The sequence below is a fragment of the Nilaparvata lugens genome, chromosome X (assembly GCF_014356525.2).
Source record: "Nilaparvata lugens isolate BPH chromosome X, ASM1435652v1, whole genome shotgun sequence".
Lineage (NCBI taxonomy): Eukaryota > Metazoa > Arthropoda > Insecta > Hemiptera > Delphacidae > Nilaparvata > Nilaparvata lugens.
Genome location: NC_052518.1, coordinates 3530170 through 3818527, shown reverse-complemented (window position 1 = coordinate 3818527; position 288358 = coordinate 3530170). Strand labels below are relative to the sequence as shown.

Genomic DNA, 288358 nt, shown 5'->3' with positions numbered 1-288358 from the left:
CAATACTGATGAATGTACCCAACTCATACAATTCGAAAAATTAATCTCGAAGGACAGTTTTGTTGAAGAAGTAAGTTTACTCAGAATCAAACAAGTGCATATAGATCACATGGTGGTAATTCTTTGCAATTCTAGGTTTAACTATCGTGTTGGGGAATACACAACATATAATACACTTATGCTCAAGAAACAAAGAACCATGGTGATACTAATAACAACTAATAACTTATACCCCAACACATATAATTTATAGTGGCGTGTATTTATTCATTGAATTATCTTTGCCTATTGAGAAATCATTCAATGCATAAAACATCATTGTTTTAATTGTTATAGTATTCTAATTTGTAATGTAATTGTTTTTGATGAATAAATTTGCTTTGATTTATTTGATATCCAATATAAGTGCATAGATGAGTGATTTATATTGAAATTATTGAACAAATTTAAAAATGATTTCATATTGAATAAAACTGAATGAGTGATGTATTGAAATGGATTCAATTGTACATCAGCATCATCAATATGTTTATATTTTACATGATGCAAGAAATATAATTTTTCACGGTAAGCATACACTGTACTTCCGATAATTTCCTCTCTCCAAGTCTGATAATGGAACGTGAAATGAGTATTTCAATGAATCAATACATGAACAGTTAACCTACCTGTTTCCTGTCTGAGTATTTTTAAAATGAGGTGAGAAAAATTATCAGATACGGGTAAAAAATATATTTGGACGGTTCCTTTAGGTGGAGGCACTTGGTTTGAGACGGAGTCGGAACAATCCATCGACTGGAGGATCCAGATCGATTCCACTTCTGCATCAACATGCACCAATATCTCCCACACTGTAAACAAACAATTCTATAGTCGGTGGTATTATTTTTCTCATTGCAAATTGCTTCATTTATTAATAGAGTATTTCAATAGGGCTTGGTTTCAGTTGGCCTTCTAGAGATGCACTAAGAACGGATTTAAAAGAAATTCCAAAGTCTGCGTTTTCTTATATTTTTCGATACCAAATTGAGAGAAAATTTGGTACACAGGCTCAGTTGAGGTATAAAAATGTTGTATTGAACGATTTATATGCAATGGCAAAATAACGCCTAAGATCCTAATATTAAAAATCGGCGGTTTTTGAGCGTTTTTCCTGCGTTTCTAGGCCTTCTCAAGAACCAATTGAAAGATCATGTTCAAATTTTATACAGAAGTTCAGCGAGGGTCGAGAAAATTTGTCTTGAGAGGACTTTGGAATTGCGCCAAAGATACGCCCTAGATAGGCCGTTTTACTGCGTTTTCCTAGATTTTTTCCTACGTTTTCTCAAAACTTTCAAGAACCAATTGAGAGAAAATGTCCAAATTTGGTATGGAAGTTGAGCTAGTTTCTAGTATTTTTGTCTTGAGAAAACTTCACAATTACGCCAAAGATACGCCCGATGTAGGCGCTTTTTTCAAGCTTTCTTCAGCGTTTTTTCTGCGTTTTCTCATATCTTTCAAAACCTAATTCACAAATGATGTTAGAATTTGGTAAACAGGTTCATATGAGGTGTTCGGATGTTGTATTGTTGAGTTTTCCACATCATTCCTATTTCAAAGAACTATTAGACTGAAATACATTAATTAATCTCATATCTTAACCATGTCTCTTATTAAGAAATAACTGCATATTTACTGATTCTGATAAAAATTTAGACTTTTGCATCCCTGCGCTACACATAATTCAAATAAAACTGGTGATTGAATCGTGCCTGAAAGTCTCTTTTTACTTTTTGGGGGAAAGAAGCAAGCTCAAATGAAATATGCAGGCGAGCGAAGCAAGCCTATTGATCCTATTTGTAGATGATCCAGCAGGGGGCCCAGGCTTGACATATAAGGCGAGCGAGGCGAGCCTGCCGGCTAGTTATCTCATATGTTCCAAAATCAACAACACATGTATTTGAACTATCCACAGTGAATGACGTTGAAAAGTGAATAATAAAATTAGTATAATCATTCTGAAATGGTGACAAAACTCAACTGTTTGTAATAAAGTAGTCTATTTTAATATTTTTTTGTGACTGAAAATGGTAATTTATTTTGACACTTAAAATGGCATGAGTGTTCGAAACTATGTTTATGTGAATTTTTTAAAAAGGATAATTGTAACTTTTATAATAATCTACTGTTTGATAGGAAATAATGGTTCAAATATTAGTCTGATTTAGAAAATAAGTTTTTGAAGATTACCACTTTCTGTGTGGGAAGAAAATGCGATAGATGCATTGATGTAGCCTTCAGTCATATTCACATATTTTCGGTCCAAGACAAACACTGAAGACGGAATAAATTGCACTTCGTCATCTGGAATACAAATTCAAATTAATTTATTTTCCATAAAGGTAATTAAAAATTGATAAAATAAATATTAAGTATCAATTACAATATAATAGCACTACTGGCAAAGAAAAACTTGTGCGCCTCGCTTCAACTTAATTGAACAAAATAATACATATTCTTAATGTAGTACTATACCGAATGACCCAATTTTAAACAGTTATATTTATTTTAAGAAATGGTGCACACAAACCAATTTTACATCAAATTACTCACAGAAGTGTCAAGTTTATGATGATGTATTTAAAGTGTTCTATGTGCCCTCCTTTTGAGGCTCGGACGACATCTAGACGGTAGCCAAATTCATCCCAGACTGTTCGCAAGATGTCTTCTCGGACTGTAGCTACTGCATCAGTTATCCTGGGTCTGAGCTCCTCAATATCGAGTGCTAAGAGAGGAATAACGTTAAATATCGTGTTTATGTTCCTCCCTTAGCACTTGAAATTGAGGAGCTAAAAACCAGGATAACTGATGCAGTAGCTACAGTCCGAGAAGACATCTTGGGAACAGTCTGGGTTGAATTTGGAATTTGGCTACCGTCTAGATGTCGTCCGAGCCACAAAATGAGGGCACATAGAACACTTATAATAAATCATCATAAACTCGATACTTCTGTGAGTAATTTTATGTAAAATTGGTTTGTGTGCACCATTTCTTAAAATAAATATAATTGTTTAAAATTGGGTCATTCTTTTTGAAACACCCGGTATTATTCTACACAAATTCAGATTTTTCAACTTTTTTATGCTGATGCATTCTTCTATAATATACCGTAATTTCTTATTGTCAAAATTGTATTTTTATATGTGAACATCTTATATAGGCATACATCATTTACCGGTATTGTAATGTTTCAGATTTATTAATAATTTTCATTCGAACTTCAGAGAAAATGTTATTTTTTCACTGATGAACTCATATTAATGAATTGTTATCTATTAATTATACTTACCATCATCTATTTCTGTGATGATACACGAAGAAGTCTCGTTAGTCTGAAGCATGAAAAATATGACAAAGCGGTTGAGTTAAAACGAATTTCATACTATTTTAGAAAGCACTGATATTTTGTATCAAGTAGGTACTATAAAAGCAAACTAAAGATTTACCATTGTTTGCTAGCCTTGAATGTTCACGCTATGGACAAAGTGCCTTGCAGTATTTCTTCAGCAAATATGAAGATGCTTGAGGCACAAAGTCAAGGTTCAATCCAACATATCTCTGCAAGAATATTGAGCTCATTCATTGGTAATGAAAACACACAATTTTTTGACATTATTGACTCAAAAATAATAAATAAACTAATTTGACAATCTTTTCAAACCACTTTTCAATGCTGGGCTTATTTGGTCAGCCTAGAAAATATTGGACATGCATTTGGAAAATTAGTAGACAGAGAGGATGAGAATGGAGAAATTGTTGAGCCACTCGAAAACACAGTATTTTTTATTCATATAATAAATGCATAATTAAAATGATGGGGAGATAAAAACCTTGTGCTATTTCTCTCCAAAATTTAGATAAGGTTACACATAGAGTCTTATTTATCTCTTCTCTGTATAGGGCTACTTGTAATATAAATATAAAGAAAAATAAAAATCTCAGTACCCTTTTAGCTGTTTTATAGCTATGGTGAATGTGATATTTTCGAGCTCAAAATTTAAGTGTTTTTATTCTTTATTTTGTGAATTTATAGTTTGTTTCATGTTTTTAAGAAACTTTTATTATTAATCCATCCAAATTTAAAATTGTTTGTTTTATTCTAATTTATATTTTAGATTGTGATTTGGTGTAGAAATTTGAATGGACATAACCTATAATATTTGGACAATTAAAATCTAAATTAGGAAATTAAAGAAGTTTTAGGCAATAGCCTGTTTTTTCTTTTCCGATTCTTGTATTTTTTTCTAACCTTATAAATAAATAAACATGTTTCGGACATTTATGCCATTTTCAAGTGATATGAAGAAGTCCGAAATAAAATATAGCATAAATGTCCGAAACATGTTGTGATAAAATATTTCAAAAAGTGTACTGAGATTTTTATTTTTATTTTTATTTATATTTATATTACAAGTACTGAGATTTTTATTTTCTTTATATTTATATTACAAGTATTGAGATTTTTTATTTTTATTTATATTCAGGTTGAGTCTTGTTGTTGTTCACTTCACAAAATTTTCAGTCCTTAATTATTATTTTCAAATAAGCTTCGCATTCACTGTGTGGTGTAGAGTGATACTTATAAGAGCACAGCAGTGATCTTGAGTGAATATGTCAGATTAACTATATGTATATATGTAAAACATAACAATATTAGGTATTCAATCAATTTTCATTTCATATTGAGTTATATTATTTTATTCAATAGTTAGTATTCAGATGTGGAAGTTCTGGTGAAAACCATTATACTTATTACTAGAACACATAATATTATATAAGAAAAATCTGCCCTTCAAGTAGATTGCAGTTGAAAAATTAAATAGATTAAATACTCACCTCTATGGAGCAATAGGGAGTGTAAGATTGAGCTACTTTCAACACGGCCAATAAGAATGATAGAGCAGCATACACTGCCATTACAAATTCTGAAAATAAATTGGAATATTTCTATTAATGTACTGCTGCTGGTGATATATTGTGATATCTATCCATAATGAAAACAATGGGATGTTGTCGAAAATATAACTTAAATTGGAGTTTTAGTTTCTAAGGAAAATGAGGGGGTTGTAACTCAAATATTTTAAATGTTAACACCCATTGTGTGGTACATCATTTTTAAGGCCTTTCTGAAACAATAAAAATGTTCTATTATACTTTTACCCAAAATGGCGGCTCATTGAAGCTTTAATTTTAAAGGAATAATAATTGATAAAGTTCAATCAGCCGACATTTTGGATAAAAGTATCATAGAACATTTTTATTGATGCCATCTTTCTTGTTTTAGAAAAGCCTCTAAAATGATGTAACACACAATGGGTGTTTACATTTTAAATATTCGAGTTACAACCCCTCAGTCAACCCCTTATGAGGGGTTGAGATTCAGTTGTACGTCAAAAGGTAGAGTAATTGACCGATAACTTATCCTGAAAGTTACAGTTATATCGACAACAGTCTCCATCTTATTGAAGGGTTCCCATACATATGACTCACTCATCTGAATATTATGTTGTGTCATAATATTATGTAATATTTGGTTATTGTGGTCATTGGAATTGCATTACTTTATTTGATTCTTACCATCAGGATATTAAGCAGAGAAAAGCCGGGTACTCAATCTCTTAAGTGATTTAGGGAACGTATGTAGAGGAATCATGAAATCATATTACTGAATATCCCTTACTATATGCATGCAATGTTTTCCACTATTGAATGCACTATTGATTCCATGCAATAACGCATGCAATTAATAACATAGTATTGTCTCTCAACCTTTCTCTGCTTTCAACTCGGGCTGACCTGTTGCCAGTATGTCTTGTAAAAGACTAGCTTTTGATGCTAGCATTTCTGATATCTTGCCGACACGACATACAGATAGGATTTACTCTGATGGACAGTATAAGAGGAGGCTGTGGTTTTATTACTGCGCGAGGTCTACTGTCTACAGAACTACTAGTCTTTTAGTACAGTATATTACTAATTTTTAACCATTTTATTAAAATTTAGAGAGGAAAAGTGAAGGATCTGGTGGAGGACAGGGAGAAGAGGAAGGAGGAGGAGAAGAGGAAGGAGGAGGAGAAAGAGGAGAAGATGGAGGATGAGGAGGTGGTAAAAGAGGACCAGGTGAGAGTAGTGGCGAGGAGACAGAGAAAAATAATAAAACTGAGGAAAATAGCAGAATTGAAAACTCCTATTACCAAAAAATCTTTGCAGACCTTATAATAAGTTATTAGTAATGTAACCCGCCCCAGATGGGGGTAGAAGATCTCTAACTATTTTACTAGTTAGTACTGTGAACAGTAGACCTCGCGCAGTTATAAACCACAGCCTCTTCTTATACTATCCATCAGAGTAAATCCTGTCTGTATGTCGTGTCGGCAAGATATCGGTGTGGAAACGGCTAATGGCTGTTGGGGTTGGTGTATCAAAGTTTGTATGAAAGTTTTTATGAGGAGCTATAATTTTGACACTCACCCACAGCTATCAATCCCACCATAATCCCAATATACAGGAGACTCACACTTATCATGATGCCGGAATAGTATATGACGCTACAAGCACAGAAAGTTAGTGTTTATGGTATGAGGATAGTTTCTCGGGCGAGGCTTGCCGAGCCCGGGAATATGTTATCCGAATACCGTAAACACCTTTCTGAGAGAGTCGCGTAAATCAAAAGAGACAATAAATAGATGCATTGCATCAGCTGTGAGTAGGTTACACCATGTGACCCACGAAGCCGCCTAACTTTTTGGCATCAGCTATATGAGATTAATAAATTGAATAAGAATGTTTTATGAGGGGAGGGGGAAACTTTGATGTCTCATATCTCAAGAACCAGATGTCGTAGGGTACTCAATGTGGGGTGGAAATTTCCGATCTCACCCTCCTAACAATGTCTTTCAGATCCACGTAGGGACTGGAAAACAGCTGCTTTCTGTGCAGTGTGGCGAACTAACTTCACTTTTTACATTTGATAGTTTTTGATACGCTCGATAACTCGGTTATTTAACGACTGGTAGTTTTCCGTCCGGAAAACTTGCCCCTCTCGACGTCAGTGTACCAGAAGGCCTAACTGCTGCTCGTGGAATAGTCGGTTCTCACGAGATTCCGCAAGCGGGTACTTGCCAGGTCTGCCATATTCCTCTGTGCGAATATCAATATCTACAGGGAGAGCTAGCCTATATAGCCTATCAATCTTAAGCACTGTATATAGTATTTATCCAATAATTTGAGATTGCACGGCAAGCTAACTGCTGGGTCAATCACTTCCATTGCGTATATGCTCTCTAATATTCCTCCAATATGCTTTAGGTTCTATATGGAAAAGCTCTGAGATTTATCTAATAATTATTGTCTTGTTTCATCAACAGGGTAGAACTCGAAGCTTTTATTATTTTTAGATCGGAGAACAGATAAACATACTCATGCAGCACGTGTTATTTGTAGTCTTCGTTTTATGCTTCAAAAGATCTGTTTCTATTTGATGTAGACCAGTATAAACACTCACTAAAGAAAGAATTTGCATAAACATGGATGAGACGTGAGTAGCCGAAAGCAAACATGGATTCACAAATAACGTTTTCATTCAAGGAAAAACAAGCATTCTACTAAATACACCGTATTTATTTCAAATCATTGGGCTGGGTTCACATTGTTGATTTTTTCGTCGGCCGATAGTTCCCAAAAAGATGGAACATGTGCTTTTTAAATGTAAGTCTTCAGACTGTGATCGGTATAAGAAAAATGTTGCCAGAAAATAGAACCTATCCTATTTTCAGAGGAGAGCGATAGTAATGGCGCATATGCTTCTGCATAATATATAACGTTCACACTGGAAGTGTTTAGTCAGCGGAACCTATTCTTCACACCTTCCGGAGTGACACTAGCCTTTGTCAAAAAAACTCCAATCGTTAATTTCGAGATATTTATTTTTTTGAAATATATTAGTAATCTACTCGACTCACTGAGTTCATAGAAGTTTGATTTTTGTTTCTACGATCAAAAATAATAATATTTTTTGTAAAAAAAATAGAAAAGTTGCTGGGTCAAAGAATCAACAATGTGAAGACCCAAAGCGATTTCTCCTATTTCACTGTTATCAAATCATTCCGGTTCGTTACAGACGACTATTTTTCAAATAGTCTGTTCGCGCCCAGTGCGCATTTAAGATAATACGATTTAACGCCCATCATCCCATTTACAATCGTTTACAAAAGTGTGGGAAGGACCCAAGAGTTTCCTGTGCAAGTTGGCCTTCACCAGGGTTCAGCACTTGGCCCATATCTGTTTGATCTGCTCATGGATGTCGTGGGTGCTGCAGTCAAGAGGCCAGCACCATGGTGCATGCTATTTGCAGATGACATCGTGCTCTGTGAACCTACCAAAGATCAGTTGGAAGAAAGGCTGGAAAGCTGAAGGAAGACTTTGAAGGAAAGGGGACTGAAAATTAGCCGATCAAAAACAGAGTACATGTTATTGGGAAATAATGATGGGCTACCCTTGAAGGAAACCAACTCCAACCAGTTGCAAGTTTAAAGTACCTAGGTTCAAGTGTACAGAGAGATGTAGAAATACAGTATAGAATAAATTGTGGATGGATGAACTGGAGAAAAATGAGTGGTGTTCTTTGTGATAAGAAAGTGAATTTTCAAATGAAGGGAAAAGTGTATAGATCAGTTGTGAGGCCAGCTATGCTGTATGGAACAGAAACATGGCCCATTTCAAAGAAACAGGAACGAAAGATGGAAGTGACTGAAATGAGAATGTTAAGATGGATGTGTGGGGTTACAAGAAGAGATAAAATTAGAAATGAATTGATCAGAGGCACTGTAAAAGTTGGACCACTGGAAAAGAAAATGCAGGAGACAAGGATGAGGTGGTTTGGGCATGTACAGCGACGGGAGGAGGATTATGCTGGACGAAGAGTGCAGGATTTGGTTTTGGATGGTGTGAGAGGACGAGGTAGACCTAGGATGAGGTGGGGAGATAGAATAGCGGCTGACTTGCGGGAGAGTGGTTGGAGGAGAGAGGAAGTATTGGATAGGGCTTTGTGGAGAGGCAGACTAAGAGAAAGGAATGCCGACCCCATTTAAATGAGATAAGGTACAGCCAAAGAAGAAGAAGAAGAAGTTCCCATTTACAATCGTTACTACCAGTTTAAATTATATACGGTGCGTGAACAGTTAAAAAAATAATGCTGGATTACAATGGAGAGGTTGAGCTAACACTCTATTTGTATTGAGATTGATACCAATAAACTTTTCGCAAGCCCTCATTGCTCTGATAGAGAGGTGTGAAGGCATACAAACGCATATTAGTATTTCTGTATTCTTCTTTTAATTTTTTATCTATTAGCTCCAGCGACTATATACAGAGAGTGTAGAAATGTAATATACATGATAAGAACATTACATTCTATACTGTCTGACTATGAATGTAATTGTAAATTGTACTACGCATTATTGTATTGTGCGATTGGCGATCAGTCCTATTCAATATTGTTTCATTATCGTTGTAATATTGAAGCCCCCTGAACACTTGAAGACAACCTAAGACCACAAAGCCACAAGCAGACCCGTCTGGGACGGCTCTACACACTCCAAGACCAGACCTTACACCAGACAAGCACCTTATGAATATTACTATTTGAGTTCACTATTTAAATTGGCTAGAACATTTATATGAAAACAAGAAATCTGCTAACCTTATAGTCGTGATCTTTTGATTATTATATCCAATCGAAAAATTCTCAATTTTGATTATTTTTGAGTACTTGCGAATTAATTTATTAATTCGAGAACGATGAATCCGAATCTGAAATCACAATTTCTCGATCTTCATTTTTCCGCAATTTAAGTTTTCGACCAAGATCGACTAGCTACTGAATAGTGGTGTGTGAAGCAAAGACCGTCTGTGGTCAAGGCCGGCAGACGGTCTCAAAATCATTAATTGGTCTAAGGACAGCCCTACACACTACAAGACCTTAGACCTACATTCTACAAGTCCCTAGACTTGGACTGTCTTAAGTCTGGTCTTGAAGTGTGTAGGGGGCTTAATCTCGAAGCAAAATCAAAATGTTGATATCAAAGTTGCATATCAAATGTTCTCATCCTTGAATATAAGTATTCATTGGAAGTACATAACATTTCTAAGGGGTTCACAAAGCGAGACCGTATCATAATATTGTTTGTATTATAATTTGTTAAAAATTCTCTATTATTATTATTAGCGTATGGCTTTCAATAATAATAATAATAAATGTTTTATTGTAGCAGCAAAAGAGAACATCAAATGCATTACAACGTTAAATGGTAACAAAAGTAGACACATAAAAAATAAATAGAACTATTAAATAATATAAGTCACAATCGCACACTGGTAAATCATTATATAGCTAATTCTACACCAAGAAATTTTTCTCTGATCTCAATGTAACAATCAAGTAATAAGGCTATTCCACTTCAAGATTTATTTCGAGAAATTCATCTATTGTATAAATACAATTTTCTGATAAAATTGCTTTTAATTTATTTTTAAATTTTCCAATCTCTAGGTTCCTGATTGAAGGAGGTAAAAAATTATATAATTTTATCGCTGTATATATGAATGTTTTTTGAGTCCTGGTGTAATTGAACCTGATTAAACTCAAAGTAGCCCTATTCCTTCGTCCATATGAGTGATATGAACCCAAAGCATCATATAAATGGATATTCTCTTTTATATATAGTAGGCTTTGACAGATAAACAGTGCAGGAACCGTCATCACACCAAGACGAACAAACCCCTCTCTACAATGGTGGGGAGACCCAAGGGTAGTTCCACATCGCCGTATATAATCCAAAGTTCCCTAATGTGAAACATTGGGAAACCGGACACTTATAGAGTTATAGACCAATTTTTTTATTCCATTATACAGGTTTAATATTATTCATAATGAGATTGATTGGATACTTTGTAGTATTACATTTTTCTTCTCACATTTGAATCGAATCTTCAATTCGAGATCTATGGAACTTTATAGTAAATGTCAGAGTCATCAATAGACGGACAAACTTTTTTACGGAGAATTTATTATCGTAAATGTTTGTTGCATTGTTCCATGGTGTCACCGAGGCAGGGTTAACAAATTACTAGATAAATGGTTTATTTAAATCGAGATATATATAAAAATTTAAAATAACATTTTAAAATAAAGTTTTATTGAGAACAGATGTAGAATGTGAATTCTAAACTTATAAGTTATAATTTTTTGGTGACGTGTCTGTAAAAATTGATACTGAACGAGGCGTTGGCTTCGTGACTTGCAACTTATGTTTTTTCCTGTTCCTTCTTCTGAAAACATGGCTGGCTGTTGTTTGTGTAATTTTGTGCTCTGACTTATTGTCAGTTTAAGTGAATTTATTAATGTTTTAAATTGAGTTTTATACAAGTTTATTGTGTACTAGTTTATTATTAAATAGCGGTTGGTATTTTCAAGCCAATAGCCACTGTGTTTCAACTGTAAACTAGATAAGTATTTTAGTTCGTAATAACTCTGAAATAATTAGGCTTAATATATATGTTTCTTTGTGTATTTGTGTAATTTCATCTGAAGATTATAAGTTAATTTGCTCTGAAAACTGGATTTCTCATTCATAGGCAATAGATCCATTCACAGTTTATCAAGAATCTATTTCATTGGAACCGACAACTATCCTTAGGTTGATAGGTGTTAAATGCTATTCCAACCGTTTAAGGAAAAATTGGTAGCACGGCAAATGGTACCCCTGGTGGGACCGAATTACAAAATAAATATGTCCCAAATGGTACACTATGAAATCCCTGGTTATAGAAATTATTAGTAGGATAGATATCTTGATAGGTTATGAATGGTTTGTTGCTGAGTGGGAAATCGGTTTAAGAGAGATCAAGTCCTAATGAATATATTATCTGTGCAGACTAGCAAAATGGCATACAATATGAAAAATATTAAAAATGATGATGAGTTAATAGCTGCCTTAACACAACTGTTTGATGAGCAAAATGCTAATTTTGATGCTAGGTTTGATGAGATGAAGCAAGAATTTGCTAGCATAAGACTAGAGCAGGTTAGTATAAACCTTCTATTGAAAGATGCACATGAAAAATTGAGTGATAATCATGAAGATGAAAACAAATTGAAGCATGATAATAGTAGTGTTAAGATACAAGATCAGCTCATTCAAGTTTCTGACAATGTAGGCCTAGTTACTGTTGTTGAAAAAGTCAACACTAATGAGATAGTAGAATTGAGTAAAGAAGTAGGTAGGGAGTTGTCTTCACCGAAAGTCAACTATCATGAAAGTAATATTGCTACATTGAAGGTTAGGAAAACTATAAGTAAAGTGAATGTTTACATGAGACAGGTTTCTGTGGAGGTTAGGAATAATGTAAACAAAATGAATGTTGCTTTGAGTCAAGTTGATGAGTTCAACTTTCAACTGAGAATTGAAAAGGTGTATGCTATGCATTCTCAAGTGAACATGACTAACTTTTGTAGGCAAAACGGCTTTGTTGAAACAAATGAACCCATGAATAAAATCATGCTCTTGAAGAAAACAAAACACAAAGTCACCATTGATGTGTTAGTATTCAAAGGTTGTTTCAAGTTGCTTATTTACAAGATGATGACAGTGAATCACATGATGAAAGGGTATTCCCCAGTACACAATGATTAGGAATCCTGTGTTATGCCGGGATTCAGAATAGCATAATCGCTACACAGTGTATGGTAAGAGTCCATAATTGTGTCTTTTTTCTTTCCTGTAGCCTATTTTCTTGGCCCTTAATCTTTTCAATTTTCGATTCTTTCCTGTCTGTGTAATGTTCAGTAAAATTCTTCTATGAAGCATATCTTAACCAATCTTGTCCATAGTCATTTACATTTGTATTCTTCTGAAATAATATTAGAAGTTAAAATAGTAGCTTATTTTCCTAATCTTTAAATTGTTGATAAAACTTAACTTTTCTAAAATCTATCCATTGTTGTGTAAATAATTATGTGCTTGTGACATATTTTTTCATCATGTATCACTTATGTGAAGTGTATCAATTTTGTGTGTGTTGTTTTAGGGAATTTATTTACCCAGTTTTCTATTTCTCTTTTTTGTATTTTTTAGGGAACTTATTTACCCATATTTCATCTTGATCATCTTTGTATTATAATCTTGAAATGTTTGTACTTATTATACAGTCTTTAAATTTTAAATTATTTTTAAAAAAATAAATGGTTCAATTTAAAACGTTTTGTTATATTATTAATTGGAATAAGTTTTTGTGATTGATATCTTTTTCAAAATTTTTAAAATTGTTTGTTCTATAAATTTTGATATGATTGATTATCGTTTGAAATGGATGCTGGAGTGTATGTAGAATTTTTAGTGGGGTTTGTTGATTAGAATTTTGCTGGTATGTGATTGTTTTTTGAGATGGAAACCCATTATTGCCTAAAGAACGAATAAAAGAGATTATGACTTAGAGAGGCAGTAATGAGATAATATTTTTGTGTTGATTACTTATGTTGATTGCCATAGATGCAAAAATAATTATTAATAATGTTGATTGCCATAGATGCAGATTACTTATGAATATTGTTTGCCTTTGAAGCAAAATATTATTGATGTTTTGAATGGTTTCTTGTTTAATGTTTGATAGTAAAGTTTTGTCATGAAATGTAGTTTGTGTTTAGAACATTGAAGAGTCGAAATAAACTATAGTATCCAACAAACGATGATTAACAATATTAAATAATTGCTTTTTATACAATTTTTGAACAAAAATTAAAACTAAATAATTTCGAAACCCTGAATGATAAATCATAAATGTGAAATGAACTTGCTATAAATGCTATAAATGAAATGTTATACTAAATGATAAGAAATGCAGATATATTATGAAATGATTGTGAATAGAAGACCAATTGTCTGAAATTATTGAAATATGTATTGAAATTAAATTTTGTTGTGATGATGTATGTTTTTTACAATTTTGATAATGATACAGGGTGTTATGAAATTCTATTTCTATTTTGAAGAATGGATTAAAATTTTGATATTTGAACAGTGAATAGATGAAAATGAATGAATTTTTTTTAAATTTATCATTGATATGTCCATATTTCACAATTTATGTATTGCTGACTGTATAATAAGATGTTAACAAATTTCAATTTCATAGATACTTAAAATAATTTTCATGTGTATTAGATTGTATTGATAGCCTAATCAAGTTTTTCCTTTTAGTTTATAAGCATTTTAAGATAACAGGTACAGCACAGACATTAACATTGAAATAGTTATCATGTGAATCTCGAAATCAGCAACAAGTGAACGCCATGAAGAGTGTTAAGAACATTTGGGTGATTTTCAAACTAGTGTGACATAACTACGCCAATATCTACGCCAAAATCTACGCTGCGGCCTACACTAATAACTACGCCTAAATCTACGCCGATGCCTGCGCCAATGCTGATACCAATGACAAAATCTACACCGATGCCTGCGCCAATGCCAAAATCTGTGCCAGTGCTGATGCCAACGCCAATATCTACGCCGATGCCTGTGCTGATATCAATGCCCGCGCCAATGCCAATAGCTACATCAATGCCTGTGCCAATGCCAAAATCTGCGCCAATGCTGCACCAATGCCAATAGCTACGCCAATGCCTGCGCCAATGCTGATGCCAACACCAAAATCAACGCCGATGCCTGTGCTGATGTCAATGCCTGCGCCAATGCCAATAGCTACGCCAATGCCTGCGCCAATGCTGATGCCAACACCAAAATCAACGCCGATGCCTGTGTTGATGTCAATGCCTGCGCCAATGCCAATAGCTACGCCAATGCCTGCGCCAATGCTGATGCCAACACCAAAATCAACGCCGATGCCTGTGCTGATGTCAATGCCTGCGCCAATGCCAATAGCTACGCCAATGCCAAAATCTCCGCCAATGCTAATGCCAATGCCTGCGCCAATGCCAATAGCTACGCCAATGCCAATATCAACGCCGATGCCAAAGCCGACACCAAAGCATACGCCAATAGCAATGCCAATGCTTATTGCTGACTCTGTATCTCAAACTTCAACACTACTGCATTACCTGGAGGTAATTGCCATCCATGTTCACATTCACAACTTTGAATTCAGAAGAACAGTCACAGTATCATGAAAGAATTGATTCAAAAAATCCTCTCCTAAATTATTCCTGTATGCAGAACTCTAAACCTTGAAAGCTGAAAATATGAAAAAACCAAACCTTACCTAAATTAATCCTCACCTAAATTAATCCTGTATGCAGCGTCTATCTCTTTTCCAAAAAATGAATTACATTGTCATTTCAAGCCTGAAATGTACATTGTATAATTACAAATATGATACAAAATTTATGTGACTCTGTATTGAATTTGGAATGCAGCCGTCTACTACAAACATGAAGCAATGCTAACTGAGATGTCACCTGTATCGAGTTTGGTATGCAGCCCAACAAGTATCAGCCCAACACTACGTGCATCCAGATCAGCCCAACACTTAACGTCATCACATTGGAGTCACACTTAACTGAAAATCATACTGAGTGCCTTAACGGACTGTTTTCCAAAATGTGCATCAATAAAATCAACCGCGTCAATAGTGAAAGAAATGAACATTTTTTGATTTATTGAAATTTTATGTGAAAATTAAATGTAACAATTCATCAATTCATTTAAAAAAAAAAAATAATAATAATAATAATTTTTTTATTCAACATACTAAATTTTTTATGCAATAAAAATTGAATTTTTCTATCTATTAAATTTATGTGCAATTTCAAAAAAAAAACTATTCTTTACATATTAAACTTTCTGTTGAGATATTTTTCTTTAAATTATAAAGCTAAATCAAAAGTAATATTGATATTCTATATTTTGAGATATTGTTTGGAAACATATAACAAATGCTATTGATGAATTTTTATAATAATTTTCAATATTTTTGGATGACATGTAATGTTTTTCTAGAAAAAATTGTTACTGTTCTCAAATTTAAATTTCAACAATTTTCATTAGGGTCAATGTAAATTTTTTCTTTAAGTTTTCAAACAGTAAAATTTTTTTATGTCAAGAGGGGGGTATTTGTAATATTACATTTTTCTTCTCACATTTGAATCGAATCTTCAATTCGAGATCTATGGAACTTTATAGTAAATGTCAGAGTCATCAATAGACGGACAAACTTTTTTACGGAGAATTTATTATCGTAAATGTTTGTTGCATTGTTCCATGGTGTCACCGAGGCAGGGTTAACAAATTACTAGATAAATGGTTTATTTAAATCGAGATATATAAAAATTTAAAATAACATTTTAAAATAAAGTTTTATTGAGAACAGATGTAGAATGTGAATTCTAAACTTATAAGTTATAATTTTTTGGTGACGTGTCTGTAAAAATCGATACTGAACAAGGCATTGGCTTCGTGACTTGCAACTTATGTTTTTTCCTGTTCCTTCTTCTGAAAACATGGCTGGCTGTTGTTTGTGTAATTTTGTGCTCTGACTTATTGTCAGTTTAAGTGAATTTATTAATGTTTTAAATTGAGTTTTATACAAGTTTATTGTGTACTAGTTTATTATTAAATAGCGGTTGGTATTTTCAAGCCAATAGCCACTGTGTTTCAACTGTAAACTAGATAAGTATTTTAGTTCGTAATAACTCTGAAATAATTAGGCTTAATATATATGTTTCTTTGTGTATTTGTGTAATTTCATCTGAAGATTATAAGTTAATTTGCTCTGAAAACTGGATTTCTCATTCATAGGCAATAGATCCATTCACAGTTTATCAAGAATCTATTTCATTGGAACCGACAACTATCCTTAGGTTGATAGGTGTTAAATGCTATTCCAACCGTTTAAGGAAAAATTGGTAGCACGGCAACTTGTGCAATCAAATAACATGTCACCAATGGTTGCCATATAGTAACCATTAACCAAATAGTAATTAAAGGATTTGAGTACTAGGGCCTACATTGTTTTAGATTGGTAGAGAAGAGTATGAAGAACTTACAAGTATTGCTATAAATATTTTTTCAACATAATTCCTTTCGCAATCACATATCTTAGAGGAGTTTGGAGTTGAAAAAAATACAGGAAAAATGTTACTGATCATTTTGAGCCTGTGATAGAGCATGAACCGAACATTGATCAACTAGGAAGACAAAACAAGCTCTACACTTCCACCAGTTATTTTTACGTGATATTCATCATCCAAGTGTTCAAATTTTCATCAAATCTACGCGCAAAATCCAGGGTTGGATCTCCCAATACGCAATGGGTCTCAAACAGCCCATTTGCTATAAAGGTGAGTACAACTCAAGTCAAAAATTGACTACTGTTTCTACTATTTTAGAGACATTTATTGAAAAATATTTAGTTTTACTCTGAAACACAGTTTCTGGCCCGGTTGCACAAAATCCGGTTGACTTTTAACCGTGATTAACTCCACGAGAACCAATCAGAGAAGGCGTTTTTGAAAAGACGGCTTCTCTGATTGGTTCTTGTAGAATTAATCCACACTTACATGAAGAGAGTGTGACACTGAGTGCCGGTTAAAATTTAACCTGCACTTAAATGTTAAAATTTAACCTGCACTTAAATGTTAAAATTTAACCTGCACTTAAATGTTAAAATTTAACCTGCACTTAAATGTTAAAATTTAACCTGCACTTAAATGTTAAAATTTAACCTGCACTTAAATGTTAAAATTTAACCTACACTTAAATGTTAAAATTTAACCTGCACTTAAATTTTAACCGGCACTCTGTGTCACACTATCAAAACTCTTCATGTAATGGCTGTGTTTCACAAGCTACATATGCGACCACGAATACGCGAATTTTGATTTTCATCAGCTGATGTTTATGCTTATTATATCTGTATCATATCGAAACTGAAGAAATCGAAGAAAATATGGATCAGATGATGAGGAAGTTTAAGAAACCTTTGAATTACAAGAGATTAAGTACCAGATTCAATTTGTATCTGATGAGCCAGATTCGTTTGATAATGAATATGCTCTAAATTTGATTGATGGAAGAGAAAAGTGAAGATGTATACACTAAAAGAGAACAAAAATAATCACGACAACACCCCCAAGAACCTCATCCAAACTGTTCAAAACCTCCAGCTACTCGCACCTAAGCTCCTAAACAACAAATTTTCCCTTATCAGAAATTCTCCTTGTAAAGATAATTTTTGAATGCTGTTCAGTGATTATAAAAAATGAAAGAAGGTAGAAGGAATAAAACAGATACATTTTTTCTGTACTCCATGCTAGAAAGACGCGGAGATTAAATAAAAACTAGAATCTAGTGACTAGCAAATAGCGTAACTAAAGATAGCAACAGGTCATTGGTTCTAGCAATACGAATAAGATTATATACAGCTGACTCGAATCCTAGCATTTGTTTAAAAATTACTTAGAGCTAGCAATTGCTAGTTCAAATTGACCTAATATTTAAACACTCTCAGACACCTTGTAGAGTATTTTTGCCCCTATCTCATATGGTTGAAGTGTAGACACCTTCCAATGCTAGAAGTGTAGATCTACCTATGTGGAAAAGGCATGAGTTTGCTCAATAAATAGAATACCACCACGTGGTAGCATTGTCTCTTATCTACTATCACTGCACACTAGAGCCACCAGCCACCAGCCGAGCCTTCAGGAATGTGGTGGCTCGAGCCGCCGATTTTGTGTCACCACCACGTCATACCATTGAGTATTATCATAGAGAAACAATATCATAAGTAGATATCCCATGGTATAGGGCGTTTATGTCGCAACTTTTACTGTTATCTAAAGCTGATAATCCACGTAATTATTTTCCCGTGAAGCTTTATGACGCTGGTAGTCTCTCATATTGTGCCGTTAATACACTCTTACTCGGTCAAAACAGTAAAAATCGCCAATAATCGACAGTAATCGGCTTGAGATAACAGTAAAAGTTGCGACATAAACGCCCTATACCATGGGATATCTACTTACGCTACTGTTTCTCTATGGTATTATCTATTTATCTGTCATTGCACACTAGAGCCACCAGCTACCAGCCATCAAAAAATCATCTCCAGTTCAGTTTCAAATCAATTCAAATTCAGTACAGTTGTCTGTTGAAGTCGTCGTAATGAATAGTGAACAATTTGATACAGAAAGGTTCATTCTTGAAGTTGAAAGCAGACCAGCTATATGGGACAAGTCTTAAAAATTATATGCAGACCGGGATGTGAAGAAAAATTCTTGGAGGGAGCTGGTAAATATTTTTATTGAGAAATATAACATGACACAAAATGAACAAAAAGAAATTTGGTAAGTTATATAACCACTTTTCTTGAGCATTATTCATTATATTATTCAAGGGTAAAACCTATCTCAATGGGGGCATGGGACGGTCAAGCTAGAACAATACAACTGCGATACCCTTTGGCAGGTAGATTTAGCACATTTTCGACCCTTGTGCAATGAAGCGTATGCCTCCATCCTGTTAAGTTTAGTGACGTTATTCCACACTTAGACTTTTACTACGGGAGTCCCATTTCCGTGTTCTGTACAGGTCCATCAAAGTTATAATTTCCAAGTATTAGACTGTCTATACTCTGTAGCTTTTGGTGTAACACGGAGTTCCTGAAGAGCTTATCAAGATGAGACAAAGATCTAAACCGAGAAGGCATGTTTCATGTTGAACTTAGTTCCTTATTTCCTTTACCAGTTTTTATTGATGTACAATCGAATTGCTAATAAAAGGATATTATGTTCGTCGTGTGGTAAAAACCAAATCCTGCAATTAAATTGTGTGTTTCACGCAATAAATGATTTTACTATATAACGATTTTATAACTCGTATCAAATTAAATTGTCATTCCTATTAAATTTAGAGAAATAGTTGAATTCTATCATTATGGAACACAATTTTGAGCCAATTTTAATGTCATTCCTATTAAATTTAGAAAAATAGTTGAATTCCATCATTATGGAACACAATTTTGAGCCAATTTTCAAGTCATTGCTATTAAATTTAGAAAAATAGTTGAATTCCATCATTATGGAACACAATTTTGAGCCAATTTTCAAGTCATTGCTATTAAATTTAGAAAAATAGTTGAATTCCATCATTATGGAACACAATTTTGAGCCAATTTTAAAGTCATTCCTATTAAATTTAGAAAAATAGTTCAATTCCATCATTATGGAACACAATTTTGAGCCAATTTTCAACTCATTCCTATTAAATTGAGAAAAATATTTGAATTCCATCATTATGGAACACAATTTTGAGCCAATTTTCAAGTCATTGCTATTAAATTTAGAAAAATAAATGAATTCCATCATTATGGAACACAATTTTGAGCCAATTTTCAAGTCATTGCTATTAAATTTAGAAAAATAGTTGAATTCCATCATTATGGAACACAATTTAGAGCCAATTTTCAAGTCATTGCTATTAAATTTAGAAAAATAGTTGAATTCCATCATTATGGAACACAATTTTGAGCCTATTCTAATATTATCAAAGAATAATAATAATAATTCCTTGTGCTAATTGATATTTCTCAAACGATACATATTATGTCGAGTTGTAAGTTGCGGACCAGAGTGGTGGATTTTGGAGTAGGTTTTGAAAATATATTTTATGCTGCTAAACCTATCTGGATAGGGGGCATTAAGAGATCTATTGTTTGATATTGGTTGAGCATTGAAATGGGTTGACAGTTATTGTTTCCCATTCAACCAGCGTTGAAGAAGGGGTATTGTTCTCTCTTGACAATTCCATGCCCCCATCCAGATAGGTTTTACCCTTATTCAACATCTGTCAATAGTCGTGCTTCTTCCACGTCCATTCTTCAACTGATGATGAGTTAACTAGTGAACTGGAGTGATGAGTCGAGTGGTGGCTGTAGTGTGCAATGCTATCAAATATTGATGATGGCGCTTCCGTGGAAGTGCTTCCATATGGTGGCCCAGAGTGCAAAGGGTCTAACGTTTTGGGGTTGAGGGTGACCGGTTGACAAACCTATAGCAGGCATTTTCTTCTTCTTCTCCATCATCATCTTCTTCTTCTTCTTCTTTTTCCTCCTCCTCTTCCTCTTCTTCTTCCTCTCCTCCATCATCCTCTTCTACTTCTTCTTCCTCCACCACTTCTTCTCCTTCTTCCTCTCCTTCTTCCCCCCCTCTTTTCTTCTCCTTCTTCTTCTTCTCCTTCTTCTTTTTCCTCCTCCTCTTCCTCTTCTTCTTCTCTCCTCCATCATCCTCTTCTACTTCTTCTTCCTCCACCACTTATTCTTCTCCTTCTTCCTCTCCTTCTTCTCCCTCCTCTTCTTCTTCTCTTCTTCTCCTTCTTCTTCTCCTCTTCTTTTTCTTCTCTTATTCTCCTTCTTCTTCTTCTTCTTTTACCTCCTCCTCTTCCTCTCCTTCTTCTTCTTCTTCTACTTCTCCTTCTTCTTTTTCTTCTTCTTCTTCTTTTCTCCTTTTTCCTCATCCTCTCCCTCTTCTTCTTCTTCTTCCTTCACCAATTCTTCTCCTTCTTCCTCTCCTTCTTCTCCCTCCTCTTCTTCTACTTCTCTTTTTCCTCCTCCTCTTCCCCTTCCTCTTCTTCATGATCATTTCATTCTGAATTGTATCATTTTTACTGCCTCTGTTGTACTGTTGTCTAGCGAGACTCTGATCCCTAATCAAAATTCCGTCACTACACCAATTATCAATGCTTTAATCATAATTATACTTGATGAAGTTTTTAACTATCAACAAATTTGTTTTGTAAAGAACCCACAAAATTGATTTAAACGCGGTATTGACTTTGTTTCTTGTAGCTGACTGAAGGTGCTACATCTCGGTACAGCTTTTTGAAATGAAATAATTCTTTATTTGGCGGAGTTAGGACTTTCAAGTCCTCTCTACCACTCAAACCCATTTTTTGCGCTTTCAAGGTCAGACAGGTCTGGTGAAATGTTTCCCTGACTTTTCTAGCCTCGCCCACAACAACCCCATTCACGGTCCGACGTCGAATTAATAACATATGGACCTCAAGTTGGACAAAATATCGGATAGTGGATGTCTGAACTGGTTCTCCATCCCCCTTCATATTCATAAGCTATAAGTTTCCTAGAAAATAATGTTTTTCACTGCCTATAATAATGTAGATAATAATTTAATAACCCAATCATTATATAATATATTATACTATACTGTATATATATATGAACATGCTATACAGCCAATAACCACACAAAGGTCTTCACTAATGCCATCTATGCCGGTACTATATGGTTAAATATGGTACGTTATATTTGAATATATTACTTATTATAGGCCTAGTATTAATATCATGCAATAGTAATCATAGAATCATAATATTATACAATCATACAATAGTAGATTATGCAATTTTCATGATCCTTTTAGTTTTTAATAGGCCCCAAGAAACATTACATTCAATATAAAATAGATATGAATCTGAGACTATAAAATAAACTGAAAAAATAAATATTATCATGCAAAGTAAGATTGGTGAAATTTAATGAGTCCGAGAAAAATATCTAAACGATTAAATATTTTGGAAAATTATGCTATCATAATTTCTCCGTTAGTTCAATGTAGAATGTTCAACAAGAAGCTGAAAAAGTCAATAAAGACACTTGACAAGCATTTGTTCGAATCCGAATGAAATACATACTTGAGGAAGGTGTGTTATTTGTTTATGTGAAGCAAGATCTCAACTCACCTAAGCTATTTTGACGACAGCTTGCTAAGTGGCCGCCGATAAGAGTGGAGTGATGCGTGATGTCTGATGCGACTCTGGCTGACTTCTACAGCTGCAATTAACTTTGCTCTTATCCCAGATCGCGTTGCCTAGCAACTGCGCGGCACGGCGCGAGCGCGACTGAATCCATCAATACCAATTTCACAAAAACACGGCCTGAAAAAAGAACTGTTGAGTGCGTTAGACATGCGCACCATTGACGCGTGCTTGTGTTTGCTCATTTGTGCGCATGTCGTGTGCACCTTTTGAACGATTGTGGAACACCGTCGTTTTCCAATATTTATTCATTTGTTAAAACTCGTTCGTTTTTAATTCTTTATTTATTTGTTGTTGCTCATTCGTTTTCAAATCTAGAGACTACACAACTACAGTATTCACTACTAGTCCAGTCACTATATACATTGGTGCATGCAATTTATATTGTAGTTCTGATTTTCTAATATATTATTTGGGTACATAAGAGAAGTCCAGAACCAATTTCTTCATGCAAAATTTCCTTGTTCTAGATACAGAGTGGCCCAAAAACCTCGTATTTTCGGCTCATTTTCCAGTTTTCAGCTATTTCTGCCAAATCTCGTAATCGGACAGAGAAATTTGCTCTCGACTTTTTTTAGATTATAAAATTATGAATAAAATGAGATCATTCGGAACTCTCTATCTCCAATGAGTACTGAGTTGAGATTTTTCAAAAATTAGTGAAATTTGAAGGGAAATCAATTTTGATTAATTTTAGTTTTTGATCAACAATATCTTCCGATTGTTACCATTTAGATGTATGATTAAAATCCTCTGGGCGTATTTTTGAGTTCTACAATCTGAGATCAGGTAGAGCGCTCTATCTCATATAGATTTCCAGGTACACCTGACAACAAGGCTCCTTGTATTGTGAAAAACACCTAATTTTCAGCCTGGCCGGCATATGCTTGAATCATGGCCTGATTTCAAACAGGACTTAATCTATAGTGTGGTGCACGTTATAATGGCAGTGTTTGATTAACATTGGTGTTGCTATCCTCGTCTATCATTTGAAAAAGCAGATAGCGCTATCATTTTCTAGCTTAATTCGTTTTTCAACGATGTAGAAATAAATTAATTATTCATAATTTTAACATAATTACTTTTTTAAGACAGAGGTAAAACAGTGGCAAGACAGAGAATCGACAAAACTGTTTCCATATTTTTCTCCACTGCCATTAAAACGTGGACCTCACTATAGCTTGAAAAGAAAAAAATCTTTTGTTAAACTGTAAAGCATTTGTATACTTTTTTATTAATTTTCTAATTGCGGATGATTCCCACATGAGATTTTCTCTTGTGCATGGGTAATGGAAAGTGCGTTGGTTGATTGATGAGATGGTCAAACATTTATGCCATTGGCAGGATTCGAACCCACGAACCAGGCGGCTTCCGCAGACCAAAGTCTGTAAATGCTCCTTACCACTAGACCAACCCGGTCGGCATTCATTTAGTCATTAGTGCAACTGCCTTCTTCACATTTAATATAGTATTGTATTATATTTTTCAATACTCTCTATAAATAAATGGATCAATTATCTATATAATAATAATGAAGGAAAGAAATGGCATATACACGTACGGGATAGGAAATTCACGAATGGAAAATTCATCGTCACGTCTCAACTACTGGACTGATTAACTTGAAATGTTGCATATACATTCTTAATTTACCGAGGAAGGTCTATTTTGAATTCTTCAAGATTTCATTGCGTCAAGTTTTCAGTTTGTCAAGTTTTCACTTTTTGTCATGCGTCCAGTTTGTTATCCTTTGCTTGATAGAGGTCAAATTCATCGTTTTATTTTCTTACTTCTCATTTTTCTTCCATCTATATCCTCTTCCATATCTACACTACATACAGGTTTCGTGAAAAGTATGGAAACAGCTGTACATTTCTATTAAAAGGGAAATTTTACGATAGGTCTGATTGGGGATCCTATTCAAATAAAAATCTGGTGTGGAACACTCACACAACTTTCCTTGCTCATTGAACTGCGTGCCTCACTCTCAAACGAGAATAATTTAGAGGAATAACATAATGACGATTGGCGGCAACATATTTGAAACTACGATCAGACTACTGTATATGTGTATATATCATTGTTTTCAGAGTATATTTTCCTTTGTGTAAATTGTGAAATTCGATGATTTTTTTAAAAGTCGTCAAAACAGCTGTTCTACAGATGAAAATCTCGACTATGTGTTCTTTTTATAAACTGCTCTACCTACCTACCTCATGCACGAGAAGGAGGTTACAAAGACCATTTCTCAAGGATGGGGTGGACCCCCATTAGTTCCCCAGGAAAAAGACTCATACCAGTTGATAGAGCTGATAAATAACTAACTATACAGGGTGTGAATTTGAAAAAATCGGTCAAGTCATTTTTGAGAAAATCGTGAAAAACATGGTTTTTTAGTAATTATCCGCCATTTTTCTCAAGAATATTATGGAGCTCCTGCAATTTTCCCAGAAATGAGACTCATGTCAATTGAAAGGGCTTATAAATAGCTATCCATGGTATAAATTTGAAGAAAATCGTTAGAGCCGTTTTCGAGAAAACTGTGAAAACATGTTTTTTTAGTAATTATCCGCCATTTTTCTCAAGAATATTATGGAGCTCCTGCAATTTTCCCAGAAATGAGACTCATGTCAGTTGATAGGGCTTATGAATAGCTATCTATGGTATAAATTTGAAGGAAATCGTTGAATCCGTTTTCGAGAAAACTGTGAGAAACATTGTTTTTTAGTCATTATCCGCCATTTTTCTCAAGAATATTACGGAGCTCCTGAAATTTTCCGAGAAATGAGAATCATGTCAGTTGATAGGGCTTATAAATAGCTATCCATGGTATAAATTTGAAGAAAATCGTTAGAGCCGTTTTCGAGAAAACCGTAAAAAATATAGTTTTTTAGCCATTATTCGCCATTTTTTCCGCCATTTTGAATTGAATATTATTTAATTTCTTGTTGTCGGATCCTCACGGTATAAGGTCCTTAAGTTTAAAATCTCAAGTCAATCGGTTAATTAGGAATGGAGTTATCGTGTTCACAGACCAACACCCAAAAATCATGTTTTTGGACTCAGGGGACCTTGACGTATAGAAAACTTGAAATTGGGGTACCTTAATTTTTTTGAAAAGCAATACTTTCCTTACCCATAGTAGTAGGGCAAGGAAAGTAATAACTACTTTTTTGTCGCATAAAATTTTGGTCTGCCATCTTAGAACCGTAATTTTTTAAATTGGAAGATGGTCATATGATGATAAAGAAAAATTGATCGCGATACAGAATTTAAAGATAAAATTAATCGCACATCGATATCTCAAACCGTTCAAAAGTCATTAACGTTCAAATATACTAATAATTCTTCAATCTATCATCTATATAATAGCCAAATAGTTAATGCATCTCATGACAAACTTTAGCTGGATGCACACCTTAGGAGGCGCGATGCGGCATTTTGTATCCAGGTGCTTCTTGCTTATATTGGTTTGAATGGAAGAACTCAGACACACTGAATCGTACATGGCGTGGAACTGTGTGATAAGGCAATCTCCATAAGATCAACACTTTGTATCACCAAGCCGCGCCTCCTCAGGTGTGCTTGGCCTTAGCTTAATCTGATGCACTATATTTTTATGAAAATTATCCAACAATCAGTATTTACATTTATATCTCAATATGGACTTCCTATGTGCTTAGTTAGTTGTACAGCAGTTTGTATTGTTAGATATAGTTGAATGCAGCTTGCTGGGAATATTAGATGTATGTATATCTCCTTGCTGCTGATTTTCCCGTGCATATTCTAAATTTAAAGAATTTAGAGTTTTACGATCCAAGTTAAGACTTCGTTCGTACCGCGGCATTATTAAGAATTAAAATTTTGTGAATCAGTAGAAAGAAAATTGAAAATCAAATCTACCGACGGCTGTTGGATGACGCAATGATTATAACACCTGATTTTTATTTCTGTGTGTGGCCAGTTCACAAATCTTCTCTCATAAAGATTACATGCAGGACCGTAGAAAAGAGTCCTGAAGTCGGATTTTAAATTTGATAGGCCATAAACCTGGTCCTGAACATAACGAACAAAACTAAAAACAAATCATCAAATTCGGTGCACACATAAAAAGTTATTGAATGTCAAAATTTGAGGCTCGATTTTTATTTATGTAGACCAGCAGGAACCCGTGCTCCGCAAGGATCTATTTTAAAACTTGACGTAATAAAATTTTGAAGAATTTAAAATAGGCCTTTAACCATCCTTGGTTAATTAAGAATCTATATGCAAAATTTCAAGTTAATTAGTCCAGTAGTTCAGACGTGATGATGCGTCAAACATAACTTTCCTATCCCGTACGTGTATAAACCAGCTCTTTACTTTATTATTATTATTATTATTATTATTATTATTATTATTATTATTATATTATTATTATTATTATTATTATTATTAGCATATGGCTTTGAATGGTCGGGAGACCCAAGGGTAGTTCCACCTCGCCGTATATAGTCCAAAGTTCCCTAATGGGAAACCGGACATTAAGGTTATAGTCAGCACAATAGGTACTTTAAATTTACACTTTCCACCTCAGAATAAAGTTCATTTTGATGTTAGAAAGTCCAAACATATACAAAGCTGAAACAAAACACAAAACCACTAAGCCAAATTTAGAAAATATTAAATTTAGACAATAAATTTGGAGCCGAAAATTTATAGCACGTTATAATTATAGATATATTATAATCAGATATATAACGTTATAATTAGATATATATATTTATATATTATAATCACTATTATAAATATATTATAATTTACTTTATCATAGTTAACCTCTGTAAGAGATACATAGCGTACGGTACATAGCATATTTCCTGGACCATCTATTGACAATAATAATTAACAACTATGAAAACAATGAATTCATCTTTGAAACACTAATTTGACCTATCTATTTTTTTTTTTTAATTCAACACTACTGATAGATATTACTACCAATTGATTGAGAAGAATATGTTTTCGGAATAATGAATGCTGCATGACTAAGCACATAGGAAGTTCGTAAAATGAAAATTTGAATTTGAAAACTAAGGTCAATATAAGAAAATGAAAAAAACATAACCAGCTGTGCTGAATAGTGAGTTGTGTTTTTTCTGGCTCCAAATTTTGTAAAATTACTCAAACATTTTCCAATTAATGGTGATTCGAGTGTGATATTTTTGGTTTTTTATTCTGTTTTCAATCGTCAAAATTTAAAAACTTAGTTTTCGTTGTTTTTGAGTGAAAATGGACTAAATTTCAGTAAAGTGAAACCATAACCCTATTTTGGACTTTTAAAGTGTTATCTAAATTTGGGAAGAAATAGTCACAAGGAGTATCCTTAGTTTTTCTCTCCCAATCAGTGCTTCTCTGTAAAAAATATAAATAAATAAAAATTTACTGGACATTTTATGCTGTAAATTCAAAGTAGGTCTTCGGCAGTTGCACCTTTCATGGGACATTCTGTATTTGCAGGTCAAAAACTGTCATTACTCGCTTCTGTACAAACAATGAATTACAATGATCGACCCAACCAGTACTCATCATCACAAAACCCGGGGACAACCAGATCTCGCTGTGCAAAGGCTAAAAAATATCTCTACTAAAGTGCGAGATAAATTACTTTTAACTCGGCTCTTTCTCGAAGACGGAGAGGTCCGATGCTCTATCCTCCACCAATCACTCCCACTACCTAGCAGCATTCTCCTTCTTTTGTGTCTGAGTGAGAGAGCTTTGTAACGCGACGTGGCAACACTCCCCTCCATCTATTGCTGGCAATGTTCCAAGAAGTGAACTGGTCAGCAGGTATATTGGTTTGTGAATGTTACGGAGATGTGTTCATCACAAGAACATGAAGCAAAATGACACGGCGCATCCAATTGAGCGCAGGATGTCCGTCTGTGACTACGCTACAAACTGTGGAGGGAGAAATGGGTTTCTCCTCTTCATGTTAAAAGTAATTTATCTCGCACTTTAGTAATATTTTTGAAAGTTTTTCAATTCGTATACTATCAAGCTATATCAAAATGAAAAAGTTCTCTCAGGAAAAAAATGTTTTCCTGATCATTTTGAGATATGAGATATAAATTTTTGGGACAGATCATTTCAATTAGGTAAGAGATAAATTCATGAAATTTTAAGGACACATTCTTCATGGAGATTTATTGTTGATTGAATAAAACAAGTTTCCTAAAAATATCAATTTTTGAGAAAATTACTCAATTTACTAAAAATCACCAAAAATAACTTTTTCAAAAATTGATATTTTCAGAATTTTTTTTGTTTTATTTAATCAACAATACCTTGAAGAATTTATATTCAAATTTTCATGGATTTATCTCTTACCGATTTTGGAATGATCTGTCCCAAAAATTTAAACTTTAGGCGCTCATATCTCAAAAAGAAATTATATGAAAAAATGTTTTCCAGAGAAAACTGTTTTATTTTAATAGCTTGATAGTGTACAAGTCGAAAAACATTGAAAAACATCACCAGTACAAAATTAATAAAAACAATCTAAAAACATGAAGTACCCTTTTATTTAGAACATTTTAAAACTTTACAAACAACTAGTTTCCATTATCATGTTTTAATGCAAAAAAAAACAAATTTATATTAGATATATGAGATTATATATTAGATATATGCTTATTTTCATATGATTTATTTATTCATTATTTTTTGGTTGAAATAATTTAATGTTAATCTTATAAACATTTGAAAAATTTAATTTTTACAGTACTAATTTTTTAGCCTTAATTAGACTGGTGGGTGATTTGTGAGCAAAATGTCGATTCCTGAACTACACTTATCTATCATTTGCAATGATGATATTTTGCTTCGCTGCCCATTTGGTGTTTACGTACATCCCCACGTCTGTTGCAGCAGCTTCAGTGTTGAGTGTGAGATCTTCAGTTATGCAAAAATAGATTGACAAAGGAATTTGGAGAGAATGCTTTGAACACAATTTTTGACTTCGCAGCTTTGTTGGGACTAGTTAGGGGGTGAACATATCTAAAGTCCCCATTCCTACCCCTTGTGCTAAAGGGATGAGGGTGGTTTAAAAGTTGCATTTTTCAATGTTTTGCTTACACGCTCATATCTTGAGAAAAATGCGTTTAACCGACATGACTAACTGTTCAGAAATGAAGCTTGATAAATTATCAACAATATTTGTTCTATGGTGAATTCTGATATCTCCAACAGTTTTCGAGATATACGCTCTTAAAAGTGTAAAATTGTTGAAATAACAGCTTCTATTCCTATTTTTTTATGTTTCAGAGCCAACAACTCTCCAACAATGCATCGTAAAAATGAATGATCACCGTAGATTTGTAGAGCTTTGTTTTCTCTTCAATTTCATGTATTATTTCACTACTTGATGTTTTCCTTCTATTATTATCGCAGATTCAATGTGCTGGGGTGAAATTCTCAACTCTGCAACAAGTGTCAACTTAGCAGCTCCACACCTTCAATAGACGGGCTAGAGATGCGTATTTTTGCTATGTTTACCCCCAACTCTTCATTAAGCTACAAAGTCAAAAATCGTGTACCAGATGTTCCAGACTTAAATTTCATTGTCAAGTAGTGATCAATTATTACAGAATTAAAATTTCATCCCCACATTGAATCTGCTATAACAATAGAAGGAAAACATTAAGTACCTAGTGAAATAATACATCAAATTGAAGAGAAAACCAAGCTTCCATCGATATTTAAAAAGTTATGAGCAAAAATTGAAGGAGAATGTGTTTTTTTTTCAAAAATGTCACATCTTTTAGAGCAGATATATCGAAAAGTGAAAGAGATATAGAAAAAGTTGTTAGATCAATATTGTAGAAAATTATGTAAGCTTTAATTTCTTATAGAATATTCATGTTTGTAAAATGCATAACTTTCGAGTTATATGCGAGAAACCAAAAAATGGTACCTTTGAACCACCCCCACCCGCTTAGCACAGGGGGTAGAGATGGGGAATTTTGATATGTTTACCTCCTTACTACCCTAAACAGAAATGCGGGGTCAAAAATTGTCTTCCAAATTTTTCCCTCTATACCCTTTTTTGAGCATTCATTGCCTGGACTATAATGTAACTTGAATGCAAGATTTAAATGCCTCTGATTGCTTGATTTCTCAGGAAAACCGGCAAAATGTTTCATCAATTTTGGTTGAAAATAAATAAATTAAAATGTTTTGGACGATAATATTTATTAAAAGCATGACTATACATCTTTATCTGACCATTCTTCATCCTATTAGAGCTTACAATAGAGATAGAATGTGATTATTAGCCTACATACTTAGTAATTTAAGGCTGTGCAAAGGCTAAAAATAAACTTTCTACTGGTGATATCTTTCAAAGTTTTTCGATTTGTATTATCATAAAGCTATCAAAATGAAAAGTTTTCTCAGGAAAACATTTTTTCCGATCATTACTTTTTGAGATTTGAGCGCCTAAAGTTTAAATTTTTGGGACAGAACATTTCAAATTCGGTAAGAGATAAAGCCATGAGTTTTGGAGGATAAATTCTTCATGGTATTGTTGATTGAATAAAACAAAAATTTTCTGAAAATATAATTTTTTGAGAAAGTTATTCAATTAACTAAAAAAAGTTTTATTTTTGTAAATTGAATAACTTTATCAAAAATTGATATTTTAATAAACTTTTTGTTTTATTCAATCAACAATACCATGAAGAATGTATCCTCTGAATTTCATGGATTTATCTCTTACCGAATTTGGAATGTTCTGAACCAAAAATTTAAACTTTAGGCGCTCATATCTCTAATCTCATAATCGGAAAAAAATGTTTTCCTGAGAAAACTTTTTCATTTTGATAGCTTGATGATATACAAATCGAAAAACTTTGAAAAATAGCACCAGTGTAAAGTTTATTTTCAGCCTTTGCACAGCCTTAATCTTGTACTACACTGGCTATCAAACCGTATAAATCACTTTATATTGCCCTCATTTGGGGTGAAAAAGACCGTAATATTTAGATGAAACTTAATGAAAAGATAGAGAAGAACCCACTAAAAGTTCTCAATTAAAGAATTCACCTCAAATGCGCCAAAAACCTCCAAGTTGACAAGCGCATAATGACTGATACCTAACTTAAAGGGTTGAAATACATGAAATAATGAATGATTCAGTAGTCAGATTGTCAGCAATATGACAGTTCATTTAAATCCAAGAGGACATAAAAAATTCAACAACTTCATTCATCAAAACAGCCTGAATTTGTTAATACATCTGTGGCGAATCATATGATTGCCACCTTTGATGTTTTAAACTAGCATAGTTTGTTTATCACTTGTAACAGTTTATTTCAAATGTTATCCATAGTTCAATATTTTGATTCCAAACATTAAAATTATTTCATCATTCATTTAGTTCCATTTAATAAATTTCAACATAGGAAATCATCAAATTAAATTCCTATACATCTAAGAGAGGCATCATGTAATCTAAGAGAAAAGTGGTTTATTATATTTATAGTAAAAGAAAATTTTAGAATAATTATTATAAAATAACCTAAGCTAGGTACTCACCACGTTACAGTTACATTGTCAATACATTTAACTCTTTACAAAGAAAATACTTTATCATGATTAAATTTATGATAAGGGTCTTTATTCTCTTGAGATTGAATTGCCCTGCTATAAAATTATAAGCTGCAGCAAATATGCGTTAACATACAACAGATACGCTCTCAACCATTGAAATGAATTGGGGATGTAAAATAGAACAACGATTTATAGACAATCTTTTATTTGTAAACACTTTATAATCATCTCTTATATTACAAAGAAGCACCTAACTCGATATCAGTAACCAATCACCCTTCCTTTTCCAAAGTCTTATATTTATAAGTTATCAAAACCATTTTTTCATTTAGTTCAAAATATAAAGTCAGATTCTATTAATTGGAAGTAATGACAATGCCACCGATTTAATACAACTTGGCGTTGAAAAAGACTCTGGCTGTCTATAAAATATAAAGATAGTATCAAAGTTTTTGAAAATACATACTGGCAATTATCTTGTCCATAATCAGTACTGTTTGGAATGGTCGATGAATAAAGTTACATAACTCATCATGAAGCATATAGGAACATACAGTCATCTTCAAGGCTGAGCAAAAGTCTGAAAAAACTTTTTACTGGTGATATTTTCAAAGTTTTTCGATTTGTATATTATCAAACTGTCGAATTAAGAAAAAATTCTCAGGAAAAATGTTTTTTATCATCATTACTTTTTGAGATATTAGCGTCTAAGGTTTAAATTTTTGGGACATATTTCAAATTCAGTAGGAGATAAATTCACGAAATGTGGAGTATAAATCATTCTTCATGGTATTGTTGATTGAATAAAATGAAAATGAACAAAAATAACTCAACTAAACGTTATTTCTGGTGATTTTTTTAAAAATGGAATAACTTTATCTAGAATTGCTATTTTCAGGAAATTTTTGTTTTATTCAATCAGCAATACATGGGGAATTTATTCTCAAAATTTCATGAATGTGTCTCTTACAGAATTTGAATTGATCAATCCCAAAACTTTTAACTTTAGACTTAATATCTCAAAAAGTAATGATGGGAAAAGAATTGTTTTCCTGAGAAAACTATTATATTTTGATAGCTTCAAAGTATACAAATCGAAAAACTTCACTAGTAAAATTTTATTTTTAGCCCTTTGCACATCCTTAATATGGAAACTTCTGTGTAACAATTTTATAAATAGATAATAGAACAAATGAGAATTTTAATTTATAGTTTGAGGTTGCACACTGTTACTGGGTGCAAAAACATTATTTTGAATGGTGTATGGCAATGCAAATTAATAAGAATCAAATTTTCAGAATGTCTATTGACTTTAAACTAATTGTGTTGAAAAAATGAAAAACAAAGTTACTGAAACTTGATAACAGATGGCATTACTAATGCCATTATAATTATTTATAATAATCAACAGTAGAGATGTATTTGAATGAACACAACGCATGGATAACATGAAAGAAAGAAATAATGAGAACTTACACTTCAGGAGATTTAACTATGCAAAAAAGAAATGCGTCTAGGAATAAAAATAACAAAAATTATTGAAAAATAACAAAGAATAAACTACAGAACGTCATAAGCGATTTTTCTCTCGGCATAAGTAACAAATTTGACTAATTGGCCCATTATTCTCTCAACATGGCATTTGATTGATTTTGATCTTTCAAAGATATCATTCGACAAAAACTAACCCTAAAACTAAGAAATTACATTTATTTCGTTAACAAAATTTGATAATTATATAGAACGGACGAAGCAGGTATTTAAAAAAAATACTCACTCTCTTCCTTATAAAACTCTAGGATTTGATTATCTAATGGTATTGTGTCTGACTAGGATCAACAATATTTATCCCGAATATTAAATATATTATTATAAATAGTAAAATAACATTTTTTTCACTCATTAAGGTTATGTTTATGTTTGTTTCGAAGAAAGATTTCTCATGTAATCAATATTCTGTTTAGTCAATTATATGTGGTTACTTGGATCAAAATGAGAAAAAATATTATAAATTTGAATATTTAGATCATAACAGCAGAAAAGACCTACTGTGTGTAACATGATTGCTTTTTTGGAGAAAAAGAAGTCATATCTTTCATTTTAATCAAAAAAGTCAGTTTGAAATACAATTTTATTCACAAAACTGGTGAAATAAAAACAGTTGGAAATGAAATGTGACGGATGTAGTTTGAAATATTTAGAAAGTGCAAGGATGAGTGAAGAAGATGTTGTTGATTTAATGATAAGACACAAGATTTTCAAGAGTTCTACTTAGTGTAAATGGTATTGGGAAGTATGCAATTTTGCCAAAAAAAAACTTTATTTCGTTGTGGCAGGAGAGTGAGGACCAGAAACAGCAGCCAGAAAGCGAAACCTTGTGTTTTCCACGCTTCAGCCAGGGTGGGGTCTTTTTTTTCAAGAAATCTTAACTCTAAATTCTCCAATATTTCTTGAAGGCGGCAGCGGTACTGTGTGTCCCCACACATTAGAAAGGTTTGGTTAGGGTTTTGCGCGCATGAAGGTTTGGATAGGATGGGTTTGCGTTTTGCATTGGAGGTTCAAGTGTTGGACAGTTGACTGAGAAGACTTTTTTGATGTTTTGTGAAAAATACCTGCTGCATCTGTCTATATAATTACCCAAGAATTAGATTACCCGTTAGAGGAAAATTAATAACCGAGTTCAAGAAAATGAATGTTTCATTTTTAAAATGAAAAATATGTCATTTGGACGTTAAGCGGGTAACTTCAGTCTTCATGATACTGCATTAGATTATCATGAATAGAGTTCTTTTGATTACAAAAGTTGCAACAATTCGAATTGAAGCAAAATATATCATCTATACATACATACATGAGCCCTCAAATCCTTATTATTTGAGAGTAGTGATGAATTTTTATAAATTTAAGTACAAAACCTGTTCACTTGGTAGCAAATTAATTGAATTGCTAATACTACTTCCTGGATGAGTAGAAAATTGTTTCTCTCAAAGAAATCAAATGGAATGTGGAATTGGATTTTCCAATAATTGCATCAAATGAGATTTTATACAAACAAATAAAGTGTCTAAGAAGAACTCAACTAAATGTCCACAATATAAAAAAATCACAAATTGGAATGCTATAGAATGATCCGCAACAAATCCAGTCAATTTGATGCCGGTACATAAAATTTGTGTCATGATATGTTACTTCATAAAATATAATAGCCTGATAGAAACCTTTGTTTGAAAAATATAAATCTTAAAAATAAAGAATCTCCATAAAGTGCGAAAACTTGTGGTTGTGGACCATTCAAGGCCAAACCTTGTTGAAGAGCTCCATGAATGAATCATAGATCATGAAAGTTATGGCAACATCAAGGCATACTCTGCTCAATCTCGGAACGGTCCCCTTGTAGAACCTGTAAATGAAAAAAATTAACTTGGAATTAAATATGTGATATGTGAATGAATATGTTCACTGTTTACTATTAATTTAAACTTGAGTCGTCAGAATATGTGGCACAAGCTTGCAGTTAAGCAACTAGTTATTAAGTATGAATATTCATAAGTATAAGTAGCTTCTAGTGAAAAAATAATCTTTTATATACATTTGTATTTTATTTATGGCCAATCGAAGGTTGAAATAAAAATGACCCTCGTACAATAATCAGATACACAGTACGCGTCCAGTAGCTTTGCCTCAGTGACTTTGAAACGGCAAGGTATGGTTCGCGGGGTAATATTCACGGCTTTGCAAAAAAATCTGGTGTGGTACACTCACAGAACTTTCCTTGCACATTGAACTGTAAGCCTCATTCTCTAACGAGAATAATTTAAGGGAATAACATAATGACGATTGGCGGCAACATATTTGAAACTACGATCAGACTACTGTATATGTGTATATATAATTGTTTTCAGAGTATATTTTCCTTTGTGTAAATTGTGAAATTCGATGATTTTTTTAAAAGTCGTCAAAACAGCTGTTCTACAGATGAGAATCTCGACTATGTGTTCTTTTTATAAACTGCTCTACCTACCTACCTCTTGCACGAGGAGGTTACAGAGTCCATTTCTCTGGGATGGGGTGGACCCCCCATTAGTTTCTCAGGAAGGAGACTCATGCCAGCTGATAGAGCTGATAAACAACTATACAGGGTATGAATTTGATAAAAATCGGTCAAGTCATTTTTGAGAAAACCGTGAAAAAATGGATGGATTAGTAATCATCCGCCATTTTTCTCAAGAATTTTACGGAGCTCCTGCAATTTTCCCAGAAATGAGACTCATGTCAGTTGATAGGGCTTATAAATAGCTATCCATGGTATAAATTTGAAGAAAATCGTTAGCGCCATTTTCGAAAAAACCGTGAAAAACATGGTTTTTTAGTAATCATCCGCCATTTTTCTCAAGAATTTTACGGAGCTCCAGCAATTCTCCCAGAAATGAGACTCATGTCAGTTGATAGGGCTTATAAATAGCTATCCATGATATCAATTTGAAGAAAATCGTTAGAGCCGTTTTCGAGAAAACCGTGAAAAACATGGTTTTTTAGTAACTATCCGCCATTTTTTCCGCCATCTTGAAATGAATTTTATTGAATTTCTTATTGTCGGATCCTCATGGTATTAGGACCTTAAGTTTAAAATTTCAAGTCAATCGGTCAATTAGGAATGGAGTTATGGTGTTCACAGACATACACACATACACACACAGACCAATACCCAAAAATCATGTTTTTGGACTCAGGGGACCTTGAAACGTATAGAAAACTTGAAATTTGGGTACCTCAATTTTTTTTTGGAAAGCAATACTTTCCTTACCTATGGTAATAGGACAAGGAAAGTAAAAATCAGGCTTCAGAGACCCTAGACCCTTGGTGGAGGAAGCTCCCAACACTAGATTCTTCATGAATGAAAGAAAGAGTTGCAACGTATCACCAACAATGTAAAGAGCATGTTGAACGTATGTCATCTGATAAGCTTCCACAGAAAATGTTCAATTATAAGCCGTGACTGGACCCGGACTGTAAACTGTGTTGTGCTAAAATAACGTTGCCGTGTATCACCAACAATGGAAAGAGCATGTTGAACGAATGTCAGCTGATAGGCTGTGTAACTCTAAAAAGCTCCCTGTGTATCTTTTCAGATGCAACACGTTGCTTTTGAGAAAATACACAAAAGAGCATCTGTTGCTTATGGAAAGATACATTTTCAAAAATGTTGTATGTTTTAGAACGGGTAGTTTTAAAGTCTGGTGGCCCTCCACCGATAGACAAAGCTGGACCCGGACTTTAGATCTGATTTATAAAGTTAATGACTTGAACTGTTCATGTCAGAAAATTGGAAAAGTTAAAAATATGAAATATCTTGGTGTGATGTTGGATGACCATTTGAAGTGGGATGCACATTTAAATTATCTATCATCTAAACTCAAATTTCTAGTATACAATTTTTACAAGATTAACCAGTTAAAAGACCGTAATATAATAAGATCAATCTATTATGCCTATGCTCATTCACTATTTCAATATGCGATTGAGGTATGGGGTGAAACTTACGACACCCACTTCAATAAAATTTTTACTTTACAAAAACATTTGATTAGAGCAGCCTCAAGTAAACCAAGACTATACCCTAGTAGACAATTATTTGCTGACCTTGATGTACCGACACTTAGACAAACGTATGTTGTTAGAACTATCTTGTACCTTAATAAAAATGTTCAACATCTTGAGTCCAGAAGAACGCCTTACCTTACCCGTCCACCAACTACAAATGCATTTAATGCCAATCTAATAAAACTATCTGTATGTAGACACCAGTTCATATACTACTATAATCTACTTTCTAATGAAATTCCTTTCAAATTCATCAGTAATAAAATCACAAAAACTCTTTTAAACTAAATAAATCACTGGACTAAACAGCACATTTACTTCTCATTACCTAAAGTATAAATTCTAATAACCAAATATATATGTATAACAACCACAATTATGTAAAATCACAGAATATTCATCAATTATTGTACTCTGTCTTAAAACCGAAATTCTTATTATATTTTTTATTCTTTATTTGTCTCCACGAATGTAATAGTTAATTTTCAGTTTTTGAACTCGCAGCAGGCGCTCAGGTTTTCCTTGCCGGCTGTGCCAACAAGTAATATTTATTTTGTTCTATTGCAAAAAACTTAAATTATTCGAATTATATTGTATAATTTAAATTATACTAAGTTTTATAATGTAATTTTGTTTTTGGCAAATAAATTATTATTATAAGGATTTGCACTTACGCAGTTGGTCCCTCGTTCTTCCAGATCTTGACGAAGCAATCGTAGGTACTGGAGTACTTGGCTGCCTCGAGACCCTGCATGCGGGTTTTGACAACATCGATGGGCGTGTTGCCAAACACACTAGCCGCTCCGGCCACGGCTCCAAACGCACCCACAACCAGCTTGGGCACTGGCTTGGTGGGGTCGCCTCCGCGGTAGTAGTCCTTGCAAGTCTCCATCACGAAGAACCGGATCGCCTGGTTACTGCCCTGCTTCAGAATCGTCGCCGTCAGCCCTTGGTAGACGCCCTTCAGTCCTGAAACCATGCCAAACACAATAATTACTATCTAAAGGTATGCGCACACCTACTACTACTACTACTACTCATTGACTCTACGGCCCTTGAAGAGCCTTGGCCTCCTCCACAAGCCTTTTCCATGCATCTCTGTCCTGTGCTCGCTGCCTCCACCTTCTCACGCCCAAGGATTGAAGGTCTGCCTCCACGTCGTCCAACCATCTCTTGCGTGGTCGGCCACGCTTTCTTTGTCCCCCTGGTTGCTGATACAGAGACATACGCTCTGTACGGGTTTCCGGCATACGTTCCACATGGCCCAACCAACGAATACGTGCTCTTCTAATTTCAGTAACAATGCTCGGTTGCCCATACAGATTATAGAGCTCATAATTTTTTCTGAGTCGCCACCTATCAGCCTCTAACACTGGCCCATAAATTCTTCTTAGGATATTTCTCTCCCATCGATTCAACAGCATCTTATCACAACTTGTCAACACCCATGTTCCACAAGCATACATCACCACTGGTCGCAGAACTGTCATATAAATTTCAATTTTACTGCTCCAGCTTAACAGCCTTGATCTAAGGATTTTCTGTAGGCTGAAGTATGCCCTATTTCCAGCTTTCAATCTCTCTTTGATTTCCATTTGATTTTCATTTTTGTTTGTGATCAGGGATCCAAGATACTTAAAACATTCTACTGTTTTAAAACGATGTCCTTCCAGTGCGAGCTCTTCAGGTATCCTTCTCTGGTCTCTAGCCATCCTCATGTACACAGTCTTACTTCCATTGACTGCCAAACCTGCTTTTTTTGACTCTTCCTCCAGTTTTCTAAAACTTTCAATCAGATCCTCCCCCCTTCGGGCTAAGCGCACACCAATGCGTACAAATTCGTTGCGGAATTTTCAAGAATTCAGCCTGCGGTTTTCAAACGAAGTTTTCGTTGCGAAATATTCGCAACGCTGGGGCACGCACACTGAGAAGCAAAATAATCGCAATGTGGAGCGCGGGAATATTCGAGTTGTCCTAACCAAACAGTTTAGCATCTAAAATTTACGGTACTACTGTAGGCTACTTCATCTCAATTTACTGAAGTTCATCATGATAAGCCCTACTATTACTTGCTGTGGCGGCAGACTCTGAAAACGATGAAAGGCCTGAAAAATGTGAGTGCATGCCATCTAAAAATAGACTTCAATTTGAAGAATACCATACTCTTGTGCCACAATTGAGGAGGGGTAGACAGCATCCTTATATTTTTATAATCTGCATGACTAAGATCATACAATATTGGATAGGTATAAATAATCTCAAACAATTGTTCTGTGTTCGCTGTTTTCCTACTTGTGGTAGTGCAATGTCTGTTATTGTTTACAAAGCAGACGAAAGAAACTAGTGTAGTTCAAGAACTCGCCACAAAATTCGCAACGCGAAAAAGCGCTACAAATGATGCATGTAGCAAAAGTTGCGAATTATTCGCAAGCGAATATTTAGCAACGCGTTGGTTTGCGCCAGCACATACACCGCAATGATATTAAATTTCCGCACGGCAAGTTCTCCGAATTGAATTCGCACCGCAACAAACTTCGCAATATATTCGCGTCGGTGTGCGCCTGGTATAATTCATTACCATCATACTAAACTGTGATGCTATTTCTATAGTGATGTCCACGTTATAATGTCAGTATTTAATCACTTTCAAAAACTTAAATTAGGACACAGCATTCAGACCGTAATTCAAGTATTTGAAAGTGATAAACAGTCCATAAAGGAAAGAATATTAAAGGGCAGTATTTGATTAACATTGGTAAAAAGAAAATTCGTATGGCTTTTGTTGGTGGGGAGTCCCTTGCGGGACATTGGTGATGCTATCCTTGTCTATCATTCGACAAAGCAGATGAATCTATCCTTTTATAGCACTGCGACGTTGCCAAATCGTTTTCTAACAATGTAGAAATATAATTAATAATAACAAAGTATTCTCAATTATAAAAATTCATTATCCAATCATTGATAAATAGTTTTACTTGACGAGTAAAATATAATTGATCATCTTAAACAAGAATGAACAATTGATATTAAGCTTTAAAAGATATCGCACTGACCGATTACTCAACGACACGACACGACTGTACAATCAGTACAAATAAAAATCAGTACAAAATTTTACTGTACAATCACGACTGTAAAATCAGTACAACTGTATATTGATTGTTTATCACAAATGACAATGTATTGCCAACGACAACGACACGACACGGCAGGAAGCTCTCCGATTGGCTGATTCTTAATACCTCAACCTAATCAGCCGATCACAGAGCTTCCTGACCTGTCGTGTCGTGTCTTATTTACCCACATGGAGTGAAGTATAAAGTTCAACCTTAGAGAAAATATAGCATACGCTATCATTTCTCTAATTTAATTATTCAGAAATTAATTACAATTTGCGCATTTAAAAATAAGTACAACTGTATATTGATTGATTGATTCATCACAAATGACAATGTATTGCCAGGTCTAGAAAGACCCATTGCATACTAGCACTTCATTATAATGGAAACAAATGAAAATTTAATCAGAGTAGATGTAGATGAATAGATAACTTCTAGAAACAAAGAGTAAAGTATATGATCGAGTTCTCCAGCCCGGGGGCTAGCACTAGATCATTAGGCTACCATTACAATTAAAAATCAAATCTGTATTAAAAATATAATAAATAAAAATGGCCGACATATTGTCGGGACATGAAGGAAATAGTTAGTGCGCCTCCGCAGAAATGGAAAGTTGCTCTCATCATGGTCTAATTTCTTTGCACTAGGCGTTACTGATAATGAATTGAAAGGGCATTTATGATTAGATTTAAGGGTAAATCGTCGGCTCAGTTTCATAAGGTTCTATGTGCCAATTTTTGGCTTTCTGAAATATGTACAATAAATAATTTATTATTTAATTTTAATTATTCAAATGTATAGTGGTTGAAAATTTAGTTAGGTTTATCAGAGAAAAATAGCACAAGGAGATATCTCATGGTATAGGGCGTTTATGTTCCGATTTTCACTGTTAATTCAAGCCGATAGTCCTCCTAGTAGTTATTTTTGGTGAAGCTATGTGACGCTGGTAGTCTCTCATACTGTTTTGGTAGAGAGTTAGTGGGAAGGATATTTTTAATATTCTTTCCGAAGAATGGACATTGATATGTGTGCCAATTTATGTAGATGCATAACAATATAATTATCTATAGTTATTATGTTACAAATTGCTTTTTCATACCATATACAGTTCAATAATTATTTTATTAGTCTATATTATGTAAATTCATCTATAATTTTGCTGTAATGTCAGCTATTGTATATAAGTGTAAAAGCCAGTATATATTGTAATCTACATAAATAAAGTACTCAATCAATCAATACTGAGCCGTTCTTACACTCTCACCCCAACAAATCAGTAATAATAGACAAAAATTGGCTTGAATTGATAAGAAATCGGCTTGAAATTTTGAACATAAACGACCTTTACCATGGGATATCTACATATACTATCTTTTCTCTATGCTCAAGCTGAAAGTCCTAGTAGTTCTTTTTATTGAAGCTGGTAGTCTCTCATACTGAGCCGTTCTTACACTCTCACACGGCCACAACAGTAATAATAGACAGTAGTCGATAGAAATTGGCTTAACAAGAAATTTTGAATATTAAGGACCTATACCATGGGATCTTTTCTATATGGTTTTATTCATTATCAAGGAAATAACACATTAACCATGACGCAAGAGATTTGTCATTTGATGCTCCTACTTCGACTACTTGTATGATTGGATATGTAATGAATTAAAACTCAAATATTGACACGACTGCAACAAGAATAGTTACAAGCTATTAGATATATATGAATATATACAGCTACAAGACCCATATTTGAATAGGAGGTAACTTTCTTTTCTGAAACACATGTTAACGTATTGTCTGACATTCTTTGAATGCCAAGGTTGTACTAGACAGGACCTTTGTATTTAAAATTATTGTTTTGTCAATAAATCAATCTCAGGTGCAAATATACCACTTGAAAAACTCCACAGATATAAAAAAATAATAATAAAATGAAATTTATGTCTTACAGAAAATGATTATGAATTTGTAGATCATATTTTGCAACGTTTTCCTATCAAGTTACTTGTACGTAATCTGGTTAATGAATGAATAAAAACATTATTTTTTGAGTTTCAGTTTTCATTTTAAGGAATTAGTTAGAAATGCTAATCTATCAAATAATGTGACATGTATGAAGAAAAAAGACATTTTGATTAAATAGTTTGCAAATGCTTCTTTACTAACATAATCTAGGTATGAAAGTCCTAGACTTTTGCGTAAATAGGCCTACAGTTTTGTTATCAAAGCCTCGGAAAATATTTTAGTACACATGACTGATTTTTAGAGCAGTTGAACTCAAATCTTTCAAGATAAGCATGGTGTGAGATCGCAGACATTTATTTTTTATTCAATCATCTAACATAACACAACTTATAGAAAAGTACCACAGGCTTAACCCAAAAACGGTTCCAATTCTAATTTAAAATGTCCAAAATTTAAAAAAACTGTAAAATTTTGAGACCAAAAAGACAAACACACTAGAACTTATCGCTTATGTATGTTCAATGGTATAGTTCAAATATAAAATCTGATCCTATATGTGCACATGAGATGTAAACAAAGATTATATTTGTGTCAAAAAAGAATATATTCCAAGTACAATATTAAAAACGAACAACTATAGTTGACCAAGCGAAAATGGGTCTCTCAAGGCCACTGCAATGTTGCCACTGGTGGCCACCCCTCACTCGACCAGTCCATATGCATTGACTATATTTCTACACCCTGAACATCGCTCTTTCCTTCTCATACCTTCCCTCTTCCTCTTTTCCGTCACTACCTGTCACAAATTCTTTTGAGCACGTCAGGTTCAAAAGTTCTATTGTGTCATTCTTTGAAGTTAGAACAATAACATCCCCCGTTACCTCCTCCCATCATCCGCTATATTCTTCAACATCATGAAATGAAGAAAAGAATATTGTTATGTATAATGTATAACTCTTTCTTGAGTCATGACATCAAGAAATTCAATTTTATAATGATGATTAGATTTTTCTTCATAAATGCAACTATTTATAAACTAAGCTATTACTTCATAAAGGTTACTTGAAGACTTATAATAATCAATTGGAAGTGGAGTGATGTAATTTTATTTATTTTAGTCAATATTCTTGTAATGCCCACTTCACTCTGCATTTTTCAATTCGCATGAATTCTCATTTGATTCCCATCACACTTCATCCAGGCTTTGGACAGAGAAGACAAACAATACTCCCCACAATAACAATACTTTACTATCACACCCTCTTTCACACACACATTCACTTTCTCTCTTACTAGCCACCCTTAGTACAAAGTGGCAACAGTGTTGGTAGAGACGGGTGGTGGTGTCAAGAGCAAGCTTTGACCTTGAGGGACCCATTTTCGTTTGGCCAACTATAATATCGGAGAACATTATATATTAAAATTATTTAAAACTCGAATTTTTATATTTTCTAACTTTCAATAGTGTTAATGTGGCTAACAATTTCATAACAAAAAAACTTGATTTCCAAATTGTATTGTTTTTTCAAGAAATTTCAATTTTAATATTTGAGGTTATATAGAAAACAAACCTTGCTCCTTAACGATACAGCTGACTCCATGGAAGAAGCCCTTGAAGCGGGGATTAGCCGAGCGGGTATCGTTGATGAACTTGACCTTGACAGTCTCCATGGGGGTGACGGCGAAAATGGCCTCACACACACCGGCTCCAAGACCACAAAGCACTCTCATTTGCGGAGAAAGGTTTCCTTTCTCATCGACCGCTTGGTTTTTGAACGATTCAAAAGCGCCAAACCTGTCAATCATATAAAAATTATTAGTATTATCTGATGAAGAATTCTACATGAATATTCAATATTATAGGAAATACCTTTAGTCAGTGCAAGCCTTGGATTGCAGCATTGATCTTAAGCCGGGTCCAGACGCTCAAGCAAAAGACGGATCGTTTGGTTCAAGCAAAAGACTGATGTAAAATTGCGTCCACACGCATCCGTCTTATGTCGTCCGTTTTCCTATTTTTGTGCTCACAAGTTCAGTTCTTGACATGTTTATTTATTTATTCAATCATTCAGAATCATACAACATACAGAAAAGTACCACAGGCTAACTTACGCCCAAAACGGTTCCAATTCTAATTTTTATCCAGAACGGTTCCAATTCTAATTTTTACAACAGTCCAAAGTATAGGATATAGTATATAGTATAGTATATAGTATTATTTTTATAACAGTCTAAAGTCTAGAGGTTATGTGTCACTTCAATATGAATTGTGATATGGTTAATTGAATCTGAATTGTATACGGTTGACATATATCCGGTAGATGAGTAATAATTATATCGTACTTTTTCGCTGATTCAACTGTATAATGCTATATTCAACAACATAATGACAAAAATATTACTGTTAATCGCTAAATGACTTTGTTTACATGTCTTATCTCGAGACACAGTGATTGTAAATGGATTGAAATTTTGTAGATAGTATTCTTATCAACAATATAGTACATCTTAATATATCATGATAGTAAATCATAATATCAACATCAAATTCTGAGAGTATCATCAGAATCAAGAAAGAAAAAAGGGTGAAATGGCGTTATATACAATCGATGAAAGAAACTTGCTTATTTTCAAGTACTCGTGAGGCATTATATTAATTTGAGGGCGCTGAATCCGAATCTGAAATCACAATTGTATCTTCATTTTTACGCGATTTAGGTTTTGGTGGATAGACAAAAGACGGACGGTTTGATGGAGAAAGATTGCCGGCCGATACAAAGTTATGTTAAGTTTGACGACTTGAGCTTGAAGACCCATCCGTTTTACCGTCCAGACGCAACGACTTACATGCTCCGACTTTTGCTTGAGCAAAAGACCGAAGCTATACTTGAGCGTCTGGACCGGACTTTATGGAGTACAGTGCTGCCAGAATTCACAGAATCCAGAGAGCCTGTGAGCTAATTGTGTTAAAGAGAGCATAGACCTTTTGATAGAATCAGAATACAAACGGCAACAGTGTGCTCCCATTGTTATTCTAGAACAGTGGTCGCCAAACAGTCGATCGCGAGCTACCGGTAGCTCGTGGGGTAGTTTTTGGTAGCTCACAAATGCTTGGGTTGTCAACCATGCATTGAGAAACATGACTACAAAGTTTTGTATTTCTCAAATATATGAAGTTAAATTATTTGAATTTGCAGCTTCAAGGGAAAGATAAGGACATCGGTGGAATGATTTGAACTGTAAAATCGTTTTCGCCACACTTGGATGTAATGAGCTGGTTTACGTGCGTCATATGGAGGCCGAAAGTGATTGTTTTCCGACCAGGCCAGTAAAACTTTACGGCCCTAGGGCTGTAAAATGACCTTGAATAACAGCTGATCGTGTCCGATCTCACAAAAATCATAGAGATAATCTCATAACGACTGTAATAATCTATATAATTATGTATCGTGAATCGCGGTATCATGTCTATAATATATTTTATGAATTACTGTTTCATAATTTAATATTTATTATTGTGTTTTTGATATCAAACAATAGAATACGATGATATCTCCATAGCCTCAACAATATAATGTTGGCTGCATTGTCCATTGTCAGAAAGGTAAGTATCGCAAGTCTTTAAAAATGAAGAATCGAATTTGAAATCAAAGTACAATAATTGTATCAATATTTAAAAGTGAGGTAGAGTAATAATTGTTTCTTTTTTATTATCGAATTCCACTTCTTAATGCAATACAATCAACAATAATAATAGGAAAATACAGCAGAGATCTAAAGTTTAAGGTAAGCCTACTGGTGAAACTCAGCCTTGACTGAAAAATTCCTAGTAATTTTTCCGTAATTCATCATTAAAACTTTTAGATAATTTTTCTCAATATCAAACCATATAGATAAAACATTAGGTCCACTCAAGATTGAATCTTCGAATGTTTTCTCTATGATTTAACTATTTTCAGAGCAATATTTTGTTGTGAAAATGCCGGCAAACCGGCTTCAAGTTTGCCGCTATAGGCTACACTATATTATAGTAGCCTACATACGTTACCTGACTTACAGGCCTCTTCGATCAAAAATATGCAATGGCCGAGAGCGTAAAGGCGTAATACATCAGAACTCAAAGCTCAGTGAATTACAAACATGATCTAGGTTCGAACCTCGGTCAGTGACATTTTTTTTTGTCGATGAATTTCGACTTTTATTAGCTATTTTTTATATTAGTTACCGTAATTTAAATTTCAATAAATTTTTTTAGATATATTTTGAGACAAAACTGTGAAATATGCAATTATATTAATTTTTTAATCACATTATTTCAAAATAGTAATGAAAATTCTATTCATCCATCTATCCATGAGATATTGCACCAGGCGCAAAGCGTGAGCTATAAAAATTCAAACAATTATTCGAAATATTAATAGTATAAAAATATTGTCACTATTGTAAATTATTAATTAGTAATATTCAAATTAATTGACAGTGAAAGTTGTCATAACCAAGATTCAAACTATCAAAATAGGCTGTTTGATTTTTATTTATTTTTTAATTTCTTATATATTGGGAAGTTTTATTTTGGTGTGGCGAAAAATAGCGTTCGCACCATGGGCAAAAATGTATTTCCGGCTCTCAATCTTTTCCGATTTCAAAAACCGATTAAAAACCGATTTCGAGCCGGAAATATCTCATTTTCGGCCCTAGGTGCAAAATATACTATTTCCAAGGAGCTTGAGATGTGGGAAAAGAATGTCGTCCAGTTTGAATATAAACACTTTTCCAGTCTGAAGAAAATCAATGACGAGAAAAATCCTTCACAGCACCTCAGCAATAACCAATAATTACAGTTCAGAGTTGAGATAACAGTTTGATCAACGATTTCAAATTTAAAAGCATATCGAATATGGTACAATTCGTCAACTCTCCTTTTGTAGAGATCGATACAGAAGTATTGCAGCTTTTGTTGTAAAAACTTTTGATGGAGATCAGGCTTCAGTTGAAATGGAATTTGTGGATTTTTAAAATGATCTTGTCTCTCAGATCACTTTCTACAACTGGAAATATTTGGCCTCAAATCCCCAAAGAAAAATATCCAATTATTATTAAAGTTGCATTGAGGTTGAAAGCTATGCTCAGCTCTACCTACTTGTGTGAATCATCTTTTTCAAGTATAAAATTCATAAAAAATCGATATAGGAACATTTTTTGGACAACTGCATCAGAAGGGCGGCTACAACGTACACTCCAAACATCAAGAAAATACTTGAACGCCAAAAAGAGTTCCTATGCTCTCATTGAAATGTACATTTCAACTTTTGTTATACTTTTTGCTATGAGATTAAGTAGATTTCAACACTAGAAATGTATCTTTATAGGCAATAAAATAAACTTTCTTTATTCTAATATTTATTGGTAGCTCACTAGAAGATTTATAAATGCTATTCTAGCTCACAGGCTCATCAGTTTGGCGACCACTGTTCTAGAATAGCATTGGACATAATGTTCCGTGCTGCAAACTAAGATTTGCTTGGATAATACTACCCTTGTAACATTTTTTAAATTATATACGACTGGTTTCGACATTTATGTCATTCTCAAGTAGTGCTCTTCTTTTTATCAAAAAATGAAGAATTATTTTGTAATAACAAATATTAACATTTTTAGCAGCTGGCCCATTCTAAACTTACGATGTGCATTTGATAAGTATTAAAAGATTTTATCATTTGGCTTATTTCACAATTTTTAGTTTTGAAATTCATTGAAATATTGGATTATGATTTTCAACATGGGTAATGTTTAGCATAATATGTTTACTCAATTTTGAGTGCAAATATATCTGGAATTCTGTGTTTAATTTATCACTATCAAGTCCAAAATCTAATATTGACAAAATAATATGTTCTCTGTTTGTGCAGTTATGGTTTAAATTCAGGTGATGTTCAGTGAATGCTGTTTTTATGTGGTACTATTCCAGGTTCTCAGTGCTAGTATATGTTCTCTAAATCTTAATATCTTCTTTAAACACAAACGAAGAATGTCAGATATACTTGCACTCAAAAAGACTAGTCGTATATAATTAAAATAATATTACAAGGGTACTAGTTATTTTCTAAAATATTAGTTATCTAGTATATCTATTATCTGAGAAGATAATGCCACGAAATTGTAGCTTTCTTTCTGCCTACTACTTGAAAAGGATTCTTGTTAACTTTGAGGCAGATTTTACTAGTTGCTAACAAACTTTGAATATAGATAACGTTGAGCACAGAGGTTGTATTAAATGACTGAACCACTCCTACTCAGATTGCGTGGAGCTACTTGTCAATATTGACAATAGTTGTGTATACTTTGATATATTTGACACGTCTCCTTTGAACAATAATAGTTCAACACTATTGTGCCAATCATTAATAGCTTGATTTACTGTCAAACATCTATCAAACACCAGTAAGCAAATTTTCTCACTCACCGATTTCTCGTCGACATGACTCCTCCGATTAGTTAATACTCACAAACAGCTGATTCTCAGCCAATCGGAGGAAATTCTGGGTGTCTTATCGGCCAGAGATCGTTGAGTTTAAATGGCAATGCTGTTTAGAATAGTTTACTCACTGTAGATGCAATCAATTTTTGACGAATAAGACTACATTTTGTCGTTTATCATCTCGTTATTAAAATATGCATTTATATAAAAATTAGAAATCAAAGTACCCTGTTTTCAACTTTATTTTAATTCTCAAAACATGTTTTGACTTATGTAATTTTCAAGTGAGTGAACAAAATAAGCATTATTCAAAGTAATAGTCGAAAAATGTTGTCACAAAAAATAAAGTTGAAAACAGCGTACTTAAGTTTTTAATTGTTATGTAAATACGAGTAACCCTTGCCAAGGAAGTGGATATATTTATCTATATACATGGCACTGTCGTAATATTGATGAATTTAATAACTATTAAAATATACCTACAGTGGTTGCTTGAAATATAAAACAAGAGTACAAGTTATATATATTTAATTCAATGAAGGAATAATCTTGTATATCATCTAGTTATGAAGAATATAATTTAGATTGTGATCAACTCATTATGAAATATAGCACACTGATAAATAACTTTATGAGTTCACACATTTACATAGACAAAGACATGGCATGTAATTGTTGAGACGAGTGATCCCATCGTCTTGCTAAATATCCATGCTTATCGAATGACTATCGATAGTAATGAATATCAACAAATTGATAGATATATTGTACGAGCTAGTATTGATCATTTCAATAACTGTTTGAATACAGGAGTAAGCAAAAATAAAAATACAGTATTATTTGTACTGCATGTCAAGATATCGATTTGCTCAATGGAGGAAAGAATTGAAACATTACTATAATTCCAATATTAACGTGCATATATGAGACGCGCATATTTTTAACATAGATTTAACTGTATTATAGTTGATATGTTCGTTAAAACTTTCAAAGAAACGTTTATACTGATGTATAACGTCATCTGACGTTTACAACGAATACTTTTCCACACATGGAAAGATTCTTTGGCAAAGAAACTCTAATCCGAAATGGAGTTCAGAAATTTGAGATGATGAGACAAATAAATTTGAGTCTAAAATACCAATATTTACCTGACGGCAGATTTGGGAATCGATCCATACAGCAGTACGCTTAGACCACGGTACAAGCCGAAAAATCCATTAGTTTTCACAGTCTTTTTTACACAGTCTCCGATTCCTGTGTATTGTTTGGTACCTCCAGCTGAGGATTTTTCATCAAGCTGTAGTTGAGTTTTAACAAATTCAGTCGGATATGTGATGCAGATTTCAATACCGCCCGTGATGCCACCTAAAACGTGAATGTTATAGAATCTTAAAAAATTGTATATACAGTACAAAATACTTAATTGAGTATACTCATCGTTTATAAATCATAAATTTAATATACTTCATTTAATTTAGATTTTCTACTGCATGGAAACCATCAATGCCTGACCAGATATGAGATAAAACATAAAATTATGCATCTCTTTTCTGTATAGGGCTACTTGTAATATATATATATATGTGATATATATATACTTGTAATATATATATATATATATATATAAAGAAAAATAGAAATCTCAGTACCCTTTTAGAATTATTTCTAAAAGGGTACTGAGATTTTTCTTTTTCTTTATATTCATAAAATTATGCATTTTCATAACATAACATGTATACTAATATAATTCAATAAGTAAATTTATTTAATAAATATCAGAATAAAATGATGAGTAAAGCCCACAGTTACTGCTGACTAGTAAAAAATCGTAAATTTGACAAAATCATTTCATGGCTTTTGAAAACAATTTTCATCATTGGAATATAAATGATTCGAAAAATTGTATTTCTCCTGTTTATTATCTCACTTATATACATGACAGGTAAATAAAAATTTGAATAAAACTACAATATTTAAATAATATGTGATAGATTTGCAAAAATCGTATGAATTTGGAAAAAACATCTTAATCTGTGATGGATTCCCAATGAAACAAAATTAAGCTTCATGAAAATATTAATAAGAGACTGATGAAATTCCCGTGAATGTATCTCCTGATTTGGCAATTCATTTCTTTGCATACGTTTTATGCAAGATAATCTTGACTTGAAAAGCAAATTGAATTTCAGATGTTTGCAGTATACTAATAAGATCATAATTATTGAACAGATAATAATCAATATTACACAATAATTGAGTATCATTAATATTATAAAAATATAATTATTTTCAGGCTGTACTAGTTCTGTAGTATTTACATGAACTATAATAATAAATAATACATTTCTAATACATCGAACAATCGTTTCGAAAAACTCGTAAAAAAAGCCAGAGATAACTTTCTAGTGTCAAGGCTTTTCTAAAGATTATAACTGTCCTTCACCTTTATTCATGAGCATGACATCTTATCTATTTCTCAACTGGGTTTCAGTCGAGGGTGTAACACTACAAGCAAAATGCCATTCATCTATTTGAATATAGTAATACTTTTGATTATCAATTATGGTTAATTTATTTCAATTATAATGAAATTAAGAACGGAAAACTAACAAGGTAGACCTAAAAGTCATCTTTTAGACTCTTTAAGTTCCTTTAGAATATCACTAGAAAGATTTCGCTACGCCTATAATATGCCACAGATGTATATTATATATTCTACACATGTCAAATTAGAAGAGGTCAAGACAAGTTTAATTATAGCTTACATGGTTTTTGATTAATTGGCTAGAAAAATCTATGAGATTATTGATTGAAGAAAAGATTGATTGAATATAGCATCTTTAATAAGGTAATAATTAAATAGGCTAGTAATTAAATAATTAATTTAAAAGCTATAATTTAATAAATTAGGTATGTTATCAAGTATTTGCTGAGAATTTATTATTTTTAACTAGGGTTGACTAGAGACAGCCGAGATGTTGAAATAATATTAATTTGGTTGAAACTTTCTCTACAGTAAGGTCTATGTTATAGCCTAATAGCAGTATTTAATTAACATTGGTGTTGCTATCCTTGTCCATCATGCGACAAAGCAGATAGCAGATTCTTTTCTAGCTGCCCAACGTTGCCAGGTTGTTTTACAACAATGTCGAAATGAAATTAATTAACAGAATATCCAATCACAATTATAAAAAACGATCTGTTTTTGAACAATGGAGAAATATAATAAATTGATAAAATATTTAATATCAATTATAAAAATTCATTATTTGATCATTGGAGAATATTTTTTCTTGACGAATAAAATATAATTGATTATTTTAAACAAGAATGAACAGTCAATATTACATCAAATATACTGGTATCGGCTATCCTCTATAGAAGACAGTGACAAGGCAACACTGTTCTCCTATCTTTCTCCTCTGCCAGTATAACGTGGACCTCACTATAGTTTCTAAGCACTCTTCTTTCAAAAAAGATTCTGAACTTCCGTTATTCGTGTTTGGATTATGTTCCAATGATGTATTGACTTTCAATAAATAAATATACAGTTTCAATAGATTGAATTGAGTTTTTCAATTCCGTTACCGTATGTTACAATTTTCTGCCTGAGTTACATTGCATCTTGAATATCTATGATAGGTACAAGGGACATTCATGAGATAATAATGGGTTCATGAGAATTTGGATTCCAAATTAGTATATTATGAAATCCTAATTTAAGAATATTGATGGATTTTATCCTCACAAACAAAAGTAAAAATTTGTTTAAGAAAAATTACACCCTACCCAACCTAGCATAAATTGTTGTGAAGAATAAAAAACCTCGCAATTTTTTCAATTACCGGCAGTAAGTTAAAAAATGTGGAGGGTAAAAATAATGGCAAGTTAACGACAATTTATTGTCAATTTTACAATATTCGATGAAAAAAATGTCAATTCATCTATGAAATTTGATTTGAGAGGTTTCCCTCCAAAATTCATTGACAGAAATCAGCTAAATAAAAAGCAAAATAAATTCAACTAAGAACTAATTTACTAATCAATAACTTAGTCAACGGTTCTGGCAAAATTATAAAATTATGAAAAGCCGACATTTTATCACTGTCACTGACAATGTCATGATAAAAGCTCTCTTATCAATTCCATGACGCTTACCTGCAATTATTCCTTTGGTTCCGGAAGATCCTCCAGCAGGGGCTGCAGCACTGTTGTTGATCATCCATGGTCTTCCAAATGGATTTTTGTACATTGTATTTAGAAGTTTTCTTTGATCCATGATGGAATTGGTAGTTTCTAAAATAAGTGGATAGGAATGAAAGGATGAGAAGAGGTCAAGAGAAGGAGATTAGCTGCTCACAACCTTCCACGGCCTTCATTAACCGTAGACTCGGTCAAATCAGGGTGAACCAGACTATTGCTTTCCCCTTGACAACCGAAATAATGTAATGTAATGTAGAATATGGCAGAGAGACACAAATTTCAATATCATGCCTCGGCTACCTTCAAAAGACCTTCATTTTGTAGTTTGTAAACTTTCAATTTGAAACAGCTGTTCTAGATCAGCTGCTACATGTAAGCAACTGAAATATCGAACTAATTTTGATTACTTTTCATGAAGCGTTAAAATATGAGACGGAAATTATAAATTTTAGAATTTATTGATTATTTCAATGAATTCTTTATCAGCTTTTATCATTTCATATAGTCCAATGTTAAATTCTTGACGAGATGACGGTTATATCACATACCAGTTCAGCTGCATTTCCTTACAACAGGTACTGACAGAGCTGCTCCGTATCAACTATAATAATAATCAATAGTGAGGTCCACGTTATAATGGTAGTGGAAAAAGATAGGAGAAAAACAATAAAATAAAATTGGTTAAATTGATCTAACTATATAACTCATGAAAAAGGAACTATATTTTAAAAGAATAAATGAAACAGATTATATTTTGGAGAACTAAATAATCGATGTAATTAAATTGAAAAATGAAACTGGAAAATTAAATAAAATAATATTAAGAAAACTTTTTAAACAAACAATAGAATAATTACAAGATTTGCCTTCAATAAAAAAGATGAATAATATATATTAATACATTTATAATATTAGCAACTCACTGAGCCAGGAAAATGGTGTCTCGGAACAGAGGGGTAGAGCCGGGCCCGATTATCTGCTGTGGATAGTTCCAGGTCCCATCCTCATAACCGACTGCCAAGAGGCATACATTTTCCAGTCCAATTTTACTTATGAATTTTCACCGTCGTCGACACTTTCAATTTTTAAGTAATGGATGCTCTAGGATTGTGAAAATTTATGCCAAATAATCGGCTACATTACACTTGTCAATGCCTTCTATTAATGATAGCTGATACAGGTTTATTGATGTAATATCAACTGTTCATTCTTGTTTAAAATAATCAATTATATTTTTATAAAGCAATAAATTATATTTTTCAATTATTTCATAATGAATTTTTATTATTAAGATGAAATATTTTGTTAGTTAGTTAATGCTTCTTCATTTTTGAAAGACGATCTGACAACAGAGCAAAGCGAGAAAGAGAAAGCACTATACCTTTTTTGGATGATAGACAAGGACAGCAATACCATTGCTAATCAAGAACTGTCATTATAATGTTAACCACACTATACAGCTGTTCTTTCAAGAGAATTCAATGAAATTTTTCCAGTGTCTTCCTCATGGTCCTAGGATCAGGTAATCGTCAGAGGCTTTGATCTCCTTTATTTGTGCAAGTCAAATACAGTCAGAGATAAAACTAGACAGACTGACCAATTTATTGACCAAAGCGAAGCTGAGGTCTTAGTTTCAACTCGATCAGCTTTCATCTGTTTGTTTGTTTGTACCGCAGTTACAGTCCGCAGTTATTGTCCGATTTGGATGAAATTTGGTATGCAAGTTCTTTGAAACAAGGCGCAGAAACGTATGTGTAACGATTTTTGATAAAACCTCTGGTTTTTTGTAATATTTTAAAAACCAAACTAACCTCAATCCAGAAAGGATGTGTCTTTGAAGATACAGCGATTCATTGCCATACTTTTTCGCATCTATTGTTAGGAGCACATGGTGGACAAGTTGGTTAGACCGTGGTCTGTCACTCTGTGTGACCCAGGTTCAATTCTCGTTTCTGCAAGATTTTTTTTGCAGATAATACTAATATTGTTTTATCTTATTCCAATAATATATCATTATAAAATAAATTATTATGATGAGATAGAATAATTAAATTGAATCATCTTATTATTAAATTGATTTAACAAATTAATTGGATAAATTATTTTAAAAAAATCTTTATTGTATTGGAGTCCAATACTGCAGTTGTAGAGAAAAATGTGTATGTATAAAGGTATAAAGGTAATTTTTTTTCCTATTTGTGTAGTTGAGAAGTTGATATTGTGGTAATTATTAACATTAAATTAAAAAGACCAAGAAATTGTCAAAAAATCACAGATTTGTTGATACTTAGAAATACCGGTTTTGGTAATTACACCATTGTCAATCTCTGATAAACTCTGATAATGATCGAAACCAGTCTTTCTGAATATCAATAAATCTGTGGTTTTTTTAAAATTTCTCAGTCTTTTTCATTTAAAATGTATGTATTTGATATAAAAGTACTCCTTGATAAGTCCGGTGTCCCTGGAAACAGTGTCTCTAGCACTTTCAATGGAGAAAATAATAGATGACAATCATGGCTAAATCTTCACAATATACTGTACTTACTGTACTGTCCCTTTTCATCAGATTGAAAGTTGTATTCATGAGTGAGGTCTACTGTTTGCAGAACTACTAGTAACATAGGAGCAGGTGCAACCCATGCTTCACCATGTGGCAAAGGTCGGAGAAAAAACAAGTAGATTGAATTATTGTTTTATAGGTCTATGCTGAAAATTAAAAATATTACCAATCATACCAAATTTACAGTATGGGTCATGTAGCTTTGCCTGTCGGTGGAGGGCCACTAGAGATCAATGAATACTAACCATTCAAACATTTTAATGGGCCATTTTTCAAAACATTCTAGTATGTCTTTCACCAACTAAATGTTGTTTTTTTTTGCTCTAAAAAAGTGATCCTTTTTTGTCATTTGAACTTTTAATGTAAATCTACTCATTCAGGAAATAAATAGAATTTAATAAGAATGCAACTTCATTTGCAAATAGTGTTCCCTTTTCATTTTCAACTCAGTTAAGCTCCAACCAATAATCAAACTAACTAGGTATCTGAAATTGATGAAACCTCGGTAATATCATGAATTATTCAAGGTTCTGATTGCTAAAATGTTCTAATAATGCAGGAGAGAGCTATCCACATCATCACCCCCAGTGATGAAGACCTTGAACACTGCAGACCGCTCTTCAAGTCTACTGGAATAATGACTATATTTAGTTATTATATATATTTAAGAGTGTCCTACATGTCAAGGTAAATTTTAACAAGTACAACTCGAGGAGAGACTTGCATAGTCATAACACTCGGTATGGTTGCATGATTGACATGCCCTATTGCCAACTGAGTAGGACAGGAGACTCATTTCCTACTGTGACACTAAAAAAGATGCCTAGATGGTTAACAGCCTTGAGTACTCAGGCATTCAAGGCTAAGTTGAAGTATTGGCTTAAAGAAAACCCTTTCTATGGGTTACATGAGTTCTTTGAAGTCACAGTGACCATGCCATCTTGATAACTCAAGTTTATAGTCATAACTAGCTTCAAGAAAAGTTGAATTCTTATTATCTTTGACACAACCTATCTGACTCTGCTGGTCTTGGTGAAAAATAAGTGTATTTAAGTGTATAAGGATGTCAATCAGCCAACTGCTGAGCCCATAATGGTAGGGCTGTTGGATAAGGCAACGAAGTACTCACTGAAAAGCAATGGAAGGGCTATGAGCAGGGTGCAGTTCTATCAGCAGTCTGCCGAATCCACAATGTTAGGTCTGTTGGTCAAGGCAACAGAGAACTCACCAAAATGCAATGGCCACTGTGCATTTCTATGTGATGAGAGAGCAGAATCTTGTGCAAGGCACATTCACATCAATTGGGAGTCTGCTGTAGAATTTTATTGCAGCTGATGGGAAGCCTCTCTGCATACTTGTCAGCCTGCCACAAGGTACCGCAAGATCTGTTGCATGGCAGGTGTTGTAGGTGTGAATCTCATCTCTTCTCACCAGCCTCTGCAGATTGTCTCTAACATGGATTAAGGAAGACAGGATGTACTGGCTGTGTATGGTGAGAATCTTAAGATCTTTGAAGAGCAGCCTACAATGGTCCCTATAACCTGTGGAAGTGATCACCCTGATTGCCTTATCTTGCAGCATTAGCATATCATGACTAGAAGGTGCATGTCCCCACAACAGAAGGCTATACATGATGTGGCTGTGGAACATGGCATGACATGCTGAGACAATTATACCCTACTGACAATGTATCTCAGCTTCCTGATGAGGTATATCACTCTGGACAATCTCTTGCATACCTCAGTCACATGAGGAAACCACCTCAGCTTATTATAAATCCAGAAGCTGAGAAATCTTACAGGCTCAGCCTCCACTGCAGTCCTCCTAGAGGAACAGACCAGAAAATAAGTTTACTCCTCATTTAGCTTCATCCTGTTTGCAGTAAACCAGGTCTTGACAACATTCAGTTGTTCAACTGACCTTCCCGCTGCTTCCTCCAGCAGTCAGCGTGGTGTCATCTGCAAAGAGAATGGAGCCCAGGCTGTCTGGAAAGTCGTTCATGAGCAGGATGAAGAGCAGGGAACCCAACACAGAACCCTATGGCACACCAATCACCAAATCTTTGATGCCTGAAGAGGCTCCCTCAAGTGAGACTATCTGCCTTCTAACCTCCAAGTAGCTTTTAACAGTCTGTCTTAAATACTGTTCCTTGTTCGCCATACTTTTCAAGTTTCCCAGCTAAAATACCAAGGACAGACAATCAAATGCCTTGCTCAAATCACATGGAGTGAAGTGAATTGCCACACTCAAATACACTCTGAATATTCTGAGTCAATGCTAGAAGAGCACTATCCTGTTCATATGTTCCTGTACTTACCCTGAGAGTACGTTCTCTGTTGAACGTCCATTTCTGAAGCCTTGCTGGGACTGATAAAGAAGGTTGTTCCTTTCATAATGGTCTGTTGGACAAGGCAACAGAGAACTTACCAAAATGCAACACAGAATGGCTTTGAGCAGGGTGTAGTTCTGTACTGAACCCATAGTGATGGATCTTTTGGACAAGGGAAAGGAGAACTCATAAGAATGAAATGGAAGGGCTATGAGCAGGGTGCAATTCAGTCAGCAGACTGCTGAGCCCATCGTTTGTTGGACAAGGCAACAGAGAACTCACCAAAATGCAATGACTATCATCAGGGTGCAGTTCTGTCAGCAGTCTGTTGAACCCAAATGGTGGGTCTGTTGGTCATGGCAAGGGCTCACCAGAATGCAATGGAAGGGCTTTGAGTTTGTTACAGTTCTGTCGGGTCGCATGAATTGGGAATATCTGGAACTCAAAATATCCGCCTCCCAATTCCTAGCAATTCCGCCTAGCAACATATTTCGAGTTCCGGATATTTCCAATTCCACTGTCTGACAAATATTCGGAGTTCCACCCAGCAACAGTTTTCAAGCATAGGACATTTAACATTGATATTTTGAGTTCCAGATATTTCCAATTCCGTGGCCCCCATAATGGTGGGTATGTTGGTCAACAAACCACTCTCGGTCTTAGACAGCACCGTATCGCGCATGCGTTAGTAACGGTTTTTTCCGTTATGGCAATGGAGAACTCACCGAAATGCAACGGAAGAGCTACGAGCAGGGTGCAGTTCTGTCAGCAGTCTGCTTAACCCATAATGGTAAAGCCTTTGTGAAATCAAACTTGCATAAATGAAAGACGTCATAGTTCAACCCACCCTCTCGAAACAGATGAATGTGAATCATCATTTCATCAGTTTCTTCACCAACAATCACTTCAAGAATTGACTTACTGGTCTGAAACTTGTGTTTAAATCAGTTGTGTTTTTTATTACTAAATTCTAAACTTTGTCTGTGTTTTGGTTTGATTGAGAAGTGTTACTTGATTAAGAAAACCACATATAATTGTTTTTAATGTTCTGTTTCGTCATGCAGAATCCTTTCATTTATTGTAACTTTGTACAAGATTATATATATAAGTTTCTAGATTAACTCACACAAACCTTCTGTCTTAGTTGATAATTCATGCCTTTAGTGTCATTAGTTGCTTTGAAAATGGAAGACTTTGAAGCTGATTTATCTGTCGTTGATGTTTATGATATTGCTTCTGAAATCGGGAAGGAGTTTGAGAAAATAATTGATAGTCATGGAGTGGAAGCAATCACCAGTCTTATGCCAAAAGTAATTAATGTTTTAGAGCACTTGGAAGTACTAGCTACCAAAAATGAAAGGGAAAACACCGTGGTACAGGAACTGAAAGGCAAAATTGTAAAATTAGAGAGTGAGAAAATTGAGAAAGCTGAAGATCGTCAGCGGTTTGAAAGGGTGAGAACATTACCATATTATATTTATCTGGCTGCAATTTCAAAACTATTATTAAGATACCTATTAGCCCAAGATACATTATCTCAGTAGAACATTCTGGTTTCTTGGTCGTATTTCTCAACCTAGAAAATTGACAATAATAAGTAGTGACATAGAATAACTATATTGATCATAACAATGATCAATTTAACACATTATTTAACAAAGAATGAGGGTCAAACCACTGAGAGGCGTTTTATCGGTTGGCTTGACAGGACAGTAGCTTTCTGTTGGGGAACAATCATTCATGATTTTATCTACTGTTTTATCGATATTCTTGGCCAGTACAAGTTGATAACAATACTTACATTATGAAACAGGAATATCGATAACACCCTTTCAACAGGAAAGTTGGCTACTAATTATAGACCACCAAAGATATGAATTGTTGAACGGTACGATATTATATTAGAGACAACAGACAAATAATCAAGGTTAAAACCTTTTCAATTTAACGGTATCTTTACTCTACTATTCTACGTTCTCATTGCATTCCATTCTAGAGAAGGTATCTACTAAAACAAAGGTTAGTGTTCCTATATTAGCAGGTATTATTAGATTTTCATGTACCGTACTTAATTGGTTAAAAATTTGAAGTAAAGCCACAGATCGTGATAGATGAATAGTGATTCTTAGAACTTTGTTGAGCTCTGTTGGCAGGCTGCATTAAGATCTAATCAAATTTGACCTCGTAAGATAATGACATAATAATAATAAATAACCTTTAATGCACAAAGATCAAAGAATTTGACCTAATTTTACGTTGCTTAAATGAGATTTGTTACATGTTAGTGCAACTGACCATGTGCCTAAATAATAGTGAATCAATACTGAAAGCAGTTGAGTAATTTTATGATACAGTACCTACTTATTTTGATATAATTACTGCTCCACAGAGCTTCCTTTGAAATAATTAATGCTCTTGATTAATTGCTGTTCCATTGTTGTAAATTCATGAGATTTTGATTGAAAATCCGTTGTTTAAGAATGAGTTTAACCATTGGTGCTTTGCGCACCTCAAGGTCAGGCTGGTCTTGTTATAAATTTTATTTCTAATTTGAAAAGTCTACAGCAAATAGGTATTCAACCCAGTTTGTTCATTAGAAAGATAGATGTATTTGGAAGCTTATCACCATGATTTCTGATTGCAATAATTATCTGAGAAATTTGGATTATTGTAATGGTAGGTTCCTTGAACAGTCAACATTTAGCACCTTCTAGTATTTGAAGTTCATTATCTCGGATACTTTCACACTACATAGAGAATATTATATTCATTAATTGGAAACCATATATTCATTTATTTACAATAAATTGTAATTTCAAATCTTATTAATTCCATTAGGAACTTGAACAAATTGAAGATCACTGGAAAGAAGAAACTCAAGATCTTTTATCCATGGTTACACAACTTCAAGAGGAGAATAAGAAGTTGAATAATTCATTGGCTGCTAAGGAAGACACTTCATCAGATGGGATTTGTAAGTACCTAGCCTATGTTTTTTAATACATTTTTTCGGCTCTCCAACAACATTAATAAATCCAAAATTGATATCACGAGTTAATTATTCTCAAGGATTAATCTCGGACCAGAATTATGAATAAGTGCATGACTTACACATAACATCAGCCATACATATAAAATAAAAATACAACATAACCTGCAAGAATAGCAAGGATTCGAAAGCATCCTTGAAAACAACCATGAAACCATCAACAATGTCAGTGCGGCAATAATTGGAATTGATCCCAAGCCAACATGCATGTCATCTAAATATGAGACGTGATTCATTGAGGAGGATTCTAGAACTTTATCAATTTTAAATGTCCATGAAATGGTTATGAATGATCATTGTTTTCTTAGAATAGACCTAATATTCTATCCTGTAAATTGGTCCATGTCATTTGTTCTGTGGAATATAATGGTGCGTACAGACACATGCACCACGAACATGCGCATTTCACTTTTCATCATCGCAAAGTGATATGTGCGTGTTCGTGGTGCATGAGTCTTTATCCATGTTTAGGGCCAGATCATACTTGCCGGTTTTTGCACTGGCGACTCGGGCAATATAATTTGATGGAGTCGTCCACACGCTGGATAGTACTGGCTAAAGAAGACTCTTCTGTCGTCAGTGCAAGAATGATGCGAAAACCGCTACATATGGTCTGGCCCCAACACTCTGTTATCGAATAAAGGAATCAAGCTGCATAAAGGAATTAAGTTGGATTCCCATCAGTGAACGTGTCCGTTGCAGTGAACATATTATTCCCATGAGTTCGAATGGGACTATTCCCACTCAGCCTGGCCAATATGTATGTATAATCCCATTAGAACTTGAAGGAATTATATTTTCACTGTACACGTTCACTCATACTGATGAGTGGAAATCCAGTTTTACTCTCGGTGCGATGGTGACTTCCAACTAACTGAAGTTCAGTCGTATCACAGCTTCAAGCCTGATTCTTTGACCACATATTCTTGGCTGTAGTCTTACTGAATGATTCAGTCTGATTCATTACCCAATGGTGAAACGATCGTCTCTAGCCTGCAAATTGATAAATTATACTTTAATGTTTAAAAAATGTATAAGTAATACTCGCATTTAGACATGTGTGTTGGACAATGTAAGAAATAGATATAGTCGGCGCATTTCGAGAATATCCCTGGTCGAGAAGTGGACAGAGAAATGAAGTGAGATGGTGTCAACAATGAGTGAAGTAATACTCCCAAAACATATCGATGAGCCCACTTATGTTTATGTGTAACGAATTACTGTTTTACTAATTGTCGCGCATTACTAGGAGTTTATTAGGAGTCATGCATGCTTACTATCTATTTACCTCCTTACCCCAATCTTGGGACATTTTTGCGATGGGACGATAATATGATAATAATAGCTGATAATGCTAAATTTATCCAAATTCCACTGTCAACTCAAGTCAATAGTCCTAGTATAGTGAGGTCCACGTTATAATGGCAGTGAAGAAAAATAGGAGAAAAACGCTGCCAATCATCTGTCTTTTCAATCCCTTTTATAGACGGTAGCTGATACAGGTTTATTGATGAAATATCAACTGTTCATTCTCGTTTAAAATAATCAATTATATTTTAGTAAGCAATAAATTATATTTCATAATTAATTTTAATAATTAAGATGAAAAATTTTGTTAATTCTACATTGTTAAAAGACGATCTGACAACAGAGCACAGCGAGAAAGATATAGTGCTATCCGCTTTGTTAAATGATAGACAAGGATAGCAATACCATTGCTAATCAAGCACTGTCATTATAATGTTAACCTCACTATACAGCTGTTCTTTCAAGAGAATTCTATGAAATTTTTCCCCAATTTTTCCGGTGTCTTCCTCATGGTCCTAGGATCAGGGAATCATCAGAGGCTTTGATCTCCTTTATTTGTGCAAGTCAAATACAGTCAGAAATAAAACTAGACCGACTGACCAATTTATAACATAGGAGCAGTTATCAGTTATATTTTATTAAGCAAGAAATTATATTTTTCAATAATTTCATAATGAATTTCCATAATTAGGATGAAATATTTTGTTAATTATCATTAATTCTACATTGTTAAAATACGATTTGACAACAGAGCACAGCGAGAAAGAGATAGCGCTATCCGCTTTGTTGAATGATAGACAAGGATAGCAATACCATTGCTAATCAAACACGAATTGTTAATTATAACGAGGACCTCACTATACAGTGTAATATGAACATTGATTAAATAATTAATGAACCTTTTTTTTAATTGTATTTGACCTTTATTGTGTGTTTGTATTGAATTGAATATTATAAAAATGTTAAATTCTTAATTTTTTAGCTCAACCGTTGAGTCCAGAAGTTGATATATGTGTCATGCAGAAACTACGTACATTGGTTGATAAATTGAGGGAACAATTGAGAGCCAAGGACAAGGAGCTTGCATCAAAATCAGCTGAAATTGAAAATGTAAGACCTCTTGTCTCATTCATGGTCTTTCAACTCTATTTGCTACCGAACACTGGAAACAAGGATACAGAATTATTTATATGGGCTCTGTTCTTTGTTTCTTGAAGGAGCTCATTCTTTTCATCATTTTTTCATTCAAGAGAATTAGTTAATTCTTTTGTTATACATTGAAATATCTGTCATTAACCATATACGATTACTGATGGTTTTAGTTTACAGTTCAATTTTTGAAAGATGCTTAATATCATTGAACACAAGCTGGAAAATCACAATGAAACATACTACAAGTAGATAATAAAGTATTTTAATAGGGCTACTTGAATGTTCAATTATAGGAAATGACTATTACCTTTGTAATATCTTTTAAATTATACACTACTAGTGTTGACATTTATGTCATACTCATGTGTTCTTTTCTCAAATCAAGAACACTTGAGAATGATTTAAATAATAAGAAAACAAAGATATTGTCAAATTTCACTAGAAATTTATTGAAAACTTTTAAACAGAACCATGGTTTCACGTAGTTAACCAACGCATCATCAGCTGTACTGAGAATAACAATATCTTTGTTTTCTTATTATGGAGAGATTTCACAACATCACCATCAATTCTACTAATTTTATTAATGATTTAAATGTCGAAACTAGTCGTGTATAATGTAAAAAAGATTACAAGTGCTAGTTATTTTCTATAATAATGTACACATAGATAATTTATTTTTTTTTTATGACACTGTGCTCTGTCATCCCTCCTTCACCTGCGTTTTCCATCACTCTGTTTCAAATTTTCATTAAAATTTGAGGCCTGTTGTATACCTTTTTGTAAATCATAAGCATTGTATGTACAGGATTGTAGGTCTAAGTAGTAATATTTTTTAGAAAATTTCTAGTGTGGATAAAAACACTAAATATTGTCCAACTACAGAAATGCATTTGTGGTTGGACAATATCTAGTATTTTTATTCATTATGGATAACTACCACAATATGACCTTCTCGCAATTACACAGAAAGTGAAGAAAATTCCAGAGCGTTCCTGTTTCGGTCTTCGGTGAGACTCAGGCTCACGGTGCATATCAAACAGAATAGTATTGATTTGTTAAATGCATTTTTGATGTTAAACTTCATTAGCTGCTTTATAGTAGCCATAGAGAAAATATAGCACAAGTTCCAAATTTGAGTTAACTCAAACTGATATTCCTAGTAGTTATTTTCCGTGAAGCTATGTGACGCTGGTAATCTCTCATACTATGTGAATAATCTGCTCTATTTAAGTGTTAATAATGTGAAATATCTGTTCTATGTTTGGTTTTGAAGCATCTAAATTTGAAAATCTACTTTGTGAACATATTTAAGAACTGAACATTTGGTGAAGTTAAGAACTACAAGACTTATCCTGTTTCGGACTATGTGTAACCCTATCTAATTTTGGGAGAGAAATAGCACAAGGTTATCTTACTTTTTATCTCCCTATCATTTTGATGATGTACTTATTGTATGAATGAATAAAGAATAAATACTGTGCCGTTCATACACTCTCACCCCAACAACAAAGCAACACAATCATAATCGACTTGAGTAACAAAAAATCTTATTTAAATTGGGAACACAAACGACCTATACCATGGGATGTCTTCTTATGTTATCTTTTCTCTATGAGTGTCGTGGTTAAGTAGAGTGGACATTACTGTCCAAACTTCGCCACGTCTACAAATAAAAAAGTCATTATATTCTATTCTATGTGTAGCCTATTGAAGTTTAGACGAGAAACATGTTGATATCTTGTTAATGATGAAATTTTTTATTGGTTAGCTGCGAGGTCAAAATGATCGGCTAACGAGTTTGTGCATGGAACTTCGACGTAAGCAGAGAGTCAGCCAGATGCAGATAAGGGGACTGATAGACGACAGGGCGGATGTGATAGCACAAGTTCAAGACCACCAGCGAGAGCTGGCCTGTCTGCGGGCGCATCTCGGCATCACTCAGAAGGAAAACGAAGACCTGACTCAGCAACCGGTATGTTAACAGTTAACAAAAGATTAAGTCAACTTTTAACTTGATATTTTCTGTTACTTTTAACTTAATCTTTTGTTAACATTGCAAAAGTAAGCCATGCTGTTGAAAGGATAATTAACAAAAAGGTTGAAGCTGAAAAAGTTTGGTATTTGTTGAAGTGGGGAAAAGTAAGAAATTTTGTTAAAAAAGATTAAGTCAACTTTAAACTTGATATTTTCTATTACTTTTAACTTAATCTTTTGTTAACATTGCAAAAGTAAGCCATGCTGTTGAAAGGATAATTAACAAAAAGGTTGAAGCTGTAAAGGTTTGGTATTGTTGAAGTGGGAAAAAGTAAGAAATTTTGAACATTTTTGTTAACAAAAGATTAAGTCAACTTTTTTAACTTGATATTTTCTGTTACTTTTAACTTAATCTTTTGTTAACATTGCAAAAGTAAGCCATGCTGTTGAAAGGATAATTAACAAAAAGGTTGAAGCTGAAAAAGTTTGGTATTTGTTAAAGTGGGAAAAAGTAAGAAATTTTGAACATTTTTGTTAACAAAAGATTAAGTCAACTTTTAACTTGATATTTTCTGTTACTTTTAACTTAATCTTTTGTTAACATTGCAAAAGTAAGCCATGCTGTTGAAAGGATAATTAACAAAAAGGTTAAGCTGAAAAAGTATGGTATTTATTGAAGTGGGTAAAAGTAAGAAATTTTGAACATTTTTGTCAACAAAAGATTAAGTCAACTTTTAACTTGATATTTTCTGTTACTTTTAACTTAATCTTTTGTTAACATTGCAAAAGTAAGCCATGCTGTTGAAAGGATAATTAACAAAAAGGTTAAGCTGAAAAAGTATGGTATTTATTGAAGTGGGTAAAAGTAAGAAATTTTGAACATTTTTGTCAACAAAAGATTAAGTCAACTTTTAACTTGATATTTTCTGTTACTTTTAACTTAATCTTTTGTTAACATTGCAAAAGTAAGCCATGCTGTTGAAAGGATAATTAACAAAAAGGTTGAAGCTGTAAAGGTTTGGTATTGTTGAAGTGGGAAAAATAAGAAATTTTGAACATTTTTGTTAACAAAAGATTAAGTCAACTTTTTTAACTTGATATTTTCTGTTACTTTTAACTTAATCTTTTGTTAACATTGCAAAAGTAAGCCATGCTGTTGAAAGGATAATTAACAAAAAGGTTGAAGCTGAAAAAGTTTGGTATTTGTTGAAGTTGGAAAAAGTAAGAAATTTTGAACATTTTTGTTAACAAAAGATTAAGTCAACTTTTAACTTGATATTTTCTGTTACTTTTAACTTAATCTTTTGTTAACATTGCAAAAGTAAGCCATGCTGTTGAAAGGATAATTAACAAAAAGGTTGAAGCTGTAAAGGTTTGGTATTGTTGAAGTGGGAAAAAATAAGAAATTTTGAACATTTTTGTTAACAAAAGATTAAGTCAACTTTTTTAACTTGATATTTTCTGTTACTTTTAACTTAATCATTTGTTAACATTGCAAAAGTAAGCCATGCTGTTGAAAGGATAATTAACAAAAAGGTTGAAGCTGTAAAGGTTTGGTATTGTTGAAGTGGGAAAAAGTAAGAAATTTTGAACATTTTTGTTAACAAAAGATTAAGTCAACTTTTAACTTGATATTTTCTGTTACTTTTAACTTAATCATTTGTTAACATTGCAAAAGTAAGCCATGCTGTTGAAAGGATAATTAACAAAAAGGTTGAAGCTGAAAAAGTTTGGTATTTGTTGAAGTTGGAAAAAGTAAGAAATTTTGAACATTTTTGTTAACAAAAGATTAAGTCAACTTTTAACTTGATATTTTCTGTTACTTTTAACTTAATCTTTTGTTAACATTGCAAAAGTAAGCCATGCTGTTGAAAGGATAATTAACAAAAAGGTTGAAGCTGTAAAGGTTTGGTATTGTTGAAGTGGGAAAAAGTAAGAAATTTTGAACATTTTTGTTAACAAAAGATTAAGTCAACTTTAAACTTGATATTTTCTGTTACTTTTAACTTAATCTTTTGTTAACATTGCAAAAGTAAGCCATGCTGTTGAAAGGATAATTAACAAAAAGGTTAAGCTGAAAAAGTATGGTATTTATTGAAGTGGGTAAAAGTAAGAAATTTTTAACATTTTTGTCAACAAAAGATTAAGTCAACTTTTAACTTGATATTTTCTGTTACTTTTAACTTAATCTTTTGTTAACATTGCAAAAGTAAGCCATGCTGTTGAAAGGATAATTAACAAAAAGGTTAAGCTGAAAAAGTATGGTATTTATTGAAGTGGGTAAAAGTAAGAAATTTTGAACATTTTTGTCAACAAAAGATTAAGTCAACTTTTAACTTGATATTTTCTGTTACTTTTAACATAATTTTTTGTTAACCGGTATTATTGTTATTGCAGTATGTTCATCTAGCACCTAGATTTTTTTTAAATGCCTCTCATAAGCAATGTTAGACGAATAATTTGAACTCTTTTCAACGGGCCACATACATCTTAATACAGTCCTCTTACATTGTAAGTGTCTTGACTAGATCAGGTTTTGTTTACACCAGGTCCTACTCTACAATAAAGCTGAAAACCTGGTCTAAACACACACCTCGGCTAAACGAGACGGAATGCTTCGATTAACCCAGTAGTTCGATTACACCAGTGGCCTAAACGAAACCTGGTCTAATCAAGACACAGGGCCTGGTGTAAATTTCTGGTGTAAATTTCTGGATGAATTACTGTATTTGAAATAATAATGATTGGTCATGATTAGTAAATCAATCTTCATGTAATCATAATTCTTTTTCATATTTTTCTTTATATATTTAATTATTGTATATTCTCCAGGCTTTCGAGATCCAGCGGTCAGAGCTCAGAGAATTCAGCCTAGATTTAAACAGTATATTTTATATATACCTTCTATCCTCCCAAGACCGCTCTGATCGCTGACCGCCCTCTGTGTTTCATTATCAAAGAGAATACATGGGAACCGGAAGAAAATATAAGTAATTGTGAAAAATTGAAAGAATTCAACGATGTACACATTGCAAAAGTAAGCCATGCTGTTGAAAGGATAATTAACAAAAAGGTTGAAGCTGAAAAAGTTTGGTATTTGTTGAAGTGTCCAGGAAAAAGTTAAGGAAAATTATCAAGAAAGATAAATACATATTATAGAATAGAAAAAACAAACATGGGGAAACCAACCCATGAAGTCTTTGGAGATGGTAAATTTTACAGTGAATGATGAATCTAAAGCTTCTAAACAATATTTATGTAACTCTAGCAAAGACACAGTTCATGACAACGGTAAGAGGGTTGCGACATCGGAGGTGGCCTGATGTGACGGACCACATTCCATACTAGTTTTAGCAGAAGGCAACTACACATAGCCATTTTTGACTACAGTAGCGCATTATCAATAGCCTAACAGAATAGTTGTCAATCTTGTCCAGATTGTATGATATCTGTAAAATTAAATCAAAGCGATATTACGTTTGATTAAAACATTAATTTTCCTCCTCAAGACAAATATTGCAATTGATTTATGGAACTGGATGGATCCTTAAAAATGTTAGACATAAATGTCTTGTTTCATACAGTACTCTTTTCACCTAGCTTGATTTGAGGAAAAAATAGGTATTCAATTCAATTTATTTATCCTTTTTACAACATAGTTATTGTACAAAGTAGTTATGAAATAAATAACTTAAAACTAAAACAAAATAACTTAAAATAGCAGGTTAACAAAAACACGGAAGGTCCCTGCAAAGGCAAAGCCTGTGCGCAGGGGCCGAGTGTCACAAAAAACTACAGAACCAAAGTGAAAGCATAGAACAAAAATATAAATTATAAGTATGAAATTTGTATAATAAAAAATCTCGAGAATACAAACAATTAACAAGAAATAATGAACTTATTTAAGAGAAAAAAAGAGTTGAAAGGTGAAAAGTTACAAGAAATCGAACAAATCAGTAGAGTTATGCGATGTGATCCATTGACTTATTTCGTTAGAAAGATTTCTGGTCAAATTGTTAGAGATAAAATGATCAGGTATTACGTTAACAAGTTTATGGACAATGTAATTGAACTGCCTTCTACAAATGGATAAAACTGTATGATGAGATTCGAAAGTGATGGATGAGGGACGAAGATTGTACGGTGATAAACGGAGATTGAAAAGATTACTATGCTTATTCATGTAGATTATCAAGTAATATTGTAAATGATTGGAAAAAGTTTATGTAAAGATTGTCATGGAATATTATGTTACTTATAAGTTATACTGCTAAGAATATTATTTATCAATTCAGCAAAATGAAAATGCATGTCTGGACAGTACCACTTGTGTTGTCAGCTACAGGTTCATATTGTAATGTAAAAAAATTAACCAGCATTTTTGCAACAGGAAATAATCATCAGATCATCGAATGGTGATGACTGTATAAATATAGTTGTATTAACTGCATCACTCTTGTTACGAGAGTTACCTATAAATAATGAGAAAGTCATGGTGGCCAAAGTATTACCCTGTATCATCCCATAATCATCCCATAAGAATCGAGTACACTTTGGTGTAAGTACATTGAACTACCTCATGTATGAATCTGACAATCCAGGAGTTTGCATAGCACTTGTTCAAATCTTGTAATTTAGTAGTTTGTCAGTACAAAAGATATCACTCTTCAAAAAATTAATTGGCTCAAAATCCATAAGAGCTTGAAAAAGGAAGATTGGTAACAGATAAGGAGGGAGGTCACGAATAACCATTCAATCTCTTTGGTTTTATCTTTAGCTGCTTATTCTGCCTTCTTAGCTGAAGAAATGCTTTGCACTTCCTTTCGGCAATCTTAACCCTGTAGCTCTATGAGATTGTATTGTGTAGTTGCACCAGCTGAAAACAATACGATGTCATAGAGCTACAGGGTTTTGAAGATTACCGAAAGGTAATGCAAAGCAAGAAAAATAGGAAATCTGAAGCTAAGGAGGCAGAATCTGGAGCTAAAGATAAAACCAAAGAGGCTAAGTCATCTGATACAATTAAATCAGAACCGAATAAGTCATTGAATATTCAACTCAGTGCAAAGTATACCAGATACCGAAATACACTCAAGTCAGTTATGAAGAGATCCAAATACAATTAATATAAAAACATACTAAACGGATCTGGGGGACCCGAGGAAGTTCATTTTCTTTAAATAGGGTTGGCTTCAAACTGTTTAGAACTAGTTTTAGCCAGTGAGTAGAGAATGTAATTGCTCTATAATCTTTAAAATTCACACTGTTTTCATAATGTTGTTTCAGTTTCCACCAAAGATGATGCCAAGAATGAATACAGAAATAGATTAAATAGAATGCAGAATAAGTACTAAGGATATTTTGAGTTCTATCCTTGGAAAATAACTGGGAATAAATAGTATATTTCTGTTGTATTTTAGGCTGTAGCCAATAGCTAGCAATTAATACTGAAAATAACAATCAAAACTTGTGTCATTGAAAATAAGACACAAAGTCAACCACGGGAGGTTGTCTACTAGTTAATAGTTGAAACTCGTCTATGGTTTTAAAATAAACTTAATTTTTGTGGAATTGACAACATTTGTATAAATACTTTTTCACTACTCTATAATCAATGGTTTTAGCAGAATGGCATCTACAGATCACCATTTTTTACTTATTCTGCATTTAGAACACTATCAATAGCCTACCAGAACGGTTATATACCCACTAACCTATATACAGGTAGTGTGAAGCCATTGCCCACAAAGGGATGGCCTTGAAAAAATTAATTAGTCATGTGATCGGAGGTGGCCTGATGTGACGGACCACATATGATAATAGTTATAGTAGAATGGCACTACACATAGCCATTTTCGACTGCAATAGCGCGCTATCAATAGCCTAACAGAATAGAAAGAAAATAAAAATCTTCCAGTTCCATAGCATCAGGCAAAGGAGGTTGAGCGGCTTCTTTTTGTATACTGTGAAAAATATTTAAAGTCCTAGCTATTTGATAATAGAATACCATCGCCAATGGCTGAAGATTGTGCCTCCAAACAAAAACAAGTTAGAGTGTTTAAAAAACTGAGATTCTTTATAAATACCATCGAGTTTTATTTTTTTTGAAAATATTCAATTTTTGGAATTGCAAAAACGATGGTTCATTTTTCACATTACAATATGAACCATGTGTCTAGAAATGCATTTTCATTTTGCTGAATTGATAAATAACCCTACAAAAATTTACTTATTACAGAACGGTTATACACCCACTAACCTATATACAGGTAGTGTGAAGCCATTGCCCACAAAGGGATGGCCTTGAAAAAATTAATTAGTCATGTGATCGGAGGTGGCCTGATGTGAAGGACCACATTTGATAATAGTTATAGCAGAATGGCACTACACATAGCCATTTTCGACTGCAATAGCGCACTATCAATAGTCTAACAGAATAGAAAGAAAAAGAAAAATCTTCCAGTTCCATAGCATCAGGCAAAGGAGGTTGAGCGGCTTCTGATCGCTGACCGCCCTCTGTGTTTCATTATCAAAGAGAATACATGGGAACCGGAAGAAAATATAAGTAATTGTGAAAAATTGAAAGAATTCAACGATGAACACATTGCAAAAGTAAGCCATGCTGTTGAAAGGATAATTAGCAAAAAGGTTGAAGCTGAAAAAGTTTGGTATTTGTTGAAGTGTCCAGGAGAAAGTTAAGAAAAATTATCAAGAAAGATAAATACATATTATAGAATAGAAAAAAAAACAAACATGGGGAAACCAACCCATGAAGTCTTTGGAGATGGTAAATTTTACAGTGAATGATGAATCTAAAGCTTCTAAACAATATTTATGTAACTCTAGCAAAGACACAGTTCATGACAACGGTAAGAGGGTCGCGACATCGGAGGTGGCCTGATGTGACGGACCACATATGATAATATTTATAGCAGAATGGCACTACACATTCGACTGCATTAGCGCATTATCAATAGTCTAACAGAATAGAAAGAAGAATAAAAATCTTCCAGTTCCATAGCATCAGGCAAAGGAGGTTGAGCGGCTTCTTTTTGTATACTGTTAAAAATATTTAAGTCCTAGCTATTTGATAATAGAATACCATCGCCAATGGCTGAAGATTGTGCCTCCAAACAAAAACAAGTTAGAGTGTTTAAAAAACTGAGATTCTTTATAAAAACCATCGAGTTTTATTTTTTTTGAAATTATTCAATTTTTGGAATTGCAAAAACGATGGTTCATTTTTCACATTACAATATGAACCTGAGCTGACAACACAAGTGGTAGTGTTCAGAAATGCATTTTCATTTTGCTGAATTGATAAATAACCCTACAAAAAGTATAACTTATAAGTAACATAATATTTTATGACGATCTCTTTTTCCCCTTTTTCCACCAATTTACAATATTACCTATTTTTCCCCTCAAATCAAGCAAGGTGGAAAGAGTACTGAATAAAACAAGACATTAATGTCTAACATTTTTAAGGATCCATTCAGTTCCATAAATGAATTGCAATATTTGTCTTGATAAGTCAAACGTAATATTGCTTCGATTTACTTAATTTTACAGATATCATACAATCTGGACAAAATTGAGAGACTGTTAGGTCTCTTTTCTGTATAGGGCTACTTTTATAGAAATAGAAAGAAAAATATAAATTTTAGTACCATTTTTGAAATATTTAATCACAACATGTTTCGGACATTGATGCCATTTTCAAGTGATATGAAGTAAATAAATAAATACTGCTAGAAGATTCATATCATATGTTAGTGTATTTATATGATTTTATGAACTAAAACTATAAATTATGGATTTATTATTATTATATTTATTTATTTATCACATTGTGTACAAATACTTAACATGAGGAAAGGCACAACAGGCTCATGCCCAAAACTGTCCCATTTCCAATTTATACTATACTGTCCAAATCAATTTATAAATATTGTCCCATAATTTTACAGAATATAGTATAGATTACAAATATATAGACTTACTTTATTGATAACAAGAGATTTTTATCCTTCAACATGGAAGAGGTTTTTGGTATAACTATGAAGACTCTTCTCTATGAGTCATTTTTTCCAATTCTGCTCTGAATTTGAAAACTGTTAAATTTAAATTCACATGATTCTATCAAAAATGGGGTTATTGGTGTGTAATTGGATTAAGTTTATCATTTTATATCTGTTTAATTTAAGTTTATTATTTTATCTCTGTTTAATTTAAGTTTATTATTTTATCTCTGTTTAATTTAAGTTTATTATTTTATCTCTGTTTGATTTAAGTTTATTATTTTATCTCTGTTTAATTTTGCTGCTTTATAAATATGAAATTCCTCTTTACCCGTTTGTCCGATATAGAATTTGTTGCATTTAAGTTCATAGATTCCAGATTTTTTAAACTTATCTTGCTGTACATCCAAAATTGATTTCTTTTTTATCAGTTCTTATGCATTGTTTGTTGTCCTATAAACTAAAATGAATTCATTTTTTGTAAAGGTTTTTCTTATAGCTTTATCAAATATCGTGTTATATGGAACACAAATATATTCTTTATTTCCTTGATTATTTTGAGTTCTATTCTGTATTACTTGAATTGAATTGAAAGTTGAATTTTTTTGTTGCCAAGGATGATTTGAATCTCTAGGAATTATACAATCTGTATGTGTAGGTTTTCTATAAATGCTAAAATCATGTTTGTTATCTTTCATACTAATTGTTAAATCAAGAAAATTTAATTCATATTCTTGAGCTTCCATCGTAAATTTTATAGAAGGTGATAATGAATTTAAATATAATCCAAAATCTTCATGTGTTTTATCTTCATTATTATACATACATATTATATCATCAACATATCTGTGCCAATAAATAATATTTTTCTTTAGAGGATTATCATTCATTATTTTAGATTTTTCCAAATTTTTTCATGTATATGTTAGCAAGATAACCTGATAAGGGAGAACCCATTGCCAAACCTTCCTTTTGTTTGTAATTTTTCTCATTGAATTTGAAATAATTTTGACCTACACATACTTCACATACACATATTCTGTATTACTTTTTCTTTTTGTTTGTAAATCATTCTATTAATAGTTTTGGTATTATATCCATTTGTTATTGCCATATACTTTATTATTTTCTTCTCTTTCCTGTAATTATCTTTTGACATGGGAATATTTATTAGCCTGTATATTATTGAATTGAAAGGTAATGCAAAGCAAGAAAAATAGAAAATCTGAAGCTAAGAAGGCAGAATCTGGAGCTAAAGATAAAACCAAAGAGGCTAAGTCATCTGATACAATGAAATCAGAACCTAATAAGCCATTCAATATTCAACTCAGTGCAAAGTATACCAGATACCGAAATACACTCAGGTCAGCTATGAAGAGATCCAAATACAATTAATATAAAAACAAACTAAACGGATCTGGGGGACCCGAGGAAGTTCATTTTCTTTAAATAGGGTTGGCTTCAAACTGTTTAGAACTAGTTTTAGCCAGTGAGTGGAGAATGTAGTTACTCTATAATCTTTAAAATTTACACTGTTTTCAGAAATGTTGTTTCAGTTTCCACCGAAGATAATGCCAAGAATGAATACAGAAATAGATTAAATAGAATGCAGAATAAGTACTAAGGATATTTTGAGTTCCATCCTTGACAACCAGACCACATGGTCTGGTTGTCGTGATTGTACCTGACAACCAAGCTCCCCGACAGCCGATCCTCTATTGGGCATTTGAAACCAGCTTGAATCGGGAGGGGAAGTAGTACAATCACAGACACGGTTTCACACATTCTATGAATCCGATTATTAGAAAAGAAGCTTGGTAATGTTGTCACTTCCATCACTGCAAACATTAAATGAAATAAACTTTTTCTCTTTCCGAATCCAACTGACTTGAAAATTTTTATCTTATTGAATTGGCAAGCATTTTCAGAATGAGCAGTGATTCCTGTATGTATGTATGTATGTATATAATATATGTAAATACAGGAGCTGCCTAAGGGCCATGCGAGCCTTGCGCTCTGGACGAATTGTAACAATATATGCTACCAGTAATACATTGATGCCACTAAATACGTTGAAAGCTGAACATAATTCAATTAACTTCACTTCGCTCCACTCGCTTGTTGTTTTGAAATGTAGCTCTTGGGTAAGAACATAAAAATATGAACCTAACCTCTTCATGAAATTTGAATTATCGGCTCTTGAAAAATATTATACAACTCATCAAAAAGCAATGAATGACTGGGAAAACCAGGCGTGATTTGAGGACTGTTCCAAAATCCATTGAGTAAGTGCATGAAAAACCCTATATGTCAGTTAACTCGCGAAAACTCCGGCGCTCAAACGTGAGCGTGCGAGGAGCTTGGTTGTCGGCTTCGGTGACGTTAGTGTTGCACGCTGGCGTCAACGAGTCTCCCAGACAGCCAATCCTCTACTGGATAGGAGGGGACTGGTTGTCGGGACCGTAGACTACAACCAAGCTCCCCTTCAGCCGAGCTCCTCAACCTAGCTCCGCAGTGCAGGCTGGATGCTTGTCTGACTCGGACTAGGCACTGAGACAGCAAATAATAGCAGCGTTGGTGGGAATGCGAGCGGCCGCAGTAACATCTTCCACCCAGCAATGGTCGGCGTAGTTCCGCCAAGCGGACAGACGAAAGATCAATCCAGTCGGTTATTTGATCCCTCCAGCCAGGCTCAGCCAAGCAGCCGAGACAAAAGAACAATGGAGTGACGGTCTTATTCGCGTCATCAGCAGTTTTCTTTCTCACGATTATTTTTATTTTTGTGTTGCCTATAAACTCCAGTCACCAGTAAAAAGTTTCCAGAAACTTGGTGTACTACCATATTAATGAATTTTCATGATGATTTTTAATTATTTAAAAACATTGTTGACATTCTGAGCCTTTAGGCTAAACTTGGGGTCGCTGAGAACGAATCTGCAATCAGAATTTCTCTATCACGAAAAATAACGAAAAAAACCCAGCTATTGATCTTCCGGCAACCGTTAACAGTCATCCTGCAATGCGGCCTAAACACTTCCAAGCCAGACACCCATCTCAAATGACAACAACGCCAAGCTGTGAGAAACCATCCTGCACTGCGGCGCTAGGTTCAGAGAGGAACCACGAGCTCCTGAGAGATAGTCAACCAATCCCCTCGAAAGTGAATTTAAAAGCAGCTTGGCTGTCGGGGAGCTAGGTTGGCGCGTTCCCGTAATTTATATTGTAGTTCGATATTTTGTCAACAGGTAATGTTGCATGTATGGGTAGCCTGCATGCAAAGTGTGAGGACTCAGACAGACCGCCGTAAACTTAAAGGCCGTTTCAGACCGCCGTACGTTTGAGTGACGTCGTCCGTCGATGTAGCACGAATCCCAGCGTATCAATACACAAGCTAGAGACGGTTCAGACCAAAATATATTATTTCATTCTTGTTGTATTTGATCACAGTTTGGTCTAGTGTCATTGTTTAGTTCCAGGGTGGCCACCTACCGGGAAAACCTTGAATTCCTCATGATTTTACTAACCGGGAAAAATACCTTGAATTCTTCATAAATTTTTCTAATTACTCATGATTTTTTCATAAATTTCAATTCATTTAGTAATGAAATGTATAGTAACAATAAACTCAAATAAAAAAACACTATTATGGCTAGCAATAATAATTGGCAACGCTTTTGAGCCTACCTAACCTAAAAAAACTCGGCTATGGTATTGTACATAATATATTATATTGTATTAGAAAAAGTAAGACTCAGAATTCATTATAAAAGTTCAAATATGTATTGATAACTTTGACACTGTAGTCTATTTTTGTGGGGATTTTATTTTTGTTTTTTAACTACTCACTGAGATTTGAAAATGAACCCTTTCCGAAAGCACTCCACACTTATGAGTAGTTAAAAAAACGTTCCAATTCCTCACAAAAATAGACTGTAGTGTCAAAAATTATCAATATATTTGGAAATTTAAATACACTATTCACGATTCTTCATGGAAGATGAAGCTAAAGATTTCCATAATAAATTCTTTACGAATGTATCTTGTTCCCCAAATACCTGAAAAATTGAAATTTCACTCTGGAAAAACGGGAATTACTCATGAATCTTTTATTTTAAAATGGTTGGCCACCCTGAGCTCAGTACGCATGCGCTGCCCGATATACGACCATGTTGGAAAACGTAGCATTGGTAACGCGTAGTCAGCGACGCGATGATACGCCGGTTTGAAATGGACCTTGGGAGATACATCTTTCAAAAGACGTAGCTCAAGCTACACTTACGTTCTGAAACTGCCTACCAGTGCGTTACAAAGATATTCATTGTCAAAGAGTGTATACATTTTTGGACCTCTCTGTAATATTCAACACATCGCGTGCATCATCACTTGATAATGTTATGAATTTTAGGTAATGAACGGAGATATATGTAACCAATAAATAATGATCTCCATTGATGCATTGATCATTGATGTAGTGGTCAGTTAATTACCGAAGTGTTTGTGAAATTTCTTAGTTTTTTTTTGATGGAAACCAACATTCTTTAGTTCCAATACTTACATTTATTTAGCTGTTGATGTTGCCAGGTTTCCTTTGGAATTTCTGTCTGTAACTTACAGGACAAATCAATAATTCTGTAAATTATAAAAAAACGTGTAAGATAATTACACAATTTATTATAAAAAACACTAATCCTTGAACTCTTGAGTTGAAACACTGCAATAGATGCTGTTAACTTGAAACCTATGTGTAGTGAGGATTGAAACACCTTTTCAGAATTGAAAGAACGCGAATGACATGAATGGTGTACAGTATAGATGTGAATTCATTGCTTGTTTACGGATGCTATGAAAATATCATCACACCTTGATTGTCAATGAATATGAAAATTATTATTTAAACATTTTATTACAGGAAGATCCTAATCGCCCTAGGTTTACTACAGCTGAACTCAAAGAGATTCTTCATGAACGCAACGAGCTCAAAGCTAGAGTTAGCGATCTTGAGGATGAACTGGAGATTTACTGTCCAAAACCAGCTGAAAGGTACGTTTTCTCACATTTCATATATTATTTCTAATGCTTCATTATTTCTCTCAGTTCCATTAAAATTTTCAGGTGAAATAAAACAGAATATTTCATAGATATGCTAACAATGTATTATCCAGAGGTACGGTACCACAATAAATTACATAAATTTACTTTTTGTGTAGTTGAGAAGTTGATATTGTGGTAATTATTCATATTGAATGGAAAAGACTAAAAAATTGTCAAAAACCACAGATTTATTGATACTTAGAAAGACCGGTTTCGGTTATTACAACATTGTCAATCTCTGATAAACTGAGTCTTTCTAAGTATCAATAAATCTGTGGTTTTTGGCAATTTTTTAGTCTTTTCCATTCAATACATGATTTTAATTATAGAAAGACACTAGTTATATTTTTATATGAAACAGACAAGTTTCGAATACTTTTTCCATTCTCGTAAATAAAATATTTTACATATTTCAGTTAAATAAACAAACAATATTAACCGTCCAGTAGCTACCTCAATTCAAATTTTTAATTTTCACACTGTCGAGTATTGGATTATTATTTTAATTCATACTTCCATTGAAAAATAAATGCAACTACTAATGTTCTGTTGTGTTTTTTTTTTTGTAAAGTCGTTCATAAGCAGAGATACCATAATTACAGTACTTGATTGCATAGAAGCAATTCTAGCTCCATCTGATACTTTTTAATAATCTACAGGCTCATACGCAAAATTGTTCCTCCAACAATTTTTATTTTACAAATAATAACACATAAATTTAGTCAGAGATTTGCAGTTTACTGGAAAATTTTGAACCCAATGGAACGCATAAATTTGCATTTATTAATTCGAATATTTCAATTTTGACATCAATTTTTAATTTAATTCTACAACTTTAATGTTTGAAGATGTAATGTCTAAACTGTATTTCATCTAGAAACATATAGATTGATTGATTGATCTAATCAAGTGGTAATTGCATTATTGAAAGAATAGGGTTGTTCAACCCTATAGTAAGGTCCACGTTATAATGGCAGTGTATGATTGATAATAGTGTTGTTATCCTTGTCTAGCATGCAACAAAACAGATAGCACTATCTCTCTCTAGCTTTGCAATGTTGTCAGTTGGCCAGAAATATTTTATTTCACTTTTGACAGTGACTGTACAGAAGTAGACAAACAATCCTCAGCCGCTATGTTTTATTTTGATTTATAGCAAAATGCTAAAGTAGAGGAGTCGTATAATTGATTTTAAATGTATTTTTGAATAAATGAAATAATTTTTAGATATTACCGTATGAGAAACAAAAATTATACTTGAAATGCAACTTTAAAAGTTAATAACTTTGAGACCATCCTAGACTTCGCCCATGCTTCAGTTTACCGGAATAGGTTAGGCCTACACTGGTACCGGTAGGCTTTAAATAATATTGAAAGATTATTTCAGAATTATTTCCAGCGAAATTATCTTATTATAGATAGGATTTCTATTTTTAAAAGAAATTGGAATAGAATACCTAGCGAATAACTTAATTGCTGTTGTTTTGAAGTTTGGATTGGTGAATCACAGCTTTTCAAATTAGCCGCCATTTCAGGCTTGTAAATCTGATCTCAGTTATGAAAGCAAAGTTTAGAATCAAATTTTGAAATAATATATTTTATTGATGAATTCAATTAATTTTACATGAAATTGATAATTTAATCAAAGGAATTAAATTCAATATCAGATCAAATTTAATGGGATGAATTGAATAACAGCTGTGTACACTCAGTGGCAAAATGGAGTCAATTTGGCAACGTTGTTCTCGTATCTTCCTTCACTGCCATTATAACGTGGACCTCACTATATGTAATTTGATCTAATCAAGTAGTGGTAATTGCATTTGTCATATGACATTACGACTATAATTAAAAATATAAATCTGAGTAGGTTTACCCTTTTTGAAATTATTTTTGTTTCGGCTATATAATGCTATTATCAAGTGATAGGAAAATAATGATAAATTGATGGCGAATCGAAATTACGACTGTTTATCAATATTCAGGATTACGAAAGGCTATCTAGAAGGAAGCTATCTCCATACGTGTTAGCCTTAGGTATGAATTTTTGTTAAACTCAACATCCATCTTATGAATTTAAATCTTATCACTTATATTTTTGTGAAATTCAGTTCTTCAGTGGTGGAAGGAGACCATGCTATTGAAGAAAAAGTTCAGTTATCTCAAAACCGTGGAGTAAGATACTTGTAAATAAAGCTCTCAAATTACTTCCTGCCAGAAAGCCTTGATTCATGTGGTAAGACAGTTTTGAAATAGGCAAGTTTTGTAACCTTCGATATATATTTCTTGGTGGGAAAGGGAAGTATGGTGGAATCATTTGAGTAAATAAAGTAAAGTTCTTATCCTTCATGTTGATTAAGGCTGGTCTATAACACCTGGTGTATAAGTAGATATATGGTTATTCATTTGTAAACTCTCCCATCTGTTATCTTTGTTTCGTGTTTATTTAATCTAACTCAATTGCAGTATATAGCTTAACGTACATGTTATATCTCTGTTTCATGTTTTTTACGTTTTATAAATTGTACGTTCAATAAAATATCCTTGTATGAGCTCTTGGTCGAATCATCAATGTAACATTTGATTAACATTGGATTTGATTGATCGTGTCTACTCCAAATTTCTCTTGGCTCTCAAAATAGTGTAACAATATTTTTTTCCTACAGTTACGTTGAAAAGTGGCCATTGCTGCACTGATTACAGACCGCAAAGAATCACTTTTCCGCTCTAGTGCGGGAAAAATTTTTCCTGCACTCCAGATTTGCAACATGGCAACGCAAAATAGTTAGTAGGTTATATGGAGCACCAGTGCAGCAAAATCAAAATGAAGTTGGTAACTGTGACTGGTGCACGTAATAAGAATCTTAATGGGGTGGACTGCAACAGTGGATGACAGCCACATTACACACCACACAGCCGCCATTCAAACACACATACTACATTCTATTTTATTTATTAATAATAAAATTACACAGATTTACATTTGATGGATTTCAGGCAATTTTACCCATAATTACCCACTTTTCATATTCAATGGTAACTGTAGGAAAAACTTAATGGGAAATACGTGCGCAAAGTTCCTCTGCTGCACTCAAGAAACCATTCCGCCCTCGCCTACGGCTCGGGCGTAAACGATTCTTTCGGTGCAGCAAACTGTCACTTTGCGCACTAGTTGCACAAATAACTATTTTCCAGTATATAGCTTGAGCTGAAGATCAAAGTAGCAGGTGAAATCGGAATGGGCCCTTAAAACAGCAACACTTGGGCTGAATTCGCACACAACAGTGAAAATATAATCCCCATAAGTTCTAATTGTATTATTCATACTCAATCGACTGAGCTGAGTGAGAATAGTCTAATTAGAACCCGTGGCAATTATATTTTCACTGTCACTATTGTATGCGAATCCAGCTTTATTGTGTATGTGTGTAACATATTGTGTACCTTCAACATAACACTGGGACAAGTTACAAAACTCTTCATTTTTTCTATTTGACAGGATAAAACCAGCTGCTACGTCAAGTTGTAAAAGCTATTACAATTTTTGGTTATGCAAACTGTCCTTTAGAACTTGCTGTGTTTTTTTATCGAATACATTTTCATTTCTCCTCTTAATGTTTTTAATTGGTGTTTTAACGTGAATATTTCTATAAGATTACTAATATCACAGAAGGGAATCCTAATTTATAATTGTGTAACAGGTAGAATTTTCAATATTGAAATTTATAAGATTATAACTTTTGATTATAATTTTTTTTAATCTTTTGATTATAAAAGATTATAAATTTTGTGTTCTTATTCTATCATTTTATTAATTTCAAAGGGTACTATAATTCTATTTCATAAATACAAGAAAGTATCCCTGAATTCATATTGAAATATTGAAATTGCCCAACTTTTACCGTACAATGATATTATTTCATATTTTGTCCTACATTGGAGCTTTAGTAATGTTATAGAATTGAATTATTTGAGAAGTATGTAATTCCTTTATGGAGGAATGAATTGGCGCTTTTAAAATAATCAGTATAACGAAGCAGGAAATCTTTAATTGGATAGAAAGCAATTATTTTTTCATATTTGTATTATTGTAACTATTTTTATTATTGTAACCTGGATCGTTATTTAACATCCTACCTTCCCTCAGCCCCGCCTATCATACCTATCTTCTTTCACTTTCCTTTAATACTTTTCCCTTTCTATTGTAACTTACCTGTCTATTACATGGGAAACCATAGTTGGCAAAATATTTTTTCCTCCACCTACTGTTTAAAGTACTTACTTTACTCCCTGAAACATAATACTAAAGTGTCACTTTTTCGCTCTTGGTAGTAAAAAACAGAAAAACTCCCTAGGGAGGAAAAGTGATTCCATTTAAATAACATGGGAAGCATCTCTATTTTAAAAACTTACATTGTAATAGGTAAGAAGGTCTAAGCTCAGATGAGGAAGCATATAGAGTATTCAGTCATTGAGCCAACTAAATTCAATACCTCAACCAGATTTGATCAACATATGAAATATATGTTTGTATGCTAAAATTATTGCAAAATTCATATCACTATACTGAAAAAATGTATAAATATTTTTTTATATTCCATGCTATTCAAAATACCAACCAACGAATATTCCTTATGAACTAATTACGAAATTTGAAACGGGAACTTCATCATAGCTTTAGTTGTGGCGGCCATTGTTGTTACAAGTTTTGCCGACAATAGCGCATAGCGCTGTCGGCGGAGAACTATGATTACAAGCCAGCTGTTTCTGTTCACTTTTTAGATTATGTTTTAACACATTGTTTGGTCACGTACGTTTTTTAAAATTATTTTATTTGCAGTTTTTATAAAAATTTAGGTGGAGGAAAAATGTTGTGTATATCACGAGTGGAAAATGTTTTTCTCCCTCAGGAAAATTGTTGCCCTCGGCTTCGCCTCGGGCTTCAAACTTTCCCCTCAAGGAGAAAAAACAGCACTTTTCACTGTAGATATACAAATAACTATTCCAGCACACCACATAATTGTAGCAAATTGTCTTGTTTTTATTGTTATTGTATTTGTCATTGTATGTTTTGTGAATAAATTGAGTTGAATAAGATTAATAATACAAATAATTGAAGAGATCTGTGGATTGCTTCTCAATCACAAATGACAATCAGTACATTGCAATTTTTTAAATGTTTTTAATTCATTATTCAAACTTGCATTTGTGTGCAGTTTGCAGCCTGAGGATGAAACAGTGCAAGGGCCGCTGCCATATGAGCCTGATGATGCTCCATGGAAAAAGAAAGAGCAATCTGGTATCAGAAAGTTGTGAGTATTTAAAAAATATCCCAATTCTATTAAATTAATTGCATTTAGAAAACAACCTATTGACTTGATGTCGGAAGTAGATGAAGTTTTTACTTCAGGATTTTCTTTTCAATCATGATTAATTTGAAAAATATTACACATGAAACGTACCATTCAACCTGCATTCATTTGAGTTATCATTCATGACATTTTCTATCAATGTTTTTTTTTCAAAAGAAGCAGTAACTTGGAAGATATAATGAAGTGAGATACTATATACTGTTATAGTGATATATCTCTGTTATAGTGTTTACTTAATAATGAAGTAAATATTTATCTCATGAATTTATTCAAGTAAATATTTACTTATAATGAAGTGAGATACTATACACTGTTAGAGTGATATATCTATGTATGCCGTGGGTGGTTAGGAAGAAGTTATCTCTCTCGGCTCTTTTCTGCAAAGATGCTGCATGACTGCAAAAAAGTACAATTAAAATATTTAGACGAATTCTTTTAGAATACATTAGATTGATAGTGTGATTGAACAGAAAGTACAGCACTGAAACTCATTGCATTCGAAATAATTTCAATCATCAACAACAATAATTATTATTAAACGAAAATCCAAATTAAATGCTGTAATTTCACCCCGAAGACTTCTTCTACTGCAAATATTGACATCAGGGTAAACAGCTAGATGGAAATCCGATGAGCGCTACTATTCAAAAATTATTTGTCAGCCCGGGAATTAATTTTTGAATAGTAGCGCTCATCGAATTTCCATCTAGCTGTTTACCCTGTTGTCAATATTTGCAGTAGCAAAAGTCTTCGGGGTGAATTACAGCAATTTATTTGGATTCTCGTTTAGTAATAATAATAAATTCATTAGCATTTGAATAATTGCAACATCTCAGTAATTTCCATATCTGTTATAGTATACAGTATATAGGTACTCTCTGTTAAAAGAACCGATGAATTTCCAACTGATTTCTCATGTTTTCTAGCCTAGATTTGTTATTTATAGATAATGAGCCAAGCTTAACTTTCTTTATTATAATGAAAATAATATCACGCACATTATCAATATGATGAGTGTATTATTTTGAAGCTATAATTAAACTAGTATACTGGCAATAATCTATAGCTGTATGACTGCCGATTTCCTATTTCTTGTGACATGAATAGTAGATATATCATACGATACTTCTAAAAAGGATCATAATAAAGGACATTTATAGGCATTTATTATTAGAGTACTTTTGCTCGCGATGGTTATTAAGAAAAAGTATATTTCTTATAATCCAATTATCATCCACATCTTCCAATCATTTACATTTTTCAATAAATGTTAGTAGATAATCACAAAAGTTCTAGGCATATTCTTCCCATAGATTTTAAATGATTTATCATTTGTTGAATGGGAAATATCACATTAAAAATAGTGCTTGTTAGAATATTTATTATGTATGTTAGAATGCTGTTCTTTTTTCATATTATGTACTCGATGGATGCTGAAATTATGTTTTCTGTGGTTTTATTTTGTTTTTCAAAGCATGGCTTATTCTTTCCATGTCTATTTCAGATTCAGTTTTAAACTGTGGAATTAAGACGTCGTCTTCCGTTCATTTATTTTGGTCCAGATGATGTTGCAAGTTATGTAATGCATGCTTTTCAACTATCATTTTTTGTATATTCGTATTATTGCTACAGCTTTCTACTATTTCATTGTAACTACGAAGAGATTCATTTATTGCTAATATTATCGTATTGAAGCAATCGTTTTAGAATTAGTGATCATAGAAATTCATATATTTGTATTTTTTTAAATAATTGTAATGTTACTTGGACAGTAAATGCCACTTGATATTCACAAAAATGAGAATCAAAATGAGAATCTGTAATTTTAGATTTGTGTATCGTAAACAGACATTTTTTTCAAATTTAGTAGTATCAAAACTATCATTGTTTCCTTACTTTAGGTTTAATGTGTTTTTGTTTCAAGAAATATGTTTTGTTTACTTCATCTTTATGTTCAATTTTGTTACCAATATTCTTGTAAGTTGATGTTTATTCTCCATAATATAACAAACAATAATATATGTTTCTATTTTATTCAAATGTTTTTATCTATCGACCCTTAGTATTATTATTATTATTATTAGGTACTCATGTTTTTTCAATGCCACTTCTGCTTTTTGTAAGTCACCAATATGTTATATCGAAAATTATTTTGTAAGCTTTTTATTCTCTTTTAACTTACTAGACTAGCCTATCATTTGATCCAACCTTGAAGAGAATTTGTTAGTTTCATTCTCAAATTAACCATTTTTTATTAAAGTATGTTCTGAAATGTTGTAGAATTTCTACTTTAATTTGTAAATTAAAGTATGAGACTGAAATGTTGAAAATTTGGTTATAGATTTTAATAAATTATTTTTATTCAGTTAATTGGGTTAGTGATTATTCAAAGAAGTTTCCTACTCAAGATGCTAGTTATCATTCACTTTCTATCTAATTTATTCAAAATAAATAACTAGTTTTTTATTTTCAAATTTTTGTTTTCTAGGCTACTCCCAAGATGAAATAATGGGAATGAAATAATTATTTATTATGGTGGAGTAAGTTGTTCCTTAGTGATCACTCAAGGAATACGAGACTTATTTATTCTTACTCTGAAATTCCATGTAAACTGTTGAAATTAAGGCTACCTCATAAAATAAATGTCTCCTATCAGGAAATTTAGGAACAATACAGTTTCTGATAGTGAGCAATTTGAGCTCTACTTTGGAGACATGATTTTTCTAGGAAATATCTTTTGCAACTTAATATAAATAAATAATAAATTGAAATAATTTTTAAGCTCAAGTGACCACATCTTATGTGATTTGGAAAATCAGATTATACTTTAATATTAGTCTTTTGTCACTATTTTTCCACTGTAGCGAACTACCTATTCAATCAAGTCTCTTCCAAATTTTATTGTTATTGCTCGAGAGATAACTGGGATTTTTATAAATCCATAATGTGCACGTTGGGGTGAAATGGGTTCATGGGTATTAATGACCGTTGTTTTAAATTTAATAATTAAAATAATAGGTGCCTAAATGTTATTCTTTCATGCATTATGCATTGTATTTCAATTATCAAATTAAAAATGGCTAAACTATATTTCCATCAAACATAGTTCACTAGAAGTAGAAAATGTTATACACTATTCTGAAGATAAACTAGCAATAATTGGGAGTTATTCATTTGCAAGTGCTCTATCATTTTTAATCAATTAGCAACTGAATGGTTTTTACCATTACTTCTATCACCATCTTATTATATATCAACTATGAAATATTTGATTAAAATTTAATAATTTCTACATAAATTGTTTTGTACATGAGAGGAAATATATTTTTTCAACAGGGTACCAAGAATAATATTGGTATCGATCTGATTCAATAAAAAGTAGTCGATTCTCTCGTCTCATTAGTTAATTTCTATTCGTAGTACAATTTTGAATAATGTTTTTGTTCACAGTTTTCGCAAAGTGTTCAGCGAATCAAATGTAACATTTCTTGGCACCAGTCCCAACCGAAGTTTGTCCTCTCTCTCCAAGATGGCTCTATCCGGAAACACCAACCTGGAAGCTAGTCACTGAACTAAACATATTTCAAAACATATAACCACGCTCACATATAGGTGAGGATATCCCCTGTACTCAATATAGAGCTGTAATATAGACTAGTAAGTTTCTGAGAAATCTGATATAATATCATTGGAACGACGTATTGTTGAGACAAACAAGTTGAGGGGATTTTGGATAGCTCAGATTCTAGTCCTTATAAGATAAGCTCTGAATACATAATAACACCTTGAAATATCTAGAGCATCAATCAATTTATCAATAGGTAGATATTAAAATACGTTATAATTATTGTTGAAATGTTTTCATCAGTGGAAACAACCCAAAATAAAAGATACAGAAAGACATGGATTGAAATCAAATGCAATGGAAACAATACAAACAATAATTGTTTGTCGATACCAATTATATTAATTATACCAAACGATATCAATAAATTATTGATAAATATTCAAGAAAAGCTCTCCTAATAATAATAATAGCAGAAAATTCTTAACACAAACTTTTATGTGAAGATATTCTACACGCATTTATAGCTGAAATTGTTCAATTTTTTATTTTATCTTGGAATGTACAATTTAACTAACATATAGGCCTATATGTTAAATGACAATTACAGACTACTTTTGCAGCAATCTTTTGGTGCTACAAAATTGAATTTTTAATAACAACATCTTTTGAAAATTTCTATTATTCTATTTTATGTAGGCCTATATGAAAGTAAAAAGGAGTATTTTGTGAAAGTAAAAAGAATATTCAACAGAACTGTAGAATTATATAATAATTATGGCCTTCAATTCTAGAAAAATGTTTTTATTCTAGGCAATATTATACTTGCTCCCTTGTGATTCCATTGATTGTTTGTATTCATAGATTAATGAGAGGGGAATAGACAAGCATTATACAAAATTGATTTTCCCCTAGATTAATCCATTGTTCCATATCAAATGCGAAATGCGGTCTTGCATTTTTTCGAAAAACCTTGTGATACCTTTTGGTGCCCTTTGCACTAGGACTGTATCTTTGTAAAACTAGTCTGGGAAATTTACGCATACCCTTATTAATTCCAATCACAATTCTTATAGAATAGAAGAGTATAATGTGCCCAATTTTTTTTTTTAGAAACATTCTATTGTAAATGATCGTACAGTATTGATGAAATTGAATAGTTTGGAAATATTTCATTTTTACAATCGAGAGCTTTTGGAATTAAAACATAAGTTTACAAATGGCTATTTTTTTTATTTACGAATGTGATGCCTTCTCTGAAATGTGAAAACAGAAACAAAGAAATTTTGATGAAATACAATAATCACCAACTATATTCATTCAATTATCTTGGTGTGCATTTATACCAATTCTCTATTATTGTTAACCAACATATATTTACCTGTAAATTATGTGATAAATTGTTTACTTAAAGATAAAAAAATATATAATGCAATATTATACAGTACAGTACTCGTAGTAGGCTATGTTAACTTATAGAGAGCTGAAATTTCATTTCTCATTTTTTAGCGAATTTACTTTTTAATGAATATTGTAAATAAAGAGATTCTATCTGTTGTCTATGTGTCTCTATATGGAAACCTTCTATCCATTATAGTTGTCTTATGGTATTTTTCCACAAGTAGAAATAATTGTCAGCCACTTTCTAAATGGTTGACAATTTCTATCTGTGTTGTCATTATTCATTAACCTTTTTTTCATTATAAGCAAGGTGTATTGTACATATTTATTATCAGATCAGATGAGATTATTTTGATTTTGAAAATTAATTTTTCTAAAGCATTGCATACAGATAATAATGTTGCAATTGCACAATTTACATATTATAGTCTTATGATAATCAACTGAAAGAGAACAAGAATACAAAAACAAAAGTAATGACAATAAGGCTATACTTTTCATGTTTTGGTGTAAATGCTATGATGAAAACCACACCCTTCTTGCAATTTCAATTTATTGTTTTACCATCTCCTTTTCATTTTTGAGCTAAATTCAAATGAGTGTAGGCTTAAAAAAACAAGAAACTGATTAACCTATCTCTCTATTCTTTGAATGAGGAGGAGATTGTTGGCTTTGTCAGTCTCTTTGATCGGTGATCTTGATATTAGTAAATATTTTGAACTTTTGTGTTTTTATTAAATGACATTATGTCTATTCGGTATATACGCTGGTCACAGACGGAAGAAAGATTGAAAAGAATTGACAGTTGAGGACTGTATATGAAGAGTCCTGGAATGTCGCCTGCGACAGTTGAGGACTGAAAATCATCCCTCAAATGTCGCTGTCCTCGACTGTCGCGTCCCCGCCGGGCGTAGTTCGATATCTCCCTCTCGATATACAAGCCTCTATCGATTACATGATTGTCGATGTCGAACACTTGAGAAAAATGCAATCCTAGAAATAGTGATAGGTTATAATTCCATCAATTTGTAATGGTCGTTCCAAGAATTCCTTTATTATTTGTAATGTAAAGATAAATCATCATGTTCAGTAATGATGTAATACTGTTTTTTCAAGCTAATGTATAAGCAATCATTGCTATTATGTACTCATGAAGGTTGTCGTTATGATCTTTCCGATTAGGTTAATTATTAGCAGAACATTAATCGCAGACGATAACCAGGTAAGTTGTATAATAATATTGCCACTCCTATTTCAAGAGGTGAATAATCTTTTCAAAACATTCACGTGCCCAGGCTTAGGATCTCTCATATTTATGATAGGTAGGCTACTGTTATTTCCAATTGAGGTCAGTCCTCAATTATTATTTAACCGTGTCAGCATCTAGGTTCAATGAATTAATCATATTTAATGAGAATTGAGTAATTCAAGGGTTCTAACTTGAGTTCGGTCTAGTCAGTGAGTAACTTGACGAAAACGTTGTAGTATAATTTCATTAGCCGGTAGCCTATCGTGACCCTAGTAACAGGGTCATACTGATGACCTTATACATACCTTAGTCAGGTCATACCTCATACATTATAGTACTTACTTTCTTAGCACTACAGCCTTGGGTGGGCCTTGGCTTCTCCGTCACACGCCTCCACTTGTTCCGGTCATTCACCATATCCTTCTCCATCCACGGATCCCCATCCCATTCAGATCACCCTCCACATCCTGCAGTCACCTTCTCCTGGGTCTCACTCTTCAACATCATATTAATTCAACTATAATGTTGTATTAATCTGTCCTAACTTGATGAATCCTGCAGCTGTACAGCCTCATAGGTGTTGAGAAGAATTGTTTAACACGACTATTTTGTTATCCTGATATGAAACAGTCGTACATAATAGCACGACAAGGCCTTTGATAGCGTCCCTCACTGAATATTGATTGGAAAACTGGAGAGATAAGGCTTAGGTTGCATTATCCTGAGAACAGTGGAAATCTATTTGGATAATAGAAAACAGGAGGTCCAATTGAAAGGTGTCATCTCAAAATTGAAAGGTGTCATCTCAAAATTGAAAGGTGTCATCTCAAAATTGAAAGGTATGGAGCACGGAGTACCACAGGGCTCTTCTTTGGGCCCCCTGTTGTTATGAACGATTTCTCAAGCAGTCAATGAGCAGATGACACCACCTTGATATCCAGAGATGTCACAGGCAAGGGAAGAGTCTGTAAGACTGACAGAAGTTGCCAAGTTGTGGTTTTTGGCTGAAAACACTGTATCAGGAAAACACTAGCATCTTGCTTATTTAAGAGGGAACCAGTTGCATCATATTCAGTGAAGCTGCTAGGATTCTGGATGGATGAGATATGTGCTGAAATCACCATGTGCTCTTTGCAGTTTGCAGGAAACTGTCCAGAGTATTGCACCGTACCTCCTCAGGAAACTGAGACACGTACTGGATGAATACAATCTTATCATGGCCTATCATTTATTGTTCCACAGCCACATCATCAATGGTCTGCTCCTGTGGGGTCAAGCAGCATCTGTCCACGATGTGATGCTATTGCAAACTGTAACATCACAACCTTATCTGACTGAGCTATTCTGTTTAAATAATAGTATTGTACGTTATTGTCTGAGTAACTTGCTATAATTTTCATGGGAAAAGTAAGCCTGTTTATAATATGAAACTGTCATCTTATTTGATAATCTATACTTTTTTGAAAATAATCCATTTGTTGTCAATTTGATCCTTAAGAATTGAGATGATATTGTCAACTTTATGCAATATAAGAAAGTTTATTTTGAATCATCATCATCATATTGTTGAATTGCTATTTTGCTTTCAAGTGAAGTATGTAATATCTTAAATATTCCAACAAGTTAATTTTCACATTCATATATTTTATATAGATCTGTATGGTATGTGAGACATTTGGTCGGTTGAATAAAAGATAGCATCTATAGCTGATTCCAAGTAATTTTTAAGACTCTATTGAATAAAGTTGGCTAGCACTAACTAGACCCAGGTGGAACTAGAAATACTCCTTCCTAGTAACCGTTCAATGCATATGGATAAAAATTTGCGTATCAACAGCTGATATACCTGAGAAAGGATATGCTTAAGAAATTTCCGGAAACATGTGATTACTCCCATAGTGAGGCCCACTTTATAATGGCAGTGTAGGAAGATAGGAGAAAAGGGTTGCCAGATCTCAGCCTTGCCACCCAAACAGCTGATAATGGTATATCTGATGAATTTAACTGTTCAGTATTGTTGAAAATACTTAATCATATTTTATTTGTCAATAAAATATATTTTTGAAGATGTAATAATAAATGTTCATGATTGAGATTAAATATTTTGCCAATTAGTTGAATTTCTACATTGTTGATAAACGATGTGGCAACATAGCAACGCGTGAAAGAGATAGCACCATCTGCTTTGTTGAATGTTAGGCAAAGATAGCAACACCATTGCAAATCACACACTGCCATTATAACGTGGACCTCACTGTAGTAACCGTTCAATGCATATGGATAAAAACTAGCGTATCAACAGCTGATATATCTAGCATTTGCTTAAAAACTTTCCGGAAATATGTGATTACTCCTAGTTGCATCTACCTAGAACTAGCACGTGATTATTTAACTGAATTTTTGCAGTTTAGCCTGTATTAAATAAGTTGAGACTTGGAGAAAGTATCCGTGTTGTATGAAAAATTTCAATCTTTTCATCCACACCCATATGACAGGATGTATTCAATTCGACAACACAGTCGATGCAGAGTCAATTTGAATATATCCAGTCATATGGGCCTGCATAAAAGATTGAAATTTTTCATACAACACGGATATTTTCTTCAAGTCTCAACTTATTTTATGCAAACTATAGCTAGAACTAATGGCTAGTTGCTAGCGACTAGATTCTAGTTTTTATTCAATCGACAGTAAATTTTTTCTGGGCTGAGTGTTGAAGACCCCTTCAAACATTTCATCCAATCCACAGTTATTTGGTGAACTGTGGCAATTATTGATTCGTTTCTAGGCTAATGAAACCTTACAACGTCAGTGGCAATTAGTTAGTAATTACCAACATATACAAGAGAAAAGTCCACCAGAGAAGAGATCAGTTAGCTCAGGGTAATTTCTCTTGGGAAATAATTTGGTAATGCTTAATGATTAGAAAACAGTTTTTGGGAGGTTTTAATAATGTGTATGATTTGAGCTTGGAAACAATAAACAGCTCAACTAAAAGCTCTATCATATAATCCACCGAAAAAATTATTGCATCAACTATGTAAATTATTATGCAGCAAGCAGCTCTAATAATATATTACCATTTTTCCTGGCACTGTAAAAATTGAAAAAGTTGACATTCTTTCAAAGAAAGACTATTTTTTATCATAAACGTTTCTTCCATTGTACAATGTTATCGCTTTCTTTGAAAGAATGTCCACCTGTTTCAGACTACTTATCCGTCAAGTTATCTTCCTCCTCTCTAAATAATTAAAATGAATGTTATTCATACTTCTACGTCAAGTATGATTCATTGCACTTGAAAATTAAAACACTTGTATTGCATTCATGTTACAATTCATATTTCAAAATGTAATAATTTGGGGTTTTCAAATATGCTAAGATTTACAATCTCTGTTTCACAATCTTGTCCTCTGATCTAGTTGTGATGTGAAGTTTAGTTTGTGTGTTTGTTGTTGTGGCACTTTTCCCTTATGAAAAACACAAATTGAAATTATTGTCAACGTATTTTATAAATTATTAAATATGGTTGACAATATCAATTTGTGTGTTTCATTCAGTTTATTTTATATTTAGGTTCCTCTTTTTCAGGTTTTTAAAATATCATTGTATTAAATATCACAGTAATTATGTTCAATTTAAATGCATTATTTTAAACTAAGTTTGTTCCGAGTACAATTATCCAACAGATTGAATTATTTTGAAGTTTTGATACACTGGATGAAACATTGTATTTTAATCCTTGATGGTCGAATGGAATTGAAATGATATTAGTAGCCAAGGTCAGGAATATTCTGGTTAGACATTTGTTGATTGAGGACTTGGACTGAAGCACAGTCATTGAATAGATTAGTTGATTCTAGATCAACTGAATAGTGCTCGTTGTGAGGCTAAGCTTGTGTGTTATACTTATTGTCACTCAATTCTCGACTTATTGTGACGTTCTTTTCTGTATACTGTACATGTATATGTTGTTATTGTGTGAATAAGTTATCAATTTATTTTGAAATTCATACAGTCTTTTTATTTTTTCAGATAATTTGGACATGATGATGGTACGTAAATGGTTCTCTTCTATTTTAAAAAGTTTATAAGATTTAGAAATAAGTGGAACTATTTTCTTATGTTTACATACGTTTTTAGAAAATACTAGGAACATATTTCGTATCCATGATTGGATGTAGGATACTTGCATGATCCATCTAGGCCTATTATCAAGAGCAAGGGAATTTAAACGAAATAATATATTTATTTAATTACAAACAATATTTAATCATCCATTATTTATAATATGAGCATTTCCTTGGTCCTAATAATAGATAGATAATTTAAGTACATAATATAACCACGAATACAAAATATGCTCCTGGTATTTTATCAAAATCTTCATTAAGATGGATGCCAGTACCAAAATGCTCATGTTCCATAAATGCCTTTTCATCCATCCCACTTAAATTAGACAAAAATAATTTATTACCTATAATGTATAGCCTTATCATGGTATCTCTGAATGTTATATTGCGAGGGCACTTTCTCAGAACGGTGCATCTATTTATTTGAAATTAATCTTAATTGAATCTATTACATGAAAAGTATTAAAGGCCTATCATCAATATTTATCCTTTTCTTTTTCATGTTTTTTATAGCTTAAAATGAATAAATTATAATGCAGTTGTTAAGGTTTATCGCCTTATATTGTGAAGTGAGACATCTTGAATGATCAGTTAATTCAAATTCTCTTCTGTTTTCCAAAATTTTATGAGTTAAAAAGGATATTTTATCATCCGGTGTTTCCAATAATATTTTTTAATAAATACACATAATTAATGTTAGATAAGCTGTCACTTCTTCTCGAATAAAATGTTCAAGAAAAACTCGAAAGAATCAGTGAGGCCAGTGAGAAAGAAATTTTGAAGAGAAACCATCTTACATGAATTTAACAATCGATTGTGTTTATAATAATGGAAAAATGCAGTCGTATTGATATTGGCTTATCTTCTATTATTGATTTTGATTGTTCATTTCATGCTTTTTAGTTCTGCTAGAAGAATTATTCATATTTATTATTGCATGACGTTATCACAATAGTTCGAGAAACCATTGCTTTCAATTGTGCATTTTTGTGTACTGTAAAGATTCTAGATCTCTGAATTGCATCCGTCAAGAATTGAAATATTTTGAAAATTGATGAAATGTAACATTTCTTATGAAATAAATTTTGAAGTTACTACATTGATCAATGATTTCAGGTTGTTTGATAATCTTGAATGTGATTCATGATTCATGTTCACTTGCTTGTTTAGGGCTACTGATTAGTACATAAAGATTAAAGATCACAGTACACTTTTAACATGTATTTAAAATTTCACACAATATATTACTTACTTTCTAGTCATTTTCAACTTTAAAATGACTTGAAAGATCGAAACATGTGGTTTGAAAAAGAAAATAAATGTTGAAAGAGTACTGTGATTTTTAATTTTTATGTATCATGAATTGTTTACATGTAGTTAATAATTTCAAGTCGTATTATTCTAATAGTATGAAATACGTGATGTCTTCAATGTATTGCTTGATAAGTATGATCACAAAATATATGTTTATATGTTTAAATACTCACCTCAATGAATTCGAATCTGTATGTAATTAAGAAATAAACTGTAATCTAAACCTCTTATTTTTACTAATGCAGTTGGATATGTAATTAAAACAACGTATTTATGTTTATTTCAGGTCAAGAGAGATACGTTTCCTACCACAAGAGAAATTGCGCTCCAAACTCACATTTTCATGTAAGTTTTACACTCTGAAATACTGACAGTAAGTGTAATAGGCCTATAATGATGAGCACCCTTCAACTGTACTCTTGCGTTGTTGGCCTGATAAACAATTTGCTTTCGCAAATGCTGTGCTCTTTCTCAGGTCAAGGCTGCCAGTTAGGAGAAAAGGTTATCAAGTCAATAATTGTAAACAAACATTAAAACATGATTATCACATTCTCTCAACTATTGTTCGATTCTTCTATTTATATCAATAAACCGTGGGATGCGTGGTTTTCACTCCAGTTTCCAATGTATAAATTTAGAGTTTTCACATTACTTAATCTATAAAAACACATAAGATGTTAAATTTAAGTATTGAAGCCATTCATGGAAAATCCTTGATTTGATCTATCCATATTTGCCCGCAAAAACTTACATAAACCGAACACTTGTGCTTGGAAGAGAAGCTACTCAGATTTTTCATATTAATGTGTATTTTTTTCTAATCTAGGTCATCTCTCAAAATAAGCTTACCTTATCAAGTGATGTTGAGTGAAATTCAAGGAAAAACACCGAGTGTTTTTCAAAGTCAAAAAACGGGCCATACTTGAGGAAATATAAGTTCAGAATCATAAAAACTACTCACCTCAACACTTTCAAAATTATATATCCTAAAACATTATAATATTTTGATTCGAGGTCCTTGAAATGTGTCGTCAGCTCCTTTGTGGAAATATAGTATAGGGTCGGTCACAGGAAACAGACGTTGTTAAATGAACAACATTCTACTATTTCAAGGTTTAAAATTAATTCCTCAGAAATTGCATGCAATTCGACTATCCAAATAAATAATATATTCAAGATGATGACTATTTCATGTAGGCAAACGAGAAAACGCTTTTTAAAGTTAGCTTCCGCTCACTCCAACTTTGACGCTTTCTTTAAAGTTTAGAAATTACAATCGATCTAAGCAATTTTCTTCTTTATTACTTTTTGCAATTTTTGGCGAATGTTAGAGGTTTGGCTTCGCGCACAAGCGATTTCAGATGCACTCACAAAACTAGTCGATTGAAAAAGATGTAATTACTCCATATAGGCCTATATATATCTGCCATAAATGATACCGGTTGATCTTCTAAATGTTTTAGGTTTATTTCCTTCATACAAGAATTATGAATACTTGGGGAAATCATCCCTAATAACCATCATTTGAGAATTTGGCGTAGATAACAATCTTGAATTTCTTTTAAATTGCTTGGTAAAAATTGTGGTTTCCACATTAATCTTCCGATAGTAGCGCCCTACTCAATCACACGAGCAGTCACGTGTTGTATTTTTTACAACATCTTATTTTCCAAGTGTTATGTACTCTGTTTACTGTCAGAACATATTAATTAATTGTATAATTACTTTTTCCATCTTCTTGGATTATTTTACGCCTATGAACATTTGGATGATTACCATTTCATAGCCCAATAAGGTACATCAAGCAAAACCATCAATTCTGTGTTATTGGTTCGTTTACAGACCCCGTATTTCTTTCCCTATCTTATGCACTGTCGCGACTAAATGGCACCTAAAGACTGAACCATTGCTCGGTTGATACTGCAACTCAGTGGAGTGATGGTGGGAAAGTTTTGGAATGCATAGGTGACTCATTCACTGACACCACCCCATTCAATAGTTTTATGCAGCAAAAAACTGACACTGTTGTACTTTTTACAACAGCGCGACTGCCGGAAGGTTAATGCATATTAAACGCCGGCCAGGTTAGCTGAGATGACTAAGGCGTTGCACCCTTCAGTATGCTAGCGCTACCTGGTCGCGGGTTCGAATCCCGCCGGTAGGCATGTACGTTTGATCATCTCATCAAATCACCCATGCACTTTTCATTACCCACGCACATGCTAGAAGCTCATGTGGGCATCATCCGCAATTAAAACTCTTCAAGTTCCAAATACGCATCACCGAACTGTAATGTTCAATTTATTTTTCTTCACATTTTCCTTTCAAGTTTTAAACTACCAGCCCTACCACGAAATCAAATCATTGAATAGTTTAAAGAGGAATTGTTTCAGATATCTAATAGAATTAAAAACTAGGGGTATTCCATATTTTTCCCTCCTCGTCCTCTCTTATCCTTTTAATTAATTTATACAAATTTTATTGTCACTGCCGCCTGCCTCAACGATAAAAATGTATTATTACTGTTGTGTAAAACAATTTTTCCCCTTTCCTTTTTATTCCATTGCTTTCTAATAAATTTTCGTTATTTTCCTTTTTTTTATTAATTCTCTATCAAAATGTGATGTATATTTCTTATTTTCTTTTTGCAATTTGTATTTGTTTTCTTTCATCTTATACTTTTTAAATCTTTAAAGTGTAATATTTATTTTGTCTAAGTTTATTTATCTTTGTAACTCGTATTTTTTTGTAACTGGGCACCCGCCGAAAAACCTTCGGGTCCCTCAATTGTTTGTATTGTGAATAAAAATTTTGATTTGATTGATTTGTTCCATGATATGCTTCTCGGTTTCTTCTTTTTTAATTTACATCTCCGTCAATAATCTATTAATTGTATTTTAATTAGTTTTAACATTGAATTCCCACTAATTATTATTCTAATTTTGCATTTGCCATTGGTCTTGTTACACCTGACAACTCAAATTATATCAAATATTCCAAGTTCAGATCAATAGCACTGAGATCTCACAGTTCACAATTGTGTATCTCGTTTACATAAAAATGTGAAGACTGAAAAAATTAAGTGATCAAAGTTACTGAATCTTTGAATTTACTTAATTAGCATAAATGCTAGGGTATTTAATTTTTGCAATGCTTTTTACATTACATTACATTACATTTATTACATTCCTTAATCACAACATCAAATAAATGATTGGGAGAGAATCAACAGGATAAACCCAAAACTGTTCCTCTCCCTAATTTTGATAAAAATAGTCCAAATGAGGTAATGAAAACACTTTTATAAAGATCACAAAAATTTACAGTCCAAATAAACATTATACTAAAAATTTTGTATCTCGGTTGATCAGAAAGATGAAACAAATTATTATTACACTTAAATAATTTTTGGTGAAGTAATGGTCTAGTTTGTAGTGAGGCTTCGGCGAATTAATGACTTGTGTGATAAGAAAAGAGCTTAATTTTATATATTTTATAATACATGCTTATTTCTAACAGGATGTAAGCGACTTGTTGGTGAAAATCAAAACCTAAAAGACATAACCCTATTTCGGACTTTTTTAATGCTATCTGAATTTGAGAATGAAGTAGTACAAGGTATCCTTAGTTTTTCTCTCCCGATCTTTGATTTTTTGTAGAAATAAAATGAAATAGATTTGATAAATTTTGATAAGAAACATTGTGCCGCTTTAGTAGTAAAACGTTATAATGACCCTATGCTGAACTTTGTTTTGAATGTGAAGAATTTGGAACATCTAAAACATCGTCCTTTCAACAAAGGAATCTACAACTGTTTTCAGTTTTAAAATGATTTGATCAGAAAGTAATTCTTAGTCAATTTTATAAAATAATAAGTATAAAGTTAGCGGTAACTTGAGTATCCCAGATGGTCAGATTTATTATCGTCTCGTTGTTTTTATTTTCATTGCTCAAATGATAAAAGAGCGTGGTTCAAGTTGCCTGCTGATTGAGTAGAATATCCCGTTCGAAGTTGAGATAACTAACATGATTGATTAGATTGAGTTTAGCATCAATGTCCAGTAGTTATTTGTGATCAGTGGTTTCTATTCATGTGATTAGAAAAACAAAACTGTTGAAAGCGATGGAACTGTTGAATAACCTAAAACAAGGTAACTTAAATCCATTGAAATATTTTATTTATTACTCCAAGTATCGGACAAGACTATCTTGAATTTTCTTCAAGATATTTGTAATTTTAATGAGATAAGGTCGTGTCTTATAACCTCCATTTCTTTGCCAATGACAATAACACTTCTTGTCAATATACAAAACAATGATTGATTATTACCTCGGATGAAACGATATAGGATTTTTCTTAGCGGTAATATCACTGTTTATTTTAATGAAACGTTTGAATGAGACACACTTGAAAATTAAAGTAATTAAAGGATAAAATGTGAATTGAAAGTATCAAAATAGTTTGGTTAGTGACAACTTGGAGTTCTGATTTATGAAGTTTGACTTTCATTGTAGTATGGGTTATACTTTTATGATTAATAATTTTAAGGCTGTGCAAAGGCTATAAAAATAAACTTTATACTCGTGATATTTTTCAAAAAATTTCGATTTGTATGTCATCAAGCTATCAAAATGAAAAAGTTTAAATCTTTGGGACAGAACATTTCAAATACGGTAAGAGATAAATCCATGAGATTTAGAGGATAGATTCTTCATGGTAATGTTAATCTGGTCAGATAAAAGTTTTCTGAAAATATCAATTTTTGAAAAGTTATTCAATTTACCAAAAATAACTCAACTAAAAGTTATTTTTAGTAAATTGAATAAGTATCTTAAAAATTGATATTTTCAGAAAATTTTTGTTTTACCGGATCAACAATACCATGAAAAATCTATCCTATAAATCTCATGGATTTATCTCTTACCGAATTTGAAATGTTCTGTCTCAAAAATGTAAACTTTAGGCGCTCATATCTCAAAAAGTAATGAACGGAAAAAATGTTTTCCCGAGAAAACTTTTTATTTTGATAGCTTGATGATATAAAATCGAAAAACTTTGAAAAATGTCACAGGTAGAAAGTTTATTTTTAGCCTTTGCACAGCCTTAAAGTTTGGATACCTAATCATCTGAAAGTACTTGATCTATTAATCACTAGTTAGCCACCATATCCTATCAGCTGTTGTCTTGAAATCTCTGGTTGGAATCAATTTACAATATTCCATTTGACATTTGTTTGATTTCTTCCTTGGACAACATGATTCACAATAGCGGTAGGCCTAATACTGGTAGTTAACTACAATAATATGATGATTCATTTATGTAGGAAACATTTAAATTTTGCAAGCTATTAGTCCAGTGTGGTTCGAACTTTTATTATTGTAAATACCCTAGCACATAAGATTTTATTATCATGTGTTTAAAATATTATTCATTGAAATAACGAATTTGACTAAAATAAACAGTTAGTCTCTGGAATAAATAATTTATTTTGAAAATGAGTAAGTTGTTAATAAATAAACAGAAGTTTATTGAAGTGTGATGGAAAATCTTATTCTAGGATAATAAGATATTCTATATTTATACTGTATTTTGGCTACTGGACTTATTTAAAAGCTGGTAAAGGTGTCTTATATTTTCCCAGCTATTCTATTCAGTTTTCAAGACAAATTTCACGATTTTTAAAAAGAAATTGAAGTAGCCCTGTTGAACACTCTTCATGAGATGACGGATGGGTTTATGAAATTTTCCCGAATGACGTTCACAAAAACCACAAAGCCGAAAAATAAGATTCCAATGTGAAATCAGTTGGCTGATTATTTTCGGGTTCATAATTCCAGGGCCCTATTGCATGATAAAATACAAACTAATAATACCAGAAGTCAGCTGGTTATTAGAATAGGAAAGTATTTAACTATTGCTTATCATGCAAGAAGGTCCAGACTGATTACTCTTCCTAAACAGTTGTCCCAAATTCTGGGCATATTCATGAACATTATAGGAGCATATATATTGGCTACTACATCTCATTCAACTCAGCATTTAGTTGCATTGTCTTCATCTTGGCTAATAAAATAGAGTTTCAAATGTCGACTCAAGTTTAATTTTTGGGGGGATTGAGACCCACATGGATTCATCTACAAAATGTCAACAATTATCAATTATTATCAAACGAAACTCCAAATTTCAATGCAGTAAACAAACCAAACCTGTAGACTTATGCTACTGTAAATATTGACCACAGGGTGAACAGCTAGGAGGATACTCTTATTTTCCGTCGGTCCCGGCTATCTAAAAAGCAGTCGTTAGGTGATGTGAGAGGCCCTGAAATTGATCAGTTGCGACCTGAAAACTCTGACACCAGACCTGAGCCAGCCAGGTCACTCGATATTATTATTATTTGCCCAGAATAATACTTGATTTTCGCATGTAGGCCTTTAATGGGGTCTTATTGGTGACCCAATAGAATTTACTGGTTATCACTGTAAGATGTTCTGCAATTTTCTTCCACTTGGTTTAGTAAATAATGCGGTGGTTTACCCATATTGATGTTTATCTCTATTCATCTATATATATTTATTTATTCACAAAGGAAACTTTCTACAATTATTTTAAGCCAAGGTGTGAATACCATACAAACCATATTCTATGCAATTCTTCGCCAATTCCTTTCTTGGCAAAATTATTTTTTGTCCACTATGGACTTTGTACCAGTTTGACACTTATGTGCAGTACATCTCCTTCATATAGAGCGAAAAGATCATTCCAAGAATGTTCACTTAAAAAAAACCATTAATACAATACAACCCATATTCTATGTCAATTCTTTGCCAATTCCTTTTTTGGCAAAATTACTTTTTGTCCATTATGGACTTTGTACCAATTTGACACTTCTGTGCAGTATATCTCCTTCATATAGAAAGAAAACATCATTCCAAGAATGTTCACTTAAATAAAAACCATATTTTAATACCATACAAACGTTTCTATTCATGACGACCAATGATAAAATCATATGTTTGCTGATTATCACTCAGAGTTTGTTCATCAAGTTTTGTGCAAATGAAGGGCTCATGGACTACAACCCCAAGCAGGGTCGAAGGGGTTGAATTTTTGCGATCTTTTGGTGGCTGACCTTAGCTGCCTTATCTTATCGGCGCTGCTACATAGGTCAGGGACGTACGTTGGTCATGATACGTCAATGGTGGATGCTCATCTCCTTATCGCATGTGCTTCTTCAGTCGAGTCATTAGGTCGATGGTTTCCGTGGAGATTGCAGCTCTTTCAGTTGTCGCGTTTCTGCTTCTATTGCTGCTACTCCTCTGGACTCTCCTCTCTTCAGTAGGTATACAATTCTATCAATTTCGCTTTTAATTCTATTACAATTTCGTCTCAACATTTTGGAAAATTCTCACAACTTCATCACCCTTCATCCCGCATTCCTTTCAATTCTGGGCCATAGTTTTCTTTGATTCTAATTCCATTATTTGTAAACCTCCCTCGTCACACACTGACTAGTTTCAAGGAGTAATATTCTACACTTATTACTGTATAAATTCCAATTGTTTGTAAATATGTTTTTTGAGAATAAAAGTTATTTACTTACTCTAGAACATGGTACACCATAGTGGAGTAGGTCAATTTCCACACAGAACACACTAAACATGTAGAAAACACATCATAATAAATCTCTGAAACTAACTATTGTATGTAATGTAAACTATGTAAACTATCTAATATTTTCTGTAATTGATGTAGTAGTTTCAGTTTTTTTGGGAAATAAACATCTATTTTGATGTGTGATTTCCTTAACTGATAATATATTTCACATCATCAACATTTTATCAAAATTTGGGAGAGAAGTGGTACAGGCTCAGCCTATACTTCCCTCCATGAATATAGTGACATGATGATTATAATGTTTTGTACAATAAATTAATATTTCATTTCATTATTTCATCGATCGTACTTACTATAAACAAAACTCTAAACATTTGATTTCTATCATTGTTTATTGAAATGACCACTGAATCTGTGTTATCAAAACAATCGCAGGATTCTACTTATGCTCTCTGCTTTGTGGGTGAAGTTGAAGAGATGGCAAAGATTTTACTTTAAGAAATTACTTTCTTATTGCCTCAACTTGGAATGTTTTAAAGTGTATTTATCCATCTATCTGTCTTTGTAATTCTTGATTACATGTAATGTGTGCTGCCAGAATGACAATTAATAATTATTATTGGACGAAAATCCAAATTAAATGCTGTATATCAGTGAGGTTGATGGGTCGTATTTGAAACTAAACTTCGAATTTTAATCACCAGGGTGACGGTGTACGCTCCCCTGATTCCCTACTACTTAAAATATTGGCAACAGGGTTAACATCTAGATGCAATATCTCAGTCATTTCCATCTGTAGAATGATAATATTATTTTTGTAGTTTTTGTAATTATTCTTGGCAAAGTATTCCCCCTCAATAAATTGATGTGAAGAACAAGTAGTGAATATTGCTGATCGAATTCGTTTACACTTGATTTTGCTCTGCATTTGACACTACCATTACATTAAATGCAGTGCAATGCAAGTGAATTACTAAAGTTCAATTCATTCAATGGAGTTTATTACTTATTGTTTACATCAACTTCCCTTCTACCAGATTAGTTGAAGTTTAAGAATGTTGATGCTTCTTCTCTTATCAATTTTATGGTAGTTGATGGTTGAAAGTTGGCTAAATAGTTGCAGCTTTCCTAAGCTGTACCTGACCTGAAGTTTGGCTTATTCTCTAACCCAGCACTCAACTTAAGGAATCATATTAATACCAGTAGCTTCACATTTCGATAAATCTGTAATGCATATTTTCACTTCCCAATTGTGTGTGATTATTCAACATTTCAGCTCAATGTGTTCCAACTAATTGAAGAGAACTATTTAACTAATGTAGGCTATTTAGCTAACTAACCTGTGTATATTTTGAACAATAATCATCATTTGAAGGTTTTATTTGTGACTAGTAATACTCCGCAAGGGGGTGATTAAAAACTTGACCTACTGAAATCTTGAAGAATTTAAAACATGCCTATAACCATCCTCGGTCAATTAAGAATATGCAAAATGTCGAGTTTATCAGTCCAGTAGTTCAGACGTGATGATGTGTCATTCGTGAATTTCCTATCTCGTACGTGTATAAGCCAGTACTTTCCTTTATTACAGTGTAGATTAAAACTAATATCCCCAGCAGAAGAATCTGGTTCCTCTTAATGCTTATCTATTCTTTAGATAAATGAGAATGACCTCACTATTCAGATGTGGCTAGGGAATATGTAAACTGTCATATATCGGTCAGTTGCCAGAATCAGATGTCAAATCGGTTGAAATAATTAAAAATTATTTGAAGGTCACATTGAACCGAGAGTGGCCGTTATCAGTTTTCGTGTATGACCGCTATTACATCGAGAATGAGCCTTCCGCGATTGTTGACTGTTAGAGGTCAATGGAAACTAAGCTGTCGATTATCGTTTCATACATCATTCATGTTGATTTACCGAATTAATTTTCCCCGTTTGAGAAACTGAGTATTGTACAATTCCTATAAGCTCAATAAGAAAGAGAATTCATGAAAAAGTCCATACCTCTACAGTTCATCAACCTTTACAGAATATAGAACAGTATTTTCCCGTATTATTCGAGTAGTTTCTCCATAAAATAATGAAACTAGAAATTATGTACACCTTTAGCTCTACATCCATCAACCTCCATACAATAAAACACTATAATGTCTAGACTCTAGTAATTTTAATATCATAGTATTATAAAACCATTGAAACCCTCAGTATTTACAAATACATATAACAAAAATAAAATTATCAACAGTACAAAATAACTTGAAACTCTCAAGACTAATACTTGATTGTGAGCTAATAAAATAGTTTTTGCTACTATTCAAAGTAAAGCACAGACTTTATACAGATTGTGACAGAAAACTTCAAATTCCATATGGAATAAAAAATTGTTCCAACCCTGCATGGTCCGATATTGCAAACTTTCTTGAGTGAATTATAAATAATTTTTTTTGCCTTCCCACCACTACCGTTTGTGATTGGGAGGATTGTTCTTGAAATATTAAAGGAAACCCCATTTCATGATTCTCATAAGTTTCAAGTTCCCTTTTAATCAATTATTAATTTAAAGACGACCCAAAAAAATCTCTATCAACAATGACATGTACATTGCTGATTTTCAAATCAAAAAAATTATTTCCATCAATAAATCCTCTTCAAGGCTACAAAAACGGTTTTTAATTTTCAATATTTAACTAACTGAATTCTCAAATATTATTCCATTACATTATGTTGGTTTTTTGATTGTTGAACCAATTTTCGATTGTTGTGTATTGTAGAATTTACATGAATTGTTTATTTATCATCCCTAACCTCTTAACCACGCTCATTTCTTGATTTGGGGAACAAATCAGGTTGCAAAATCCATGTTAGTTGAACCCACTTGTCTTGTTCAGCAGTATGAGAATTGTATGGTAAATTGATAAAATCTGACATTTTGGAGAGAAAGTTATTCAACAATGGTTAAATTTAGATAATGAAAAATCAATTACATCTAGTTCTTAAACTATGATGAATAAACTAATTATTATATTCACTGTTATATACACTTGAAGAGTTGAAACCAAGTTAGTGGTGTTGAAAGGTTTTTTATTGTGAGTTTGAAATTACTTTTATTTTGGCTTCATTAAGTGCAATACGATTATGATGATTTCCACCCATATGTTTTTAAATTCTCTATAAAAATAACTTTCCCAAATAATTTATGACTTATATTTAAAATTGATAACATAACTATTCATAAATATGTTCTATAGATTCAACGATTCAATAAATCTTCCAATGTTCTTCTTTTAATTAAGTTTTAAATAACATGTGAATGTTATCATGTAGCGTGATTGAATTAATACAGTGCTCTAAATTTAGTCTGAATCAACTTTGAAGTTGCTGTTCGTGTTAAAGAAATCAAGGACAATCTGTTATCAAAATTGATTGACCTCTGTTTGAGCGAAAACGTTTTTCTTTTAATTTGCAATAATATATAGCTTGTGTTTTCCAATATAATCATTATCGATATTTATTGCACTTTTAAGAGCTGAATCCAATAGTTCTTTCTGATGTATGAGTCGATTTATATGTCAATAAAAACTCCTCCATAGCAAATGAAACGTTCTTTCAAAACTGTTCAATCTTACTAGAGAGAAATTTATTACCAAGATTTTTGAGAGAAATCAATGTAAGATGTCTGATATTCAAACTAGGAATTTTTTGGCTATACCGAAGAAAAAGAATATCATGTTCCAGATAATAGGGCATTTCCTACCAATAATTGTTTTCTCTTTTGAATCGATGAGTGTTGAAATCATTGGTACGTTTTGAAGTTGCTGGAAAAACGTATTTTTCACGAGCATGTGAAAACAGAAGTACAAATTTATTTATTATTTATTGATTGATACAATAAGTACATCATCAAAATGTTAGGGAGAGAAAAAATAAGGTAACCTTGTGCTATTCCTCTCCCAAATTGAGATAAGGTTACACATAGTCCGAAGTAGGTTAGTATTGTAGTTGTTCACATTAGGTGATATGTAGCTATTTCATTTCATCTACAATAGATAGTTAATTTTGTTTTAAAAAATCAATTTTTATCTATGTTTTAATGCACCAAAAATAACAGAATATGATTGAGTAGAATGATTAAAATGTAGAAGCACTATTTGGTTTAGTTTGTTTATCTGTTCTCTTTCATTCACATTCAATTTATCAATTCGCGTTTTTCATAACGTGCTCTCATTTCAGATCTTATGAAGAGCCTAATGAAATCCAAAATACTCAAATTTATTCCATAATGTCCTAGTCCAATAATTCCGATGAAATGAGAAAATATGTCTTTGACGATTACAGACAGTATTGTTCAATATATTCGCAATATTGTTCACCGTATTAGTGGAACCAATTATGTATTATTTACCAGTAGTGGGTAAGGCTAATACGATGTTATGCTACATCTATTAATACACTAGAAAGTAACTATTATTGATTAATCTAAAAATGTAGTTTCCACAGACATCCTCAAGCGTGATCCATGAGTTGTGAAATTCGTGTTGTGATTAACCTGGTGAGCTCTACTGTATTTCTAATATGTAGGCCTATAAATTTGTAACTATTCACTATTTGTGCGATTCCGTATTTAATTATCTACAGACTGTAACTGTGTAGTTCAGAATCCACCCACAATAATAATATTCGTTTGGCTTTTATTGGTGGGTAGTTTCTGACTGAAGTTCCATCTCGCCTGATATATAATTTAAGCCGTCAATGGGTCTTACAACTGTCATACTTCAGCCGGGACTGACAGTTTAACGTGCCCATCCAATAACACCCACAATATTGTAGGTTTATTATTCTCTTTTCATAAAATAATAATATTCGTTTGGCTTTTATCGGTGGGGAGTTTCTGACGGAGGTTCCACCTGATATAATTATCATTTAAGCCGTCAATCGGCCTAACAACTGTCAAACTTCAGCCGGGACTGACAGTTTAACGTGCCCATCTAATAACACCCACAATATTGTAGGTTATTATTCTCTTTTCATAACTTCTCATTAGAAATGATCGAGCCTTGAATCAATGTTGAGTCTTTTGACTTCTTTCTTGAAAACCTAGAATTATCAGTCTTCATTATTGCTAGATCTTCTTGTCCTCTGTGATTGCCCTAGATAGGTATCAACAATTGTATTTCAACTATTATTACAAGTATTTTCAGTTCTTGCTTTTATAATATTGAATGTTCTTGTAGCTGTTGTTTGGGATCCTGGCTGAAAAACTAGAGATCAACATAATTTATTGCTATTATTGTCTCTATTATTGCTAGATCTTCTTGTCCTCTGTGATTGCCCTAGATAGGTATCAACTATTAATACAAGTATTTTCAGTCCTTGCTTTTATAATATTGAATGTTCTTGTAGCTGTTGTTTGGGATCCTGGCTGAAAAAAAACTAGAGATCAACATAATTTAAGATATAGAGTCACAGTGTGAGGCAACAGGTATCATTCTCTGTCTTTGTCAAGGTCATGATGATCCTGCTCTTACCTGCAAACAGGTCTAGAGACTGCTGTTACGTAAATCTGTCTTATTGGAACACAATATTCATTTTTTCTGTCTTCCCTTTCGTTTCGTTTGAGTAACTGATTTGCTGCAAGCAACATTTGTACTGACTGGGAAATCTTGAGAGAAGAAGAGGAGAATATTGAAAGTTCAGTAAACTGAAAGTTTCATTGCCCTTTCATTAGATGACTTGTGTGATACAGGCCTACTTATGATTTTAATTGCATTGCAGTTTAAATTGCATTTTCAAGTTTTCAATGCTCCTTCGAAACTAGTGTGAGCAAAAAGCAATACATTATTGACAGAGTCGAGTTGTGGGTGTTCTATGTTATCTCACAATGAAAATTCAATAATTCAGTAATGACTTCCATCACTGATAGTACTACACACCCAAGTAGGCTACTTTTGTACAAATACGTGGTATTTTCGAGCTAAAAATCCAAGTGGTTTTACTCTTTATTTTGTGAATTTAAAGTTTGTTTCATGTTTTTACGAAAGTTTTATTATCAATCTATCCAAATTTAAAATTGTTTGTTTTATTCTAATTTATATTTTCAGATTGTGATTTGGTGTAGAAATTTGAATGGACATAACCTATATTTAGACAATTTGAAACTAAATTAGGAAATTGAAGAAGTTTTGGGCAATAGCCTGTTTTTTCTTTTCCGATCCTTGTATTGTTTTTGCTAACCAAATAAATAAATAAATTCATCGTATAGAGAAGTATTCATTTTCTTCACAGTTTTTTATTCACAAAAACAAAAAATATATTTGTTATACAGGAAGAATTTGAAGTAAAATATTAATTTATCATTATAGACAATTTATTATTGTTGTTTGCAATCTAGAAATAATATAGAGTTGACCATTGCCTACGATTACTCTCTTAAAAAGATTTATTTTTGTTGGAAACTGAAAAAATTCTAGATGGTTATTTTCATTATTATTAAACAATTAATTTTAATTCAATAATTGGATCAAGTTTATCCAATTTATAATTCTTTTTCGATGTTTCCTGGACATAAGGAGATTGCATTTTACAACACAAATTTTTCCTAGTGTAAAGCTAGTCAATTATAAAGCAGTTTATGGTGAGAACCTATTTTTTATTGAGAAAATGTGACCAAATACAATAAATTATTTAGTCATGAAAAATTATTACACTCAATCGATTAATTAGAGTAATTAATTGATCTACAGTGAGGTCCACGTTATAATGACAGTGTTTGATTAGCAATGGTATTGCTATCCTTGTCTATCATTCAACAAAACTGATAGCGCTATCTCTTTCTCGCTTTGCTCTGTTGCAAGATCGTCTTTTAACAATGTAGGAGTAATAATTAATTAACAAAATATTTCACCTTAATCATGAAAATTCATTATGAAATTATTGAAATAAATAATTTATTGCTTAATAAAATATACTTGATTATTTTTAACGAGAATGAACAATTAATACTACATCAATAAACCTGTGTCAGCTAACGTCTTTAGAAGGCATTGACAAGACAGGATCGGCAACGTTGTTCTCCAATCTTTCTCCACTGCCATTATAACGTGGACCCCACTATAGTAGGATATTTTTTTCCCTGTGCAATGCACGGGCTACCTGCTAGTTTATTACTTTCCTTGCCCTATTACCATAGGTAAGGAAAGTATTGCTTTCCAAAAAAAATTAAGGTACCCTAATTTAATGTTTTCTATACGTTTCAAGTTCCCCTGAGTCCAAAATCATGTTTTTTGGGTATTGGTCTGTGTGTGGGTGGGTGTGTGTGTGTGTGTGTGTGTGTGTTGTGTGTGTGTGTGTGTGTGTCTGTGAACACGATAACTCCATTCCTAATTAACCGATTGACTTGAAATTGTAAACTTAAGGTCCTTATACCATGAGATCCGACAATAAGAAATTCAATTTAAAATGGCGGGAAAAATGGCAGATAATTGCTAAAAAACCATGTGTTTCACGGTTTTTTTCGAAAACGGCTCTAACGATTTTCTTCAAATTTATACCCTAGATAGCTATTTATAAGCCCTATCAACTGACATGAGTCTCATTTCTGGGAAAATTGCAGGAGCTCCGTAATATTCTTCAGAAAAATGAATTTTGTTAAATTTCTATCACGATTTTCTCAAAAATGACTTGACAGATTTTTTCAAATTTATACCCTGTATAGTTATTTATCAGCTCTATTAACTGGCCTGAGTCTCCTTCCTGAGAAACTAACAGGGGGTCCACCCCATCCTTGATAAATTGACTTTGTAGCCTCCTTCTCGTGCGTGAGGTAGGTAGGTAGAGCAGTTTATTCAAAAGAACACATAGTCGATATTTTATTTGTAGAACAGCTGTTTTGACGACTTTTAAAAAATCATAAAATATCACAATAAATTATTGACACAAAGGAAAATGTACTCTGAAAACAATATATATAAAATAGTATGATCGTAGTTTTAAATATTAGCCGCCAATGGGCATTATGATATTCCCCTAAATTGAAAGAATAAGACTTTGATATAGTCAATACCACTTTTATTTATTCGAAAATTAATTCATTATTCAGTACCAGGTCAAATTCAAATGATCTTTATTCACAAAAAAGGTAATACAGCAGCAGAAACATTAGATAAATAGTGAATATTCCCCACAAAGACAACAAGTCTGGGTGTGGGGAATGAGCACCGTGAACTGCATTACAACAACCTGACAGTTAAAGATTTACAATAAAAAAAACCAACAAAAACAATAGGTTTCATGGTAAAACCTACCACATCTTCAGCTGAACCACAACATCTCATACCATACAATCAAAGAATGAGGCTTACAGTTCAATGAGCAAGGAAAGTTGTGTGAGTGTACCACACCAGATTTTTATAATAAATAGTTGGTTTTTTGTATGAGGGTGGAAGCTAGGTAGAAGTGATGGTGTGTGTGTGTGTGTGTGTGTGTGTGTGTGTCCTTGTTGATTGTGTGACGTCCGATGAGACGGAGGAACCGGACTAAGCGCACATGCGTCAAAGCCTTGACCAGTTCAGGTCTACATCCAGGACCAGATCCAGGTCTACTCCGACAACACGTCCCCCCGGTTCTCTTGCTTTTAACTCTTGACGTCCTCCTAGACTATCCTAACTTCCGAAAACGCCGACATTATCTTCCGCACCCTTTTATCTATCAAATATTTTCCTCCATCGCACAATATTTCCCAATCAACCCACAGCCCTACAGAATCCCTAAAGCATCACATGACAGGCTATATTCTTGTTCTACAAGCTCAATAACATATTAAATCAGAAGGAACTCAGGAACATATATTTTGCATACGTTCAGTCACTAATACCATAGAGAAACAATAGCATAAGTAGATATCCCATGGTATAGGGCGTTTATGTCGCAACTTTTACTGTTATCTCAAGCCTTTAGTCCACGTAGTTCTTTCACGTAAAGCTTTATGACGCTGGTAGTCTCTCATATTGTGCCGTTCATACACTCTTACTCGGTCAAAACAGTAGAAATCGACAGTAATCGGCTTGAGATAACAGTAAAAGTTGCGACATAAACGCCCTATACCATGGGATATCTACTTACGCTATTGTTTCTCTATGCTAATACTGGGTGGTATAATCTCATGGGGTGGATGCTATAAAACTAATTTGGAACCTTTAAAAGTAGCACGGAAAGCTGTTTTGAGAGTAGCATTGAAGAGAGACAGTAGATCCAACTCACATGACCTGTATAAAGACTTCAATGTTTTGGATATCAGGCAATTATTTGTGAAAAATGCACTAATTTATATGTATAAGCACCATACTGATATTTTCATTAGAAATACCCACACATATCCCACCCGAACAGCTACAATTTCAGGAATAATAACACCTAGAATTAACAAAACATATTCATCCACAAACATTTATTACATAGTTCATATGCTTTTCAGGAATATTCCCAACAAACTCAGAAAATTTGATGCAGCATCTTTGGTAGTGTACAAAAAAATTGTGAATCTTTGGCTAAACGAAATAGGTAGGGATGGAACCGAAAATATCATTAGCTCAGTTTATAGGTTATAGAGTTTTATACCCAACTTATTCTAGATGCAGCAAGTAGGCTACTAACTAGTGGACGTTCTCAAGCTCCGGTAAATTCCTATGTTCAATAAAACTAAATTTCAAATCTCTTCATTTCTTTAATATCATTACCTGTTAAGTTCTCATAGCCTACAAGTCTCATCTGAATTATTTCAATCCAGATTCACCCTTACTCACAGGCAATAGCCTATGTAAGGGTATTTCTCATTACTGTCATATTCTGTATTTTGTACAGAGCAACAAATTGTTACTATTGTTACTATAGTCTTTATTATGCTATGCTTATGAATTTTATTTTATGTTGTAGTAGTACTGTATCTACAGTTGTGCTGTGCAATATACAACAATTTTGTAAAGTGTTGAAGAGAATAAATTTGATTTGATTTGATTTGACATTACAGTGTTACGGTTGAAATATCGATATTGCTATCGATATCTGTTGAAGTCAATAAGTCGAATTTGTTTTTTTATACCCTTAGCTAAACCATAGAGAAAAGATAGCATATAGGGCGTTTATTTTCCAAATTTCACTGTCAACTCAAGTCGATAGTCCTAGTATAGTGAGGTCCACGTTATAATGGAAGTGAAGAAAGATGGGAGAACAACGTTGCCGATCCTCTGTCCAGTCAATGCCTTCTGTAGACGTTAGCTGATACAGGTTTATTGATGTCATATTAATAAAATGTGTATTAATGTAAGATTTTAGTGACGAGGTTCAACTGCATTATGTTTTTGTTTTGCTGTGTTGAATAAATAAAATATTCTATTCTATTCTTCTATTCTATTAACTGTTCATTCTCGTTTAAAATAATCAATTATATTTTATTGAGCAAGAAATTATATCTTTCAATAAATTGATAATTAATTTTTATAATTAAGATGAGATATTTTGTTAATCAATTATGAATTATTCTACATTGTTAAAAGACGATCTGGCAACAGAGAAAAGCGAGAAAGAGATAGCGCTAACCGCTTTGTTGAATGATAGACAAGGATAGCAATAACATTGCTAATCAAACACTGCCATTATGACGTGGACTTCACTATATTTCGTTTTCGTAGAGCTATGTGATGCTGGTCTCTCATGATGTGCCGTTCTTACATTCTCACCCCATCAAAACAGTAGTAGGTAATAGACAGTAGTTGACAGTAATCGGCTTGATTGAACAAAAAAACGACTTAAAAATTGAAACAAAACGACCTATACCATGGGATATCTACTTACACTATTTTTTCTCTATCGCTAAACTCACATTGTAACAATATAATTCGTTAATCTTTGACTATTCAATAAACTAAATAAGTGATCTTGTTTCATGAATATCTTTTAAAAGACATGACATGATATACATGACATGCTTCTTCTCCTAGGAAATAATCCACTCTGCACCTGACCTTCTGTTGAAAAACGTCATGCATATTATTCAACTAATCTTAGAAATAGTTACCCAATGAACTACCGGAACTACCGCCAATAAACACGAATATTAGTAGTCACATCCAAGTTCATTTTTTTTAATAGCTCGAGATCAGGTTTTGTATTGGTTTGAAATTTAAATACACATCTGAAATGTGAAGAATAATACAAGAAAAATAGATCTGTTATTTTAATATGCAATAGAAAAATAAACAGCTGTTTTGATATCCCCTCTAAAAGATCTTTACAAAATATGTTTTCCATTCATTTATCGCGTATGATGCCCTCATGAGCTTCTTGTTTGTGCGTGGGTGATGGAAAGTGTGAGTTAGATTTGCTGAGATGATTAAACGTCCATGCCTGCCGGCGGGATTCGAACCCACGACCAGGTAGCGCTAGCAGACTGAGGGATGCAATGTCTTAGTCGTCTCATTTTCAATCCATTCATTTCATCATGCACAAAACTGTCCTGCTCATATGCTCAAAAGTACTAAAATACTACTTGCATTAAATAATAGGCACCACATCACTTCCATAGCGAGGTCCACGTTATAATGGCAGTATTTGATTAACATTGGTGTTGCTATCCTTGTCTATCATTCGACAAAGCAGATAGCACTATCCTTTTCGTTGCCAGATCGGGTTTTAATTATGTTGAATGTGATTAATTAACCATATAAATTATTTCATAATTGAAAAATATATTTTCTTGATGAATAACAAGATATAATTGATTATTTCAAACATTAATGAACAGCATTATTACATCAGATATATCGGTATCAGCTATTCTCTATAGAAAGCAGTAGCAAGGCAGAGAATCGGCAATACTGTTCTCCTATATTTCTCCACAGTCATTATAATGTGGACCTCACTCACCAGTATTGGTTAGACTAATAGTGAGAGATAGATGATGCAGAGTGTAAAATGAATTGAGCGAAATAACGTTCTAAATTAATATTTACCATATTAAAGCTATATTGTCTGTTTATGATTGGGCTTCGGAAGTGTAGTTTATTAGTAGTGTAGCCCTGCTCCAGTGGCGATAGGCCGCATAACAGGTTTACACTTTGCACGGCAATTTTGAACATTTTGTTTGTCGACGTCCTTAGCTGAACAAGTTGCAGATTGCGTTGATGGTTGATCCTCAGTCTTAACCGCGCATCCATACAGACGTCATCTGCTTCACAGTCGCTCACATATCTACAGCACTGGATTACTACGCGTAGGAAAAACGAAACTGTACTCACGCTATTCGAATATTTTCCGCCTCGTTTTCACGCGCTCCCATCATTAAGTGTTAACTATTATGTGAAACTATACAATCACAACATCGTCCCTTTCAATCTGATTCGTGAAAATTGTTGCAACTTTCATAATTTTTGATCATGTAAACTTTGTTCCACTAAAATTTTAATTGTTTTATCACAATTCATACTTGAATCTGTTTAGCGAAAAATTCTGTCGCTCTGTTTTTTTTTTCAAAAAGTTTTAGGCTAACTAATTTATCGGCTAATTTTCTTTAGTTTGATTATACAGTGGTGTGGATAGTCCTCCAAAATACTTCAAAACAAATGCTCTGCATGTTCATAAAGCATAAAGAAAATTAAGTTATGATAGTGAAGTATGATTAAATTGAATAATATATATACTGCTCTTAAATACAGTACTTATGCAATTAAACTAACAATTTTTCAACTAAATTTTAAAATGATAATCAATAATATATAAGTGGAATGTAGGGAATTTTGCAATCAATTTTAAATGATTATGATCTTAATCCAAAAACATTATGCCAAGATGTCCCGCAAATTATAGATATTTTTAAAATTTTTGCCAACTAATTCATTAAATTTAGTTCAATTTGAATGACCACATTTTATGGTGCCTTTAATTTTTAACCTTGAAATTTCAAATCGAGGTATTATAATACCTGTAATGCCCAATGAAAGATCTCAAGCATAATACATTAAAAATCTTTTCAACTTCAGTTAGAGCCTTTTTAATGAAAATATTATTTATTAGATTAGATGTTGTAACCGAAACCATAAAGTAAATAGTGGTATTAATTTGTCTTTGGTCCTATTTATTTTATTTTCGATTTCGGTTGCCACAAAATTATCAGTCGACTCGCTAAAAAAATTAACATTTTGTGATCCAATTCAACAATAACTACATTTATATTTCCGTTCTCACTAAACCAATATTAATTCAAGATAAGTTGGTATCAACAGTGAATATTTAATATTCCAATTGAAGAAAAAACCCTGATTTACTCACATCAATATACTATAAACTTTCCATGGTATTTTTCCTCTTAGATACTCGTTCAATTGGACTCGATAAATGTCTCTAGAATTTTAAGAAATTTATTAACCAGGAAACAATCTTTCAACTCTTATTTTGTTTGTCCACGGTATTTCTATGGTGGGGTATTATTAATCTGCACTAAGATATGACGATACAAATTATATCTTGAAATAACAATGCGATACAGTTTCCATTAGTTTTGTAAACATGACATTATGTAAGTTTGTTGTAGTCTCGCTTTCAGTTTTGTCTTCATGAGTTCGAATGTTTGTTGACATGTTTATGATAGTCATACACAGACTATTCATAGATTTTCATCTCAGATGTTTAGGCCTTTGATGAATCACGTGGTTAGGTATTCCTGTTTTCACCCATATTGAAAAAAATCATCCAGTATCTGCTCCGTAATAACTCAGTTCTTAGTCATCATTAGCTTTTATTGCTTGGATTTATAGCAATATACTAATAAAATAGATCTTCCATAGATTTTCATCTCAGATGTTTAGGCCTTTGATGAATCACGTGGTTAGGTTTTCCAGTTTTCACCCATATTGAAAAAAATCATCCAGTATCTGCTCCGTAATAACTCAGTTCTTAGTCCTCATTAGCTTTTTTTGCTTGGATTTATAGCAATATACTAATAAAATAGATCTTTCATAGATTTTCATCTCAGATGTTTAGGCCTTTGATGAATCACGTGGTTAGGTTTTCCTGTTTTCACCCATATTGAAAAAAATCATCCAGTATCTGCTCCGCAATAACTCAGCTCTTAGTTCTCACTAGCTTCTATTGCTTGGATTTATAGCAATATACTAATAGAATAGATCAACTCTTTGAGTGTGCTCAACCCCAGAATATTGTGAGAAGTTATTCTCTAAGGATGTTCTATTTACTAGTTTCAAACATCTTCAGGTATAACGCCAGAATGCGATTCAAGAAATTCTCTCAAGATTTTGTTAGGTGGATAATTTCCCACAACCATATACATTCTTCTTTTGGAATTGGAAGTTTATTCATTTATCGGATGATTTGATAGGATATATCTGTTTCTTTCCATGAATATCCCGTCGTTGATTTTGTTTCATTTGCTAACGTCGTGGTGCAGTGATAGAGAGGACATTACTGTCCAAACTTCAAAGTCAAGCCAATTCATTAAATAAAAAAGTCATTCTATTCCAATATTATTTGAAAATTTTAAATTTCTTTATTTCTGTAAATTCACGATTAAACCCTCTCGTTCTTCCTTGATTGTTCAAACGTTCAACGAATGTTTGCTCAAGTAAGTTAGTAGACTGTAACAATTTGGGCAGATTATCTAAGGCAAATTATATATGGTGTTCGCAGTGTATGGCGTCTGCCCTGAGGAGGCTGTTATCTGCTATCCTGCCCACCTCCACAGGTTGGTGAGACCAACTTTATTCCTCCTCTCAAAATTAGCAAAACCTTTGCCTCGCCAAAGGTATTCCTTGGGTTTCAAGTCTAACCTAGTCCACCTCCAGGTTGAATTTCAACTTCCAGAAGGGTATTCTGTATTCTGACCTTCAGGGAAAATATAACTCCCATGCTCATTGATGTTATTTTCTATGAATAAACACTATAAAATAAATTTGTTGTAGTTTAGCCACTGTGTTTCTACGTTAATATTATTGCAAGGGGACGGGAGTCCCCTAAGCATCTCTATGCGTCTCTATGCATCCGGGAGTCCAGACTCACTTATGCATCAATAAATAACTTTAAAAAGATAACTATTGTCCATAGAAAATATATATAACAATCCAATAACAATTTTAAATTTCGAAAACTTGATAATATCAGATAAATCTCTACTAATACTGTCCAATAAACTGTCTAATACTGATCTGGAGGTTTTTATATGTCAATATGGCATTTTAACAATGACGAGACCATTCATCAGTTAGAATCTACAATTGCGAATATGTATTTCTCTTTACGTACTTCTGCTACCTATTCATACGATCTATATACCATCTAATCGATCTATCAATATCGATTCATCTACTCTTTGTTATCATTTTGCTCACCTCTTATCGCCTTGGATCTGTTATTACCAATGTACAGATCATTATAAAGATAATAATAATATCATTACTACTTTCATCTACTTTTTGTTAATTTTTCTTACCTCTTATTGCCTTGGATCTGTTATTATCAAGATAGATCCAGTATTGTTCCATGATTTCTCATCAATTAAATTCTTATTACAAACTACTTCTCTTGAAGAAACTGATTCTAATCAAACATCGGCCATGAATTAATTGAAATATTTTCATAGTTTAGAGTGATATTATTGTTTAACCATGAATTATATGTGAATTGTTTGGAGGCTAGTGGAATTAAATGCAGTTGAATGATTTGTGCATGTCAGTAATGTGAGATATATCACAGTTAGTGATTAGATAGATCGAGTCATTTACATCGCGAATTCTGTATCAAATCTCGTGGAAGTATGCTGCATATAGTTTCATAACAAGCAGTGATACCATTCTGTTATTGAGTAATTTTTTTTATTTGTTTATTGATACAATTACAAATCATATGCATATGATCGGGATCGAACAACAGGCATAGCCCAAACCTATTCTGTAATAACTATTCTGAATTATTGTAATTTTTATTATGAAATATGTTCTGTAAGGTCCTGTTTAACCTAGAATTTGCTGTTCTTTCTCCATTCTGTTGCCCTTTAAGTTTGGATTTAATCTGCATTGAATTCATGAATCAGGTCTGTGACTGAGAATAGTATTGATACTAGAAAAAAATCGTGTTATGTAAGTAGTTGCGTGCAGAAATACTTATTGTCTTTCGTGGGAAATAATTAATGCCACTTGATTATGAATCTCATTGAGACCCTAAAATAATTTCGATCAATTTTTTCCTCAAGTTTTTATTCAGTTCCTAATAGATTATGTAATCACTTTAATTACTTAACTAGTGTCACTTGCTGTTTCAAATATTTTCAAACACCACTCACAGTTTTGATCTGTTATTTTATTATTAACATTCAAGAATCATTGGTTTGTAAATTGCGAAAAACTAGTTATAGTAAGTGGAAGGTATCTCGTTTTCCTTGGTTGGAGGTTGAATGTTTGGTTGGTCTTCATAGCTGTTAATAACACCTGAGTAATATTAGGTCTCACCATAGTGGAACTTTTTGATAAATATATCATATTGATGAATGATAATCGGAGATACAAAATCTCATTTGATCAATTAGTGGTCAGTGTTAATGACACACCTTATTCCGTTCTCGATTTTGAAGATATCAATCGGAATGGTTTCGTTGAATGAAATTTTAAATTAAAATGAATCGCATGTCATTCACCGGTCATCACTTCCTGTTGAAGCTCACGCTCAATTGCTTTGCTTTGTAAGTTGATCAGTTTTTTGGTCGACGATTAGGCCTAATCAGCCAGTAGCATGTGCTTGTGATAGTGGTCGGTTTGTGTGATCTATGGGAATTGCATTTGGACGAGTGAGAGTGTCACAATTTTATGAAAATATTAGAAAACATTCAGGTAATTTTTCTTCATCTGAACGTGTAATATTCACAGCTCAATTGGCTTCGTGTTGAGAATAAACTAATAGAACCGATTTCTTCAGAAAGTGTCAATAGTTAGCGTTGTCTATATTCAGCTCTAAAAATCTAGTTCTGTCAATCTTTACCTATCTAGATCAGAATCAGTTTCAATAGTTCATAAAAGTAGAGTTATTCTTTCATGAAAGTGATGTCTTAATAGAATTACTTTCTCAATATCACCTTCTAAAGTTGCTATCTTCCAAAAGTAAGTTCAAAGTGTTTTATGATATATTGTAAAGTTTCCGTTGAATGAATTTATGAAATTTGTCAGCTTTATGAAGAAATGAATTTCAATTTGAGAAAAGCAGTTTTCTGTAAAAGTGTCTGTCATTCAAATTCTTCCAAAGTAACTTTTAAAGATAATTTTCCAAAATCGTAATCGACTTCTTCCGGGATCATTCGTCTATTTTGATTAGGCTATACTTCATCAATTGCAGTGCTAACTTCTAATTTGGTAGCTGGCCAAGTTATGATTAATTCAATATCCATCGGCTTAGTCGCAAACTGCATTGTCAACCGGATAAAAAATTGTTGGATTGAAACTTGTTTGGCTGCAGCTTTTTAAATAATGTTGTATTGAATTAGTACTGGAGACAGGAGTTATAGGAATTTAAGAAAACATTTCAAGGATTTGTATGGCAAGGATTAGAGTTTTGGATTGAAGATTTCTGGAAGGAATTATTGCGTTAACTGCATTGGCAAAACTGAGTGTATTGTAGCTATTGTGGGTGCTCATTTATGTAATTGGCCCAGTCGTAGAAATGACGAATAGAAAATTGCCCTTTGGCATGTAACACTCAACTCGTTACTTTTGATTGGCAATTGGACAATAATTATCAATAACAAAATTAGAATGTCGTGTAATACAGTAGACTACGTGAATTAACTCATTAATTGTTGTCCGACAACCTATGTTGACGGTCTCACTCGTGCTTTGTTCCAAGTTAGAAACTAATTAATCAATGTTTAAGTTTCGTTCTTTATTATAGAATAGAAATTTCTCAGTTTTCATATGGATGGACTAGGATAATTCAGTGTTTTTTATGCTTTATACTTCAAACAATATGGAATTCACTTCCCATTATAGAGCTTAGGTCTCGTCAATGTAAGTTTGTACAGTCAGAATATTTTCATATCTTGTTCAGAAATTTTCTACACATAATATTGGTACAAACGTTATTCGTATCGTTTTGGCTTTTTGTGAATCTTCTTATAACAGGATAAAGAAATTCCTCTTTTTATTTTTGTATAATTGTATGTAAGTGTTACTTGGAAAATCTTTGACAGTGTATTTGTTTGTTTTGAAATGTTGAGGCGTTTGAAAACGTCCCTCTTCGGATAAAATGTGAATGATTCTGTCTACGAATATTGTGTCACAGTTCATTTCAACGTTTTTTCTTCAATGAACGAGCTATTATTTGGTGCATCATTTGATACAATAATTAAATTTATTCAAATCAGTGAGTCGTTAGGTATGCTTGAAATTAATGGTGCGGCCAGGAATGTGATTGGTAATGAAGTTTTTATGACGCTGATGTTTGATTCGATTTTCATAGTCAAATCAAATTGAAACTTGTTCTCGATTCGATGTTGAGTCAAATCAAATTGAAATTTGTTTTCTTCTCAATCATTATGAGTTAAAGGCCTAAGATCTAGTGTGGACTGTAGGGGAATGGAAGTGCTCTGAACACCTGTTATTCAACTTGACTCTATAAAACATGTACGTTAATGAAAAAGTTGCGCGGAATTGCTCTAGGCCTGATCGCGCTAGCTATCTACCCAACAGAAGATTAAAATATGCTGTTAACCTCGTGCTGCGCATTTCTGCAGACGTCATCGTCCATTTATCAACTTGTTTCCACCAGTGGTTTTCTTCATTTTGGAAAATTCAGATTACAGATTAGAATTTTTATTATTTCACTTTGAGAAAAATCTTGTCTGACCAGCTTCCAGCTGGAAGACACGTTTGCTTGGTTGTATTATAAATAATGTTTCTCTCAATCAATAATAGTTCTATTATTGTATATTGTATATGCTGTGAAGCGTTTTCCCTATAACAATACATTTTGTAGTGGATCTCTGTTTCGATATAGTATAGAAGATGCGGTATTGCTTTTAGGGTGATACTTTATCTCCCTAAAACTTACACTATTTAATGAAATATAAATAAGCGTCCAAGCAAATAAACAATATTCCAAACAACTGATTGAGTCGCAAAATATTTATCCCAACATGAAGCTAGATAAAGATAAGTATACGATGAATGAAGAACCATAATTACAAAAATAACTCACTCTAAAATTAGTTTGATAAAATACCTACTTTGTATTAGTTTTAATCACACTGTTTGTACACCGTACCCTGTTCTATATGCAAAACACATATCAATTGCTCCAAAGATAAGACCATACCTTTGAAATATTTTTTTAATATATTATATTCCCTGAAGCACAATAAAATTTATCAAGTCCCCTTTTCATCTTAATCACAAACATTTAATCACTGAGTTTGTTTTGCCATAAAATATAAACGGTATTTGATAACTTTTACTGTGTTTCAATACTTTCAGTAACCCTTGAAAGAAAAGTGATTATATTTCCTATAATATTGGTTCGCGAAAGCCCGAAATATTCGATCAATAGGCGATGAGTACAGTTTCGCTAGTCGGTTCTTTACAAAAACCTCAAATTAGTAATGTTCGTTTTTTATCATCTATAGTTTTTCAAAGAATTTAGGCAGTGTATGCTTACGAGTGAACTGGAAACTGGTTTAGTGTTGCTCTCCTTTAAATCGCGGCCGTTTACTGGCTAGCCGCTCGCCTCGATTTGTCTGAGGCTTTTCTAACAGACATTATTGTTAGGCCGGAAGTAAAACACAATTCTCCACCATGAGTGGATTCCATGCAATGAAGCATCTCTACATAGAGTTGCAGGCCGCTTTTGCCGGAAACAACGATGACAACTGTAAGTGGCCCATAAACTCATCAATTTTATAATGATGCTGTTTATCAATTTGTACCCGATCGTTTGAAAAGTGCACAATAAATGTGATGTAAATAAATTCAACTTTGTATTGACGGGTAGCCAATCCCGGCACACACAACCATTTGGGGATGATCCAACAACAAACAACTTTTTTGAAATCCAATTGAAGGGACTCTATGAAATTTGTCAATGTTCAGTCATATATTAAATAGAAACTTGTACCAATTGTGTAAAAAGTACACAATAAATACGAATACTTATTGGATTGTAAACTCTTTATAAGTTACTGAAAATACTTGTGTGTAGTTTGAAGTACCTAACTCATTTCAATCGTCAGATGAAAAAAATATTTATAATTTATGTTGTTTCCCAATTCGATAATTTTCAATAAGTTTCATTTTTTATTTGATTTAATTTCAACTGTTTTTGGCTTGAGTTCTCTATTATAAAAAAAATATTCCTATGTAAGAGTATGTAGAACTGATAGATAGTAAATTGCTTTTATGAGGAATAAAGAAATTTTTGAATTGAATTTACACTTATAAGTTGTGATCAAACGATTGCAGTGAATTATTGTCGTATGAGATCTATCAATTACCCCTGAAATAGCACTTGATAGTTCAGTTGAGATTTGTATAAATGAAGCTTTCCTTTGTTGAAGGATACTTACCACTTTATATTTGATGATTTCAGCACCATAGACTGTAAGAAAAAATGATAATGTAGTATTAAATGAAGAATTATGTCAATAACAATGTTTTGTGATAGGCGTATCACTGATGTATTGGCGCAGTTGATAACCTGCCATATGTATTTATTGAAACTCTTGTTTATATGTTTGTGCTTTCACTATACTGATGTATTCATAATTTTCTATTGTTTATGTCTATTGTCAATTATAATTTCGATAACAACTCTTTGATTATATGTGATTGTGTTGTTGATAAATAGAATGGGACAATAATTTCATTTGTATAACTGTTAATTAATCTGTAGAGCAAAGACTGTGTAGACTTTAGTGATCATCAGACATCCAGTTTTATGAAATATCCGGTCAAGAAAATAACTAATAAACGAGACTAGATACTGGTACAAGCTCAAACCGTTCATAATTCAAATCTCAATTATACAAGAATTAAAGTATATTTATTTATACTTTTTACAAAGAAGCATATTATATTATATATTACTTTTTTATTAATAGATTATTATTCATTTTATATTATAGATTTAATATACATTTTGAGATACATCGTTATTGCAGCAATTTAAATAAAACAACTATTTGAACGGACAGACCGATTAGGTATTTGCATAAATGAATACAAATGTACCATTTCCTGTGAAAACTTGAGATCGAATCATGTCCAGTCGAATCTTCAAAATAAATGATGTTGTAAAAAACTTTATTAACTTGTACACAGTTGTTATACTGTAAATTGAGTTCAATTGATTTGGTTTTACTGAGACTGTATTGTACAGCTTTTAAACTCTAAAACATGATTCATTATTTTGCATTCAGACCATAATACACAATTACAATACTCCACCACAAATTTATTTGAATTGATTTTCCGGACTGTCTAAAATATTTGTTTCTATTGTGAACTCTGTATCTAAAGGTACGTACAGTCTTATGCGCTACAAACACGCGCATTTAACTTCTCTTCAGCTGATGCTATGCTTATTATATATCTGTATCTTACTGCTTCTGTGCAAATACATTTATAATAAGCTGATGATGAAGAGTGAAATGCGCGTGTTTGTGACGTATAAGCCTGTACGCACCTTAACATGTATTCATTTTACTCTCTATCTGCTTATTTATTTATACATTGAATCATACTCAAATCATATGAATGATTGAGAAAGTAACCTTCTGTTCTGCTCATCAGTCTAAGTACCGGTTGCACAAAATTCGGTTAAATTTTAACCGTGATTAATTCCACGAGAATCAATCGGAGAAGCCGTTCTTTCAAAAACGCCTTCTCTGATTGGTTCTTGTAGAGTTAATCATGGTTAAAATTTTACCGGCTGTTGTGCAACCGGGCCTTAGACTTTACATTTCCTTTTAAATATTGATACAAATAGTTCAAAGTATTCATTTCAATGCTCTATCTAACTATGTCATGTATTTATTTAAATTCTCTTATTCCTCATGTACTTACATTTTCTACTTTGAATTGAAAACACTTTTGAAGAGGAAACACTTAGTACGGGCTGCACAAAATCCGGTTTAATTTTAACCGTGATTAATTCCACGAGAACCAATCAGAGAAGCCGTCTTTTCAAAAACGTATTCTCTGATTGGTTCTCATGAAATTAATCACGGTTAAAATTTAACCGGCTTTTGTGCAACCGGGCCTTATTGTTTATCAGTGACGACCTTCTCCGTGACGACACCTTCTTCATTACTTATTTGTTGTTAATGTTGAAATATTATTTTAATTTTAAATAGGTTGTTTCATTATAAGAGCAAATAATTGTTTAAAATAAATTTTTTGTAACATTTTTATATTTTTTGTTCACAGACCAAGGAAATAGCGGCGACAATCCGACAGTTGGAACTCCACAAACACCTGGAATCGTAATTGAAGATTTCGATAAAGGGATGGCCGACGTCAGTCAGAACGGTGATAAGTCGGGCGTCAATTTCATCGTCGGTGATGAAGATGGCGATGGACCAGGTACAAATATTTAACAAAAATTAAAAAAATATTTATCACAATTAAAAAATAAACTCACAGTTATGTTGTGGTACTTTTCCGTAATGAAAATACAAATTGAAATTGTCAACCACTTTTATAAAAGTGATATCAATTTTAATATGTGTTTTCATTAAAAAAATTCACTACTTTCAAGCATGTCAAATTTAGGGTCAAATGTAGTTTTCTCAGCCGGACTTGTTACCCGAGAATTAAAGATAAGATTATACCATTTTAGAACACATTGGTGCCTAAAAAATATATGATCTAGTCTATGGTTATTCAGGCACGACAATAATTAATAATTATTATCAAACGAAATCCCAATTAAATGTTGTAAATCACCCGAAGACTTCTGCTACTGCAAATATTGACAACAGGGTAAACAGCTAGATGGATCAATTAGCATTTGATCAAATGCAACTTCCATTTTATTTCCATCTATGACAATAATTTCTGGGATATTCCATTAAATGTACTGAATTGTGCACATTTTTCCAAGTATCTCAATAACTATTGCTATCTTAATGAACTACAAGCTATATGAAGCATTAATGTATAATACATAGTTTCTTTGTTGGTAGTATGTTTTAAGAATTGTATTTGTTGTCTAATGTAGATCACGCATTCATGCACAATATACCAGGTGTTTCAAAAAGAATGACACAATTTTAAACAGAAACACTTCACTTGAATGGGCTACTTTTACAAATTAATAAAAACTTGAAGTACCCTTTATTATTTAAAATATTACAACTCGGCTTTAGACATTTTAAATATATTATTGTTAGTTTTACTAAGTGCAAGTCGCCAAATTCGGCTTCAGCTCTTCAAGACAACAAGTACTTGCTCATAGTAAAACTAATAATAATCCATTTAAAATGTCTAAAGCCGAGTTGTAATATTTTAAATAATAAAGGGTACTTCAAGTTTCCATATTGTTTTTATTAATTTTAAAGAGTTATATTTATTTTGAAAAATGGTGTACACAAACCAATTTTACATCAAATTACTCACAAAAGTATCAAGTTTATGATGATGTATGATAAGTGTTCTATGTGCCCTCTTTTTGAGGTCGACATCTAGACGTCTAGACGACATCTAGACGGTAGCCAAATTCATCCAAGACTGTTCGCAAGATGTCTTCTCAGACGCTACAGTCCATCTGCATCAGTTATCCTGGTTTTTAGCTCCTCAATATCAAGTGCTAAGGGAGGAACATAAACACGATCTTTAACATTGTTCCTCCCTGAGATCGTGTTCCTCAGTTACAAACAGTTCAGTACAGTTCCTCAGTTCAGTACAGTTTACAAACATAATTTGACATATAATCTGACGTAATCAGATTCATCCCAGACTGTTCGCAACATATCTTCTCGGACGCTACAGTCCATCTGCATCAGTTATCCTGGTTTTTAGCTCCTCAATATCAAGTGCTATGGGAGGAATATAAACACGATCTCAGGGTGGAACAATAAAGATCATCTTTATGTTCCTCCCTTAGCACTTGATATTGAGGAGCTAAAAACCAGGATAACTGATGCAGATGGACTGCAACGTCTGAGAAGACATCTTGCGAACAGTCTTGGATCAATTTGATTATGTCAGATTATATGTCATCAAATTATGTTTGTAAACTGTATTTTGAATAGAAAAAATTAATTTTGATTTGGCTACCGTCTAGATGTCGTCCGAGCCTCAAAAGAAGGGCACATAGAACACTTATCATATATCATCATAACCTTGATACTTCTTTGAGTAATTTGATGTAAAATTGGTTTGTGTGCACCATTTTACAAAATAAATATAACTGTTTGAAATTGGGTCATTTGTTTTTTTTTGAAACACCCGATACATTGAGTGTCTTGAATAAAGAGATCGATTGATTATAGCTCGTAGTATGCTTCAGTACATTTTGGTGACCATCTAACCTGCTCAGCACTTCAAGATAAAATATCATAAAGCTGGATTTTCACAAATCAGTAACAGTAAAAGAGACCGGCAGAATGAAAATATAATTTCCATGAGTTATGATTGGACTGTTCCCACTCAGCACGGCTGAGCGAGTATGAATAGTCCCATTAGAACTGATGGGAATAATATTCTCACTGCACCGGTCACTTTCACTGTCACTGACATGACGGGAATCGACCTCTCACTTATATCGTCATTCATTGATTATGATAATAGTAATTAGTCATAGTAAATGATTGATTATGATGAATGAATGAAGAAGTTTTATTCTCAAAAAAAAAACTTGTTACAAACACTTGAAATGTAAATTATAAAATAATTTTATAGAATTGTAGTTCCTCATCTAGAAACGAGTCTGTGTGTGAGGAGGGTATATTGATACATTGTAAAATGAAATAAAATTATAATAGATCATCGAAATACTTGAAAATATTTATTTGTTTAATTTTATTGCATTTCATCCACTTCTGCAGGGTAGAACATCTGATAAAATCTACAGAGTGACTGATAAGTCACTTGCTATTTTTATACTGCTATAATTCCTTTATTTATTTATACCAATTTGTTTAGAATGTTCATGAGGAGCCCTAAGAAATCACTGCATCAAGGATCTCGTGGCTTCCATGGTTTAAAACTGAGATCTTTCTTAAGAATCATTGCAAAAGAGTAACGTGAAAGACCACCTTCCGAGATCCTTGCAGTGATTTCTTAGGGCTCCTCATGAACATTTCACGAACTCTGTAAACATTCTCTGCTGTCCTTGACGTTGATGGTCTTCCTGATCGTCTTGCATCTGCGACACTCCCTGTTGTTAGTAATTTGGAATGGAAATTTTCAACAGTTTTTGCATCCAGTGTTGCATGGATCCCTCGTTCAGCCCTCCACAACCTTTGTACTCGCACCACAGATCCCCAGACCTCATAACGAGCTGCTATTTTGGCTCGTTCTTCCACAGTCAAGAGAGGAGGCATTACTAAACTTAAATAAATGAAAATTGGTGTTAAACAAAACCTCAAGGAGTGCTCTATCTAACAAATGTAGTTCTAACCAAATTGGTTCATAAATGAAGAAATTATAGCAGTGTAATAATAGGGAGTGACTTATCAGACACCCTATATATCTATTCATATAAATAAATGAACACATAATCGAGTTGCTTGTAAGACAATAAATTTATACTCATCTATTGCCAAATTTGAACGTATTTGGTTGAGTAGATTTGTAGTTCTGTCGATTATGAATGAGTGAGTGAGTGAATGAGTCTGTGCCATTTCGATTTTATTTTCAACAGTCATACTAAATCACAAAGAAACTGGCAGTTCACGTCTATCAAATTATATAACTCTACACCTGACCACTTGAAAGTACTCACATGCACCCAATTTAAAAAAAATATTGAAAGCCGTGTTAATTAATGAATGTTTGTAAACCTTACATGACTATTCTGGAATAGATTGGAATCGTTTTATGTAGTTCATATTTTATTGTATAATACTGACACTGATCTTAATGTTTTTGTATTTGTTTTGACAAATGATTGAGTGAGTGAGTGAATGAATCTGTGCCATTTCGATTTTATATTCAACAGGCATACTATATCACAAAGAAACTGGCACTTCACGTCTATCAAATTATTGATACTCAGTGTTTTTGTATTTGTTTTCACAAATGAATGAGTAAGTGAGTGAATGAAAAGTCATTACTCAATGACTTTGAGTCAATTAATAAATAAAGTACCCTAAAGTCAATTAAAAATTGACGAAGTCCATGTATTCATGTGAATATTTTATGACCAATAAAATTATATTCTATTCTATTATTGTAGACTATGAATACATGGCAGCTACTAATTAATTGACAGATGCTAGGATGCTCCTCCACTTGACTTTCACTTTTGAAGTTATAATTTCAATTTACAGGACATGAGGAGTTCGAACGCCGCGGGGGAGATTCCTTCCCAACCGAAAATGGGCCACTTCAAGTCAACTCGGGTCTCGGAAGTAAGAACAACTCTTACAACAACATGTTTGGACTGGCCGAGCGCAGGAAGAGATTACGGTATGTAACAATTCATTCTATGTCCTGAATGGGATTGATATCTCCATTCATATCTACCGTAAGGCTAACTTCACACGTATTCGGTTTCATTCGGTTCGGTTCGTTTTCGGTTCGGTTCGGTTCGTTACCGAAAACGAATGAGGCTTTCATACATGTCAGGTTTTAATTCGTACGGTTCTAATTAGGTATTTTCTTCTCAAACACAGCTGTGTTTGGATTTTCACAGTTCATACTGGTATATTTAAATATAACAGCTGGTGTTAATTGTAAGATGTTATTTCTTGAACAATAAAATTTTAAAGTTAATTGAAAATTGTGAATTATTTTAATAGTTTCTTTTTGATTATGTTCATTTTGGATGTTCAGAGAGATTATTTTTTTAATTGAAAATGTGTTCCTTGTTTTGACACATGGTATATAAACTTCATCTCTTCTCTCCATTGATGAAATCATGTGATATTCGTGGAAAAATACAAAAAAAATTCTCCCTGAGTTTTAATTTATATCTTTCATATTTTTTTAGCAAACTATTCATTGAGAAAACAATGTTCCTGTGACTAACAGAAATGAATATTGACCATATGATTTTGACTTGGAAAATTTTGAAATAGATAATCACGATATCAGGCTAAAATAAAAACTAAAAAGGCAAGCGTGTGTAAAAGACTTTGTTTTTTTCCTGTTTCCCTAGCAACGAATTCGAATATGAAGGAACCTATTCGTGTCGAGGGGTCGTTCGGTGCTATGCAGTTGCTATTCGGTACCGAATTCAAACCGAATCATCGTTTCACACTTATCGGAATTTGCCGAAAACGAAACGAACCGAACCAAACCGAAAGTGTGTGAAAGTAGCCTCTCGCTAGCAACGAATTGAAACCTGATGGAATTTATTAGAGTCAAGTGGGCGTTCGGTTCTATGCGGTTTCTATTCGGTACCGAATTCAAACCGAATTACCGTTTCACACTTATCGGAATTTGCCGAAAACGAAACGTACCGAATGAGTGTGAAACTAGCCTAACTGGCGAAACTTTGAAATTCCCTGTCCAGAAACTACCCACATTAACTGCATTCATATCTTCTATACTAGCGAACTTTAAAATTCCCTGTCCAGAAACTACCCATGTTAGCTGTATTTTTAAAATGTATTTGGCAAATACTATCTCACGTAGTCTTAACGCTACCTTAATAACATCCTTGAATTTTAATATTATTTTTCCCCTATAAATGTGACATAGAAGTGAAGGAAGTGCATCCTATTGAAACAATTATTAAATAAAGATAATATCAAATATTTTTCAAATAATATAAAATATAAATTTTAACATGATAAACAATTGGAGCGAGAATATTACTGGTATACAATTTCAATCATAGGAAATAGTACTCTTTTGAAGTGTCAAAATGACTTATGAGTCATTTCAATTTCAGTAATTTCTTGTTGAATGAATTCATTTTGACACTTGAAAATGGCATAAGTACTTGAAACTATAGTGAGGTCCACGTTATATGGCAGTGAAGAAAGATAGCAGAAGAACGTTGCCGATCCTCTGTCTTGTCAATGCCTTATATAGCTGATATAGGTTTATTGATGTAATATTAACTGTTCATTCTCGTTTAAAATTATCAATCATATTTTATTAAACAAGAAATTATATTTTTCAATTATTTCATAATGAGTTATCATAATTGAGATGAAATATTTTGTTAATTAATCATTAATTCTACATTGTTAAAAGACGATCTGGCAACAGAGCAACGCGAGAAAGAGATAGCGCTATCCGCTTTGTTGAATGACAGACAAGGATAGCAATACCATTGCTAATAAAACACTGCCATTATAACGTGGACCTCACTATATCGAACTTTGAAATTTCCTGTCTAGAAACTTCCCATAGTTGCACTTTTTAAATTTATTTGGCAATTACTGTCTCACCTAGCCCTGACGCTTCCCTTATAACACCCTTGAATTTTGTTATTATTCATTTCTCTATAAACGTGACATAGAAGTGAAAGAAATCCATCCTATAGAAACAATTAATAAATAAAGATAATATAATGTTGCTGGTGATATCTGTCCATAATGAAAACACAGGGATTTTGTCGAATAAGTGATATTTTTAACAAAATCCTAGTGTTTTCATAATATAAAATATTTTTAAAATCATATAAATATAAATTTTGAAATAATAAACAATTTCAGCAAGAATATTATAACATTTCAATTATTTTTAGGAAATAGTGCTTTATTCGAAGTGTCAAAATGACTTATAAGTCATCTGAATTTCAGTCATTCCATGTTAAATGAATTCATTTTGTCACTTGAAAATGGCATAAGTACTCAAAACGAGTCGTGTTTATATAAGAATATAACAAATGTATGCTAGCAATTCCCTATGATTAAACATTCAAGTATCCCTTTTTAAATACTTTATTATACAATTTTAATAAACGAGAGTTCACACAAAGATGAAATGAAGTATATCTAGATACGGTTTTAGAAATTATTATAGTGCATAATCTATAAATTGAAATAGAAATCTCAGTAGGCCTACCCTTTTCAAAATTGATTATTTTTATTTATATTCAACAGTAGCCCTAAAGAAAAAAAAGACAATTTGATGCATAATCTATTTATGACGTGCCCGCTCATCCTAGCGATGTAGATGGTTCATTTGAAATGAAATGAGAATAAAATGATCTAATACAAATATTAGAAAAGGCAACAATAAATTAGAAGTTAGGCTAAAATTTCAGAAAATCAAACAGTGCGTTAGCTCCGGTTGATATTACAAATTCCAGTAGAAAGACTATAATTTTTTGGGAATGTTTCAGAATGTTTCATTTTTCACATCTATGTAGAGGAAGGACTTGATCGAAGAAAGCATAACCGGAAGACTATACAATTGATTGGAACCCCAATTCTAATGTTCAATTATTCTACTCCCTATACGTAGACTTGATTCGATTGAATATTGAATGATGAACTAGAATGGGTATTGAGAATTGATTCATTTCCAAGCAGTTACTTGAATTTAGTTTTCCAAGCAGTTACTAGAATTTAGCTTTCAACAAGTTTTGAAAAAATTCCGAAAATCAAATCTTATTACTAACTACCAGGTAAACCGTTCTCTGCTAGGGTATAATTAAAGTTGACAAACTGAAAACTTGACCTACTGAAATCTTGATGAATTTAAAGCAGGCCTTTAACCATCCTCGGTAAATTAAGAATCTCTATGCAAAATTTCAAGCTAATCAGTTGAGTAGTTTAGACGTATTTGTGAATTTCCTATCCCCTACTTGTATAGTCCGTTTCAGCATCACTAATTAAATTTATTACTAATAAGCGGTAATTACTATTTACTCATATACTTAATTAAATCATTAATATACTATTAATTACATAATTAATCCATATTACTTCAAATAATATGATTACCATAAAATAATACTAGACTAAACTATGTGCAAAGAGCCGCTCCATTTGTGGATTCACTCGTAAATCAACGCCCTGTATTCATTGTCTAATAATAAATAATTGACAGCATAAAATTTACATTCTTTACAACATGTAAATCAGAAACCGGGAATCCTAAATATTTTAATTCTTTCAAATTGTGCTTCTAAGTGAACATGCGAATGCCCTGTATTCATTGTCAATTGATAAATAATTCATACAAACTGATAAAGTAATTTATTCAAGAATAATATTTATTCTGTTGATAGTTTCAACGCCCACTGTCACATGTTTGACTTGGGCGCTTTAGGAGAGCTGCAGAAAACTTCAAATAAACAAAATTTTAGAGTTTGGACGATTCTATAGTTGTCTAATATCATCTCAGGAACAAATTGATCCATTCTATACAGGGTTGATAAGTTATTAGGGTGATACTGTACTTGAGTCTCTTATGCTCAAAAATCATTATACAATTCTAACAACATATTTTTAAAATATTGGAATATTTTTAATTCATCACTCTATAATTGAATAAAAACACACATATATTGTCAAATTCTACACAGTTTTATTCGGTACACGACCATGGTTTCGTGACCACACCGGTCACATTTTCAAGTTGACTGACAATGAGTGACAATGACTCAGTCGAATTTTCATCACTCTATATTGCATGCTTGATTCTGAAATGAAGTTGTTGGTCAGTAAATTTTTTTCTGTTGGTGTTCAACATCGGTGTTTCTGTTGTTAGTTGAAAATAAATGTAGCCTACCAATCAAAAACCTCTCAGATTTTTGTCAATAAATCATTTATCTATTAATAAAATTATCAAAATGATCTATGATGATAGATATCATAATCTGAAAGAGGAAAACTGAGCTTAGCTTTCACTATTCCTCTTTCAAATTTTTATGTTAATGAAGTCTAAAAGGTTATGTGTACGTATGTATTTTCTCACATTTATTCTGAGTTTCTTGTTCGTATGACTTCTTCCTCCTGGCTTCACAATATTCTAATTGATTAATAAATACAAAGAAATCATGCAGTAAGATTCGTATAACTTGTAACAGTTGAGAAGATAGACAATCATTTCATTTATTCATAGAAAATAGATACAATGCAGGTAAAAACAACAGGAATTTGCCAAAACGGCTTTAAACCTTAATTTTATCATGTTCCATTAGCTGCTAACAAATATGTGTGAATTATGTAGGTATGCTCAACAAAAATAGTTTCGAATCATTTTTATTCAATTTTGTGTTTTGTACCATTACTAGAAAAAACCATGTTCTCTATTAGGTTATTATAATAGTTATTGCATTTAATTTCGTATCAATTTCAATTGATTAGCTTCAATTTTCCGGCAGTAGATTAACCCTACAGAGACACACTTACTTTATGCTAACACAGTAGACACACTGGAGTGTTGAACACCCCAATTTAATTTTGCTTGTTTCTTTGAAAAATATAGAGAAAAAAGTCTTTAGCCCATACTTCATCATTTCTCAATCATTTTTGTTCCAAGTGCATACAGAAATCGAAAGTAAAGCACTGCTTATCAATATTTATACTAATTTTAGAAGTACGTATGTATGTTCCGCCTGAGTGTTGGAGCTCCTAATCTGGTTTGAAGGAATGGCTTGATCATTGCCAATGACAACTTCATCAAAAACTCACGTCTCTTCATTTTATTGTTTTGAACCTCAAGTTGTAGAGAATCATAGCATTTATTCTAATCTGATCCATCATCCCATACCACATTCGTACTGGTCAATACAAGTAAATCTTTGTAAAAAAGTATTTTATAAAAGTCCTACGTGAAAGACACTCTGGGGTGTTAGACACCCCAAACGAAGAACAAGATGAGCTGGTGACCTTGTAGAATGCTACTACTGACTGCAAGTGGTGGAGAGCAGTTGACAATGCTTCAAACCTAATTTAGACTGGGCACAAATTCCCATCTAATAAATAAATAATAAATAAATAAATAGATTTTATTGTCGTAGACCAATATAGGTAATTGACAAAGTCATAGTAATACAATATTACAAAATAATAGAGTCAAAGCAATAGTCACAAAGTATAATAAATTACATCAAGTAGAATCGAAGAACTCTGTCAAACAATAGAAAGGTCTTAAAACCAGCCACTCAAAAAGTAATTTTTTAAAAATAATAATATTTTCACAACATTTCATATCCAATGGCAACTTATTGTACATTCTCAAGCCTATGCTGTCATAGTGTTTCATGCTTATGACAAGACGTTGATATGGAATATCAATGAGGTCTTTTTTCCTGGTGTTATAAGCATGAATATTGGATCTTTTATTCAAGCTATGGAGATTCTTTCTAGTGTGCATGATTACTTGAAATATATAGAGGTTTATGACAGTCAATATTTTTGTTTTTTTGAAAAGAGGTCGACAGTGATCTAGATACCCTGCACCGGTCAATATTCTAATAGCCTTTTTCTGCAAAAGCAAGACCTTATTGATGTGACAGCTGTTTCCATATACTAAAATTCCGTATGAAATTATGCTTTGGAAAAAAGCAAAATATGAGTTTCTGAGGTATTTTTCTGGTACAAGATTCTTCAACTGCCTTAACAGATAGATAACCCTAGATAACCTAGCAGAAACGAAATTTATGTGGGGTTCCCAGGTCAACCTGTAATCAAACATTAAGCCCAAAAACTCTAAACTATTGTTATTGTTGTGTGTATAGTCCCTGAGACCAAATGTCATAAGCTGAGTTTTATCCTCGTTTAGTTTAAAGCCATTCGCTGTGAACCACTTGGAAGCCTCCGCCAAGTTCTCCGCCAAATATCTGTTTGATATTGTCAACTACAGAACAGAAAAAAAATCCCTGGGGTGTGAAACACCCCAGTGTGTCTCTTTAGGGTTAATAAAAGTTCGTATAAAAATTTGACCCATGATCGATTCCTTGATCTTTCATGTTTATAGAACTATAATGTATTCTTGTATGTTATAATATTCATTGTGCATAGGTAATTTTTCTTTGATCAATTACCCTATTAGAATAAGAGTCATCTGTTAAAATCTTAATATGAAGACATATGTTTTGATGAATTTTACATTTTTATGAATACGCCAGAACTCTTTCTATTTATAAAATTGAGCGATAAAGTCTTGATGAATTCTGTAAGTCAAGGCTGTGAAGGTCACGTGATGACCTCTGATTACATCGCATGTATTTGACTATGGACCGTGAAGTTGGCCAGCACATTCTCAATTCATACAATTGAAATAAAAGTTTACTATCTATTATTTTCGATAAAAAATTCAGTAAAATTTTTAAATACACATTGACGTCAATTATAGCTTTAACATTAGCAGTCGTATTTCACTTCAACGATTAGATTGGGCATTGTCATCTACGAGCTTATTTATTATTCCTAATTTTTTTCTTCGTATTTCATATCATTCCTCATAATTTATAGAAATAGAAATATAAATAGAAATATATTTATTAGCCGATAAATACTTAAAATAGTACAGTGGGCCATGTCACATATAAACATCTCAATATAAAAAATACAGGTTACAACATACCTATAAACATCAATCAATAATTATAACATAACAATTCTCGTAATTATATAAATATATCAGTCAGGTTGGAAGAAATTATTTATAATATCACAAGGGAGATCAAAGAACTCTCCAACACTGTACAGTGGGTTCTCTAAAAGCATCCTTTTCACTTTTGTTTTGAAAACAGATATACTCAGATTCCTGGAACACAGCGGTAATCTATTGAAAGCTCTTATTGATAGAACGTCAGATTGACACTGCAACTTTCTCAATCTTACATAGGGAACATCCAAATAATTACTCTGTCTAGTGTCGTGCCTATGCATTTCTGATCTACACTTCAAAGTATGCAACTCATTTTTTACTTTTATCAGAAAAATGTATTTCAGCTTGATTTATTTCATTAATAATATATTTCAATTATTTATCAATTCTTGATCACTAACTACATAACCACAACAATGTTGTAAGAAAGTTGAGTTGCTATTGGCAGAATCATGAGAGCCACTACTGAGCCCTGAATTGAATGGATGTAAATGCAAACCATTGACTAGATGTGAATTAAAAAAAAACATCCGTTTGAGTGAGAAATTATGCATTATGCCTTGACTCTTTCTATATTAAATTCTTTTATCAAATGAACGCCTGAGACCCCAACTGTACGGGCGTCTCAGACTCACTGAATTTTTTCGCTCGTTAGCCAGGTGCATTTCTCTTATGGGGTGAAATATACGAGCGACGCTCCCCATAAGCGGCTATGCATTTTCTGAAGACTCTCGAAATAAATTCAGCGCTTAAGATGTCCCTGTAGGGTTCTAATTATTACTTATAACAAGTACAGAGTATCATGTACAAAAAAGTAAATAGTATCTTATTTTCTTTTCTTCAGTACAATGAAATATAAATATTCGATTCTTTGTCAATTAATATATTTGTGCTCTCAAATCCAAGAAGTATTAAAAAATCAACCTAGATTAATTTCAATGAATATTTTTCCTTTCATTTACAAAGAGTCTGTATAGATAGAATCTAAATGACATTGATTCATTCCAATCCTGATCTAATTCAAGCCCTAACTCAATGCTCTATCATAGTGGTAATCTAGACGAAATTAAAGTTATCAAAAAGAATTTTCTTCTTACTCAATATTGTTGGTAATATTGAATAATTTGTGTAATTGAAGAATTTTGAAGTGACACATAACCTCTTGCTACATTTGGACTGTTGTAAAAATTATAATTGGAACCGTTTTGGGCTTATAAGCCTGTGGTACTTTTCTGTAAGTTGTGTAATTCTGAATGATTGAATAAATGAATAATTATTTAATTTAATTTTAATATATCATGGCAATTTAAACTTTTTATTTCATTTAATATTTTCAATCATTTATCGTTAGATTTACTTATGTTGCATTATAAACACTGTTGAAAGTACTAAAATCACTTCATGTATCAAATGATACATGATATGCCACTTATTCACAATGTCAGAAAATCCATTTTACAAAATATAATCATCTTGTCTAATTATATCAAAAGATAATTCATCTTGAAATGGATAATAGATTTTATATTGGATATTTGATTAAATTCTTGAGTTTCTGATTAAAAAGTTGTGCACTTCTGGTTCTACTTTTTGAATAATAAAGATGTTAAAAATTTTACAACTAATTCAACAATTTAGATTAACAAACAAATACAGAAACTAATTATTAATAAACGAATATCCAAAGTTGATATTGGTGTTAATTTCCATCTGTAGCCAAATACAGAAAATATTGTTTTCTTCAATGATGCATCGATTTTTATTCAATTATTGATTGATCATAGTTTTGTTATCAAAATGTTCTACTTTTATTTGGTGTGATTTTCATTTCTAGTTTTTTTTTGTTCCTTTTCATTGAGCAAGATTTGCGCTAAAGCACTTGTACTAGTTTGCTCAAACCTTCCGATCAAGGTAAACAAGTTCTCATTTTTTTCAAGTCACATGTCATAGAAAAGTAATCATTTCTCAAATTAGGCGAGATGAAACTTGCCATGTCATTGATGAGGGAACTTTGAACTTATTATATAACAAAGTTATGAGTGGTTGCAAATTTCATCTGACCGAAGAAATCATAATAAAATTGACCTTGATCATTTCGGTTTTTCTTCTTATTGCGTTGTACTTGATCTCCTATCGTAATACTTATCCTACCAGTTCTATCAGTCAACATTTTCAATGAGGTTTCATAATTTATCTGTTGTTCGATGAAATAATAGCTGCATAACGTAATTATTCAGAGATAGCTGTTAGGACAATGCACGTCACAAAATAATCCAATTGCCAAAACCGGTTGTAGATTCGTATAAATTTGAACCACACGATTTTTAGTCATTAGGAATCGTTTTAAGATGATTATTGTTGGATCATTATTTAAATCCTACATGATATTTGCAAATGCTCTTATGAACTGAGGAAAGTGCTACTATTTAAAGATCTGAAAAAATAGACTGCTTATTCTGAGATTGGAAAAATCACAATGTATTTTCCCTCCTTGTACAGAGGACAGAAATAATGAAATTCATTATTATCAATTGGTCTAAAATTTATCACACGTTATTTTGTGTGGTGTATGCATTTACTCTACAATTATGGAATAAATCAACTCTAAAAGTTCCTATTGGGAAATAAATGGAGAAAATTAAATTGATTATAGAACAATTCAATACTAGAAATTATTTTAGATTATGGAGAAATATAATTATATGATTGCCTGGAATTAATAGAAACTCTAAATTGATTATAAAGATTTAAAAGAATTTTATAAAATCTAAATACCGTAAATTAATTTAAATCGTATTTATTCTTTGATTGTTCTTATTTCATTAATTCTTTCTTTGACGTTTTTTACAAAACTTTGTGTTTTATAGCAATAAAGCAGTATTGATTGATTGATTGATTGATATAATAGGAAATGAAAGAGATCGAATTTACATAAATAATGAAGTAATAAAATAAAACGGAACCTTCAGTGATTTAATTATAAAATAATTGTACGGTTAGTTTTTTGTAAATTGTAGCAGTGAGCTTAAAAACAAAGAGAAAGTGTATAGGCCCAATTCTCACTTCCGCTTTTTCACTTTACTTACGTTGTATAATCTTATGGCCTTGACTGTATACGTTGTAGGTGAACAATTCTCACTTGTTGGTATCAAAGCCGCTTCATCTCATCTCTTAGATCTTATGTAAAATAAGAATGGATGAAAAAATACTGGAAAATATAATTATTTTTAGTCAATGCTACTCCAATAATTATTTATCATCAGTGATATTCGGATTGAAAAGTAATTAGTTAACTGGTTATTTTAGTCAATTTTGATTAGTGAATATTGATAATTGAAAAATTATAATGCCATTAATTAGTTATTTTTTCTTATTATTCTACTAATTATTCACAAGCTCAGAAATATTATAAAATTCAAAGTTTCTTCCTAGGTTGACAAGCATCTTCAAAATATAATTCCTCTACAATTTAGAAGAAATAATATTTGTCAATTGGAAAATTGTCTCGTCTTTGTTTACCGAAATTACAGGTAGACAGCGTGAGGTAAACACATTTTTGTGGGTAGGCTGTTGATATGGAACCGGGCGTCCTACATATGATGTAGTAGCTTCCTAGGCCACGTTAGGCCTACCTTGTGTGAAGCTGAGGAGGTCATCCTTAGGAAGACATTGTCGTTTTTACCCAAGTTCGTTTCAACAATTCAATACCGATTGTATAACATTTTCGGCGCGTATTTTTTTCATTTGAATTGACATCTTCATCTTCCTTTAAATACACTCCTAAATAGACACTCTCTTTTCTTTTTAGGGGTACTGAAATTATTAAAACAAAATAAAAGTTCAAAGTTATCAAGTACCCTTTCAAATTATCACAACTAGTTTCACCTCTTCAAGAGCCATTTTCAAGTGTAAATCTTTTGCAGAATCAATGACAGTCACTGTAGATGTTATACTGTGTCAAATAGCATGCGGTTTCCACAAAAACATAGGTTGTAGACCCAGTTTTCGCAGGCATATTTTGAAATTGGGAATTTTTCAAGAATAAATTTCAAATGCTGAGCTTTTTTAGGACGGCTAAACTCAACTACGGCTTTTTTCCTTTATAATTTCTGATAACTATTATCAATGATTATAAATCCCAATCATAATAAGACTCAAGTAGCTTAGTGGAGTAGACGATTTGAAATAATCATACATCTTATTTCATCGTTGTTAATTAGTTTTAAAATATCAAAATTTAAAATTGTTAGTTTAGTCATTAGTTTTGAAGTGTAAATTGGACTTTTTAAAGTGAAAAGTGAAATCTAACCTCATTCTTTTTTGAAACTTTCATTTGTAAAAATTTGGGACAAGACAGTTTTGGGTTATGCCTGTTGTCCTCTCCCAGTCATATTTTAATTATGATTTGTGATTGTGAATAAAAAATAAATGAATGAATTATTATAATAATTATACATTATGCATTATCCATTAATGGGGCTGATTAATTCATATTCAAATAGATGTCATTAAAATTAGAACATGTTAGATTGTAACAGAATTCGATAAAGATAAAAATATATTTTTTGAAATCAACACGAATTGCGTTTGAGTAAAATTTTTCGCAGAGTTTCCTTGAAGATTGCGATGTTCAATCCACAGTTAATCAATTTGTAATTACTTGGAATTTCTAATGAGCATAGTTCACTCTGCTCCACAATTTTTATACAACACTGCAGTTTATGGGTTGTGGTCCTTATAGTCATCCAATAGTTTGTGGGTTGTAGTACTATAATATAGTATAGTAATCACTGAACGTTAGTAATGCCTAGTTTATTTTGATTTACATTTTCTACTATGATATCCAAGTTATCGACTCAAGCTTGGATAATAATAAGGATGACTTATAAGAGGCCTACAGTTTACAGTGGGTTCCGAACCATAGAACAATTCTTTTGTTAGAATTAAATAAACATTCTCAAGTACCCTCTTTCATATGTTTTATTAATAATATTATTGAATTAATGAAACATGCAAAACTAACATATATGTTTTATTTGAGAATTTTATTTCATTCTAACAAAACAATTGTTCTATAGTTTGAAACCCACTATAAAATGTAGGCCTATTAAGCGTGAAATAAAAATTTTCAAGCATCCTTTTATAGGAATTTAATTTGTTGATTTCCTATGTTGAAATTGATTAAATGAAGCTAGATAAACAAACTATGCCGGTTGAAAACATCACAGGTTGCAATCATATGATTCGCCACACTTTTCTATATGTTTTATTAATTTGAGTATTGAATTATTGAAACATGCAAAAAGGGCACTTGAGAATTTTTATTTTATTCTATCAATATTATTGTAGTAGCCCCCTATGAGGGAAAGTAAACGATATATTATCATTGGATATAACGGCACAGCTAATAGTTTATTCAACTCCGTATGAAATTGATGAACGACTTGCATTGTCCCAAAAATCAAAATTAATACATGGTTATGATGGGATATAAAAATAAATAATATATTGTTATTGTAGATAACCGCACAGGTAATAGTTTATTCAACTCCGTATGAAATTGATGAACGACTTGCATTGTGCCAAAAATCAAAATTAATACATGGTTATGATGGGATATAAAAATGAATAATAATATATTGTTACTAGCCGTCAGGCTCGCTTCGCGCGCCATATCCGTCTTGCCAGGGAGCTCCGCCCCCTGGACCCCCGACTGGATCGGCCAAGGATGAGATCAGCAGGCTCGCTTCGCTCGCCTGCATTTTTCATTTGAGCATTTTTTTTATCATATGTTAGGACGATCCAGTCGGGGGTCCAGACTGAACGTCTGGCTAAACGGATATGGCGAACAAAGCGAAGTAATATAATATTCCCAGGAATAGCTCTGATTGAAGTAGCAGTACCCAATCAATTTTTCCGCGATAAATGCATTTCAATCTTCAACTTGGTGCCAACCTAACAAAGTCAACTCAACTTAATGCCAACCTGACAAAATTATTAATTTAGTTACCAGTTAACAACTATTTCGAAGAGGTACTCTCTCTAGATTATAGTTCTATATTAACATATGGTATGGACATTTTTCAATTATAATTAAGAGATTGGAATAAGAAGAATATACATGCTAAAAGAGGAACTTTAAACCCTTAAAAACCACCTTTAGAGTTGAAATATTGCCAAAAGATTTCTTAGTGTGCCTCTAAAGGGCCAACTGAACATATCTACCAAATTTGAACGTTTTTGGTCCGGTAGATTTTTAGTTCTGCGAGTGAGTGAGTGAGTCAGTCAGTGAGTGAGTGAGTGCCATTTCGCTTTATATATATAGGATTGTAGATAACCGCACAGCTAATAGTTTATTCAACTCCGTATGAAATTGATGAACGACTTGCATTGTACCAAAAATCAGAATTAATACATGGTTATGATGGGATATCAAATATGTGTCATAATGATAATGATGAGATATGAAATATGAATCATAATGATAATGATTGATTGATTGATTGAGTACTTTATTTATGTAGATTACAATATATACTGGCTTATACACTTATATACAATAGCTTACAATACAGCAAAAATTATAGATGAATTTACATAATATAGACTAAGAAAATAATTATTGAACTGTATATGATATGAAAAAGCAATTTGTAATATAATAACTATAGATAATAATCATATTGTTATGCATCTACATAAATTGGCGGAGCTTTGGACATATCAATGTCCATTCTTCGGAAAGAATATTAAAAATATCCTCCCCACTAACTCTCTACCAAAGAGATATGATGTGATATAAAATATGAATCATAATGATAATGATGAGATATAAAATATGAATCATAATGATAATGTAATGACAGGCGATATGACGTGACTAGAACTTGACAGCGTGCGGCTGGTGTGAGGTAGCCGAGTTGCAGGCTGCAGTTGTAAGTCGTATCATGATGATAATGATAGTATGAGCTTGTAGATGAGGTGGGGAGACAGGTGAAATCCTCGAAACCTGTGACTAGCCGTCGGACAGTCTTGGTTGTGGTATTGTGTCGTCCACTACTCTTGCGCGTGTGTGTATGTGTATATGTGACGGTGTCATCAATTCTGTACGAGTTTTAGTTTTCAAATAGCAACCACGTAACGGGAGTCGGTCTGTAACTGAATCGTGACTATTCGAATATTTACAACATCGTTATTTTTCTTGGCAGCCGTGTTTATGTGAAAAATTTCTCCCATAGTACTTGAGAATTAGTGGAATGTTTTGTTTTGAAGCGCCACTACTTATTTGACATGCAAAATGTCTCTTACCTAGTTTCTTAACCGATTGAAAACATTTCAATTTTCTATCGCTGATCGTTTTGTAAAATTATAGTCCTAAAAAATCAATTTATTTGATAACACACATTTTTAAAATCTATTATTACTAAAATCCTTAAACTATGTTATACAATAATAAATTATTGACAAAAATCGCTTGAATTATAATACTCCAATTTGTACTTTTCATGTTAATCAAAATAAGCACCACTTAAAAACCACTACTAAATTTAAAAAAATTGAAGCATCACCTTGTTGTTAAGTGCTTTTACAACCTATTCACGATTATAACATGGAGTGATTCCATTAGTATTAGATTTTGAACATTTTCATGTTCTATGGTGATTTATGATCACGACCGTTTTGCTATGATAGTGTGAAAGACCATTATACATTTTTATGAAAACTTTCAAATTCGGTGATTACGAATCCAGGCTATAATAAAAACAAACATTAGTTTTAGAAGTTTTCAGTCGGTTTATCCAATTAATTTAAATAATTTAATTTGTAGCTGAAGGTACCTTTTGAATATTTTCATGTTCTATGGTGATTTATGATCACGACCGTTTTGCTATGATAGTGTGAAAGACCATTATACGTTTTTATTAAAACTTTCAAATTCGGTGATTACGAATCCAGGCTATAATAAAAACAAACATTAGTTTTAGAAGTTTTCAGTCGATTTATCCAATTAATTTAACTAATTTAATTTGTAGCTGAAGGTACCTACTAATCTTCGGATTAGAGTTGTTATTGAGAGATTCCACACTTTCAACTGTCCCTTTGAAATATTTATTTAAGGAATAATGAATTTGAGTAAAACTTACTCAAGTTGGCCCCACCATGAATAAGATTTTATACATTGTAATAAGAAGGTGTACTACAAGTTGCTTCATCTAGTTGCTTCATCAAGTTGCTTTATCCATCAAGTTTTACCAACTTTTGCCTCAAATAGTATGTAATAAAAGTCCAAGTATATTGAGAATTATACTAAGAATATCATTGACAAATATTATTATTCGCCTCATCTTAACCAAATTCCAAAGTAGCTTTTTATCTATCAGAGATTATGTTATTCAACATAGAATTATTGACTACAGAGTATTTTTTGTCAACGATATTACAGGGAAAAAGAATTGTTTGCAGAACAATTTCAACATTTATAAGTTGACAGTTGGTCGAATCTGTTTCCATCTCTCGATAGTTGAACTCCTTGACATCGTATTTCTAACTAGAATAATAATTAATTCATTTTTTCCTCCAGCCATGACGTATTTTCCAATCGTGAATGAGCTGATCCTGATTTCCATATTTTTTGTAGAACTCATGAAGCTCAAAACATAGTAAAGAAAATGTGAGAAAAAATGAAAACTATATGAAGATGGAAAATTAATTTACAGGTTTTATTTATATCAAACACTCCATGAATTGGGCTTATTTTACATGGAGTGAAAGTGATATTTCCTGAATATTCATTTGTGTAGTGAGTAGGCTAATTTATTCAAGCCACACAGGTTCTTCTTTTATTCTAATTCGCTACGATTGGAGCCAGGATCTACTACAGGAAACTAATAAAATTTTTATAAAATTATAAATATTAGTTTAGCTGTATATTAAATAAATATTTGTTTGGCTATGTGAAATATTCAAATCACAATTTATCAAGGCAAAGTTATGAATAGTTGGTGTTATCCTTAGATTTGAGCAGTATTCATAAATAATATTTGAAAAATAAATTTAATGCCAGGAAATTATCACCATTACATGAAATAAATGTATTAAAATGTTCATTCTAAACGTATTTATTTCTGTTGGTTTTCACTAGCTATGTTGCTATCAACGCGTGACCTTTAAATGCTAACTGAAAACAGAATATTGATTCAAGTGTAGGAAGTGATTTTTTTCCTATCCTGTCTGAGAAATATAAAACTATCCGAATTGACATTGCTCTCTGTTTTATTCTGCAATACGAATCTCCATTTTCTATCTAGAAGGAAATACTATTCATATTACACTGTATAAATTGGCCTGATAACGTTATACGTTAATCATTGATGATTAACCACAAACTCATTAATGCATAAATCTTCTAGGAAAGATTAGTTTCGACCAGTTAGATTAAGACCAATCTTTCATTCAAAAATTATTCATACGAATTGAGAAATCAATCGATATGAATTCAGTTTACATGAATTGTAAATCAATCGATATGAATTCACTTATTTGTTCAGTTTACATGAATTGTATGATTCCACCTTTATTCCTTTCAATAAAATATGCTAGTCCGTAAACATTGTAATACATTTTCTTAGTAGAACCAACTATCATGTAGTGATTACTTGATATGATATTCGCCTGGTAGGAAGGAATCTAGGAGATGAAGGTCGGTAGATAAGATGGGCAAATTATCAAGTACAGTAATGACTAATTACTTAATAATTACATGTGTAATAACAAGCGGCTACCTGGTCCTCTTCTCATTACACTGTATACAACACATACGAGTATCACAACACATTTTCATTTCAATGGTCATAACGGTTTTAGATTTAGTGTAGACCTTGCGACTCGTCTAACATCGACATACAACTTTCTGTTATCGAACCATGTTGACACAATAATCCCATCTCTATTCTTGTTTAATTTACTTACAATACCGGATAGACCTACTTGGAACATGAGCCTCAGGCAATGCTATATCGTCTCTGCATGACAAGTGAAAAAAAGAAATTTTATCATTGAAATACGGGGACTACAACCAATCATATTTGTCAATCATCTTTGGGAAACGTGAATTGTGAATGTTTATTTTGTTATTCGTACTGATTTTTCTTGACGAAAATAAATGTTGATTATTTAAAAAGATAATGAAACATAAACGTACAACTCTATGAATTCGCTTACTTGTCATTAAATGATCAGCCTAGCTATGGATATTGTTTGATTCATATAGATATCAGAAGGCAAGTTTTCCTTCTCCGTTTCAAATGCAAGTATTGAATGACATTCCCATCATTTGTCTGCCAAATCCGTTACAAATTTAATTGCTGATCATTTCATTTGCAAGTATGTTAGGCCTATAGTATAGTTGTGGCAAAACGTATCTTCCAAGCTTTCTATCGGATCACCAGGTATATTAATTTCATTTTATATTCTACTTCTCTCCAAGACCAATTGGTTTATTATTTTTGGGGTTTACAGTGGATTTAACGGGTTTATAGCTTATCATTTTCACAAATATAATTTTAATGTTGAAAATGTACACCGTATATCGAAAAACAGACGACAAAATGAAATATTGTAGTGTCAATTGCTGTTCTTCTTAGGCCTATACCAGCTTAAATAATAGCTATTGTTCTCGAACTTTAGTGCTAAATTGAGAAGAGATTGAAGCAATTTTAATTCAATTTTGTTATTTTAAAATTCTTTGTAAAGCGTTCATGAGATTATATTATTTATTAATTTTTTTTCTCAAAAAAGCTCAAATCGGGAGAGAAAAACTGAAGATACCTTGTACTATTTCAGGTATATATAATTGCCTAATGATGGCTCATTAGGTACTCATGGTTTAAATAAAATGGGGTGAATAGATATCAACGTTATATTCATTTCTTTCTAAAGTCATAAAGTCACAGTGATTTTTATATCAAACTGATTACTGGATTCATAAAATTTAATTCACTTCCTTTATACGCAGCTCTCAGCAACAGTTGATATCTCTTGAAATCTTTTATTGCAATCGTTATTGCTCTACTGCCTTGAAATATAATATTAATTGCTCAACTTTTTATTACTCAAATTTTAAATTTGAGAAAGTAAATTCCGTGGGTTGATTAATTTGATCGAAAACTTGTACCCTGATTACATAGAAACTCCAACTAACTCACTTCAATTTTCAAAGAATCAGATTTTCAGCGTCTCTATCGGCATGACATTGAATTAGAGCGTTCCAGTTTGAGTTTTGTTTTGCATTGGCTTTTCATGATACATTTACTACAATTCAGCATAGACTTTTTCAACATTATCTGGCTCAGTAACAGGCTAAACGATAACCTAGAGATCGGCCACCTTGGTCATACATGCATGTCATTCAAGAACTGGTCAGTCATCTTTGCCTTTCATGCTAGAAATTGTCTTTAAATTATCACTCATTGAGTAATTACAGAAGCGTTACTCCTCTGGGCGATCATATCGTGTTGTACCAGTCGACGAAATATTACGTTTGCAACATCACTGTCCAATATAATATAGAATTTCAATGGTGTTTGAATACACACCAAACTAGTTCGTCACGAGCCATCTTACAAAATGTTGAGTTGCGATTTTCCAACTGACAATTCTAGTCGAGTTATTACGAAACGAGGAGCAAACTTGTTCCCCGTCAAGTCAAGTGGGCAGAGGGCAATCTCAATCTACCCGCTGTACTCTATCTTGACCAAGGTTATGTCCTCACTGAATCGATTAGTCGCCGTAATACAGTGGATTGTCATGAAGAAGATAGCTCGCGGTATATCACCTATAATCATAGAAACTCACTGTAGTCAACCGCACGAAAATAGTCCGATGGAAATTGAATAGAATAGAATATCTTTATTAGCCTCAATAAAGACCTCTCACCCAGCACCATTAGACGTTGGCAATTCGTCAGGTGTATTATAAAAATATTAATTAATCCCCTTTTATAATCAGCTGTTGGCAACGTTGAGCAACTGTTATTTGGCAACGTTGCACTTATCTTTTCCAATTTCCATCAGACTATTTTCACGTGGTTGATTATAGTATCCTTTGTCTTATATGTATCTTGTATTTTGGCGAAAATGAATGTACCAAAGAAAATAAAACTTGGAAAATTGCACTTGAAATTTGTAAAATCTAAAGACATTAAAAATATTCTCATTTCTAGTGCTCTAGTGCTAATCAACTGTGGACAACGTTGATTGAATATTATTTGGCAAAGTTTCACTCATCTGTTTCAATTTCCATCGGACTATTTTCGAGCGGTTGATTATTTTCATTTATAATCAGCTGTGGACAAGGTTGAGCAATTGTTATTTGGCAAAGTTTCACTCATCTGTTTCAATTTCCATCGGACTATTTTCATGTGGTTGATTATAGTATCCTTATTATATTTTTATAAACACTGTGTTCAAAACACAGCTAATTTTGGCGATAGTAACACATTTCCATGTAGCCCTATTAAAATAGTCAATAGGACATAATTATAACATTCATTCCCATAAAATAATCCGCTTTAGGGTGAACGTATGGAACAGTCGGTATAGACATAGAGAAACAATAGCATAAGTAGATATCCCATGGTATAGGGCTTTTATGTCGCATCTTTTACTGTTATCTCAAGCCTATAGTCCACGTATTTCTTTCCCGTGAAGCTTTATGACGCTGGTAGTCTCTCATATTGTGCCGTTCATACACTCTTACCCGGTCAAAACAGTAAAAATCGACAGTAATCGGCTTGAGATAACAGTAATAGTTGCGACATAAACGCCCTATACCATGGGATATCTACTTACGCTATTGTTTCTCTATGGTATAGACAACACTCCGTCTTTCGGAGACGATAATCCGTCGGTCCCGATTACCTAAAAAGTAGTCGTCATCTCTCATCATCATCCCTCTCACTCATTACCCATGCACAAGTCTAAGCTCATGTGGGCATCACCCTCACCTTTGTTTGACTACTTAAAAAACTGTCAATGAAGTCTTATTTGCAATGAGAGGCAACAATATCTAGATTTAAATAAGAACTGCCTAATATGTACTATATCTAACATTTTAAATAATTGTTTCCTATCAAGAATAGGAGGGAGGCGGCTCAACGCTCATGATACATGATGTGGAAGATTCAAAGCTTACTCCCTTCAAAATTCATTGAAAATAATGACATTTGCGAATAATTACCTTGTTTACAATGTGAGTCTATCATTAGAAAATAAATTGGAAGTTTTCTTTGATTTCAAGGTCGTTGAGTTACCAATGCCTGTTCACACACTTTTTATCCTAGAAAGAAATTCAATTAGTGGACACCCAAGCTTTAAAATCTTTTTCCATTTCCTGCAGTAGGAAAATCAACTCAACCAAATGAGACAGTGACACTATTGTACTACAAGATTTGAACTAATAATAATCGCTTAAATCAATAAACGTTCAGAACTTTAGCAACTTGGAAAAAAAACACCGGACATTGTCCTTCCCAGCAAGGATAACAGCATCACGTATCAGGTGTTCCAACAGCTGTCATCAATTCATTAAAATACAGCATAATATTCGTTCATTCATACTGGTAGTATACTGGTCAGATTATGATTAATTTGCAGTTTGTGTAGACTACAATCCATTCACCTATATCTTCATTTTCCCGTTCAATACATTCCAACAATCTAGAACAACCATGAATCTCCGTAAGTCCAATGAAATAAACAATCGTTTAGTTCTCAATGTCCAATCGTTTTAGTTCTCAATGTTCTACACTCTAGAATACAAAACTTATTGGTTCTCGAATTGTTACTTCCAACTCCCAACTCTCTATTGAGTACACATTTTTTGAAAAATCAGAATTTTTACTTTCAACTATACAACTATAGTAATTTTTTACTTTAGTAGGTAGGATACATAGTAGCTTTTTCACGCCAAACAAAATAAACCATTGAATGATTCAGAATGATGACGACAAATCGACAAATATCTTGAATTATCGGTACCCAAATTTACGAAATTTTACTTTCAACTATAGTATTTTTTTTTACTTTAGTAGGATACATAGTAGTTTTTTCACGCCAAACAAAATAAACCATCGATTCAGAATGATGATGACAAATCGACAAATATCTTGAATTACCGGTACCCAAATTTACGAAATATAGAGAAAGAGCTTCCTAGCTATTTGTTAGTACAGTGGAACCTCGATTTAGCACATCTAAAGGGACCACTCTAAAAATGTACTATTTCGAGGTCTACTCGAGGTGTACTATATCGAGGTTGAAAGCTATATGGACGTTTCAAGGGACTGCAGAGAAAATGTATTACAACGGGGAACGTACTGTAACGAGGTGTATTATATCGAGGTTTCAGTGTATTTGTAGTGCTAATGTTGATGTTGTGGAACTTTTCCATAATTGAATAGACTTATAACGTTGTCAAAAATCCACTTTAATTAAATAAAAATTGAAAATTGATATTTTACAGGAGCATGCTTTCATGTGTGCTCACACATCATCAGCTGTAAGTTACAGTAAAGTTACAGGAAGTAGAAAGATTCCAACTTAACAAAAACAAAAGCAAGAGCTACTTGATCATTCTGACTAATTATTATTCCTATTTTTGATTTATGATTTTAATTTTAATTCTAATTTATATTCTTAATTCTAACAAAATTATTAGAAATTATATGATTTCGGCCTACTTAAAGTGGATCCATTTAATTAAAGTGGATTTTTGACAACGTTCTAAGTCTATTCAATTCAGTGTATTTGTTTAAGCTTTTTATCAAAGTTTGTGGCTGTCTTTTCAGGTCAACCATAATATTCTAAAAAATAGCAAATCGTAGTTGGTGTAATAATTATAGAGAAAAGGTAGTTTAAGAAGCATACGCTATCTTTCTCTATGGTATAGGCTAATGCGTAGTTGGTAGGATATTGAGAGGGACCCTCGTAAGCTTTTTATCAAAATTTGTGGCTGTCTTATCAGGTCAACCATAATATTCTAAAAAATAGCAAATCGTAGTTGGTGTAATAATTATAGAGAAAAGGTAGTTTAAGAAGCATACGCTATCTTTCTCTATGGTATAGGCTAATGCGTAGTTGGTAGGATATTGAGATGTATCCTCGTTATGATAATATCATATGCACTATTATTTGTAATTGTTTTGAAGGGCAGCTAGCCAATCAGTGATTGATGAAGTAGGCCTACTACTGAAATCACGAAATTCGCACCTTTGTTGAATGAGTGACGTCAGCACTCAAGCATTTCGTCAATCGTCATTGCTGATGTGTAAATATTTGATGAGAAAAGTACTGTGAGATCTCTTCAGCATTAAATTCAGCCTTGAAACAAGGAAAACCGAAATTCTCATCTGAGTTTAATCCTTGAAATTCATCAGAAAAAACAGACGTAGGATTTTGCGTGATTGGAATGAACAAGTTGTACGAATCTATTCGGTTCTTGCATAATATACTAGTACACTAATGAACTCTCAAGCTAATTACTGTACTTCTATTTATTTTTTCATGTTGTCGAATTTCCGAATTCATTAATTGGGCATCTCTGCACATTGTTCGTTGAGTACGTCTCTGTCATACAACAGATAGTGATTAATTGTAGGATGCATGGGAAGAAATCAAGTCTGAAATTGTAGGCTTATTCTCAAAATAATTCAAGAAGTATTCAAATTTGTAATGTATGAAATCAAAATAAAAGTGATTTGATTTAATTTTCCTATAGTTTCAGATTGTAAGCTAATTCTCAAAATAATCCAAGGAACATTCTAATCTTTCTATAGCCTATATTTATTAATTGTTATAGTTCCATACTGTATTAGAATTTGCTACAGCATAAATACTTTCAATTCTCACCTTGTAATTTAGGGTTGGTTACTTGTACCGGTATGCACAATAAAGATTGAAAATCATAGCACCCTTCTAATATTCATTCCAACAGAATATAGTTCGAACTCTTTAGAGTCATTCTCTAGTGTTTTTTGTATTTATTGTCCCGATTATAGGGCCTGTGATTATAGGATCGTGATTATCCGACTTGAAACTCAGTTCAATAATTTCAGATGTAAAAACACTTCAATCACATGGGATACTTTTTAACAAATTAATAAAAACAATATAAAAATCTTGTAGTACCCTTTATTTTTTAAAAACTTTAAAATAGTTCAACAACTAATTTCGACCCTAACTTAGGTCATTTTCAAGTTGAAAAGACTTTGAACTTGAAAGTTAGGGTCGAGACTAGTTGTTGAACTATTTTAAAGTTTTCAAAGAATAAAGGGTACTGCAAGATTTTCATATTGTTTTTATTAATTCCAGATGATAAAGATTTTCACTCCTAAATTAAAAAATCTAAAAATAATATTGTTTCGCTAACGTTAACCACTTTAGTGCAAAACGTATCTAAATTTACCGAACAAACATATGAATACAGTGTAATTTTGTACGAAGAATAATAAATTTGAATTTGTGAACAAAACGATCAGGCGGCTGTAAATTAGTTTTGCAAGTCTTTCAATATAAATAAATGATAATTTTGTTACACTTTTTTATGTATTTGAACACGACATGCAGTCAATTTATTAAGTAAATAATTAAGACTTTCACTTACTGACTGAAGCACTTTCGACCGTCTCAGTAAGAAAGTGCTCAGTAAAGTGCTTTAGTCAGTAAGTAAAAGTTTTTAATTATTTACTTAATAAATTGACTGCATGTCGTGTTCAGATTTTATGTATCTGAAGGGTGTTGATACAAAGCAGCTCGGAATGGATCAAGAAACCATCACCTATAATATTGTTCTTGTTTAATATAGCAAATGATAAGTAATTCTGTATTAAACGATAAATAAATATGGGTAATGATTTCCGTTGCGAAAAATATTGGACCGACTCCCGATTGTGCGTGTGTGAAAAAAGTAACAACGTTTGACAATATTGTCTATATTGACTTCTATGTAGTAGCTTCTAGGTATAGACTATAGTGGCTTCTAGGTAGTAATTTGGCTCCGGCCTGCATGATTGTCTAAATTAACGCGAAGAGTAAAAGAACTGCACCAAAATGAAGATGATACAAAGGAGAAACTCAAAACGGTTTATACTATCGGAACTGAAAACCGGTGAAGAAGAGGAAGAAGGAGAGGAAGTAACTACCACAGCTCAGACTCCGTCTGAAATTCCGACTGATCCCATCAGTTTCTTGGATCGTCCACCCACTCACCATGAAATTCTCAAATGGAAGTCCATCAGATCCTTGCGAGCGCAAATCTCGTAAGTCACGTTAACTATGACCTTATTCTTCCGAAAGGAGAATGATATTGTCCAAATTTCAAATTTCTAGAACAGCTGTTCAAATAGCTTTCCGTTATGTGTGTTCATTATCTAAGAATCAAAACATTTCGAATAATATAAACATATAAAGTCATTTAAATGTATTTTCCCCCTTAGGGCTACTCTGAACACAGATTAACTATTACCTTATTCTTCTGAAAGGAGATATTGTCCAAATTTCAAATTTCTAGAACAGCTGTTCAAATAGCTTTCCGTTATGTGTGTTTATTATCTAAGAATCAAAACATTTCGAATAATATAAACATATAAAGTCATTTAAAATGTATTTTCCCCCTTAGGGCTACTCTGAACACAGATTAACTATTACCTTATTCTTCTGAAAGGAGATATTGTCCAAATTTCAAATTTCTAGAACAACTGATCAAATAGCTTTCCGTTATGTGTGTTTATTATCTAAGAATCAAAACATTTCGAATAATATAAACATATAAAGTCATTTAAAATGTATTTCCCCCCTTAGGGTTGGCTACTCTGAACACAGATTAACTATTACCTTATTCTTCTGAAAGTAGATATTGTCCAAATTTCAAATTTCTAGAACAACTGATTAAATAGCTTTCCGTTATGTGTGTTTATTATCTAAGAAACAAAACATTTCGAATAATATAAACATATAAAGTCATTTAAAATGTATTTTCCCCCTTAGGGCTACTCTGAACACAGATTAACTATTACCTTATTCTTCTGAAAGGAGATATTTACTGTCCAAATTTCAATTTCTAGAACAACTGATCAAATAGCTTTCCGTTATGTGTGTTTATTATCTAAGAATCAAAACATTTCGAATAATATAAACATATAAAGTCATTTAAAATGTATTTTCCCCCTTAGGGTTGGCTACTCTGAACACAGATTAACTATTACCTTATTCTTCTGAAAGTAGATATTGTCCAAATTTCAAATTTCTAGAACAACTGATTAAATAGCTTTCCGTTATGTGTGTTTATTATCTAAGAAACAAAACATTTCGAATAATATAAACATATAAAGCCATTTAAAATGTATTTTCCCCCTTAGGGCTACTCTGAACACAGATTAACTATTACCTTATTCTTCTGAAAGGAGATATTGTCCAAATTTCAAATTTCTAGAACAACAGATCAAAAAGCTTTCCGTTATGTGTGTTTATTATCTAAGAATCAAAACATTTCGAATAATATAAACATATAAAGCCATTTAAAATGTATTTTCCCCCTTAGGGCTACTCTGAACACAGATTAACTATTACCTATTCTTCTGAAAGTAGATATTGTCCAAATTTCAAATTCTAGAACAACTGATTAAATAGCTTTCCGTTATGTGTGTTTATTATCTAAGAAACAAAACATTTCGAATAATATAAACATATAAAGCCATTTAAAATGTATTTTCCCCCTTAGGGCTACTCTGAACACAGATTAACTATTACCTTATTCTTCTGAAAGGAGATATTGTCCAAATTTCAAATTTCTAGAACAACAGATCAAAAAGCTTTCCGTTATGTGTGTTTATTATCTAAGAATCAAAACATTTCGAATAATATAAACATATAAAGCCATTTAAAATGTATTTTCCCCCTTAGGGCTACTCTGAACACAGATTAACTATTACCTTATTCTTCTGAAAGGAGATATTGTCCAAATTTCAAATTTCTAGAACAACAGATCAAAAAGCTTTCCGTTATGTGTGTTTATTATCTAAGAATCAAAACATTTCGAATAATATAAACATATAAAGCCATTTAAAATGTATTTTCCCCCTTAGGGCTACTCTGAACACAGATTAACTATTACCTTATTCTTCTGAAAGGAGATATTGTCCAAATTTCAAATTTCTAGAACAGCTGTTCAAATAGCTTTCCGTTATGTGTGTTTATTATCTAAGAATCAAAACATTTCGAATAATATAAACATATAAAGTCATTTAAATGTATTTTCCCCCTTAGGGCTACTCTGAACACAGATTAACTATTACCTTATTCTTCTGAAAGGAGATATTGTCCAAATTTCAAATTTCTAGAACAACTGATCAAATAGCTTTCCGTTATCAGTGTTTATTATCTAAGAATCAAAACATTTCGAATAATATAAACATATAAAGCTATTCAAAATGTCTTTTTTCCTCTTAGGGCTACTCTTAAATATAAGCTATACTTAAATAAAACTAAGCTACTCTTAAATAAAAATAGAAATCCAAGTACCCTTTTTAAAATTGTTTACTCAAACATGTTTCGGCTAGGTTATGCCTTTATCAAGTATGAATTATGCCATTTAAAAGTATGAACCTAACCTCCCCCTTTAAAACATAAACAGAATCTTTCAGGTTATTTAGAAAAATTGAAATCAAGTCCTTCTGATATCATCACCTTGTCATGGCCGACGACGGCATTTATGCACAAACCAAAACTCATTCTAGCTCTTAGCGGGCTTTAGTTTAGAGACCTCCATAGTAGAGTATAATTTTCAGAATATGTAAACACTGTTGTAAATGTTAAAATACTGTACATGACCATATTGATATTTTTATATCAAATACATGCCGTAATAATATGTTGAAATTGACATTCCACTGTAGAATTAGTTGATTAGGCTTCATCATACTCATAAATGAATAATATGAAATCATTCTATATCCAACCTGATATAGCCTTAATAATATTACAATCTATGAATAATATTCGATAAGTTCGTTGTTTATTTAACAATAATTTCTAGCAATTTCCTTGAATCAAGACCTGATCAATTATATCGGAATAAATTGGGTTATTTATCGAATTTGAAGCCCGCATACCAATGTGATGAACAATGATTCAGATATTTGCATTTGCATTGGAAGGAAGCACATTAAATTTTCTATGAGTCTGTTTGGACGCAACTGTTGTTTGCAACTGTCTGTCTGAACAAGACAAGAGGTCTCTCCCTATTTTGAAGTTTCTGTTGAGTAGGAATTCAAATGCTAAATCATCTTGCTTTCAGTTCTTCTTAAGTCCCTGAAAACTTCGAGGATCATGATGAAGTGAGTAGATTGTTTACTGAAAACCAAGTACTGTAAATCTACCGATACTTCGTAATACTTTCACGCAACTTTGTCTAATAAATGCTAGCTTACTTAAAATTAAACAAACTAACCCGTATTGCCATCTTCTTTCTACGTGTAATCAGTACTTTTCATGTTTTATCCTGTAGAATTCTTAGCACTAAACAAGTATTATAAAATTATCGATTTATACTTGAAATTGCAGCATTGGTAGCACTAAACAAGCTTATAATTCATTTACAAACGAATATTTTGTGCATTAACCATCTAACAAAATCACTGTTAAATACACGCTATGCAATTAAAACTATTTCAGTTGCACAAGCTAGCACAAATTCACATTCCTCACATTATATACGCCTTTATTCAAACTCAATTCCACTGATTGCTGTAATAATCAACTCATTTTGATATGAAATATTGGACACCTCAGCAATCAAGCAATCAGTGGTCATTATGTCCTGTCATGCATTCATTGACATTAAAAAACTAGAGAATATTCACCCCATGGAAATACGTAAAACAAACCATTTCTATAAAACGTATCTTAGATTGAATATGTAGAGTCAAATTTCTCCATCGAGTCTCTATAATTGAAAAAAAATTATAGGCAGTTGAAGAATCTGATTTTAAGGATCCTGAAGTACCTAAATATAAGGTACACATTGTATACTAGGATTATGATTTTACTCGTATAAATAATAATTATTTTCCCTTTTCGTATTTATATTTTGTATAGTTGAACTTCGGTTTTGATTTCTAGGATCATGTTTTTCCTGTCTGTGTATCATATAACATGATTCATTGGATTGGAATTGGAAGGATCACGTCCAACTATTTTTGTTCTTACTTATCGGAAGCTTATCTGTGATACTTATCCAATATTTCCAACGCCAAAATTTCTCTTTTCAATGACTCAGTCATTTTCGAATTAACTGTTTGGCCGCAGCTCATGATTTGAATTTTTGTTTTTTGCAGGCCCAGTATGTCTCAGGGAACGGTTATCCACAAGGGCATCATGGACAAAGATTTCACCGTCGGAACACCGGAAGAATTCGTCCGCAGATTCAAGGGAACCCGTGTTATCAATAAGGTAAATAAAATCAAAATCTTTATTGCCGAAAACATTGAACAATGTTATAACAACGTCAGTAGCTGAAAAATTACAACAGAGCAATAATTTTATCAAACTCATTGGTGCTGCACATTTCTAAATCTCATCCCTGTTTCGGATTTTATTTACTTATATTCAGTGCTACCTGGTCGTGGGTTCACATCCCGCCGGGAAGCATGGACGTTTGATTATTTATTTATTCATTTACAATGGAGACAACGGGTTTCCCCAAACATGTCTCCTTTACAAGAAAATGCAAAATCTTAAAATATAATATATAGAAAACTTATAAAAAATCATAAAAAGAAATAAGGTACAAATGGTAATATTTATCCTATTACATATGGTAATAAGGTACAACATGATAATATGGAAAAATACAATAATTTAAAAAAAATAAATAATATGAAAAGATGAGATGAATACAAAGCATCGAAATACTACTCATAAAAGGTCCAAAAATGGAAAATATAAAATTCTAATAACACAAGTATTAGAAGAATGAAATAACCAAAAATATAACTTATTAATGAGTTCCAAGTCCCAAAACATATGCACACCCACACATACATCATCAAATTATATTATCTCATCAAATGATCATCACACTCTCCATTACCAACGACGGTGAAGCAATAAACTCATGTGCGCATCATCTGTAATGAATCAAAATACTACAAAATACAGAGGAGTCCAAAAAAATGTATACACTAAGACTGGCCATTGACGGTAGAGCATGCATGATGCATGTTCATTATGCATATTTTGTCGTCAGCGAGAGGCTTCTAACTTCAAATAAACAACCAATAACAGTAAATAAACCAATGGAAGATTTCTAATCAAAATGATAGAAAAATAATTTAACTTCAGATAGAGCATTGAAGAAAAAATAAACAACAAATATCGGAAATAGAAAAAGCTAACCTCATAAAATATTCAATGTCAAAGAGTGTATACATTTTATTGGATCTCTCTGCATTTTAGATCTGATTCTTAAAAAAAATCAGTGAAAATTTACGCAAATTTTGTTTTTAAATGTATACAAGCTCTTCAATCCTTACATAGTTGAATCTAAATTCCGCAAATTCTGTTTGTAATGTATACAAGCATTAAATTTTCACATTGTTTTGCACACAATCCAATATTTTATATGTATTACTTCTTTTCTTCCTTACCCTCATCAAATTCATCAATTTTTGTATACTTTATTCAATTCTTTTTATTTCTATTTAAAAAACTCTTCTGTTTTCATATGCGATATTTGTGAAGTTGTCAAAGAGTGTATTACATTTTTTGGATCTTTCTGTATTTTAGATCTGACTGTAGTGAAAACTTCAGCAAATTTTTTTAAAAATGTATACAAGCATTCAATTTACACATAGTTTTGCACACAATCCAATATTTTCTATGTATTACTTCTTTTCTTCCTTACCCTCATCAAATTCATCAATTTTTGTATTCTTTATTCAATTCTTTTCATTTCTAATTTAAAAACTCTTCTGTTTTCATATGCGATATTTATGAAGTTGAAACTATTAATTGGAAGTCATTAGAACCTCTCGATGAATAATGTGTGAAACCAACTTCCAGAGCTGTGCATACTTTTAGAAGTGAAGGTTCAATTATTTCATGAATGAAATGAGCTTAATTAAGGACTTTTGCTTTTTAGGTTTTGATTGCCAACAACGGTATCGCTGCCGTCAAATGCATGAGATCTGTCCGCAGATGGTCTTACGAAATGTTCAAGAATGAGAGAGCCATCAGATTCGTTGTAATGGTCACACCAGAAGATTTGAAAGGTTTGTTTACACTCTATAGATTATTCATTCATTCATTCATTCATATGCAAATACAATCCAGGTAAAAACAACAAGCATTTGCCCAAAACTGCTTCAAACCTTAATTTGGAATACACAGTCTTGGAAGAATCTTTTAATCAATTCATGACATGCTTTTCAAATGTTTTGTAATTCTCTAAAGTACATCTACAATTAGGTATATCAAGTATATCTACAGCCAACTGTAACTATAAATTAGGCTAATACTAATACAAAAAATTTAAAACTCACAAACTTGGTAACTCATAAGGTGCGTACAGATATACGCGCCGCGAACATGAGCAATTCACCTTTAATCAGCTGACTATATCTGTATTTTTACAGAAACGGTAAGATACAGATATAAAAAGCTTGGCATCAGTTGATTAAAAGTGAATTGCTCATGTTCGCGGCGCGTAAATCTATACGCACCTGTAAACTTGTTCATTATAAACAGTCGATTACTAAATCTTTCCATATCAATAAAATGGCATGTGATGTGTGGTTAGCGACTGGTAGACTTGGGCCAGGTTTGTGGGACATTTATTAAATCTAATGGACCATTAAAGCTATAGATTAAATAATACATATTCAACGATCAATTACATTTAATAAGTGTCCTAGAAACTGAGCCTTGATGTTGTATAGTAAAATGAAATTCTACGGATCAGGGTTATGAGACACTTATTAAGTCAATCCAATGGACGATTAAACCTTTAGATTAAATAATACATATTCAACGATCAATTACATTTAATAAGTGTCCTAGAAACTGAGCCTTGATGTTGTATAGTAAAATGAAATTCTACGGTATCTGGAGTTTGCAGTGTTTGCTTGAGTTTGATGATGGTGTGGTGGTTTTAATTACTAATTATATTGTCCTCAATTAATATGTTTTATAGCATAATCAATTGTTATCCATCATGCACATTAATCACTAAATCGCTAAAAAAATTTCTTTCCTAGATCATTCAACTCAGATTAAACATCCCATGCTTATTTATTTATTTATTTATTCGTGGACAGAATCACAAATCATATAAATATGATTTATATTTGAGTTATGCTTATGAGTTATGCCCCACTCTAGTATTCCTAGAAGTTGAGATGTTCAACATTTTCAAATTGAAATTTTTAAAACCAGTTTAATCACTCAAAATGACTCATTTTAAGGCTTAATCTCAGTTCTCAACAAGACCGATCTGTTCCCAAAAGTATAAAAGTGTAATTGTAAATGTTTCTAAAAACGGAAGTCTAAAAATAAATATTATTTCTGGAAGTATAAAAATGTCATTGATAATGTACCGGTATATGACTTGAACAAATGCTAGAAATAAGTATTATAGTCTCATTATAGTTGCGGATTATTTAAGCTGTATATTTCGTTCACACGCACAGCTTTCATATTCCGACCAGCTGAATCACAAATTCGATTATTTTTTGGGTGTATTAGGCTGGTGAACAATACTTTTGTCCAAGGTTCATCAGAATTTCTTCATTGCCCGTCCAAAATAGAATTATGTGCTGTTTCTTCCTTTTCCAAAAATTCATAACATTTCTCTCCAATACTGAGTATGGTTAGGCATTTTCAATGAGATTGTTCAATGAATTTCTAGAGGACCACCAGCGCGGAACTGTTTTCCAATCACAGAAAAATGTTAAAAGTAATTGTCAATTCATGACAATGTTTTTACTGTCTCATTCCACCATAGTTCACATTGCATTCAAACTCAAATCATTCTCGAAAATGGTATAAATGTCCGAAACATGTTGTGATAAAATATTTCAAAAAGGGTACTGAAATTTTTATTTTTCTTTATATTCAAATCATTCTCCCTTGCTTACACCCAAGTACAAGTAACAATTTTGATTAATGTTACAATTATTCTTACTTACCCACGCACAAGCCTAGAGCTCATATGGGCACCATCCTCAGCAAAAAATAATCATATTGATTCTGTCGTATCTTGACCATCTCGATGTGATAATGCTGGTAGTCTTACATGACATTATTTATTTATTTATTTATTTATACATACAATATCATTCTCAACTATGAATGATTGGGAAAGGAACAACAGACTTAAAAACCCTAAAACAGTTCAAAAAAACTCTACATACGTGGCTCTGCACTAACCCCTTCTATCATGTTGACGAGTTTTTTCAGCTGCCTGAATCCAGCATAGGCCTGTAATGCTATAAAAACCATTGAAACCATAAAGGCATATTAATTTGACTAGTACTCTATTATGTATGTGTTCTAATATTTTGACGTGATCTCATGCATCTATAGATGTTTCATGGATCGAGAAATATATCTATCTATCTATCTATCTAAAGCCCAAAACTGTTCCTTTCCCAAATTTGGATAGACATTATTATCATATTTAACATTAACTCATTAAAATTAGAATAATATGTAGCCATTTCTAAAAGTAGACTAGTATGAATCATAAAAAAAATGTGTTGCTCAAAGGGTTTTTGCATGCTTATGATCCAATGCTATTTCTGCTGAATGTAAAGCTGTGATCAGACTTACATGTCCATTGTATTATCTGTATATACTCTGTATACATGAATAATATGTAGCCATTTCTAAAAGTAGACTAGTATGAATCATAAAAAAAATGTGTTGCTCAAAGGGTTTTTGCATGCTTATGATCCAATGCTATTTCTGCTGAATGTAAAGCTGTGATCAGACTTACATGTCCATTGTATTATCTGTATATACTCTGTATACATGAATAATAAGTATATCATCAGCTGATGAAAAGCGTACGGCGTGTGTTCGTGGCGCGTGAGAGTATGATCACATTGGATGGACGTATGTGCAAGTGTACATGATATCATGCATGACGAAGCGCGCAGATGAGAAACAAAATCTGGAAACAGCCATAGAAACACCAGCAAGTGCACGCGTTCAGTGTGAGCAGCTACAGGCAAGCCACAACGGGTTTCTATGGCTCTTTCCAGATTTTGTTTCTCATGTGCGCGCTCGCTTGGTCATGCATGATCTCATGTACACTTGCACATACGTGCATCCAATGTGATCATCCCTTATTTTTTTTTTTTTTTTTTATATTACGTCCTAAAGACTCCAGTCATGGAGTATAAGACAAGTCATGTTATTACATAATAATTCTAACACTCAATAGTTCAACCTAGTTTAGGTTTGAAAGGAATTCTTGTACACTATAAAAAGCTCTATCAACTTAAATATTTTTTCATTTGTTTTTTGAAAATCTTCAAATCATCATTACTTTTCAAGATTTGAGGTAGCTTGTTATAAAATTTCCTACCAATATAATCTGGTTTTTGTTCAAATAACCTACTATTGTGACCCATTATATGATAATCTGCTCTGTTTCGCGTATTATACTCATGAACATCTGAATTCTGGATCACACCACTCGTTTTCACATGCATTACAACTTCATATACATACAAAGATGGCACAGTTAATAGACCAAGCTTTTTAAATAAAGGCCTACAAGAGTCTAACCTATTCACTTTCTCTATACATCTGAGTGCCTTCTTTTGAATCGTAAACACTCTGTCCATATTTTGTTGAGATGAATTACCCCATTCTAAAATAGCATACCTAATATGAGATAGTATAAGTCCATGGTAAGCAGTTAACAGTAGTTTTTTATCATTCAGCCTAGCAAGCTGCTGCAGGACAAATACCCCAATTAGTAGTAGTCTGTACACAACTTAGAGAAGCTTGCACATAGGGGCAATAGTAGCTTCCACAAGCTGTCGCGAGAACGCGGAATTGGAAATGCCTGGACCTGAAATGTACATGCTGGCATTTCCAATTCTGTGTTGCCGTGACGCCAGTAGACGTTTAGTGGAAGCTAATATTGTCATCGTCTGCAGTGTATTTGATATTTTTTGCAAAGTCATTTCAATGTAAAACAATGAAGCACTATCGCTGACTTGAACTCATAAACTGACTGGAATATGGTCAATTGACAAATTTTTCCAACTTTACACACCTTTGTACTAACACACTCACTAATTTATAATCACAGTTTTACATACATAAAATATCAACATTATTGTCATACATGATATAGATGCATGTAATTCATGTATGAATTGTTTGTTTGTTTGTTTGGATGCCATTATGCATGAGTAATTTGAGTAAATTCATTTATAACTTTGCTGTATTGTAAGCTATTGTATATAAGTGTATAAGCCAGTATATATTGTAATCTACATAAATAAAGTACTCAATCAATCAATCAATTATGCACTTTCATAGAACACAAACTAACTATAGTGAGGTCCACATTATAATGGCAGTGGATAAAGATAGGAGAATAGCGATGCCGATTCTCTGCATTAATTAATTATATTTCTACACTGTAAAAAACATAATTGGCATCGTTGTGGAGCTAGAAAAGGATAGTACCACCGGCTTTGTCGAATGATAGACAAGGATAGCAATTCCAAAGTTGAAAAACTACTGTCATTATAACGTGGACCTCACGATAGTTCCATAGAGAAACAATAGCATGAGTAGATATCCCATGGTATAGGGCGTTTATGTCGCAACTTTTACTGTTATCTCAAGCCGATTACTGTTGATTATTGTCGAATTTTACTGTTTTGTTGGGGTGAGAGTGTATGAACGGCACAATATGAGAGACTACCAGTGTCACACAGCTCCACGGGAAAGAATTACAAAACTATGGGCTTGTGATAACAGTAAGAATTGCGACATGAACGTCCTATACCATGGGATATCTACTTATGCTATTGATTTTCTATGCTAGTTCTCCCATGCTTTTATAATGTTTGTGACTGACGCAATATTATTTCATTGGATTGCTCATATTTGTTTCAAACAGTTATTTAATAGTTAATAGTATGAAGATGAAGAAGTTCAGTTGATTTTTTACAAACTATCCCGGATAAAAGTTTAATAGTTAATAGTTAATAGTTAATAGTTAATAGTTAATATTTAATAATTAATAGTATAAAGATGAAGAAATTCAGTTGATTTTTTACAAACTATCCCGGATAAAAGTTTAGCTTGACATAAAAAATAACTATATCTTCCATAATTGCGTAAAACTTCTACCTGGGCCCTGTTTCATTAAATCATTCAGAATTACACAACTTACAGAAAAGTACGACAGGCTTATAAGCCCAAAACGGTTCCAATTCTAATTTATACATCAGTCCAGATGTAGCTAGGTTATGTGGCACTTAACATTCTTCAATTACACACTCAATTTACAATTCAAAACACACAAAAATCATTTTTAAATTAAAAAAATACTTCTAAATTAAATTAAATCAATCACAATTAATTAGAAAATTCCAACTTTGAAAAAACTATAAAATTTTTGAGACCGAAAAGACAAACACACTATTTAGAACTTATCACAGCTGTAACTAAAGCAAAGCGATAGAATACAATGTTTATATAAATATCAATTTCATGATAGAAAACAAGCTATTAGTCTAGTAATAAATGAAATCTATGTACAAGCTATGCGACTACAGGGTGGAGTTGAATGAAATGAAGTAGCCAATATATAGTATGCTCCTATAATGTTCATGAATATCCCCAGAATTTGGGACAACTGTTTAGGACGAGGAACCAATCTGGGCCTTGTTGCATGATAAAATACAATCTAATAGTTTAATTCTTTCCTATTTCAATAACCAGCTGACTACAGGTATTATTAGTTTGTATTTTATCATGCAATAGACCCCCTGGTACAAATAGATAATAACCAATATGAGAATGATAATTGTTAAAGTAATTAAAATAGAGGATGATCGTCTAGTGGTTTGAACAGACCTACGATCCTATTCACTCTAAAACCTGACAACAAAACTGTACATTGGCCTACCAGATTTATCAATGAATTGGAAGGCGTATAAATGTATCTCATATTGGTTATCAGAAGTTGATATCAGTTTATAGAATAGAATAAAAATTATTCAAGAAGAATTATTCTAAAAAATTATTCTTCCACTTTCTTTTGGGAATAATTTGTTGTTTGAAAATCAGTTGTGCCTCAATTGTCACGGGTATTTGATGTTAGCGATGTATTGTAACTGTAACTGACTGTGTCTATTAAAATAGGGCTCGATTTCAAGGACACTTGTTAATATAAGATAGGCGCTTTTTTTGTTATATAATTTATTTTGTTCTTATCTTATTTTACTCTTGTTTTATTCTCAGCTTGTTGTTTATTTTAAATCTAATTTTTTAATGAAAAATGTTGTATTGTTTCAAGGAGACATATAAGGGTTTAACCTGTTGTCTCCATGTATGTATTTATGTAAATAAATAAATACATCTAATGGGCCATTAAACTTATGGTTTAATATAAATTTAATGGTCCAAAAGATTTAATAAGTGTCCTTGAAACCAGGCCTTATGCTTGTCGAAAATTAAAACACCGTGAGTCTGCTAGATGAGTTAATATCATAATATGATCATATTATAATGTTTACACGTGCTAGCTTTATCTCAATGTGGAAATTATAATATAATCATTTGATATTAGCTTACTCATCTAGCAGATACACGTCACGTCTCAATTTGCGACAAACTCAACTCAGACTTACGCTACTCAGGTCGAGAAGAGACTCGACTCTAGTCTCCGCGAATGTCACCATTTGAAAACACTTGCTCTCGACTAGAGTCGAGTCTCTTCTCGACCTGAGTCGCGTAAGTCTGAGTTGAGCCTAAGTTAGTATTTAATGACAGTAAAATACTCTATTTCATGTACGATATTATAAAATATTATTGTTACATTAAAAGTATATAATAAGTTTCAGCTTCAGTACTTTTTTATTATAGTGAGGTCCATGTTATGATGGCAGTGGAGAAAGATACGAGAAAAACCTTGCCGATCCTCTGTCTTGTCAATGCCTTCTATAGACTGAATGAAAAAGACTAAGAAATTGTCAAAAACCACAGATTTATTGATACTTAGAAACAGTTTATCAGAGATTGACAATGGTGTAATAACCGAAACCGGACTTTCTAAGTATCAATAAATCTGTGTTTTTTGACAATTTCTTAGTCTTTTCATTCAATATGAATAATTACCACAATATCAACTTCTCAACTACACAAAAAACCTTCTATAAGCGGTAGCTGATACAGGTTTATTGATGTAATATTAAAGGTTCATTCTCGTTTAAAATAATAAATTATATTTATTAAGCAAGAAATTGTATTTTTCAATAATTTAATAATAAATTTTCATAATTAAGATGTAATATTTTGTTAATTAATTATTAATTCAACATTGATGAAAAACGATCTGGCAACAGAGCAAAGCGAGAGAGAGATAGCGCTATCTCTGCTTTGTTGAATGATAGACAAGGATAGCAATACCATTGCTAATCAAACACTGCCATTATAAAGGTGCGTACAGATATACGCGCCGCGAACATGAGCAATTCACTTTTAATCAGCTGATTATATCTGTATTTTTACAGAAACTGTAAGATACCGATATGAAAAGCTTGTCATCAGCTGATTAAAAGTGAATTGCTCGTGTTCGCGGCGCGTAAATCTGTATGCACCTTTACGTGGACCTCACTATAGTATCTTGAGCGATTTATTTTTTGAAAATGCTTGATGAAATGTAAGATAAGTGCATTGACATGCACTTGATTAAATTCTTATGGGTCTTTGTACAGTAATACCTATTCACTTTTAATCAGCTTTTGACAAGCTTTTCATATCTGTATCTTACAGTTTCTATGGATATGTTGGATGATATTGTACTTATGTTTTTCTAAATAGAATTCACGAGGTTGTGTGGTAGAGAGAACAAAAAAATCCCAATAAAGTATATTCTCCCATTCAATTTTATTTCATTCATTCATTGTATGTCAGTGTGAACTCATGTAGTTTCTTCTATTGCCAACAGCAAACGCTGAGTATATAAAGATGGCTGATCATTACGTGCCTGTACCCGGAGGAACAAACAACAATAACTATGCCAATGTTGAATTAGTCGTGGACATCGCAGTCAGAACTCAAGCACAGGTAAAATTTAATGTTTTCAAATTTATTAGTATTTATAGTATGTCAATAAACTTTCAAATATTCTATCTAAAGCCGGGTCCACACTAAACAAATTTTCGACCTACATGTTTGTTGAAACAGTTTAGGCAAATTTTACTGTGTTTGACAAACAATGTTTGCCTGCGGCCAGTAAGGACGCATCACCAAACTAATTGCGCCGCCATCTTTATTTGGACTGAATGTTGGCTCTCAGAGCGACAACTGGCAAACTGTTTGTTGTCAGTCTCTGCGAGTTCCTAGTCAGAAGCAGGTCCATTGTGGTGTTTTCTGTCAGTGAGCTGTTGTTTTTTTATTGGCTATCCATCATACATTCACTCCGATAGAGGCACCAATTTTCTATCAAAATAAACTAAAAATCATTTAATATTCAAGGGTATAGATACCATTTGCACGACTCCCTACAACCCTCAAGGTAATAGACAAGTTGAACGCTACAACGTGATAATATGGAAGACAATCTGTTTAACTATCCGGTCCAGAAACATGGACACATGCCATTGGGAGAAGGTAATCTCTGAATCACTTGGAAGCGTTCCCTCGCTTCTGTGTACTTCTCAAGCTGTGTACACATATACGCGCCTCCAACCCGCACCGAGCACGCTCCGCCCTCGTTCCTCCATCGCACCGCAGTCGCTCCGCCCCCGCTCTGCAGTCGCACCCATCATGAACGTTACGGAAGATGTTAGCTCTTCTCGCGTTCCCCGGTCGATCCACTCTTGCTCCCCGGTCGATCATCAATCGCTCTGCTGGAGTGACGTTCGGTTGCGGAGCAGAGCGAAAGTCTGTACGCACCTTCACAATTGACTGAAGCACTGAAGTTTTTTATGTTTTACAGTAAACACTGAAAATGTTAACAAAATTTTTTTGTTTGACAAACAATGATTGTTCAAACTTTTTAAAATGTTTGTCCCTGAGCCCCTCAAGAAACATGTTTGTCGAACATTTGTTCAGTGTGAGCCCGGCCTAAGAAGCGAAGGAAATGTGTAATCATTTGAATAAAGTATTTGCCAATCAACTTTCCAAACTGCACAATAGTTATAAGATATATGAGCCGCCCTTTTGCACATAAAATAGCCTAAGCATACTCAAGCAGAAACTTGGCGCCATGTGGCGGAACGGGTTGACTGTAAGGAGTGATGTGGAGGCGAAAAAAAATCAACATTGATGAACTCAAGGGATATTTGTTGATGCAGTGTGTTATTGAGGTCGAGTTCCCCTATTAAATAAAAACGTTTAAAAATAGAATAACAGGTTTTCCGTCTGATCATAAAAACACTTCACAACGTTTTAAAGGATGTCATTATTCAAAGAAATGTTGTTACCTCAAACATTGAGTACTGTTGGTAAGACTGTACTCCAAAAAAAGGTTCTACTAAGTCAAACCTTTCCAAGAGATCTCGATAAGAACAGTTCAAATAATCTGGAGAAATTATGAGCGGTTCACGTGCCAAGTACAGAGTGATTTTTTAGTCCTGTTACCTTATTGTAAGTGGGTGGTAATTTTTTTTTAATAAAAGGAAATTTTGTTGTGTCGCACATCGCACGAAGCTGGTAGCCCCATTCAATCTTTCCGAACGCCAACCCAATCAGCTGATAATCAGCCAATCGGAGAGCTTCCTGCCCTGCCGACTCATCAAAAATGCCTGAAAACTCTTCATTTGGCTTGGTCCTAAATTTTCATTCCACTATGAAAAACTATAAAACCTCAGTTCATCCATTGATGAGAGCAGTTAAAGTTATATAGTATGCAATACATTTTTTTTCTGTTGGTCAATACTATAGCCATTTACTCTAAAGACTAATGAGCTAATTTTTCCTATCCTAAAATACTAGGTACTCGAAAAAACAGTGAATTTCTCATTAGAAACTTACTGCTCTTGTTTAATTAATAATTATGTACAACTTAATTAATATTTCAAACTTAGAAACGTTAAAAGCAGTGTACTTTGCAATGATCCACTTCCACATTTCATATGGAATTGAAATATATGGAGGAACAAGCATCTCAAACTTAAATAAAATACTCCTATTACAAAAAGAAGCAACACGAATTATTCTAAATCTTGATAGAGAGCAATCATGCAAGCCATTCTTTAGTAAGTTAAACGGTGTACAGCCTGTACATTTATAGGACAATATTATATATTATAACGAATCTAGATTCCCACGGCAATTAGATATACATAATTACAACACAAGAAATAAAAATAATTTTACAATAAAGAAACACAATAAGGAAAAATATAAACAAGGTCCAACGTACATGGGAATAAAATTTATTGGTTGTCTCCCAGGTTGCATAAGGCATGAACCTGATAGATCAAAATTCAAGGAATTGTTGAGAGCATATTTGATAGATTTAGCATGCTACAGTATAAACGAGTTTACTGTAAAAAAATGAATTTCAAACTGTCACTTTTTCTCTTTAGCTTCAAGTTAGTTTTTAGTTTTTGACTTTTTCATGTATATTTTCATGTATGTTTTGAAAATAAATAAATGATTGATACACTTATTGACTGCACTGTAGAAGCTAGATTCACTCAATCACTGCTCCTACTGTCGGTCCCGGCTGAAGTATGACAGTCGTAAGGCCCATTGACGGCTTAAATGATATATTCAGGCGGTGGGACCTTCCCGCAAGGGACTCCCCACCAACAAAAGCCATACGAATTTACTGCTATGCTCTTTCACTGGACAGTCTACAATATGAGTCGCATATGAAGCAAAGTTATATTTGGATTGTTGTTTAATTCTAGGCTGTTTGGGCCGGATGGGGTCACGCATCAGAATATCCTAAACTACCCGAACTCCTACACAAGAACAATATCGCTTTCATTGGACCACCAGAAAAAGCTATGTGGGCTCTGGGAGACAAGATTGCATCCAGCATTGTTGCACAGACGGCCGAAATCCCAACTCTTCCTTGGTCCGGATCAGGTAAGCTAATAATTTATAAAATATAATTATAGACCCTTTAAAATGAATAAAATAATAAAACAAGAATACAAATTGTAACTACTAGTTTCGGTGATTACACCATTGAAACTAATAGTTACAATTTGTATTCTTGTTTTATTATTTTATTCATTTTAAAGGGTACTATAATTATATTTTATAAATACAAGAAAGTAGCCCTGAATCCATACATTATTAAAATGTATTTGTTTAATCCTACCCAACAATTTTATAAATTCTTTAAAAAAATCATGGTGGCCTCCCTACATCGACTTTCAGCTAACTTTTCCTCTTTTCTTTTTATTGTTACATCTCGTTTTATGTACTTTCGTATTTCGAAATCATTGTCACTGCATAGCAAATAGTGTGAATGAACTACAACTCACTGCCAACACACAAGTGTTACTTATGTTGGCAGTGCCAAAAAGGAAAAATGCTTTTACAATGAAGTTAACTGAACATTTCATTTTACTGCTACTACTGTACTATGTCAAGTTTATTTATTAAGTTATTTACTTAATCTATTGTACATAAGTATTTAGTATAATTTATAATTTTGTTTCTGTTTTGTATAGTTAAATTTTCATTTTGTTCCATTTTATTTTAATGATGTAATGTGCTTTTTTGGCGAAATAAATTCAATTCAATTCAATTTATGAAATCTTGTTTCCTCGACTCAATAAGAAACGTGAAACCATATATTCAATACCAAATTATATTTTCCTCTTTGAAATGTTTTTTCAAGTGGTAGAACAACTCTCACCAGCGGGCAAAGATTTTTCTTTTTGCTGGTGATGCCTAGAAATTTTAAAATTGGGGTTTTCTGCTCTCATGTATATGCATGTATGTGTAATATTGTATTATGAACAATTTATTTTAATTTTTTCTCGTGTATGTATGTGTATGAATAAATTATTGTTTGTTTTCTTTTTGGCAATAAAAAAAGCTCTAACTTCGCCTCGTCATCAAATTCATATTGCTGTATCTTGTCATGTCAACAATCGGATTTTAAGATCAAGTCTTACAGGCTCTGACATGAACTGGAGAAAAGATTAGGACCGTAGTCTGGTCTTGTCCACTCTAGTCTTCCAAGGACCGTATTATTTGTAACCAATTCTAGAAACATTCCTAGTGAAGGACACATTGGTAACCAATAGCAGGAACCAGTCTCATCGTTGTACTAGAAATCTTACTAGAATCGATTTTCGATTTTTACTAGAAACAGTAACTAGATTGATTGACAGGCAACTAAACCTTATTGTCTTCGACCGTTCTCAAGAAAGATTAATAAATACGACTTTATACGACCGAATTATACTAGAATCTTAGGATAGTTTTTACTAGAAGCAGGTACTAGACAGATAGACAGGCAATCAAACCTTATTGACTAAGACCGTTCTCAAGAATAATCAATAAATACGACTTTATACGACTGAATTATACTAGAATCTTAGGATCGTTTTTACTAGAAACAGTTACTAGATTGACTGATAGGCAGCCAAACCTCAGTTGACTGAAACCGTTTTCAAGAATACATAGTTTATAAATTTGTTATACTTCAGGCAATATAAAATCATTCAAGTTTATGGAAAATTTTTCAATAATTTCATAATGAATTTTCATAATTAAGATGAAATATTTTGTTAGTTTATTATTAATTCTACATTGTTGAAAGACGATCTGGCAACAGAGCAAAGCGAGAAAGAGATAGTGCTATCCGCTTTGTTGAATGATAGACAAGGATAGCAATACCATTGCCATTATAACGTGGACCTCACTATAGTAGTTTCAATTTGTATTCTTGTTTTATTATTTTATTCATTTTAAAGGGTACTATAATTCTATTTTATAAATACAAGAAAGTAGCCCTCAATTCATACATTATTAAAATGTATTTGTTTAATTTATGAAATCTTGTTTCCTCGACTCAATAAGAAATGTGAAGCCATATATTCAATACCATTTTATATTTTCTCCTTAGAAATGTTTTTTCAAGTGGTAGAAGAGGTAGAGTGGGCTTTACTGCCCTAACTTCGCCTCGTCATCAAATTCATATTGCTGTATCTTGTCATGTCAACAATCGGATTTCAAGATCAAGTCTTACAGGCTCTGACATGAACTGGAGAAAAGATTAGGACCGTAGTCTAGTCTAGTCCACTCTAGTCTTCCAAGGACCGTGTTATTTGTAACCAATTCTAGAAAACATTCCTAGTGAGGACACATTGGTAACCACTAGCAGGAACCAGTTGTACTAGAAATCTCTAAACTCTAGTTGTACTGTCTCATCGTTGTACTGGAAATCTTGATAAATCTTACTAGAATCGATTTTCGATTTTTACTAGAAACAGTTACTAGACAGATAGACAGGCAACCAAACCTCATTGACTAAGACCGTCTTCAAGAATAATGAATTAATACGACTGAATTATACTAGAATCTTAGGATAGTTTTTATTAGAAGCAGGTACTAGACTGATTGACAGGCAACCAAACCTTACCGACTAAGACCGTTCTCAAAAATAATCAATAAATACGACTTTATACGAATGAATTATACTAGAATCTTAGGATCGTTTTTACTAGAAACAGTTACTAGATTGACTGATAGGCAGCCAAACCTCAGTTGACTGAAACCGTTTTCAAGAAGAGTTTATAAATTTGTTATACTTCAGGCAATATAAAATCATTCAAGTTCATGGAAAAATTTGAAATAAGTAGAAAGAAACATAATGGGTTTGGATTATTAAACATAATTCATGGTTATATTATATAATAAATTATATACTAGAATCTTAGGATAATTTTTACTAGAAACAGTTACTAGACTGATTGAAAGGCATCCAAACCCCAGTTAACTGGAACCGTTTTTAAGAATAGTTTATAAATTTGTTATACTTCAGGCAATATAAAATCATTCAAGTTCATTCAAGTTTAATTCAAACCAATTTGACTATTATTATCATTGCTTCAACATAAGAATGTGTTTTATTTTTATAACGTAAATTTGTTATGCACTTGTATTTGTATTTTAAGTTATATATATTATGAATTTATGTTTCTAATTGCAGAACTTAGAGCTCAATATTCTGGAAAGAAAATTAAGATCAGTTCTGAACTGTACAAGAAGGGATGTGTTGCATCAGTTGATGAAGGATTGGCCTCTGCTCAGAAAATTGGATTTCCTGTGATGATCAAGGCTAGTGAAGGAGGTGGTGGCAAGGGAATCAGAAAAGTCGAAAGTTCTGAAGAGTTCCCAAATCTTTTCAGACAGGTAAGATTGACATTTTTTCACAAAGACAGAAATCTTCTTCACAAGGTGCCTACAAAACTTATGCGCCACGAACACGCACATTTTGCTTTTCATCAGCTGATGTTTATTAGATCTGTATTTGTACAGTAAGGCTCAACTCACACTTACGGGACTCAGGTCGAGAAGAGACTCGACTCTAGTATCTTCAAGACGCAGCATGTGTTTTCAAATGATGACGTCGCGGAGACTAGAATCGACTGGTCTGAGTGTCACCATTTGAAAACACATGGTCTTGACTAGAGTCGAGTCTCTTCTCGACCTATCGCGTGAGTGTGAGTTGAACCTAAGTGTTTAATGACAGTAAAATATTTTATTTCATGTACGATATTATAAAATATTATTAAAATAATAATCATAACATAATATAAGGTCTGTACGCACCATGAAGAATCCATGACACCATGAAGTATCAATACTTCATAGTTATTATCCAAAAACACTATTTTCTTTGGTTAGGCCGCCACTAACGATACTACAAGTCTGTCAAACTTGTCTGTTCAGACATTATGTGTCATCAGCGAAAGGCTTCAGACGCAAATTTTTGAACTGGATTTTGTGTCTTTGATTCTCAGTTGTTTATTTTTTCTTTCTTGCTCTATTTTTTGATAATTTTTTTGTATAATTTATTATAATTTTGCAGTGGCTTATTTATTGTTACTGGTGGTTTATTTTATGTTGAAAGCTGCTGTCGAACAGCTATTTTCCGTCTGAAGCCTTTCACTGATGACACAAAACAACATGTGCAAACAACATGTCTGTTGAGACATGCTCGACAGGCTTGCATTAGTGGCAGGACTTACAGAGAATATAATCATAACATGAGTGATAGGTCAGCTGTCAGCTGTCACTGTGGAATCTATAATGACATGAGTTTTGAAAAATGTTTTTATGAACGTTTGTTTGTGTATGTGTTATATTGAGTAATAGAATGTGAAATGAAATTTACTTACTGTCTTTGTGTACTGTAAGCGTCCCGTAGTTTTGCCTCTGAGACTTTGAAGCGGCATATAGGCAAGGTATGGTTCACTGGGTAATATTCACGGCTTTGCAAAAACATCAGGCTTCAGAGATCCCTATACACAGAGATTCTTCATGGATTGATTGATTGATTGAGCACTTTATTTATGTAGATTACAATATATACTGGCTTATACACTTATATACAATAGCTTACAATACAGCAAAATTATACATGATTTTACATAATGGATGAGAGAGTTGCAACGTATCACCAACAATGGAAAGATTATCTTGAACGAATGTCAGCTGATAGGCCGTGTTGTGCTAATAGGACTCAACTCCAAAAAGCTCCTTGTGTATCTTTTCGGATGCAACTCGTTGCTTTTGAGATGATACAAAAGAGCATCTGTTGCTTATGGAAGTATACATTGAAGCTCCTTGTGTATCGTTTCGGATGCAACACGTTGCTTTTGAGAACATACAAAAGAGCATCTGTTGCTTATGGAATGATACATTGAAGCTCCTATTGAATCATTGAATGAAAAAGACTTAGAAATTGTCAAAAAACCACTGATTTATTGATAATTAGAAAGACCGGTTCATAAGTATAAAGAACGACTCCTTTTGAATCGTTTCAGATGCAACACGTTGCCTTTGAGAACATACAAAAGAGCATATGTTGTTTATGAAAAGATTCATTGAAGCTCCTTGTGTATCGTTTGGGATGCAATACGTTGGTTTTGAGATGATACAAAAGAGCTTCTGTTGCTTATGGAAAGATACATTTACAAAAATGTTCGATATTTTTGAACGAGTAGTATTTTCACAGAATGGAATGTATCAATGAAACGCGTATCCAACCAATGCTTTTTACATGTCGACAATACCATAGCCACCTCTAATACAAGGCCCCGGTCTACGATATTGCAACGTCGCAGTGTAGGCCTACAATCTAATACATGATTGGTGAAAAAGATCAGATGGTATTTTTTAAATATTTTTCACCAATCATGTATTAGATTCTAGGCCTACACTGCGACGTTGCAATATCGTAGGCCGGGGCCTTGTATTAGAGGTGGCTATGCCAATACTTGAGTGCACCAAGTCCACTTCACCTGACTGCGCCATCTTGTTGGAAATTAAAATTACCACTATCCGGGTCTTTTGATTGGCTCGCGGCAGTGAACGAGACCGATTGACCCGGATTAGTAAAGTGATCCGAACCTCCCATCTATAGTGAGGTCCACGTTATAATGACAGTGGATAAAGATAGGAGAATAGCCAAATAGTTAAATTCTCTGCATTAATTAATTATATTTCTACACTGTCAAAAATATACTTGGCATCGTTGTGGACCTAGAAAAGGATAGTACCACCGGCTTTGTCGAATGATAGACAAGGATAGCAAAACCAAAGTTGATCAAATACTGTCATTATAACGTGGACCTCACTATATAATGCTGAACTTTCTTTCAAGATGGCGGATTTTTACGTCAGGATACTAGCCGACTTTCCATTCTGTATGTATTCTGTGGTATTGTAGTCTAGTGGTCCTCCGCCGATTGGCAAAGCTACAGGACCCGGACTATATGTGTAAGTTATTGTGTATTTTGTATGACTGACAATAAATCGAAAGAATAAGATACATACAATACATCTCATACAATACAAATTATCTCATACAATACAATCAAATTATGACAATAAATCATTATGAAATGGAAATTTTCAGGTGCAATCGGAAGTTCCCGGATCTCCGATTTTCATAATGAAGTTGGCGAGCTGTGCCCGTCACTTGGAAGTGCAGTTGCTGGCTGACCAGTATGGAAACGCCATCTCATTGTTCGGACGTGACTGCTCCATCCAAAGAAGACATCAGAAGATCATTGAAGAAGCGCCTGCTGTCATTGCCAGGCCTGAGGTCTTCGAGGACATGGAAAAGGTAAACAATTGTCGTACATGACATCGTCTATTTTTATCAACAACGTAACTCAAAATAAATTGTTTAGTTTTCCTCTGTTGTTGTCCATTACATCCACCAATCAGAACATTTTCCAAATCCAGTTAGCTCCTTTTGTTTTATTTATTACAAAATTAACTCATCTCTCATCATCTTTAATCCACTAATCTCTAAGTGTGTTAAGTGGAAAAGAGGCTTTTTATTGCCTCAATTTCGCCCACAACACTTTTAATGTTCCAAAGGGTATGAATAAAGGCATTTATCATCTGTCTATCTCATTTAGATTTTTTTATAAGACAGGCAATTGAATATACGTCAAAACATCTCAAATTGAGCCACAACTTGTGCTTTATCGCCTTCTTTGTGAGTCCATGCTGAACTCTGGTATCATATATTTTTCTCTGTAATTCAATCGTCTATTATATAGTATTTCTTTATTAAAGCTATGAAAACTTTGAAGTAGAAAGTTTTTACTACATAGATTCTACACGGTTTTTCATTTAAGCGTTTCCTATCTTTGGACTTCTTAAGGTCCAAACTTAACCGTTTCATGTGAAAACATTACAGTAGTACCTTTTAACTTTCGCATATTTCATCATTTTTCTGGCTCAATATTATTGTAGAACTCTTTAGTTTAAGGCTGTTCGGTAAACCTTTTTATTTTTATTTAAATTGGCTAATCTTTTTCAATATAATTGTTAAGATCATTATAAGAGTGAGAAAAAGTGGCAACTGAAATTTAAGTGGTCTTATAAGCGAGCTATGGGTTGTTGAAGTGCTAAACTCCGTTTCCTTTCCAGATCATAAACGGTTTCGAATTTTCCATTGGAGTTTTTTTTAAAAGATTCATTGAAGCTCCTTGTGTATCGTTTGGGATGCAATACGTTGGTTTTGAGATGATACAAAAGAGCTTCTGTTGCTTATGGAAAGATACATTTACAAAAATGTTCGATATTTTTGAACGAGTAGTATTTTCACAGAATGGAATGTATCAATGAAACGCGTATCCAACCAATGCTTTTTACATGTCGACAATACCATAGCCACCTCTAATACAAGGCCCCGGTCTACGATATTGCAACGTCGCAGTGTAGGCCTACAATCTAATACATGATTGGTGAAAAAGATCAGATGGTATTTTTTAATATTTTTCACCAATCATGTATTAGATTGTAGGCCTACACTGCGACGTTGCAATATCGTAGGCCGGGGCCTTGTATTAGAGGTGGCTATGCCAATACTTGAGTGCACCAAGTCCACTTCACCTGACTGCGCCATCTTGTTAGAAATTAAAATTACCACTATCCGGGTCTTTTGATTGGCTCGCGGCAGTGAACAAGACCGATTGACCCGGATTAGTAAAGTGATCCGAACCTCCCATCTATAGTGAGGTCCACGTTATAATGACAGTGGATAAAGATAGGAGAATAGCTAAATAGTTAAATTCTCTGCATTAATTAATTATATTTCTACACTGTCAAAAATATACTTGGCATCGTTGTGAACCTAGAAAAGGATAGTACCACCGGCTTTGTCGAATGATAGACAAGGATAGCAAAACCAAAGTTGATCAAATACTGTCATTATAACGTGGACCTCACTATATAATGCTGAACTTTCTTTCAAGATGGCGGATTTTTACGTCAGGATACTAGCCGACTTTCCATTCTGTATGTATTCTGTGGTATTGTAGTCTAGTGGTCCTCCGCCGATAGGCAACATAGGCTACAGGACCCGGACTATATGTGAAAGATATTGTGTATTTTGTATGACTGACAATAAATCGAAAGAATAAGATACATACAATACATCTCATACAATACAATCAAATTATGACAATAAGTCATTATGAAATGGAAATTTTCAGGTGCAATCGGAAGTTCCCGGATCTCCGATTTTCATAATGAAGTTGGCGAGCTGTGCCCGTCACTTGGAAGTGCAGTTGCTGGCTGACCAGTATGGAAACGCCATCTCGTTGTTCGGACGTGACTGCTCCATCCAAAGAAGACATCAGAAGATCATTGAAGAAGCGCCTGCTGTCATTGCCAGGCCTGAGGTCTTCGAGGACATGGAAAAGGTAAACAATTGTCTTACATGTTGCCACATTGTCTTACATTGTTGCACAGTCTTCTGTGGTATGGTATCCTAGACTGGGGTGGAAGTAGTCATATTTCTGGTGTTCTCCTTCTCCAGAAAAAAGCTGTGAGGATAATAGTGGGGGCCACTTCCAGGGAACATTGTAAACCGTTATTTGTTTCTCTTGGAATATTAACGGTTTACAACCAATATATTTATGTTGTTGCCTTGTATATACATAAAAATAAGTGTAAAATAAGTAAGTGTAAGTGTAAAACAAGAGGTATGGTTCATTCATACAACACCCGCCAAAGACAACAACTTGATACCCAACGTACAAGATTATCCAAAGTACAGAAGTCCCATCCCGTCTTAGGAACAAAGGTCTACAGGTCTAATCTAATCTAATCTCATGACGTCGTCTATTTCATCAGCAATGAAACTCAATAGTTATTTGTGCAACTAGAGCGCAAAGTGACAGTTTGCTGCACCGAAAGAAACGTTTACGCACGAGCCGTAGGCAAGTGCGGAATGATGGTTTCTTGATTTCAGCAAACGAACTTTGCGCACGTATTTCACATTAAATTTTTCCTACAGTTACCATTGAATATGAAAAGTGGGTAATTATGGGTAAAATTCCCTGAAATCCATAAAATGTTTTTTCTGTGTAATTTTATTATTAATAAAAACCTTAATATATTTAAAAGTGAATAATAATAATTGAATTATTATGATTAGTAATTCAATTGAAAATTTATCTGACTGCTTGAAGGGGGTTTATCTTATGTAAGCATTGAAATGACTATAATCAAGGCGCATAATGGCAAGGCAACGCTGTTCTCCACTGTCATTATAACGTGGGCCTCACTATGACTACTACCAACTTAATTTTGATTTTGCTGCACTGGTGCTCCATATAACCTACCAACTATTTTGCGTTGTCATGCTGCAAATCTGGAGTACGCAAAGTACTCACTTTGCGCGGAAAAGTGATTCTTTGCGGCCTGCAATCAGTGCAGAAATGGTCACTTTTCAGGGTATCTGTAGGAAAAATAAATTGTTTAGTTTTCCTCTGTTGTTGTCCATTACATCCACAAATCAAAACTTTTTCCAAATCCAGTTAGCTCCTTTTTATGTATTACAGAATCAACTTTAGCGCTATCTGCTTTGTTGAATGATAAACAAGGAAAGTAACACTAATGTTAATCAAATACTGTCATTATAACGTGGTTATCACTATAATTATCCTGCACATTCTCACGTCCACCGACAATATTAATTTATTTTTTATAAGATATTTATCTCGGGCCACTCCCGTGTTTCGGATGGACACGTTGAGCTGTCGGTCCCGGCTGCCTAAAAAAAAAACAGGTCATGTCAGAGGCACTGAAATTGATCAGTTGCACCCTGAAAACTCTGACACCAGACCTGAGCCAGCCAGGTCACTCGATATTATTTATTTGTTGTTGTGTTGTCTTATTGTGAACTTCTTTCTATTTCTAGTGTTATGATTATAATTGTCATTGGAAGAAAGTCTCGCTATTTATTACATGGTGTATTGTTCTGAAATTGTACAGGCTGAAAATTGTCATGAAATTCAACTTTCAGAAAAATGGTTTGCATGATTGCTCTCTATCAAGATTTAAAATCATTCTTCTTGCTTCCTCCTGTAATCGGAGATTTTGTTCAAGTTCAAGATAATTGTTCATCCATAAATTCCAATACCATAAGAAATGTTATTCAAACTGATGTTCTATTATATACTAAGTAGCCGTCAGGCTCGCTTCGCTCGCCATATCCGTCTATCCAGGGGGCGGAGCCCCCTGGACCCCCGACTGGATCGTCCAAGAATGAGATCGCTTCGCTCGCCTGCATTTATCATTTGAGCATTTTTATCATATGTTAGGACGATCCAGTCGGGAGTCCAGACTAAACGTCTGGCTAAACGGATATGGCGAGCGAAGCGGCTGGTAATATAATATTCCCAGGAATAGCTCTGATTGAAGTAGCAGTGCCCAATCAATTTTTCCGCGATAAATCAGGACCTCCTAAATAGGTATTTAGGAGGTACTGGATAAATTGGTATTTAGGAGGTCCTGGACAAATGCATTTCAATCTTCAACTTGGTGCCAACCTAACAAAGTCAACTCAACTTAATGTCAACCTGATAAAATTTTTAATTTAGTTACCAGAACAACTGTTTCGAAGAGGTACTCTCTCTAGATTATAGTTCTATATTAACATATGGTATGGACATTTCAATTATAATTTTAAGATATTGGAATAAGAAGAATATACATGCTAAAAGACGAACTTTAAACCCTTAAAAACCACCCTTAGAGTTAAAATATCGCCAAAAGATTTCTTAGTGTGCCTCTAAAGGGCCAAGTGAACATATCTACCAAATTTGAACGTTTTTGGTCCGGTAGATTTATATTTCTCACGAAGAAGCACTGATTGGGAGAGAAAAACTAAGGATAATCCTTGTACTATTTCTCTCCCAAATTTAGATAACATTGTAAAAGTCCAAAATAGGGTTATGATTTCACTTTAATAAAATTTAGTCAATACATTTTTTAATAAATATTACAGTTGAATTGACAACATATTTGTTTTCTTATTATCTTCAACTATGTATTGACACTAATGGCCGCCATCTTCAGAACATTATACTCATAACTCGATAAATATAAAATGTGCGGGTTTAGTGACTTAGAAGATGTAAAAACTGTTCTCTATCAATCCTGAGTCACTTTTCACAGCTCCTTGAAACTGCGTAGTAGGATCTGTTGCTTTCTGTACTTGTTAAATTATAATGCTGGCGATAAATTCAATCTTCTGACATTTATAATAGTACTATCACATCAAATGAGATGTCTTGTGAACTATTTTGTTGATGAAAAGAAGTTTCATAGTATTCAAAAAAATCAAAATCAAATCAAATAGAAAATTTTTTGATACAGAAATAATAAAAAAAAGGAAAAATGAAAATTTATTAGAAAGGAATGAAATAATAAGGAAAAGGGAAAAATTGTTTTGTTTTCTTATTATCTTCAACTATGTATTGACACTAATTTTCAATTATGGAATAAGAATAATAAATGGAGTTTTTTTTAACAATCATCATGAAACTATAATGAGTAAATTAAGACATAAGTAGGTCTTTTCACCAATCATCTTACAGAGGCTTCCAATAAAATTATAGTAGAACCATAGAGAAACAATAGCATAAGTAGATATCCCATGGTATAGGGCGTTTATGTCGCAACTCTTACTGTTATCTCAAGCCGATAGTTCATGTAATCCCTTCCAGTGAAGCTGTGTGACACTGGTAGTCTCTCATATTGTGCCGTTCATACACTCTCACGCCAAAAAAATAGTAAAATTCAACAATAATCAACAGTAATCGGCTTGAGATAACAGTAAAAGTTGCGACATAAACGCCCTATACCATGGGATATCTACTTACGCTATTGTTTCTCTATGGTAGAACTAACATATCTAATACATGAAGGAAGGGTATTTCAAGAAACTTAAATTAAAACCTTTCAACTACATTCAGAATGGTGTCTAGGTGTTATCATATGCTATTTATCCATGTTACTCTTTTCTTTTTCTCATGGTATATTATTATTTTTATAATTTTTGTAGGTTGCTATGGGACTGCAATTGCATAACATCAAGGATATCCGAATTTTGTATGGCGAATCACCCTGGGGAGACAGCTTGATCGACTTTGATGCTCCCAGGCACAAGCCTCAGCCATGGGGTCACGTCATTGCTGCTAGGATCACTAGTGAAAATCCCGATGAAGGTTTGTAAACTGAAGCCAACTGTATGATGTAAGTTTCACGATTCATTGCAATCCATTACAAATTACAATGCAAACACATTTTCGTTGAATTTCTAGATTTTCACTATCTATATTTACTGTACCTAAATTTCAAAGTTAAAATGAATGAATGCTTCAGTTTTTACATATTAAAATCTTGGTATGATGATGAAAATGGAAACGTATGAAAACCGATGCAAACAATAATTCTATTCACAAGAAAAATTTCGATGCAAACAATAATTCTATTCACAAGAAAAATTTCTTTATAGTTACAGCAAACTTTGTAAGACATATAAAAAAATTTATTATAGTATTCACTTTTTCTTATAGGGCTACTACAATAATTAATTGCTCGAATGAAAAAAACTTCTGAAGTACCCATTTGAAATTTTCCATCAATTCACCACAACATGTTTCAACTATTCATAGCCATTTTCTAGTGGGGATGAAATAAAATTAACAACCTTCAATTGAAACTATTTTATCTTTATAGTATTGTTTGATTAAATGATCAATCAATACATAATCAGACATAAAATAGTTACAATTCAATGTTGTTTATTTTATTCAATTCTCACTTGAAAGTGGCTATAAACTTAGTTGAACCACGTTATGGTGAATTCTTAAATAATTTCAAATGGGTACTTCAGAAGTTTTATTTCATTTGAGCAATTATTGTAGTAGCCATATGAGGGAAAGAAAAAAATTATTATTATTGTAGATAACCGCACAGCTAATAGTTTATTCAATTTTGTATGAAATTGACAAACGATATGTATCATGCCAAAAAGCAGAATTAATACATGGTTATGATGGGGTATAACATATGAATCGTAATGATAATGATGAGATATGATAAGAAAAAGTGAATACCATAATGAAAAGTTTTTTTATATGTCTTACGAAGTTTGCTGTAACTATAATGAAATTTCTCTTGTGAATAGAATTATTCATTTTCATCATCATCCCAAGATTTCAATATTGTAAAACTGAAGCATTTTAATATGTAGATTGAAGTAAATAATGATAACCGTATGGCTTTAGTTCCTGGAGGAAGTTCTACCTCGGCTAAACATATCATTTAAGCCAACAATGGGCCTCACTACTGTTATAATATATCAGCTGGGACTGACAGTTTAATGTGCTCATCAGAGAAGAGAATTATTATCGTACTAGCTATCCTTATATTGTGAGTTATATCTGATAGGATGATTTGTTTGTACCGTATTCTGTTTATGGTGATGTAAACAATAAACATTTAACTTGAACTTTCAAGCACAAACATCACAATAACAATTATAGACGATGTGTGACATGCTAAATCTCTTTTTTATGTTTATGATTGGATAAATGCTCTTAATTTTCATCTAATCTACAGATTTGTCCATAAGAGTGGCTCCACGATACAAACTAGAAGAAACAAAACTGTCCTCACAAAAATTATCTATTTCTTCTTCATTAGTTTCTAGCAAATTACTGATTTGATGTTATCTTTTCACCCAATCTAGGATTGGATAAATATTTTTAATTTTTAATTATTGTACATTTTCCTTCAGAAGAAAGGCACTGAGTATCATCACGATATAAACCAGAATAAACAAAACTGTCTTCACAAAAATTATCTATTTCTTCTCCATTAGTTTCTAGCAAATTACTGATTTGATGTTATCTTTTCACCCAATCTAGGATTGGATAAATATTTTTAATTTTCAATTATTGTACATTTTCCTTCAGAAGAATGTCTCTCAGTATCATCACGATATAAACTAGCATAAACAAAACTGTCCTCACAAAATTATTCATATCTTCTCCATCAGTTTCAAATTAGTTTGTAGCAAATTAATGATTTGATGTTATATTTTCACCCAATCTAGGATTCAAGCCAAAAAATTATCCATTTCTTCTCAATCAGTTTCAAATTAGTTTATAGCAAATTAATGATTTGATGTTATATTTTCACCCAATCTAGGATTCAAGCCAAGTTCTGGAACAGTGCAAGAGTTGAACTTCAGATCATCGAAGAATGTATGGGGATATTTCAGTGTGGGTGCTTCTGGAGGTCTCCATGAATTCGCTGACTCACAATTCGGTCATTGTTTCTCATGGGGCGAAAACAGAGAGCAGGCTCGAGAGTGAGTACAATTAACACAATAAATTAAATAATGGCGAAATTAAATAAAACTCAACCAACCTGGAAATAATATGCCCGGAGACTCCGCACTATAACGCTGGTTACACACTGGGCTGTTTCTGCTGCGGCGGCGAAATTGCCGTCGTCGCCTCGAAAAAAAGTCGAGCTTACTCATTCAGCGGCAAAAATACCGCCAAACATCGAGCGGCAAAATTACCGCCACGTATGATCAGTAGCCAAAATAATTCTTGTAGTTCTTCATTGCAAATATGTTGTGACTTCTCTGTTTCATGAGTGTTCAGTTAATTGTATTTTCCAAATTTTGTCCCATAAAACTGGCCTCTGTTCTACAAATGATATTAACAACTCATTGTCTATTAACTCACTCAATTTCTCACACTCGTCAACCACAAACACTTAAAACAATAAATAAATGTTATAAACAACTCACAAACTTTACAACAAGACACAAATTAAAAGGCTGATTTTCAAAGACCTCTGACTTGGAGCAACTGGGAAAGACGACGACTGATCAGCGGCGACGGTAGACAGCCGCCAAATGTGTAAACGCCCATTTGGTCACGTACGCTACTGCGTAGACAAGAGCGGCAAAAACACCGCCAGCCGCGGTGGCAGTGGACGGCTGCACAGATGCCGCCAACGGCAATATGGCCGCGCGGCGTTTCTGCCGCCCAGTGTGTAAGCTTCCTAAGGTGACTCTAAGGCTCAACTCACACTTACGCGACTCAGGTCGAGAAGAGACTGCGACTCTAGTCTCTTCTCGACGCAGCATGTGTTTTTCAAATGGTGACACTCAGACCAGTCGACATGCTGGTCGAGCCTCGACTTGAGTTGCATTTTTAATGAAAGTGAGGTTATGTTTCATGGAAGTTATGTTTTATCATCTTAGATAACACAATATATTCATAATAATTATTATAAAATTTGTTACATGCTAAGTAATGACGGATTAGATCTTATATTTTTAATAAAGTAAGATTAGAAAATGCAGTAGTATAGAACTGGTGTGAAGTGGTGACAATAAGAAAAAAAGTTGTAAGGTCGAGAGACTGGAGTATCCTTGACTGGAGTCGAGGTAGTGTGAGACGAGCCTAAGGTGATACTATAAGGTGGTATACTTAAGATGATGTCTTAAATTGGATTCGCACACAACTGTGACAGTGAACAGTAAAAAAAAATAATTCTCATGACTTCTAATGGGATTATTCATACTCACTGAATGGGAATAGTCCAATAAGTGTTCATGAAAGTTATATTTTCACTGTCACTGTTGTGTGCCAATCCAGCTTTATACCAGGTGCGGCAGCAGAACCACAGAATAGGTACAGAATGGAAACTTGTAATCAATCGCCTATCTAACCAATGCTTTTTACATGACCCCAATACTAAACACGTCACGTGACCTTGGGAAGTTCCAATCCTGGTCTTCTGATTGGCTTGTAGCAGTGAATGAGATCAATTGATCCGGATCATTGAGGTGATCCGAACCTATCATCAATACTATTACAATGCGGCGCTTCCTAACAAGATGGCGGATTTTAGCGTCAGCGTACTAGCCAAGTTTCCATACTGTATGTATACTGTGGCAGAACTTCCTTTTTTAAAGTGAACGCCATTCAGTCAGCTGATGTCGTAGTAGAACAAATTTGGTCTCGTTAGAGAGGTCAGATCATCAAGTTTTCTTCCCGACATGTTCATTCGCCATCATGCATTGGAACAATGAGAAGCATGCATTTGCTGTTGAGACTTATTTTTCGAGCGGATTTTCAGTTATCACAACCCAGTGCGCTTTTCGAAATCGCTTTAATTTGCCCCTTTGGCTACTGTCCTGGACTGGAAATCAATTGTTACGTGGGTCACTACGTTCAGACAAGACTTGAGACGAAAAACTAAAGTCCCTCGGCCCATTAGGTCTCCTGAGAACAATGAGAAATTCAATTTTGTGATCGCCACAGTGTACTGCGCGCAAACATGCCTCTGCTCTTGGACTTTCCGATCGGTCTGTGAGACGAATTCTTCATTATAATCTTTATTTCCATCCATGCAAGATGGCAATTGTGCAAGAACATTCTGAACGTGACTTCAATTGAGGGATCACCTAGATTCGTTTCCAGGACGCCTCATCTCAATTAGGAGCGATCAATTCGAAGCCCGATCTCCTGATTTGAAAACCCTTGTGATTTTTTTCCACGGGGGTTTTTGAAATCCCTTGTTTATTTGAACCGTTCAAGGACCCCACACGATTTGAAAACCAAAATCAGGGAAGAAATTGCTAACAACGCCTACAATGCTGGCAGGAGTCATGACAAAATCGGGTTTCTCAGTGTAGGGAGAATGAGGGACGTCATCTACCTCATTTGATATTCAAAACTAATTGAAACAAAACTTGATATATATGTCTACATTAGAAAAAAATACAAACATTCTGATCCATACAAAGAGTTTTATTTACTTAAAATAAGGAAGTTTCGCTGCCGCATCCTGTAGTGAGTTTCACATCAAGACGTTAGGATACGGTAAATCAGGAGTAGATAGATGTCTCTGTTATGACCACTGAATACCTTACATTTACTTTTTGTGTAGTTGAGAAGTTGATATTGTGGTATTTATTCATATTGAATGAAAAAGACTAAGAAATTGTCAAAAAACCACTGATTTATTGATAATTAGAAAGACCGGTTTCGGTTATTACACCATTGTCAATCTCTGATAAATGTAATAGTAGTTTATCAGAGATTGACAATGGTGTAATAACCGAAACCGGTCTTTCTAATTATCAATAAATCAGTGGTTTTTTGACAATTTCTTAGTCTTTTTCATTCAACACCTTACATTTATGCTGGGGCTTGGGACTGTACTTCAGTTGTATCGAGAAAGTTTGATTCTAGATAGATTGTTTTTACATCCAGATAGATAGTTTTCTAGATAGATTGTAGTTAGCGGTTGTGAGATTGATCTCAAAACCTTACAGAGCGCTGTTTTGTGAAGCTCTCTTTTATAGAAATGTCTCACTATCACAAGGTTCTCAATGTAGCTCTTTGTATAATAATATCATATTCTGCAATCTACTTATTATTCTGTTGTCATCATTGTTGATAACATCCATAGATCCTCAATTGTTTAAAATTTAAAAAAAAACGTCTAATTTTGTTTGTTATAGGAATCTTGTGATTGCATTGAAGGAGCTGTCAATCCGAGGAGACTTCCGAACAACCGTCGAATACTTGATCACTCTTCTAGAAACGGAGAGCTTCCAGGTACGTTAAACAATTAATTATAAGAGAATACAAATACAGAGGGGTACAATGAAATGTATACGAAAATACAAGTTCTTTATCTGCCATTAAATGAGAATTTCAATGTAGTTCTTTGTATCATAATTATAGGCATTGCAAATTACAAAATACAGAGAGATCTAAAAGTCGCGCACATGTGAATGAACCTTTCTGTAAATAGTAGTTTCCATGAATTAGTGATGCTGGCTTCTGCAAGATAACACCACATGTAGTACCTACAACCTTAGACCAGTTATAGAATAGACACGCTGGGAAGTCTAGCCTCTGAAGCCAACATATATACTGCCATATCTCCAAATCGTGACGTCATCATCGGATAGAAAACTTTCAGATTGTGTCTATTTCAGAAGGATGTAAATTATTATTCATTAAAATGATAAACTCCAGCTGCGCTCCCGCTGAAATAGACACAATCTGCTATGGAAAACAATGTAAACAAACTTTACAGAAAAGTTTTCTATCTGATGCCGACGTCACGATTTGGGGATATGGCAGTAGATGTTGGCTTCATCGATTTTCAGTACGAATAGGCCGTGTCTATTCTATAACTGGTCTAAGCCTACAACAAACCTAGAGATCATTGAAATGGATACTAGTCACATTAACAGCACTATAAACAGCAGTTACATTCACTCATATAGGCTGTATAAAACATAAAGTTGATAGTAAATAGCACAGATAAAGATACATATTACTCTATTTTCATGCAAGAACTCTCCCCCATTCACAGACGTATATTCTTCTTGGGGGGATTCCACGCCATCTTTATACTAGCATTAACGTAATAATGTATCATTTTCTATTTCAATTGATATATTTTATTTATAATTGAATTTATGAAATTTTACATTTTTTTGTAATGCAATGTGGAAAATAACTTGATTTGATTTGATTAAGTCTGTAGTGTTACTGGGATTACTGCTTTGTAAGCATGTCGTTTTCTCAAGAGCAACGATTTTTACCTTAGAGTGTGGTAAAAGTAGGGTAAAGTGAGATGAATAAACCTTCTTATTGTGGGGGTACCTTGAAGGAAGAGATTATAAAAACAGGCCACACACACACACTATTTGAACTGAAGATGAACATAAAAACAAAAATGTAAACGTTCTGAAAAAGATGCCATAAAACATGATAAAACGAATTCATTCATGAATTACTGAAAAAGGCAGCTATTTTGAGAATTTGTTGTGAAAATTTAAGTAGTTTGTGTACACATGTACTGTACTTATCTATAATAAGAGAGAGTATAATAGAGATGTATAATAAGAGAGAGAGTAGGGTTGTGTTTGTTCATTTGGTCGCATCAAAACATGCCAACTTGTGGATTGCATACCGGAAAAACGGGAATGATTTAGATCTTCAAATTTAGCAAATAGATTCTAAAAATATCAATCTCGTGCACCTCGAAGCCCGAATTTCTATTTTGCTTCTAGATTTTTCAGAATTAATGTTGAAATTTCATTCATGGGACATGAATACTTACCTATGTTAATATAGAACTATAATCTGAACTATAATCTTTTATCAATCTGTATTATTTTATGGCAAATAAATGAATTTGAATCTAGAGCAAGGTACCTAGAATACGTATTCTAGGTACACTGATCTAGAGAGACTACCTCTTCGAAACAGTTGTTTAAAATTGGTAACTAAATTAATAGCCAGTCCAATTTTGTCAGGTTGACATCAAGTTGAGGAAGGTTGCTGAGTTATGTCACTTTATTATGTTAGTATCAAGTTGAAGAATTTATCTATACTATAATAAAGGATAGAACTGGCTTATACACGTACAGGATGTGAAAATTATGTTTGACGCATCATCACGTCTAAACTACTAGACTGAAATCAACTTTAAATTTTGCATATAGTTTCTTAATTAACTGAGGATCGTTCTATGCCTACTTCAAACTCTACAATATTCCACTCAAATTCAAATTCTTTATTAGCAATTACATTCTTTACATCACATTTACAGTATGTAGAGAATTTCTGCTTTCTCAATATACATATTAGAATCAACATAATCAATTACAGTCAATAAATTAATTACAAATAAAAGAAAAATTTAGAACTAGAACGAAAACATACACTGGAGGCCTTGAATAAGTTAATTAACAACTTAGGTAGGGCTACTTGTTGAATCCAACTAACATTGAATTAAGTACCTTGTATTAATGGGTTGGATCTCAGGAAGAGAAGCTGTCAATGGTCATCTAAAAACTCTCGGACTGAATAAAATGCTTTATGTGTCAAATAGGTCAAAACGTTTTCCTTGAATTTAGATTTTGAATTTATGATTCTGGTTTCGTTTGGGAGATGGTTGAAAAACTTAATTGCTCTGTATAGTGCTCCCTTTTAAAATTTAGAAGTTCTGTGCATTGAGTAAAATAATAAATTTTGAATTCTAGTTTCTCTTACAGTTCCATTCCTTTTGTGCAAGCTATTGAGGTTTTTGAAAGCCAACATGAGAGTCGCATAAATATAAATTGAGGGAACAGTGAGAATTTTTTTGTTTTTGAAAATGTCCCTACATATGTGTCTCCACTTCAAATTGAACTCGTCTGATTAAATTTTTTTGAGCACTCAGTTAAGTTTCAAAATGAATAAGATTCTATGTAGCTTGATAGTTATAGATCATTTTTTTTAATCACTGATCAGTTGAACCTTCAGAGATATGATCAGCTGCAGTATAAATTGATTGTTCTGTGAAGCTTGATAGATATGTTTTAAACATGTTTATTCTTGCAGGCCAATACCATAGATACAGCCTGGCTGGATATCCTAATCGCTGAACGTGTGCAATCAGAGAAGCCAGATATTCTGCTTGGTGTGATTTGTGGCGCTCTTCATATTGCTGATAGGACTGTACTCCGAAATTTCCAAGAGTTCCAGAACTCTCTTGAAAGGTAACAGTTTTGTAGATCAATTGAGTTTTCTATGCGAGTTAGCGTCCATCATACTTGAAAAATAGTTCTCTGATTAGATTTTTATGCTTTTACTTCCTCTTTATCTTCAATCCCACATTCTTAATTCGTAATTATCTTTCAACTCTCCAGATAATTGATTGTATTACTTCATTTAAGCAGATGACAATATCAGTAACCTTTATTCATATAAATAAAAACTTGTAGTACCCTTTATTAAAAACTTTAAAATATTACAACGACTAGTTTCGATCATAGGTCATTTTCAAGTTTCCAACTACAAGTTTTTATATTGTTTTTACTTTCCTTGCCCTATTACCATAGGTAAGGGAAGTATTGCTTTCCAAAAAATTTAAGGTACCCTAATTTCATTTTTTCTATACGTTCAATAAGATAGCTCCATTCCGAATTAACCGATCAACTTGAAATTTCAAACTTAAGGTCCTTATACCATGAGGATCCAACAATAAGAAATTCAATAAAATTCCATTCAAAATGGCGGATAATGGCTGAAAAACCATGTTTTTCATTGTTTTCTCAAAAACCGCTCTAACGATTTTCCTTAAATTTATACTCGAGGTAGCTATTTATAAGCCCTATCAACTGACATGGGTTTCATTTCTGGGAAAATTGCTGGAGCTTCGTAATATTCTTGAGAAGAATGAATTTTGTTAAATTTCTATCACGATTTTCTCAAAAATTACTTGACCGATTTTTTTCAAATGCATACCCTGTATAGTTATTTATCAGCTCTATTAACTGGCGTGAGTCTCCTCCCTGGGAAACTAACAGGGGGTCCACCTCATCCTTGAAAAAATTGACTTTGTAACCTACTTCTCGTGCGTGAGGTAGGTAGGTAGAGCAGTTTATTCAAAAGAACACATAGTCGATATTTTATTTGTAGAACAGCTGTTTTTACAAATTTCAAAAAAATCATCAAATTCTACAATTCAAACAAAGGAAAATGTACTCTGAAATCAATAACAATAGTATAATCGTAGTTTTAAATATTTAGCCGCCAATCGGCATTATATTATTCCCCTAAATTATTCTCGTTCAAGAATGAGGCTTATAGATCAATGAGCAAGGAAAGTTGTGTGAGTGTACCACATCAGATTTTTATTAATTTGAACAAAAGTAGCTCATAAGTGAAGTGATTTTATTAATATACTTCATTATACTGAGGATATGTGTTCATACACAAGTCTATGTCTCATATTTCAGTATTTCTTTGTAGTTGTGTCGGTGCACTTCAATGATGTAGGTTCTTTCCTGCATGATTGTTTTGAGCCATCGGTTGATGACCTTATTGTAATTATATTTTAGTTGTATTGCCTAGAAATTCTTGGTTGGTAATGTACCTAATATTTTTTTGTAAATTGATTCTTATTGCTTTTGTAAGTGATCTCTTTACCTAAAAACTAGTGTTGTTTTTCATGACGAAACACTATATAATAAGTTTGTTGTAGTCTGGCCACTGTGTGTATTCGTAAATATTTAAAAGACACTCACTCTTTATGATGAAATAGGGAATGCATCTCATTTCAGAGGACAAATCCAGGGAACAACAATGGTGGAACATGATGTAAATGTTGAGCTCATCCATGACGATCTTAAATACAAAGTTTCGGTCACTAAATCCGGTCCAACCTCTTATTTCTTAGTGATGAACGGTTCATTCAAGGAAATAGAAGTGCACAAACTTTCTGATGGAGGTTAGTTTCAATCTTTATTTTCTTCAATTAATGTGAATTATTCCATCCCAATCATTTTTATTATCTTCATTTTTATTTTAGTCAGGTTGTTCCAGTTTTCAATAATTCAATTTCGGATTCTACCTTGAAATGTGATCAACTATCAAAGGTTGTGAAAACTATGGACTTGATGAATAACTTAACAAAGTAATGTTTTCAACCACTAAAAAAAGTGGTTTACAACATTACAAAAATTACCACTATTTTTTCATGATACCTGCCCTTATGGAAAATACATTACCTCATGCTCTGTCGTGAAGTTGCATTTCACGATAGGATAAGTGTGTCGCGACATGTGTGAACGGCGACATGTCTTCTAACGAAAAATACATTCACGTGAAAGGCTTCAAACAAACAACAGCTGAGTACTGAGGAGGAGATTTCGGGTTCAGCAAGATTCCTGGGCATAATATTGGATAGAAACTCAACATGGCAGGAGAACATTGAATCAATGTGTAGCAAATTATCCACATCACTCTATGGGATAAGAAGAATAGCAGATAAAAGCACTGCAATGATGGCCTATCATTCATTATTCGCTTCACACATCAGTTTTGGCATAATAGCCTGGGGAAGCGCACCTCACACATACATAGAACAAATACTGATCTTACAAAAGAAATCAATAAGGATTATGAACTGTTTGCCATATGATGCTCACTGCAGGCCTTATTTCGGGAGGGGCAGAATCTACAGTAGTATCCCTCTATATCTATAAGAAAATTCTATATATAAAAACTATGTAACGGTTAGGCCATGTGAACACAATATACATGAACATAATAAAAGAGGAAAAAACGATTTCGACCTCCCATACAGTAGACTGCTGAAAACACAGAAACAGCCACAAACACAGGGTCTCCGCTTTCATAATTGCCTGCCACACGATATATAAAAAGTATAAAAGACCATTTAAGCAACCTCGAAAAAAATATCTTTTAGACAATCCACTCTATTCACTGAAGGAATTTCCAGTGAGGAGTGTGATTGACAAGTAGCGACTTTCATTCGCTTCCTTGACGTGCCCCTCATCCTTGTGATGTAGGTGGTGAAATAAAAATGAAATGAAGAATATACAAAAACTTTTGTTCGAAGCCTTTCGCTGATGACACAATATGTATGACGAACATGTGTGTACACACATCAGTTGTGGCCACCCCCTTATGGAAAAATACCACAATATCACTCACAATACCACTATAATGTTAAGTTAACTATGGATTTATTTAAAACCGTGGAAACTTACTGTTACTAACGAAGTTGCATTGAAATCCGTTGCAGGTATTCTGCTGTCAGTTGATAACGCCAGTTTCACAACATACATGAGGGAAGAAGTGGACAGGTACAGAGTGATCATTGGAAATCAAACTTGCGTTTTTGAAAAGGAGAACGACCCAACCCTGCTGCGCTCGCCCTCAGCTGGTAAGCTGCTCTACACCCTCATTGAAGATGGAGGACATGTGGACAAGGGTCAGGCCTATGCTGAGATTGAGGTAAGATTTCATTCATTATTTAAATTCACTTATTTATTTCATTTCATCCACTGACCTCCTACTACAGGGGTATATGAATTTGTCATGTTTATGTGTCCAGAATATATTTTAATATATTGCTCTTAGTTTTCTTGAACTTTTGCATCCAAATTCTGTTTTAGATATTTGTTTGTCTTTTTAATTAATTCCAACCCTACCCTAAGTTCTGTTGCTAGCATAGTCTTTATTTTTACTCATCTTACGTATTTCGTTTAAACAAAAATAATTGAAGATATTGCTCTTTGATGGCATCTCCCACATCATGGCATTACTCGGGAGTGTCTTTCTCAGTAAATTTAGAGATTATATTTAGAATATATAATAAAACAAAATAAAATCTTATAGCACCCTTTATAAAAAAAAACTTTTAAATAGTTGAACAACTTTCGGTGATATATTACACCATCGTCAGGTTATAAAACCTGATTTTTCAATCTAGTTGTTCAACTATTTTAAAGTTTTTTTTTTAAATAAAGGGTGCTATAAGATTTTATTTTGTTTTATTAATCTAAAAGTAGCCCATGTCAATAAGTGTTTTAGAATATATATTATTGTGAGTACATAATTGTTCTAATTTCACAGAAGCTATGTTTTTTGTTTGTACTTTTGTTAACTTTCTTCACTGAAGAATAAAACTTATTTATTATTTTATTATTATACTACAAGAAAATGTGTGCTATCCTCTTGAACCTCCAACTTGAGGTTTGTAATACTCATTGAACTCCTCCACTCATGCACCAATTTACAGCAGATCCCTTCTCAATTCAATTCTGAATTTCCTCCCTGATAATTCTTTTAAGTGGGATGGCAACAGTTTGTACATTCGAATACCTGAGCTCCGTACACCTCGTTCATCTATCATTCATTATTCATCAATTCATCAATTGACGGGTTCGGAGTGGAGTGAATAGTGCCAAGCAACATTTTACTAGAAGGAAAATTGAAAAATCTAGCAAAATGTTCACTTTCTTGCTTAGGGACTATTTGTATTTACATGACAAAAAATTTTTTGATCTTATATATTTTTTCTTTACAACATGTTACGCCATTTTCAAGTGAATGAAAAAGTTGAATAACAATAACTAGTAGTTCTGTGAACAGTAGACCTCACGCAGTATTCTCATCCACAAGTACCTGATTGGAACTATTTTATATTATCCTTGAAATGCAAAATTTCCAAAAACCTTGTATATACGTCGACGCGCAATTAAAAAAGGAACATACCTGTCAAATTTCATGAAAATCTATTACCGCGTTTCGCCGTAAATGCGCAACATATAAACATTCAAACATTTAAACATTAAGAGAAATGCTAAACCGTCGACTTGAATCTTAGACCTGACTTCGCTCGTTCAATTAATTTTAAAATTTTGTGAATATCAAAAATTTATGTTGAAAAAATACTTTGAATTTTCAATTCTTCATGTAAATTCGAGTAGTCAGTCCTAAACAAGAAAGCGAACGTTTTCCTTGTTTTGAATGAGAGGGGTTTGTCAGGTCTTGATTCAACAATCATGTTGAAATACCTCTTGGCAATGATTTCCAAATGTAAAGAGCGACTTATGTATTCATATTTTTAAATCATTTGGGATCATAGGCTCATAGTTGTGTATTAAAACCAACATATGGCAGTTCATTTTTTTGAAAATGTGGCTAGGAATTTGTTGCATGTTTCGCCCAGACCCCTTTGATTAGTATCTAGTAATTCAATCAATCAATATATTCAACCTGAAGATACAATGCGTATATAAGGCTAAGTCACAAAGTATTTTGTAAGATTACAAATTGTAAATTAAATTGTATATGTGTGTTTCAATTGATCCTGAACATAATATTTGATTCATGAATCGAGCTGAATGACAGCTCAAATTAAAGAGCATAAGGTTTGAATTCCCACAGAATATAAAATCTGTACCTTACTGTACCTGAACAAATACAGATATAATTTTAATAAGCATAGCATATCAAATACGAATACACATATAATAAGCATAGCATCAGCTGATAAAAAGCATTATGGCGTGTGTTCGTGGCACATAAGTCTGTACGCAGCTTACCATTTTTGTTTGATGGTACACGCTGCAAAGTTTCATATATTTTGAATAGAACAAATAATACATTTTCATCCATCGTAGTGGTCGATATACAACTTAATTGTTGCTAACATTCAAATTCAAAATGTTTTTATTGCCGTGAACAAATACATGTTATTGAAAAAGTCATCAGGTAAACATATACATATATTATACATACATTACACATGCTCAAAAACAGATAAATATTATCACAGCAAACAGTTCCCGTACTTAGTTTCTTCATATATAGGCTACAGTCATATTTTTAACATTCCACTATGATGTGATATTTGATGGTATTTTGCTATAGGATGAGTATTTCCTGACAAGCAATTGTACAATAAATAAATAATATTTTATGGTATTTGTAATAATTTTTGTTGACAGGTAATGAAAATGGTCATGACTCTGACAGCCAATGAGTCAGGAACTTTGTTCTACACAAAGAGGCCAGGTGCAGTGTTGGACCAGGGATCCCTGATCGGTCATCTGGAACTGGATGACCCAAGTCTGGTCAGAAAAGCTGTAGACTACAAGGGACAATTCCCAGAGCTTGACCTTTCCACACCACACATCGGTGAAAAGATCAACCACGCTCATAACAGCTACAGAACCATGTTGGAGAACATTCTTGCTGGTTAGTCACCTTATTCTATATTTATTTATTATTTATCACTTGCAGGTCAGGTAACCCGTGCTCCGCAAGGGTCTAATTAAAAACGTGACAGACTGAAAAGTTGACCTACTGAAATCCTGAAGAATTTAAAATAGGCCTTTAACCAACCTCGGTAAATTAAGAATCTATATGCAAAATTTCAAGTTTATCAGTTGAGTAGTTGAGACGTGATGATGTGACATTCGTGAGTTTCCTATCCCGTACGTGTATAAGCCAATTCTTTTCCTTTGTTATATTGTAGATGAATAGCAATACACACTTTATCGATAATTGTCATTCAGTACTCTTGAAAAAAGTATAAAAATTAATTCAGAAATCACTGGCATCTATTTGTAAGAACTGTTTTCAAAACATGTATACACATTCAAAACATACTTGATTAATAACAGAGATTATTAAACTTCATCAACGAGACTTTGGTAACTATAAGGCTCAACTCACACTTACGCGACTAAAGTCGAGAAGAGACTGCGACTCTAGTCTCTTCTCGACGCAGCATGTGTTTTCAAATGATGACACTCAGACCAGTCGACTCTAGTCTCCGCGACCTCACGACTGTGAGACTGATTCGAGTGTCGACTCGACATGTTGGAGGAGCCTCGACTTGAGTTGCATAGTACCGTACATTTTTAATGAAAGTGAGGCTATGTTTTATTAAATTGATTCATTATAATTTTAGATGAGGCAATAATATGAATTATATAAGACAATAATATTCATAATAATTAATATAAAATTTGTTACATGCACAGAAGTGACGAATTGGATCTCATATTTTTATCAAGTAAGGTTAGAAAATGGAGTAGCATGGAACTGAAGTAGTGACAATGAGCAAGAAAGTCGTAAGGTCGAGAGACTGGAGTCGTACGATTTGAGTCGAGGTAGTGTGAGTTGAGCCATAGAGTGTTGAGTCTTCAACACATAGATTAGGCACTTCTCTATGAGTCATTTTTTCAATCATACCTTGAATCTGTGGTCTGACGGAAATGTTTTCAAACTCAATGGGGGAGCATAGTACACTTTGGCTCAACTCACACTTACGCGACTAATGTGTTTTCAAATGGTGATGTCGCGGAGACTAGAATCGACTGGTCTGAGTGTCACCATTTGGAAACAAATGCTGTCGACTATAGTGAGGTCCATGTTATAATGGCAGTGGATGAAGATAGAAGAATAGCGATGCCGATTCTCTGCATTAATTGATTATATTTCTACACTGTAAAAAACATAATTGGCATCGTTGTGCACCTAGAAAAGGATAGAGCTATCTGCTTTGTCGAATAATAGACTAGGATAGCAAAACCAAAGTTGATCAAATACTGTCATTATAACGTGGACCTCACTATAGAGTCGAGTCTCTTCTCGACCTGAGTCGCGTTAGAGTGAGTTGAGCCTTACTTATCTATGTAGTTTGGATTCAACTCATAGAAGTTTGTTCTATTATAATTAACGAGTATTATGTTGGTGTAGGTCAGCACCAGTCACTCAGCTATCTTCCATTTTATTATAAAATACTTGAATTTGACAGGTTACTGTTTGCCCGATCCTTACCATCTGGTGAGGCTGCGTGAGGTGATTGAGAAGTACATGACATCGTTGAGGGACCCAACTCTGCCACTGCTTGAGCTGCAGGAGGTAATCGCATCGATTTCTGGAAGAATTCCCATCACCGTCGAGAAGAAAATCCGCAAACTGATGACACTCTATGAGAGGAACATCACTTCAGTTCTTGCTCAGTTCCCAAGTCAGCAGATCGCCAGTGTCATTGACAGGTTGGTTTTGTTATTTATGATTTTTTACTTTCCTTGCCCTATTACACTAAAGTGCGAGATAAATTTCTTTTAACACGGCTCTTTCTCAAAGACGGAGAGGTCCGATGCTCTATCCTCCACTAATCTCTCCCACTACCTAGCAGCATTCTCCTTTTGTGTCTGTGTGAGAGAGCTTTGTAACGCTTCGCTCCCCTCCACTGGCAATGTTCCAAAGTGGTATGTTTGTGTATGTTACGGAGATGTGTTCATCACAAGAACCTGAAGCGAAATGACACGGCGCATCCAATTGTGCGCAGGATGTCCGTCTGTGACTATGCTACAAACTGTGGAGGGAGAATTGGGTTTCTCCTCTTCATGTTAAAAGTAATTTATCTCGCACATTAGGTAAAGAAAGTATTGCTTTCCAAAAAAAATTAAGGTACTCTAATTTCAAGTTTTATATACGTTTCAAGGTCCCCTGAGTCCAAAAACATTATTTTCGGGTGTTGGTCTGTGTGTGTGTGTGTGTGTGGTGTGTGTGTGTGTGTGTGTGTGTGTGTGTGTGTGTCTGTGTGTATGTTTGTATGTCTGTGAACACGATAACTCCATTCCTAATTAACCGATTGACTTGAAATTTTAAACTTAAGGTCCTTTTACCATGAGGATCCGACAATAAGAAATTCAATAAAATTCAATTCAATATGGCGGAAAAAATGGCGGATAATTACTAAAAAACCATGTTTTTCACGGTTTTCTCGAAAACGGCTCTAACGATTTTCTTCGAATGTATACCATAGATAGCTATTTATAAGCCCTATCAACCTACATGAGTCTCATTTCTGGGAAAATTGCAGGAGCTCCGTAATATTCTTGAGAAAAATGGCGGATAATCACTAAAAAAATCATGTTTTTCACGGTTTTCTCGAAAACGGCTGTAACGATTTTCTTCAAACTTATACCATGTAAGCCCTATCGACTGACATAAGTCTCATTTCTGGGAAAATTGCAGGAGCTCCGTAATATTCTTGAGAAAAATGACGGATAATTACTAAAAAACCATGTTTTTCACGATTTTCTCAAAAATGGCTTGTCCGATTATTTTCAAATGCATACTCTGTATAGTTATTTATCAGCTCTATTAACTGGCATGAGTCTCCTTTCTGGGAAACTAATGGGGGGTCCACCCCATCCTTGAGAAATGGACTTTGTAACCTCCTTCTCGTGCATGAGGTAGGTAGGTAGAGCAGTTCATAGAAAGAACACCTAGTCGAGATATTTCATCTGTAGATCAGCTGTTTTGACGACTTTTAAAAAGTATCATCGAATTTCACAATTTACACAAGGGAAAAAGTACTCTGAAAAAAATTATATATACACATAAACAGTAGTCTGATCGTAGTTTCAAATATGTTGCTGCCAATCGTCTTTATGTTATTCCCCTAAATTATTGTCCTTTAAGAATGGGGCTTACAGTTCAATGAGCAAGGAAAGTTGTGTGAACCACACCAGATTTTTTCTGTATAACTTCCTGTTATTTATTTAGCGTATGGAAGATACACAACACATATAAAGCTCATGAGTCTCAAATGCCTACATATACGCTGTATATTTCCAATCTCTTGAGATGTTGTGTGGTTTTTGGTCAGGAGAGCATAAGTTTGTCTGACCGCCATTATTTGCTAAAGTAAGGTCCACGTTACAATGACAGTGTTTGATTAGCAATGGTATCGCTATCCTTGTCTATCATTCAACAATGCGGATAGTGCTATTTCTTTCTTGCTCTTTTCTGTTCCCAGATCGTCTTTTAGCAATGTATAATTAACAAAATAATATAACTCTATTATGAAATAAATTATTGAGAAATATAATTTCTTGTTTAATAAAATATAATTGATTATTTAAAACGAGAATGAACAGTTAATATGACATCAATAAACCTTTATCAGCTACCGTCTATAGAAGGTATTGACAAGATAGAGGATCGGCAACGGTTTTCTCCTATCTTTCTCCACTACCATTATAACATGGACCTCACTACAGTCCATTTAGCTTTAACCAATGTGCACCATGGAGGCAAACTAGCGTTACACATATTTGAGTTATAAAAACTGATTGCTGGAACAATTTTGATGTTAAAAAAGGTTAAATATCTTCCTGTATTTTTTCGGTCTTGTGTTGATGAAAGGATATTATTTTATATCCTTTTCAGAGTCGACAATTATTTGTTGAAACACCGCCGATTTATGTGATTATAATTACTGTATTATTATATCATAGATAAATATTCGAATTGCATTCAATCTTCTTTCTGATTAATGATTTTCATACTTTGTAAAATTCGTTGAATAATTAGCTCAACTGTCATTTATTTCAACTAGTGTTTAAGCCAGAATATATTGAATATTTCATGATTAAAGAATTCTAATCAATTTTGTTTGTACATTGATAGGTTGGTTCTTTTATTTATAAAAATATTTTGTATAATTCTGTAAATTTTCTCTCTGTAATTTTTCTGGACATTGACTGGTTGGTTCTGTTATTTATAAATATTTTTCTGTAACTAAATCTGAGGATGGTAATACAAATATCGACAAGATTCGTGGTTTTTCACCTACCTAACTAACCTCCTCCCCGCATACGGATCTGTCATAAAAGCGGGGACCCTATTCATATTTCATTTCTTTTATGTAAATTTTCTTGTATTTTATATGAATAAATAATTTGATTTGATTTGATAACCGAGAAAACGTGACCGGATGACTTGAGATTCCAGGAATATTGTAATAACGGGTGTTTCACGATGGACGTAACCCAAAGTCCTGATGTAGAACTAATGGGTTATTAACAGTTCATTCTTGTTTAGAAGAATCGATTATTTAATTCGTCAAAAAAATCAATGATAAATAATAAATGTTCATGATATTTAGTTAATCAATTATACTTCGGCATTGTTGGAAAATTATCTGCAACGTTGCGGTGGTAGAAAAAGATAGCGCTATCGGCGCTTTTGAAGAATACCAAGGCTCTGAATAAGCATTAGAGCCAAGAAATAGTAGAAGTGGTGTGGTTGAAATGGGAGTGATACGACAATTATGTTGTTGTTGTTGATAAAATTTTTTGAATCAGAATTGATATTGTGGAGTTTTTCCATTATTGAAAAAACTCAGTTTTATTTTTGTCACTTCCATATTTATTATTGTTGTTGTTGTTGATAGATGGATATAAAATAATCCCCTGGCTGACAAATAATTTTTGTATAGTAGCGCTCATCGAATTTCAATCTAGCTGTTTACCCTGTGGTCAAAATTTGCAGTAGCAGAAGTCTTCGAGGTGATTTACAGCACTTAATCTGGATTTTCGTTTTATAATAATTATTGTTGTTGATGATTGAAATTATTTCGAATGCACTTAGTTTCAGTGATGTACTTTCTGTGTAATCACACTATCAATCTAATGATGTATTCTAAAAGAATTCGTCTAAATATTTTAATTGCATTTTTGCAGTCATGCAGCATCTTTGCAGAAAAGAGCCGAGAGAGATAACTTCTTCCTAACCACTCAAGGCATTGTACAGCTTGTGCAGAGATACAGGAACGGAATTCGTGGACGCATGAAGTCTGCCGTTCATGAACTTCTCAAGCAGTACTACGAGGTTGAAAGCCAATTCCAACAAGGTAAGGGATGTTCGAGTTCAAGGTTTTTTACCATTGAACTTTATCTAAATTGTGCAGTTGGGAACAAGCGATATAAATAGATGTTATATAAACCCAGTTTCTTACCTAGAGTGCTAAAGTAGGAAATATAAATTTCTATTTGCTAGAAACATTTTCTAGGTTCAACCTTGTTTCAAGGTTGTGTGGTAGAGAGAACCTAAAATACCATCTTCGCCTAATAATGGATACAGATGGAATTAAATAGAGAATGCATTTATTCAAATGCTAATTTATATATAATTATTATTTAACGAAAATCCTAAATAAATGCTGTGAATCACCCCGAAGACTTCTTCTACTGCAGACATTGACAACAGGGTTAACAGCTAGATGGAAATTCGATGAGAACTACTATCCAAAAACCTACTATCCAAAAAACTACTATTTTTGGATAGTAGTTCTCATCGAATTTCCATCTAGCTGTTAACCCGGTTGTCAATGTCTGCAGTAGCAATGTCTGCAGAAGTCTTCGGGGGTGATTCACAGCTTTTATTTAGGATTCTCGTTAAATAATAATTATAATAATGGATACTTGAATTTTCATTTTCAAAAGCGCATTATCAATTTTACATATCCACATAAGTTGAGTCAATATATGTACTATCACAATGCAAGTAGAATAAAAGCCTTCATTTAAGTCATTCAGTCTTTATAATATAATTACTGAATGATTTAAATGATGGCTTTTATTCTTTTATAATATATTGTGGTAGCGATGCTTTTTTAATTAGCATCTTATTCAGTTAGAAGTTGAAAATCATGAACAAGACTTGAATAATAATTATAACATGAACTTTAAACTCCACTTTCAAAAAGACGTTTCATATCACTAGACAGCTCGTCGACAAAACAACCGGAATCCAAACCACCAGATATCCCGGGCTGGCCTACATCATTATTGTATTAGAACAGTCAAATTTATTTGGCGTTTAAAATCGTTGTTATGGCGGTTTTCTCGTTTTCTCAAAATTCTCGAGGACAACAGGACAAAAATGTCGAAATTAGGTTCAAATTTTACACTATGAACAGAAATGTTGTGGAGTTCCTCCACTGGTTTTGCTGGCATTGTCAGATTGAAAACGAGTTAGTTTTAGTTTAAGAGTCTATGTGTTGATTTGTATTCTCCATTTCAATGTGAAATAAAAGAGATAATATCAGCTCCACATAATTTATTTGAGCCAAACTTGAGTTTCAACGCACTTCATGCATCATTATCAGTGGGTTTTTTCAGACACTCTATGATTTAGATTTATGATTCAGAGGCCCGGGTTCAAATCCCGGCCCGGGCAAGATATTTATCTCGGGCCACTCCCGTGTTTCGGATGGACACGTTAAGCCGTCGGTCCCCGGCTGCCTAAAAAGCAGTCGTTAGGTCATGTCAGAGGCCCTGAAATTGATCAGTTGCGACCTGAAAACTCTGACACCAGACCTGAGCCAGCCAGGTCACTCGATATTATTATTATTATTATTATTCAGACACTCTGATGATGACCAGAGTCTAACCAAGAAATATGATGATAATGATGAATTGAAACTTTAATTTTGGCTCAAATAAGTTATGTGGAACTGACAACTATTTTTCTCATTTCACTTTAATTCTTAACATTAAGTTTAGCTGGAGATTTGTAAGAGTGTGTTCCAATTCTGTTCTTATATGTTAAATATCACTACAAATCATACTATTCTGTAATGTTACTTTTTAAATATTAAATTTATCATTATCAAATTATATTGAATATTGTTACCCAACTGCGAGTCTCATTAGTGTAATGCTACTTTTTAAATATTAGATTTATCATTATCAAATTATATTGAATATTGTTACCCAACTGCGAATCCCATTAGATTTATGTTGTAGATCAATTCAAATGTACTTATTACTATACTGTTGCCACCACTTGAAGAATAAATGTTTTATGGATTAAATGTTATTTTTTCTGGATTTCAGGACATTATGACAAATGTGTATCATCCCTCCGTGAAAAGTACAAGGATGACATGGCTAGCGTTACTGCTTCAATCTTCTCACACGGACAGGTCAGTTTCAATTTCTCATTAGATATTTAATATAAATAGTAGAATGTGTTTTAGGCTAGTTTCACACTCATTCGGTTCGTTTCGTTTTCGGCAGATTCCGATAAGTGTGAAACGATGATTCAGTTTGAATTCGGTACCGAATAGCAACCGCATAGCACCGAACGCCCCCTCGACACGAATAGGTTTCATCATATTCGAATTCGTTGCTAGGGAAGTCTTTTACACACGCTTGCCTTTTTTGTTTTTATTTTAACCTGATATCGTGATTATGTTTCAAAATTTTTTCAAGTTAAAATCATATGGTCAATTCATTTCTGTTATTGAATGAAAAAGACTAAGAAATTGTCAAGAAAACGCTGATTCATTTCTGTTAGTTCATAGGAACATTTTTTTCTCAATGAATAGTTTTCTAAAAAAATATGAAAGATATAAATTAAAACTCAGGGAGAATTTTTATCATTTTTATTTTTCCACGAATATTACATGATTTCATCAATGGAGAGAAGAGATGAAGTTTATATACCATGTGTCAAAACAAGGAACAAATTTTCAATTTAAAAAAAATAATCTCTGAGCATCCAAAATTAACATGATCAAAAAGAAAGTATTTAAATAATTCACAATGTTTAATTAAATTAAAAATTTTGTTGTTCAAGAAATAACATCTTACAATTTAACACCAGCTGTTATATTTAAATATACCTGCATGAACTGTGAAAATCCAAACACAGCTGTGTTTGAGAAGAAAATACCTAATTAGAACCGTATGAATTAAAACCTGACATGTATGAAAGCCTCATTCGTTTTCGGTAATGAACCGAAAACGAACCGAACCGAATGAAACCGAATGCGTGTGAAGCTAGCCTTACAGTACACCCTATAACCAATAAGCATCCTCAATGTTTGGAGAACATCAACAAACTTTTGATAGGCACGTTTACTATCGGTCCCGGCTGATATAAATAACAGTAGTGAGGCCTATTGGCGGCTTAAATTACATACCCAGGAGAGGTGGAACTTTCGTCAGGGAATCACCAATAATTAAAGCCAACGAACATTTTTTATTAACTATCTTCGTGAAGGGCATGTACATTGTAGAATGTGATGTATATAATATACCTATACATATGTTCATTTGTATTCTTTTATTTTTTGACAAATAGTCCTTCTTGACGATTTCCTATACTCTTTTAAGAGTCTCCAGGAAGAAAATTTAATCAAATCAAATTGTTTTCTAGTAACTTTCAAGTGTTTGTGTTTTGTTTCAATGTGGGAATTAGTGGAGAATTGGAAAGTCGCACTTAACTTTTATTTGGACAATTTATTTTATGAAATTGGGATGAAAAGAAGTTTCGGATTGTAGTCTGTTTATTTGTCCTTAAGTTGATTTTAATGATAAATATATAAATAAATGTCAAGTATAGAAAACTTTATTTAACAAAGAATATGCAGTCATCTGACCACCGTATGGCCTGTCACCATTTCATACTGTTAAATTACATAACCAGTAGTGCAAAATTATAAATAAATGAAAATGACCACCGTATGGCCTGTCACCATTTCATACTGTTAAATACATAACCAGTAGTGCAAAATTATAAATAAATGAAAATGACCACCGTATGGCCTGTCACCATTTCATACTGTTAAATTACATAACCAGTAGTGCAAAATTATAAATAAATGAAAATGACCACCGTATGGCCTGTCACCATTTCATACTGTTAAATTACATAACCAGTAGTGCAAAATTATAAATAAATGAAAATGACCACCGTATGGCCTGTCACCATTTCATACTGTTAAATTACATAACCAGTAGTGCAAAATTATAAATAAATGAAAATGACCACCGTATGGCCTGTCACCATTTCATACTGTTAAATTACATAACCAGTAGTGCAAAATTATAAATAAATAAAAATTCTTGTGATCCGTGGTTAAGTGGCTGCTTGCGTAGTAGCCAGAGGTCCCGGGTTATGAACCCGGATATGAACAGAAGTTTTTAGCCAGGTGACTCCCGTGTTATGGGATGCACACGTTAAACTGTCGGTTCAGATTGATATATAACAGTCTTGCGACCAATATTGGCGGCTCAAATTATATACGCAGGTGAAACTTCCGTGTATAAAAGCTATACGAATATTGTCATTATTACAAATTCCGACAGTTTGATATTTTATATTGATTTTTTTTATAGGTTGCTAAGAAGAACATGCTGGTGACTATGCTGATCGACCACTTGTGGGCTAACGAGCCTGGGCTTACCGATGAACTGGCAGCTACATTGAACGAATTGACTTCTCTAAACCGAAGCGAACACTCTAGGGTTGCTCTCCGTGCAAGACAGGTAAATTATCGCACATCGATATGATTAAATTATTTTATCAGTACTGATTCCAGTTGAACCCTTTTGAAATATCTATTGTAGTATTAATTGCTGTTGAACATTGATGCAGAGTGCTACACATGTAGTTATACAGCTTTTTTTGGTCGTTAAAGTGGGGTTTACATTAGTCAAGTCAAATTCAATTTTTTGTTTCAAATTTTCATTGCAAGTTTTTGAAGTCAAGAAAAATTGAATTACGTTTTCAGAGCCAAAAGTTTATGATATATGAAGTTTTGTAATATTATGAAATAAAAACCAATCAATCTCAAAGTTTTATTCGTCATCGTATTATGTTTTTTTAGATTGACTGACAACTTTTGTATCTGATTTTCACATTTTTTATAGGTAATATTCAAGTAACCTTCAAGTACCACTCCCGTGTTTCGAATGTTCATGTTACAATGTCGGTCCCGGCTGCCTAAAAGCAGTCATTAAGTCATGCCAGAGGCCCTTAAATCAATCTGGTGTGACCTGAAGACTAAGTGGGAGAGAGAGCTCTTATTGCCTTAACTTCACCCACATCACGTATTATCATAGATAAACTATAGCGTAAGTAGATATCCCATGGTATAGGGCGTTCATGTCGCAACTTTTACTGTTATCTCGAACCGATTATTATCAATTATTACTGTTGGTTTTTACTGTCTTGTTGGGGTGAGAGTGTATAAACGGCACAGTATGAGAGACTACCAGCGTCACACAGCTTCACGGGAAAGAACTACGTGGACTATCGGCTTGAGATAACAGTCTAAGTTGCGACATAAATGACCTATACCATGGGATATCTACTCATGCTATTGTTTCTCTATGGTATTATGTTGTAAAGTGCAAATACAAATAAATTTACCTATCTATCTGGCCATCTATCTATCTATAATTTCGTCCAATCATCTTCTTCCAATCCACCAGGACATTCCGGATTTATATAGAAGGGAGCTGAAGTCCAGAAGGCCAGCGGTCAGGATGGCAGAGCAATTGAGAGATGAGAGGTTCTCTCTGAACAGAAGATGGAGAGAGGAGGTGCCCCCGGAATACCGGAGAGCTATTTCTCATGCACTAGGCCTCCTGGTTTTGAGCTCCCCCGGCGCATCTGGGTGACACTCAACAGAATTCGAACCCAGCATGGGAGATGCAATGCGTCATTTTTCAAATGGGGACTTGGAGACTCCCCAGTATGTGACTGTGGGGCGATGGAGCAGACAGTGCACCACATTATATTTGAGTGTGAGAGACGTGCCTACCTGGGCGAGGCTAACGACTTCACTGTAGCCAGTCTCCAGGCAATACAGTATATTTCATCCCTCGACGTGCACTTATTTTAAAAATTTGACAAAAAAAATTGTCATACGCTAAATAAATATATCTATCTATAATTTTTATATTGTTTTTGGACCTGTATCAATAATTGTGTCGCCATGACTGGTTGAACGACACATGTTTGAGTTTGATAAATAAATAATTGAATTGTTGGTTTGTTTGATAGGTTCTGATTGCTGCCCATCAACCAGCTTACGAGTTGCGTCACAACCAGATGGAGTCAATTTTCCTGTCTGCTGTGGACATGTATGGACACGATTTCCACCCAGAAAACCTGCAGAAACTGATCCAATCAGAGACTTCCATCTTCGATATTCTGCACGATTTCTTCTATCACACCAACCGGCATGTGTGCAATGCTGCCCTTGAGGTGTATGTGCGCAGAGTGTACATTTCTTACGATCTGACCTGCGTTCAGCACTGCGAGTTGTCCGGCGAAGTGCCAGTTGTTCACTTCCAGTTCCTTTTGCCTTCCTCTCATCCAAACAGACAGAAGGTAATATTATAGAGAAAACATTGCATAACAAGATATTCCATGGTATTGGGAGATTATGTTTTAAATTTCATATTGAATGAAAAAGACTAAGAAATTGTCAAAAAACCACTGATTTATTGATAATTAGAAAGACCGGTTTCGGTTATTACACCATTGTCAATCTCTGATTAAATTTATAAATATATAATTTATATATCTTCTGATAAGTTTATCAGAGATTGACAATGGTGTAATAACCGAAACCGGTCTTTCTAATTATCAATAAATCAGTGGTTTTTGACAATTTCTTAGTCTTTTTCATTCAATATGAATAATTACCACAATATCAACTTCTCAACTACACAAAAAGTGAAAATTTTAAATTTCAAGCTGATTTGTATTATCTTGAGCAAATGTTGCAAAAATACTCATGCTATAGGTATTTACGTATCTTTTCAAAGACACTCACTTCATTGTTAATTTGAATTCAGAAAAAGAGAAGAATAATCGAATAAAATCGTGTTTTCAAATAACAGAAAAACTATAAAAAGATATCCCATGGTATTGGGAGTTTATGCTTCAAATTTCAAGCTGATTTTTATCAACTCAAGCCAATTTCTGTCGACTATGATTATTGTTTTGTTGGAATGAGAGTGTACGAACGGCACAGTATGAGAAACTACCAGCGTCACATAGCTTCACCAAAAACAACTACTAGGACTATCGGCTAGAGTTAACAGTAGAATTTACATAGCTTTGCGAAAAAGACCTACTAGGACTATCGGCTTGAGTTAACAGTAGAATTTGCAACATAAACGCCCTATATCATGGGGTATCTTATTTTTCTATATTCTATCCATGGAAATATACAACTGTAGCTTAGTTGCATTTACTAGCATTAACATTAATAATAATAGGGAGATAGTTGAACTTTAGGAAGCCTTGTATTGAATGTGAAAAAGCACGATTGCCAAGAAAGTAGTTTAGTTGCTTTCTTGATTTCAAGCACTGTTATTAAATATTTAAAATATTGTCTTCCTATCATACAAACAGACATAAGTTAATATACAACTGTAGCTTTTTTTGCATTAATTAGCATTAACATTAGCAGTTATAAAGAACTGGTCGAACTTCAGGAAGCCTTTGATTAGATGTGAATAAACACAATTGGTAAGAAAGTAGTTTAGTTGCTTACTTGATTTCAAGCATGTCATGAAATATTTTAAATATTGTCTCTCTCTCATGAAAGAGGATGAGCGTATCTAACTTATTACATACACTATTCGATTGCCACCATATAATTACTTTGTCTTAGTTGCATTAGGGTGGTCACTAATGACAGGGCAAGTATGTTGCATGTCGTCATACATTGCCGTGTCATCACAGCGAAAGGCTTTGGACAAAAATTTTGGAGGTTAGGTTTTTGAATCTTTGATTTCTTGTTGTTCATTTTTTTCTTCTCTTCGCTGCTCTATTTGAGGCTAAATTATTTTTGTTGTCAAACAGCTGTTTTTGTTCGAAGCCTCTCATGCATGACGATCATGTGTGTTCAACATACAGAGTGGCGCATGATATAATTCTACATTTAGTTTTATCTTAGAAAGTTTATTGTGAAAGCAATACAGAAAAATTAGATATAACTTGTCTACTGTATACCTGGAGATTAGTTTGTGGCCATTACATGTTGAATGTGGCCATCTTCTTGTCTGATAACTGCTTCAACACGAACGCCTATGTTATTGACAGTGACTCGGCGACAAATATCCTCGGTTATCTTGTTACATGCCTCAATGATTAGCACTCGCAGATCCAGCAGTGTGTAACGATGTTTAGCGAAGATCTTCTCCTTCAGAAATCCCCAAAGCAAATAGTCGCACGGATTCTGTTTGGGTGCCAGTTATGCCCACACGCAAAACGATTCGGAAATCGGTTTGAAGTGACCGTTTGCGGACCACATTGGACATGTAATGACCAGAAAATAATCTCCAGGTATACGGTAGACAAGTTATATCATTTCTTTGTATTGCTTTCACAATAAACTTACTGTAACAAAACTTAATGTTGGATCATATCGTGCGCCATCCTGTACTTGGTCATTCATTAGTGACCACCCTTATAGGAAGTTATTAGTCCTTCCTCTTTAGGGTAACCTTCCACTGGAACCGTATTCAACCGATCCGTTCGGCCGTTGGATTCGACCTTAGACCAGTTATAGAATAGACACGACCCATTGTATATTAATACTGAAAGTCGATGAAGCCAACATCTACTGCGATATCACCATATCGTGACGTCAGCATCGGATAGAAAACAATGTAAACAAACTCTGCAGAAAATTTGTTGTTGGTTATCCATCTTGTTTCCACTATTATTATTACTATTAAATTTTATAAAACTTTAAAGTGAAAAGCACTCACATTCTTTGATGTGGCGACGTCCGTTTCGTGCTGGTATCGCACGTTCCTGTTTGGCTTGAAAATGTGCGATACCAGCACGAAACGGACGTCTGCAGAAAAGTTTTCTATCCTATGCTGACGTCACGATATGGTGATATGGCAGTAGATGTTGGCTTCAGAGGCTAGACTTCCCAGCGTGTCTATTCTATAACTGGTCTAAGGATTGGACGTATCTGCCGGCCGTTAATACGGCCGAATATGGTCGTCCATTGGAACCGTTTACGTCAGTCTAGTTCAGTAGGTTGCCAATTATTGAATTAACTACTATCATAGCCAACAAAGTTTTTCGTAAACAATGATTATATTGAGATTTTAAAAAGTGAATAAACAAATATTCACTAAAATAGTTATTCATTACAATAATCTTACCTTCAGATCCTATTTGTTCAGAAATCTTTGTCCACAGATTCCTTTGAAAATCACGATAATGATATCTTTTGACTCGCATATCCCACAATGGAACATGCTCTTGAACCAAATTTATCAACTTTTCATTGTCCATAGTTATAACTTTATAAAACAGAACAACTCCAAAAAACAAGACTGTGAAACAATTTTAGGTTAGGAACACTTTGTTGTCTCAGCTCGACTAGTTAGTTCGGCCGGATAGAGCCGGAAAATCCCATTCAATTCGGATCGAAATATGGGTTCACGGCCGTATGAACCCAATGCAATGGACGAGCATCTATTCCTTTCTTTGTTAGGGGATCGTTAGTTCGGACGAAATCGGTTCCAGTGGACGGCCCACCTTAGTCCACTCTATTTATTTATTTATAATTTTTACAAAGTAGCACTGATTGGGAGAGAAAAACTAAGGATTCTCCTTGTACTATTTCTCTCCCAAATTTAGATAACATTTTAAAAGTCCAAAATAGGGTTATGGTTTCACTTTTCTAAAATTTAGTCCATTTTCACTAAAAAACAATGGAAACTGAGAATTTTAAATTTTGACGGTTGAAAACAGAATAGAAACCAAAAATATCACACTCAAATCACCATTAATTTGGGTGATTATTCTACTGAATATATGAAATCTGATGGAATATATTTTTGTGACAGGTGAAAGACGACTTAGCAGCAGCGGCTGCAGCCGCAGCAGCAGCTGGAGCGGACGGAGACATAGTGGAGCCATCCTCCTCGGGGAGGCCCCATCATCCTCCACAGCTACCAGAGAACCGGCTGCATGGCGGCTTTCGAATCGTTCGCACAGTTCGAAACCTACGCCGACGAAATCCTCGACCTCCTGGAGGAATTCGCTTCACCCGCCACCGTTTCACCCAAGATCATCGAGGCAGTGGAGAGCGGCAGCGAGTCGCGCATGAGCACTTCCATCAACGTTTCCATCTCAATGGGAGACAGCCGTCCCGCCGGTCAGGATGAGAACACTAAGATCGAGCCCATTCATATTTTGTGCATCGCTGTCAAAGACAACGGCGACCTCGAGGATGCCAAGTTGAGCCGCATGTTTGGTGATTTCTGCGCCAAGAACCGCGAGGAACTGAAACAGCGGTCCATCAGAAGGATCACTTTCCTTGCTTTGAACAGGTTTGTTGATTCCCCAATTACAACTTACAACTATAGTCAACCGCTCGAAAATAGTCTGATAGAAATTGAAACAGATGAGTAAAATGTTGCCAAATAATATCCAATCAACGTTGTCCACAGCTGATCATAAATGAGAATAGTCAACCGCTCGAAAATAGTCCGATGGAAATTGAAACAGATGAGTAAAACGTTGCCAAATATTCAATCAACGTTGTCCACAGTTGATTAGCTCTAAAGAATATTTTCAAATGTCTTTAAATTTTTCAAATTTTAAGTGCAATTCTCCAAGTTTTATTTTCTTTGGTACATTCATTTTTCGCCAAAATACAAGATGTCTTAATAAGATTGTCTTAATAAGACAAAATGTAAATTATAATAAATCTTTCGCATAGCCAGCAAAGTCAGATTTGTGCGCTAGCTGTGAGTTCGTAGAACAGTAGAAAACAAAAGAATGAAAAAAAACAACAAGAAGACAAGATAAATGAAAATAAAAAGTAGCCTACTAATAGTAATTCTAATAAATAATACAATGATGAAGAAAAAATATGAAGTGATTTCTTGTCAACCAAAACCAAATAAAATACAATTACTCTTCTAAATGAAAATGAATAAAGAAAAATACAAGAAAATATGTAGAATAAATTAATTAAAAAGAATAACATAATACATCTTTCTATTTATTACATTTATTTTATTTCTTACGTCAACCTCAAAATTCTAAAATTCCTGGACCGAAAATTAAGTGGCGAATCAGTGATGTGTGACTTCATAACCTAATAATACTTTGGATAACATGAACTTTTTATCAAATTTTGGAGAGGAATGGTACAAGCTCAGCCTTGTTTTCCCCCATGGTCATGATTATATAATTATTATAGTTTTTTGTACAATAAATGAATAAAAAATAAATCAAATCAAATTTATTTCCCATTTAAATGCACCTAACGAATTGGCAACGTTTATGGGTGCGGGGAGATGAGAAGGTACACTGCTGTTCCAATTTCGAACTATTTTCGTGCGGTTGACTATAATTTATTTTTCATGTATTTATAAAAAAATGGAATTATATGAGCTTTCTTTCTATTATGTTTCTATTACGCTGAATGTACAGAGTGTTCGGAAAGTCACTGTGCGCTTGAATATGATAAAAATGGAATACTTGTTGCACAGTAACTTTCTTACATAAGAAGTACCATAAATAATGGCTTGAATTTCGTTCTCCGATAAGTACTGTGTTGCTTCATCAAGCTCTCAAACAAATGTGAGAAGTTCATTTACTTTGAACCTTGACAACTCAATATTTGGTAAATTTTCCCAAATATCTCATATGACAGGTTCAAGTGTATGACCACATGTGAAAGTGCACGCGAGGCCATGCATGACCACGCGTGCAGATGAGAAACAACATCTGGAAAGAGCCATAGAAACACTTTGTGACTTGCCTATAGCTGCTCATACTGAACGCCACCAGCAAGTGCACACGTTCAGTGTGGGTGTCGTCTCTAGGGCTCTTTCCAAATTTTGTTTCTCATCTGAACATGCATATTCTCGCGTGCACTTGCACATATGTGCATACAATGTGATCATACCGTTATTGCTTTTATTGGATTTTATCGCTGCAAAAATACTCATGCTGAAAGTATATATTTTTTTCAAATACTCTCACTCCATTGCTGATCTCAATTCAGCAAAAGAGAAGAATAATAGAATAAAATCACTTTTTCAAATAATAGAAACTTATCTTTAGAATTGATCTCACAGGTCCCAACTGTACGGTCTTCTGAATTGATCTCACAAGTCACAACTGTACGGTCTTTTGAATTGATTTCACAGGTCCCAACTATACGGTCTTTTGAATTGATCTCACAGGTCCCAACTATACGGTCTTTTGAATTGATCTCACAGGTTCCAAGTATACGGTCTTTTGAATTGATCTCACAAGTCACAACTGTACGGTCTTTTGAATTGATCTCACAGGTCCCAACTATACGGTCTTTTGAATTGATCTCACAGGTTCCAAGTATACGGTCTTTTGAATTGATCTCACAGGTCCCAACTATACGGTCTTTTGAATTGATCTCACAGGTTCCAAGTATACGGTCTTTTGAATTGATCTCACAAGTCACAACTGTACGGTCTTTTGAATTGATCTCACAGGTCCCAACTATACGGGTTTCATAGACGCGCTGAATTTTGTCAGCTCGTTAACACGATATCTATATAAAGTTAATAAAGTAATAGTGATTCTATAAGGCTGAACGGTGTCTCTCACGGGGAAAACTATGGGAGGCCATACATTCTGGAGACACGCCGAATAAATTCAGGACGTCTATTGCATGTGTATAGTTGAGGCCTTTAAGCTATAACAACCTTCTAACAGTGTGTTTTATCTACTACAGACGCCAGTTCCCGAAACTGTTCACCTTCCGCAATTGTGACAACTTCATGGAGGACAGGATTTACAGACATCTTGAGCCTGGCATGGCTTTCCAACTGGAGTTGAACCGTATGAAGACTTACGACCTGGAGGCTCTACCAACTGCCAACCGAAAAATGTACTTGTACTTGGGAAAAGCAAAGGTTAGTCATGAAACAAAATAAAAGGTTACTAGTGATTCTATTAAAATTTGATAATTTGATTTTCAAATTTAGTGTCCTAATAAATGTCAAGTTTATTATTAAATGTCACTTATTAAATAATTCCATCATAAAGGTGCGTACAGATATACGCGCCGCAAACATGAGCAATTCACTTTTAATCAGCTGACTAAATCTGTATTTTTACAGAAACGGTATAAGATATAGATATAAAAAGCTTGGCATCAGCTGATTAAATGTGAATTGCTCATGTTCGCGGCGCGTAAATATGTACGCTCCTTTAGATTGTAATAATAATACTAATTTTTATTTGTTCAATACAGTACAGTCATTATGAATCACAACTATACAATTGAACATTGTCATGTAAAAAAAAACTTTTCAATATTTAACAAAATAAAAATATTTAACATAATAAAAATATAGATATAGCCTATATGATATTACACTCCCACTAAACACCTAATAGCCCGCTTTTGCAGAATGAATATCTTATTTATGTTCTGCAGAGACGTGTTACCCCAGAGCTCAATTCCATATGCAATATGTGAATGAATGAGTGCGAAATATAACGTTTTTCCTGTCTCAGGGGGCACACACATGACTATGTTTCGCAGAACAAATAAACTGCTACTGATTCTGTTGGCCAGTCTGTCAGTATGGGCATTCCATGAGAGATCCTTATCCACAATCAGTCCCAACAGACTCGCCTCTGTCACATTCTCCACTATAGAGTCACCAATACTAATTACTGGTTCAAATACATAATGTTTGAAACCAAATTGAAGGCACTTACTTTTTTTAGGGTTCACTGACAATAATGATTCATTATAATATTGTACAACAGAATTTGTCTGTAGATTTGCTTCCACCTCCAGTTCATTGAGGCTGTTGTTGTTGAACATTATTGTTGTATCATCAGCGTATAATGTGATACCCACCTCTACTGGGACTGACGATTGCAAATCATTTGTATAAAGAATAAAAAGCAATGGACCCAGAATGGATCCTTGCGGCACACCTCTTGTAACACTCAGTCGCATTGATTCAGCTACCTGGGATTGAGAGTCAATAGCAACAATAGCAACAAGCAAAAGACAAAATATTGACATTTATTAGGACACTCATCATCCTTTCGTGAACGGCTGGTGCTCAAGTAAGGGTGAATATCATCCAAAACTTTCTTGAAATAAATTAAATTGAGGTTAAACGCAGTTTTGGGCGAATGCCTGTCGTTTACACCTGGATTCTATCTATTGTCTATGAATAAATAAATAAATATAAATATATTGTACTTACTATGGTTGTAATAAGTGCTCAAAATGTTGCACCCAATTACATTGTTATCAACACTATAGTGAGGTCCACATTATAATGACAGTTGAGAAAGATAGGAGAACAACGTTGCCGATCCTGTCTTGTCGATACCGGTAGTTGATACAGGCTGATTGATGTATTATTAACTGTTCACCCTCGTTTAAAATAATCAATTAAATTTTATTAAGCAAGAAATTATATTTTTGGAGAACATCGTTGCCGATCCTGTCTTGTCAATGCCTTCTATAGACGGTAGTTGATACAGGTTGATTGATTAACTGTTCATTCTCGTTTAAAATAATCAATTATATTTTATGAAGCAAGACATTATATTTTTCAATAATTTCATAATGAATTTTAATAATTAGGATAAAATATTTTGTTAATTATTAATTCTACATTGTTGAAAGACGATCTGGCAACAAAGCAAAGCGGAGAAAGATAGCGCTATCCGGTTTGTTGAATGATAGGCAAGGATAGCAATACCATTGCCAATCAAACACTGCCATTATAACGTGGACCTCACTATAGTAATGATTTATTTTATGCAGTTTGCCAAATATGCAAATTTGCAGTATGCCGTTTAAAATAATCAATTATATTTTATGAAGCAAGACATTATATTTTTCAATAATTTCATAATGAATTTTAATAATTAGGATACAATATTTTGTTAATTATTAATTCTACATTGTTGAAAGACGATCTGGCAACAAAGCAAAGCGGAGAAAGATAGCGCTATCCGGTTTGTTGAATGATAGGCAAGGATAGCAATACCATTGCCAATCAAACACTGCCATTATAACGTGGACCTCACTATAGTAATGATTTATTTTATGCAGTTTGCCAAAGGACAGGAGGTTACAGATTACTGATTCTTAATTCGCTCAATCAAAGTATTTTGCCAAAATCCTGGTCAAGTCTTGGGCATCAAGTATTTCATTCACATTACAACAAGACTCAGCATATAATATTCTGAAATAAAAACACACTTATATCATCAAATTCTACAGTTTTATTTAAAACTGTACCAAATAAAACTAGAATTTCATTATTTATGTGTGTTTTTATTTAATTATGGAATGGTTCTACAACATTGATAGTGACTCGGTCGAATTTTTGTATAATATTCTTTCTGAACTTACTATGAGATTTAGTTCTTAAATGTTACACCTAATCAAATTGTGAACTAAATCTTGATAGAGAGCAATCATGCAAGCCATTCTTCAGTAAGTTAAAGTTCATGACGGTGTACAGCCTGTACATTTATGGGACAATATTATATATAAAAACTAACGAATCTAGATTCCCACGGCAAGTAGATATACATAATTACAACACAAGAAATAAAAATAATTTCACAATAAAGAAACACAATAAGGAAAAATATAAACAAAGTCCAACGTACATGGGAATAAAATTGATTGGTTGTCTCCCAGGTTGCATAAGACATGAACCTGATAGATCAAAATTCAAGGAATTGCTGAGAGCATATTCGATAGATTTAGCATGCTACAGTATAAACGAGTTTACTGTTAAAAAATGAATTTTAAACAGTCACTATTTCTCTTTAGCTTTAAGTTAGTTTTTAGTTTTTGACTTTTTCATGTACATATTCATGTATGTTTTGGGAATAAATATTAAAAAAAAACTTTTTTATACTCTGAAACTGAATTATTCGATACAGGTTATCAAAAATGCTCAAAATTTTAACCTAATTGCATTGTGGACATGTTATCAACACTAAAAATCTGATATTTATTTGATGCAGGTTGCCAAAGGACAGGAAGTCACAGATTTCAGATTCTTCATCCGCTCAATCATCCGTCACTCGGACCTTATCACAAAGGAAGCTTCGTTCGAGTACCTGCAGAACGAAGGAGAGCGTGTCCTGCTAGAAGCCATGGATGAACTGGAGGTGGCCTTCAGTCATCCCCAGGCCAAGCGCACAGATTGCAACCACATATTCCTCAACTTTGTGCCAACTGTCATCATGGATCCTGCCAAGGTCTGCATTAAACTCTTCAAAATTTAAAGACTACTGACCCACGTATTCCGTACTATAGGCTTATTATTCTGCTCGCGCCCACCGATCAAAGCCAGTTAGAGAGCGCTCAATTCAAATAATTTTTCCGGTTATGTTTTTGAAAGACTTACGCTAACGGAGAAGTAATTTCTGTCATCATATTGAGTTGTTCTTTTTATATTATTTTTGCACAATATGTCAACGAATGAGTTTTTTGAAACAAAAAAGAGGAATATAGGTATAAAATTTAATGGTTTTAGTTATAGGAAAGACCGTGAATTATTGAATGGAAATGTATCATGGCGTTGTCTCAGGGTTGGCTGTTCTGCGACTGTAAAAACAGGGCTACTTGAAAGTTGACATTTGATAACATCTATAATTATAATATGAGAGAGTAGGGTGGTGTTTGTTCGTATGTTCGTTTGTTCGCATCAAAACATGTCAACTTGTGGATTGCATACCGGAGAAACGGGAATGATTGAGATCTCCAAATTTTGTACATAGATTCTAAAAATATCAATCTCGTGCTCCTCGAAGCCCAAATTTCAAATTTTCCTTATATATTTTTTCAGAATCAATGTTCAAATTTCATTCATGAGACATGAATACATACAATTAGAACTATAATCTAGAGAGACTACCTCTTAGAAACAGATGGTTAAAATTGGCAACTAAAAACCAATCCAATTTTGTCAGTTGAGGAAGGTTTCTAAACAAGATTTGAGGTCTGTCAATTTATTATGTTAGCACCAAGTTGAAGAACTTATCTATTCAATTCAATTTCTTTATTCCAATATAAAACACTGTACAAAATAAAATGCTGCCGTCTTTACTATAATAAAGGAAAGAACTGACTCATACACGTACGGGATAGGAAAATTATGTTTGACCCATCATCACGTCCAACTACTGGACTGAAATTTACTTAAAATTTGGCATATAGATTCTTAATTAACCGAGGATGGTTCTAGGCCTACTTCAAACTCTTCAAGATTCCACTCGGTCAAGTTTTCAGTTTGTCAAGTTTTAAAATAGACCCTTGCGGAGCACGGGTTACCTGTTCAAATCAAATCAAATCAAATCTTTATTTGTCCCAAAAACATAATTACAATGACAAAAATGGTTATAAATGAAAAAAGTAAAATACAATATAAAATGAAAAAGAAAAATACCATTAATAGGATTATACATAACTATATTAAAAACGGGAAGTCCCTGCAAGGTTCGAGGAACCTGAGCGCAGAGGCCGAGTGTTCAATGCTTAACAGTATATGAAAATAATAATGGGATATTATTAAGAAATAGGGAAAAGAAAAAGTGAGTAAGGAAGGGAAGAGAAAGAGCAGAGTGAAGGTATAGGGGAGAGTAAAGAATAGTTGAAGATTACATAAAAAACATGAGAAGTCTTTATACTAAGCTATGAGGAAATTACATTGCCAAAATTACATTGTTCGAGATTATCCATGTATGAATTTCAATTAGCAGTTTTCTATTCAATTTACTAGTGATAAAATGGTTAGGAATAACATTGATGAGCTTTGATACCTGATATAAAAATTGTTTTCTACAAATTGATAAAATAGTATCTGTAATTTGAAAGGTAATAGATGAGGGACGGAGGTTATATGGTGAAACACGCAGGTTGAAAAGATTCATATGTTTATTTATGTAGATGATTAAATTTTTTATGTAAAGCTGCCTGACAGTTAAAACATCTAGCTCACTAAACAGGTACTCACTTGGATAGAGTCTGGGTTTTCCCAATATAGCTCTTATAATGTGTTTTTGAATTACAAAAAGTTTCTCCAAGTGGTTTGAGTATGTTCCACCCCAAATTTTTATTCCATATTGCAGAAATGATTGAATGTAGGCAAAATATATGAGTCTTGAGATTTTTTTATTACTAACTTGGCTGATATTACGGAATTTACTTATCCAATGTCTGAGTTTGTTACATGTACTATTGATGTGAACATCCCAACGCAAATGTTGATCAATCATTACACCCAAATATTTAACACGATGTTCTCTATTAAGCTTTGAGCATGTACAATTTATCCAATCAGACTCTTTGCAATTTACATTATGGATTTTAATGGAATCCAAACCTTGCGGCTGGCCTATAGAATTTGGAGAGAAAGACATGAAATTACTTTTTTTATGTTCAATGTTAATATATGCTCATCAAACCAGGATTTTACTATTTTAAGTCCGGATTCTGCTGCTTTTTTAGTATCCTCCCAATTCGTTTCACTGAATAACAATGAAGTGTCATCAGCAAAAGCAATTGAGACACCATTTTTTAATTCTAACTTGAGAAGATCATTAATGTAGATTAGGAAGAGAATCGGCGACAAGACTGTTCCTTGTGGAAGACCGTAATCAGTGAGTTGTTCAAGGCTGGTTTTATTATCAATTTTGAGCAATTGGAATCTATTTTTTAAATAGCTCTTAAATAATTCAAGGGCTATTCCTCGAATACCCAACTTTTCCATTTTTATCAGAAGTTTTGAGTGAGGAATAGTGTCAAAAGCTTTAGCAAGGTCTAAAAATATGGCTATTGTTTTATTTTTGTTATTGAAATTTTCTGTAATTTTCTGTGTTAGAAGAGATATTGCATCTACTGTACTTTTTTTAGACTGAAAGCCAAATTGATTTTTGTGAATTATATTATGCTTTAGGAGATAGCTAACTAAACGGTATTTTATTAACTTCTCAATAATTTTGGAAAAAGTACTCAACAAGCTGATTGGACGATAATTTGATGGATTAGAAGCATCACCTGATTTATGTAGGGGTATGATATTGGCTAATTTTAAACTATCAGGGAAAAACCCCTCCGCAAAACATTGATTTATTATCACCTTCAATGGTTTTATAATATGTGGTGAAATAGTTTTTAAAATCCTATTGCTAATATTATCAATTCCTGGAGCTGAGTTATTGTTTAGAGAGTTTATTGTAGCAGTAATTTCATTTTCATTGGTAGGTGTCAAGAAGAAAGAGTTGTAATGCTCCACACATGAGTCCTTGAAATGATTACATGTTGTTGCAATGGGATTATTTAACTTCAATTTCTCAGCATAAAGTTTTCCTACGCGAGCAAAATGTTGATTTAGTGTATCAGCTTCTATTTTGGGAATTTTTTTAGTATGTCTTCTACCTAACAATTCATTTAAAGTTTCCCAGATTTTCTTAGAGTTGTTTATATTCTGATTAATTTTATTCTTATAATACTCACATTTATTCTGTTTTATTAATTTATTAAGAAGATTTCTGTAATTTTTATACTCATTTCTTAAACGGTCATTGAAAGGCTGCTTTGAAAGTGTTTTAAACAATTTGTCCCGTTTTTTAATGGAATGTACAAGTCCACGCGTAATCCAAGGTTTAAGGGGTTGTAATTTATGCGGAATCTTTACTGTAACTGTTGCAAGTTAATGTGATTTGATATTTTGTCAGTTAATATGATTTTGTGATTGCTTGCATGTGAAATACAGTAAATTGCATTGCTTCATTCACATGTAAATTGTCATCTAATAAGTTATCCCAGTTTTCAGTTTCAATGGATAATATTAATTTATTGAAATCTATTTTATTGAAAGAATTATTTTTACTTACAATTTTGTCAGTTGAAAGATCAATGTGGATGCTGACACAAAAGTGATCAGTGATGCTTGTTTTTATTACTGAACTTAATACATTGTCAGGATTGAAAGAGGAATTCTTTAAAAATATGTGATCGATAATCGATTCAGTGCCGTTTTGAACTCTAGTAGGCTTGTTTATGTATGATTTAAAACCATTCAAAGATAAAATTCCGAAATATTCATTAGTCGCAAGCGTAGACTTATTCAGATGTATATTCAAGTCACCGGCAAAAATTATATTGGGCTTATTTTTGATAAAATACAAACAATCATTCAAACAATTGAGAAAATTATCTACATTGGTTGAAGGAGACCTATAAACAGCGATAAGTGTTATCTTATCCTTCGCACCTGGCACTTGTACATCCAAAAGAATTGAGTTAGATTCTTTTATTTCGTAATCCAACTCATCTACTATAAAATTACATTTGAAAAAGACACAAATTCCATCACATTTATTTGTTTTACATGGCTTGTTAACCACTGAATAACCATTCAAATTAAAATTAAAATCATCCTCTTCAACTATCCAAGTCTCACTGAGGATAATAATATGAAACTCTAATGAACAATTACTGATAATGTATGACAGCTCATCAAAATTCTTTCGCAAACTTCTTATGTTTACGTGGATAATGTTCAGGTAAGATTGATTATCACTACTACCAAACAACTCAATCTGAGATTGAAAAATATCCTCTATTATAATAGTATTGTGAGTCTCAAGAGAAATATGCTCTTCAGGGTCATTTATAAGAACCATACAATAAAAGGAAAAATTAATAGGAAAACGAAAAATAAGCTATTTAAAATCTTGTAATAAAGGAGAAATTTAAAAAGGAATTAAGAAGGAATAGAATTAACTCTGAGAAAAGAATAGGAGAAAGTTAAAGTTAAAGTAGATAAGAAAGTCTATTACTATTAATGAAAGAAAGAAAAAATACAGAGCTCGGTCATCTCGTGACACATATCGCCACATTTAAATATATATATATCAGTCTTTAAATAATAGAAACCAGTAAATACAGTGTAGTAATACATTTATTCAAATGGTTTGAGGTCCTCCTCGTTAGTTATACGTTTTACCGGAGAGTCTTGTTGTTTACGAATGAGAATCTTTGCATCACTCACCCATACATAAGCTAATTTATTGTTCTTTTTAAGATCTCTAGCTTTATTGAGTAGAAATTTGTTGTATGCAGTGAGATGATCGTTCACATAGATATAACCTGGTGGAAGATTACAGTTCAAGTCTCCATTTTTCAAGTGTCCTTTTGCTTTCGCCGCACATTTCCAATTAATTTTGGCAGTTCTTGACGTGAAGCGAACTATTATAGATTTTGTCTTATTTTTAGAAGAAGGAACCCTATGAGCAACAGAGATATCGTCTCTTTTGAACGGAGTATTAATCGCTCTAGCAACAGATTCTAGGATTGTGTACACATTTTCATTTTTTGTCTCCGGAATCCCTGCTATCTCCAAGTTGTCCAAACGAGTGTACTGCTGTATTTCATTAATGTCTCTTCGAAGTTTAATATTTTCAAATTCAAGTTTCTTACACTGCTCTTTCACTGATTTGTTTTCTGCGCGCACAGTTTCCAATGACGATTTCAAACTTTCAACAGTTGAATTAAGAGTCGTAATGATTTTACTCAACTCTTCGAATTATCATTAAATACCTTAGTAAGGGTGTTTTCGATAGTTTTTGTCAAAGTGGACTCAAGATCGTTGCTGTCGGTTGAAGAAGATTTTTCTTTACATCCGTCGCACTTCCAAGTTGATTTCTTCACTCCGAGTTTTCTAAAATTCTCCAACGTACGAATTTTAGTACATGTTGGATGGAAAAAATTCCTACATCCACAGCATTCTAGGATATCTTTTGAGTTGTTGAAATCCGATTCACACTTGTAACAAACATCAGCCATGGCAAACAAAAAAATTTGATTCGAAATACTTAAATAACACAGAAAAATAATTGACGATCGTGTACGAGATGGCACGCTTAACAAACTATCACAGTAGTTATCATACAGATAAGGCAACTCGAAAAGCACGACCGTTCGCTCTGAAAGCTATAGCAACACTAACACATTATTACTGTTAGTAATAAATATCTGAAACTCAAAGAAAACTGAAGGGTAATAGTATTTCAACAAACGTGAATGTAAGCCTCGCAGCATTTGAAACAGTTCATAGTTTTGTAAGTTTCTATCTTTCTGATTCACGTGCCAAATTCAAATTTGATGCCATTATATAAACTAATTTTTGAAACAAAAATACTCAAATGTTTTTCAATTTATGAAATAAAATATTTTCTTCTCATAAAACCTTACTGCTTATAGATATTGGCAGCAGAATTAGAAATTTGTGTGTTGCAACAATCACGAATCTATAGGTGCGTACAGATTTACGCGCCGCGAACATGAACAATTCATTTTTAATCAGCTGATGCCAAGCTTTTTATATCTGTATCTTACCGTTTCTGTAAAAATACAGATATAGTCAGCTGATTAAAAGTGAATTGCTTGTTCGCGGCGCGTATATCTGTACGCACCTTAAGAACGCATTCAACATTATAAATTTACAATGATGTCACTGATAGATCAGTCATATTATACATTTACCTTACTCAATATTGATATTTCTTTAAAATTTTAAGTAGAAAATACTTTTCTCCTGCGTTTTTTCGTATTACTGTAACGAAAGTTGAAATCAATTTTCTTGTTACCTTTCTTTAAAAATTCTGAGTGCCGGTTGTACAACAGCCGGTTAAATTTTAACCGTGATTAATTCCAGGATAACAATCAGAGAAGCAGCGTGCAAAAACGCCTTCTCTGATTGGCTCTCGTGAAATTAATCACGGTTAAAATTCAACCGGATGTTGTGCAACCCGGGCCTGAATCTTGCATTGCTTACAAACTTGAAACTCAATTTTATTCTATTTGTTTATTCATTTAATAATATAATCACAAATCATACAGCTTAGACTGATTTACAATAGCTAACCAATCCAATCTTATCAAATTGTTTTCAAATTATATTAAGATTTGTATGAATGTTTCAGTGGTTTATTATAATAGCTATCCAATTCAGCTGTTTACAGATTGTATTACGATTTATATTCTTTATTGATTCATACAATAAGTACATCATCAAAATGATAGGGAGAGAAAAATAAGGTAACCTTGTGCTATTTCTCTCCCAAATTTTAATTATATAAATGTTTTAGTGGTTTATTATAATGAGTTTTCAATCCAATCCATCTAATCTCTATGTTTATGTTTTGAAGGGACGGATTCAAAGATCCAAAGGTTCAAAGAACCTCACACGTCAACCGAAGCTTATTGTGTGTCCCAAAAGTATGTTAGTTAGGCAAACCAACTCCTGTGTCCTTTACGATATCCAGGAGTTTCTTCCCTATACCAACATCCCATTCCTCACCTGGTTGCTTGTAGGCAAACAGAGCCCAGCACTTCTTCTAGCTCCAAGACTTTCGCAATCCAGTATGATATGCTTAGCAGTCTCTTCAGACTGATTACAAAGCCTACACATCTGGCTTTCATTTCTGAGTCCAATTGTGTGGAGATGTTTTTTCCTGAAGTGGCCATGTCCAGTTATCAGGGCAATCACCTGCTTGACCTGACCTCCACCCAGACTCACCAGCCACCTGGTGAAGCGAGGGCTTGCGTCTGCCAGCAGTCTTTTGCCAAGTGCTTGACCAGGGTGACCCTGCCATTGCTGGTGGTGTAAATCCCTGGACCATTTATTTATTGTGTGGAAGGCAGTTGTTTTACTTATGCCACAGCCCGGCTCTGGGCCAAGGAATGGCATACTAGAACCCCGCTTAGCAAGCTCATCTGCACGCTCATTACCTCCTATGCCTACATGGCCAGGTACCCAACCAAGATGCACAGAGTTGATCTAATCTCTCTTAATAAAGGCAGCGATTCAATTCAATTCAATCCAGTTTCTTTTAAATTGTATCAAGATCATATGAATGTTTCAGTAAATTTTGTTTATTTGCATTACAGATTGAAGAAAGCGTTACAAACATGGTGCTGAGATACGGACCTCGCTTGTGGAAGCTGCGTGTTCTACAGGCTGAACTGCGCATGACCATCCGTCAGGCACCCAACGCCAAAACTTCCAACATTCGTCTTTGTCTGGCCAATGACAGTGGATACTATCTCGATCTCTGTCTGTACAAGGAAGTCGTTGATCCAAAAACCGGCGTTGTAAGTTGATATCATACTGTAAATTTGTGTAGGCTGTTGAGACGCACCTGTGAAATTACAGCTTCCATATTCGTGAATGGAAACAAAATATCATCAGAATAATACACATTATAATTTAAGACTACTTATATAATTTGAGTGTCTTAGGATATGTGATCGGAGGTTGCAAAAATGAACCTCTTATCATTAAAATAATACACTCATTATAGTGTATCATCAAGGTAAATTCTACGAGTGAATGTTACATTATATGGCATGAAAGACCACGAGATGTTTACCTTCCAATTATTGTTTTCTTATCAATTATTAATAGAATACAACTTGAGCCACTTGAGCAAGTGTCATTAGAAAAAAGTTGAATTGTCAATTTTTACTATGCAAAAAACATGTAATTTACCCTATGTCTTATTTATCTCAAATATTGCGTTCACATGCTCGAAACTATCAAGTGCGGAACCCAGAAAACTTTTTATAATGCAAAACAGACTACCAATATAATTTGAGTAAACAAACAACTGGAAGCGATAATTGATTTTGATAAAACTTATTTTAGACTCCATCCAATTATTCTGCTACTTGGAGAAACTGTTGTTGAAAAATTTGAGAAATCGTTGAACTAATTTTGCATTTCGATTGTTCCAGATCAAACTGGAAAGCTATGGACCAAAGGTTGGACCCATGCACGGACTCCCTGTGTCAACACCGTATGTCACCAAGGATTATCTGCAGCAAAAGCGATTCCAGGCTCAGAATATTGGCACAACCTATGTCTATGATTTCCCTGACATGTTCCGTCAAATGACTGAGAAGTTATGGAAGGAATATATCGATGAAAGACCAAACGGTATGTTACATTCAACAACTCAATCCATCTGCATTGTTTCACATACTTTGATACTTATCAAAGAAATAATGTACCGGCATTAACATTTTTTCCGCACTATCTAATCTGGAATAAGTTTTTATCAACATCTCTATTTTCTTTCAAACATTTTATGTCATTCTAATTAGAATACAGTGGAATATGTTATTGTCATTGGAATAAAAATACAGTGAAACCTGTTATTGTTTCCACCCACTAAGGGCCGAAACACTGGATGCAGGCTTGACTTGTTTTCTTGTTTCAATATGGAATCTGATAATTTTATACATGTTTCAGAAAAGAATATTATGATCACCCTGACACAATATTATTATAGTGGGGTATTATAATTAGGACTAAGTTTATTATTAGCATCTTTTGTAAGTATATTATAATAATTATGTAGGTGTTTCGTCAATAAACTCCTCTGGTTGCAATTCATTGACAGTCAGCGAAATTATTGAATTATTAATTCATCATCTTGGTAAAACCATAGAGAAACTATAGCATAAGTAGATATCCCATGGTATAGGGTGTTTATGTCGTAACTTTTTCTGTTATCTCAAGCCGATAGTTCACGTACTTCTTTCCCATAAAGCTATGTGACGCTGGCAGTCTCTCATACTGTGCCGTTCATACAATCTCACCCCAACAAAACAGTAAAAGTGTACAATAATCGGCTTGAGATACCAGTACAAGTTGCGACATAAACGCCCTATACCATGAGATATCTACTGACGCTATTGTTTCTCTATGGTAAAACTCAGCAAGACTTAACAGTCAGGGCCGAAAAACACAGGCGTTTTTTTAGACGAGTTTGCTTGGCACGACAGAACAGGATCTCTCTGATCGTCTGAAAAACGCCTCGTATGTTTCGGCCCTAAGAAATATCAAACCTTGAAGATTCATCGTGTAATTCCTTTTGGTTGAACCATCAATATTTTCCTTGAATATAATTATTGTTTCCAGCAATATTTGAGTAGACTCTTCAAATTATTGAATTATTAAATCTCTTCTAATCATTTTAAATTATTCATCAATTTTCTAGGATGTAATTCAAGTTTGCTTCCAGTGAAATGTGTTTTATTCATTAAACCTGCAATAACGAGGAATAGAAACCTTTTATTTATTATTAGTGTACAGGAAATATAATATAGATTGGTTATTCTATGCTATTAGGTTTTGGATATTCTATTACATTAAAAATGGTTGAGATTGAGTAATAATGGGTGAAAACGAGTGAATCTCCTGAGTGATTATCTCTTTTATTCGTTGTTTCAGAAAACATTGAGAAGCCATCACAGCTGATGAACTGTGTGGAACTCGTAGTGGAGGATGATCACCTTGTTGAAATGAAGAGATTGCCTGGAGAAAATAATGTAAGTACAGAAGTTTTCAATTATTTCATTTACAGTATAAAATTATCCAAGAAAATACAGTGCATTGTATACACCACGCCTCCGCCACGACCGTGACATTCTCTGCCCGACGTTCGTTCTGTGAGAAATGGCCTCACTTTTGGTATGGTAGTTCGATGTCTCTTCAACAGGTAGTTTGGCATGAGATGTCCTCATGTAAACTGTAACAGCTGCCAGTGTGTTACTAAGAGACTGTTAGAAAGTGAATAGTCTACATCTTTTTAGACCTCTGTAGTTTGAAATAATTCAGAAAGTTCATTAAATAATTTATGATGTTTAAATAATAGTTTTTATTTTTCAAATACTATATTACTATTGAAAACAATATAAACATTTTAGTACCCTCTTATTAAAAACTTTAAAATGAAAGGGTACTAAAAGTTTTATATTGTTTTTATTTGAATCAAGTAGCCATATAAGCGAAGTGATTTATGTATTACTATTGCTTATTTTTTTATGTACTGTATTTTTAATAATTATTATTAAACGAAAATCCAAATTAAATGTAATTCACCCGGAAGACTTCTTTCTGCTACTGCAAATATTACAACAGGGTAAACAGCTAGATGAAAATTCGATGATTTTTTTAATACCTACTCCAATATCCACCACTCTGGTGCGCAACTTGCAACTCGACATAATATGTATCGTTTAAGAAATATCAATTAGCTCAAGGAAATTAGTTCTTTGATAATATTAGAATAGGCTGAAAATTGTGATCTATAATGATGGAATTCGATTATTTTCCCAAATTTAATAAGAATGACTTGAAAATTCTGTTTTGAAACAATATGTACATCTCTGATAACCTGATATGAGTTACGAAATCGTTATATACTAAAATTATTTGTTGCATGAAACACACCATTTAATTGCAGGGTTTGGTTTCTACCACACGACAAACATAATATCCTTTGATTAGCAATTCGATTGTACATCAATAAAAATTGGTAAATACCTTCACGGTTTAGATCTTTGTCGCATCTTGATAAGCTCTGCAAGAACTCCATGTTACACCAAGAGCTACAGAGTATAGACTGTCTGATAGTTGGAAATTATAACTTTGATGGACCTGTACAGAACACGGAAATGGGAATCCCGCAGTAAAAGTCTAAGTGTGGAATAACGTCACTAACGTCACAGGATGGGGGCATACGCTTCATTGCACAAGGGTCGAAAATGTGCTAAATCTACCTGCCAAAGGGTCTCGCAGTTGTATTGTTCTAACTTGACCGTCCCATGCCCCCATTGAGATAGGTTTTACCCATTATTTGTCAGCCCGGGAACATCCATCTGTATACTGTATTTTTCATTATTTTTAAACTGTTTCTTTTTGAAAAGGATAACATTTGATTTGAATGATTGTAGGTGGGTATGGTTGCTTGGAGAATGACGTTGATGACTCCCGAATACCCAGAGGGCCGTGACTTCATTCTGATTGCCAACGATATCACATACCTGATTGGATCGTTTGGACCGAGGGAGGATTTGGTGTTCCTTCTGGCTTCCCAGTACGCCAGGAAGTTGAAGATTCCCCGCGTGTACATAGCTGCCAACAGTGGTGCCAGAATTGGGCTCGCGGAGGAAATCAAGGCACTCTTCAAGATTGCTTGGGAAGACCCAGATGATATCGACAAGGGATTCAAATATCTGTACCTGACACCCGAAGATTACACAAAGATTTCCGCTATGAACTCGGTCAAGGCTATTCTTATCGATGATGAAGGAGAATCACGCTACAAGATCACAGACATCATTGGTGAATATCAATTTTCATATTTTTCATAATGTTTGTGAATATGTTTATCTTGTGTTGAAATGTCCTTTCCCATAGCCACCTCTAATACAAGGCCCCGGCCTACGATATTGCAACGTCGCAGTGTAGGCCTAAAATCTAATACATGATTGGTGAAAAAGATTTAAAAAATACCAGCTGATCTTTTTCACCAATCATGTATTAGATTCTAGGCCTACGCTGCGACGTTGCAATATCGTGGGCCGGGGCCTTGTATTAGAGGTGGCTATGCCTTTCCTAAAACAGTGAGAAAATAATTATTTTATTGCGGTTTAAGGCTCAACTCACACTTACGCGACTCAAGTCGAGAAGAGACTGCAAATCTAGTCTCTCCTCGACGCAGCACGTGTTTCCAAATGGTGACACTCAGACAATACTTCGTGCAAATCTTCTTCAGACTTGGAGGAATTTGCGGCGCAGAGAAATGGAGGGAAATCAGTCAATTGCAGTGATGGATTGAGTCATAGGTGGAAGCGTAGTTGTCAATTTGTCGAATAGAGTCAGTCGAGTCTATGATTGTTTGACATGAGCGCTTGAATACTCACTGGAAATTAGAGAACGCTGGCCTGTACACAACGCCAGCAACATAGCCGCCGTTGTATCCCTGCCGCTGTATGCCTTCTCTGCTGCGCATAATCCCAAGTCGGAAGTTAACTTGAACAAAGTATAGTCGACTCTAGTCTCCGCAACCTCACGACTGTGTGACTGAGTCGAGCGTCGACTCGACATGTTGGTCGATCCTCGACTTGATTTGCGTAGTACCGTGCATTTTTAATGAAAGTGAGGTTTTATCATTTTAGATAAGACTTAGAATTAGATAAGACAATATATTCATAATAATTATTATAAAATTTGTTACATGCTAAGTAGTGACGAATTAGATCTTATATTTTCAATAAAGTAAGGTTAGAAAATGGAGTAGCATGGAACTGAAGTAGTGACAATGAGCAAGAAAGTCGTAAGGTCGACAGACTGGAGTATCCTCCACTGGAGTCGTACGATTTGAGTCGAGGTAGTGTGAGTTGAGCCTAAATGTTAGTAACCGTTTAATAACTGTACTAGAGTTTATGAAATTCGAATTATATTTTATCTACAAATATAAGTAACAGGGTAGATTGGATTACAATAATTATTATTTATTTTAATAAATAATAATTATTATTATTCTCAATTGATAGTATGTGAAAGTATTTTTGTTCGCTCATTCCATTTGGACAAACTAGCTCATTTAATCTCTTACTGATGAGATATTCACTTATGACAAGACTATATTATTTTATTGTTTGGAAATTTTAAATATTACTGGGTGATATACAGGGTGAATTGTTAGTCCTGTACCTAGTTTTTAATGTAGTTTATAAAACAGAAATCCAGTTGTAATGAAAATGTATGGCTTTTATATTCAAAAGAAATATAATATTTCATTACTAATTTCTAATTACTAAAGATGATTTAGGAATATGTTCAAATGTGCACCCATTAAAGTTATATTTAAGATCCGCTTTGGCTCTTTTCACCATAATATGCATGTTCTATTGCAAAAGATATTCTGTTCATAAGACGTCCGGAATCCACACAGAATGTGTGTGTGTGTTCTAATTATTAATTATTTTCCAAATGTGTGTGATCTAATTATTATCAATGTTACCTAAATTTGGGAGAGAAATAGTACAAGGTATAGTCTTAGTTTTTTCTCCCGATTTATGCTTCATTGTAAAAGAGAATAAATAAAGCTCAAGGATAATCAACTTGCACTGCCGTGTGTATACCGATTGAGTAGAGCTACCAACTTCGTGCGACAAAACAAAATTTCCCTTTAGAAATAAATTACCACACACCTACAATAAGGTAACAAAACTAGAAAATCCCTCTGTAGTTTTATAATATAATAGGCATACAAACAAAACTAATCGATTTACTATAAGTTTGTAATATAAATTTTAATAATTACTTATATAAGCATAATTAACGGAATTACTGTTAATTTCAGGAAAGGAAGATGGACTCGGTGTTGAGAACTTGCGAAATGCTGGTTTGATTGCTGGAGAAACATCTCAGGCTTACAAGGAAGTCGTCACAATCTCCATGGTTTCATGTCGTGCCATTGGTATGTAAAAGTCTTATGTAACCATATTTCTTTCTTTATGTATAATCATATTTTTCCTTAGTCCATCAATTTCTATAAAAACCTCCGCTAGAATCTCATAGTATACATTGTATTAGAATGCTTCACATAAATACAATTCCTATCTATAATAATATATATTAATATATCCTCTGTAATTATAATATATTCTCTTTCGCATTACCATCAAAATCAAATCAATTGAATCAATCTATATTGTATTGTACAAGGAATCTTCCTTTTGCCGGTGTTTTTGCCTCACCTACTGTACTTATGCATGTGAACATAAATTAAATCTTCATTTTACAACTATTATTTATAATATAAAGGATATCATTTCGTCATTATATCTAATTAAATAAATGTATGTATCTTGGTTTAAGTGCAGTAGCACACTTCTATTTATTTTTTTGTAAAGCTTTTTTGTATTTTGTTTTTGGCAAAATAAATTCATTCATTCATTGTAAAAATGTGTATTTGTATTGTTTGGCAATACATTTTTACAGTATAAACAGAGCATGAAATTGCCATAGTTACGGATATAATTACAAGATAACTGAAAAATTACAATCATACCCTGAAGAACATTACAAAAGATCATTATTATGGAGAATAATCCCAAAGGCTACAAAAACCTGTTTGGGCAGAAAAAGGAAGTGTTACAGTTAACACAAAGCAAATTGAGAAAGAGAAAAAAAAATAAAACTAAAAAAGACAAGAAAAAAGGAAAGAGAACTTCAGTATCAGTTGAACATTATAAAAATACTAACAATATTACACTATACACAGTAACATTAAAAATTAAAAAAAAAAATTGTCGCGCTTACCATACCTGATATTTTATTTAATTATTAATTTATTGCATTATTATATTTTATTCAATTATAGAATATTACTAGTACCCTTGTAATGATCTATTTATTACTTTTTATGTAGTTGAGAAGTTGATATTGTGGTAATTATTCATATTGAATGAAAAAGACTAAGGAATTGTCAAAAAAACCACTGATTTATTGATAACCGGTCTTTCTAATTATCAATAAATCAGTGGTTTTTTGACAATTTCTTAGTCTTTTTCATTCAATCTATTTATTACTTTATGGAGACAACAGGTTACCACTTATGTTTCTCCTTTACAAATACAGCAACACAATTTTCTACTATCACTTCCACATGATTTCTAGGATTATAGTTTTCAGCAACCCAGATACTGGATTATTATATTTATGATGTCTGATTTCAGGTATTGGAGCCTATTTGATTCGTCTTGGACAGCGTGTGATCCAGGTAGAAAATGCAAACATCATTCTCACCGGATTCAACGCTTTGAACAAGGTAATTTTTGTGATTCTTTACTAAAATTCAGTTCATTTCCTCCATTATCACAATCATATCATTATAATTTTACTTGTGTTGAAGTAATATTTGCATAAGGCATTCATCGGCTATATCATAGTTTGGTTCCAAAGTAGTTACTAACTTTCAATAATTGTATTCAAATGTAATATTTAATATTTTTAAGTTTTTCATTCTCACATATGTATAATCATTGTGTTATGGAAGCAACTATTGGGAGTAATCCTGTCTACATGTATATTATCATAAATGAATAAATCATTTATGATTGAATGAATATCAATGATGGCCTTTCATACAAATATAGGTTACAAATAAATGATTCAATTTTTGAAAAAGTTTTCAATATTTTTAAACTTATTCAACAATTAATTACTCTGATTTACATTCAGAGGAGTCCTATTTGCTCGATACTCATGACTATCGTGAGGTCCACGTTATAATGGTAGTGGAGAAAGATAGGAGAACAACGTTGCCGATCCTCTGTCTTGTCAATGCCTTCTATAGACGGTAGCTGATACAGGGTTATTGATGTAATATTAACTGTTCATTCTTGTTTAAAATAATCAGTTATATTTTATTGAACAGGAAATTATATTTTTCAATAATTTTATAATTAAGAGGAAATATTTTGTTGATTAATTATTAATTTTACATTGTTGAACGACGATCTGGAAACAGAGCAAAGTGAGAAAGAGATAGCGCTATCCGCTTTGTTGAGTGATAGACAAGGATAGCAATAGCCTACCATTGCCAATCAAACACTGCCATTATAACGTGGACCTCACTATAGTGACTGTACTTTCTACTAATGCGAGATCATTGGTATGCTGTTGCTCTTGTTTAAAACGCAACACATATCTTTATCACTGTCTATATTGATACATACAATTATTTCTAATTTAATCGACTGTTATATATCCCTCAAAACGACGTATGTTACTTTGAGTAGAATAAAATGATGTTGTGAACACTTCTTGTTTTTTCAGTGGGCCTTTTGTTTATGTTTTATCTTGTTTTTAGTGGGTATTTTGTTAATTAATTATCAATTCTACATTGTTAAAAGACGATCTGGAAACAGAGCAAAGCGAGAAAGAGATAGCGCTATCCGCTTTGTTGAATGACAGACAAGGATAGCAATACCATTGCTAATCAAACACTGCCATCATAACGTGGACCTCACTATAGTTGCAATACTGCTGATTATACACTCAATAATACAATACAGGTTGTTGTATGCAGTTTATGCAGTTTTATATGAATATTTTGAAAATTGAATAAAAGTGTAGATTAAAGCTGAAGTACATTATGGGCCGGTTTCCGAGCTCGGGATTTAGCTAAGTCCTAGACTTTAAACATCTGGAGTCAGAAAATTGGCTTTCCAAAACGGGGCGTAGTAGCAGCTTTTATAGCAGTAGTCGTAGTTTTTATTTTCTCATTTCTATAATTGGAAACGTTTTTCCTTGACGAAATTAGACATTCCTAAATAATTGAAAATAGCTGAAACTTTACACTATTTTCTCTTTATTTTATTCTGTGTTCAATTCTCTAGTTTTTCGAAATTTAATCCAAACGTGACTATGACAATGACTGCGACTACGCCCCGTTTTGGAAAACCAATTTTCTGACTCCAGCTGTTTAAAGTCTAGGACTTAGCTAAATCCCGAGCTCGGAAGCCGGCCCTGTATATTTTTTTTTGTTTTATTCTATCAATCATAATCTTGGTTATCACTATTATTCGTTTGGGTGAACATGATTTAAAATTAGTCTTAATATTAATTTTGCAGCTGCTAGGAAGAAAGGTGTATGCATCAAACAACCAGTTGGGAGGTATCCAGATCATGCACAACAATGGTGTTACCCACAAAATCGAACCCCGTGACTTGGATGGTATCTACACTGTCTTGAAATGGCTCTCGTATGTACCAAAGGTGAGTTTAATAAGTTGTCTAACTTGGTGAACCTTTTTTGTTTTTTCCATTAAAATCCATATGATATTTGAGGTGGTTAACTCTGGTGTGATGACTCTTCCTTGTATTTTCATTTTGGAATGTTTGATGTTTGTGAAATAAAACCTTAGTATTTTCGATAAAATTAGTAGAATTGATGGTGATGTTGTGAAATCTCTCCATAATAAGAAAACAAAGATATTGTCAAATTTCACTAAAAATTTGATTTTTAGTGAAATTTGACAATATCTTTGTTTTCTTATTATACTTAGTATTTTCAATTTAAGAAGAGAAATTCATGAATATAACACGAGATCTGGTGGTCGGATAGATTCGAGACGGGTCAGGATTGCTAGGACTCAAAGAATGTACAGCTATTTATTTATTTATTTATTTATTAGAACAGTCACAAACACGATATTTGGAAAGAGAAACAGGCAATTGCCCAAAACTTCTTCAATTCCTTGATTTTGGCACATAAATAGTCCAAAGTGAGGTTAAGTTTAAAATTTCTGTTTTCACTCAGAGAATACGTATTCGAGATAATGACTGATGAATTTTGAATTTCGAAGGGTTGATAAGAGCCGGAAATAACACAAAACAATCCGAAAGTTTCAATAATATTGAAATAAACTTGAAAATTTTGAGCAGAAAAATTAAAACTACTATCACTGCAACTATCATTATTTAGGTGTAAAAATGTTCAATGTTCTATCATCCGAAGTTAGAAATATGAACAGTAGAAGATCCAAGTCTATAGTAACGAACGAAATGGTTGAAGGAGAGAGAATTTTACTCGGTTAAAGAAATGTGGAACTGCAATGCCTATCCATAATATTATTGTTCTCAATTGCTTTAACTCTGGTCTGTTTTCAGATTATGTGGCTGTGTGAATTTATGTAAATTATTTTGTATAATATGTACTATATGTATAATTATGTTCAATTGTCTTTTGTCCATGCAACCAATGTTTGTTTATGACAATAATAAAGATTTGATTTGTTTTGTACTCGTTACATGAGAGAATCATCTTACTACATGCGACTCATGTCCATAATTGGAACAGCTGTTTGTTTTTTCATATAAAACATATTTATATAAAGAATTTTCTATAAACATTCCTGTTTGCCACTTTATTCCTTGTGTGGCTGGTTCCTTTATTCTAGCTTATTATATTAGAAAGTTTAGTATGATAGGAAAATATTTATACTTTCCAAGTCGATTCCCTCAACACAAGTCTTAATGTAAGACTTCAATTACCGTATTAGAAAAGACTAAATAAAATCTAATTAATAAAAACAATATAAAAATCTTGTAGTGCCCTTAATTAAAAAACTAAAATATTTCAATTACCAGTATCTTGTACTACTAGATTTTTATTTTTTTTTATTAATTTGTTAAAAAGTATCCCATGTGAGTGAAGTATTTTTATTAAATAAAATCTGTATTAGAAAATTGACTTCTGATGGATTGAAAAATTGAATAAATCTCAGTACATACCTACTTCTTAGTTCTTAGTCTTCTTGTTGTTTCTTGAGAAAATTCATGTTCAATTTGGGACATCATTGAATAAATATTCTAAGGAGACTCAAGTAACAAAACATTGCGTCAAATATTATGCCAGCGCCACACTCTCGCCAAGTCTCTTGCCAATCGGCTCGCTGTATACATCTATATGGGTGAAGTGAAGAAGAACGCTGGCATAGTAACCATCCACACTCTGACGCTCGTCGAGTGCTTTGTATGTACTTGGCAAGAGTGTGGAAGTGGCATTACGTTTGAACAATGGTAATGGGTTCCAACTTGAGGTACAGCAATCATGTAATGCCTATTCCAAACTACTCTACTAGTTTTGAACAGTTATTCATAATTTTTTAACTGATTTTCAAACATTTTTCAACTAATTTTTCTACATCTTCAAACTGATTTTTTAACAGGTTTCAACTGATTTTTTACATGTTTTACTTGAATATTTTTAGGATAAAATGTCTCCCATTCCCATAATCTCACCAGTTGATCCGATTGAGAGAGAAATTGAGTTCATGCCCACAAAGACTCCCTACGATCCAAGATGGATGCTTGCCGGAAGACCTCATCCAAGTAAGTAGGGTTTTCTTACTCATTCATTACTATTATAGAAAATCATACTATTCACGCTTAAGGAAAGAGCTACTACTACTTTTCATAGACAGTTGAAATGCTACTACAATAAATTATTATAATAGAATAAAACGTGAAAAGAGTACTTGAAGATTCTTATTTCATTCCAAAAATCATATTAGTCTAGTATTTTGTTGTAAAGATTCCTTTTTATTCTTTCATCATCATCATCATCATCCACGGCTCTACAATCCAAAACGGATCTTGGCCTCCTCCAGCAATCGCCTCCATTCTACTCTGTCCATGGCAGCTCGTCTCCAATTTCTTACACCAAGCCTCCTTGCATCTTCAGTGACTGAGTCCATTCATCTCAGTCTTGGACGACCAGGGTGTCTTCTTCCTTCCATGTTGTAATTGATGATTCTTTTAGCCGGATATGAGTCATCAGCTCTTTCAACATGGCCTGCCCACCTGAGTCTCCCTAATCTGATAATAGCCAGTGCATTGGTGTGGCCGTACATATCATACAGATCCCTATTCTTTCTTCTGTGCCACACTCCATCAATTTCCACACCACCAAAAATTCGGCGTACAATCTTTCGTTTGAAAGTGTTGATCATATTTTCATCCAGTTTTGTTAGGGTCCATGCCTCACTGGCATAGGTCAGCACAGGCAGAATCAGTGAGCGGTAGATTCTTATCTTTTCTCTCGGCTCAAATTCCTTGATCTGAAGTGTTTGGCTAAACCGAAGTATGTCCTAATTGCAAGTAGGATTCTTCGCCTGATCTCATGTGTTGTTTCATTTTTTGAGTTTACTGAAGACCCAAGGTAGACGAACTCATCAACCACCTCCAAACCACAATTAGCTATCAGGTCACACTGAGCAGCATTCAATCTATGAGCATTGCACCTTGATGAGACCATCATCTTTGTTTTCTGCTTGTTTACAATCAGTCCCATACTATTTGCTGCCCCTCTCATGCTATTATATGCCTCCATCATATAGGGGACTGATCTGGCTGCAATGTCAATGTCATCAGCATAAGCCAGTAATTGAATTGTCTTATTGAGCAGGATTCCTCTAGTGTTAATTTTGGAATCTCGTATTACTTTCTCCAATGCCACATTGAAAAGCAGACATGCTAAAGCATCACCCTGCCTAAGACCATTGTAAGACTGTTTTATTCTTGACAGAAAAATACTTTTTCTCATCGTGTGCTTTATATTCATCCAAATATGCCCCAAAATGTTCTGATGGACCCCAGGAGTCTGCTAGATATACAAATACAGAGTGATTCAAAATTAATATCCCAATTTCAAATGATTTTACTTAAAAAAAAACTATGCACACAAACCAATTTTACATCAAATTAGAAGCATGAAGTGTTCAATGTGCGCTTCTTTTGATGCTCAGAAGATATCTGCGAAAAATTAGGGTTATCACACTATGGTTTATGAAAATGCACAGGAAACGTTCATTTTAGGCACTCGTCCGCTATGATGGGGTAACGTCTCATGTATACGGTAAAGTCATGTGAACGTTCGTACATCGGGAACCAAAAACCCTCATCAAACAGTTGAGCATAAACAAAATTCGCCCAAGTGAACGTTTTCTGTACATTTTCACAAACCATGGTTTAATAACCCTAATTTTTCGCAGATATCTTCTGAGCATCAAATACCATGGTGTATAGAATCCATTTTTTTGTAGATGTCATCTGAGCCTCAAAAGTAGGGCTCAAAGAACACTTATAATACACCAGATTTGTATTTGAAATTTGTAATTTTATGTAAAATTGGTTTGTATGTATCGTTTATTTTAATAAATATATAATTGTATAAAATTGGGTCATTCATTTAAATTACTCTAATAAATTCTTCTCGAAGGCCTTGAATCAAATGGATTATTTCACTTATCCTATTATTATTTCGACCTGCTATAAGTTATGATGTATTGTGGAGATATTTGTAGAGACATTTTCGAGTCAATTCAAATTATATGGAGAAATTTGCTTGGATGTGAATAATGACGCACTTAGAGTTGAAGTAGATCGCTTTGAGCATTTGGACTTATAGTACATCTCCATAATAGTCAGTAATTTTATTATACAAACTATTATTTGAGATTTATTCATTTCATTATTATTATCCACTTGTGGTTAAGTGGTGGAGTGGACGTTACTGTCCAGACTTCGCCACGTCAACAAAAATAATTCATTCTATTCTATTCTATTCATTACTATTTTTAAAGCAATCCAAAAGATAGAATTTAGTCCGTCAAGTCATTTGTTGTTGCCTGATGCGTCTTGTCAATAAATCTAGTTAAAATTCAACTATGAACAGAGATATGAACTATGTCCGGTTTCTCAATGTTTCCCATTAGAGAACTGTGGAGTATATACGGCGAGGTGGAACTACCCTTGGGTCTCCCCACCATTACTTTACTTTACTTTTCTTGTTCGTCACAATTATTAAACTGCATTAAGGGAGCAACGATCCCGCAGTATATGACACGTCAAAATTTAATCTAATATCTACCATCCTTCATATTTCAACACAACAGATTTCACATAACACACATTAATCAAACATTAATCAACAAGGAAGTCTGCTAACCTGTAAGGACACAATAAAAAAAGGAATTCCCTGAGTGTTTTTTGAACTCCTTCTAGCCATCAATTTCTCGTATGTGAGATGGGATTGAATTAAATATTTTCATTCCCATATAAAAGTCATACGCTAATAATAATAATATGAACAGAGTTATTGTGGAATTTCTCCATATTAAGTAAAAATCGATATTGTCTGTTCCACATAATCAAAGTTCCAATTATGTGGAACTGACAATATCGTTTTTATTTCACATTAAATCTAGTTGATATTTAATTTGAATTGAAGAAGAAATGCACTAAGATGAAATGTGTGTGTTACAGGCAAAGCTGGAGAATGGGAGAAGGGATTCTTCGACACTGGCACCTGGGAGGAAATCATGCAGCCTTGGGCCCAGACAGTTGTGGCCGGTCGTGCTCGGTTGGGAGGAATTCCCGTTGGAGTTATCGCTGTAGAAACAAGGACTGTTGAGTTGGTTCTGCCAGCTGATCCAGCCAATATCGACTCCGAAGCCAAGGTATTTTTCGCTCAGCTTTGTTTTATTCTACATTGAATAATATACAAATCATATTAATGATTCGGAAAGGGTCAACAGGCCACACAACACAACAGTGTTCTCTATTTTCTCAGTCAATTTCACTTGAAAACCACCTTGAAAATCAGTTTAAAGACAACTTGAAAGTCAATTCAACTTAACAATATCGGGGCACCGAGCTTAGCTCCTTATTTTTATTTATTGATAAACAGAACACAATTCTCTAAAATGATCGTGTTTATATTTTACAGCTGGCTATACGTCAGCTTATGAATTTCGGGGATGCAATATTTTGATTTTCCACAGAATCACTCGCTCACTTTTTACTATCCACAGACGACGAAAGTCTCAGCTGTTTCAGCCAAGGATGAATTATCATTTTAATGTCATTCAGCGAGTTTTCCCAAGGATGAGATCTAGTGAAATCGAATTTCTATATCATAAACCTACTATCGTTAGAGCCGTTTTCGACATCCGTTGAACATAAATAACCAGATATAAATATGAATAACCAGATATAAAAATACAGAAATTGCTCGCTTGATATAATAGGATGAAAGACAACTTGAAGGTGAAATGAAAGCGATGTTGTAAGCTCCACATAATTTATTCAAGCCAAACTATAGTATCAATGCACTCAAGGCATCATAATCAGATGATCACGCTAACCTTTTTTACCTACACAATGTTTACAGATCGTGTTTTAACAATATAGAAATATAATTAGTCAAAATATTTAATCTAAATTATGAAATTTAGAAAATAAATTTGCTTGACGAATAAAATAGAATTATTGATTATTTGAAATAAGAATGAACAGTGAATATTAAATCAGAGCTATATTCTATAGAAGGCAGTGGCAAGGCAGACTTTCTTCAGGATATCTTTCTCCACTGCACTGCCACTATAACCTAGACTCCTCTATTAAAGTTGGAGAATGAGAGATGGACGTTTTTCACAATGACACTTGTAATAAAAGCATGCTAATTCAATTTTTTTTTGTTTTCAGAACGTGCAACAAGCCGGTCAAGTGTGGTTCCCAGACTCGGCGTACAAGACCGCACAGGCCATCAAAGATTTCGCACAAGAAGACTTGCCTCTCATCATTTTCGCCAACTGGAGAGGTTTCTCTGGAGGAATGAAAGGTATTGTCACACTTCTATTTTTCTTACCAATGAGGAGGGCGATTCCTATACAAGATAAAACATTGATATGAATGTATTTCAAACTATGAAATAGTGCCCCGCAAGGGTCCATTTTAGAAACCAATGAGGAGGGCGATTCCTATACAAGATAAACCATTGATATGAATGTATTTCAAACTATGAAATAGTGCCCCGCAAGGGTCCATTTTAGAACTTGACAAACTGAAAACTTGACTGTATGAAATCTTGAAGAATTGAAAATAATCCTCGGTTAATTGAGAATCTACATGCAAAATTTCAAGTTAATCAGTCCAGTAGTTCAGACGTGATGATGCGTCAAACATGATTTTCCTATCCCGGTTAGTTAAGATGATTTTCCTATCCCGGTTAGTTAAGAATTTATATGCAAAATTTCAATTTAATCAGTCCAGTAGTTCAGACGTGATTGTGAATCAAACATAATTTTCCTATCCCGTACATGTATATGCCAGCTCTTTCCGTTATTATAGTATACATTATTATAAACTAGCAGGTAACTCGTGCTTTGCGAGTGTCAAAATTGTGTCTTGATGATATGAAGATAGATCGACAAGAAAATCTATGAGGTTTTTCAAACATGAGACGGATAATTCTTTTTCCTACAGTTACGTTGAAAAGTGGCCATTGCTGCACTGATTACAGAACGCAAAGAATCACTTTTCCGCTCTAGTGCGGGAAAATTTTTTCTGCACTCCAGATTTGCAACATGGCAACGCAAAATACTCAGTAGGTTATATGGAGCAACAGTGCAGCAAAATCAAAATGAAGTTGGTAACAGTGACTGCTGTGGCTGCTATAGTGAGCAGAGGTGCAACCAAGCACAACGCGCAAATTATTAAGTATATATTATAACCAAGGACAACATTTTTATACAATTTGACAATAAATTAAGGTTTTTATCAATAATAAAATTACACAGAAAAACATTTGATGCATTTCAGGCAATTTTACCCATAATTACCCACTTTTCATATTCAATGGTAACTGTAGGAAAAACTTAATGTGAAATACGTGCGCAAAGTTCCTCTGCTGCACTCAAGAAACCATTCCGCCCTCGCCTGTTCTTTCGGTGCAGCAAACTGTCACTTTGCGCACTAGTTGCACAAATAACTATTTATGAGCCTTGGAAACCATCAATGCGTCTCTCGAAGCACCCCAGAGCATTATTTCTCTGAAACTTTTCAATGCCTTGCCTGAGAATATAAAAAATTGTCATTAAACATATTCACGAATAGAGTTGAACGTTTTCTGTTGATGAATCCAATTTATGAAATAGAAGAGTTCTATGACGTAGTTGACAGTATTCTTGATTAGAAATTATTATTATTATGAGTGAACTAGTCATATGATAATGTCTTATGAGTGTGTTTTACTTAGGTTATAATATTGTTATGGAAATAAGTATATTTTTATGTTTTATGATTTTTTGTAATGACTTCTTGTAATTATGATTATCATTGTCTAACATGTATATCATTGACATTTGTAATGCAATTGATGTTCTCAATTAGCTGCTACAATAAAATATTTTGACTTTGATTTATGTCATATGAAAGTATTGGCTCAAAATACCCATGATAGGCAGTTATCACAGCATCTTCGGTCAGAACCCCGGGGACCTTTAAATAATGGAAGATGCCGAGTTTAGTTTTTTGATTAGGAGATAAATCATTGGTTGGATAGAGTATATAGTTTTTTTAGGTAATAAATCTGTGGTTGGACAATATCTAGGGCCGGTTTCCGAGCTCGGGATTTAGCTAAGTCCTAGACTTTAAACAGCTGGAGTCAGAAAATTGGCTTTCCAAAACGGGGCGTAGTCGCAGTTTTTATAACAGTAGTCACAGATATTATTTTCTCATTTCTATAATTGGAAACCTTTTTCCTTGACGATATTAAACATTTCTGAATAATTCAAAATAGCTGAAACTTTACACTATTTTCTCTTTATTTTATTTTGTATTTAATTTTCTAGTTTTTTGAAATTAAATTAAAACGTGACTTTGACAATGACTATGACTACGCCCCGTTTCGGAAAGCCAATTTTTTTACTCCAGCTATTTAAAGTCTAGAACTCAGCCAAATCCCGAGCTCGGAAACCGGCCCCTAGTCTTTTTAGGTAATAAATCTGTAGTTGTACAATATCTAGTCTTTTTAGGTAATAAATCTGTGGTTGTACAATATCTAGTCTTTTTAGGTAATAAATCTGTGGTTGGACAATATTTAGTCTTTTTATTCAGTATGGATAACTACCATAATATCACCATTTTATATCACCACTATACCATTTTATTCAGGTGATAACTATCACCTTCACAACTAATCAGAAAGTGATATTCACACCATAAATTTTATTTTAGGGAGCATTATTTGATGCAGGAAATTCACTAGTATTGTGCTTACAGATATGTACGAGCAAATTCTGAAGTTCGGTTCATACATTGTGGACGCTCTACGTGAATACGAGCAGCCAGTGCTGGTTTACATCCCGCCCAACGGAGAACTGCGTGGAGGAGCCTGGGCTGTGGTCGACCCTACAATCAACTCTAGATACATGGAAATGTACGCCGATCCTGAATCAAGGTAAGGCATCGTCTCACAACTAATTTCTTCATAATTCATCTACTCTCTTATATTCATAATTAGGCATATCTTTCTTATATACATACTATTGAAAGGTGCATACAGATCGACGCGCCACGAACACGCGCTGATCATGAACGGAACGCAAGAGTTTCGAAATATGCTCGCAAGATGATCGCGCGCTTGACTTTAAACAAGATGTCCACCGGCACGTGTCAAGATAAAAAATACGCTACAACAATACTTCCTTCCTTCAAGAAATAAAACATTCTGACTAGGTAACCTAATAGAAACATAATGTTCATCAATTACATAAAATAATACACATTAATTAATTAATAAATAATTAAAACATTAATGTTGAAGCACCACAGAAATCTGTATACTGAAAAAGAATAAGAACCGAGACACACGAGGCGTTTTCAGACGAGTCGGCACGACACGACAGGAAGCTCTCTTTTTTCTAATTGGATTGGCGTATCCAGGATCAGCCAATTGGAGAGCTTCCTGTCCTGTCGTGACGCGCCGGCATGTCTGGAAAACGCCTCGTGTGTATCGGCTCTAAGATCGTCATAAACCATCAAATGATTACGTACACACAATTAAAATTATCAAATACCCTTTTTTTATCGCGACACAAGTTTCAACTATTCAAGAACTAGTAGTGCTTTCTGATTTTTAAAACACAATGAACTTTATCAAGTACCTTTTTTTATCTCAACAGAACTAATTTTTTTACTTTCAACTCTTCAAGAGCCATTTTCAAGCCACTTGAAAATGGTTCTTGAATAGGTGAAATTATTAGTGCTTTCTGATTTCTAAAACACAATGAACACTATCAAGTACCCTTTTTTATCGCAACACAACTAGTTTCAACTAGTTTTTTACTTTCAACTTTTCAAGAGCCATTTTCAAATGACTCTTGAAAGGTTGAAACTAGTTGTGTTGCCATTCAACTCTTCAAGAGCTATTTTCAAATTACTCTTGAAAGGTTGAAACTAGTTGTGATACCATTCAACTCTTCAAGAGCTATTTTCAAGCCACTTGAAAATGACTCTTGAAGAGTTGTATCTAGTTGTGTTGCAAAGGGTATAAAATAAAGGATACTGAATAATTCTCATTGTGTTTAATAATCAGTTGCCCTAAAAAAAGTTAATATTTATATTTTTTGCACAAACATGAAATATTAATATAATAAAATTAATTGTTCGACTCTGTTTTATAGATTGGTTTTTCAAATTGATGATTTGGTGAAGAAATTGTAATGGACATAACATAACCTATATGATATTTGGACGATTTCAGACAAAATTAGGAAATAGAAAACATGAAATATTAATATAATAAAATTAATTGTTTGACTCTGTTTTATAGATTGGTTTTTCAAATTGATGATTTGGTGAAGAAATTGTAATGGACATAACATAACCTACATGATGTTTAGACGATTTCAGACAATTTAGGAAATAGAAAAAGTTTTGGGCAATAGCCTGTTTTTCTTTCCCGACTATTATATTGTTTAATCTGTCCAAATATTGAATATTGGATGATATTTTGCAGGGGAGGTGTTCTTGAAGCTGAGGGTATCGTCGAAATCAAATTCAGGCCAAAGGATCAGCTGAAGGTGATGCAGCGTGTGGACCCAGTGGTCCGGAAGCTGAAGAGCGATCTGCAGGCGAGCGACCTGCGCGAAGAGGAGAAGGCTAGCATCGAGCAGAAGATCGCCGAACGCGAGAAGAGTCTACTGCCAATGTATCATCAAGTGGCGGTTCATTTCGCCGATCTGCACGACACACCTGAGCGTATGCACGAGAAAGGAGCGATCCACGTAAGTATTTATTAAACTACAAACTATAGTTTTGAAACTAATTCAATTCAATTCAAATCTCTTTATTCATATAACATACATTTTAGCCTACATTGAATAGTGTCAATAGTGAAAACAGTGAACCATCACTGTAGATAATAAGTACACAAATAAAATAAATAATTCAACCTCAACTGAAATTAAATCAAATGATCAATTAACATATAAAAAACCAATAACATAACCTAAAACTAATTTGATATAAAATCTTCAGATGGGTAAATAATATTTAAATATTCATGCCGGACATTGTTCATAAAACTCCTCAATACTTTTTTTGTTAAGAAATCTTTCAGTCTATTCTTAAACTTAATATAGTTTTCCTCGCCTTGAATTTCGAGGGGCAAACAATAATTGTAAAATTTGGCCCCAATTTAGGAAGGCTTTTTCTTATAAAATTCAAGTTTGTGTTTGTCCAAGAACAGTTTGTCCTGGTTTCTTGTCTCATATTTATGGTAGTTCCCTAGTTTTATAATATTGTAATGGTCTTGTTTAATTCCAAAAAATGTTTCCAATATATAAAGACTATATACTGTAATTATTTGTAAAGAGGAAAAATGTTCTTTTACTGTTTCATTATAATTCAATCGTAGGATTATCCTTATAGCTTTTTTTTATTTTTAAAAATGGGGTCAATATTTTTGTTGGTGGTCGCCCATTTAAAGTATTATGTCAACATTCAAAATTCAAAACTTTCAAATCATTATTCCTGGACCGAAAATCAAGTGACGAAGCAGTGTGTGATATCAACACCTTTGTAAGGTGATCTGTGTTTTCAATTCAAGTGCTGATCGATGGCTAACCCTAAAAACTTGGAAGAGCTAGACTGTGCTATTATACTATTATTAATTTCAATTACAGGCTTAAACGGTTTCCCTTGCTGTGTTGTAAAAATTAAAAAGTTTGTTTTATTAGAGTGTATTATTAGTTTAGTTTGGAAACTTAAAACTAAAATATTTTGTAGCATTTTTTCATTGCGGATGATTCCCACAAGCCTGCTGCAAAACTTGAATCAGCCAGGCTGGTCTAGTGGTAAGGAACGTTACAAACTTCGGTCTGCTAGCACCGTCTTGTTCGTGGGTTCGAATCCTGCCAATGGCATGGACGTTTGTTCATCTTATTAAATCACTATAGCAGACTGAAGGGTGCAACCTTAGTCGTCTCGGCTGGAGAATTCTGTTCAATATTGTTCCACAGTTCTAAGTTACACATAGGACCGGTTGCTCATACTTGTATCAAATAACTTGACTTAATTATTTGTACTAGTCTAATCGTTAGTAACTGCTGATTGAAGACGTCATCCGATTTTCTCATTAGTTCTTGTGGAGTTTAACCTTAATTAAATAGAATAATTAAGTTTTTAGCGTGAATGTTGTGGAACTTTTCCATAATAATTGAAGAGACTTGAAATGTTGTCAAAAAATCCACTCTATTTTAATAAAAAATATTATTTCACAGGAGCATGCTTTCGGGTGTGCTCTTCAGCTGATAATGTGTGAGAATATTTACATATGTTTTGACAAAATTGTTTATATGTGTTGCAAACATTTCAAGTCTTTTCAAGAATAGAATGAAATTTTATTTCTGTACACAACATTATACAATAGAATAAACGTTGTAAACTTAGAAATAGAAAGAAAAAGAAAAATCTTAGTACCCTTTTTGAAATATTTAATCACAACATGTTTCGGACATTGATGCCATTTTCAAGTCCCATAAATGGCATCAATGTCCGAAACATGTTGTGATTAAATATTTCAAAGAGGGTACTAAGATTTTAATTTTTCTATTTCTATAAAAGTAGCCCTATACAGAAAAGAGATAAATTGTAAACGTACTCTCATCACATTTACATAAAATACCGGCTTACATATACCGGTAACATAAAGTGACCGGCTCAGTGAGAATATAATTCCTTCGAGTTCTTATTGGACTATTCCCACCCAGCTCGGCCAAGCTAGTATGAATACTCCCATTAGAACGCATGGGAATAATAGTCTCACTGTACCGGGCACTTTCACTGTCTCTGATGTGTGTGGGAATCGAGCGTAAATCACACGTAACAAACGAAAAATGTTGAATGAAATTCAAAACATCAAACTAACCTAACTTCAATTTCCATTCAAAAATTTCCATCCAATTTTTTCATCAATGTAAACAGGAAATAGTTCATTTTCTGTTTGATTTCCGTAATGCATGTGTCTCACTTTATTCTTTATTGATTGATTGATACAATAAGTACATCATCAAAATAATAGGGAGAGAAAAAATAAGGTAACTTGTTGGATTATTTTAGGAAATCGTGCCATGGAGAAAGTGCAGATCGTTCCTGCACTGGAGGCTGAGGAGATTGCTTCTTGAGAACAGCGTGAAGCGAGATCTGGTGAAGGCACATCCCAGCCTGAGTGATGGTCAAGCGGAGGCCATGCTGCGAAGATGGTTCGTCGAAGACAAAGGAACAACTGTCGTAAGTATCTTTACATTTGTTCCCACTCTTCCATTTCCATCGATAAAAGTAGCACAGAGATATGAGTACTGCGATGTTGTCATTCTAATTTCTGGGTTTTAAGGTGCGTACAGATTAAAACCCTTTATAGGGCAGAAGTGAAGGACATTAAATTTTTCCGATTTTCTTCCACAGAATCATTCAAAAGTACTTTATAAACATACTGAAATCTTTATTCCTTTTTAAATACTTAATTTTCATAGAGTTTTGAGGTGGGAAATTATTGTCCCACTGCCCTATAAAGGTATCTTATGGAGTCCATCATATTGGTACTTATAGAGCAGTGAGATAATAGTTTCCCACTTTTAGCATTCATCATAAATCACTTCAATAGATGACCAGGATAAGTTGTTCTCACTTTGGCAATAGAATAAATTCAACTAAGTGAATGAGTAATATGATCATTTGTTCACTATAGTTGAACTTTAGAAGTGAAACATGATGAGGAAGATTAGTGATATCTTTCAATCACATGAATAATTTGATGAAAAACACATTAGTGAATATATATAATATATATTTCTTCAAGTATTACAATCAATGAATTTATAAGCTTATATAAAATCGAATTGATGGAATAAACACTAGTAAATTGTATATACATTTTGAAGTATCACAAAAGATAAGCTTATATAGAATTGAATTGATGAAATAAACACTGGTGAATTGTTTATATATTTTGAAGTAGTTACTGTAGTTGAAGTCCAATCTTTATCTCACAATTCAATGTTGGAATTACTCCAATGCAGGCTTTGTTCATTCATGTCTCAAGAATGAAGCCTGCAAAAGTAAAAGCGAAACAAGAATTGATAAAGCTTCAGGTAACATCTTATGAGGAATAAAATAATCACTATACAGCTTAGGTTATCTTTTATTATACCCCTATCACCTCACCACTACAAAACCAGGATTGCAAAAATCTACTAAACTATTATCCCAGTGCCCTATAAAGGGTTAACAAGCAGTGAACATGAGCAATTCATTTTTCATCAGCTGATTATATTTGTATTTGTACAGAAACGGTAAGATACAGATATAAAAACCTGGGAATCAGCTGATTAAAAGTGAATTGCTCGTGTTCGCAGTGCGTAAATCTGTACGCACCTTTAGGTGGCTCACACACTTGAACAGCAAGCAACAAGCAATTTTTCTTAAACAAGAGTTTTTCTGACCTGCGAATGCATCAGCTGTGTGAATGAAGCTGCTCTGCATGTGTGGCCGTAGTCTGCTCGCAAAGAAGCAACCAACAAGACGCGACTATCAACTTCGCATCTGAATGTGATTTTCCATTCATTCACACACTATAGTGAGGTTCAAGTTATAATGACAGTGTTTGATTAGAAATGGTATTGCTATCCTTGTCTATCATTCAACAAAGCGGATAGCGCTATCTCTTTCTCGCTTTGCTCTGTTGCCAGATCTTCTTTTAGCAATGTGGAATTAATAATTAACAAAATATTTTATCTTAATTCTGAAAATTCATTATGAAATGATTGAAAAATATAATTTCATGCTTAATAAAATATGATTGATCATTTTAAACGGGAATGAACAGTTAATATTACATCAATAAACCTGTATCAGCTACCGTCTATAGAAGGCATTGACAAGACAGAGGATCGGCAACGTTGTTCTCCTATCTTTCTCCACTGCCATCATAAGTTAACGTGGACCTCACTATACATCAATGTGAGATCGATGTCACCTGTGTGGAGCAGACACGTATCTCTCACCACATGACAAGCTTTTCGAAAGGTTGCATATTGTCTAAGTCGCTCAAATGCCTGCTTGATATCTTCTTGATCTGTTCTTTGTTTAAAAATAAATTTCGATGACGAAAAAATCCATCAATTGTCAGACAAACGAAAATGTCCGAAAATGCTTCATTCAACTACAAATGTGTCCAATTTGTTGAGAAATACACTTTATTGAATTCACTACAAATGTAGTATTTCAGGCAAGCCAATATTAAACGAGATGCTATAGAAAAAACTTTGAGTGGTATTGTAAATAAAATAATACTATCAGCTAAAATAAAATTCGTTGAAATCAATTTTTTAAACGATCTTGATTATACAGTTCAAATAATTTTTCAAAAGGCATTTTTATTTAGTGATTGATAATAAGATGGTGCATTTTTTCTCCAAAAGCTGTCATCTTTTCCATCTGTGATGGAATTTCCTCTGATTTTGATCAAGTTATGGAGAACACATGACATTTTTAATGGAGTCAGACAGCTGACTTTTCTTAATATAACGATGTTATTTGAAGAATTTCATGAAAATATTGTTAGTGTGACCGCGCACTGACTCATGTTGCTTGTTTCTCAAATGTGCGAGCCGCCATACTTATTTATTTACTCACAAAAGCTGTAGTGAGGTCTATGTTATAAGGACAATGGAGAAAGATAGTAGAACAACGTTGCCGATCCTCTGTCTAGTCTATGCCTTCTATAGACGGTAGCTGATACAGGTTTATTGATGTAATATTACACTCTTCATTCTCGTTTAAAATAATCAATTATTATATTTTATTAAGCAAGAAATTATATTTTTCAATAATTTCATAATGAATTTTCATAATTGAGATGGAATATTTTGTTGATTAATTATTAATTTTACATTGTTAAAAGACGATCTGGCAACAGAGTAAAGCGAGAAAGAGATAGTGCTATCCGCTTTGTTGAATGATAGACAAGGATAGCAATACCTTTGCTAATCAAGCACTGCCATTATAACGTGGACCTCATAATAGTATGATTATTTATTAAACAATTTTATGCTTCTTTTTAGAAATTATAAATAAAATGAATAAAATAAATGAAACAGTCATACAGTTAGTTTTATTCCCAGCTAATATCCTAACTCCACTTGTACTGTTTGTGTGAAAAGTATAACAATCATATTCAATTATGTTGTTTGCGTAGCAAACTTATGCGACTACGCTTTCAAATATGCATTCTCCTCCTCTCACTTTCTGAGGTCTACAGTTCTCTTGTGTTCCCAGCGTGTAGTCGATATTTTAATTGCACTACTTTATTCATTTATTAGCTTAAAATATCACAATAATGTAAAGAAAAACAGACACAAGCCCAAAACTTCCTGGATTTACTTTATTGAGTTGTCCAAAGCAGGGTGATATTTTTATGCTTGCTTGTGAGATGAGATAAGATAAGATATTTATTTATCCACTACACATATTATCTTGAAGATCGAAATACTTCTCAAAAACTGAAGCGAAACAATTCCTTCAGAATGTATCTCATGCTTCGGTAGTCACCTTGAAATCATCATTATTGAATGGTGTTGTTTGCAATGAGACCTACTGAATTTGGCACGAGAATTCAACAACTTTCAAGTTTCAACATTAAAATGAATAGAATCATAGCCACCTCTAATACAAGGCCGCGGCCTACAATATTGCAACGTCGCAGTGTAGGCCTAGAATCTAATACATGATTGGTGGAAAAGATTTTAGAAAATACCAGCTGATCTTTTTCACCAATCATGTATTAGATTGTAGGCCTACACTGCGACGTTGCAACATGTAGGCCGCGGCCTTGTATTAGAGGTGGATCAATTTATTCATCAATTAATTCATCATTAATTCATCAATTTAATTGCAACATTTGAGGGACTTTGGTCAGCTTTATGCAGTCTTCTTCTTGTTACATTGAGCGTCTGATTGGATCTTGTATTATAAGAATGAATTACATTTTTCAACTCCATTTTCTCCTGATTCGCTTTCAGAAATAGTAAGCATTGCTTTAATATATATAATGAATATAGAGTTAGAATGCGAAGACCTTTGTAAATATATCTACAATGTTCCCGATTCCGCGCCCTGGTGATGACTTGACTCTGACAGCCCTTTACTGTATTATGAAAATGTCTTGTGCTTGTGAAGAACAGCCCCACACTGTGGTTGAAAAATGAAAAATACCAAAAGATGACTTGCAGACTAATATATTAAATATTTACTCGCTGACTGGACCATGCTTTCCAATCACATGTGATTCATTGTTAACATTATTATATTCAATTATTTGTTTGATTGAACAGGCATACCTGTGGGAGGACAACGAGGCCGTTGTTGAATGGTTATCGGAACAGAAGAGCGGTGGTGTCAACTCCATGATTGCAAGCAATCTGAAATGCATCCAACGGGATGCCATCATAGAAAAGATAAAAACTGCATTGCAGGTAAGATTTAACATTTTTTTTTTTTTTTTTTTTTTTTAATCTTCAGTTTCTGAAGTGAAAAGAATGGCTCACTGCTCATCCCTCTCACGCATATTGCTGGATTAAACCCTAAACTTGATTACTTCTGAGCCAGTTCAAACTGCGTTCAATGGCTTCACATTGAATAAGCATACTGATCTATGGTTTAAACTCGAGTTTAAAAATTGATGGGCTAGACACAGTCTAAACCGAGCATGTGCAATTGCGCATACTCCCCTTGATAAATATATTCTAGTAACAGAACGGTGTTTTAATGAATTTTATGAGCCTGTAAAATCGAGGTTTACTATTGAAGTACGAATTGAGTGAATTAATAACAATGGGTCGATTGAATAAAGCTAGGATCTAGTGACTAGCAACTTAGTCAACGGTTCTAGCAATACATATAAGATTAACTCTAATTTTCTTTAAAATCACTCACTACTTGGAACTAGCAATCGCTAGATTTTATTCAATTGACCTAATACTTTCAAGCATGACCACAAGTACATCCATGGTAATGATAGTAATGGAAAAATAATAAATATTTTTTAATAAATAATATCATAATCAAAAAATATAAATCTTGAGCCAATGAGACCACCGATAGTATTTTTTCCAACTGTGGAAATTATTTGCCATAATTCATTATTTTCTTATTCCCTTCATTTATTTCAAAAATGATTTCGTGGAATATCATATAAAAAATTAATACTATAACATTTATTTATTTATTTATCCACAATCGTCACATGGTACATCACATTTTGAGTATCACTCAAATGACTGGTGATATGTCAAAACAATAATAATGATGATAATTATTCCTATAACTATAGTGAGGTTCACGTTATAATGACAGTATTTGATCAACTTTGGTTTTGCTATCCTTGTCTATCTTTCGACAAAGCCGGTGGTACTATCCTTTTCTAGATCCACAACGGTGCCAATTATGTTTTTGACTGTGTAGAAATATGATTAATTAATGCAGAGAATCGGCATCGCTATTCTTCTATCTTTATTCACTGTCATTATAACGTGGACCTCACTATAGTTGTATACTAAAACATTGAAGATTAGACACATTTGCCATGAAGTCATAAAACTCTACTTATTACTATAATAATTTGTCAAATATCAATTTTTAGAGAATTTTGTTTCATCACTTGATAAAATTATTATTGAAATTGAAAGTCGCGGCAGCATTGTAAATAGTTTTTTCAATTAATATTTCCTTGACTATTTTTTTGAATAGTTGTACTGATTCTATGTTTCTGATGACTGCTGGAAGTTTATTATTGCTGTCATTGTCACATGCTATGATACAAATAGGGTGGTCACTAACGACAGGTGAAGTGTATTGAACATGTGTGAACATGCATGTTCGTCATACATTTGTCATCAGCGAAAGGCTTCAAACAAAGTGTTTCGAGATTAGGTTTTTGTATCTTCGATTTTTTGTTACCTACAATATTTTTTTCACTGCTCTATTTGAGGTGAGATTTAATTTATAGTTTTCCAGTGGTTTATTTATTGTTTATTCTATGTTAGAAGCTGCTGTTTTTCGTTTGAAGCCTTTCACATGAATTTCTTTTTCGTTCGAATACATGTCCGTTCACTAAAGTTCGACACACTTATTGGGGCCACCCTCATTGGGTAAATGTATGTTGCTGGAGGAGTCCCGTGCTATCCCTAGCATAAATAGAGAGGAGCATAGAATATGTTGTTTGCTTTACCTTACAGTTGTGTTGTGAGTGATGTTGTGGTACTTTTCTTTGTGTTTTCATTATGTTGTTTGCTTTGCTTTGCAGGTGTCACCCGATGTGACAATGGACGCGCTTGTAGAAATGTTCCAGACCCTCCCCGTGCACAAAAAGTCAGAAGCTGTGAGAACGTTGTCACACCTGGAGACTGTTCCGCCGGCTCCGTCTACGCCCCTCACACCTGGGGAACCTCCAGCCACACCAGAGCCCCAGCAGTCATAATCTGCCTGTTAATATTTAGCTTCGGGAATGTACAATTAATCCTTTTAACTTATACAAATCACATGGCATTCTGTCCCAATTCACAGCAAAATTCAAATCAATTCGATGATAGTACTGCGCATGATCTCTGGTGCTCAACTAGAAAGTCGCCATCTTGCTATTCACATCTCTATTAGGCTACTCCTATAACTGTAAAATCATAAATATTTGCTTTCTTTTTAAAAAGGCTGGTTATACCAGATCCGATTGAATTGATAAGGAACTGCGTTGATATTATAGTAATAGAATTGTTGTGTAGCTACAATTTTACAGGTCAACTCTTTTACTGTCTGGATATTGTTTGTAATTTAACCAAATTAAGATATATATCAAGTAATTCTCCTTTCTATTTCGGACTGGTTGATTGTTAATCAGCGTTTATTAATAAATCATTGATTGTTGAATGTATAATGAATCACAATGCTCTGCATTTCAGTATCATCGATGTGAAATAGTGTCAAATTTAATGCCAAAATTGTAGAAAGATTACCAGGCGTTATACTGTTTCCAGTTTTAATGAACATTGATTGTTTTTTTTGTCAAATATTGGCTAACGTTTTTAATATTTGTATTTGCACACAAATTATATATTTTTATTATTTATTTTCTAAGGCTATTGTGGAAATTCAAGGGAGATGGTTGTTGTTAATCAGGTATTCTGCATGTGTGTTAAGGTTGGCATTGTTCATATTTGTGCATTGTTGACATTCAGTTTGGACGTTATACTATTTAAAATTTTATCTTTTTTATAAAAATTTCTATATCAGCCAGGAACATAATAATATTCTTAATCAACTTTGTATGAAAGATTTTAGTGTAGATTCTCTGTAAATTATTTTAGCGACCATAAGAAGTTAGTGTAGCGTGTATTATCTATAATATGCTATAAATGTTGTACGTACAGTAGAAAGTTTAGCATTCGAGTGTAACACTATTATGCGTTACATTCTGACGCATCAACGGTATACATTTCATTGTATGTTCAAACGATTCTATTACTCACTGCATCCAAATACTCTAACCCAATGAAATACTCTTATTAATTATTCATAAATACTCTTTATAATACTAGTAAACTGTTGGGAAACTTTCAGGTTTGAGCATATTGAACTGTATTGAAATGGAATGTATTAAAAATACTTTTTATCTTACGGAGCTATGACTACAATTAAATGAAAATACTCTTCTAGGCAGATTCTAGACAAATGTCTTTTAATACATACGGAGTTATGACTACAATGCAAAGAGAATACCCTTCTAGGCAGATTCTTCCGAAATATCATAGATGTATCCTGAAAAAATGCTTAGATTTTGCAGTAGTATGATAGTAATAATATAATATGAGAAATATCGTTGTACGGTTAGTTATGACTATGTATGAATTCAGGAACAATGGTTTAATATCTGAACAAGGTTTCAATATTGTACAGAAAATATGGTAACTCACCATAGGCAGTAACACTTATACATTTTTCTATTGTTCTACATAGTGCCTTTTTAAAATTACATAATACAATATAAGTACGTATTTTTTGAATTCTTGTTTTTATTCTCTATACCTCTTCTCCTAAGTATCAAGATAAGAGTGGATTATTATGCATTTATTAAATCAAAATTTTATTGTTTTCATCAGCAATAGAACAAAATACACTACATCAACAATCATCATATCAGGTATAACTTACAATATAAAATTATATTTTCTAACAGGTTCACAGCTGGTTATTATAACAAGGAATTACTAAAATATTAGCTTGTATTTTCTCATGCAAACTGATTGATAAATTGATTTTGAAGAAAAATTCTGCCAGGGGTGCTTCCAACGTTTTCAAATTTTCTCCACGCACTTGCTCACGAGGAAAAATATATTGAAAATAAGATGAATAAATGAAAATTTGTATTTCTAAGAATATTTGAAAATGAATTTTAATTAGAAAATAGATACATAAAATTTTAATATCAAAGTACTCTTTTTATTTTGTACAACATATTTCAACTTGTCATTTTCAAGTGATTCAGATGTAAATATAAATAGCCCTCAAAAATAATGTATTGTACAATAGGACTATAATATGTTTTTCTTTCCCATACAATATTGTGTTGTTATTATTTCGGATACTTTACTTGTTGGCCAACTTTTACGATGTAGAATCGACTACACAAAAAGTGTTGCGTTAGCCTACCCATATAGACGTTTTATTGTCTGGTGTACTGGCAAGAGTGGCAACACTGCTTCTTGATCAGAAAAACAATATGGCTGCTTGGAGTGTGTTTGCTATTGCCGGCAACGGGCCAACGCCAATCGATGAATCGATCGATGGTGTTTGTGATGGAACTTGAAAAGTTGAAAACTACAACTTCAAGGCTTATAATTATCTAGTAAGTGATTAATTAATTATGAAGTGATGAAATTTAATTAATAGGTTCACTGTTTCATTGAAAAGCAGGATATAGGCATTCACATAAACTAGATAAAACGTCAGTTGTTCAGGATTCATTATTAGCTTGGATTCTTAACAAAGCCACATTACGAAGCTTGTTTTTTTTCTTATCTTTGAAAGAAATTAAGTTAACGTTTTTAAATCATTGAAAACTAATCGTATTTATAATTTCTTATTGTCAAATGCATTGGATTTACTTAAATCCAAATTAAAAAAGATTGAACAGGTAGGTAGGCTAGGTACTTGAATCAACCTGCTCTTCTATCTCATATGTTAGAATACTTGAAAATTAATAAATTCTATTGAGATCGATTATAATACAGCATTATTTTGTGTTTGGTAACTTTATATTTCAAATAACATGGTGTATTAATCCATTAGTTTATCCAACGATACTGCAAGTCTATCATAACGTACATGTCTACAAAGCTTGAAATAGCTACAAACATTTGTGTCATTGCCGATAAGGGTTAACCGAACATTTTGTTTGGTATTCTGTTGTATTTGAGGTTAAATTATTTTTGTATCATTTAAATTTGTAATTGATTCAGGTTGAAAAAATATGTTAAGTGTGACCATCAGTTAGAATTTTATCACTGATCTGAATGAATCCATTAGCCAACAACAGTGAAGTTGGCTCACAACAAGTATTATTGCAATGCCTAAGGCAAGGCGCACACCAGTTAGTCAAGACAAGACATGGTCAGACACGTTTAGTCACATGCTTCACATTGTTGCTGGATTTTCGTTTGTGCGTAAATGCCGTCGTTGACCACGACAGGGTAAGGATCTCAGATTGGGTTGATTTCAATTTGTCGAAATAACCTAAAAGATTAGGTTAATCTTTTAATCTAAAATTTACACACAAATTAAAACGCACCTTTATGACGCAATTTACGCTGTTTAGTCATTGCAATTAGACCTGTCTTCATAAGCAGCTAAGTATTGTGACTGAACGTGTCTCTTGACTATATCTGGTGTGCGCCTAGCGTAATTCTTTCAATTGAAAAATAGCATAAGGATTGCATTAGTATTTTATCTATAGGCCCTAGTGAGTTACACGTTATAATGACAGTGTTTGATTAGCAAATGGTATTGCTATCCTTGTCTATCATTCAACAAAGCGGATAGCGCTATCTCTTTCTCGCTTAGCTCTGTTGCCAGATCGTCTTTTAACTATGTAGAATTAATAATTAACGAAATATTTCATATTAATCATTATGATGATTAATTCATATTAATCAGTTCTCTTTGCTGATGATTCAAATTTCCTAATAACAGCTAGGAATAGTGATGAACTTCAGCTGACTGCAGACTCTGTGCTTAGTGAGGTGGCTCAGTGGTGCAAGGCAAACTTGTTGGAGGTAAACATTAAGAAAACCTCATTTATTGAATTCCAGATACAGCGATCACAGCTGGGCTCTTTCCAGTTTGATATTGATGGTGAGGTGGTTCAGCCCTCTACCTCGGCAGGGTTCCTGGGAGTGACTGTCGACCGGAATTTGGCATGGTCAGTTCATGTGGAATCACTGATAAAAAAACTCAATTCAGCAGCCTTCATTATCTCAAGATTATCTGGGGTTCTGGCAAGAGATGCTGTGATTGCTGCCTACCATGGGTATTTTGAGTCACTACTCTCATATGGCATACTGCTTTGGGGTGCTTCAAGAGATGCACTGATGGTTTTCAAAGCCCAGAAGAGAACTGTTAGGATCATATTTGGGAAGCCCCATAGATTTTCTTGTCGGTCCATTTTCAAGTCATCAAGAATCATGACAGTTCCTGCTCTTTATATTTACAACCTGGCTATTTTTGCTTATAAGTCACATGACAGTTGGACAACAGGATCTGATATTCATGATCATTTCACCAGATCAAGAAATGTTGTAAGAATTAATCAGCACCGAACAGCATTTTATGAACAAAGTACGGAGCATAAAAGTATAAAGGTTTTTAATTCGTTGCCAACCCGGTTAAAGGAGGCTCAATCACTTGGCCTGTTCAAAAGAATGACTAAGGACTGGTTGATTGAGGAGTGTCCGTATAGTTGGCAGACACTCATAAATTAAATCCTAGGCCTTCCTTTCAACATTTTCAATATTAATTACTATGTGAAAGAGGCTGATAGACTGACTTTATTTTAGTACCTTACTCTACTATTCTATTTTTTATCTATAAATGTTTGTTTTTTGTGTTACTGGTATCTATAATAGTGTGCATCATAGTCATAGTTACTTTTGTCATCTTAATATAATGCATTGTTTAGAAATAAGAACTTGTATTGCTAGATTAAGTTATGTTTTTATTGACTGATTTTTGTATGACAATTGTCCATGCTTTTCTTGTAATGGCCTATGACATGTAATATATAAATAAATAAATAAATAAATGAAATTATTGAAATAATTCCTTGCTTAATAAAATATAATTGATTATTTTAAACAAGAATGAACAGTTAATAAATTTTACATCAATAAACCGGTATCAGTTACCCTCTATAGAAGGCATTACAAGACAGAGGATCGGCAACATTGTTCTCCTATCTTTCTCCACTGCCATTATAACCAGGACATCACTATAATGCGGGATCATTGGTATCCTGTTGCTCTTGTTTGAAACGCAACACATATGTTTGGCACTGCCTATATTGAAACATACAATTTATTTCGAATGTAATTGCAGCTCCATGTACATTAATGTCAACAGCTTGGTTGGCATTGTCAGGTTATAGCAGCCTGTGATCGACATGCACGCAAAGCCGGATCTACACTGTTGCTTTTCATTGAAATCTATGGAAGAGTTTTCTTCCGACTGTTATCCATCCCTTCAAACGATGCATGTTACTTTGAGTAAAATAAAATTTAGATTTCTCCATCCATGACCAGCATTTGCTGGATAGATTGCGTCATTAGGTCAAACATAAGATCGAGATGGGTGGCAGTTAAAGTGAATTTAAAAAACTCTGTATTGCCTCCTCATTCAGGGAGTAAAGCGGCAAGTTCACAAGCTTTGCCTGAAGCACCCTCTCAAATATCTTCACTTCCTGCACACGGAGACTCACTGACATCCTGTTGAATATTTTTAGCGCACTGACAGGAAAACTACTGTGTGACCGTGTCTTGCATAAGGTAGATCAATGTCAGCCCGCTGTCTAGTGTTGTGATCATGCACCTATCCTCTTTGAAGATAGGTGTGTTGTCCTCTTCTCAACAGTGACAGGGAGCTGAACAGATACTGACTGTAGACTGTCATAATATTCAGTCTCCTGAAGATCGGCGCACAATGTTCAAGGCGATGAGAAGCAGTGATGATCCGGAGAACCTTTTCCTGCAGGAGTGAAATCCTTATGCAGCCACCTTGCATGACCCCACATCACAATACCATAGTTGATATGGCTGTGGAAGAGACCGTGGTATGCTGTTACAAGGTACTCCTGGGAAACATGACTTCTCAGCATACGCATGGATAGATTACTCTTGACAGTCTTTTACATATCATGTCAATATGTGGCTCCCATTTCAGTGTGGCATCCATCATGAACCCAAGCAGCTTCACATTACAAATGTGAACACTTTTGTTTATTTTTTTCAGTGGACCTTCAACAATTATTATGACTCCTGCTATGCAACCTCTACATTGCAGCTCAATTACACATTGGATCAATCATGGGTCAGTTGAAGATTCATAGGACTCTCCATGGTGCCATAATGGGGAGTCCGGTCTCACAAGGTGTCAAACTATCAAGAGAAAACTGAAAAAACTTGGGGACTGCAAGTAATATGGTTCAACATTAAGCAACTATAGAAAGCTGATGATCGCAAAGACAAGACCATGTCTAGTCGATTGCTGTATTGTGTCAGACAAGTAAGTTATTATATGCTATAATATAGTGCTGTTATATATTCTAAATAACATTGTAAATTACTCTCCTACAATTGTTGATTTTTTTGCTGTGTGGAATTTATATATGTTACAAACAGTTCAAGTATAATGAAAATAAATAGTTTTGACTGTTTCTTGATATGTTGATGGTCGCTGATAAAGTAACATTTTCATTGCGAGGAAAGACCTGGATCAACTAATGATCCTCAATTTTCATAATGCCTGTAACATCGTGCAAGTTTTAAATGCTTGAAGATCTGTATACTCATGAAGTGAATCTCATTTCTGTAAATGAACTTTCTGCTTTTTTGAATTTCAGAACAGAACTTATTCCCTCCAAATCCATGAACTGAATCATTGGAAAGAACTTGACGGGTCAAAAACAAAAAATACTAAAGACTATTGATATTATTTCAACTACATTTCTACTTCAGAAATATAATTAATCAACAAAGTATTTCATTTCAATTATGAAAATTTATTATTAGATCATTGAAAAATATTTTTTTTTTGACGGATGAAATATAATATTGATAATTATTTTTAACAAGAATGAACAGTTGATAGTTCATCACATGTACCGGTATCAGCTATATTCTATGAAGTCAGTTGCAAGGCAGCGAATTGACTCCTATCTTTCTTCAATGCTATTATAACGTAGTATTCCCTGTAATGATCTATTGTAAATTATTGAATTATCGATTGGACAGCATGAATGAATTATTATAACTGATAATTTTCAACAAGAATGAACAGTTTATATTTCATCAGATGTACCAGTTTCAGTTATAGATGGCAGTGGCAAGACAGGGAATTGAAAATGCTGTTCTATCTTTCTCCACTGCCATTATAACCAGGACATCACTATAATGCGGGATCATTGGTATCCTGTTGCTCTTGTTTGAAACGCAACACATATGTTTGGCACTGCCTATATTGAAACATACAATTTATTTCGAATGTAATTGCAGCTCCATGTACATTAATGTCAACAGCTTGGTTGGCATTGTCAGGTTATAGCAGCCTGTGATCGACATGCACGCAAAGCCGGATCTACACTGTTGCTTTTCATTGAAATCTATGGAAGAGTTTTCTTCCGACTGTTATCCATCCCTTCAAACGATGCATGTTACTTTGAGTAAAATAAATTTCAGATTTCTCCATCCATGACCAGCACTTGCTGGATAGATTGCGTCATTAGGTCAAACATAAGATCGAGATGGGTGGCAGTTAAAGTGAATTTAAAAAACTCTGTATTGCCTCCTCATTCAGGGAGTAAAGCGGCAAGTTCACAAGCTTTGCCTGAAGCACCCTCTCAAATATCTTCACTTCCTGCACACGGAGACTCACTGACATCCTGTTGAATATTTTTAGCGCAATGACAGGAAAACTACTGTGTGACCGTGTCTTGCATAAGGTAGATCAATGTCAGCCCGCTGTCTAGTGTTGTGATCATGCACCTATCCTCTTTGAAGATAGGTGTGTTGTCCTCTTCTCAACAGTGACAGGGAGCTGAACAAATACTGACTGTAGACTGTCATAATCTTCAGTCTCCTGAAGATCGGCGCACAATGTTCAAGGCGATGAGAAGCAGTGATGATCCGGAGAACCTTTTCCTGCAGGAGCGAAATCCTTATGCAGCCACCTTGCATGACCCCACATCACAATACCATAGTTGATATGGCTGTGGAAGAGACCGTGGTATGCTGTTACAAGGTACTCCTGGGAAACATGACTTCTCAGCATACGCATTGGATAGATTACTCTTGACAGTCTTTTACATATCATGTCAATATGTGGCTCCCATTTCAGTGTGGCATCCATCATGAACCCAAGCAGCTTCACATTACAAATGTGAACACTTTTTGTTTATTTTTTTCAGTGGACCTTCAACAATTATTATGACTCCTGCTATGCAACCTCTACATTGCAGCTCAATTACACATTGGATCAATCCATGGGTCAGTTGAAGATTCATAGGACTCTCCATGGTGCCATAATGGGGAGTCCGGTCTCACAAGGTGTCAAACTATCAAGAGAAAACTGAAAAAACTTGGGGACTGCAAGTAATATGGTTCAACATTAAGCAACTATAGAAAGCTGATGATCGCAAAGACAAGACCATGTCTAGTCGATTGCTGTATTGTGTCAGACAAGTAAGTTATATATGCTATAATATAGTGCTGTTATATATTCTAAATAACATTGTAAATTACTCTCCTACAATTGTTGATTTTTTTGCTGTGTGGAATTTATATATGTTACAAACAGTTCAAGTATAATGAAAATAAATAGTTTTGACTGTTTCTTGATATGTTGATGGTCGCTGATAAAGTAACATTTTCATTGCGAGGAAAGACCTGGATCAACTAATGATCCTCAATTTTCATAATGCCTGTAACATCGTGCAAGTTTTAAATGCTTGAAGATCTGTATACTCATGAAGTGAATCTCATTTCTGTAAATGAACTTTCTGCTTTTTTGAATTTCAGAACAGAACTTATTCCCTCCAAATCCATGAACTGAATCATTGGAAAGAACTTGACGGGTCAAAAACAAAAAATACTAAAGACTATTGATATTATTTCAACTACATTTCTACTTCAGAAATATAATTAATCAACAAGTATTTCATTTCAATTATGAAAATTTATTATTAGATCATTGAAAAATATTTTTTTTTTGACGGATGAAATATAATATTGATAATTATTTTTAACAAGAATGAACAGTTGATAGTTCATCACATGTACCGGTATCAGCTATATTCTATGAAGTCAGTTGCAAGGCAGCGAATTGACAACGCTGTACTCCTATCTTTCTTCAATACTATTATAACGTAGTATTCCCTGTAATGATCTATTGTAAATTATTGAATTATCGATTGGACAGCATGAATGAATTATTATAATTGATAATTTTCAACAAGAATGAACAGTTTATATTTCATCAGATGTACCAGTTTCAGTTATAGATGGCAGTGGCAAGACAGGGAATTGAAAATGCTGTTCTATCGTTCTCCACTGCCATAATAACGTGGACTTCACTATAATACAAATGAATGATTACGAATAATTGATATTTTATTGCTTGTATCTGTTTTCAGATAATAATTGATGTCTGTTTGATTGACAGGACCGGCGCATCAGGATTAATAAATGAGCGTCTGGTGTGGGTATACCTGCACTACAGAATGGAAACTGTCAATAAAACGCCTATCTTACCAATGCTTTTTACATGGCGAAAATACTAGACACGTCACGTGACCTTGGGAAGTTCCAATCCTGGTCTTCTGATTGGCTCGTAGCAGTGAACGAGATCAATTGATCCGGATGGTTAAAGTGATCCGAACCTACCATCAATACTATTACAATGCGGCGCTTCCTAACAAGATGGCGGATTTTTGCGAAAGGGTACTAGCCAAGTTTCCATACTGTATGTATACTGTGCCTGCACCGTCATCGAACAGAGCAAGAATTGGAGGAGAATGACCGGATCTAGCAGATGTCGGGCAAGCCGGAGAGCATGCGCAAAGCCAGCGCCAAAGTGAGTACAATATTTATTTATTTATTTACAACAATATAGGAGCACACAAAAATTGAAATGGCTGAGAAAAAAATAAATATGAGGAAAAAACTAATTTATCCCATGTTGTTATGTTTTTGAAGGGATGGATTCAAGGATCCAAAGGTTCAAAGAACTTTACAATCAACCGAAGCTTATTGTGTGTCCCAAGTATGTTGGTTGGGAAAACCAATACCTGTGTCCTTTACAAGGTTCAGGAGTTTTTTCCCTATTCTAACATCCCATTCATCACCTGGTTGCTTACAGCTAAACAGAGCCCTAGCTTCAAGTCTTTCACAATCCAGTATGATATGCTTGGCAGTCTCTTCAGACTGATTACAACGCCTACACATCTGACTTTCCAAGTCCGATGTACTTTCAACGCCTACACTCATTTCTAAGTCCAATTGTGTGGAGATGTTTCCTGGAGTGGCCGTGTCCAGTTATCAGGGCAATCAACTTCTTGACCTGACCTCTACCCAGACTCACCAGCCAGCTGGTGAAGAAAGAGCTTGCGTCTACCAGCAGCCTTTTTCCAAGTGTTTGACCAGGGTGACCTTGCCATTGTTGGTGATGTAAGTCCCTGGACCATTTACTTATTGTATGGAAGGCAGCTATTGAAAGGCTCTCAAGTACACTTTTTTTGTTATTTAAATTGGATAATCTTTTTCAATATAATTGTCGAGATCATTATAAGAGTGAGAAAAAGTGGCAACTGAAATTTTTAAGTGGTCTAATAAGCGAATTATGGGTTGTTGAAGTGCTAACTTTCCAGATTCCGTTTTCTTTCCAGATCATAAACGGTTTCGACTATATCAACAGAACTTCTCATAAAAATTCAAAAAATGTATCTTTCCAAACTAAAAAATTTATCCCCATATCGTTCATAAATGAAAAAGTAACATTTTTGTAAATTCGATAACTTGTTTATTTTGGCATTAAACGCGAAAAAACGCATTATTAGAACAAAGTCAATGATATACTGATTGTATTAAAAAAAAACTCCAATGGAAACGTCTTTTTATGTAAAAATCGTTTTCATTTAGTGGAAAAATCGAAACCGATTATGATTTGGAAAGAAAACGGAGTTAGCACTTCAACAACCCATAACTCGCTTATTAGACCACTTAAAAATTTCAGTTGCCACTTTTTCTCACTCTTATAATGATTTTAACAATTATATTGAAAAAGATTATCGAATTTTAATAACAAAAAAGTGTACCGAACAGCGTTAATTATGGCGTGGCTTGGCTGTGGACCAAAGAATGGCATACTGGAACTGGAACCCCAATTGGCAAGCTCATCTGCACGCTCGAGGGCTGCATGACAATCACACAAGATTACTTTATGTTTGTCGCAATAGCGTCAGGTAATGCCTACGTTAGCACAAGCCATGATGCCCCAGATTTCTGCCAGAAAGATAGTACAGTTTTGTCCCAGACTTGCACAGAGTCATGTTCTGGGTGAATCACTGTACACCCCGTAGCCAGATTTCCCTTCAATGAGAGAACCGTCTGTGTACCAGACAAGGTGGGCCGTCCACTGGTATCGATTTCGTCTGAACTAGCATCGGCCGAAAACTACCGAACTCGTCCGAACGTTCCCTCAACAAAAAAAGCTATAGATGCTCGTCCATTCCAACTGGTTCATACTTCCGTGCGCAGCCGTCTCCGGCCGATCAAGTTTTCGATCCGAATTGAATGGGATTTTCCGACTCTATCCGGCCGAAGTCGAGCTGAGACAACATCAACCTAACCTCAAAATTGTTTCACAGTCTTGTCTGTTTTTTTTGAACTTGTTCTGTTTTATAAAGTTGTAACTATGGACAATGAAAAGTTGAAAAGCGGGAGAGGCCTCGCCGCCGTGCTTTTTTTAATTAGTTATTCATTACAATAATGATTATAATATAATCTTATTATGTTACCTTCAACAACTATCCACTAAATTAGCTATTTATTATTAATCAATCTTTGTTCACAGATTCCTTTGAACATCACAATGATGATATATTTCGTCTCGTATATCCCATAGTGGAACATGCTCTTGAACCAAACTTATCAACTTTTCATTGCCCATAGTTTCAACTTTATAAAACAGAACAAGTTCAAAAATCAAAAACAGTCAAGACTGTGATACAATTTTGAGGTTAGGATGATGTTGTCTCAGCTCGACTTCGGCCGGATAGAGTCGGAAAATCCCATTCAATTCGGATCGAAAACTTGATCGGCCGGAGACGGCTGTGCACGGACGTATGAACCTGTAGGAAAGGACGGGCATCTATAGCTTACTTTGTTGGGGGATCTTTCGGATGAGTTCGGTAGTTTTCGGCCGATGCTAGTTCGGACGAAATCGGTTCCAGTGGACGGCCCACCTAAGGCTGTCTCTTTTGAAATAGGGCCCTTCCTCAGACTTCCACTCCTCTCTGGAGCAGAATAACAAGGTTTAGAGAAAACCATCTCTGTACTCATGACATCTGAAGTCATTTCAAGCACAGGGCTGTGAGCAACAGCTTTGGTGATTGAGCAGTGGCCTGTTCCGGACAGGCCTTCTCTCCATTGGCCTGCAACTTTCAGTGGATAGGCTGATTTTCGTGCTTCTGCCATTATAAAAATGCTCAATGGCTGTAAGTCAAGAGCTGCTGACGGGCTGCTCCTAAAAGCTGCAGTGACTAGAAGTGTGCCCATCCTTTGTAGACTTGTGAGTTTGGCTGTGGCTGTAAATGTCCATCAGACTAGTGATCCATAAGTTACCTGAGGCCTTATTACTGCCTTGTACAGCCACAGAGCTATGTCAGGCTTTATCCCCCACATGGAGCCTGCAAATCTCCTGGAGGTCATAAGCGCCCATTTTCATTTTGCTTTATGCAGTGTATTATTTAAATGATGTTCCAAGTCAGCTGAGAGTCAATGGTCAGCCCTAGGTATTTGAATGTAGTTCGCCTTCATGGCGTGTTGATCCAAGTTTCAATCTGGAGGGACTCCAGGTTTTTTTTTCTTGTAAATGGAATAATTAGTTTCCGATGATTTATGCATAGTGCCTCTCCAAGACACTAGTTATTACAAAATTTTGAGGTGGACGTTCATGACATCAGCAACAATGTTAGTGAACTTTCCCTGTACCATGAGGACTAAGTTGTCAGCTTAGCCCTGGACAAAGACACCTTTACTTGTGAGTTCATTAAGGAGACCATCAACCAGAAGGTTCCAGAGAAGAGGTGAAAGCACACCTCCCTGTGGACAAGCTTTTGCAGGTGCGATCACCATCAATTTGCCTTGAAGATCAGCCCTGATCCGCCTGAAGCAGAGCATGGTCTCAATCCACCTACATATGGCAGGCTGAAGACCACGCCCCCGCTCTGCTAGGATCATGGCCTTGTAATTGACATTGTCAAAAGCGCCTTCAATGTCCATGAAGGCATATAGAGCAATCTCTTTGGTAGCAAGGCTGTCCTCACCCTGCTCACAAGTTGATGCAGGGCTGTTTCACAGGACTTGTCAGGCTGATAGGAATGCTTATACTATGTTAGTGAAAAAACAAGATTATGAGAAACTAAGTAATACTAAGATACCATAGTTGAAAGCTTCATGCAAGTGTTGATAATTTTTGTAGGTTTTTGGAGCAGAAGGAGTTGAAGTATCCAGCCTCGATGATGTGGAGCCAGCAATGCGGAAATTGTGACAGCTGGGAAGCAAAATACTATCTATATCTCTCAAGTAAAGAAGCCGAGTACTTCCGACAGCACTTGTATTGCTGTCACTTCCATCGATACAACGGTCAGTTCCTAAAACATTACGGACCGGCTTCCGAGCTCGGGATCTAGTTAATTCTAGACTTTAAACAGCTGGAGTCAGAAAATTGGCTTCCCAAAACGGGGCGTAGTTACAGTAAATAGTTGCAGCAAAATAAATCTTCATTTTCTCATTTCTATGATTGGAAACGTTTTCCTTGACGAAATGGAACATTCCTAAATAATTCAAAATAACTGAAACTTTACACTATTTTCTCTTCATTTTATTTTGTATTCAATTTTCTAGTTTTTCGAAATTTAATTTAAACGTGACTGACGATGACTACGACTACGCCCCGTTTCGGAAAGCCAATTTTTTGACTCCAGCTGTTTCTAGAACTTTGCTAAATCTCGAGCTCGGAAACCGGCCCTACAAGTACTGTAGTTTGCTAAATTTTTTCTTTTACTTGGAAACTTGAGTCTTGAAATTGAGTGGAACACGCTCGCTATTTTATAAAAATGAAACAATCAATTATAATCATCCTATCACTAATTGCTCAAATTATATTTTAATTTAGCTTCGTATTTATAATAAATATATATTTCATTTAAGGTTCTTGCTGCTTCTTCAACAGTTGAAAGGCATTCTAATCTTTTTAATAATTTATTGTTGATGAGACAACAGTTTCTGTTCATATTATCAAGAGTTTTACAGATTGAGCATTCTGAACTGAATTTTAGGCTCAACTCACACTTACGCGACTCAAGTCGAGAAGAGACTGCAACTCTAGTCTCTTGTCGACTCAGCATGTGTTTTCAAATGGTGACACTCAGACCAGTCGATTCTAGTCTCCGCGACCTCACGACTGTGAGACACTCGACTCGATAATTATGTTGGTCGAGCCTCGACTTGATTTGCGTAGTTCTATCGCGCATTTTTAATGAGGTGATGTTTTATCATTTTAGATTAGACAATAATAAGAACTAGATAAGACAATATATTCATAATAATTATTATAAAATTTGTTACATGCTAAGAAGTGACAAATTAAATCTTATTCTTTTAATAAAGTAAGGATTGATAATAATAATATTTATTATCATAATAATTAATAGGCTTGATGATGGTTTGTTAGTCAGAAAGTGCTTCATAAATTGTAAGGAAAGAAAATTCTCCATGCCTCCATTTATCTTCTGTATTTGAATTCATTCCTAATTGAAGCCACCTTTTTATTTTGATTGATTTTCAATCCAACAACACTTGTATCTTCAGAAAAATAAGATGTCAAATTATTAATGGATATTATTTATTCTATTTTTTTAAATATAGATAGATATTAATTTTTCTGTCAATTTTGTTATAGGGTGCAGATGATGCTTTCATTGCAACGTGTGTGTTCTCCGTCGCATCTTTCTTCCCAGATCAACAGCTTCTCCATTGCAGATCATCTCGTCACTCCGTGAGCGGTCAAGGTAGTCGTCACCTGTGGACGATGGTTTTCATTTATTCAATAGTCAATTGTACACTATAGTAATACAGAATGGCCCATAAGTCAGTTGACAATAATATGCAATGAATGAAATAATACACAACAATATTCTAAATGCTTTTCTAAATTCCTAGTTTATATATATTATTTTAGACTCAAAATTGGACAAAAATCATGAAGTGTAAACATAACCTATTTTTAGACAATTTCTATCTAAATTTGGGAAAAGAGCAGTTTTGGGCTTTAAGTCTTGTTCCTTTCCCAATCATTCATAGTTGAGAATTATATTGTATGTATCAATGCTTATGTATAAAATTAAATAAAATGAATAACAATGAACACACTACACGAACAACCATCAAACATAACCTCATACTAAACTGTAGTAAACAGCTGTGGTTTGGTTTGTGACAACAGCTGACCTTAAAAATTGCTAACATCAACTGACTCATGGGCCACCTGGTACTATAGACTAATACTTAAGGCATGATGAAAATCATGAACAGGTTTCTTAGACTTAGAATGTGTTCTAACATATATTGTATATGTTCTGTGCTACCCCAGAGATACACTGTATTTAGCAAACACGATAAATTAGAAAAGACTAATTCACTGAAGAATTTTAAGTATAACAAATGACATTACACTATAGTGAGGTTCACGTTATAATGGCAGTGGGGAAAGAACGTTGCCGATCCTCTGACTTGTCAATGCCTTCTATAGACGGTAGCTGATACAGGTTTATTGATGCAATATTAACTATCCATTCTCGTTTAGAATAATCAGTTATATTTTACTAAGCAAGAAAATATATTTTTCAATAATTTCATAATGAATTTTCATAATTAAGATGAAATATTTTGTTAATTAATTATTAATTATACATTTTTAAAAGACGATCTGGCAACAGTCTAAGCGAGAAAGAGATAGTGCTATCCACTTTGTTGAATGATAGACAAGGATAGCAATACCATTGCTAATCAAACACTGCCATTATAAGGAGGACCTCACTATAGATGGACTTGAGCGCTCCCCCACCCCATGTACCTTCCCACGAGACAGTTCAGAAACAAGTCGCAGGAAGTGGATAAATAAATAAATAAAATTTTATTGCCGTTCAACATTACATTAGTTATGGACAACGTCAGAAATTATAGTTCAATCTGTATAACATTAAAGGTTAAATGAGAAAACACCAGTCAAAATAACATTCAAGTAAAATATCACATAGTTCCAAATACTAGAAAAAAGCTCATCTTAAAGAATAATATGTTGCAATACGAAAAATTCTTTGATAGAATGAAATTTATTTTTCATTATCAGCTGTGTAGCATTTTTCTAAATAATTGAAATGGAACTTCTATCCACTCATGTAGCAATTTGTTGAACATTCTCATTCCAACAATATCATAGCTTTCCTGGGATTTAGTCAGCCTACAGAAAGGTTTTTCAATATTTCCGTTACCCCTAGTGAGAATGTATATTTCTTCTTAGCTGATGCTTAGACAAGTTATTTGTCGTTGACTCCTGTGCAACGGCTGTTCACAGGGTGTCCACGCGGCGGGAAAACCGGGAAATCCGGGAATTGTACGTGAATTTCATTTGGGCGGGAAATGTACGGGAATTGTACGGGTATTTTGTCGAGTTACGGGAATTTTTTGAATCTTCCGTCAACTAGCTAATAGTATATTAATTAAGGACAGAGTTGAAATTTAGCCAGTGGATGAGTGGTGTATTTAGGGTACAACCACACTGAAAGCGGAGCGTGGCGTGGCTTTGAGGAGCGTCGTGAACAATATCATGTTAAGTAATGAGCTGCAACACACTGCAAGCGTCTACTCGCAGAGCGGAGCGGAGCGTGGCGTCAATCTTTGGAACAAGCTGGTTTGTTTTTTGGAGCGTCTACAAGCGGAGCGTCATAGTGCGAGTGCCCTACTAATGTACATACTAGTGGTCTACTCTTGTACATATTAATGCATTTGTTCTACTACGTTTTCCCACCATTTAATGTTTGCCCAAATTCCCCTGTAATGTGTATTATTTGATTATTTAAAAGAGAAAACTCATCTATTGCATTTTGAAATCAAAAGTAAGGCTATTCTAATCCATTTCATTCATATTTCTATAATTTTTACTTGCCTTGCCCTGTTACCATGGCGGATAAAATGGCGAAAATGTTTTCAAACAACGGCTCCAACGATTTCCATCAAATTTATACCTAAAATAAGCATTGATAAGCTCTATCAACTGCCACAAGTCCCATATCTGTAAAAATTCCAGGAGCTCCGCCCCATCTATGCAAATTTTGATTTAAGATTCCCAATTATCAGGCTTCAGATACAATTTAAACAAAAAATTCCAAGTGGAAATATTAAGCATGAAAATCTCTACAATTAATGTTCAGTAACATTTTCACCTAAATTTTAAAAATAAGCTCGAAATTCGAGAAAATGTTATTATTTAAACTACAAACTGTTGGCAACTGTTGATTCCATTGAATCATTCACTATGAAGAGATAGCAGATTCGTGTGTCTCCAGCGTTAGTGTCCTGTCACCATCTTTGAATAGTAGGCTTGAGATGCGCGTGAACACTAGCGTAAGGTGATAAATTTTCATAACGGCAAGGAAAGTTGTGTGAGTGCGCCACACCAGATTTTTTTTAAATTCATCAATTCTCTCACCATCTAGTAAATGTTGTGGGGGAAATTTGGTTCATATTTTTCCCCGTGTTGAACACACGAGTCTAATATCCAATAATTTAAGTAATTATTCTCACAAAGTAATGTCCGTGCAAACTTGGGCAACGCCATTTTCTAGGCCCTTGACGCTTGACGCTCAGACGCTTCCTGTATGTATCATGAACTCTCTAACCACGCCACGCCACTCTCCGCTCTGGAACGCCACGCCACGCGTCAGTGTCTTTGTACCCTAAGTGATGGATGATGCAGGTTGGTGTATCGATGTGGCGTTTTATAAATATCATGTATCGATAGGTTCTATCGGAACGAGTAGGTTTTCTTTCGATATTCATCATTAAGCTATGTCCACTGATGCCGAACCGAACCTCGAACAGCGAAGCGAACCGTCCAATTCGCTGCGCAGCGCGCCGTGCAGCGAACCGCTCAGCGAATTCAAACAATAAAATGCTGTCAAGTGGTGAATCTTTTTCAATTTTAATAATGAAAAATATCTTTTCTGTTGATTTATTTTACTAATTTCGGCTTCAAATTATCAGTTTTCGTAGTGTCAATGATATCTGAAATAATTTCAAGATGTAATAATGTTCCAATCACTGTTTTTTTTTTCTAAACATGATTAGAATATTATTTGATTTGGATTCTCTTATACTTTCTTGTGAATCAATAATTGATCATCCATTTTGAATCGATAGGTACTCAATAAATTAAAACCAAATGGAGAATTCAATTAAACAGGCTCTAGGATATTATAATATATTTGGTAACAAGTAGTTATAATAACCACTCACGAAAAATTAATATTATCCACCTTGCTTATCCGGTTTTGATAAGGGTCATTTCAAATTAGCAACATATTGGATAAACTGTTTTCACCTGCTTAAAATCTTTGTTTTTAATTAGACTTACGTACCCGCAATGTGAAAACGCATTCTTTTATGTGTTTATATTTGCATCAATAAATTGATATTCTTATTCAATTACAATTTTTTCATCCCCTTTCTCATTTTAGCCATCAAGTCAAGTCACTGATAGACTAACTGACGCACTGTACAGTCGGCCGAAAACGCTGTGGAGTGTCGCGCAGAGTATAGTTCATTACTGTTCTGAATGTTGCAAATCGATGAAAATAACACTCCCTTATACTTTGATCAAAACTTTATTATTTATTGACTAGCAGGTAACCCGAGCTCCGCAAGGGCTATTTCAAAACTTGACAAACTGAAAACTTGACGTAATGAAAATTTGATGAATTTAAAATAGGCATATAACCATCCTCCGTTAATTGAGAATCTATATGCAAAATTTCAAGTTAATCAATCCAGTAGTTCAGAGGTGATTATGCGTCAAACATAATTTTCCTATCCCGTACTGCCAGTTCTTTACATTATTATATTACAGATTGTTGAGCCTAAAAAGGTCTTATCCACCGAAGTAAGTTTTTTTGGGTTGCCAAAACATACGACACCTTTTGGGGGGAATTATACAACTCTACCCACTTTTTCGTGAATTAACAATGATTAATGCTCTTACCAACAAAATCGATGGCAAGTGGAAAATATTTATAAAGGTGTCACTTTTTGTGAGTTATTATGCTGTGTTATTTAAAATAAATAGGATATGGAAATTACAGAATCTATTCCAGACAACTTATGGTTAATTATTAGTTTGAAAATAACAAGATGATTATAATTTTAAAAGGTAATAATTGTCTTGATACTGAGTTCTCTTGGTCAACAATATTTTAATACTGAAATTTATCCAAGCATTAATTTTTCAGAAATCATTCTATTTGCATTAACCATTTTTTATCGATTCTTATAAAATTACTATTCATGATAATGAATTGCTAAAAATATAGATTAAATAAAATGAGAAGAGGCCTGTACTGTATTAATGTTCGCGAAAGTATTCACATGTTTTCCATTTGTGATGGATAGCTAAAATTGGACCGAAAGCTGCACGGTGAATTTTAATCGCGGGCTCTGATTGGCTGAAAAGTTCAGCGTTCGGCGAACGGCGTGGAGAACTGTTAAAAGAGCGGCTAGTGGCACGACGAACGGTTTGGAGAACTGTTTAACAGCACGGTTAACATTTAGCAGAACGGTTTGGCGGTTGTTTAACAGCTGAGTGTTAACATTATGAATATGGCTAATGTTTGATGCACGGCAGATTGTACGATTTGCTACGCTGTTTGAGGTTCGGTTCGGCATGTGTGGAAATACCTTTATTGACCGAGCGAAGTGAGGTCTAAGATTCAAGTCGACGGTTTGGCATTTCTCTTAATGTTTAAATGTTTGAATGTTTAAATGTTTATATGCTGCTCATTTACGGCGAAACGCGGTAATAGATTTTCATGAAATTTGACAGGTATGTTCCTTTTTTAATTGCGCGTCGACGTATATACAAGGTTTTTGGAAATTTTGCATTTCAAGGATAATATAAAAGGAAAAAGGAGCCTCCTTCATACGCCAATATAAGAGTAAAAATCAGACTATAGAATTATTCATCATAAATCAGCTGACAAGTGATTACACAGATGTGTGGAGAAGCCAGTCTATTGCTGTATTTCCATAAGGTATATAGTTTTAATCAGGTACTTGTGGATGAGAATACTGCGTGAGGTCTACTGTTCACAGAACTACTAGTGTATATCCATTTGAGGTATAGTTCCGTATCTGGTGTAGGTATTATCAATGTTGAAATAATTATTGATAGTAAATCAAATCATACATATGTTTTTCAGAACCGGAACCTAAAATTTTCTTTTTTATACCAGTCCAGTCAATATAGACATGAAAAAGGGGATGTGCTTTCAATAAAATATTGTAGTTCTGATTTTTCAATATATTGTTTGGATACATAAGAGAACACCAGAACCAATTTTTGCATGCAAAATTTCCTTGTGCTAGATACAGAATGGCCCAGAACACCTCGTATTTTCGGTTTATTTTCTAGTTTTCAGCTTATTTCCGCCAAATCCAATCGTAGGACAGTTGAAATTGCTCTCGCCTTTTTTCAGATTATAAAATTTTGAATAAAATGAAATAATCCTGAGCTCTATATCTAATGTGTTCTGAGTTACAAAAACGAGTAAAATTTCAACAAACTAATCAATTTTAGTTTTCAATCAACAATATCTTCTAATTGCCACAATTAAAAATAAGATAGTAGGGGAAGGTTGGGCAAAATGGGGACGCTTGTTTATTTTTGATAATAAAATGGTAACCATATGTTTTATAACCAGAATTTCCATATATCAGTTGATTCAAGTATTTGTTTGAAGAAACTTATATTCTTTTTCAATGAAATTTTCATTACTCTCCAAATATATACATAAAAATGGAAAAAGATCAAAGTCCCCGTTTTGAACAACCGGTTGGGTAAAATGGGGTCCACATAAGAATCAATGTAAAATTTTAAAATTTTATTTTTTTCTTCATATTTAATATGCCAATTAGCAATTTATAGTCAAAGGTCATCAAAATATTGTTATAATGAGAAAAATCATAGAATAAACTGTTCAATTAGCAAAATAAAATCAAAAGTCACAAAAATATTGTCATATTGAGAAAAATCATAAAATAAACTGTTCAATTAGCAAATTAAAGTTAAAAGTCATAAAATTATTGTTATATTGAGAAAAATCATGAAATAAACTGTTCAATTAGCAAAATAAAGTTCAAGGAGATAATAATATTGTAGGCCTAATATATGAAAAAAAATCGTAAAATAACTGTTCAAATGACAAAATAAAGTCAAAAATCATAAAAATATTGTCATATTGAGAAAAATCATTGAATATACTGTCAATGATAAGGATAAGCCCGTGAATGCCACTTTTTTCACAAAGTTCAGTCTTTAGTTGATGTTAGGGTAGATCTTACAAAATTCGCATTCAAAGGTATCATCTTCTTCTTCAGCATTTGAACAAGCTTCATGGACCCATCCTGAACATCCTGAGCATTGGATCCACCCTTCTTTCTGTTTCGAATTTGAAAAAAGCTCCTTACAAAAGATGCATGCCTCAACATCTTCTTCATCTTCTTCTGATGAAGATTCGAAAATCGAAGGTTGACTGTTTCTCACAAGTTTTGTCTTTTTTGCTTTGGAAACCCTACCACTATTCTTTGTTTTTGTGCTATCTTTACGATTTTCATTCTCATTCATTTTCTTGTTCTTCTTTTTCTCTGGATTCTTTAATAACAATTTTTTAGGGAGTTTCTTCTTGTTTCTCTGTTCTTCTTCAAGTTCCAGTTCTTTTTTGTATGGGGACGATGTGAGTATGGCAGTTTTCCCAGGTCTTCTGTCAGCTTTATTCTTGTAGACTCTCTCTTTTTCTTGAGGTGGAGGCATAAGCATGAGAGGAGAAACTTTGGAAGAAAATGGAGGGGCTTTTTCACCAGAAGGTCCAGGCAATGAGACTTTTCTTTGAAGTACAGTAGGGGAATCACTATCATGAGAATCAGAGACTACATTCTCAGAATGAGGCACTGAAGAAAGGTCACTGGGAGGCTCTGAAATCGATTCTTCTTGTTGATTATCTGCTCCAACCATGTCAATGTCCATGATATTCTGTCTCTCTGTAGTCTCAGCTGGAGCAAATAAGTGGTCTGGAAATATATTGCGGTTGAAAGGGCAAATCCCTGTCTTTTCAAACCCTTTTACAGCAGTCTGCACTGAGGCTGCTCTTTGAAATGCAGCATTATACAGTCTTCCTACTTGTCCAATGGTAACTACACGGCCTGGATGGTTAATTAACCACTTCCTTACTTCTTGTTCATAGTAACTGCTCAGTGGAGCCATAAAAGAGACATCAAGTGGCTGGAGTCTGTGTGTAGCATGGGGAGGAAAGCAAAGTAAAATCACATTTTTCTCTCTTGCAAGATTAATCAGCTGGACGCTCTTCGAATGTGACCTATGCCCATCAAGGATAAGCAGAACAGGTTTCTCTGGTGTTGGGTTGGAAAAATTAACGAAGTGCTCAAACCAAAACAAGAAGCCTTCCTTTGTCATCCATCCACTTTCGTGAAAGTAGGCAAATGATCCTGGAGGGGTATCATCCATTAAGGCAGGATTTTCCCTTTTTCTGGGAAAGATGAACATAGTAGGCATATAATTCCCAGCAGCACTCATGCGTGTCTCTGCTGTAACAAGCGTACCCCTTTCAGCTGAACTCAAAGAGCCAACCTGTTTTTTACCACGCAGAGCAAGAACTCTAGACTGCTTGTTGGGAACTGTCATAATACCAGTCTCATCCACATTGTAAATATCCGTGGGTTGAATTTTATGTTTCTCCATGATTGATTGTAACAGATCAAAAAATTCGTCAACAGCAACATGGTTGAATCCCTTAGCTCGAGCCATTGATGTTGGTTCTGGATTGCGTAAAGAAACACTAGGATTTCTCTTGAGAAAAGCATAGAGCCAAGCCTTTCCAGCAACTTTCTTATCCCTATTGAAGCCATGATCGATACCATTGGCTTCTGCCAGTTCAAATGCTAGATGACGTAGATCAGACAATGTTAAACCAAACAGCCTTTCTTCCATTGTATGGATATGTTGAACTAGTTCTTCTTCCTGTTCTTTTGAAAAAACACTTTTGTATCTGCCAAGAACTTTTTCAGATGCATCTCTAGAAGACGAACCCTTCTCACGAGCATTCTTCACTCTTCTTTCCAGTGTTGTTTGAGGTACATTGAAGTTGGAAGAGGCTCGTCTATACCCCATTTCTCCATCAAGGACCGCCTGAACAGCTCCAGCCATACTGTCTTCAGACCAGGTCTGCCTGTCCGTCTTCCTCTTGTAGCGCCCCATGACATCTAAAACAAATAAATAAACAAAAATTGTGAGTTAATTTGCCCATTTACACGCTCAGAAGTGAGCTATCTCTGAATTGATATGATAGGACAGCATATTCTTTATTTTAAAAATGATATTGTTAGTTTTATGTTTTACATAATTAGTATGTTCAGCTTTTTACATGTTTTATTTTTCACAATTCTAGGTTTTATACAGTTTATAATAGTCATCTCGATAGGAATTGTTTTCATATTATAACTGAGATTACACTTGAAAAACATTTAAAACACTCAACCCTGAATATTCCAACATTCAACATGAGTGGTATAAGTTATAGTAGCTTTCAGTTGAATTCGGCTGAAAGCAAGGTATTTGTTGAATTTCATAGTATTTAATTGAACAAACATAGATTTTGTTTCCCATGCAAAGATTTTCTAAAACAGTGACAGTGGAATTCTCTATGTCGTTCAAAATGGGGACGTCCCCATTTTGTACAACCCAGAATGTCCCCGTTTTACCCGACAGTGTAACTTAGTTAGAATATTGCTTGTATCAAATTTGAGGTTATGTGAGGAAGCAAATGAAGTGTACAGTGTAATGCTTAAAGATTAAATAAAATGATGGACAACTTACCAAATTCACTTCTGAAGCCAACTTTCCACAAGAATGAGTAACTGAATAGTTAAAAGTTTTAAGAAAAGTGGCTCAAAACTTTGAACGTTCTTGTTTATGAACAACTTGCCTGCAGGACGATGAAAACCAGCTCAGAAATACTGAAATGGCCGTCTGATATCATAGTACTCATCGCTGCCACTGTAGGCAGCACTAGACAGCTACAATGACATGTCCCCATTATAGCCAACCTTCCCCTAAGTTAAACAAGATGAAAGTATTGGAAAATAAACTAAATATGTATGTATACAATATGAATGCTGTAAGAAATGTATAGTTATATTGTATACTTGAACAATGAAAGTGATGAAAAATAAACGAAATATGTATGTATAAATAATGTATGCTGTAATATATAGTTGCAAGTTGGAATTAAAATAGAGAAAAAAAATCGAAAGGGATAGAGAGAAACATATGGCATATAAACGGAATGAGAAGAAAGAGAAACACCCGAGAATGAGCAAAACAGAACAAGATTACCATTCATTGATGAGAACATTAACAGGTACTAGCCCCGGATGATATTGTGAGCCTTTTTCCTGAAGCTGCCAAAACCATCCCCAAGCACATCAACCCCATCTCCAAGACCATTCAGCAATCTGGGGATTCGATTGAGAGGTGAGAAGTATCTATTGGCTGTCCTTGATCTGGATATGAAAAACAATGGGTGATATCTGCGCATCAAGACTGGAATGGAGAAGTAAACTTTTGAAGTGAGATATGGAGATTTTATTCGATTATGAAGGATGTTGTACCAGATAAGAATGGACAGTAACTCACGTCTGCTCTTCAGGGATGACACCTGGAAAATTCCTCTCAACTCTGCTGATGGAAAATTGCGAACACAAGACTGGCCAAACCTCTTGAAATATGCAAATCACAGAAATTTATTTTGGATTCTCTCCAACCTTGTGGTTGCCACAATGTGATGCGGATTCCAAACGGGTGCAGCATACTCTAACACACTTCTCACAAGTGTCTTGTAAAGATAGAGAATAGACCTCTAGTTCTGGAAGCATGAACACGTCCTGCAAATAAAACCCAACATCTGATTACTTTTACTTATAAGATGATCAATGTGATTTTCAAAGCTGAGATTGGCATCCATGATCACTCCAAGATCTCTGAACACAGACACATGCTCACTCCATCAATTTTGTAATCATATTGGATTGGAGATCTTTGGCGAGTGAACATCATGGTTTTACACTTCTTTACATTCAGTGACAGCCTGGAATCCTTACACCATTTGGTCAATCTATGAATATCCTGTTGAAGAGTGACACAGTCCTCAATAGAATTAATGACCCTGAAAATCTTAGTGTCATCAGCGAACATGAGACACTCAGAACTGCAAAGTAGATTAGGGAGCTCATTGACATATAGGAGGAAGAGCAGGGGCCCCAGGTTTGATCCCTGAGGTACCCCAGAAGAACAGCAAAACGGTCTCGAATAAAAATTATTGTACAACACATATTGCTTTCTCTGCACAAGGTAGCTCATCAAAAAGTCCACAGATCCAGTGCTAAATCCAAAGCTTCTCAACCTCATTGCAAGTATTTCATGATCAAGCATGTCAAAAGCCTTGGAGAAATCAGTATAGATAACATCTACTCTTCCTCCATTATCCAAGACCTCTGACACCCTATCCACAAAAATCAAGAGATTGGCCACAGTAGACATACCAGGCAAAAATCCATGCTGGGACAATGTAATCATTGGCTGTACATGATGTAGAATTTGCCCATACAAAATGTATTCAAACATCTTGGCAAAAGAATTGAGGATTGAAATAGGTCTGTAGTTACCAGCAACTCTCCTGTTACCTGATTTGAAAACTGGTGTGATCCTTGAGACCTTCCACAACTCAGGAAACGTTGATGTTTTAATGGCCAGGTTGAACAGGAAGTGCAGTGGGACAACAAGCAACTCCCAACATCCCTTGACAATGAACCCAGGTACACCATCAGGACCCACAGACAAGCTTGGCTTCAACCTTTTCACAGCACGTTCAATATCATCAATAGAGATTGCACCAAAAACAAAAGGCACATGAGAAGGCCTGTCATCCCTCTCCCGTGAGTCATCATGAACATTGGATGAGTTCTGTGAGACTTGATTATTTATGGCAGAGAAAACATCTACAAATGCTTCTGGGATATCCTTCCCTCTGAAAAGCCTATTCTCATGCCTTATGAAGTCCTCGTTTCCTTGGGAAGAGCGTTTATTATTGATAAACTTCCAGAACTCCTTTATATCTCCATCAATCTTGCCTTCCACTCGTAGCATATAGTCATCAAAAGCAGCCTGAATATTCCTCTTCACTCTAGCTCTCACTGTTTTGAACAGCTCATTGTGATGTCTAGAATATCTTCTCTTCCTGCCATACCTATTCTTCAATTTTAAATCATCATATACCATATACCAAATTTCCTTGAAAATTCAAACTTATAACATCTAGGCCCCCATCACCCATCAACAACCACTTGTACTTACCCTTGCGGAAGAATGTTTCACATATTTCAGGCGAATAACCAATACATAGAACAGATTCTTATCAATTAATCCTTACAATTTAATAAATTACAGAGAATCTTCTAATAAATCAATTTTTGAATTGCATACAAAAGTCGATGTTTAGAAAATAGACTTGCAATAACAGCATTGGATTTTGTGTGTGTGGGGAAAGAGTTATAGTGAAACTTTTTCATGATAAATATTTAAAATTTAACTTGATGAGTCCTGAGAAGGACATTGGTTGGTTACATTGGGCCACCATTATGGTAGTGATGATGCATGTTGTATCCCTGTTTGGCCGCCATCATGTTATTGGGAGGTGGGGGCGGTGGAATGGAGGGGGAAACATGGGGTAGGTAGGTGTAATGGGTGTGTGGTGTGTTAAAGTTCCCTGACCGTATCCGTGTCCGTGATCACGGACGTGACTGTATCCGTTGCAGTGATGAGAACGGTAGTGTGGATGTGGTCCAGAGGTTATGGGCGGACGGATTCGTCTGTTTCTCGGGGGTCCTCAATAGCCATTAAGAGGTCTTACCCATGTCGAGTCAATTTGATTCAATCTATGCTTCAGTCGATGTGTTACCTATTGAATAATTTCTGGCATATTTGCACATTATTTTCTTGTGGTCGTCCATTGATAGAATTTGACAAAGGATTGCTTCATGGACAGAAATCTGGTTGAGACAGATAGTGGCCGTGATGTTGCTAGTCGGCAGACTGTGAAAGCATCCATCAAGACTTGTGGCTGTGCTAGGTGTAATGCGTGTTGCGGGCAGGCTGTATATAGAGCATCCATATTGAGTGAGTGTGTTTTTCAGTTCTTTGTAACCCACGTCTTCACTGAACCGAGAACCAGTAGCTGCAAATGAAGCGGCTCAGGAATCGAAAAAGACTCCAGGCGCAACATTTCCAGAACCACTGTTTCTTCTTGTGTAAGCGGCTGTTGATTGCACGCTTTGAGGGAGATTATTCTGAACCACAGCATAGCAGCGGCATAATCATCTAGTTACTCAGGGACAAGCCGTTTGGTGAGGTCTGGTTTGTCGATTGACATCTTGATGTCTCCAAAATTGATGTTTCCAAAATTGGTCATTTGAGAAAAACTAATGATCCAACCAAAATAAAGGGCTGGAGACGTAAGTTTCCAAACCTCTTGAAATATGCAAATAACAGAAATTTATTTTGGATTCTCTCCAACCTTGTGGTTGCCACAATGTGATGCGGATTCCAAACGGGTGCAGCATACTCTAACACACTTCTCCCAAGTGTCTTGTAAAGATAGAGAATAGACCTCCAGTTCTGGAAGCATGAAAACGTCCTGCAAATAAAACCCAACATCTGATTACTTTTACTTATAAGATGATCAATGTGATTTTCAAAGCTGAGATTGGCATCCATGATCACTCCAAGATCTCTGAACACAGACACATGCTCACTCCATCAATTTTGTAATCATATTGGATTGGAGATCTTTGGCGAGTGAACATCATGGTTTTACACTTCTTTACATTCAGTGACAGCCTGGAATCCTTACACCATTTGGTCAATCTATGAATATCCTGTTGAAGAGTGACACAGTCCTCAATAGAATTAATGACCCTGAAAATCTTAGTGTCATCAGCGAACATGAGACACTCAGAACTGCAAAGTAGATTAGGGAGCTCATTGACATATAGGAGGAAGAGCAGGGGCCCCAGGTTTGATCCCTGAGGTACCCCAGAAGAACAGCAAAACGGTCTCGAATAAAAATTATTGTACAACACATATTGCTTTCTCTGCACAAGGTAGCTCATCAAAAAGTCCACAGATCCAGTGCTAAATCCAAAGCTTCTCAACCTCATTGCAAGTATTTCATGATCAAGCATGTCAAAAGCCTTGGAGAAATCAGTATAGATAACATCTACTCTTCCTCCATTATCCAAGACCTCTGACACCCTATCCACAAAAATCAAGAGATTGGCCACAGTAGACATACCAGGCAAAAATCCATGCTGGGACAATGTAATCATTGGCTGTACATGATGTAGAATTTGCCCATACAAAATGTATTCAAACATCTTGGCAAAAGAATTGAGGATTGAAATAGGTCTGTAGTTACCAGCAACTCTCCTGTTACCTGATTTGAAAACTGGTGTGATCCTTGAGACCTTCCACAACTCAGGAAACGTTGATGTTTTAATGGCCAGGTTGAACAGGAAGTGCAGTGGGACAACAAGCAACTCCCAACATCCCTTGACAATGAACCCAGGTACACCATCAGGACCCACAGACAAGCTTGGCTTCAACCTTTTCACAGCACGTTCAATATCATCAATAGAGATTGCACCAAAAACAAAAGGCACATGAGAAGGCCTGTCATCCCTCTCCCGTGAGTCATCATGAACATTGGATGAGTTCTGTGAGACTTGATTATTTATGGCAGAGAAAACATCTACAAATGCTTCTGGGATATCCTTCCCTCTGAAAAGCCTATTCTCATGCCTTATGAAGTCCTCGTTTCCTTGGGAAGAGCGTTTATTATTGATAAACTTCCAGAACTCCTTTATATCTCCATCAATCTTGCCTTCCACTCGTAGCATATAGTCATCAAAAGCAGCCTGAATATTCCTCTTCACTCTAGCTCTCACTGTTTTGAACAGCTCATTGTGATGTCTAGAATATCTTCTCTTCCTGCCATACCTATTCTTCAATTTTAAATCATCATATACCATATACCAAATTTCCTTGAAAATTCAAACTTATAACATCTAGGCCCCCATCACCCATCAACAACCACTTGTACTTACCCTTGCGGAAGAATGTTTCACATATTTCAGGCGAATAACCAATACATAGAACAGATTCTTATCAATTAATCCTTACAATTTAATAAATTACAGAGAATCTTCTAATAAATCAATTTTTGAATTGCATACAAAAGTCGATGTTTAGAAAATAGACTTGCAATAACAGCATTGGATTTTGTGTGTGTGGGGAAAGAGTTATAGTGAAACTTTTTCATGATAAATATTTAAAATTTAACTTGATGAGTCCTGAGAAGGACATTGGTTGGTTACATTGGGCCACCATTATGGTAGTGATGATGCATGTTGTATCCCTGTTTGGCCGCCATCATGTTATTGGGAGGTGGGGGCGGAGGAATGGAGGGGGAAACATGGGGTAGGTAGGTGTAATGGGTGTGTGGTGTGTTAAAGTTCCCTGACCGTATCCGTGTCCGTGATCACGGACGTGACTGTATCCGTTGCAGTGATGAGAACGGTAGTGTGGATGTGGTCCAGAGGTTATGGGCGGACGGATTCGTCTGTTTCTCGGGGGTCCTCAATAGCCATTAAGAGGTCTTACCCATGTCGAGTCAATTTGATTCAATCTATGCTTCAGTCGATGTGTTACCTATTGAATAATTTCTGGCATATTTGCACATTATTTTCTTGTGGTCGTCCATTGATAGAATTTGACAAAGGATTGCTTCATGGACAGAAATCTGGTTGAGACAGATAGTGGCCGTGATGTTGCTAGTCGGCAGACTGTGAAAGCATCCATCAAGACTTGTGGCTGTGCTAGGTGTAATGCGTGTTGCGGGCAGGCTGTATATAGAGCATCCATATTGAGTGAGTGTGTTTTTCAGTTCTTTGTAACCCACGTCTTCACTGAACCGAGAACCAGTAGCTGCAAATGAAGCGGCTCAGGAATCGAAAAAGACTCCAGGCGCAACATTTCCAGAACCACTGTTTCTTCTTGTGTAAGCGGCTGTTGATTGCACGCTTTGAGGGAGATTATTCTGAACCACAGCATAGCAGCGGCATAATCATCTAGTTACTCAGGGACAAGCCGTTTGGTGAGGTCTGGTTTGTCGATTGACATCTTGATGTCTCCAAAATTGATGTTTCCAAAATTGGTCATTTGAGAAAAACTAATGATCCAACCAAAATAAAGGGCTGGAGACGTAAGTTTCCAAACCTCTTGAAATATGCAAATAACAGAAATTTATTTTGGATTCTCTCCAACCTTGTGGTTGCCACAATGTGATGCGGATTCCAAACGGGTGCAGCATACTCTAACACACTTCTCCCAAGTGTCTTGTAAAGATAGAGAATAGACCTCCAGTTCTGGAAGCATGAAAACGTCCTGCAAATAAAACCCAACATCTGATTACTTTTACTTATAAGATGATCAATGTGATTTTCAAAGCTGAGATTGGCATCCATGATCACTCCAAGATCTCTGAACACAGACACATGCTCACTCCATCAATTTTGTAATCATATTGGATTGGAGATCTTTGGCGAGTGAACATCATGGCAAAGC

The 288358-nt window shown here is 33.7% G+C and overlaps 4 protein-coding genes and 1 long non-coding RNA gene across 9 annotated transcripts in view; 3 read left to right on the top strand and 2 right to left on the bottom strand.

The window, feature by feature from the left end:
* Nucleotides 1–22964, bottom strand: part of LOC111043981 — a 44251-nt gene extending 21287 nt beyond the window's left edge. The window contains exons 1-5 of one of the 3 annotated variants that reach the window (XM_039442245.1): nt 22803–22964; nt 4876–4964; nt 3329–3371; nt 2230–2343; nt 669–851 (exon numbers count right to left, since the gene is read on the bottom strand). In XM_039442245.1, the coding sequence (XP_039298179.1) occupies nt 669–851; nt 2230–2343; nt 3329–3371; nt 4876–4956 (421 nt within the window). In that variant the 5' untranslated portion in view covers nt 4957–4964; nt 22803–22964. Of the gene's footprint in view, nt 1–668; nt 852–2229; nt 2344–3328; nt 3372–3485; nt 3598–4875; nt 4965–22802 lie in introns of all 3 variants that reach the window. The other 2 variants (XM_039442246.1, XM_022329030.2) reach the window with 2 other exon arrangements.
* A 9692-nt stretch (nt 22965–32656) lies between these two features.
* On the bottom strand, nt 32657–54171 carry LOC111043928 (putative tricarboxylate transport protein, mitochondrial). Its single transcript, XM_039442244.1, has 5 exons — nt 53790–54171; nt 50780–50996; nt 44722–44945; nt 38744–39038; nt 32657–35868 (listed from the first exon to the last, which is right to left on the bottom strand). Exons 1-5 carry the CDS (start codon nt 53908–53910, stop codon nt 35760–35762), a joined length of 966 nt encoding a protein of 321 aa, XP_039298178.1. The 5' UTR covers nt 53911–54171; the 3' UTR covers nt 32657–35759.
* Nucleotides 54172–59483: 5312 nt separating this feature from the next.
* On the top strand, nt 59484–88585 carry LOC111043610 (RILP-like protein homolog). 3 transcript variants are annotated; one of them, XR_002605587.2, is made up of 8 exons: nt 59549–60180; nt 61565–61700; nt 64066–64193; nt 66007–66210; nt 79143–79273; nt 81436–81560; nt 84541–84636; nt 86201–86717. XR_002605587.2 is itself a non-coding variant. In XM_022328614.2 (7 exons), exons 1-7 carry the CDS (start codon nt 59881–59883, stop codon nt 86223–86225), a joined length of 1020 nt encoding a protein of 339 aa, XP_022184306.1. In that variant the 5' UTR covers nt 59484–59880; the 3' UTR covers nt 86226–88585. The 3 variants fall into 3 exon arrangements, 2 of the variants coding, with proteins under 2 accessions (XP_022184306.1, XP_022184297.1); XM_022328614.2 differs by lacking the exon at nt 81436–81560 and having other exon boundaries at nt 59484–60180; nt 86201–88585; XM_022328605.2 differs by lacking the exons at nt 81436–81560; nt 86201–86717 and adding an exon at nt 88147–88585.
* LOC120354751 lies at nt 66217–67227 on the top strand. The gene is made up of 2 exons (XR_005573113.1): nt 66217–66335; nt 66503–67227. It is a non-coding gene; the product is annotated as an uncharacterized LOC120354751 (long non-coding RNA).
* Nucleotides 88586–103598: 15013 nt separating the features above from the next.
* On the top strand, nt 103599–258789 carry LOC111055638 (acetyl-CoA carboxylase). The gene is given in 42 exon segments (XM_039441418.1): nt 103599–103697; nt 118674–118728; nt 126443–126598; nt 130510–130648; nt 159093–159207; nt 160898–161027; nt 168959–169077; nt 171873–172053; nt 175139–175341; nt 178073–178282; nt 180168–180377; nt 184028–184190; nt 186181–186343; nt 189524–189620; nt 192408–192565; nt 194132–194298; nt 195619–195830; nt 198332–198581; nt 200149–200392; nt 203876–204045; nt 206033–206121; nt 208322–208471; nt 209994–210323; nt 213818–213903; nt 213905–214303; nt 216703–216883; nt 219990–220226; nt 227926–228129; nt 228772–228973; nt 230273–230370; nt 231778–232168; nt 234195–234311; nt 235573–235664; nt 237473–237616; nt 239614–239734; nt 242669–242862; nt 243890–244025; nt 246467–246644; nt 248205–248472; nt 250808–250978; nt 255079–255219; nt 257049–258789. Coding segments are annotated over 42 exon segments (7329 nt in total). The 5' UTR covers nt 103599–103613; the 3' UTR covers nt 257223–258789.
* Nucleotides 258790–288358: the final 29569 nt, after the last annotated feature.

What these genes read in the sequence shown, in the direction of transcription:
- LOC111043928 (XM_039442244.1), bottom strand. Translation starts at nt 53,910, where the DNA reads ATGGATCAAAGAAAACTTCTAAATACAATGTACAAAAATCCATTTGGA. An exon ending in AACCAAAGGAATAATTGCAG is followed by an intron (nt 50,997 to 53,789) that starts GTAAGCGTCATG and finishes TTCACGTTTTAG; the next exon opens with GTGGCATCACGGGCGGTATT. An exon ending in CTGTATCGTTAAGGAGCAAG is followed by an intron (nt 39,039 to 44,721) that starts GTTTGTTTTCTA and finishes GCATGGTTTCAG; the next exon opens with GACTGAAGGGCGTCTACCAA.
- LOC111043610 (XM_022328605.2), top strand. Translation starts at nt 59,881, where the DNA reads ATGCCTTTAGTGTCATTAGTTGCTTTGAAAATGGAAGACTTTGAAGCT. An exon ending in AAGACCTGACTCAGCAACCG is followed by an intron (nt 66,211 to 79,142) that starts GTATGTTAACAG and finishes ATTTTATTACAG; the next exon opens with GAAGATCCTAATCGCCCTAG. An exon ending in CAATCTGGTATCAGAAAGTT is followed by an intron (nt 84,637 to 88,146) that starts GTGAGTATTTAA and finishes TTTTGTTCACAG; the next exon opens with TTTTCGCAAAGTGTTCAGCG.